General features: G+C 44.0%; 9 protein-coding genes and 3 pseudogenes across 15 annotated transcripts; 5 read left to right on the forward strand and 7 right to left on the reverse strand.

Annotated features, from left to right (window-relative positions):
* Window positions 1–9,648: 9,648 nt before the first annotated feature.
* TSPEAR (thrombospondin type laminin G domain and EAR repeats) lies at window positions 9,649–221,563 on the reverse strand. Of its 2 annotated transcripts, none has more exons than XM_010598699.3 (12): window positions 221,385–221,563; window positions 104,890–105,110; window positions 73,696–73,934; window positions 70,708–70,798; window positions 62,197–62,353; window positions 59,072–59,203; window positions 57,535–57,761; window positions 55,027–55,213; window positions 53,463–53,692; window positions 26,093–26,280; window positions 24,355–24,456; window positions 9,649–10,897 (listed from the first exon to the last, which is right to left on the reverse strand). In XM_010598699.3, exons 2-12 carry the CDS (start codon window positions 104,986–104,988, stop codon window positions 10,744–10,746), a joined length of 1,806 nt encoding a protein of 601 aa, XP_010597001.2. In that variant the 5' UTR covers window positions 104,989–105,110; window positions 221,385–221,563; the 3' UTR covers window positions 9,649–10,743. The 2 variants fall into 2 exon arrangements, with proteins under 2 accessions (XP_010597001.2, XP_023414919.2); XM_023559151.2 differs by lacking the exon at window positions 9,649–10,897 and adding an exon at window positions 23,820–24,140.
* LOC135227231 (keratin-associated protein 10-3-like) lies at window positions 75,517–76,238 on the reverse strand. Its single transcript, XM_064279553.1, has one exon. The coding sequence runs from the start codon at window positions 76,204–76,206 to the stop codon at window positions 75,550–75,552; it is 657 nt and encodes a 218-aa protein (XP_064135623.1). The 5' UTR covers window positions 76,207–76,238; the 3' UTR covers window positions 75,517–75,549.
* LOC104846766 (keratin-associated protein 10-12-like) lies at window positions 100,292–101,213 on the reverse strand. Of its 2 annotated transcripts, XM_064279548.1 has the most exons (2): window positions 101,020–101,213; window positions 100,292–100,917 (listed from the first exon to the last, which is right to left on the reverse strand). In XM_064279548.1, the coding sequence occupies exons 1-2, from the start codon at window positions 101,171–101,173 to the stop codon at window positions 100,301–100,303; spliced, it is 771 nt and encodes a 256-aa protein (XP_064135618.1). In that variant the 5' UTR covers window positions 101,174–101,213; the 3' UTR covers window positions 100,292–100,300. The 2 variants fall into 2 exon arrangements, with proteins under 2 accessions (XP_064135618.1, XP_064135617.1); XM_064279547.1 differs by having other exon boundaries at window positions 100,292–101,213.
* On the forward strand, window positions 118,889–120,031 carry LOC100661854 (keratin-associated protein 10-3-like). Its single transcript, XM_023559174.2, has 3 exons — window positions 118,889–119,366; window positions 119,421–119,791; window positions 119,822–120,031. The coding sequence occupies exons 1-3, from the start codon at window positions 119,195–119,197 to the stop codon at window positions 120,029–120,031; spliced, it is 753 nt and encodes a 250-aa protein (XP_023414942.2). The 5' UTR covers window positions 118,889–119,194.
* LOC100673900 (keratin-associated protein 10-12-like) lies at window positions 128,591–129,857 on the reverse strand. 2 transcript variants are annotated; one of them, XM_023559154.2, is made up of 2 exons: window positions 128,851–129,857; window positions 128,591–128,769 (listed from the first exon to the last, which is right to left on the reverse strand). In XM_023559154.2, the coding sequence occupies exons 1-2, from the start codon at window positions 129,515–129,517 to the stop codon at window positions 128,690–128,692; spliced, it is 747 nt and encodes a 248-aa protein (XP_023414922.1). In that variant the 5' UTR covers window positions 129,518–129,857; the 3' UTR covers window positions 128,591–128,689. The 2 variants fall into 2 exon arrangements, with proteins under 2 accessions (XP_023414922.1, XP_003419087.1); XM_003419039.3 differs by having other exon boundaries at window positions 128,591–129,857.
* Window positions 140,180–141,156, forward strand: LOC135230402 (keratin-associated protein 10-12-like). 3 transcript variants are annotated; one of them, XM_064279552.1, is made up of 3 exons: window positions 140,180–140,437; window positions 140,552–140,766; window positions 140,866–141,156. In XM_064279552.1, the coding sequence occupies exons 1-3, from the start codon at window positions 140,293–140,295 to the stop codon at window positions 141,154–141,156; spliced, it is 651 nt and encodes a 216-aa protein (XP_064135622.1). In that variant the 5' UTR covers window positions 140,180–140,292. The 3 variants fall into 3 exon arrangements, with proteins under 3 accessions (XP_064135622.1, XP_064135620.1, XP_064135621.1); XM_064279550.1 differs by having other exon boundaries at window positions 140,180–140,404; window positions 140,522–141,156; XM_064279551.1 differs by having other exon boundaries at window positions 140,180–140,404; window positions 140,537–141,156.
* Window positions 149,768–150,924, forward strand: LOC135230440 (keratin-associated protein 10-3-like; annotated as a pseudogene).
* LOC100662414 (keratin-associated protein 10-3-like) lies at window positions 159,539–160,839 on the forward strand (annotated as a pseudogene).
* On the forward strand, window positions 167,696–168,743 carry LOC100662692 (keratin-associated protein 10-12-like). The gene has a single exon (XM_064279549.1). It carries the CDS (start codon window positions 167,895–167,897, stop codon window positions 168,741–168,743), a length of 849 nt encoding a protein of 282 aa, XP_064135619.1. The 5' UTR covers window positions 167,696–167,894.
* Window positions 221,564–226,781: 5,218 nt separating the features above from the next.
* LOC135230441 (keratin-associated protein 12-1-like) lies at window positions 226,782–227,605 on the reverse strand. The gene has a single exon (XM_064279744.1). The coding sequence runs from the start codon at window positions 227,603–227,605 to the stop codon at window positions 227,120–227,122; it is 486 nt and encodes a 161-aa protein (XP_064135814.1). The 3' UTR covers window positions 226,782–227,119.
* Window positions 227,606–260,162: 32,557 nt separating this feature from the next.
* On the reverse strand, window positions 260,163–260,672 carry LOC111753093 (keratin-associated protein 12-4-like). Of its 2 annotated transcripts, none has more exons than XM_023559158.2 (2): window positions 260,429–260,672; window positions 260,163–260,314 (listed from the first exon to the last, which is right to left on the reverse strand). In XM_023559158.2, exons 1-2 carry the CDS (start codon window positions 260,574–260,576, stop codon window positions 260,163–260,165), a joined length of 300 nt encoding a protein of 99 aa, XP_023414926.1. In that variant the 5' UTR covers window positions 260,577–260,672. The 2 variants fall into 2 exon arrangements, with proteins under 2 accessions (XP_023414926.1, XP_023414925.1); XM_023559157.2 differs by having other exon boundaries at window positions 260,399–260,672.
* A 12,038-nt stretch (window positions 260,673–272,710) lies between these two features.
* Window positions 272,711–273,214, reverse strand: LOC111753092 (keratin-associated protein 12-4-like; annotated as a pseudogene).
* Window positions 273,215–288,358: the final 15,144 nt, after the last annotated feature.

Raw genomic sequence — 288,358 nt, forward strand, 5'->3', positions numbered from 1 at the left:
ACCAACTTACAGCCCCTCACACAGTATATGGGCATTTTTGTTATTCTAAAAAAAATTTTTTTTTTACTGTTTATCATATAAACTCATTCTTCATCCCATTAAATGCATTTTACCTTAGACTCCTTATTTTCTAGTTTTAACAATGTCATTTTTGGTTTTTAGAAAGTATTACATTTTCGTAATACACAATCTCTCTCTGTCTCTCTCTCACACACATATTCCATATCTTCAATTTTTAAGCTTTAAAATGTATCCCTTATAAACAACATTTAATATGGTCTTGTTACTGCTATGGTGGAATGAATTGACACAGACAGACCCTTCTTCCAGTTCCAAATATATAGAAATGCTGGAAAAATATAATACAAAGATTTAAATACATAGCTGAACTCAAAAGAAATGAAAGAAACCCTTACCCCATGCCAGAAATAAAAAGGTAATACAGAGCCAGAACGGTAAGCAGGAGCTCGTGCTGGGGCAGCTCACAGGGGGTATAGGACACTTGTGCAGGCTCTAGGGACCAAGGACAGAAGTTTTAATGCCCATGCAGATACAGGAGACACAGTCAAGGGGGGTTTATCTACAGGGGCAGTGATAGTTTTGTATATGAAAATCTATCATTGCAATTTCCCACATTAATGATTTAAAGGAGAAAAATTACATGCTTATCTCACTAGAAGCAAAAAAGGCATTAGAGGAAGTTTAACATTTATTCACAAAAACAACCCATAGAAAGCTAGAAACAGAAGAATCTTTCTTAACCTGTGAATTTTATATCCTAAAACAAATTTCTGCAGTCTGGAATTGATCAAACATGCAATCAAGATGCATTGATAAATACTGGTGATTGGAATGCAAAAGTTGGAAACAAAGAAGAAGGATGGGTAGTTGGAAAACATAGCCTTGGTAAGAGAAATGGTGCCAGAGATCACATGATAGAATTTTGCAAAAACAAAGACTTCTTCATTGCAAATACCTTTTTTCAACAACATAAATGGCAACTATACAGGTGGACCTCAACAGATGGAACACACAAGAATCAAAGTGACTATATCTGTGGAAAGAGATGCTGGGAACGCTCAATATTATCAGTCTGACCTAAGGCCAGGGGCTGACTGTGGAACAGACCAACTGTTGCTCATATGCAAGTTCAAGTTAAGGTTAAAGAAAATTAGAACAACTCCATGACAGCCAAAGTACAACCTTGAACATATCCCACCATCTCAAGAACAGATTTGATGCATTAAACACTAATGACTGAAGACCAGATGAGTTGTGGAATAACATCAAGGGCATCATATTTGAAGAAAGCAAGAGGTCTTAAAAAAGACAGGAAAGAAAGAAAAGATCAAAATGGATGTCAGAAAAGACTCTGAAAGTTGCTATGGAATGTAGAGCAGCTAAAGCAAAAGGAAGAATTGGTGAAGTAAAGGAGGTGAACAGAAGATTTCCAAAGGCAGCTTGAGAAGACAAAGTATTATAATGAAATATACAAAGACCTGGAGACAGAAAATCGAAAGGAATTAACATGCTCAGCATTTCTCAAGCTGAAAGAACTGAAGAAAAAAATTCAACTCTTTGCAATATTGAAGGATTTTATGGGGGAAATATTAAATGATGCAGGAAGCATCAAAAGAAGATGGAAGGAATATACAATCACTGTATCAAAAAGAATTAGTTGATGTTCAACCATTTCAGGAGGTAGCATATGACCAAGAACTGATGGTACTGAAGGAAGAAGTCCAAGCTGCACTGAAGGCTTTTGCAAAAAACAAGGCTCTAGGAATTGATGGAACACTAATCGAGATGTTTCAACAAATGGATGCAGTGCTGGGAGAAAGCTACCTGGCCAGCTGACTGGAAGAGACCCATATTTGTACCCATTCCAAAGAAAGGACATCCAACAGAATGTGGAAATTATCGAACAATATCATTAATATCACACACAAGTAAAATTTTCCTGAAGATCATTCAAAAGCTGTTACAACACAGCATTGACAGGGAACTGCCAGAAGTTCAAGCTGGATTCAGAGGAGGATGTAGAGCAAGGGGTACCATTGCTGGTGTCAGATGGATCATGGCTGACAGCAGATAATAACAGAAGTTGTCTTATTGACTACAGAAAGGCATTCGACTGTGTGGAGTATAACAAATTATGGACAACACTGAAGAATGGGAATTCCAGAATACTTAATTGTGCTCATGAGGAACCTGTACTTAGTTCAAGAGGCAGTCACTCAGACGGAACAAGTGAGTACTGCATGGTTTGAAGTCAGGAACGGTGTGTGTCAGGGTTATAATATTTCACCATACTTAGTCAATCTGTATCCTGAGAAAATAACCTGAGAAGCTGGACTATATGAAGAAGAACAAGGCATCAGGATTGGAGGAAGACTCATTAACACATCTGTGATATGCAGACGACTTGTTGAAAGTGAAGAGGACTTGAAGCACTTATTGATGAAGATCAAAGACTACAGCCTTCATTATGGATTACATCTCAACATAAAGAAAACGAAAATCCTCACAACTGAAACAATAAGCAACATCATGATAAACAGACAAAAGATTGAAGTTGTCAAGGATGTCGTTTGGCTTGAATTCACAATCAACGCTCATGGAAGCAGCCGTCAGGAAATGAGACGATGCATCGCATTGGGCAAATCTGCTGCAAGAGAGCTCTTTAAAGTGTTAAACAACAAAGATGTCACTTTAAGGACTAAGGTGCACTTGACTCAAGCCTTGGTGTTTTCAATTGCCTCATATGCATGTGAAACCTGGACAACGAATAAGGAAAACTGAAGAAGAATCGATGCACTTGAATGATGGTGTTGGTGAAGAATATTGATTATACCAAGGACTACCAAAAGAGTGAACAAATCTGTCTTGAAAGAAGTACGTCAGAATGCTCATTAGAAGAAAGGATGGGTAGACTTCGTCTCATATACTTCGGACATATTATGAGGGGCAATCCCTGGAGAAGGCCATCGTGAGATGGATTGACACAGTGGCTCCAACGATGGGCTCAAACAGCAGCGATTGTGAGGATGGTACGACACTGGGCAGTGTTTCATTCTGTTGTACATAGGTTTGCTATGAGTCACATCTGACTCATCGGCACCTAAGGACAACAACAAAACAAATGTTGTACTTAATAGAGAAACTTGAAATGCATTCTTCTTTAGATAAGGAATAAGGTTACCTTTTCCTACCATGTCTGTTGAGCATAGTACTAAACACCCTGACCAATGCAACAAGAAAAATAATCTGAGGTTCAAGAATTGGAAGAGAAAAGATGAGAAGTATTTGTGTAATTACCTGTAGATGATACAACCATTAGATTTTCATTCCTATGAAGATGCTAAACTAGGACAACTGCTGGTTCCTCCACCAAGATCAGCCTCTAATGAACTATAGAAGGGAAAACACCAAGATGTGGAGGGCTGGTAGGAGTTGTGTGTTTTGAACTGGTGTGACTGTGATGGTGTCTTTGGCCTGGACAGAAGGCCTCCAGGCCAGACTGTATGAGGACAAAACAGGGAAAGACCTGTTGAGCAGATCTTGCTTCTCCTCCACCATTACCCTAGGAGAAATCGTCCCTGCCTCAATACCTAGGGAAACTCATAGCTTTGTGCAGGTGTCTGCAGGAGTAAAGTCAGGGACAAGCTTGTGAGCAACTGATAAAAACAAGTGGACTTGAACTACTCCTATGTCACCTGTTCCAAAGCCCCGGGTTTATGAATTACAATCCAAGTTACACTTCCCTCACTAATGTTGTTCCTTGGGGGAGGGGTTGGAAAAGTGTGAAAGTCTGACCTCAGGAGTTGTTTTACGGGGTGATGAATGATAGGATGAGCTTTTCTGGTTCCTGGGCATCTAACCTGGAACTCATTCCTGCTTCTACTCCCTGAGGTCCTTGGCCATCATCGACTGGGGGGAATACCCCCATATGATACTGAACAGAGAAGCTGATACTCCAGGGAAACGAACTGGTAGCAAAAATAACATGGCATTTGAAGAGAACAAATATTTCAAAAGCCTGGATTACGGAGTCTACCTGAACCAGAAATATCTGAACAGAGAAAAAAATAATTTGAAGTTAACCTAATAATACTAAATGAAATAATGGAAGATTTAAGTAATATTTAAACAAAGCAAGAAAACACACACACAAAGAATCAAGCATAAATATATACATGAAAAATACAATTGTTGTAAAAAATACAAGAGATGGAATAAATCACAGGATGGTGTCCTTGTACTTTAGGACTGCCATAACAGAATAATACTTAGTGGATGGCTTTAAAGAACAGAAATATATTTTCTCACAGTTTGGAAACTCTGGTGGTATAGTGGTTAAGTGCTATGGCCGCTGACGAAAAGGTCGGCAGTTTGAATCCAACAGGCGCTCCTTGGAAACTCTATGGGACAGTTCTACTCTGTCCTATAGGGTCACTATGAGTTGGAATCAACTCGAAGGCAACTGATTAGGTTTTTTTTTTTTTTTTTTAGGCTACTAGTCTGAATTCTGAGCATCTGCAGGGCCGTGCTCGCTCTGTCAGCTCTAAGGGAAGATCCTTCCTTGTCTTCTTTAGCTTTTGATAATCCTGCATGTTTCTTGGCATTCCTTGACTTGTAGATGGATCTTTACCTGCTGTCCTACCTCTGTGCGTGACCCTGTTTACTTGTCTGCTGTCTCTTTTATAAAATGACACTCAGAAGGGATTAGGACCCACCCTATTCCAATATGACTTGGATAGCCTAACTGGTAACATCTACAAAGAAAAACCCTATCTCCCCAAACAAGGTCATATTCACAGGTGCTGGGGTTAGGATTTCAACATATCTTTTGCAGGGGGCACAATTCAATCCATAACTGATGAATACAGCCAAGGAAGACCCAGATGGGAAAATCATTCAGAAAAAAGAAGGAAAGAGAATAATAGAAAATATATAAGAAAAGCTAAGAGATGTGAAAGAAAGAAGTAGAAAGATTCATATCTAGATAATAAGGGTCTTAGAAAGAGAGAGTAAAAACAGATTGGAGGAAATATTTGAAGAAACAATGCAGATAAGTTTCCCAGAATTAAAAACGACCAAAAACAGGAAGAGTTCATGGAATGCCAAAGAAGAAAGATAGGAAAACCCATACAGTTGGCCCTCTGTATCTGCGGGTTCCACACCCACAGATTCAGCCAACCATGGATAGAAAATGTATTAAAAAAAAGAAAAAGAAAGAAGGAAAATTCCAAAAAGCAGAATTTGAATTTGCCGTGCACGGAGCACTGCACTGAATCCACGTGAATGAAGTGCTGTGGAGGCGTCCCCTGCTGTAGCCTCCCGCCATTTCTCAGATCCTCAGTCTCTCTCCAGCACTTGTTGTTTGAGCATTGTTTGCCTTGCATCTTGTCATTATTCCCTCAACAACACAGTATCACAACTATTTGCATAGCATTTACCTTTTATTAGGTATTACAAATAATCTAGAGGTGGTTTAAAGTCTACGGGAGGATGTGCGTAGGTTATATGCAAATGCACCATTTTATATAAGGGATTAGAGCATCCTTGGATTTTGATATTTGAGTGGGGAACTGGGACCAATCCCCTGCAGACACCAAGGGATGACTATATCTAAAATGAGTGGATAAAAGCTTAAAGAATCACAGGGTTATTTATGTTGTCTTGAAATATCCCCCAACAAATTACAAAAGAAAAAAAAATTCTACAACAGAGTGAGCAGGTGGGTTCCACACAGCCCAGTGATACAAGTGAACGTCACCAGCACCAGGGCCAAGTGGCAGCTGGAGCCTCCTGAGGGGAGGACACAACATCACGGCCCAAACACACAGCCTGGATCTCGTTTTTTTTCGGAAAACATCAAGGTCAAGAAATACAGAGGAAGACCGAGGGAGGGAGACTAAAGAAACATGACAACTGGCCAGGAGAAATAAATAGCCTTAAAGGACATTATTGGGACAATTGGTGGAATCTGAATATGGAGAGCTGATTAGATAATTGTTGTCATTTGCTGTGAAGTTGATTCCGACTCATGTCGACCCCATGTGTGCACAGCAGAACCACTCCACAAGGTTTTCAAGGCTGTGACCTTTTGGAAGCAGATCACCAGGCCTGTCTTCCACGGTACCTCTGGGTGGGTTCGTATCTACAAGCTTTTGGCTAGTAGTTAGCATAGCGTTGTATCAGTGTTAATTTTCTTGATTTTGGTCATTGAATGGTGGTTATAGAAGAGAATGTCCTTGTTCTTAGAAAATACACACTGAAGTATTTCCTGGTAAAGGGAATTACGTCTGCAACTGGCTCTCAAATGGCTAGAAGAGAGACAGAGAGAGGGAGAGAGAAAAACAGTGAGTGTGTGAGCAGATGTGGCAAGATGTGAACAATTAGTAAATTCGGGTAAAGGGTCTGTGGGAATTCCTTAGTCAGCCCCTCCTCCTCTGCTCAAGTCCTATACATGGGGGGCTGCAGGCCGGGCCTCTCCTCTTTTCTATCTATACACTCTTCCATGGTTATAGCATTCTGGGCCCAATCTGAAGATAGAAACCACACAGTAGGTTAAACAAGGGTTGTTTAATGTAAGTATCTATTAACTATGATAGAAGAGTAATTGTAAGATATAAGGAGAGTCTGATCTTAAACCAGTCACGGGGATGACACAGGACCGGCAGAGTTTCGTTCCATTGTGCTTGGAGTCGCAGTGAGTAGGGGGTTGACATGATAGCAGATCACATCAACAACAACATAGGATATAAGGAAACTGTATAGGTACTTGAGGGCTGAGGGAGAGAACCCCCCGAAGGACAAACCTAGGGGAGCTAGAACCCCTTTGGAGAGGCTTGGTTTGACTACTGGGCGGCAAAGGGGTCCCTGGCTCAAGGCGGGAGCTGATCTGGAGCTGACAAGCTCCAGGCCACCCCTGCGAGTCCAGGTGCCAGTGGGTAGGAAGCCTTCAGAGCGCACAGGCCAGGGGTGGGGTTGGCAGGGGTGAGCTCCAAGTGGGATTCTCTGGCACAGGTAGCTGCGTACAAGCCGTGCACAAGTGGGGAACATGCCGGGGATCTGAAAGGCAGGGGCCGTGCAGCTCTCTGGCTTTCTTGTTGAGAGCCTTATGGAAAGGCTACCACCCGGCTAAGGCTGCAAAGCCGCAGAGGAACCACGTCTGGGAGGGTGTCTGGGGCAGGCTCCTCTGGACTGCCCTGTGTCCACACTGCAGACTCCGCCGGGACTGGAAGCTGCAGGCAGCCTCTTTCTCCTGCAGCATCCCTCCAGATCCCTCTCCTGAGAAAGCTTAACACCATGCTCACAATAAAGGGGAAAGGCTTCGGGGAACTTCACAGAGCACACACTGAAGGGAGCATGTGGGGCTGAGCGGTGATGAATTGATAACTGACATGATGCTGTCTTATCAGTCCCTTGACTTCAACTACTATCAGCATTTTAGTAACTTCCAAGCTTAGATCTCAGCTCCAATTTCTCCCCAAACTCCAGATCCATGTGGTTATTTGCTATCTTCACATGCTGCATGATAAGCAAGCCACTGTGCCGTTTTTTGGTGTAAGGTACTCGGCTAATTTATCAAATCCTATTATATGCATGGGGGCACTGCTGGCTCAGTGGTAGAATTCTGGCCTTCCATGCAGGAGACCCAGGTTCGATTCCCAGCCATCTGTCAGTGGAGGCTTGCATGTTGCTATGATGCTGAACACGTTTCAATTAAGATGGACGAGGAAGAAAGACCTGGTGATCTGCTTCTGAAAATAAGTCAGTGAAAACCATATGGATCGCAACAGTTCAATCTGTAAACAGGCATGGGGATGGCACAGGACTGGACAGCGTTTTGTTCTGTTGTGCACAGAGTCACCACGAGTCTAAGGCCAACTGGACGGCAGCAAACAACCACAGTCGTATCTATCGATACACTTACCCCTTGCATCATCTTTTATTTTACTTTGACTTTTAAAGGGTGGCTGTTTTGGGGCCCCTTTTTACAGATGAGGACACTGAGGTTCAGCTGAGGGAAAGGAGGTGCCTGAAGTGAGATGGCCTGCAGGTGAGAGCACTCCGTCCAATCCCAGAGCCTTCTCCCTGGGCTCACGGCCTTTGCCTTACTGGCAGCTGAGAAACTCAAGTACAACAGCCTGGCAATGTTTCACTCGTAGCAAATTAGCAAAGAGAATTTAGAAGACCTCTTTTTTCTAAACTGGCAAGACTGTAGAGAAGGCGGCGTGGACACTGGCAGTGGATCCTAGGGGTTCCCTGCAGATAAGCAAAGACATGCCAACGGTAGGCCGACACTCTACTTCAGAGTTTGCTCCAGAAACTAACTGTACAAGGAAAGGCCCTCATTCCAGACACCTTCACTTTCTCTCAGTCCAGCACTCCTGTACACTGCCTGGACCCTCTATCATGCCTCAAACCAGGATGCCTACATCACCTGTGGGGCCCGGGACAAATAGAACATGCCAGGCCCTCGTTCAAAAATAATAAGGAATTTTGAGGTGGCTGCAGAAGGTTACACCAAACTTGGGACCTTCTGACCAGAGGCCCCTTTGTGCGTGGGACCCAGTGTGACAGCACAGGCCATCTGCCCATAAGGCTGGCTCTGCCCCTCCCCCACCAGCCCACCCTTCAGTCTCCAGGATCCTGCGCTCTCTCCTAGACCAGGCGGGGCACGGACACATGGAAAAACAGATCTCACCTTGCTGTTGTGCATAGCCCCTCCCCACCTGGTCCTCAGTTTCTCCTTTTCTAGACATGGAGGCAGGAGGACCCACTGACCCCATGATCTCACAGCTGTAGCGGCCCCCAAGGTACTTTCTCTCCCACCCTACAGGCCTGCCCAGGGTGGTGGGCCCTCCTCCACCCAGGTTCCCAGTACCAGACCAATGTCTCTTCAGACCCCAGCCCCACCCCAAGCAGGAGCAGGCCTCTCACTCAGCCATGCGGGCAGTGGCTGTAGGATCAGGACACTGACAGGAGAAGGAGCTGGGCAAGCACTTGCCAAGAAATGGTTCCTCGTCATCCTGCATACCACTGAGACCAGCTGCAGTGATTGGGTCATGCCCCAAGGACAACAGCCTGGGAACGGAAGGAATGGCCCCCATGGCCCAGTGAGGCTTCCCATGGTGGGGCCATGCTACCAGCTTGGGGCTTCTGACCTTACCCTGATGTATTTATGGGTCATCTGAAGCCCAGAAAAATGAAGCTCCCTTCAGAGAGAGGTGTACCCTTGTGGGGTTTAAGATCAACTTTGCCCAGAGAATTTGGTCTTTGTCCTGGTTGCTGAGAGAGAATCTCTAAACCCTTGGAATTTCCCAGTGATTGAAGTGTGTTTGTTGAGGCCTCTAGATCACATTATACTAATGAGGTGCCTCTTGGGTGGTGGCTGGCAGGCCAGAAAGACCCAGTATGTAATATCAGCCCATCCTGGTGGAGGGTGGCTGATTCTATCAATGATGTCTACATAATGAGGCCCTGATAAAGGCTCTGGACATTGAAGCTCCAGGGGTTTCCTGGTTGGTAGAAGACATTGGTGAACATGGGAGGGCAGTGTGTCCCTTTTTGGGATATGGAAGCTTGGTTTTGGGAACCCTCCCAGACCTTACCCTATGGGTCTCTTCATTTGTATCCTTTTTGCTATAATACAATTGTAGTTGCAAATACAGTGCTTTTCTGAGTTCTGTGAGAAAGTCTAGCAGATTATCAAATTGGAGGGAGTAGTGGGAGCCGGCAGGTTAATTGTGAGGGCGCTAGGAACCCCTGGCATGAGTGGTATCCTGAGGGGGTAGATGGAATCATCAAATCTGTAGCCAGCAGGTTAGAAGTGAGGGTATCATGGGAACTCCCAAGCTTGTGGCTGGTATCTGAGGTCTTGGGTCTACTTGGCAGTCTGGAGGGAATGCCCTTTAATGTGTGGGCTCTGGGTGGTCAGTGTCAGTGGAGGAAATGCATTTGAATTCGGACTGAATGGAGGTGATGGTAGGTTGCAGTTGGTCCTTACATTTGTTGTCAGAGAAGTGGAATCGACGCACTGGTTTCAAAGATGGGATTTGGTTTGCTCTTCACATCCTCATCTGCACTGTGGATGAGACAACATAGGCTTCCCTGCAGTGACCATGTTTGAAGCCCCTGTCACGTGTTACTGAGAGTCCCCCCAAGAAACTCAGAAATCCAGCCAGGGTTTTGTAAACATGTTTATATAAATATGTTTTGGTATAGATAAGACACAATAAATAGTTGGTACTAAATATGTAAAACAGAGCAACAAAAACCTGTGGCAGAGTCTGGGTGTGTGTGGGAGGGGCAGGGCCATCAGCATGACCTCCTCCCCATTGATCCTGAGGTACAGTTCCATATAAACTTCTCCTTTAAGACATGGTGACTTCAACGGGGGCTCCTGCCCTTAGCCTGAGTCACCAACAAGCCAATGAGGGTCTGGCTGTGGCATCACTGGGGCTTGCGCTCCTGTACCAGGGAGCTCTTGAGGTGGAGGTGAGCCCCATGGGACAGGTGCTGTTGGAATCAGGCCAGCGGGGGCTGGGACCTGCCTGAACTGCCCCGGCCCATGGGGAGCATCTCAGGCTGGGCAGGGGCACCGTGCATGGCCCCTACCTAGAGGTTCCCAGCCTTCTTGGGGGATCTGGGCAGGGAGGTATTGGTGCATGAGGTGGGGTCCTGCCCCATTCTTCTGCCCCACAACCCTTCCCCCGGCAGGCCTGCAACCCTTCACCATGTCCTCAGCCTCAGCACCCTGGACAGTGGCTCCTTGGCGCTGGAGTACATGAGGTAGGAGCCAGCTGTGGTGTTGAAGGCCTCCCAGTCTCTGCAGCCAAAGGTCGGGAGGCTGTGCACCGCCACAAAGCCTTCGTACCCCTGCCACCTGCAGAGAGAGACGCAGTCAGCCTGGGGTGGCCTTGGTCCAGCCGCTCTCACATGAATCCCACCCACCCAGCTCATTATTCCAGCCATCCTGAGATACTGTCCGTGCCTCTGTCTGCTCAAAAACACCTGCCTCTCCCACAGAGCCTGGAGTGGAGGTGCAACGTATATCTTGAGTTACAGTTCTGGAGATGGACTAGAAAGAGCCTTCCTGTTTTGCAAAGAGAGAAACTGAGGTCCACAGGGGGAAACTGCCTTTCCAAGATCCCCCAGCTCCCTACTCTCCACCCAGGAACCTGCTCACAGCCCAGAGTGGGTTCCAGTGCACCCTCAAACATACAGAGCATGGCAACGGGGGCTGGCAGCTCCCACCAGTTTGACTGTAGAGACCACCACACCTCTCCCCACTGCTAGTTCACATACAGGCAGATGTCACTGCACGTGTACGGGTGCCCCCTAGTTTTAAATAAAAGAGTTCTTCTTTGCACGTGACCCTGCAGCTACCTTTCCCGTTCAACGCATAGGAGTTTTGCACCACCCAGACCTCCCCTACCTCATTGTGGACAATGAGCTTGCGTCTAACAGTGTACATATTTATAGACATGTGGTTACAATTTTCAGGGTGGAGTCCCCAGATTAAACGGCACACATAGTTTTAATTTTAATATTAAAGATGGACTGGAAAGGGCTAACAGAGCCAGGTCCCCCTTCTCCAGTGCTCAGCGTTGTTTGCCTTTAAAAAGTTTCCAAACTGGAGGGAGGGAAACATACCATTGGTTTACTTTGAGAACGAGCAACTTCTAATATGTTTATTGTCAGTTTTCATCTGAAAATTCCTGTCTGTATCCCTTACTCATTTTTCAAAAAAAAAAAAAAAAAAAAAAACCTTTTGCTAATTTGTAGGGTTTCCCTTTCTGTCATAGGTGTGGTAAATAGTTTGTCTTTTGATTTCAAATAAGATGTATTTTTTCCCATAAAATGTTTAAACTGAGGTAGTCAAATCTATTAACTTGTTTTCCAGCTTTAAGGAGACTCTCCTCCCCATACCCCACTTTCTTTGTGTAACTTTGAAGGTATACAAAGTTATCTTAGCTTCCCTCGGTTAATATTACTTGATAACGATGTATAATTATTTAAGATACAGCTGGATTCCAATTGTTTATATTTAAGATTTTTGCATTTATAATAGGAAATGAAATTGGTCTGTGATAGCTTTTCATCTGATTTTTAATGTAATTTTATTGTTATTGAGAATATACACAGCAAAACATACAGCAATTCAACAGTTTCAACACGTACCATTTAGTGACACTGATTACATTCTTCGAGTCGTTCAACCCTTCTCACCCTCCTTTTTTGAGTTGTTCCTCCTCATTAGCATAAATTCATTGCCCCTAAGGTTCCTGTCTAATCTTTGAGTTACTGCTGTCAATTTGATCCCATACAGATAGTTCTTAAAAGAGCATGATACTCAAGGCAGACATTTTTTACGAGTTAAGCTAAACTGTTGTTTGGGGTTAAGGAGATTTAAGGGGATACTTTTGGTTTAAGGTTTAAAGATTATCTCAGGGCAATAGTTTCAGGGGTTCATCCAACCTTCATGGCTCCAGTAAGTCTGGAGCCCATGACAATTTGAAAATCTGTTCTTCTTTTTCCCCATTTTGATCAGGATTCTTCTACGGAATCTTTGATTAAAATCTTCAGTAATGATAGCCGGGCGCCATCCAGTTTTACTGGTCTCATGGCAAAGGAGGCAGTTGTTCATGGGGGCAATTAGCCACACTTTCCATATCCTCTCCTAGTCATAACTTGCCTTTTCCTCTGTTGTTCCAGGAGAATAGAGACCAATTATTGTGCCTTGGATGGTCGCTTTCAATCTTTTAAGACCACAGACACTACACATCAAACTAGGAGGTAGAACACAGACACTAAACATGTTATTAGGCCAATTAACTGAGACGTTCCATGAAAACATAACACCAAACCTTCAGACCAAAAAACAAAATTCCCTGAGTTTTTGGTGGTATATAAGCAGTCTCGGCAGCCAGTCTTTCTTTTTTTTTGGTCATTGATGTAAATACATCTATCACACAACTTTTGCCAATTCAACTTTTTAAAGGCGTACAAATTATTGACAGCAATGACAATAATCATCTGTGCAACCCTAACTTTAATCAATGCCATATTTCCATCACCGCTAATCACCCTTTCTTCCTCCCACCTGCCCCTAGTAACCACTAATAAACTTTGGTCTCTATACATTTGCCTTTTGTCTTTTTCTGTAGGTGAGGTCATATAATATTTGTCCTTTTGTGATTGATTTATTTTGTTCAGCATAATGTCTTATACTGTAGCATGTATGAAGGCTTGGTTTCTTCTACTGACTGAGTAGCGTTCCACTATATGTGTGTACCCCATTTTTTATCTATTCATCTGTTGATGGGCATTTAGATTGTTTCCACCTTTTGGCTATTGTGAATTGTGCTGTAATGAACATTGGCGTACAAGTCTTGGTCTGGGTCTCTGCTTTCAAGTCTCTTGGGTATACACCTAGAAGTAGAATTGCTGGATCTATTTTTAGTTTTTTTTGTGGAACCACCACACTGTTTTCTACAACAACTGTACCCCTTTGCATTCCCACCAGCAAGGGTTCCAATTTCCCCACATCCTCTCCAACATTCGTTATTAAATTTTTTAAATCTTAGCCATCTCCCCTCTCCCCCCTCCCACCCCGTGTTTTTGTCAAGTTGATTCTGACTCATAGTGACCCTACAGGACAGGGTAGAACTGCTCCATAGGGTTTCCAAGGAGCGCCTGGTGGATTCGAACTGCCAACCTTTTGGTTAGCAGCCACAGCTCTTAACTACCACGCCACCAGGATTTCCTTAGCCATCCTAGTGGGAGTGAAATGGTATCTCCTTGCAGTTTTGACTTGCTTCTGTCTGATGTGTTTGGTGGCCATCTGAATGTCCTCTTTGGTGATATGTTTATTTCAGTCTTTTACCCATTTTATGATTGTGTTATTTGTCTTTTTGTTGTTAAGTTATGAAAGTTTTATATATATTTTGGTTATTAGATTCTTGTTGGATATATGGTTTCCAAAGATATCCTCCCAGTTGGTAGCTCATCTTTTTCACTTTTTTGGTAGTCTTTTGATGAACAGAAGTTTTTAATTTTTGTGAGGTTCCATTTATTTATTTTGTATTTTGATGTTTGTGCTTTTGTTATTATATTAGATAATCCATTGTTAAAAGCTGGGCCTGACAGTGTTGCCCCTGTTTTCCTTCTACAATGTTTATGGTTTTAGCTTGCACATTTAGGTCCTTAACCCATTTTGAATTTGTTTTTGTCTATGGTGTGAGGCATGGATCCTGTTTCATTTTTCTTCGTGTGGAAATCCAATTTTCCCAGCACCATTTATTGAAGAGGCTCTTATTTCCCCACTGAATGGACTTAGCATCCTTGTCAAAAAACCATTGACCATAGGTGTGTGGGTTTATTTCTGGACTCTCAATTCTATTCCATTGGTCTATGTGTCTATTGTTATACCGGTACAAGACTGTTTTGATTACTATAGCTGTATAAAAAAAATTTTTTTTTGATTACCATAGCTGTATAATATGTTTTAAAATCAAGAGGTGTGAAACTGTGAGTCCTCCTACTTCGTTCTTCTCTTCCAACATTGTTTTAGCTATTTGAGGCCTCTTGTCATTCCATACAAAGTTGGTTTTTCTGTTTCTGTAAAGAAGACTGTTGGAACTTTGATCAGGATTGCATTGAATCCATAGATTGCTTTGGGTAGTATTGACGTCTTAACAATATTAAGTCTTTCAATCCAGGAACATGGAACCTCTTTCCATTTATTTAAGTATTCTTAAATCTCTTTCAGCAGTGTTTTATAGTTTTCATTGTATAAATCCTTGACATCCCTGGTTAGGTTTATTCCTAGGTATTTTATTATTTTAGGTGCTTTGATGTAAATGGAATTGTTTCCCTAATTTCCCTTTAAGATTTATCACTGATGATGTATAGAAACCCAACCGATTTTTGTTTGTGGACCTTGTAACTGTGCTAATTTCCCCTATTAGCTCTAGAAGTTTTCTTGTGGACTCTGGGATTTTCTACATACAGACAGTCCCCAGGTTATGAACATCTGACTTACATACAACCTGTAGTTACAAACCAACCCCTTTAAAACCTATTATAATAAAAATTTGAGGTACGTACAATGTGACATACATCAAAAATATTATTATTATTACTGTATTATTATGTTAAAGATGTTTTGTATATCTGGGAGTGTTTCTTTAATGTTTTTTATATGTAGAAAGGTACACTATATACTAAGACAAACATTTGACTAATCGATGTTAGATATGAACTGTACTTAACTATTCTGACTTATCTACAAATTTGATTAAAGGCAGACTTAGGAATGGGATTTGTTTGTAGTCCAAGGACTACCAGTATAGGACCATAACATCTGTGAATAGAGATAATTTTACTTCTTCTTTTCCAATCTGGATACTTCTTATATTTTTTTCTTGTCTTATTGCTTTGTCTTTGTCTTCTAATATAACATTGAATAGAAGTGGTGAGAGTGGGCACTTTTGTCTTGTTCCCAATTTTAAGGGGAAAGTTGTGACTCTTTCTCCATTATGTATAATGTTGGCTCTTGACTTTTAAATATATGCCCTGAATCATATTGAGGAATTTCCCTTCTATTCCAATCTTCTTTAGGGTTTTCATCAAGAAAGGGTGTTGCACAATACAGGAGAGGTCAGCACAACTGGACTCAACCAAAAGCAAAGAAGTTTCCTGAATAAACTCAATGCTTCAAAGGCCAGCATAGCAGGGGCAGGGGTTTGGGGACCATGGTTTCAGGGGACATCTAAGTCAATTGGCATAATAAAATCTATTAAGAAAACATTCTGCATCCCACCTTGCACAGTGGCATCTGGGGTTTTAAAGGCTAGCAAGCGGCCATCTAAGATGCATCAATTGGTCTCAACTCACCTGGACCAAAAGAGAATGAAGAACACCAAAGACACAAGGTAATTACTAGCCCAAGAGACAGAAAGGGCCACATAAACCAGAGACTACATCAGCCTTAGACCAGAAGAACTAGATGGTGCTGGCTACAAACGATGACTGCCCTGACAGGGAACACAACAGAGAACCCCGAGGGAGCAGGAGAGCAGTGGGATGCAGACCCCAAATTCTCATAAAAAGACCAGACTTAATGGTCTGACTGAGACTAGAAAGACCCCAGTGGTCACGGTCCCCAGACCTTCTGTTGGCCCAGGACAGGAACCATCCCCAAAGCCAACTCTTCAGGCAGGGATTGGACTTGATAACAGGTTGGAGAGGGATGCTGGTTAGAAGTGAGCTTCTTGGATCAGGTGGACACTTGAGACTATGTTGGCATCTCCTGCCTGGAGGGGAGATGAGAGGGTAGAGGGGGTTAGAAGCTGGGGAAATGGACATGAAAAGAGAGAGCGGAGGGAGGGAGCGGGATGTCTTATTAGGGGGAGAGCAATTGGGAGTATATTATTTTATTATTTTTTTTTTTTAGCAAGGTGTATATAAGTTTTTGTGTGAGAGACTGACTTGATTTGTAAACTTTCACTTAGAGTGCAATAAAAATTAAAAACAGAAAAGAAAAGAAAGGGTGTTGGATTTTATCAAATGCTTTTTCTGTGTCCATAGAGATGATCACATGGTTCTTTTCCTTTGTTCTATTGACGTGCTGTATTATGTTGATTGATTTTCTAATGTCAAACTACTCCTGCATTCCTGGAATAAATCCTACTTGGTCATGGTATATGACTCTTAAAATGCTGTTGGACTCCGTTCCCTAGCATTTTGTTGAGGATTTTTGCATTTATAATCCATGAGAAACATTTGCCTGTAATTTTCTTTTCTTGTTGTTGTTAGGTGCTGTTGAGTTGATTCTGACTCATAGGGATTTTATGTACAACAGAATGAAACACTGCCTGGTCCTGTGTCCTCCTCATGATCATTGTTATGGTTAAGCCCATTGTTGCAACCACTGTGTCAATCCATCTTATTGAGGGTCTTCCTCTTTTTTGAAAACCCTCTACCAAGCATGATGTCCTTCTCCAGAGATTGATCCCTCCTGAAAACATGTTCAAAGTATGTGAGACATAGTCTCGTCATCCTTACTTCCAAGGAGCATTCTGGTCACACTTCTTCCAAGACAGATTTGTTCATTCTTTTGGCAGTTAATGGTATATTCAACATTCTTCCCCAACACCACAATTCAAAGGCATCAACTCTTCTTTAGTTTTCCTGTTTCATTGTTCAGCTTTCACATGCATATGAGGTGGTTGAAACACCATGGCTTGGGTCAGGCACAGTTTAGTCTCCAAGGTGATATCATTGCTTTTCAACACTTTAAAGAGGTCTTTTGCAGGAGATTTGCCCAGTGCAATGCATCTTTTGATTTCCTGACTGCTGCTTCCATGAGTGTTGATTGAGGATTCAAGTAAAATGAAATCCTTGACAAATTCAGTCTTTTCTCCATTTATCATTATGTTGCTTATTGGTCCAGTTGTGAGGATTTTTGTTTTCTTCATGTTGAGGTGTAATCCACACTGAAGGCTGTGGTCTTTGATCTTCATCAGTTAGTTCTTCAAGTCCTCTCTACTTTCAGCAAGGAAGGTTGTGCCATCTGAAAAACACAGGTTGTTAATGAGTCTTCCTCCAATCCTGATGCCATGTTCTTCTTCCTGTAGCCCAGATTCTCAGATTATTTGCTCAGCATACAGATTGAATAAATTGGTGAAACTATACAACTGTTACACACACCTTTCCTGACTTTAAACCATGCAGCAGCCACTTGTTCTGTTTGAATGATTGCCTCTTGATCTATGTACAGGTTCCTCATGAGCATGATTAAGTGATCTGGAATTCCCATTCTTTGCAATGTTATCCATAATTTGTTATGATCCACACAGTCAAATGTCTTCACCTAGTCAATAAAACACAGGTAAACATCTTTCTGGTGTTCTCTGCTTTCAGCCAAGATCCATCTGACATCAGCAATGACATCCCTGGTTCTATGTCCTTTTCTGAATTTGGCTTTAGTTTACTGCAGTTCCTTGTTGACATGCTGCTACAGCTGCTTTTGAATGATCTTCAGCAAAATTTTACTTTCGTGTAATATTAATGACATTTTCCGATAATTTCCACATTCAGTTGGATCACTTTTCTTAGAAATGGGCATAAATATGGATCTCATCCAGTAGGTTGGCCAGGTAGCTGTCTTCCAAATTTCTTGGCATAGACGAGTGAGCACTCCCAGTGCTACATCCTTTGTTGAAACATCTCAGTTGGTATTCTGCAATTCCTGGTGCCTTGTTTTTCATCAATGCCTTCAGTGCAGTTTGGACTTCTTCCTTCAGTATTATCCATTCTTGATCATGTGCTACCTCCTGAAATGGTTGAACATCAATCAACTCTTTTTGGTATAGTGACTCTGTGTATTCCTTCCATCTTCTTTTGATGCTTCCTGCATCATTTAATACTTTGCCCGTAGAATCCTTCAATATTGCAACTCGAGGCTTGAATTTTTTCTTCAGTTCTTTCAGCTTGAGAGTGTCCTTCCCTTTTGGTTTTCTATTTCTAGGTCATTGCACGTGTCATTATCATACTTTACTTTGTCTTCTCAAGCCACCTTTTGAAATCTTCTGTTTAGCTCTTTGACTTCATCGTTTCTTCCTTTTGCTTTAGCTACTCAATGTTGAAAAGCAAGTTTCAGAGTCTCTTTTGACATCCATTTTGATCTATTCTTTCTTTCCTGATTTTTAATGACCTCTTGCTTTCTTCACGTATGATGTCCTTCCACAACTCGTCTGGTCTTTGGTCATTAGTGTTCAACAAATCAAATCTATTCTTGAGATGGTCTCTAAATTCAGGTGGGAATATATTCAAGGTTGTACTTTGGCTCTTGTGAACTTGTTCTAATTTTCTTCAGTTTCAACTTGAACTTGCATATGAGCAGTTAATGGGCTGTTCTGCTGTTGGCCTCTGGCTTTGCTCTGACTGATGATATTGAGCTTTTCAGTCATCTCTTTCCACAGACATAGTTAATTTGATTCCTGTGTATTCCATCTGGTGAGGTCCACGTGTACAGTCAGCATTATATTGATGAAAAAGGTATTTGCAATGAAGAAGTCATTGATCTGGCAAAATTCTATCACATGTACTATACATAGAAAACCCAAAAGACTCCACAAGAAAACTACTGAAACTAATAGATTCGACAGAGTAAGAGGATACAAGAAAAACATTCAAAAATCAGTTGGATTCCTATACACCAATAAAGAGAATGATGAAAAGGAAATCAGGAAAACAATACCATAAAAAAAAAATTTTATTATAGCCCCTAAAAATTAAAATATTTAGGAAAAAGTCTAACCAGGGATGTAAAAGATCTATACAAAAAAACTACAAAATACTACTGCAAGAAACCAAAAGAGATCTACCTAAATGGAAAAACATACCATGCTCATGGATAAGTAGACTGAAGGTTGTGAAAATGACAATTCTACCCAAAGCAATTTACAAATACAATGCAATCCCAATCTAAATACTAACAACATTCTTTAAAGAGATGGAAAAACTAATCATTGACTTTATATGAAAAGGGTAGAAGCCCCAGATAAGGAAAACTCTATTTAAGAAGAAGAATAAAGTAGGAGGACTTGCACTACTTGACCTCAGAACCTATTATACAGCTACAGTAGTCAAAACAGGCTGGCACTGGTACAATGACAGATACATTGACCAATGGAACAGAATTGAGAGCCCAGATGTAATTTCATCCACCTATGGTCACCTGATCTTCAACAAGGGCCCAAAGTCCATCAAATGGGGAAAAGACAGTCTTTTTAACAAACAGTGCTGGCAAAACTGGATGTACATCTGCAAAAAAATGATACAGGACCCATATCTCACACCACACACAAAAAAGTAATTCAAAATGGATCAAAGACCTTAATATAAAGCCAAAAAGTATAAAGTTCATAGAAGAAAAAATAGGACCAAAGCTAGAGGCCCTAATACATGGTATTAACAGGATACAAACTATAACCATAATCAACAACACAAAAACTCCAGAAGATAAGCTAGATAACTGGGATCTTCTAAAAATTAAACACTTATGCTCATCAAAAGACTTCACCAAAAGAGTAAAAAGAGAACCTACAGAGTGGGAAAATATTTTTGGTTATTACAAATCAGAAAAAGGTCTAATCTCTAAAATCTATAGGAAAAACCAACACCTCTACAACAAAAAGACAAAAAATCCAATTGAAAAACAGGCAAAGGAAATGAACAGACACTTTACCAAAGAAGACATTAAAGTAGCTAATAGACACATGAAGAAATGCTCTCTATCACTAGCCATTAGAGAAATACAAATGAAAACCACAAGGAGATACAATCTCACCCCAGCACTACTGGCACGAATCAAAAACAAAAACAAAAAAACAGAAAATAATAAATGTTGGAGAGGCTGCGGGGAGATTGGAACTTATGCCCACTGGTAGGAATGCAAACTGATACAACAATTTTGGAAAAGGATATGGCACTTCCTTAGAAAGCTAGAAATAGAAACACCAAAGGATCCAACAATCTCACTCCTAGGAATATATCCCAGAGAAATTAGAGCCGTCACACAAATAGATATATGCACACCCATATTCATTGCAGCATTGTTCACAATAGCAAAAAGATGGAAACAGCCTAGGTGTCTATCAACAGATGAATGGAGAAACAAACTATGGTACATACACACAATGGAGTATTATGAAATGATAAAGAACAATGATGAATCTTTGAAGCATCTCCTTACATGGATGAATCTGGAGGTCATTATGCTGAGTGAAATAAGTCAATCGCAAACGGACAAATATTGTACAATTGTAACAATTTATGAAAAGGTTTACACACAAAAAGAAAAAAATCTTCGATGGTTACGAGGGAGGGGACAATAGATAAGTGGAATTTTGCTGAAGGGTAAGACAGTACATGATACTGGGGAAGCCAGCACAACTTGTCCAAGGCAAGGTCATGAAAGCTCCACAGACATATCCAAACTCCCTGAGGGACCAAATTGCTGGGCTGAGGGCTGTCTGGACTATGGTCTCAGGGAACATCTAGCTCAATTGGCATAATACAGTTTATAAAGAAAATGTTCTACATTCTACTTTGGTCAATAGCATCTGGGGTCTTAAAAGCCTGTGAGTGGCCATCTAAGACACTCCACTGGTCTCACCCCCTCGGGAGAAAGGAATACTAAATAAAATTAAAGATACAAGGGAAAGATTAGTCCAAAAGGACTAATGGACCACAACTACCACGGCCTCCACCAGACCGATTCCAGTACAACTAGATGCTGCCTGGCTACCACCATTGACTGCTCTGACAGGAATCACAGTAGAGGGTCCTGGACAGAGCTGGAGAAAACATAGAACAAAATTCTAACTCACAGAAAAAGACCAGACTTACTGGCCTCACAGAGACTGGAGAAATCCCATGAGTATGGTCCCTGGACACCCTTTTAAATCAGTGCATAAATTTGAGTAATAGTTCTTTTAACTGGTCTTCCTTGTAGGCGTACGGATGTTATCCAATCACTGACAGCGTCGTACTTCAGCATAGATCTTGAAATGTTCTTTTTGAGGATGAATGCAACACCATTCCTCTTCGAGTTGTCATTCCTGGCACAGTAGACCATATGATTGCCTGATTCAAAATGGCCAATACCAGTCCATTTCAGCTCACTCATGCCTAGGTTATTGATGTTTATGCATTCCACTTAATTTCCGACAATTTCACATTTTCCTAGATTCATGCTTCGTACATTCCAGGTTCTGATTATTAGTGTATATTTACAGCTGTTTCTTCTCATCTTGAGTCATGCCACATCAGCAAATGAAAGTCCCAAAATCTTGACTCCATCCATGTCATTAAGGTCAATTCTACTTTGAGGAGGTAGCTCTTCTCCAGTTGTATTTTGAGTGTCTTCCAACCTGGGGGGCTCATCTTCCAGCACTATATCAGACAATGTTCTGCTGCTATTCATAAGGTTTTCACCTGCTAATTATTTTCAGAAGTAGACCACTGGGTCATTCTTCCTAGTCTGTCTTAGTCTGGAAGCTCAGCTGAAACCTCACCATCACGTGTGACCCTGCTGGTATCTGAATACCGGTGGCATAGCTTCCAGCATCACAGTAACATGCAAGCCCCCACAGTATGACAAATTGACAGATGCATGGGGGTCTTTTCTGGTAGTGTCTCTGTTTTTGGTATTAGGGTTATGTTTGCTTTATAGACTGAATTAGGGAGTAGTTCCTCCTTCTCTTTCTTTTGGAAGAGTTTAAACATTATTGATGTGCATTCTCCTCTACGTGTTTGGTAGAATTCCCCAGTGAAGCCATCTATCCAGGACATTTTTTTGTTGGGAGATTTTTGATCACTGATTTCACCTCTTCACTTTTTATGGGTCTGTGGAGACTTTCTATTTCCTCCTGAGTCAGTTTGGGTAGGTTGTGTGCTTCTAAGAATTTGCCCATTTCATCTAGGTTATCCAGTGTGTTGCTGTTGTTCATAATATTCTGTCATAATTCTCTTTGTTTTTATTGAGTCAGTTGTAATGTCCCCTCTTTCATTTTTCATTTTGGTTATTTGCATCTTTTCTTTGTTAATCTAATTTTAGGTTTGTAAATTTCACTGATCTTTTCAAAGAACCAACTTCTGGTTTTATCGATTCTCTCTATTGTTTTTTCATCTAATATTTTTTATGTTTAATTTTTTACATTTTGATTTTTAACCCATATAAAATTTGTGTTTGCATACAATATGAAATAGGGGCATAGCTTTGTTTTCTTCCAGATGGACATCAAATTATATAAAACTGTTTTGTTAAGTAGTGTGTCCTTTTCTCATTGAATTGAAATGCAATCTTCACCACATTAAGTGATCATAAATGGTTGGATCTACTCTTGGCTCTATTCTATGGCATCTATGCATTTGTTGATTTTTGTTTATTCTTTATTTTCAAAAGTTTCTTGGTCCTCTTTGAGAATTTAGTCTTCCACATAAGTTTTAAAAGTACTCTGTCATATTGAAAACTCTAAAGCTATAAATGGAGAGTCTAAAAAAAACGATGACTATGAATAAACCAATAGTTGCAGAAGAAATTGGAACAGTTGTTAAAGAGACCTTATTAAAAAGGTACCAGGCCTAAGTGGTTCTACAACTGAATTTAATCCAACCTTCAAAGAAAATAGATAAATTCAAGCTATTCTATCTCATAGGCATGGCTGGAAAACTCTATGACGTGTATTTATTAGCTTAGCCTTCATATCAAATTGGATCAAGTCTCCAAAACAAAACCACAGAACAATTTCGTTTCCTATTATAGATGCAAAATTCTTAAACTAAACATAAACCATTGGAATCCAGCGGCATATTAAATAATTATACAGCATCAACAAGTGGCACGAGTCCCAGGAACGTAGGGAAGCTCTCGTTATGAATCCTGTATCAACAGATAGAAGGAGACTCACAGACTCACACCGTGTACTAGCAAACGCCCAACGGAAACCAATTAGATGTGACACAGATACAATGTCCATAAAAAGCCGAGGGCAACATTGTATTAAACAGTGCCAGACTCAACCTGTTCTCATTAAAATCAGAGAGGGCAAGCCTGACAGTCATCACCACTACAACTGAAGACCGTTCTGGAATTTCTAGCTAAGAGAATTAAGTAAGCAGGAAAAAGATTAGACACAAAGAGGCAAAACTGCCTTTATTCACAGATATAATTATATTCCTAGAAATCCCTTGAGATTTTTCTTAAGAAAAAAAAAAAAACACTATCGTAATTAATAAGATAATTTGGTAGGTGGTATGACTCAAAAATGAATCATTGACATAAGCAACTGGAAGTAGAAAATTTTAAAAATCCCATTCATTATACTCAAATTCTTAAAAGATGCCTGTAAAGTAAATTTAATAAGCATGACATAGTACTTTTATGAGGTGGCTGTAAGATTTTATTGGAGGACATAAGCGGCGAGACATGCCATTATCCTGGAAGGGGACATTTAACAGGGTAAAATACCAATGGCTCTCAGATTGATTCATCTGTATGCTGCAACTTCAGGTAGAGTCAAGAGCTTTACGAATCAGTGTGATCGGTGGGTTACCTGGATAAAAGCAGGACAGTGGCGCAGACTTGATCTCCACGCAGGTGCACGCTGCACCAGGTGATTTATAGGCTGGATGAAGCCTTGGCAAACATTACTTAGGCCAACAACCTGTGACTCACTCTGAGCCCCGGGTTACCTGCAAGGCCAGGTGAGGCCACCCAGAGGTGAGCCAAGGTGGTAGGAAGGGTACTGTTTTTGGGCAGCTCTTTACCTGTAGATAATACTGTTTACCGAGAAGGTGTTTCCATCAAAGGAGTTGGCAACCACGAGGAAATAATCTTCTCCCACAGAGAAGAACTCCCAATCCAGGGCACTGCAGAGACAAGCCAGCGGATATCAGGGCCTGGGAGTCACAGATGGTCCAGAGAATGACAGGGGGAGAATAGGGAGGGATGTGACTCGAAGCCAATTCTTCTAATAGCGGGTGAGGGGGCAGGGCCCAAAGTGGAGGAGTGATTTTCTAACCAAAACAACAAAGGACTCAAACCAGTTGCTGTCAAGTTGAAGGCAACTCGTGGCGACCCCATGTGTGTCAGAGTAGAACTGCGTTCCACAGGGTCTTCAATGGCTGCTTTTTCAAAAGTAGATTGGCAGGCCTTTCTTTCAAGGCACCTCTGGGTGGACTCAAACTTCCAACCTTTCGGCTAGCAATTGAACACATTAATTGTTTGCATCACCCAGGGACTAGGTCTATTCTAGGGGGGAAGTAAATTAATTGTTTACTTTTAAGAGGCCCAAGTAATCAGAGGTAGGTCCCAAGTTCATAGGCACCCCACATGTGCTGCAGCCCGCTCTGGAGGCAGCTGCTTGAGGACGCCAGCTGTGATATCACCCAGCTTATGCCTGGCTCCTTGCCCCAACAGCCATTCCGAAGCCCATGAAGGTCTGTGGACACATGAGCCTCTGCTACACTGGGACACCCTGCTTCTTGTTGAAAACCGTAGGCTACATTGTCTTAGACACCAGTCCCTCCTGGATATGCTAAGGGTGGGTCTGTCCTCAGAGACAGCTAGGTTCTGAGGGGTGGACAAGGGGCCTCCTGGAAGCAGTCCCCAGCACCCTGCCCTCTGAGAAGGTCCCAGATCCTAACCCTGCCTCACACCTCTCTGATTACCACAGGCCCTGCCTCCACTTTACAGATGAGGAAACTGAGGTCCCAGACACACAGCAAGCCAGAGTCAGGCTGGTGCCAAAGGCCAGGCCACTGCCCCTGCATCTGGCAGCCTCAGGAGTCTGAGCAGAGGGGTCACACTCTCTTGTTCAGACTCATCTCCAGGTTGTGAGGAAACAAGAGGGCCAACCTAGAGCAGGGGCTCAGGCAGGACCCTAGGGAGTGTGAGGGTCCACAGAGGTGTTCTAGGACACGCAGGGGCAGGGAGAGGAGCCACCTGGGCTCCTCACTCCTTCCCCCATTTGCAGGACCATATCTGGGGCCGCATCCCACAATAGGGTATTGACCTGGCCCCAAAGGGGTGACCGGGACCACACGTATTGAGGCATATGTAGCACACTGAGCCGGTCACCGTAAGCCAGGCAGTGAGGTTCAGCCATGGCACTGGGTCATCTGTGAGGTTCTTGCAATCATAACTGAGTTCTCAATCCATCGCCAGAGGGAAAGAAGCAAATGGAAACATTTTACTGTGTAGACAGTGTAAGTTACCATTTGACTACACCATGACTCACAGAAGTTTAACGCAGTTAAATGTTGAAATTGGTTTAACTTAATAGAAATAAGACATCTAACTCTGACTTCCTGTTTTGCCTCCAAAGCAACATTCCCGGTAATTTTTTAATTAAAGTCTATTATTCTTCAGAACCATACCACTTGAAGGCAATAAGAGCAAAGGTTATAAATATAAGCCATGACCTCACTCAACTGCCCCTGGAGAGAAGGCTGTCTGACACTAGGCAAAATTCAAAGCCACCATTCGCCCTCCCTTCAGGTGTACCTGCAGGTAGGAATATCCTGGAACTTGACGAAAATCTGTGCAGTGACATTCAGCTCGTAGATGACCGAGTTGATGATATAGGAGTCGTTTTGTACTTGCATTTCAACATCATAGCTGTGACTGTTGGCGACAGCCAGAAAGATCCTCTCTCCAATGTGGAACACCTCCCAGTCTGCGGCCCCAAATGTCTAGGATGAATGCAAATTGATGCAAAGGTGACAGGTGAGTAGAGATTCTGTAAGACATTTACGGTGCTGCCGCATGACTAAATACATGGGGCTTCGAGGGCCCCTGCACTCCAGCACCCTGTGTGGTGTCCGACATGTGACTTGCCCCCATCCAGCTTTGCTCAGGTTCCCAGCCTCATCGACCACCACTCCCCTTTGTGACTGTAAATGCCAGCATGCACAAGTATCTGAAGAGATGACATCTGTAAAGTGCGTATTAGCCACCTGTGCTTCCCATCCCACATGCCCAAGTGCTGCCCATCCTGCAATGTCTGGCTGGTACAACACCTCCTCCAGGGAGCCCTCCCTGATTCCTCCAGCCCCGGCTCTGAACTCTGAAGCAAAGTTTATGTACCGCTTGTGTCTCCTACTACCGGTTGTCCTAGAACTTGGGGATTTGCCTGAGGATTTCCTTTGTATCTCTCGACGCCCTCCCCCACCCCCATAAAACCACACACACACACACACACACACACACACACAAAGTCTTGGATACAAGGTTGGTTTAAAATTTGAAAATCAACATAAATGGAGGAGAAATAATACAATTATCTCAATGGATAAAGAAAAATAATATTTACTGTATTATTTATGTTATAATAAATTTTATAATTATTAATAATTCTTAACTGTTATGGCAAGGACTCTGGGTGACGCAAACAGTTAAAATGTTCCGCTACTAACTGAAAGGCTAAGGTCTGAGTCCACCCAGAGTGCCTCATAAGAGAGGGCTGGCAATTTATTCCCGAAAAATCAGCCATTGAAAACCCTGTGGAGCACAGTTCTACTCTGACAGACACGAGGTCGCCAGGAGTCAGAACTGACTTGATAACAACTGCCCCCCCCCAATTTATTGTTATCAATAGCGAATACTAAAAAAGCACTTGTCAGATTTAACACCCATTCAGGATGAAAATTCTCAGCTAACTAGGAATAGAAAGGGACTTCCTAAGCCCATGTGCAGATAACATCATGCTTAGTGGTGAAATATTGAACAGCTTTTCCTTCTATTCAACATGTACTGGGGATTTTAGCCAGTGAAATAATTCAAGAAGAAGAAATTAAAGGCACGAACATTGGAAAGGAAGAATTAAAATTGTCTTTATGCATAGATGGTAGTTCAGTGGAGAAAGGGTTATCTTCTCAACCAATGTGTGGGAAAAACACAATAGACATGCAGAAAAATGGACCTAAATCATAAAACTAAAGCTACAAAGCTTCTAGAAGAAAATGTAGGGACTCTCTTCACACCATTGGGGTAGGCAAAGATTTCTTAGGTAGGTGGAACACAAAAGGCACAAAATATAAAAGGAAAAATGGATAAATGAGATTGAATCAAATTTTAAAATCCCGTTCATCAAAAAACGCCACTAGAAAATGAATAGGCACCACATATTGGGAGAAAATATTGACAAAAGACTGGTATCCAGAATAAAGAAAGAACTTCCACAAATCAACAATGAAAAGGCAAAAACCCAATAAAAACATGGACAAAATACTTGAATAGACATCTCTCCTTCAAAACAATGAAAAAGAAAGCCAATAAACACATAGAGAAGCACTCAGTCTTACTAGACATCCGGAACCCAAACCAAACCCATGGCCGTTGAGCCGATTCCAGCTCCTAGCGAACCCACAGGGTTCCCAAGGCTGTAAACCTGTGTGGAAGCAGACTGCCTCATCTCTCTCCCTCAGGGCCACTGGTGCTTGTGAACCTCCAAACTTTTGGTGCCACCACGGCTCCTTCCTAGACACCAGGGAACAGCAGTTTAACAACCATCCTCAGAGATCACTTCGCACTCAATGTCTAAAATTAAAAATACTGAGAAGACCAGGTGATTAGAATATAGAGTGACTGGAACCCTGATGCATTGTTTGGGGGAGTGTAGAAAATGAAATAAGCATTTTGAAAAACTATGGGGTAATTTGTTCAAAAGTTAAGCATACTAACATATTCCTATTTTATGACTCAGAATTCTACTCCTAGGTGTTTACCCTCCAAAAATAAAAACACATCTCCACAAAAGCCTTGTATGAGAATTTACTTAGTAGGTTTATTCATCATAGCCAAAAGTCTGGAACAGCCCAGGTGTCCATCAAATGGGTAAACAAACTGTAACATATTCAGAATACAAAAGAATACTACTCAGCAATTAAAAGAAACAAAAGGTGTGTATTCAACAATATAGAACACAAACCGTATGATTCCGACGATTAGAAGTGTCCTAATAGGGAAAACTATGACATAGTCAGCCATCAGAACTGGGGTTACCTGGGGGTAGGGAGAGGGAGCCTTTGACTGCAAAGGAGCATGAGCACATTTTTGGAAGTGAGGAAAACAATCTATATAATCCCATTAATAATGGCATTAAAAATACTCCGGAATAGGGGGCGGGGCCAAGATGGCAGACTAGGTGGACGCTACCACGGATCCCTCTTGCAACAAAGACTCGGAAAAACAAGTGACTCGATCACATACACAACAATCTACGAACTCTGAACAACAAACACAGACTTAGAGACGGAGAACGAACAAATACAGGCGGACAGCGATCGTTTTCAGAACCAGGAGCCAGCGTACAAGGCAGGTGATCTTCGGAGCCTGATCTGAGGCAGAACCCAGGGGGGCAGATGGCACAGACAAGGGTCCCAGCTCTACCCCCCGAACTCATCCCGGGAGAGAGACTAGCCAGTTGGCGCGGGCGGCGTAGCGGCGCAGCCAGTGGGAGAAGCACCCAGGAGGCAGTGACTGATCTTGGAGCGGGGAGAGCAGCGTCCCAGCCAGGGAGCCGTCCCGCCGGGAGTTTGGCGGGAAGTGGGCGTGGCGCGAGCGTGGGGATCAGCTATATTTCCCTAAAGTGACCCCGGGGTGGGGCCCTCACGTTCGTGCGGGGGAAGCCCACCCAGTTCGCGCGTGCGGTGAGGCGCACCGGAGGGAGAAGTCCCCGGGAGGAAGTGACTGGTCTTGGAGTGGGGAAAGCAGCGTCTCAGCCGGGGAGCCGTCCCGATGGGATTTGGGCGGACGCAGGCGGAGCGCGAGCCCGTTCCCCTGAATAGACCGGGGGGGGCGGGCCCAGCTTTTCGTGAGGGCGACGCCCACCCAGTTCTCGCGAGCGGTGCGGCGCACTGGAGGGAGAAGTCCCCGGGAGGAAGTAACTGGTGTCGGAGCGGGGAGAGCAGCATCCCAGCCGGGGAGCCGTCCCGCTGGGATTTTGGCGAGCGCGGGTGGGGCGCGAGCGCATTCCCCTGAATAGGCCCTGGGGGCGGGCCCAGCTGTTCGTGAGGGTGACGCCCACCCAGTTCACGCGAGCGGAGCGGCGCGCCGGAGGGAAAAGTCCCCGAGAGGAAGTGACTGGTCTTGGAGCGGGGAGAGCAGCATCCCAGCCGGGGAGCCGTCCCGCTGGGATTTTGGCGGACGTGGGCAGAGCGTGAACGCGGGGATCAGCTCTATATTCTGAGGTGCTACACTCCTAGCTCTCTGATCCCTCCCCCACCCTCCCCAGGCGGCTCCATTAACATCCGAATACCCTGAGCCAGAGGGAGAATTCAGATAGGGATCTGACTCCATTTTTTTTTAGCTGATTACCTGGAAAAACTAGTTTCCCAGTGATGGCTCGGAGACAGCAGTCCATATCAAACCACATAAAGAAACAGACCATGACAGCTTCTCCAACCCCCCAAACAAAAGAATCAAAATCTTTCCCAAATGAAGATACAGTCCTGGAATTATCAGATACAGAATATAAAAAACTAATTTACAGAATGCTTCAAGACATCACAAATGAAATTAGGCTAACTGCAGAAAAAGCCAAGGAACACACTGATAAAACTGTTGAAGAACTCAAAAAGATTATTCAAGAACATAGTGGAAAAATTAATAAGTTGCAAGAATCCATAGAGAGACAGCATGTAGAAATCCAAAAGATTAACAATAAAATTACAGAATTAGACAACGCAATAGGAAGTCAGAGGAGCAGACTCGAGCAATTAGAATGTAGACTGGGACTTCTGGAGGGCCAGGGAATCAACACCAACATAGCTGAAAAAAAATCAGATAAAAGAATTTAGAAAAATGAAGAAACCCTAAGAATCATGTGGGACTCTATCAAGAAGGATAACTTGCGAGTGATTGGAGTCCCAGAACAGGGAGGGGGGACAGAAAACACAGAGAAAATAGTAGAAGAACTCCTGACACAAAACTTCCCTGACATCATGAAAGATGAAAGGATATCTATCCAAGATGCTCATCGAACCCCATTTAAGACTGATCCAAAAAGAAAAACACCAAGACATATTATCATCAAACTTGCCAAAAACAAAGACCAACATAAAATTTTAAAAGCAAGCAGGGAGAAAAGAAAGGTTTCCTTCAAGTGAGAATCTATAAGAATAAGTTCAGACTACTCAGCAGAAACCATGCAGGCAAGAAAGGAATGGGACGACATATACAGAGCACTGAAGGAGAAAAGCTGCCAACCAAAGATCATATATCCAGCAAAACTCTCTCTGAAATATGAAAGAGAAATTAAGATATTTACAGATAAACACAAGTTTAGAGAATTTGCAAAAACTAAACCAAGACTGCAAGAAATGCTAAAGGAGATTGTTCAGCCTGATGACCAATAATATCAGGTACCAGCACAATACAAGGCCACAAAACAGAACGTCCTGATATCAACTCAAATAGGGAAATTACAAAAACAAACAAATTAAGATTAATTCTAATAAATAAATAAATAAACAAAATAATACACATAACAGGGAATCATGGAAATCAATAGATAAACGATCACAATAATCAAAAAGAGGGACTAAATTTAGGAGGCATTGAACTGCCGGACGGAGAGTGATACAAGGCGATATAGAAGGATACAAGTTAGGTTTTTACTTAGAAAAATAGAGGTAAATAATAAGGTAACCACAAAAAGGAATATCAATTCCATAACTCAAGAAAAAAGCCAAGAAAAACGTAACAACTCAACTAACATAAAGTTAAACATTATGAAAATGAGGATCTCACAATCTACTAAGAAAAACGTCTCAGCACAAAAAAGTATGTGGAAAAATGAAATGGCCAACAACTCAAATGAAAAGGCATCAAAATGACAGCACTAAAAACTTATTTATCTATAATTACGCTGAATGTAAATGGACTAAATGCACCAATAAAGAGACAGAGAGTCTCAGACTGGATAAAGAAACACGATCCATCTATATGCTGCCTACAAGAGACACACCTTAGACTTAGAGACACAAACAAACTAAAACTCAAAGGATGGAAAAAAATATATCAAGCAAATAATAAGCAAAAAAGAAGAGGAGTAGCAATATTAATTTCTGACAAAATAGACTTTAGACTTAAATCCGCCACAAAGGATAAAGAAGGACACTATATAATGATAAAAAGGACAATTGATCAGGAAGACATAACCATATTAAATATTTATGCACCCAATGACAGGGCTGCAAGATACATAAATCAAATTTTAACAGAATTGAAAAGTGAGAGAGACACCTCCACATTTATAGTAGGAGACTTCAACACACCACTTTCAGAGAAGGACAGGACATCCAGTAAGAAGCTCAATAGAGACACGGAAGACCTACTCACAACAATCAACCAACTTGACCTCATTGACTTACACAGAACTCTCCACCCAACTGATGCAAAATGGAACATTCTCTAGAATAGACCACATATTAGGTCATAAAACAAACCTTTGCAGAATCCAAAACATCGAAATATTACAAAGCATCTTCTCAGACCACAAGGCAATGAAGCTAGAAATCAATAACAGAAAAACTAGGGAAAAGAAATCAAATACTTGGAAAATGAACAATACCCTCCTGAAAAAAGACTGGGTTATAGAAGACATTAAGGAGGGAATAAGGAAATTCTTAGAAAGCAACGAGAATGAAAATACTTCCTATCAAAACCTCTGGGACACAGCAAAAGCAGTGCTCAGAGGCCAGTTTATATCGATAAATGCACACATACAAAAAGAAGAAAGAGCCAAAATCAGAGAACTGTCCTGACAACTTGAACAAATAGAAAGTGAGCAACAAAAGAATCCATCAGGCACCAGGAGAAAACAAATAATAAAAATTAGAGCTGAACTAAATGAATTAGAGAACAGAAAAACAATTGAAAGAATTAACAAAGCCAAAAGCTGCTTCTTTGAAAAAATTAACAAAATTGATAAACCATTGGCTAGACTGACTAAAACAGGAAAGGAAACAAATAACCCGAATAAGAAACGAGAAGGACCACATCACAACAGAACCAAATGAAATTAAAAGAATCATTTCAGATTACTACGTAAAATTGTACTCTAACAAATTTGCAAACCTAGAAGAAATGGATAAATTCTTGGAACAATACTACCTACCTAAACTAACACATTCGGAAGTAGAACAACTAAATAGACCCATAACAAAAAAAGAGATTGAAACGGTAATCAAAAAACTTCCAACAAAAAAAAGTCCTGGCCCAGACGGCTTCACTGCAGAGTTCTACCAAACCTTCAGAGAAGACTTAACACCACTACTACTGAAGGTATTTCAAAGCATAGAAAATGACGGAATACTACCCAACTCATTCTATGAAGCTACCATCTCCCTGATACCAAAACCAGGTAAAGACATTACAAAAAAAGAAAATTATAGACCTATATTCCTCATGAACATAGATGCAAAAATCCTCAACAAAATTCTAGCCAATAGAATCCAACAACACATCAAAAAAATAATTCACCCTGATCAAGTGGGATTTATACCAGGTATGCAAGGCTGGTTTAATATCAGAAAAACCATTAATGTAATCCATCACATAAATAAAAGAAAAGATAAAAACCACATGATCTTATCAATAGACGCAGAAAAGGCATTTGACAAAGTTCAACACCCATTTATGATAAAAACTCTTACCAAAATAGGAATTGAAGGAAAATTCCTCAACATAATAAAGGGCATCTATGCAAAGCCAACAGCCAATGTCACTCTAAATGGAGAGAACCTGAAAGCATTTCCCTTGAGAACGGGAACCAGACAAGGATGCCCTTTATCACTGCTCTTATTCAACATCGTACTTGAAGTCCTAGCCAGGGCAATTAGGCTAGACAAAGAAATAAAGGGTATCCGGATTGGCAAGGAGGAAGTAAAGCTATCACTATTTGCAGATGACATGATTGTATACATGGAAAACCCTAAGGAATCCTCCAGAAAACTACTGAAACTAATAGAAGAGTTTGGAAGAGTCTCAGGTTATAAAATAAACATACAAAAATCACTTGGATTCCTCTACATCAACAAAAAGAACACCGAAGAGGAAATCACCAAATCAATACCATTCACAGTAGCCCCCAAGAAGATAAAATACTTAGGAATAAATCTTACCAAGGATGTAAAAGACCTATACAAAGAAAACTATAAAACTCTGCTACAAGAAATTCAAAAGGACATATTTAAGTGGAAAAACATACCCTGCTCATGGATAGGAAGACTTAACATAGTAAAAATGTCTATTCTACCAAAAGCCATCTATACATATAACGCACTTCCAATCCAAATACCAATGTCATATTTTAAGGGGATAGAGAAACAAATCACTAATTTCATATGGAAGGGAAAGAACCCCCGGATAAGTAAAGCATTACTGAAAAAGAAGAAGAAAGTGGGAGGCCTCACTCTACCTGATTTCAGAACCTATTATACAGCTACAGTAGTCAAAACAGCCTGGTACTGGTACAACAACAGGCACATAGACCGATGGAACAGAATTGAGAACCCAGATATAAATCCATCCATGTATGAGCAGCTGATATTTGACAAAGGACCAGTGTCAGTTAATTGGGGAAATGATAGCCTTTTTAACAAATGGTGCTGGCATAACTGGATATCCATTTGCAAAAGAATGAAACAGGACCCATACCTCACACCATGCACAAAAACTAACTCCAAGTGGATCAAAGACCTAAACATAAAGACTAAAACGATAAAGATCATGGAAGAAAAAATAGGGACAACCCTAGGAGCCCTAATACAGGGTATAAACAGAATACAAAACATTACCAAAAATGATGAAGAGAAACCCGATAACTGGGAGCTCCTAAAAATCAAACACCTATGCTCATCTAAAGACTTCACCAAAACAGTAAAAAGACCACCTACAGACTCGGAAAGAATATTCAGCTATGACATCTCAGACCAGCGTCTGATCTCTAAAATCTACATGATTCTGTCAAAACTCAACCACAAAAAGACAAACAACCCAATCAAGAAGTGGGCAAAGGATATGAACACAAATTTCACTGAAGAAGATATTCAGGCAGCCAATAGACACATGGGAAAATGCTCCCGATCATTAGCCATTAGAGAAATGCAAATTAAAACTACGATGAGATTCCATCTCACACCAACTAGACTGGCATTAATCCAAAAAACACAAAATAATAAATGTTGGAGAGGGTGCGGAGAGATTGGAACTCTCATACACTGCTGGTGGGATTGTAAAATGTTACAACCACTTTGGAAATCCATCTGGCGTTATCTTAAACAGTTAGAAATAGAACTACCATACAACCCAGAAATCCCACTCCTCGGAATATACCCTAGAGATACAAGAGCCTTCACACAAACAGATATATGCACACCCATGTTTATTGCAGCTCTGTTTACAATAGCAAAAAGATGGAAGCAACCAAGGTGTCCGTCAACAGATGAATGGGTAAATAAATTGTGGTATATTCACACAATGGAATACTACGCATCGATAAAGAACAGTGACAAATCTCTGAAACATTTCATAACATGGAGGAATCTGGAAGGCATTATGCTGAGTGAAATGAGTCAGAGGCAAAAGGACAAATATTGTATAAGACCTCTATTATAAGATCTTGAGAAATAGAAAAAACGGAGAAGAACACATACTTTTGTGGTTACAAAGGGGGAGGGAGGGAGGGAAGGAGAGGGTTTTTTATTGATCAATCAGTAGATAAGAACTGCTTTGGGTGAAGGGAAAGACAACACACAATACAAGGAAGGTCAGCCTAATTGGACTGGACTAAAAGCAAAGAAGCTTCCGGGATAAAATGAAAGCTTCAAAGGTCAGCGGAGCAGGGGCTGGGGTCTGGGGAACATGGTTTGAGGGGACTTCTAAGTCAATGGGCAAAATAATTCTTTTATGAAAACATTCTGCATCCCACTTTGAATTGTGGCGCCTGGGGTCCTAAATGCCAACAAGCGGCCATCTAAGTTACATCAATTGGTCTCAACCCACCTGGAGCAAAGGCAAAGGAAGAACACCAAGGTCACACGACAACTAAGAACCCAAGAGACAGAAAGGGCCACATGAACCAGAGACCTACATTATCCTGAGACCAGAAGAACTAGTTGGTGCCCGGCCACAATCGATGTCTGCCCTGTCAGGGAGCACAACAGACAACTCCTGAGGGAGCAGGAGACCGGTGGAATACAGACCCCAAATTCTCATAAAAAGACCATACCTAATGGTATGGCTGCGACTAGAGGAATCCCGGAGACAATGCTCCCCAGACCTTCTGATGGCACAGGACAGGAACCATCCCCGAAGACAACTCATCAGACATGAAAAGGACTGGTCAGCGGGCGGGGGCGGGGGGGGGAGAGAGATGCTGATGAAGAGTGAGCTAATTAAATCAGGTGGACACTGGAGAGTGTGTTGGCAACTCTTGACTGGAGGGTGGATGGGAAGATAGAGAAAGAGGGAAGATGGCAAAATTGGCACGAAACGAGAGACTGAAAGGGCTGACTCAATAGGGGGAGAGCAAGTGGGAGAAGGGAGTAAGATGTATGTAAACTTACATGTGACAGACTGATTGGAATGGTAAATGTTCACTTGAAGCTTAATAAAAATTAATTAAAAAAAATACTCCAGAATAAATTTAAATTGAAACATTTAAGAAACAAAGTGAGTTAATTAGCCATATGCAAGATTGATTGTGGTGGTGGTTAGATGGTGGTAACAAGGCTGCATTTGTTAGAACTAATCAAACTATGCCCTGAAAATCTGTCCATTTCATTGTATGTACATACAGAAGAGTTCTGGGAAAAGTAGGGTGTCTTGCCCAGTGGGATGTGAGCCCTTGAGGACAGGGATGCTTCCTTCTTGTCTTAAGGTCCCTGAGGTCGGCCACAGTGTAGCCTGAAATGTTGTTAGTTGCTGTCAAGTTGGTGCAACTCATGGTGACCCCATGTGCAACGCAATGAAACATTGTCTGGTCTTGTGCCATCTTCACAATTGTTGGTGCGCTTGAGTCCACTGTTGCGGCCACTGTATATTTTAAGCATCTTCCAACTTAGGAGGCTCCTCTTCCAGCGCTATATTGGACAGTGCTCTGATGTGATCTGTAGGGTTTTCACTGGCTGATTTTTGGAAGTTGATTGCCAGGCCTTTTTTCCTGGTCTATCTTATTCTGGAAGATCTGCTGAAACCTGTCCACCGTAGGTGACCCCGCTGGTATTTGCAATACTGCTGACATAGCTTCCAGCATCATAGCAGCCCACAAGGCACCGCAATCTGAAAACAAGCATCTATGGAGAACGTGCAGATAACATCGTGCTTAACAGTGAAATATTGAACAGCTTTTCCTTCTATTCAACGTTTACTGACAGATGAGTGGTGGTGCCTGGACCAGGTGCTCCACGAGTATGGGTTGGACGGAGAGATGGGAGCACCCTTCAGTCTGTAAGCACAGCACCCAGCATAAGAGATCTCATCTCAAAGCCCAGGTAGATTCTACTCATGGGTATGAACGTGTGCGTGGATGGAAGGACAGATGGATGGGAGTACTATCATGAAAAATGTTTCCATGATTGTAGTGGCTAGCTATCAAATTCTCCAACTGCTGGTAAGGTTGGACTGGGATAACCAGACCCAGGGAGGTATGCTCCACAGGTATGCTCCTGAGCAAGAAAAGATTTGATTCCAGTATTTTAGGTCAGCACATTGGGACAGCATCCCTTTGCTCAAGAGCCTAAGCAGTGAGGTAAGGGCAGGGACCCACCTCCATGTTTGTGAGAGGGCATCCCCACTCCACCCCTCCACCTGCCCTGAGGAGATGGGTGGCATCCCTCGGGGTGGATGACAGTGACTGCTTAGCTCAGGCTTGCACAACTGGCATCTCTCTCAGTATGCTCAGGGCAGGTTCCACCAGTGTCCCTGTTCTGTAGATGAAGAAACAAGCCATGGAGATGAAGGGGTGGGCAGCGCCACGCCACAGAGCTAGTTCTCAGGCCCCAGAACCAGGCTGCTCTCCAGGAGGCCCGTCAGCCTCCACTCCCCCGGGATGTCCTGGTCCTGCGCAGAGCCAGGTCTCCCAGTGAGGAAAGCCGCCTCCATCGACCAGCTGCAGTTCTTTCTGTTCCACCCCACGCCAAAGAGCCTGTGGACGTCACTTTTCTCCCCTGTACGTTCCGGAAGGCGCTGCTCACCGTCTCTTTTATCTCTGTCTGTCGGTCCGTGTGCCTGGCAGCCTGGCTGGCACAGGTGACATTTAATCACGGTCAAGGGCTTAAGGGCACAACACTCTGGATCAAATATAGAAGCGTTCTCTCCACTCAGCGGCCAGCAGGGGGCGCCATTGCCCGCCTGGCCCTCCCCACAGCAGGTGAGAGATCAGGTGAGGGCGGGTTCTCTGCGCTGCTACTGAGCCTAGTCGCAGACCCGAGGTCGTCATGGAGGTGGATCTAGAATAGCCTTGGGAGTGTAAACAAGTGATTTTAAGCTAAGGGAATAAGACTCCCCGTAACTCAGCGATACCACCAGGGGGGCCAGGAAAACTGGGGTGCCGACGCCTCACCAGGGTGGGGGCTGGGCCAAGGCTCTTCAGCTGAGGTCATTTTCTCCTTGCGCAGGTCTGTGAGCTCAGGGCTGTTGCTAGGGAGGGGAAAGGAGGGTGTCGAGGCGCGGAGCAGAGAGGCGTGGTGCTGCCCCTTTGGTCTCAAGCTTGAGAGAGGGGCTTCACGGAGACCCTCGGGAGCTTGGGGCGTGGAGGCACAGAGCGTGCGTCATAACCCTGGCTGGCACGGCCGATTGGGAGGGACACACCCCAGCTGCCGTCCTGCTTGGGAGGGAGGTGTCCATTTCTGAATGGAGGTCCCAGGTTGACCAGTGTGCGAGGTGCCAGGTTGACCAGCCTGTGTGCAGTGCTGCCAGGACTCTCCAGCCAGTCCCAAGACGGCCAGCTGGCTTTCAGGGACCCGGAGGGCAGTGCCTACGGTGTGGTTCAGTGGGAGGCATGTTGATGGTAACCCCACACCACCATCACAATTTGCACTTCTTTTCGAGGACGCCAAGGGTCAGATGTGGGCGGGTGAGGAGGGGGGCAGGGAGGGAGGCTGGGCAGTGGGGAGCATGGGGCTGGGAGTTAAGGGGCAGAGCAGCGCCGTGAACTCGGCTTCAAGGCGGCTCTGTCCTGCAGTCAGGACAAGGGTTAGGCAACAGACTTAGCCAACAAAAACATCGGGTGCCTTGTCGCACTGGCATTCAGACAAATGATTTTTTAGCACACGTGTGTCCTGTGCAGTATTTGCGACATACTTTAACTTAAAAATGATCCGTTCTTGGTCTATATTTTTGGCACAAATGGTTAAAACACTAAAACACTCAGCTACTAACTGAAAGGTTGGAGGTTCGAGTCCACCCAGAGATGGCTTGGAAGAAAGGCCTGGAGATCCACTCCCCCCAAACCAGCCTTTGAAAACCCTGTGAAGCAAAGTTCTGCTCTGGCACACTTGAGGTCACCATGAGTCAGAGTTGACTCAGTGGCAGCGGGGTTGGTTTTTGTCTGTGTTTTCCTGGCCATGAGCTGGCAGAGACTCACAGGAGACATTCCTGGGTCTCTATCTCAGCCTTGGCTGGGCCAGTCCTGTGGTTGGGGTGGATGTCAGTGCCCTCCTCTGCACACCTGGAAGGGTTGGCCTTTACCTGCCCCTCCAGCCAGGGCCCCTCAGCTCCTCCCACTCAGAACCAGGAAGAGGGAAATTTCTGTCCCCAGGGCTGCACCACTAGAGCAGGAGAGTCCAGCCCTCCTGGCCTCAGAGCTCATCACAGAGCCCCAGGGAGAGGTGACTAAGTCCTTGACATCAAAATGTCCCTTTGAACCTTGTTACTCAAGCACCTGGCCAACTGGCACCTGCCAGGGTGGGCGGCCCACCCTGGAATTCCCCAAGCCCGGCTAGGCAGGGCCTGGCATGCTGCCAGCAAGCTCAGGAGCACCTTGATGGTGAGGGTACTCCAGGAGCACCTGGAGCAGGGATAGCCTCCCTGGAAGGCAGTGGTTCCCAGTGATCTGAGGATTAGCTGCTGGGCAGAGGCCCCTGGTTCTGGCTCTGATGGTGCCACTTCGCTCCGAACACTGTCCTGCCAGGGTGGGAGGCTAGGGATGCCCCTGCCAGGGCTCCCTCCTCAGCTGCCAGGGCAAGAGGCTGTGCTCCACAGGGCCGGGGAGTGGGGGGAGCTGCCATCCAGCTGAGCCGGCATCCTGCAGCTGTGGAGGGAGCCGCTCCAGGCTGGCTGGGGCTCGGCACCTGCCTAGCCAGCTTGGGCGGCGTCTCTGTGCTCTCTCCCCACCCCCAGCAGGTCCTCCAAACCTTCTCCCCCAAGTTGCCTAGGCACTGCCAGCTCCTACTTCACAGAGGAAACGGAAGTCACCTGAGGAAATGGCCCCACGAAGAGCACAGCTGTAGCCACTCACCAAGACTTTGCTGTGCCAGGCTCCAGGCCAGCCCTCTCAGGGGTCAGCTTGGACTGCTGGCCTCCGAGAGGGTGAGCTCACCACATACCATATATGGCCCAGGTCCTATAGTGCTCTCCTACTGGTCCCAGAACCTTCCCTGCCCCTGTGCTGCCGCCTTGGGCTCCTGTCCTCTCCCGCCCCCTGCTCCAAGATGCGCCTGCTGCCCTGGGCTTCACTCACCGTGCCTCCTACCCTGCTGCTATGGTGGAGTGTGTGCTCATGTGTGCACATGCATATGCATGTGCGAGCAGTGTCTGCGTGTGCATGTATGTATGTGCGTCAGTGTGCATGTGTGTAAGTATGTCTGTCAGTGTGCATGTGTGCACACACGTGTTGCAGTGTGCATATGTGTGCATGGATGTGTGCATGCAAGCATGTGTGCACATGCACATGTGTGTTGGTGTGCATGTGTGTGTATGTGTGTGTGTGTTGGTGTGCATGTGTGTTGGAAGCAGTGGTCATATTTAGAGGCTTGCTCAGAGGGTGTTGGGAGAGGGTAGCAGAGCTGGGACTGAGAAGAGTGCATGAGGCACAGAGGAGACCAGCAGTCCCTGCTGAGGTTTGGTTGCTGTTGTCGTTGTCATAGCCCCACACTCCTTCATTCTAATTCCAAAACCACGAAGCTTTGAAAGCTGGAAGTTTGTAGCAAACTCATTTAGAAGCAAAGTTCCCCCTCAATGGATGAGCCTTTCTGTAGCCTTTACTTATCCAGGTCAATGTAAATGTTCACACACTCAGCTGCAGAGATAGTAACCCAGCCCTCCATGGCTTCAATGTACCTGTGCGCACGTGTGTGCACGTATGTGTGCAGGCCATTGTGTGCTTATGTGTGCATGTGCAGCTAGGCAATTACGTGTACGCATGTTTGCAGGCATGTATGTGTATGTACATATGTGCACATGTGCATCCAGGTGTGTGTGTGTGGACATAGGCATTTTGTGCGTGTGTGTGCGCGAGTGTGTGCAGGCGTGCATGTGAATGCATGTGTGTGTTTTCCTGGCATTTCTAGGGATACGGGGCAAGAGAGGGGGCGGTGCCTGTGTTCAGTCCAGGATCTTAATCCAATTTCCCTGGCTCTTCCTTCACATTTTTTCTGGATATGTACGTTCTTAGTTGAGGCTGAGTTTTCAGCAAGGCCCACCGCTTCACTGCTACTCCCCATGCACCCACTGACAGCTTACTGGTGGTGCCTGTGGTCCCATCCTTCCCCAGTCCCAGACTCTTGAGTCCCTTTAGTGCTTAGCGACGCCTCCCCCTCCCCAGGTGTCCCAGGGGCAGCTCACACTCAGCCACCTCCTCCTGACCCAAATCTCTCCCTACTCTCAATCCTTATTTTCAACAGCAGCACACTCACTAGCCTGGCCTCCCAGGCAACAAGCCCCGTCTTTGTTCCCTGCACCCTCCCCTCCGCGCCCCACCCTTCCGTCTCTGCTACTCTGTGGTCTACATCTTACGGCTGTGACCACAAGACCTACAGGCCGTCAGTTCAGGGTGCAGAAAGTGCAGCAGCGGGAGTTTGGTTTCGCTTCATTTCTGGAGATGCCCATTCATTTGAGCCTTGGTCACTGCAACCTCAAGGAAGGTTCTAGAAGTCCTGGTGGGGAGTTCAGGGGACAGGGCCAAAGAATGCACCCTCTCCCATGTTGCAACCCTACTCCAGGGTTGGCTGTGGGATTTCAGTGCACCCCCAGCCCTTCTCTTCTGAACCTGCTCATCTGTAGTGGGAACCCCACCTGAAGGGGCCCCAAGGGCCTGTGCATACCCAGGTCTGTGTGCACAGCCGCTCACATGCCACCTGCAGCCTGCACCACGGGTCAGCGCTCTCAGCCAGGAGCACATGCTTTCAAAGTGCCTCATTCTCACTGGCTTCAAAGCTGGCTTTCATGAGAGATTGCAAAACTCCAAAGCAAACAGTAAACAAATTAAGAAATCTCCAAGACCCAAAAGGATTTAAATACAATACAAAAAATGTTGGCAAAACATGAAAGTGGAATTTTGTGGGTTTGGGGGAATTATTGACACATGAAGAAACGTGTCTTGTAAAAGGAGTCTCTCAGGCAGGGTCTGTGCTAACAGGGTACCCTCGAGGTCCTCCCTGGCACTTGCCATCTCTGAGCTGCCTGTCCCAGCTCCCCAGCAGTTCTGCCAGGCATGGGGCTGGGTTCAGACTGTGTCCACTGGGTCCTGCTCTCCGGTGGTTCTGTGTCTGCCCCCTTGCTGCTGCCCTCCCTTCTGAGGATGCCTGGCGCATCCAGGACCTGCCTGTGGGGTTGTGCACAGATTGGAGCTGCCTCTGAGGTGTGGCCTGAAAATCCTGAGTGTCCACTGACTTCTGGGCCCGGCCTGCCCGCTTCTGCCAAAACTGCCCGGGACCCAAGTTATTGTGTGTCAGCAACCACATTCCACAAACACCTCCAAAATGCCTTCAAGAATGGAGTAAATTCCTGGGTGCGTCAGTTAAACAGAACTTGGCACCTTGATGAGGAGCAGGTTGTTTGTCAAAGGGATTTGAGGACGGGACATGTCCCAGGTAATCCCGGGTTATTCTGGCACAAAAGCCAGACTTGATCTTGGATAATGCTAAGCGGGGAGGGGAGCCCTGGGCGGGTGGAGGACATCTGTGGACAGGTTGGCTGTGCCACTTGCCACTGTGAGTCGCTGGCCAGGTCCCCTCACTTCTGAGCCTCAGTTTTCTCACCTCTGAGAGGGGCCTTAGACGAAGCCAACAGCCAGCTGAGCACATGCAGCCACAGGCCTCCTCCCAAATCTCCATAAGCAGCCAAGAGGCTTTCCATCAAGGAGAAGGTGGTTGGCTGCCTGTAGCAGGAATCCCTAGGGTTCTGGAATGAGGCTGTCAAGAGTGGAGGTAGGAGGTCCAGGGCCATTGAGTCTTGGTTATTGAGGAACACCGACAAACTGCCCCCATCAGAAGCCAGAACTGCCCCCTGCTTAGGGGCTGCAGGTGGTTGTCTCCTTGGCGGTCCTGCTGGGAAGCTCTTGCTTCTGGGTGGCTGTTTTGGCACCACCTCTTTCTTCCTTCCCCCTCATGCTGCCCTGGGGTGCCTTTACTAAGGAATGCCAACATATGCATCAGTGCTGGGGCCCACCCCATTCTCCAGGCCAGTCCATGGGCGACTCCGGAAGCTGGACGCCACCAAGGGCATTTCTATCATCTTGAGTGTATAGTGATGAATTGTCCTCACAGACCTAAGCATGCATTTCCACCTCAGTGGCTTCAATGGTGAGACCATGTGTCTCTCCCAGGGGGGACATTCCCCGCCTCCAGGTCAAACAGGTTCTCCTTCTTGCTTAGGATCACACCACATGCTCTATTGCTCCACGCTTGGACCCTGCATTCCAAGTGCCCTCGTTTTTTAACAAGTTTCTATTGCCCCTTCCTGAATTCCTTCCCTCCTTCCTTCTTCTTTCCTTTTTGGAAGGAGAAAACACACCATTGCTGCCCCGTAACTAAGGTCTTCCAGCTTCTTGCAGGTTCTCCCTAGTTCTGGGATCCCACTCCTGTCCTCCTGTTCCAGCTTGGATGCTGGCTCTGTATGCAGTTTGGTGTCCTGACTGGCTCTCCTAGAGTATCTGCATTTCCTTTTACTTACAGTTTATGTGTCCATCTTACAGATTCCTGGATGGTGTGAAAGTTTTGTGCTCAACTTTTAACCAAAAGGTTTGCTATTCGGACACATCCAGGGGCTCCAGGGAAGAAAGGCTTGGCAATCTGCTTCTGTAAAGATCACAGCCAAGAAAAGCCTGTGGAGCTCAGCCTATTCTGTAATACATGAGGTTGACATGAGTTGGAATCTATTCGATGGCAATGGATTTGTTTTTTTTTGGTTTGGTGTGTCCATCGTATATTCAAGTTTTCCAACCCATGAAACCTACTGTGTGTTCCATGAAGTCCTCCTTTTTTCCTTGGTGGCACAGTGGTTAAGCGTTTGGCTGCTAACCAAAAGGTCAGCAGTTCAAGTCCACTAGCTGCTCCTTGGAAACCCTATGGGGCATTTCTACTGTGTCCTATAGGGTCACTAATCACTATGAGTAGGAATCCACAGGACGGAAACGGGTTTGGTTTATATGTGTGTGTGTGTGTATGCACACATTAAAAAAAAAAGTTGTTGTGGAGTCAAATCTGAATAATAGAGACCTTATAGGACAGAGTAGAACTGCCCTATAGGGTTTCCAAAGAGTGGCTGGTGGATTCAGACTGCTGAACTTTTGGTTACCAGCTGAGTTCTTATCCACTGTGCCACTAGGTCTCCCTATATATATATACACACATATATATATATATACACTCACACACACAATTCACTGGTTTTGCTTCACTAGAGAACCCAGCCTGAGACGTTTGGTACTGAGAATGATTCTAGAGAAACAAAATCGTAAGGATGAGTTTTCTAACTTTGTTCTCAAGTCTGATTAGTCTTAATGTTGATGACTCTGCTTCCAGTAGTAAAGAGGGCACTGCTTTTCCGTGATGTGAGGTGGTAATAGAAATACGCAAAATATCACTACCAATAGATCAAGTATTGGTGAGAAGCAAGGCTCTGGATGATCACAGATTTGATACTTTTCTACAATTTTTTCAGAATGGGAAGTATAAGGAAGCTGATTGGTTGGTCCTACTTCCACTAGACAAAATGGCGAAAGAAAGAGTTGATCTTAGGGCTTCAGAGTCACAGCTCAAACACCACATAAATGACCTCAAAGTTGCCACTTGAGGCCCGAAAGAAAGCCTTATTTCTTGTAGGAACAGAGCTGATATTGCTGAAAACCAAGTCCAGAATCTTATCGTAAGAGTGGCTGAATTACAATGCCAATTGAATTACAGCCTTGAGAATGGTGTCTGCAGTTAAAGTGAGGACATTGATTGGGAAGAAATGGGACCCTGAAACTTGAAACGGGGACATATGGGCAGATAATCAGGAAGCTGGGGACACTGAGCTCCTAAATTCTGTTGAAACATCCTGTCAACAGAACCATCCCTCTCACTCCCACCTAAAGAGATTACACCATCATTGTCTGCTAAGCCGCATTTCCCAGTAAAACCATTAGCCCCTCTACCAACATTTGATGAGATTATCCCAGCTGTGTTTAAAGAGCTTTTGTCTGAGATATCACCTGGGGTGGCATCTGAGTCATTGTCTGTGGCATTGCCTGAGGCAGATGTCTTACAAGACGTTGCTGAATGTTCTCAGAACGCATCCCCACCACCTACTTTTGCTTCTAGACCTAAAAATAGACTTAAGTCCCAGGAAACCCCATAGATGAAGTATAAAGTGTGACCCAGGAGGAGGTACACTACACTCTAAAAGAACTGCTTGACTTTTCTAAGATGTACAAATAGAAACCTCAGGAATATGTATGGGAATGGCTACTAAGGGTGTGGGATAATGGTGCAAGGAACATAAAGTTGGCTCAATCTGAGTTTACTGATATGGGCCCAATAAGCACAGATTCTTCATTCAGTGTTTCAGCTTGAGAGGTTAGGAAAAGATCTAATAGTTTGTTTGGTTCATTCACTGAAGCATGGATTACGCGGTAGCTGACACTAATCAAGTTGAAGTACCAGACCTCACTTGGTATACTGTAGAGGAAGGTATCCAAAGGCTTAGGGAAATGGGCATGTTAGAGAGGATTTATCGGTTTAGACTCACAGATCCACACATGGAGTGCTCAGAGGACACACATTTTTCCACAACAGTGAGGAACGGATTGGAGAAGGGAGCCCAGCATCCTCAAAGACTGCTGTGATTGCTGTTTTATGTAAGTTAGATTTGACAGCAGGAACTGCCCTAACTGAATTAAGACACCGAACTACAATGGGGCTGGTTGGATCCCGTAATGGTAGGGGCCAAATGGTTGCACTCAATTGACAAAGACAAGGTGGGCATGGCTACCATATGGACAGCAGAGTCAAAGCAGTAATCAGAATAGTCTGACTTGGATGGACTTATGGCATCAGTTACTTATGGTGTCCCTAGCAGTGAAAGAGATGGAATATCTACTATTTACTTCACCTATACAAGCAGCAAAAGAATTTTAGGTCAAGCAAACATCAGTGTAACTTGAGTTGCCAGACTAGAGAGTCACAGTCCCCCAATCAGTTCCCAGAATTGAGCCAATTTTGGAGACCCACAACATTGAAGGAAGGAGAAGCTAGGTCCCCTTGAGGAAGGACCCCAGTGCACTTCCAAAAATTAATACTGTTAATCTTTCTCCCAGCCTTCTCCAAAGAGATCTATGACATTTTACGAGAGAGATCTTTATTGGGAAAAAGGAAATAACTAGACTTTATAGGGATTACTGGACACTGGCTCTGACTTCACACTAATTTCAGGACACCCAAAACGTCACTGTAGCCCACCAGAGTGGGGGAATGTGGAAGTCAGGTTATTAATGGAGTCTTAGGTCAAGTCTGTCTCACAGTGGGTCCAGTGGGTCCCCGAACCCATTCTGTAGTGACTTTTTCCCAGTTCCAGAATGCATAATCGGGATAGACATACTCATCAACTGGCAGAACCCTCACATTGGATCCCTGACATGTGATGTAAGGGCTACTATGGTAGGAAAGGCTAAGTGGGAGCCATTAGATCTGCCCCTACCTAGGAAAACAGTAAACCAAAAGCAATACCGCATTTCTGGAGGGATTATTTCCACCATCAAGGATTTGAAGGATGCAGGGGTGGTGATTCTCACCACATCCCCATTCAACTCATCTATTTAGCCTGTGCAGAAAACAGATGGACCTTGAAGAGTGACAGTGGATTATCAAAAACTTAACCAGGTGATGACTCCAATTGCAGCTGCTCTTGCAGAGGTGATTTCATTGCTTGAAAAAATTAATACATCTCCCAGTGCCTGGTGCGCAGCTATAGATCTGGCCTATGCTTTTTCACTGTATCTGTTGTAAAGGACCAGAAGGAACAGTTTGCCTTCAGCTGGCAATGCCAGCACTACACCTTTACTGTCCTACCTTAGGGGTTTATCACCTGTCCAGCCCTATGTCAAAATTTAATCCTTAGAAACCCTGATGGTCTTTCCCTTCCACAAGACATCACACTGAGCCACTACACTGATGACATTATGCTGATTGGGCCTAGTAAGGAAGTAGTAACAATGACTCTAGACTTATTGGTAAGACATTTGTATGCTAGAAGGTGGGAAATTAATCTGACAAAAAAAATCAGGTATCTTCCACCTCAGTAAGATTTTGTAGGACATGTTGAGATATTTCTTCTAAGGTGAAGAACAACTTGTTGCATCCGGCCGCCCTGACTACTAAAAAGGAGGCACAATACATAGTGGGCCTCTTTAGATTTTGGAAGAAGTATGTCCCTCATTTGGGTGTGCCACTCTGGCCTATTTATCAAGTGGGTCAAATAGCTGCTAGTTTTGCATGGAGCCTAGAATAAGAGAAGTATCTGCAACAGGTTTGGGCTGCCATGCAAGCTGCTCTGCCACTTGGGCCATATGATCCAGCTGATCCAATGGTGCTTGAAGTGTCAGTGAAAGATAGAGATTTTGTTTGGAGTCTTTGGCAGACCCCTATTGGTGAATCACAGCACAAACCCTTAGGATTTTGGATCAAAGCCCTACCATCCTCTGCAGATAACTACTCTCCTTTTGAGAAACAGCTTTTGGCTTGTTACTGGGCCTAATTAGAGACTGAACGCTTAACCATGGGCCACCGATTCACCAATCAGCCTGAGCTGCCCATCATAAACTGGGTGTTTTCTGATCCACAGAGTCATAAAGTTGGACGTGCACAGCAGCACTCTATCATTAAACGGAAGTGGTATATATGAAATTAGGCCTGGGCAGGACCTGAGGGCACAAGTAACTTGCATGAGGAAGTGGCCCAAATGCCCATGGTGTCAACTCCTGTCACCTTACCTTCCATCTCCCAGTCTGTACCTATGCCGTCATGGGGAGTTCCTTACAATCAGTTGTCTAAGCAAGAGAAAACTTGTGCCTGGTTTACAGATGGTTCTGTGTGATATGCAGGTGCACCTTGGATGGGGACAACAGGAGCACTATAATCCCTTTCTGGGACCTCACTGAAGGACAGTGGTAAAGGGAAATCCTCCCAATGGGCAGAATTTCAAGCAGTGCACCTGGTTGTTCACTTCGCTGGAAAGGAGAAATGGCCAGATATGCAATCGTATACTGATTCATGGGCTGTGGCTGATGGTTTGGCTAGATGGTCAGGGACATGGAAGGAATATGATTGGAAAACTGGTGACAAGGAGTGTGGGGAAGAGGTATGTGGAAAGGTCTCTCTGAATGGGCCAAAGAAGTGAAGATATTTGTGTCTCATGTGAATGCTTGCCAAAGGGTGACCTCAGCAAAGGAGGATTTTAAAATCAAGTGGATAGGATGACGCGTTCTGTGGAAACCAGTCATCCTCTTTGCCCAGTCACTCCCATCATTGCCCAATGGGCTCATGAATAAAGTGGCCACGATATCAGGGATGGAGGTTATGTATGGGCTCAGCAACATAGACTTCCACTCACCAAGGCCATTGTGGCTACAGCCACTGCCAAGTGCCCAGTCTGCCAGCAGCAGAGTCCAGCACTGAGTCCCCGATATGGCACCATTCCTTGAGGTGATTAGCAAGCAACCTGGTGACAGGTTGATTACATTGGACTGATTCCATCATGGAAAGTTCAGTGTTTCATTCCTACTGGGATAGAGACTTACACTGGATATGGATTTGCCTTTCCTACATGCAATGCTTCTGCCAAAACTACCATCCATGGACTCAGAATGCCTTATCCAACACCATGGCATCCCACACAGCATTGCCTCATATCAAGAGACTCACTTCACAGCAAATGAAGTACAGCAATGGGCCCATGCTCATGCAATTCATCGATTTTATCATGTTCCCCATCATCCTGAAGCAACTTGCTTGATAGAACGATGGAATGAGCTTCTAAAGACAGAATTATGATGCCAGCTAGGTGGCAATACGTTGCAGGGTTGGGCCAATGTTCTCCAGGTGGCTGTATATGCTCTAAACTAGTGTCCAATATATGGTGCTGTTTCTCCCGTAGCCAGGATTCATGGGTCCAGGAATCAAAGGGTGGAAATGGGAGTGGCACCACTCACTATTACCCCTAGTGACCCACTCACAAAATTTTTGCTTCCTATCCCCATAGCCCTATGCTCTGTGGGTCTAGAGGTCTTATTTACAAAGGGAAAAATGCTCCCAACTGGAGACACAACACTGATTCCATTGAACTGGAAGTTAAGAGTGCCACCTGGCCACTTTGGGCTCCTCAAGCCTCTGGATCAACAGGCAGAGAAGGGGGTTACCATATTGACTGGTGTTATTAATCCTGATTACCAAGAGGAAATTGGATTTATGTTACATAATAGAGGTAAAGAAGAGTATGTCTGATTTACAGGAGATCCCTTAGTATTACTACGCCCTGTGACTGAAGTCAACAGAAAATGACAACAATCCAATTCTGACATGACTACTAATGACCCGGACCCTTCAGGGATGAAGGTTTGGGTCACCTGCCAAGCAAATAACCATGACCAGCTGAGGTGCTTGCTGAGGGTAAAGGGAATACGGGATGGGTGGTGGAAGAAGGTAGTTCTAAATACCAGCGATGACCATGTGACAAGTTGCAGAAAGGAGGACAGTAATTGTTATTAGTATTTCTTCATTGTCTGTGTGCATCAAATACTTTTGTTTTCTTAGCTAATAAAATACAAGATGTAAACGGCGGCTAGTGTGTTTTGGTTGTACGTGTATTAGTTGTATCATGTTACATGAAGTATGACTTTATAGTTGTCTTTATTTAGAGATTATGTCTGCCTTAAGGAGATGTGTACAGGTACCAAGTTGATAAGGGGTGGACTGTGATGGGTACGGTTGTGTGACATTTTGGCTGGGCCATGATTCTCAGGGGTTTGGCAGTGATGATGTAATTTAGTAGTTATGTAATGATGTAAACAATTCCATGGTAAGATCCGCTATGAGTAGCCAATCAGTTGAAAGGGAGTTTCCTTGGGGGTGTGGCCTGCCTTTAGTATATAAATGTATGTTCTAGCAAGACTCTCACTCTGGATTCTGTGTTTAGCTTGTCATCATCTGACCTCCGGTTCTTGGGAGTTAAGCTAGCAGTTTACCAGCAGATCTTGGGATTTGTTGGCCTCCACAGCCTGTGAACCAGTGACCTGCCCTCTGACCTCCCATTCATGGGTTCATCAGCCCTGCAGTTGTCTGAGTCAGAAGAAGCCTCCAACCCGATGCCTGACCCATAGACTAGGGCTTGCTGGTCTCTACACTCTACAACTGCATCAGCCATTTCCCTGAGATAAATTTCTTTCTCTCTCTCTCTTTCTGTATGTGTGTGTGTATACATAATCTGGAAGTTCTGCTGAAACCTGTTCAGCATCATAGCAACTTGCAAGCTTCCACTGACAGACAAGTGGTGGCTGTGCATGAGGTGCACTGGCTAGGAATTTAACTCCCTGTCTCCTGTATGGAAGGTGAAAATTCTACCACTGAACCACCAATGCCTCACAAAGGAGACACAAGGAATGTGTATTCATGAAAGACTCTGCCCAACACCATGTTAAATTGAGCCATGGCCATCAGACTGCCAGGGTTCAAATTCCAGCTCTGCTACTCTCTAGCTGTAGAGCTATGAGCAAGTTATGGAGCAGCCTCTCAGTGCCTCGGTTTCCTTGTGTGTGAACAGGAACTAGTAAGAGTATTTTCCTTACAAGGTAGCTGTGAGGATTAAAGGAGAGAGAGGGTGTAAAACCCTTGGTGGTGATGCTCTATGGAATCACTGTTCAGTAGGTGTGAGCCGCTTTCCCCACCTACCTCCGGGGAACCAGCCTAACCTCACCACTCCTGCTCCTACCTCGGGTCAGCACAGTTATGTGGTGAGCTGCTCACTCCAAAAAACTTGGGGTCCCCTTGCCTCTTCCCACTGGTCCCCAAGCTCATCTCTTCCCTCAATCCAGGGAAAAAAAAAAAAAGTTGCCCTTGAGTTGACTTCAACTCATGGCAACCCCATGTGTGTCAGAGTAGAACTGTCCTCCATGGGGTTTTCAATGATGTGACCTTTCAGAAGTAGGTTGTCAGACCCTTCTTCTGAGGTGCTTCTGAGAAGGCTCAAACCTTTCGGTTAGTATCTGAGCACGTTAACCATTTTAACCACCCACGGACTCCATTTTTTCATGAACCTGGCCAACACTTGTTCCCTGCCATTGCTCTCCTCTCTGGCATTCACACTCCCTGCTTTATAATCTGGTCTCACTTCTGCTGAGTGGACAGTGCTCCACAGTCTACCGACCCTGAACTTTATCTTCCTGTCTTTTATTTCAGAATACATCCCCATGTGCCTTCCTCCAGCTTATTCTAGATGAGATGTGTACTTATGGAACGAATGTTCTAGAAGGCTTTCAATTGCTTTAGTCACAGAGCCCTGCCTACCTTCTCCAGTAGGTGATTGTAGAGGCTGTTGGTAAACCCTGACTGCCCTCCCATTTTCTGAGGCCCCGACAGAACATGGGCTCAGGTATTGAACTTCTGTGGCAGCTGTCCCTGCTGGGCCCTTCTGGGCTGTGGGCACCACTGGGCAGGAGGGGAGGTGGTTTCCCACAGACAAGACCTCGGTCGTGGCCCCAGTGAGATATACTGCCTCGGGACATAGAGGAACCTCAAGACATTTCTGCTGGGCAGATAAGGGAAAAAATAGTAAGCAAATCAATGTTCTAGAAGAATACAAGAGAGAAAGGGGTTTCAAGTTGGCAGTGATGCCCTCCTGATTACAGTAGCATGGTGACAACAAGTAAAGTGGAGCTTTTCAGTCACCATTAGGAAACCAGTCGGATACAGCCTCGGAGCTATTTCCTCTGAAGAATCCAGGTGTATGCATGTTGGGACAGCCAGCTCCACCCTCCGAGCCACAGTGCGGAGGTGAATTCTACCCCCTCCCCCCGCTACTCTGCACCTTGGCTTCCCCTTCGTGCCTGCCCAGAAGCCAGGTTCCTCAGTCCTCTCAGGCCTCATTCTCCACTACACTCATGGGTCTGACACAGTTTGTGTCCAAATGCTTTGTGCTGTGAGTGCTACAGGTGGGCAGACAGACAGACAGCATCCTTCTCAAGGAAACAAGGTTGGCTGGCAACGTCTGTATCTCCCCATCCTTCTAAAGCTGAGGACCCAGAGTGCCCTTCCATGCCAACATTCCCCGGGCCTGCTGCTCAAACATCCTACCTTCTCATCACCTATGGTAACCAACAATCTCATCACACTTTCCTGAGACCAGGACAGCACAAGTGTGACTCACAGGGATGTCCCTGGGCCAACTCTGTCTCCATCTGTGGCAGGTGCTCAATAAATCCTCATCACCCCCTTGACTCAAAGGTCAAGCCAGCATACAGTGACTGGGACCAGCTTAGAGACACTGTAAGTCTCCAGGTAGGGGCTCTGCTCCCTACCCTCGCCAACACCTGCCCCAGGTCAGAGCCCACTGCCCCTGCCCCTACAGAGTCAGAGGAGACCAAGGGAGCTCATCTAGAAGACACAGAGGGGCTGGAGCTCTCTCCAGTCCCCAGGAAGTCTGCTCTTGAGCCTGGTACTGCTTAGGGAAACTCCATACCACTCAGCAGTACCAGAGGAGGGCACAGCCAGGGTATCCCTGACACCCCACCTCATTTCAGGGTGCCAAAGTTGTTCTTACCGATAACAGAGGCATGCCTCTGGAAACAGGGGCTCCGTCTGAACTCAGTGTGATGGTTAATTTTGTGTGTCAACTTGGCTAGGCTATGGTTTCCAGTGATTTGGCAAAACACTAGTCTAGTTGCTGTTCCACAATGTACTCTAATGTAATATCATGTCATCACTTTCTATGGTGTAATCTAATGTAATCAATCATTCAGTTGACAGGAGAGCTTTCTTAGGATGTGGTCTGCCCTCAGACTATAAATAGATATTTTGGCAGAACTTATTCTCTCTCTAGACTCTGCACTCTTTCCATCACCTGCCCTACAGATCTTGGGATCTTGGGACACAGCCTGCAAAATATCTAGCCTTCCACCTGACCTACTAATTTTGTACTTGTCAGCCCCCACAATCCCATGAGCTAATCCCTTGAAGTAAATCTCTCTCTCTCTATATATAGTCACTATGAGTTGGAATTGACTCGATGGCACATAACAACATATACTTGAGACACCTGGAGAAGGAGCAGCATCTGGTGCCTAGTGAGGGGTGGGTCTGGGGCTGAGGGGCCAGAACTGGTGCTGGTCCTGGCTCTGGTTAGGTCTCTGGAGGTGTGGGATATTGGTAACAGATATGAGGTAAGAGTGATGGTTTCTCACCAGAAAAGACTGGAAGAGCTGGAAGGAACCGACGAGCCGGACATACAGGTGAGAGTACACCTTTGTGGAGGTGCCGTTGAACGTGTTGGCCACGGCCAGGAAGGAATAGGGCCCCACAGTGAAGAACTCCCAGTCATAGGCACCGGAGGTAGCGATGGTCTGGTTGGCCTCGAAGAGCCGGGTCTGTGGGTTCCACTTGTAGATGACACTGTCGATGTTGTGGTTGTCGCCTGGAAGCAAGGTGCCACAGTTAGGGGTGGGGAGGGACTCCTGTGGGGTGCACAGGGCTCCACCTGAGAACCCCACCCAGAGTCACCTCCTCCCCATCAAGTTCTCTGACCCTTCTGCTACCAGGCTGCTGGAAAAGGTGGCCCACTCATGCCTGCAGTTGCCCCACACACCCTAATCTTAGTCCTCCAGCTCCACTGAAAGCTGGACCCCTTCCAGAGACACCACCTTCTTCCTCTGGGTCTTTGTAGGTGGTGCTCCTTGATGAAAACCTCCAGGGGCTCCCCTGCCTTCCAGGTGTCTCAGATCCTCCCACTGCTTTCCAGGCCCAGGAGGTGGGTCCCTGCCTGCCTTCCCCCACACCCCCCCCATAGCCCAGCACCTACCTTTGCTCCCACCCGCACCTCACAGACCAGTCTTTGTACACGCTATTCCTTTTGCCTGGAAGGACTCTCCCTGCACACGCTCTCTGGAAACCCCATGTTGGGACCACCTCTGTGGGAGCATTCACTCTGTGGGGAGCACCACTTGGAGGGCTCCTGGGCTCCCACCCCTGCCATGTGCTGGGTGGCTGGGGCCTGGCAGGCCCTAGACTCAGGTAAATGCCAGGCCATGAAGACACAAAGTGCTGGATCATAGATGCCCTCCTGGCTAGCTGCCACCACAAACCTAGGCCACCCCTCGGTCTTATAGGAAGGGAACAGGGGCTGAGAAAGGGTAGACTTAGGATGGCCACTCAGGGGCAGAACCTTCCCAGAGATCAGGTTTCCCAGCACCTCCTGAACCTCCCTGTCCACTGCACCTACGGGTATGGCACAGAGTTTGTGTCCAAATGCATGTGCAGTGGGCACCATGGGCAGACAGACAGACTGCGTCCTTCTCAAGAAAACAAGGTCGGTTGGCAACATATACATCTCCTCATCCTTCTGAAGCTGTGGAACCAGCATGCCCTTCCATGCCAACACACCTGGGCCTGCTGCTCAAACATCCTACCTTCTTCTCACCCATTGTCACCAGGCTCCACCAAGGGGAGTGGCAATCAGTTTGAAACGAGGAGGGCATCGAATGGACAGTCTGCGCTGGGTGCTCCTGTGGGTGGGAACTGTACAGGACCTCGAATCTGTCTCCCTGGCTAGACAGGTAAGGGGAAAGTTATACCTGTGGTCACCTGTGTTCACACTTAGACCCAACTGTCAGGTAGTCCAAGTTGAGCCCAAGGAAATGAGCTGGGTGTGATTTATTACTATTTTTTAATGGGATAAAATTAACCCTGCAGTTCTTTTGTGCCCCGTGCCCTCAGTGGTTCTCTTCTGGGCCAAAGGCCACTCCTCCATACCTTCCCGGTGGTTGGCCACGGCCAGGAAGTGCTCCCCGTCCACCTGGAAGGCCTCCCAGTCACGGGCACTGTGGGTGGCGATCCTCTGGTATGGGGTGAACTTCAGCTTTTGGTGGCTCCATTTGTAAATGACAGAGAACTCCTGGCCCTTCTCATTTGGTTCAAAATTAGCTACAGCCAGGAAGATCTGGAAGAGAGCCAATAAGGACACTTGGACCTTCTGATCCACGTGAGGGGCCCAGGGCAAAAGTTTTTCTGAATATCATCGTCTCTGTCCAATGAGATGGGAGCAAAGGCTGAGCCAGGGTCTATGGGCACAGGATATGTTTTTACAGTTGGGAAAGATGGAGATGTAGTGGGGTCAGCTGAGTGGCTAAGGCTCACTGAAGTTGTCACCTCTCCATCATTAATGGATACGGGCATGTGCGCGGAGGCAGTACTGGCTCCTCAGATCTGTGAATGTCATTGAAAACGAGTTGCTGTCAAGTTGACCCTGATTCATGGCAAGCTCCTGAGTGTCAGAGTAGAACGGCACTCCATAGGGTTTTCAATGGCTGATCTTTTGGAAGTAGATTGCGAGGCCTTTCTTCCGCGCCCCCTGGGTGGACTTCAACCTCCAACGTTTTGATTCACAGCCAAGCTTGTTAACCGTTTGCACCACAAGGATTCCAATTAAGATCCTTAAAATGTCTGTTTTCTTTAACCCCCTATTTCTACTTTCACCTCTATCTGAAAATTAAAAGCAAAAGCAAAAACAAAAAAACTCCAAATTCAGGGAAAGCTTTATGCTCAGGAGTGTTCATTGTAACCTGGATGGGTAGAAGAAGCATCTCGGTGACCTGCTCTCCACCAGGAAGGATACGGCTCATCGCGCAGTGCTGTGTCCTGATGATGGCTGGGGTGAAACATGGGAAGTGCCTTATGATGTAAAGTTAACAGGAGGCAAAACCACCCGGGTCATGTGACTATCACATGGAACCAGAAGCCTGGTGTGCAGTGCACGTTTGATGTGCCTGGTATTTGTGAACCGTGTACTTGCTTAGGCAGCAGGACAAAATATTTTCCCCTTGTTTTTCTGAATTTCTCCATTTTCATTTGCTATAAATGTATCTGTTTGTATAATGAAGAAATGAAAACACTTTAAAATTTCATCAACCATTAAAAAAAAAAGACCCGGAGTGGAAAGGGAAAGTGGGAGAGTGCTGACACAATGCAAGGATTGCAACCAAGATCACAAAACAATTTGCGCACAAACTTTTGAATGAGAAACTAATTTGCTCTGTAAACGTTCACCTAAAGTACAATGGAAAAAAAAAAAAAAGATGGGTTAAGGGATAGATAGATGAGATAAAGTATAATAAGAAATTAATAGTAGAATCTAAGTGGTTGGGCATGGATGTTCACTGAACTTTTTCAGTCTTGCTATACGTTTGACATTTTTCACAATATTGTAAAAAAAAAAAAAAAAAAGAGCTAGTCTTTTATTCAACCCGTTGGCCTTGGAACATGCCTGGGAAGGTGGTCAGCCACAGGCTACGGGAAAGCAGAGGTTTTTGTCTGTCTTGTTTGCTGTTTGGTGGCCTGGCTGGACTCAGCACTTATTCGCTAGGTGAATGAATGATTGGGAAGATAGGTACAGGATGATGTGCGGTGACAGAGTCTGCCTTTGGGATCCAATGGTGAAAAGGAGCAGGAAGGAGAGATTTGGTCCTCTCTGTCTTGATACTTATGAACCCCCTGGCCTCACACACTGCCTCCCTGCTGAACTCAGGCCCCTGTGGAAAGAGGGGCTGCCTTCGAGGGTCACATACACAAGGCCTCCTCAGGCCAGTCCCCCACCATCCACACTTGTAGCCCCTCCATTTGGCCTTTCCCATGGTGTGTCCCCAAAGCCTGTGCAGTGAGTAAAGGAAGAATCAGGAATGCAGACCTGTTTCCATTTTAAAATGATTTCTACATTGTTGGCTATGTGGACAAGTTTGTGGCCCAAGTAAAATTATCTCAATAGGTTTTTAGCTTAGTAACAAGGCGTGGGAGTTCCTGGGTGATGCAAAGAGTTAATGAGCTCGGCTGCTAACTGAAAGGCTGGAGGTTCAAATCCACCCAGAGGTGCCTCAGAAGAAAGGCCTGGTAATCGACTTCCAAAAAATCAGTCACTGAGGATCCTGTGGAGCACAGTTCTGGTCACACACAGAGAATCACCGCGAGCCGGAATGGACTCGATGGCAACGGGCCGACGGCCAAAAATAAGGGGTATAAATGGAACCACAGAGCTGGATACTAGCTCGGAAATTATCTTGTCTTTACTTTCTCAAAGTCATATTCTGGGGATGAGGGACATAGCTAAATGCATATGACTTTGAATCCCTTTTAGGGCCGGAAAAAGATTTTGAAACCCTGAGAAATACTTTTACCTATAGAATCTACACGAGGAGCCCAAACCTTTGGACTCCTTATTGTTTCTTGGGTTTTTTACCAAGTTAAAAAGAATCAAGAATGCAGACTTGCCCTTTTCCCAATGGTGAAATGTCTCCAGGACTGCGCCTGGCGTGTGGGGATGTTCTGATAGGAAACGAACTTCCCATCGGTCCACTTGTAGATGGTGGAAGTGGTTTTCCGGTTGGCCGTTGCTACGAAGAGCCCCACCTTGGGGATGATGAAGACTTCGATGCCCAGGGTCTCTGAGTTCGTGAACAGGCTCTGGTGCTCCTCCACATAATCCAGTTTTTCTTTGGCTTGTTAGAGAAAAATCGTGACTCCGTTAACATTTCCCAAGAAGCCCAATCAATCCATCCTCTGGAGAGCACAATTCCCAGGGGCCCTACCCATGATTGCCAACACATTAGCATTAGTGTTGAGGTCAGTTTCACAAAGGGCCATTGGGCCTGGTGCTTCCTTTTACTTTTCCAAACCAGTTGCCATTGAGTTGACCCCCAATTATGGTGCCACCGTGTATGTCAGAGTACAACTGTGCTCTATAGCATTTTCAATAGCTGATTTCTGGAAGTAGATTGTTGGGTCTTTCTTCTGAGACACCTCTGGGTGAACTTGAACCTCTAAATTTTTGGTTAGCAGCCAAGCACGTTAATCGTTTGTCCCATCCAGGGGCTCTAGGAATCGACTCAACGGCAACTGGTTTTTTTTACCCTCATAAACAAGGCCAAAGGGACACTGCTTGATGCTGCCATGAGTTTTGTGATCTGCAGAGCCCTTGATAATACTAAAAGGATGAAATTTACATGTCACATCCTGATTGAAGGATTTTCCAAAGCTCGTTGCTTCTATGAGAAGTTGTGCCCTAGATAAACTGAAAGAAAGTAGAGAGCAGACCATGAAAGTTCCCGTTAGGACTGTTTCCATTTCCTGTGGATAACCCATCGGGCACACTGATCACAGGTTTTACTTTCCTTTCCCACAAGTTGGAATAGAATTTTGAAATGTCTAGCTATAAGAATACTCCTAGGTCTTTGGCCTCATTGTAGCTTATCTATGACTTTGGACAGGAAGCGTGTGAGGAGAGGAGGCCGCTGGGCCACCCCTCTAGGGAAGCGCCCGTGTCCCCTGCTTTCTTCTGCCACAGTTTGGAAGTGGTACAGAGAGACTATAAGCCCCACTAGTCTATGAGTCATGCCAAGAAGGGCTAATGCTTCTAAATTAAACACACAGGTCTATCCACTGCTCCTGGTGTGTGTCATTTTCATCTGCTTTCAAGGAGGGCCACCCTTGCTGAAGAACACTCAGCTTTAGGAGTGACATACATACGTTCTGGCTTGCCTGAGATGGTCCTGGTTGATTTTGCTTTCCAGGTGTAATTACTGACAGTGCCCCCTTCCACGTTCAGAAAGATCTCAGCCTGGAAGACCTATCATGTGGTCATCCAGAGATGGCCCAGGACTCTGTATGTTTCAGTAGCCCACCTACCCTGCTGGGCCATCCCAGAGCTGCAGAGTGACAGAGGAAGTGTGGGTTAGGGTGCTGTGGGGTGTCAGAGCCCTAAACCCCAGGAGCCGCGTGAGTCACCACCAAGACACCACCCCCACCTCACCTGCTAACACGGAGATCCACTGGCTGCCGACGCAGAGGTACAGCCCTTTCCGGCTGGCGTCAAACCAGAATTGGGCTTCTTCCATTTGGGTACAGTGGGGCTGTGACCCCAGTGTCACCTTCACATCAGTTTCTGAGTGGAAGACCAGGGTAGATGAGTGCCCATTGCATACATGCTCCTTGGTGAAAGCCTGAGCTGGGGAGGGGGGCCCCATAAGCGTGGCTGTCCTGCCTTTGCTTTTGCCAGAACTGGAAGGATCCAACCCCTTCACGTCACAGACAGGAAAATGAGACGCAGAGAGTACAGCCACTTGCCCGGGTTGTCCTTGCACACAGAAACCATAATGCTTTGTCAACCTGAACCAGCTGCAACCAGTCTAGGTCAGCCCCAGGTGCTTCCACCTATAAGCCTTACTTAACTGGGACTTTCCAAACCCACATTCTCTAGAGACTTCATCATAGTAAAGCCAAGAACCCTGCACCTATTATGAAGGAAAGAAAGGACGTGTGGCCTGATCACAATCTGATCCTGGCTTTGAAAGGACGGCCTTTGCCTAAATGACATCTTTCCAGAACCTGTCCCTTTTTACCAGCTAACTCCTTCAAGCTTCTTATAAAAGGAGACCACTATCTTTCTCAAAAGGAGCCCTAGTGGCACAGTGGTTAAGCACTCAGGGGCTAACCAAAAGGTTGTCAATTTGAGTCCACCCAGCTGCTTCACGGGAGAAAGACCTGATGATCTGCTTCGAGAAAGATGACAGCCAAGAAAACCTTCGGGGCAGTTCTGCGGTGTCACATGGGGTCCCTATGAGTTGGAATCAACAGCACCTAACAACGACAACATATTTCTCAAAATAAAGTCCTTGGTATCTTCTCTTGAGTGCCAGGCTTCCTTGCTGCAGCAATTTGGTTTACTCCCAAACAAAATCTGTTACAATTTTTATAACTGGACTCTAGAACCTGTCATTTAACAGCTTTATAAAAGGTGCTTGCCCCACCCTCCTGTCCATTCCCCAAAGGAATCGCTTCCTTTCCTTTTATCTTCGGTATACATCTCTTTTGAAAATTCAGTGATTGTTATCATTGTTCTTCTGTTCCCTCTCAATATCTGTAACTGATCATTTGAATGCACGAGTTTATTTAAACTTCAGGTTTTTTTTTTTTCATTGTGCTTTAAGTGAAAGCTTACAAATCAAGTCAGTCTCTCATACAAAAATTTATATACACCTTGCTGTATACTCTTAGTTGCTCTCCCCCTAATGAGACAGCACACTCCTTCTCTCCACCCTGTATTCCCTGTGTCCATTCAGCCAGCTTCTGTCCCCTTCTGCCTTCTCATCTCCCTCTACACATCTATCAAGAACAATGATTAATCTGTGAAACGTTTCATAACATGGAGGAACCTGGAAGGCATTATGCTGAGTGAAATTAGTCAGTTGCAAAAGGACAAATATTGTATGAGACCACTATTATAAGATCTTGAGAAATAGTTTAAACTGAGAAGAAAACATTCTTTCGTGGTTATGAGAGGGGAGAGGGAGGGAGGGTGGGAGAGGGGCATTCGCTAATTAGATAGTAGATAAGAACTACTTTAGGTGAAGGGAAAGAGCACACAATACAGGGGAGGTCAGCACCAGTGGACTAAACCAAAAGCAGTTTCCTGAAAAAACTAAAGTTCATTTTTTTTTTTAGTTCTGGGGCATTTTCACCCTGGTCCCTTCTGGTAATTATGAGTCCATTGAGGATCAGGCACAGCATTCTAATTATGTCACTGCATAATGTGACAAGGGGGGGCTGCACTCCAGCCTGGGCCTTCTCTCAGCTCCTGGCAGAAGTGAGGGACTGATCTAGCTCCCTCTCCCACCCCCTGGGCTCCTCTCAGGAACATCAGCTGGCACTACTGCTCAGGAAAATGACGCGGTAAGGCCAGTGGGACCTTGGGGACTGGAAATGCCATTCCAGGATTAGAAAGTAAGGGTGGGCATGCTCAAAGTGGGGGCTCCACTGTGGGAAGGGTTGGGCTGCTTCCCCAACTCATGATGGGGGTGGGTGGGGTGGGCAAAGGGTCACACTGGCGGGGGAATTTCAAATTCTCCATGATAGGGGCCGTAGTGGATTAAATTGTGGCTCCCCCAAAAGATATGTCTACCCAAAACGTCAGAATGTGAACTCATTTGGAATAAATGTCTTTGCAGATATAATGAAAATCAGAATCTTGAGATGAGATCATCCTATGCTGAGTGTCCTTAGAAGAGACAAAAAAGGAGAAAACACAGAGATACCCAGAGGAGAGGCTATGGGAAGATGGAAGCCGAGATTGAAGAGATATAGCTACAGCCAAGACATGCCAAGGGTTGCTGGCAGCCGCCAGAAGTTGGGAGAGAGATATTGAAGGAATTTTGTCTCAGAATCTCCAGAAGGAGCCAGCCCTGCTGACACCTTGATTTTGGACTTCTAGCTTCCAGAACTGTGAAAGGATAAGTTACTGTTTTTTTAAGTCACAAGGTTGGGATAATTTATGGTGGAAGCCCCGGGAAACAAATACAGAGGGTGTGATTTAAATAAATGCAATCAGTATTATAACTTTATACTTGGAGAACACAAATATAAACAAAAGAACAATTAGAAAGGGAAACTGTCTGGGCTCCTGGGTGTCCACGGAAAGTAGAACTGGGCTCCCCACTCTGGGGCTGGGGACTAAGGTTTGAATGTCTGCAAAGAGGGGAATGGCCACCAAATGCTGCTCTGGGGGACAAAATAAGGAACTAGGTGGAGGTCAAGAGAAGGAGGACTTTACAGGATTAGTAGGGCCTGCAAACAGTCCAGGGGTCCTCAGGAAGGGCAAATATTCATCAGTGGCACTGTCCAAGCAGGAGTTGGGTAGCCGCCACCAGGACCTGCCAGAAGAAAAGGTAGGGCAACTCTAGTGCCTCTGATGGTACCATCTGCCTCCAAAAGGGCATGTTCTCTTGGCCAATTTTAGCAATTCCTCTTGTGTCATGGCCACAATGAAAGAAATCTATAGAAGAGGCTGAGGAGGTAAGCCCTTGTTTCTTACCCTCCACAGGCCAAGGCTCTTGGGGTGTCTACTGTCAACACGGAGGAGAGGGACTTAAGCCTACTAACCATAGGGATATTTTAGCACCTCGTTATCTTCTGGCTTCCATGTGAGGCTCTGTAGGATCGGAGGGATGGACAACACAACCAGCTCAGCGTTCCTGCTGGGGCACAGCTGGGAGGTGGCGTCAGAGCCAGGCAGCAGGACCAGCTGCCGCATCAGACCCTGGAGAAAGATAAGGACAGTGATTCAAACCCATGGCTGCTGGAGATGGGCCTGGTATCACTGCAGCATGGTCCATCTGGCCCCCCAAGGAAGGAGTGGATGGAGCTGAGGAGCCTAATTTTTTTTTTTAAATAATTTTTATCCTGCTTTAAGTGGAAGTTTACAAATCAAGTCAGTCTCTCACACAAAAGTTTGCATACACCTTGCTACACACTCCCAATTACTCTCCCCCTAATGAGACAGCCCGCTGTCTCCCTCCACTCTCTCTTTTCGTGTCCATTTTGCCAGCTTCTAACCCCCTCCACCCTCTCATCTCCTGTCCAGGCAGGAGATGCCAACATAGTCTCAAGTGTCCACCTGATCCAAGAAGCTCACTCCTCACCAGCATCCCTCTCTAACCCATTGTCCAGTCCAATCCATGTCTGAAGAGTTGGCTTCAGGAATGGTTCCTGTCCTGGGCCAACAGAGGGTCTGGGGGCCATGACCACTGGGGTCCTTCTAGTCCCAGTCAGACCATTAAGTCTGGTCTTTTTATGTGAATTTGGGGTCTGCATCCCACTGTTCTTCTGCTCCCTCAGGGGTTCTCTGTTGTGTTCCCTGTCAGGGCAGTCATTGGTTGTAGCCAGGCACCATCTAGTTCTTCTGGTCTCAGGATGATGTAGTCTTAGGTTCATATGGCCCTTTCTGTCTCTTGGGTTCGTAATCGCCTTGTGTCCTTGGTGTTCTTCATTCTCCTTTGATCCAGGTGGGTTGAGACCAATCGATGCATCTTAGATGGCTGCTTGCTAGCGTTTAAGACCCCAGACGCCACTCTCCAAGGTGGGATGTAGAATGTTTTCTTAGTAGATTTTATTATGCCGATTGACGTAGATTTCTCCTGAAACCATGGTCCCCAAACCCCTGCCCCTGCTACACTGGCCTTCGAAGCATTCAGTTTACTCAGGAAACTTCTTTGCTTTTGGTTTAGTCCAATTGTGCTGACCTCCCCCGTATTGTGTGTTGTCTTTCCCTTCATCTAAAGTAGTTCTTATCTACTATGTAATTAGTGAATACCCCTCTCCCACCCGCCCTCCCTTCCCCCCCTCTCATAACCACAAAAGAATGTTTTCTTCTCAGTTGAAACTATTTCTCAAGTTCTTATAATAGTGTTCTTATACAATATTTGTCCTTTTGCGACTAATTTCACTCAGCATAATGCCTTCCAGGTTCCTCCATGTTATGAAATGCTTCATAGATTCCTCACTGTTCTTTATTGATGTGTAGTATTCCATGGTGTGAATATACCATAATTTATTTATCCATTCATCCGTTGATGGGCACCTTGGTTGCTTCCATCTTTTTGCTTTTGTAAACAGTGCTGCAATAAACATGGGTGTGCATATATCTGTGTGTGTAAAGGCTCTCATTTCTCTAGGATATATTCCAAGGAGTGGGATTGCTGGATCGTATGGTAGTTCTATTTCTAGTTTTTCAAGGAAGCACCAAATCGATTTCCAAAGTGGTTGTACCATTTGTCATTCCCACCAGCAGTGTAGAAGTGTTCCAATCTCTCCACAGCCTCTCTAACATTTATTATTTTGTGTTTTTTTTGGATTAATGCCAGCCTTGTTGGAGTGAGATGAAATCTCATTGTAGGTTTGATCTGCATTTCTCTAATGGCTAATGATCGTGAACATTTCCTCATATATCTGTTAGCTACCTGAATGTCTTCTTCAGTGAAGTGTCTATTCATATCTCTTGCCCATTTTTTAATTGGGTTATTTGTCTTTTTGTAGTTGAGTTTTTGCCCTATCATATAGATTTTAGAGATCAGGCGCTGGTGGGAAATACCATAGCTAAAAACTTTTTCCCAGTCTGTAGGTAGTCTTTTTACTCTTTTGGTGACGTCTTTGGATGTGCATAGGTGTTTTATTTTTAGGAGCTCCCAGTTATCTAGTTTTTCTTCTGCATTCTTAGTAATGTTTTGTATACTGTTTACGCCATGTATTAGGGCTTCTAATGTTGTCCCTATTTTTCTTCCATGATCTTTATCGTTTTCAATTTTATATTTAGGTCTTTGATCCATTTTGAGCTCTTTTTGTGCATGGAGTGAGGTATGGGTCTTGTTTCATATTTTTGCAGATGGATATCCAGTTATGCCAGCACCATTTGTTAAAAAGACTGTGTTTTCCCCATTTAACTGTTTTAGGGCCTTTGACAAATATCAACTGCTCATATGTAGATGGATTTATGTCTGGATTCTCAATTCGGTTCCATTGGTCCATGTGTCTGTTGTTGTACCAGTACCAGGCTGTTTTGACTACTGTGGCGGTATAATAGGTTCTAAAATCAGGTAAAGTAAGGCCTCCCACTTTGTTCTTCTTTTTCAGTAATGCCTTATTTATCCGGGACCTCTTTCTCTTCCATATGAAGTTGGTGATTTGTTCCCCCATCTCATTAAAGAATATCCTTGGGATTTGGATCGGAATTGCATTAAGTGTATAGATGACTTTTGGTAGAACAGACATTTTTATAATGTTAAGTCTTCCTATCCATGAGCAAGGTACGTTTTTCCACTTATGTGAGTCTCTTTTGGTTTCCTGCAGAAGTGTACTGTAGTTTTCTTTGTGTAAGTCTTTTACATCTCTGGTAAGATTTATTCTTAAGTATTTAATCTTCTTGCGGGCTACTGTAAATGGCATTGATTTGGTGATTTCCTCTTCAATGTTCTTTTTATTGGTGTAGAGGAATCCAACTGATTTCTGTATGTTTATCTTATATCCCGATACTCTGCTGAACTCTTCTATTAGTTTCAGTAGTTTTCTGGAGAATTCCTTAGGGTTTTCTGTGTTTAAGATCATGTCATCTGCAAATAGAGCTACTTTTACTTCTTCCCTGTCAATCTGGATGCCCTTTATTTCTTTATGTACCCTAATTGCTCTGGCTAGGACCTCCAATACAATGTTGAATAAGAGCGGTGATAAAGGGCATCCTTGTCTGGTTCCCGATCTCAGTGGGAATGCTTTCAGGCCTCTCTCCATTTAGGGTGATGTTGGCTGTTCGCTTTGTATAAATGCCCTTTATTACGATGAGGAATTTACCTTCTATTCCTATTTTGATGAGAGCTTTTGTCATGAATCGGTGTTGAACTTTGTCAAATGCCTTTTCTGCATCAATTGATAAAATCCTGTGATTCTTGTCCTTTATTTTATTTATGTGGTGGATTACATTAATTGTTTTTCTAATGTTGAACCATCCCTGCATACCTCGTATGAATCCCATTTGGTCATAGTGAGTTATTTTTTTGATATGTTGTTGAATTCTATTGGCTAGAATTTTGTTGAGGGTTTTTGCATCTACGTTCATGAGGGATATAGGTCTATAATTTTTTCTTGTGGTGTCTTTACCTGGTTTTGGTATCAGAGATATGGTGGCTTCATAGAATGAGTTTGGGAGTATTCCATCCTTTTCTATGCTCTGAAATACCTTTAGTAGTAGTGGTGTTAACTCTTCTCTGAAAGTTTGGTAGAACTCTGCAGTGAAGCCATCCGGACCAGGGCTTTTTTTGGGGGGGTAGGGTGGGGAGTTTTTTGATTACCTTTTCAATCTCTTCTTTTGTTATGGGTCTATTTAGTTTTTCTATCTCTGCTTGTGTTAGTTTAGGTAGGTAGTGTGTTTCTAGGAATTCATCCATTTCTTCTAGGTTTTCAAATTTGTTAGGGTGCAATTTTTCATAGTATTCTGATATGATTCTTTTAATTTCAGTTGGGTCTGTTGTAATATCGCCCATCTAACTTCTTATTCAGGTTATTTGCGTACTCTCCTGTTTTTCTTTTGTCAGCTTGGCCAGTGGTTTTTCAATTTTGTTGATTTTTTCAAAGAACCAGCTTTTGGTCATGTTAATTCTTTAATTTTTATTCTGTTTTCTATTTCATTTAGTTCTGCTCTAATTTTTATTATTTGTTTTCTTCTGGTGCCTGTGGGTTTCTTTTGTTGCTCTCTTTCTATTTGTTCAAGTTGTTAGGCATAATTATTTTATTTTGGCCCTTTCTTCTTTTTGGTTGTGTGCATTTATTGATATAAATCAGCCTCTGAGCACCGCTTTTGCTGTGTCCCAAAGGTTCTGATAGGAAGTGTTTTCATTCTCATTGGATTCTATGAATTCCTTTATTCCATCCTTAATGTCTTCTCTAATCCAGTCTTTTTTGAGCAGGGTATTGTTCAGTTTCCAAGTGTTTGATTTCTTTTCTCTGCTTTTCCTGGTATTGATTTCCACTTTTATGGCCTTATTGTCAGAGAAGATGCTTTGTAATATTTCAGTGTTTTAGATTCTGGTTCCATGCGCACTAGAAAAGAAAGTATAGTTGGTTGCTGTCGGGTGGAGTGTTCTGTATATGTCTATGAGGTCAAGTTGGTTGATTGTGGCATTTAGATCTTCCGTGTCTTTATTGAGCTTCTTTCTGGATGTCCCGTCCTTCACTGAAAGTGGTGTGTTGAAGTCTCCTACTATTATTGTGGAGCTGTCTATCTCACTTTTCAATGCTGATAGAGTTTGTTTTATAAATCTTGCAGCCCTGTCATTGAGTGCATAAATATTTAATATGGTTATATCTTCTTGGTGTATTGCCCTTTAATCACTATATAGTGTCCTTCCTTGTCCTTTCTGATGGATTTAACTTTAAAGCCTATTTTGTCAGAAATTATTACTGCCACTCCTGCTCTTTTTTGATTGTTGTTTGCTTGATATATTGTTTTCCATCCTTTGAGTTTATTTTGCTTGTGTCTCTAAGTCTAAGGTGTGTCTCTTGTAGGCAGCATATGGACGGATCTTGGTTTTTAATCCATTCTGCCACTCTCTGTCTCTTTATTGGTGCATTTAGTCCATTTACATTCAGGGTAATTATGGATAGGTATGAATTTAGTGCTATCATTTTGACGTCTTTTTTTGTGTTGTTGACAGTTTCTTTTTCCCACTTAATTTTATGTGCTGAGTAGATTTTCTTTATATAGTGTCCTTTCCTCATATTTGTTGTTGTTGATTTTGTTTCCACTGAGTCTCTATTTTTTTCCTTGTATTTTATTTTGATGAGTAGGATAGTTTGTCTCGTTTGTAGTTACCTTATTGTTTACCCCTATTTTTCTAAATTTAAGCCTAAATTTTATTTCTTTGCATCGCCTTATCTTCCTCTCCGTATGGAAGGTGTATGATTACATTTCTTGGTCACTCTTTATTATTTTAATGTTATCTTCTTTTATATAATAATATTGCTGTTACCCTGTTTTGAGCCTTTTTTTTTTTTTTTTAAATAATCTTGCTTTGTTTTTTTGGATTTCCCTGTCTGGGTTGACTTCTGGTTGCTCGGCCCAGTGCTCTAGTCTTGGTTTGATACCTGGTATTATTGAATTTCTAACCAAAGAACTCCCTTTAGTATTTCTTGTACTTTTGGTTTGGTTTTTACCAATTCCCTAAACTTGTGTTTATCTGGAAATGTCTTAACTTCACCTTCATATTTAAGAGACAGTTTTGATGGATATATGATTCTTGGCTGGCAATTTTTTTCCTTCATTTTTTTAAATATGTCATCCCATTGCCTTCTTGCCTGCATGGTTTCTGCCGAGTAGTCCGAGCTTATTCTTATTAGCTCTCCTTTGTAGGTGACTTTTCGTTTATCCCTCACTGCTCTTATAATTTTCTCTTTATCTTTGGTTTTGGCAAGTTTGATTACAATATGTCTTGGTGATTTTCTTTTAAGATCTACCTTATGTGGAGTTCAGTGAGCATCTTGGATAGATATCTTCTCATCTTTCACAATATCGGGGAAGTTTTCTGCCAACAAATCTTCAAAAATTCTCTCTGTGTTTTCTGTTATCCCTTTCTGTTCTAGTACTCCAATCACTTGTAGGTTATTTCTCTTGATAGAGTCCCCCATGATTCTTAGGTTTCTTCATTTTTTTTTTAATTCTTTCATCTGATTTTTCTTCAAATATATTAGTGCCAAGTGATTTATCTTCAAGTTCAGAAATTCTAGCTTCTACTTGCTCAGTTCTGCTCCTCTGATGTTCTATTGAGTTGTCTAATTCTGTAATTTTATTGCTAATCTTCTGAATTTCTGATTGCTGTCTCTCTATGGATTTTTTCCAGCTTATTAAATTTTTCATTGTGTTCCTGATTAATCTTTCTAATTTTTTCAATTGCTTTATCTGTGTATTTCTTGGCTTGTTCTGTGTATTGTCTCATTTCCTTCCTGATGTCTTGAAGGGTTCTGTATATTAAACGCTTGTATTCTGGCTCTGGTAATTCCAGGAATGCACTTTCATCTAGAAGATCCCTGGATTCTTTGTTCTGAGAGCCTGTTGACATGATCATGGTCTGTTTCTTTATGTGACTTGATATTGACTGTTGTCTCTGAGCCATCTATAAGTTATTGTATTAGTTTATGCTCCTTACTGTGTTGTAGCTTCTTGCTTTGTTTTGTTTTGGTATACCCATATGGGTTGTTTGAGTGAGCTAGCTTGATTATTTTCACCTTTGGAGCTCTGACATCATGTCCCCAGATGGCTAGAGCTGTTATCAGGTATATCAGTCTAGGAGTCCATTCAGTTTTCTTGTATGAATTCAGCTCAGGTTTCCAGGTAGCTGATCATCAAGTGTGTGGTACAGTCTCTGTCCTACAGTCTTAGAGGGGTAGGGATGATTGGCGTATATACCAGTATCTGATTGCTGGCAGGGGGTCATGCTCTGAACAAGGCAGGAGGCTGAGAACCAACCTCTGAGTGTCTCTGAGGAAAACACGTCCCTGTTCCCTAGAGAGTGCAGGTGTGTGTGTTCTGCAGATGGACCATGGGCACCCAAAGTTTTTGGTTGTAAGGACTAGGAGGTACCAGTTATCTTTGGACCCCTGTCGCGGGTGGCTGGGTGACCTGAGTGGAGCTACCAGTCCTTAGGTCCCTGATATGGGTAGGCGAGGACCTTGTTTAATAGGCAAAGCAATGTCAAACATCAAACACCCACCTCTCTACCACACAGCTGAAATGGTTGGAGTTTGCAAACAAGGGTCTATTCTCCCGAAATAGGCCCACACAGGTTCATGCAGAAGGGAAAGGTGCTCAAAGTCCACGGACGGTTTATGCCTGGACAGGAGCTGTTTCTGTCCTGAGCTCCCCTGGTTAGTGGAGCTAGCAAATTTTTTTTTCCCCCAATTGCAAATTTTTTCCTTCCCCAAGGCCGGGAGGATGGCTCTAGGTGCTCAACAGTGCCTGTCTCAGGCCCAGGGAATTCAGCCGCTAAAGCTGGCTTGGGCGGGGGGGTGGTGTGTGGTAAAATATATGCAAGTACTTAGCTTTTGCTGAGAACTTTGTTCCTCTCTGGTTCTGGAGGTGTGAGCAGGGTGTGTGGCTGGCTGCTTCTCCCTGAGGAAACTGCGGCCGAACGCTAGTACTAGCCCACTGCTGCTGCTCAGGGAATGGTGCGGGACGGCTCCCCGCAATTCAGGTCCTGTAACTCCTCTTGACTTCTGAATGGTCTCTTCCTCCCCCTGCCCCTCAGTTCATTTTCTAAGCTTGCCTTTGAAGCTCAGGGCTCCCAGCTTGTCACAAACATACTCGTTTCACTTGTTTTTTTGGGTCTTTGTTGTAAAGAGGGCTCGCTGGAAGCATCTGTCTATTCCGCCACCTTGGTTCCACCTCCCCTAATATTCTTTAGAGCTAGGATCTAGGATCATCCATCCATCCGTCCGTCTGTCCATCCGTCCATCCGTCTGTCCTTCCATCCACCCCTCCATCTACCCACCCACCCACCCATCCATCCATCTGTCCGTCCAAACATGCTATCGATGAATATTCACAAAATGCCTGCCATGTATCAGGCATAGTTCTAGGCACTGGGATATGGCAGAGAACAGAAGTCCCTACCATCACGAGGCTTGCACTCTAGGGGGAGAGTCAAGCAAAAAGCAAACACAAGAGAATACATAGCTCGTAAAGGCAGTGGTCAGTGCTGTGAAGAAACAACCAAGCAAGGAAAGGGGCTTGAGAGGGCTGGAGTGAGGAATGCCATTTTATCAGAGCAGTGGGGGAAGGCCTCCATGATAAGTGGGCATTTGTGCAGGGACCAGAGGGAGGAAGGGAGTGAGTTATGGCAATTGTAGAGAAGTGGATTCCAGGAGGCAGGAGCAGCACCTGAAAAAGCCCCATGGTATGCACCAGCCTGGCGCGTATCTGGAACGGCATCAAACCCTTCCTTTCCCCCACTTCCGTCTGGCACATGCAGTGATCTGTTAAAGTGAAACATCGTGACAGCAGGACTGTGGTGAATGTGTTCCCTGTGAGTTCTGATGTTGGAAGGACTCTGGGGGGGCAGCCTCATCTGTACTCACGGTGAACAGGCCTTTTGTCCTCCTCCGGCTGCCAATGAAGAATTGGGCTCCTTGCACAGACAGGGTGGCTGGGAAGGGTATGTCAGCAGTTCTGAAAATATTGGAGGATGGTTTTAGGGCCACAGTGGAGCAGGGCTGCACCCTATTTGCTATAGAAAGAGAGGGAGCAAGCATTGCATGAGGGTCATCTGCAAAAGGACAGTGAGAGACCTTCAGTGGCTCTCCATCATGGTGGCCTTGAGCTGCTGCCATGGGGGCTGGCAATACCACTTGCACAGGTTCCTCCAGCAGGCCCACTGTACACTGAGTACCAGCATGGACCGTGGGGAGGGATGGTGAAAGCACTTGCTGGTGACCGGGAGGGTGTCCAGAAGCAGCAGCTCAGGTAGGGTCTTGATGTGTGAGTGGACACTGAACTCTGGAATGGGGTAAGAGGGCAGCATCCCCGCTGGAGGGAAAGGTGTGGTGGGAGTCTCTGGTGTGGTGGGAAAGTGTGGTGCTGGCCTCAGGGCTCTCTAGGCCGCCATACTGCCGTGCCCTTTTCATAGCACCTGCTCCTCTGAGTCTTTTGTTATCTGGCAGCAGCTGCCCATGGCATGGATAGCTCCTGACATGCTGGTTTGGAACACCCATCCTCTGCTCACAGTGCTGCCTCTTGGCACACAGGCCTCCTGCCCACCCAAGCCCTGGGGTGCCCCTTCCACAGTGGCCTGTGAGGCCCATAAAGGTTGAGAGGATGTGTTCTGCCAGCCAAGCTGCCTTGACTATGCCCATTCTGGGCCCCAGCATCCAGACTTCCCACAGAGGTATTCTTGTGGCCAGGTGGGTGACCGACCCCCATCAGGAGGCATTTCCTGAGGGACCACATGGTGTCTGTGGTCACAGCCTGACCAACTGACACCAAGGGGACAGAGGGAGGTCTCAGGGGCATTTCATGTGTCCACTTGGCTAGACTTTGGTGCCCAGTTGTTTAGTCAAACACTAGTCTTGATGTTGCTATGAAGCCATTTACATATGATTAACATTTAAAAAGCTACCACCTGTCTGTCAGTTTGTTGTACTGTGGTGGCTTGTGTGTTGCTGTGATGCTACGAGCTATGTACCAGTATTTCAAATACCAGCAGGGTCACCCATGGTGGACAAGTTTCAGTGGAGCTTCCAGGCTAAAACAGACTAGGAAAAAAGGCCTGGCAATCTACTTCCTAAAATTAGCCAATGATAACCCTATGGATCACAAAAGAACATTGTCCAATATAGTGCTGGAAGAGGAGCCCTCTAGACGGGAAGGCACTCAGAATACACCGTGTCTGCCTCAGTGCCTACCAACGATCATGAAGATGGCACAAGACCAGGCCATGCTTCATTCTGTTGTACATGCGATTACCACAAATTAGAGCTGACAGCTAACAACAGCATCAAAAGCAGTTGGCCTTAAGTAAAGCAAATTACTCTCTATAATGTGGGTGGACCTCATCCAATCAGTTGAGGCCTTAAGAGCAAAAAGGGAGGGTTCCCAGAGAGAAAGGATTCTGCCTCCAGACTACAAATTCTAACTCTGAAAGTCATATTTGAAATAAGAGTAGATTTAATATAAACGGAATCTGCTGCAATTAAGAAGAAAGAACCACCATCCCACTCAGCAAAGATAAAACCTGAGGGCTGGGAATGGTTGTCTTCAAATGGCCAGGCTGCGGGGACTTCACTGTTCCCTGACCACACTGATTCACTTTCAGGTCATAGAAACCAACCAAACAAACCAACAAACCCTATTGCTGTCAAGCGACCCTATAGGACAGAGTAGAACTGCTCCATAGGGTTTCCAAGGAGCACCTGGTAGATTCCAATTGCCGACCTTTTGGTTAGCAGCTGAACCATTAACCACTATGCCACCAGGGTTTCCATAGAAGCCAGGTGACAGCAAAGCTGAGAAGTGAACTCAGGCTTCCAAATGTCCCCGGTTGTGTCAAAACTACAAAGGAAGACTGCACATGTATTTGGGTTCCTGGTGAGTATTCACTCCCTCATCACAGATAAGTAAAATGAGTCTCAGGGAGTTTCAGTCAGGAGCTCAAAGTCACAAAGCAAGGCCTGGGCCTCCAGCCCGCTCTTTCCGATCCCCGGCCCAAGTTCTTTAGGGTTTGCCTCTGCTGCTTCATAACGATGATGGCAGGGTCTCTAGAGTGCACACTCACCTACCCACCCCACCCTCATCAAGCCTCCTCGGCCATTTCTAGAAACCAGGAGAGTTGCTCAGAAGGAAAATCTCTACCTGGCTTCAAGCCAAGGAATCTGTTTTGCAGCGGGCTTTGTTATTTAATACATGGAGGTGCATAAAACAGCTAGATATGACCCATAGCATGTGTTTTATGAATGCTCAGTTACGCTCATCCTATGGTGCGCCCAGCCTGGGTTCTGTATTTCAGCCCAAACTTCAGAGCCCAGCCGGATTGAAAGTCTCCTTCAGTTCTTGGGCGATGTGTTCTGCATTCCTGCGACCTGAACCACACCCGCTGCGGCCCTGCCAGAGGGCAGGGATGGCATCTGAACTCGCGGATTACCTCTTGGCCCCAATTACAAGTTCTGTGAACCTGACCTGGTTAAAAGATTTAAAAAGGCTCCCTGGGTAGTGCTAATGGTTAGCACTGGGCTATTAACTGAAGGGTTAGCAGTTAGAATTCACCTAGAGGTGCCTCAGAATCTACTTCTGAAAAATAAGCCATTGAAAACCCTATGGAGCACAGTTCTGCTCTGTAACACATGGGGTCACTGCCAGTCAGAATTGACTCAATGGTAATGAGTTTGGTTTTCCTTTTGGGGGGTGAGGAGAGGAGTGTGTTGGGGACTTTGCTCAAAGCCAGGTGGACCGAGGACAGCACTCCAGGCTGGGTGGGCCTGGACAGAGAGCACGGAGGCCATGGGCCTGCTCTGCACTGTCGGGCAGTATCACACAGAGCCCATGTGACCCTCCCTGGCACACCTGGTACCTACATGTCCATGGGAAGGCCACAGTCCACGGTGAGAGAGAAGGATCCTTCGGACACCGCCAAGACCAGTGTGTGCCACCGGCTGTCCGTCAGTGCCAGATTCCGGAAGGACACGCGGATCTGCCAGGCCCCAGAGGCGCCCTCGCTGAGGAAGAGGAAGTGGAGCTTGCTGGCCGAGTACCGCAGCCCCAGCAGCAGCACGCCTCTCTCCTCGGCCACCACTGTGAGCAGGTACTCGTTCTTCTGCAAGAAAGGGACAGGAGGCTGGGGAGGGCAGGGCCACAGGGCACAGCCAACAGTGAGCGCTGACAGAAATCCAAGGCACCACCACCACCCGCCATGACCATGACTCCAAACAATGGCAGGCCCCACTGCTCTGAAAAATGGCCTTGTTATGGATTGAATTTCGTCTCCCCAAAAGATATGTGCGAGTCCTAACTCCTGGTACCTGTAGATACGACCTTATGTGGAAATGGGGCTTTTCTTTTTTGATGTTCATGAGGACATACCACAGTGGGGTGGGTTCTCAACCTCATTTCCTTCTGAGTGGTGTCTGATAAAAAGAGTAGAACAGACATAGACAGGGAGAAGGGAGACACGTTGTGAGAATCCAGCGGGGCTACCCACAAGGATGGAACTGACATGGCTGAGACCCTGATTTGAACTTTTAGCCTCCAGAATGGTGAGACAGTAAATTCCTATTTAATCACCATGTGTGGTATTTATGTTATAGCAGTACCAGGAGACTAAGGCAGCTACGCTTCCTATTGGATTATATACAGTAGATACTTTATTATACTCAATGGCCATTTAAGTTCTACCAATTCGTTGTCTACCACCTGAAAAGTGTAAAATTTAAACCGAGTACACCTAAAGCATAAAGCAGATGTTACATAGTTATAGAGCATAATTTTTTTTTTTTCAGCAAGTCTCCCCCAATGTAAAACTATAAGCCAGATTCGATGCCACTATTTTTCTAAACAAATTGAAAACCTCCCAGGGCTTTCCTGTTTAATTTAACGCCTGATTCAGCAATGTCCACTGGCCCAGCTGGGTCCATATGCCCCTGGCTGTCCTGGGAGCCGAGGGGACAGACGTGGCCCTTTGGTTTCTGTGGTGGGAGGTGGCCACCTGGGCCTCACGGTGAGGGGGAAGAGGAACTCCCCGAAGGGCCCCGGTTGGGAATTCCGGATGTTGGGCAAGGGGCTTGGAAGCTGCAAGCAACACTGTGAGGATGTGGTCCTTCCAGTGAGGGCCCAGAGAATTAGGTGACCCCACAGGACAGGTGAGGGAGCTGGGAAGGGGAGCTGATTCCCATTCAGTAGCATCATGGAATGGGGTTTCCCCAAGGCTCACCGTGTTCACGCTTTGGGGCACAGGGGGGCCAAGTGGGCCCTGAGCCTTCCTGGGCGGGGCTTGAGTCTCAGGGACCCTTCCAGAGGAGTTAGCATCTGCCCTGTGATTTCCGAGGTACATCATGCACTCGAACAATAACCATGTCAGGGGGAGACTAACATCTGGTCTAAACCGTGTCTGCCCGTCCTGAGAATCTGAAGGCAGGAAAGAGAACCAGCTGATCAGGGTGAGTTTATTCAAGTGCCCGGTGAGGTGCTGACAGGTTGGAAGTGAAAGCCATGTGACATGACTGGGAGGAGAGAAAGGGGAACCCAGAAGGCAGGTGGAGGCAGAGACTTAGGAAGAGTGAGCCTGAGGGTTTCCAGGAGGTCAAGTGGCAAAGGTTGCATCACGACTGTGGAGATATAGGGGGTGCTCCATCCTCAGGACCTGGACTGGGAAAGGGTGTCAGCACAGCCAGGGTGGGGCCTGGAGCCCAGCTGGCCCTGGGGGGAGTGCCTGGTCAGCAGCAGGACTTCTGGCTGGATGAGGGGCCACAGCAGGCTGGGTGGGGGCACACAGGGCGGCAGAGCAGGGACACACAGGAGGAGGTGGGCACACAGCAGGCAGGCTTGCACACAGGGCGGCAGATGAGGGACATGCTGGAGGAGGGTCTGCAGCAGAAGGAGGGACAGGGGGTGGCCCCACAGCAGATGGGGACACAGCAGATGGGCTTACAGCAGACGGTCTTACAGCAGACAGGCACGCAGCAGGTCTGCTGGCAGGGGGAGGGAGGGCAGCATGCAGGCTGGCAGCTAGACTGCTGGCAGCAGGAGGGTTTGCAGGAGCTGGTGCAGACTGATTGGCAGGGGCTGGACCCACAGGCCGCCTGGCAGCAGGGGCTGGACACACAGCTTACGGGGATGCAGACGAGGGTCGGGCAGGGAGCTGGGGCACAGCAGGAGGTCTGGCAGCAGGTGGGGGCACAGGTGGGCTGGCAGCAAGTAGAGGTGCAGCAGGGAGGCTCACAGCAGCTCTCAGGGCAGTCGTCCACCTCCCAGGAGGAGCCGGTGTAAGCTCTGGGCAGGCAGACCCGGCTGCCATAGCTCCTGTCACTGGAGCAGACGGACATGGTGGACACGGCTGGAGCGCAGTTCCCGGAGCAGCAGGTGTCAGCCATGGTGGGGGTGGGAGGAGGTGAGCTGGGAGGAGAGTGTGAGTCAGTGACTGAGTGTGTGAGTGTGTGAGGAGCTCTGGGCTACCAGGGCTTTTATATCCCTCTTTGGCTTGTGTTGTTCTGACAAGAGGCTCAACAAGCCTTCCCTTCCTTGTTATTGTTAGAACCTGTGTTGGAAGCCCTCATTAGTGCTGCTGTATTTATAGAAAAGAAGTTGCTTAGCCTGGGAAACTTCTGGTTGTGGCTGAAAACTCTGTTGACCTCACAAAGGGGGGAGAACGTGCTCCTGGAGGCCCTGCCTGCGTGTAGCCTGCCCTGCTTGCTCTGTTCTCTCCAAGCAACTCATTCTCTGTAATGTTGCAGAGCTGTTGTTGTTAGGTGTCATCGAGTCGGCTCCGACTCATAGCGACTCCACGTACGACAGAACGAAACACTGCCCGGCCCTGCGCCATCCTCACAATCACTATACTTGAGCCCATTGTTGCAGCCACTGTGTCAATCCACCTCGTTGAGGGTCTTCCTCTTTTCTGCTGACCCTGTACTCTGCCAAGCATGATGTCCTTCTCCAGGGACTGATCCCTCCTGGCAACATGTCCAAAGTATGTAAGATGCAGTCTCGCCATCCTTGCTTCTAAGGAGCATTCTGGCTGTACTTCTTCTAGTACAGATTTCGTTCTTCTTTATTAATTCTTTGAGGTGTACAGTTCTAGGAATTTTGACGAATGCAGAACACCCTGTACACTCCCCAATACCACTGAGAAGAATTCCTTCACCCCCCTGCTCCCCCATATTCCTTTGTGTTTCCCCATTGTAGCAGCTCCTCCGCCCATCCAAGATCTCTGGCAATCACTGACACTCCATGGCTATAATTTTGTCTTTTCTGGAATTTCATATAAATGGAATCATACAGTAGAATGCCTTTTAAGTCTGGTTTCTTTCACTTAGAAAAATGCACTTGAGATTCATCCATGTTGCTATGGACATCAATAGTTTATTTTTTTACTGCTGAATAGTATTCCATAGTATATTCACCACAGTTGCTTGATCCATTCAGTGTACGAAGAACATTTTGGCTGTGTCCTGTTTTCAGGAATTTTGAACAAAGCTGCTACACGCATTGTACACAGGTTTCTACATGATAATAAGTTCTCCTATTTCTTGGCTAAAAGCCTGCGAGTGGGATTGCTGGGTCATGTGATAAGTGAATGTTTAACTTAATAGGAAACTGCAAAACTATTTTCCAAAATGGCTGTACCGTTTTGCATTTCCATCAGCAATGTATAGAAGTTCTAGTTTTTATATACCCTTGCCAGTACTTGATGTTGTGAGGTTTTGTCTTTTTTTTTTTTTTTTTTAATAATTTTAGGCTTTCTAATAGGTATCTTGTTATAATTTTAGTTTGTATATATGACTACAGATATATTGATTATCTTTTATTGTTGTTAGGTGCCATCGAATCAGTTCTGACTCATAGCTACTTTATGTACAACAGAATGAAACACTGCTGGGTCCTGTGCCATTCTCAGAGGTGTTGCTATGCTTGAGCCCACTGTTGCAGCCACTGTGTCAGTCCACCTCATTGAGGGTCTTCCTCTTTTTTGCTGACCTCTACTTTGCCAAACATGATATCCTTTTCCAGGGACTGATCCTTCCTGATTAACATGTCCAAAGTATATGAGATGTAGTCTCGCCATTCTTGCTTCTAAGGAGCATTCTGGATGTACTTTTTTCAAGACAGATGTGTTCGTTCTTTTGGAAGTCCAGGGTATACTCAATATTCTTCGCCAACACCGTGATTCAAAGGCATCAATTCTTCGGTCTTCCTTAATCATTGTCCAGCTTTCATATGCATATGATGCAATTGAAAATACCATGGCTTGGGTCAGGTGCACCTTAGTCCTTAATATAACATCTTTGCTTTTTAACACTTCAAAGAGATCTCTCACAGCAGATTTGCCCAAAGCAATGCCTCTTTTGATTTCTTAACTGCCGTTTCCATGGGTGTTGATTGTGGATCCAAGTAAAACGAAATCCTTGACAACCTCAATCTTTTCTCTATTTATCACGATGTTGCTTATTGGTCCAGTTGTGAGGATTTTTGTTTTCTTTATGTTGAGGTGTAATCCATATTGAAGGCTGTGGTCTTTGATCTTCATCAGTAAGTGCTTCAAGCCCTCTTCACTTTCAGCAAGCAAGGTTATGTCATCAGGTTGTTAATGAGTCTTTCTCCCATTCTGATGCCCAGTTCTTCTTCATATAGTCCAGCTTCTCGGATTATTTGATCAACATACAAATTGAGTACCTGTAGCTGTCGAGTTGATTCTGACTTGTAGCGACCCTATAGGACAGAGTGGAACTGCCTCATATGGTTTCCAAGGAGCACCTGGTGGATTTGAACTGCCAACCTTTTGGTTAGCAGCCATAGCTCTTAAAAACCACACCACTAGGGTTTCCACAGATTGAATAGGTGTGGTGAAAGTATATAACTTTAACGCACATCCTTCCTGACTTTACACCGTGCATTATCCCCTTGTTCTGTGCGAACAACTGCCTCTTGATCCACGCACAGATTCCTCATGAGCACAATTAAGTGTTCCAGAATCCCCATTCTCTGCAATGCTATCCACAATTTGTTATGATCCACACAGGGAAATGCCTTTGCATAGTCAATAAAACACAGGTAAACATCCTTCTGGTGTTCTCTGCTTTCAGCCAGGACCCATCTGACATCAGCAATGACATCCCTGGTTCTATGTCCTCTTTTAAACCTGGCCTGAATTTCTGGCAGCTCCCTGTTGACACACTGCTGCAGTTGCTTTTGAATGATCTTCAGCAAAATTTTGCTTGCATGTGATATTAATGACATTGTTCAATAATTTCTGCATTCGGCTGGATCATCTTTCTTAAGAATAGGCATAAATATGGGTCTCTTCCAGTCGGTTGGCCAGGTAGCTGTCTTCCAAATTTCTTGGCATAGACAAGTGAGCACTTCCAGCACTGCATCCACTCGTTGAAACGTCTCAGTTGGTGTTCCATCAATTCCGGAGCCTTCATCAATGTTTTTCACCAATGCCTTCAGTGCCGCTTGGACTTCTTTCTTCAGTACCGTCGGTTCCTGATCATATGTTGCCTCCTGAAATGGTTGAATGTCGACCAATTCTTTTTGCTACAGTGACTGTGTATTCCTTCCATCTTCTTTTGATGCTTCCTGTGTTATTTAATATTTTCCCTGTAGAACCCCTCAGTATTACAACTCGAGGCTTAAATTGTTTCTTCAGTTCTTTCAGCTTGAGAAATGCTGAGCGTATTTTTCCCTTTTGGTTTTCTATCTCCAGGTCTTTGCATGTCAACATAATACTCTACTTTGTCTTCTCGAGCCATCCTTTGAAATTTTCTGTTCAGCTCTTTTACGTCATCATTTTTTTCCCTTTGCTTTAGCTACCCAGCGTTCAATAACAAGTTTCGGGGTCTCTTCTGACATCCAGTTAGGTCTTTTCTTTTTCTCCTATCTTTGTAATGACTTCTTGCTTTGTTTGTGTATGTTGTCCTTGATGTCATTCCGCAACTCATCTGGTCTTCAGTCATTAGTGTTCAATGCATCAAATCTATTATTGAGGTGGTCTCTAAATTCAGGTGGGATATACTAAAGGTCGTACTTTGGCTCTCATCGACTCTCATCTTTAGTGTCAACTTGAACTTAACATATGAGTAATTGATGGTCTGATCCACAGTCAGCGCCTGGCTTTGTTCTGACTGATGATATAGAGCTTTTCCGTCATGTCTTTCCACAGAGGTAGTTGTTTTGATTCCTGGGTATTCCATCTGGCAAGGTCCATGTATATGTTGGTAAAAGAAAGGTGTTTGCAATGAAGAAGTCGTTGGTCTTGCAAAATTCAATCATGTGATCTCTGGCATCATTTCTGTCACCGATGTCATATTTTCCAACTACCAGTCCTTCTTCTTTGTTTCCAACTTTTGTATTCCAATCACCGGTAATTATCTGCACATCCTGATTGCACGTTTGATCAATTTCAGACTGCAGAAGTTGATAAAAATCTTTTCAATTTCTTCATCTTTGGCCTTAGTGGTTGGTGCGTAAATTTGAATAATAGTGGAATTAACTGGCCTTCCTTGGATCTTATCACTGACAGCGTTGTACTTCAGGATAAATCTTGAAATGTTCTTTTTGGAGCCATTTCCCTTCAAGTTGTCATTCCCTGCATAGTAGACCATATGATTGTCTGATTCAAAGTGGCCAGTACCAGTCCATTTCAGCTCACTGATGGCTAGGATATTGCTGTTTATGCGTTCCATTTCATTTTTGATCATTTCTAATTTTCTTAGATTCATACTTCATACACTCCGTGTTCCCATTATTAATGTATGTTTGCAACTGTTTCTTCTGATTTTGAGTCATGCCACATCAGCAAATGAAGATCCTAAAAGCTTGACTCCATCCATGTCATTAAGGTCAACTCTACTTTGAGCAGGCAGCTCTTACTCAGTCATCTTTTGAGTACCTTCCAACCTGGGGAGGCTCATCTTCCAGCACTGTATCAGACAATGTACTGCTGCTATTCATAAGGTTTTCACTGGCTAATGCTTTTCAGAAGTAGACTGCCGAGTCCTTCTTCCTAGTCTGTCTTAGTCTGGAAGCTCAGCTAATACCTGTCCGCCATGGGTGACCCTGCTGGTATCTGAAAACCAGTGTCATAGCTTCCAGCATCACAGCAACACACAAGCCCCCACAGTACAACAAAGTGACAGACACATGGGGGGAAACATGTTTACCTCTGTTTTATTGACTATGCAAAGGCATTCGACTGTGTGGATCGTAACAAATTATGGATAACATTGCAAAGAATGGGAGTTCCAGAACACTTAATTGTGCTCATGAGAAACCTGTACATAGATCAAGAGGCAGTCATTTGAAGGCAACAAGGGGATACTGCGTGGTTTAAAGTAAAAAAAGGTGTGTGTCGGGTTGAATCCTTTCACCATACTTATTCAATCTGTATGCTGAGCAAATAGAGAAGCTGGACTATATGAAGAAGAAAGGGGATCAGGATTGGAGGAAGACTCACTGACAACCTGCGATGTGCGGATGACACAACCTTGCTGAAAGTGAAGAGGACTTGAAGCACTTACTGATGAAGAACAAAGACCACAGCCTTCATTATGGATTATACCTCAACATAAAGAAAACAAAAATCCTCACAATGGACCAATAAAGAACATCATGATAAAAGGAAAAAAGAATGAAGTTGTCCAGGATTTCTTTCTACTCAAATCCACAATCAATGCTCATGGAAGCAGTAGTCAAGAAATCAAAAGACATATTGCACTGGGCAAATCTGCTGCAAAAGAGGCAGTTGTCATTCAAACAGAATAAGGGCATACTGGGTGGTTTAAAATCAAGACAGGTGTGTGTCTGGATTGTATCCTTTCACTATTGTGATGGTTAAAATTGTGTGTCAACTTGGCTGGGCCATGATTCTCAGTGTTTTTTGCAGTTGTATGATGTTGTGGTTGCTTCCCTGTTGACATTTAATATGTGATCACCTCTGTGATGGGATCTGCTGTGAGTAGCCAATCCATTGAAGGGGAGTTTCCTTGGGCTTGTGGCCTGCATCCAGTGTGGGCAGATGTTCTGGCAGGGCTCAGGGGCTTTTGATCATTCTGGATCCTGTAGCTGGCTCCTGTTCGTCTGACCTCCAGTTCTTGGGACTTGAGCTTGCCTTCAATCTTGCCTGCTGATCTTGGGATTTGTTGATTTTCACAGAATGTGATAAATGGCCCTGCCCTTCCATCTGCTGATCTTGAGTTCACCAGCCCCTGAGGCTACATGAATCAGGGGAAGCCTCTATCCTGACATTAAAAGCTCTGCAACTGTACGAGCCATTTCCTTCGTGTGAATCTTTCCTCTATATATATTTGTATGCTTTACTGGTTTTGCTTGTCTAGAGAACTCAGCCTAAGATGACCATACTTATTCAATCTGTATGCCAAGCATGTAATCTGAGAGGCTGTACTATAGGAAGAGGAATGTGGCATCAGGACCAGTGGAAGACTCATTAACAACCTGTGATATGCAGATAACACAACTTTGCTTGCTGAAAGTGAAGAGGACTTGAAGCAGTTACTGATGAAGACCTAAGATCAGAGCCTTCATTATGGATTAAACCTCAACATAAAGAAAACAAAAATTCTCACAACTGAACCAATAACCAACATCATGATAAATGGAGAAAAGATTGAAGTAGTCAAGGATTTCATTTTACTTGGAACCACAATCAACGTCCGTGGAAGCAGCAGTCAGGAAATCAAATAATGCATTTCATTGGGCAAATCAGCTGCAAATGACTTTTTAAAGTGTTAAAAAGCAAGATGTCACTTTGAGGACTTAGGTGCACCTGACCCAAGCCATGGCATTTTCAGTTGCCTCATATGCATGTGAAATCTGGACAATGAACAAGGAAGATTGAAGAAGAATTGATGCCTTTGACTTATGGTATTGGCAAAGAATCTGGACAATGAATAAGGAAGATTGAAGAAGAATTGATGCCTTTGACTTATGGTATTGGCAAAGAATATTGAATATACCATGGGCTGCCAGAAGAATGAACAAGTCTGTCTTGAAAGAAATACAGCCAGAGTGCTCCTTGGATGCTAAGAAGGCAAGACTTTGTCTCACGTACTTGGGACATTTTATCAGGAGGGACCAGTCCCTGGAGAAGGACTTCAGGCTTGGTAAAGCAGAGGGCCAGAGAAAAAAAGGAAGAGCCTCGATAAGCTGGAATGACACAGTGGTTGCAACAATGGGCTCAAACCTAACAACTGTGAGGATGGCACAGGATAGCACAGGACTGAGCAGTGTTTTGTTCTGTTGTACACAGGGTCATGATGACTCAGAACAAATTCGACAGGACCTAACAACAACAAATTTCTTAGAAATATAGATGAAAAACCCTCCACAAAATACTAATGAATAGAATCCAACAGCATATTAAAAGAATCATACTGTATAATACACCACATCAATAGAACAAAGGAAAAGAGCCACACAATCATGTCTATGAATGAAAAAAAAAAAGCCTAAGGTTAAATCCAACATCGCTTTTTGATGAAAACCCTAAAGGAGATAGGAATAGAAAGGAAATTTCTCAATATGATTCAGGACATATATTAAAAGCCAACAGCCAACATTGTACTTAATGGAGAAAGACTGAGAATTTTCCCCTTGGAACTGAGAAGAAGAAAAGGGTGCCCACTTTCACTACTTCTACTCGATATTATATTAGGATCCTAGCCAGAGCAATAAGACAAGAAAAAGAAATAAAAGGTATCCAGATTGAAAAAGAAGAAGTAAAATTATGTCTATTCATGGATGATATGATCCGATATATAGAAAGTTCCAAAGAGTCCGCAAGAAAACTTCTAGAACTAATATAGGAATTTAGCAAAGTTGCACTGTACAACGTCAACAAACACAAATCACTTGAGTTTCTATACACCAGCAAAGATAAATCTGAGACGGAAATTAGGAAAACAATTCCATTTACAATAGCATTTAAGAGAATAAAATACCGGGAGACGGGGCCAAGATGGCGGACTAGGTAGACGCTACCTCGGATCCCTCTTGCAACAAAGACTCGGAAAAACAAGTGAATCAATCACATACATAACAATCTACGAACCCTGAACAACAAATACAGATTTAGAGATGGAGAACGAACAAATACAGGGAAGCAGCGATTGTATTCAGAGCCTGGAGCCAGCGTACCAGTCAGGTAACCTTCAGCGCCCGATTTAGGGCAGAGCCCAGGGGAGCAGACGGCACAAACAAGGGGCCCAGCCCTAGCCCCCGAACTCACTCGGGAGGGGGCCCAACCGGTTCGCGTGGGCGGCGTGGCGACGCAGCCGGTGGGAGAAGTCCCCGGGAGGCAGTGACTGATCTTGGAGCGGGGAACAGCGTCCCAGCCGGGAAACCGTCCCGCCGGGATTTTGACTGGGCGCAGGCATGGTACAAGCACGGAGAGCTGCTTCACTCCCTTGAACTAACCCCGGGAGGGGGCCCAGCTGGTTCGCGTGGGCGGCGTGGCGACGCAGCTGGTGGGAGAAGTCCCCGGGAGGCAGCGACTGGTCCTGGAGCAGGGAGAGCAACGTCCCAGCCGGGACACGCGGTCACGGCACAAGCACGGGGAGCTGCTCCCCTCACCTGAACTAACCCCGGGAGGGGGCTCAGCCGGTTCTCGGGGGCGGCACAGCGACGCGGCTGGCGGGACGAGAAGTCCCTGGGAGGCAGCGACTGATTTTGGAGTCGAGAGTGCACCATCCCAGCAGAGGAACCTTGACGTTGGGCGTGGGGCTGGCAGCGGAGGATCTGACCGTGACTTCAGCGGGCCAGACCCCCCCGGGGGCAATCTCCACTCAGCCAGCACACATAGGCAACGTGCCCCACGGGAATCTCAGATATAATAGTCATTCCAAGCAAGACAAGCAACTCTGGCTATATTCTGAAGTGCTACTCTCCTATCTCGCTACTCCCTCCCCCACCCTCCCCAGGCGGCTTCATTAACATCCGAATTCCCTGAGCCAGAGGGAGAACTCTGATAGGGATCTGACTCCATTTTTTTTTAGCGGATTTTCTGGAAAAACTAGTTTCCCAGTGATGGCTCAGAGACAGCAGTCCATATCAAACCACATAAAGAAGCAGACCATGACAGCTTCTACAACCCCCCAAACAAAAGAATCAAAATCTTTCCCAAATGAAGATACAATCCTGGAATTATCAGATACAGAATATAAAAAACTAATTTACAGAATGCTTCAAGACATCACAAACGAAATAAGGCAAACTGCAGAAAAAGCCAAGGAATACACTGATAAAACTGTTGAAGAACTCAAAAAGATTATTCAAGAACATAGTGGAAAAATTAATAAGTTGCAAGAATCCATAGAGAGACAGCATGTAGAAATCCAAAAGATTAACAATAAAATTACAGAATTAGACAACGCAATAGGAAGTCAGAGGAGCAGACTCGAGCAATTAGAATGCAGACTGGGACTTCTGGAGGGCCAGGGAATCAACACCAACATAGCTGAAAAAAAATCAGATAAAACAATTTAAAAAAATGAAGAAACCCTAAGAATCACGTGGGACTCTATCAAGAAGGATAACTTGCGGGTGATTGTAGTCCCAGAACAGGGAGGGGGGACAGAAAACACAGAGAAAATAGTTGAAGAACTCCTGACACAAAACTTCCCTGACATCATGAAAGACGAAAGGATATCTCTCCAAGATGCTCATCGAACCCCATTTAAGATTGATCCAAAAAGAAAAACACCAAGACATATTATCATCAAACTCGCCAAAACCAAAGATAAAGAGAAAATTTTAAAAGCAGCCAGGGAGAAAAGAAAGGTTTCCTTCAAGGGAGAATCTATAAGAATAAGTTCAGACTACTCAGCAGAAACCATGCAGGCAAGAAGGGAATGGGACGACATATACAGAGCACTGAAGGAGAAAAACTGCCAGCCAAGGATCATATATCCAGCAAAACTCTCTCTGAAATATGAAGGCAAAATTAAGATATTTACAGATAAACACAAGTTTAGAGAATTTGCAAAAACCAAACCAAGACTGCAAGAAATGCTAAAGGAGATTGTTTGGCCTGATGACCAATAATATCAGGTACCAGCACAATACAAGGTCACAAAACAGAACGTCCTGATATCAACTCAAATAGGGAAATCACAAAAACAAACAAATTAAGATTAATTTAAAAAAATACACATAACAGGGAATCATGGAAGTCAATAGGTAAAAGATCACAATAATCAAAAAGAGGGACTAAATACAGGAGGCATTGAACTGCCATATGGAGAGTGATACAAGGCAATATAGAACAATACAAGTTAGGTTTTCACTTAGAAAAATAGGGGTAAATAATAAGGTAACCACAAAAAGGTATAACAACTCCATAACTCAAGATAAAAGCCAAGAAAAATGTAACGACTCAACTAACAAAAAGTCAAACACTATGAAAATGAGGATCTCACAATTTACTAAGGAAAACGTCTCAGCACAAAAAAGTAAGTGGAAAAATGAAATTGTCAACAACACACATAAAAAGGCATCAAAATGACAGCACTAAAAATTTATTTATCTATAATTACGCTGAATGTAAATGGATTAAATGCACCAATAAAGAGACAGAGAGTCTCAGACTGGATAAAGAAACACGATCCATCTATATGCTGCCTACAAGAGACACACCTTAGAATTAGAGACACAAACAAACTAAAACTCAAAGAATGGAAAAAAGTATATCAAACAAACAATAAGTAAAAAAGAAGAGGAGTAGCAATATTAATTTCTGACAAAATAGACTTTAGACTTAAATCCACCACAAAGGATAAAGAAGGACACTATATAATGATAAAAAGGACAATTGATCAGGAAGACATAACCATATTAAATATTTATGCACCCAATGACAGGGCTGCAAGATACATAAATCAAATTTTAACAGAATTGAAAAGTGAGATAGACACCTCCACAATTATAGTAGGAGACTTCAACACACCACTTTCAGAGAAGGACAGGACATCCAGTAAGAAGCTCAATAGAGACACGGAAGACCTACTTACAACAATCAACCAACTTGACCTCATTGACCTATACAGAACTCTCCACCCAACTGCTGCAAAGTATACTTTTTTTTCTAGCACACATGGAACATTCGAATAGACCACATATTAGGTCATAAAACAAATCTTTGCAGAATCCAAAACATCGAAATATTACAAAACATCTTCTCAGACCACAAGGCAATAAAACTAGAAATCAATAACAGAAAAACTAGGGAAAAGAAATCAAATACTTGGAAAATGAACAATACCCTCCTGAAAAAAGACTGGGTTATAGAAGACATTAAGGAGGGAATAAGGAAATTCATAGAATGCAACGAGAATGAAAATACTTCCTATCAAAACCTCTGGGACACAGCAAAAGCAGTGCTCAGAGGCCAATTTATATCGATAAATGCACACATACAAAAAGAAGAAAGAGCCAAAATCAGAGAACTGTCCCGACAACTTGAACAAATAGAAAGTGAGCAACAAAAGAATCCATCAGGCACCAGAAGAAAACAAATAATAAAAATTAGAGCTGAACTAAATGAATTAGAGAACAGAAAAACAATTCAAAGAATTAACAAAGCCAAAAGCTGGTTCTTTGAAAAAATTAACAAAATTGATAAACCATTGGCTAGACTGACTATAGAAATACAGGAAAGGAAACAAATAACCCGAATAAGAAATGAGAAGGACCACATCACAACAGAACCAAATGAAATTAAAAGAATCATTTCAGACTATTACGAAAAATTGTACTCTAACAAATTTGCAAACCTAGAAGAAATGGATGAATTCCTGGAAAAACACTACCTACCTAAACTAACACATTCAGAAGTAGAACAACTAAATAGACCCATAACAAAAAAAGAGATTGAAACAGTAATCAAAAAACTCCCAACGAAAAAAAGCCCTGGCCCGGACGGCTTCACTGCAGAGTTCTACCAAACTTTCAGAGAAGAGTTAACACCACTACTACTGAAGGTATTTCAAAGCATAGAAAATGATGGAATACTACCCAACTCATTCTATGAAGCCACCATCTCCCTGATACCAAAACCAGGTAAAGACATTACAAAAAAAGAAAATTATAGACCTATATCCCTCATGAACATAGATGCAAAAATCCTCAACAAAATTCTAGCCAATAGAATCCAACAACACAGCAAAAGAATAATTCACCCTGATCAAGTGGGATTTATACTAGGTATGCAAGGCTGGTTTAATATCAGAAAAACCATTAATGTAATCCATCACATAAATAAAGCAAAAGACAAAAACCACATGATCTTATCAATTGATGAAGAAAAGGCATTTGACAAAGTCCAACACCCATTTATGATAAAAACTCTTACCAAAATAGGAATTGAAGGAAAATTCCTCAACATAATAAAGGGCATCTATGCAAAGCCAACAGCCAATGTCACTCTAAATGGAGAGAACCTGAAAGCATTTCCCTTGAGAACGGGAACCAGACAAGGATGCCCTTTATCACTGCTCTTATTCAACATCGTACTTGAAGTCCTAGCCAGGGCAATTAGGCTAGACAAAGAAATAAAAGATATCCGGATTGGCAAGGAGGAAGTAAAGTTATCACTATTTGCAGATGACATGATCTTATACACAGAAAACCCTAAGGAATCCTGCAGAAAACTACTGAAACTAATAGAAGAGTTTGGCAGAGTCTCAGGTTATAAAATAAACATACAAAAATCACTTGGATTCCTCTACATCAACAAAAAGAACACCGAAGAGGAAATCACCAAATCAATACCATTCACAGTAGCCCCCAGGAAGATAAAATACTTAGGAATAAATCTTACCAAGGATGTAAAAGACCTATACAAAGAAAACTACAAAGCTCTACTACAAGAAATTCAAAAGGACATACTTAAGTGGAAAAACATACCTTGCTCATGGATAGGAAGACTTAACATAGTAAAAATGTCTATTGTATCAAAAGCCATCTATACATAAAACGCACTTCCGATCCCAATTCCAATGTCATATTTTAAGGGGATAGAGAAACAAATCACCAATTTCATATGGAAGGGAAAGAAGCCTCGGATAAGCAAAGCATTACTGAAAAAGAAGAAAGTGGGAGGCCTCACTCTACCTGATTTCAGAAACTATTATACAGCCACGGTAGTCAAAACAGCCTGGTACTGGTACAACAACAGGCACATAGACCAATGGAACAGAATTGAGAACCCAGATGTAAATCCATCTACGTATGAGCAGCTGATATTTGACAAAGGACCAGTGTCAGTTAACTGGGGAAAAGATAGTCTTTTTAATAAACGGTGCTGGCAGAACTGGATATCCATTTGCAAAAGAATGAAACAGGACCCATACCTCACACCATGCACAAAAACTAACTCCAAGTGGATCAAAGACCTAAACACAAAGACTAAAACGATAAAGATCATGCTAGAAAAAATAGGGACAACCCTAGGAGCCCTAATACAAGGCATAAACAGAATACAAAACATTACCAAAAATGATGAAGAGAAACCCGATAACTGGGAGCTCCTAAAAATCAAACACCTATGCTCATCTAAAGACTTCACCAAAAGAGTAAAAAGACCACCTACAGATTGGGAAAGAATTTTCAGCTATGACATCTCCGACCAGCGCTTGATCTCTAAAATCTATATGATTCTGTCACAACTCAACCACAAAAAGACAAACAACCCAATCAAGAAGTGGGCAAAGGATATGAACACACATTTCACTAAAGAAGATATTCAGGCAGCCAACAGATACATGAGAAAATGCTCTCGATCATTAGCCATTAGAGAAATGCAAATTAAAACTACAATGAGATTCCATCTCACACCAACAAGGCTGGCATTAATCCAAAAAACACAAAATAATAAATGTTGGAGAGGCTGCGGAGAGATTGGAACTATTATACACTGCTGGTGGGAATGTGAAATGGTACAACCACTTTGGAAATCTATCTGGCGTTATCTTAAACAGTTAGAAATAGAACTACCATACAACCCAGAAATCCCACTCCTCGGAATATACCCTAGAGATACAAGAGCCTTCACACAAACAGATATATACACGCCCATGTTTATTGCAGCTCTGTTTACAATAGCAAAAAGATGGAAGCAACCAAGGTGTCCATCAACGGATGAATGGGTAAATAAATTGTGGTATATTCACACAATGGAATACTACGCATCGATAAAGAACAGTGACGAATCTGTGAAACATTTCATAACATGGAGGAACCTGGAAGGCATTATGCTGAGCGAAATGAGTCAGAGGCAAAAGGACAAATATTGTATAAGACCACTATTATAAGATCTCGAGAAATAGTAAAAACTGAGAAGAACACATACTTTTGTGGTTACGAAGGGGGGAGGGAGGAAGGGAGGGAGAGGGTTTTTTATTGATTAATCAGTAGATAAGAACTGCTTTAGGTGAAGGGAAAGACAACACTCAATACATGGAAGGTCAGCTCAATTGGACTGGACCAAAAGCAAAGAAGTTTCCAGGATAAAATGAATGCTTCAAAGGTCAGCGGAGCAAGGGCGGGGGCCTGGGGACCATGGTTTGAGGGGACTTCTAAGTCAATTGGCAAAATAATTCTATTATGAAAACATTCTGCATCCCACTTTGAAATGTGGCGTCTGGGGTCTTAAATGCTAACAAGCGGCCATCTAAGATGCATCAATTGGTCTCAACCCACCTGGAGCAAAGGAAAATGAAGAACACCAAGGTCACACGACAACTAAGAACCCAAGAGACAGAAAGGGCCACATGAACCAGAGACTTACATCATCCTGAGACCAGAAGAACTAGTTGGTGCCCGGCCACAATCGATGACTGCCCTGACAGGGAGCACAACAGAGAACTCCTGAGGGAGCAGGAGATCAGTGGGATGCAGACCCCAAATTCTCGTAAAAAGACCAGACTTAATGGTCTGACTGAGACTAGAGGAATCCCGGTGGCAATGCTCCCCAGACCTTCTGTTGGCACAGGACAGGAACCATCCCCGAAGACAACTCATCAGACATGAAAGGGACTGGTCAGCGGGTGGGAGAGAGACGCTGATGAAGAGTGAGCTAATGATATCAGGTGGACACTTGAGATTGTGTTGGCATCTCTTGTCTGGAGGGAGGATGGGAGAATAGAGAGAGAGGGAAGCTGGCAAAATTGTCACGAAAGGAGAGACTGAAAGGGCTGACTCAATAGGGGGAGAGCAAGTGGGAGTACGGAGTAAGATGTATGTAAACTTATATGTGACAGACTGATTGGATTTGTAAACGTTCACTTGAAGCTTAATAAAAGTTAATAAAAAAAAAAAAAAGAGAATAAAATACCTAGGAATAAACCTAACCAGGAACGTGAGGGACTTAAACAATGAAAATTATACAACAATCCTGAAACAGATTAAAGAACACTTAAGTGGAAAGATGTTCTGTATTCTTGGGTTGAAAGACTTAATGATATTAACTGTTAAGATGTCAGTACTACCCAAAGCAATCTATAGCTTCTACACTATCCTGATAATAATTCCAGCAGCCTTCTTTACAGAAGTGGAAAAACTGATCTTCTACTTAACATGGGATGGCAAGCGGCCCTGAATAGCTAAAGCAATGTTGAAAAAGAAGAACAAAGTAGGAGGACTGACATTTCCTAATTTTAAAACATACAGCTACAGTGATCAAAGCAGCCTGGTACTGGTATAACAATGGACATATAGATCAGTGGAATAGAATTGACAGTGTAGAAATAAACTCACACACCTATGGTCAAGTGATTTTTGACAAAGGCATTAAGTCCATTCAACGGGAAAAGAAGAGTCTCTTTTTTTTTTTTTTAATTTTTATTAAGCTTCAAGTGAACATTTACCATTCCAATCAGTCTGTCACATGTAGGTTTACATACATCTTACTCCCTTCTCCCACTTGCTCTCCCCCTATTGAGTCAGCCCTTACAGTCTCTCGTTTCGTGCCAATTTTACCTTCTTCCCTCTCTCTCTATCTTCCCATCCCCCCTCCAGTCAAGAGTTGCCAACACACTCTCCCGTGTCCACCTGATTTCATTAGCTCACTCTTCATCAGTATCTCTCTCCCCCCCACTGACCAGTCCTTTTCATGCCTGATGATTTGTCTTCGGGGATGGTTCCTGTCCTGTGCCATCAGAAGTTCTGGGGAGCATTGTCTCTGGGATTCCTCTAGTCGCAATCATACCATTAGGTGTGGTCTTTTAATGAGAATTTGGGGTCTGCATCCCATTGGTCTCCCGCTCCCTCAGGAGTTGTCTGTTGTGTTCCCTGACAGGGCAGACATCGATTGTGGCCGGGCACCAACTTGTTCTTCTGGTCTCAGGATATTGTAGGTCTCTGGTTCAAGTGGCCCTTTCTGTCTCTTGGGTTCTTAGTTGTCGTGTGACCTTGGTGTTCTTCCTTTGTCTTTGCTCCCGGTGGGTTGAGACCAATTAATGTATTTTAGATGGCTGCTTGTTGGCATTTAGGACCCCAGGTGCCACAATTCAAAGTGGGATGCAGAGTGTTTTCATAATAGAATTGTTTTGCCCATTGATTTAGAAGTCCTCTCAAACCAAGTTCCCCAGACCCCAGCCCCTGCTTCGCTATCCTTTGAAGCTTTCATTTTATCTCGGAAACCTCTTTACTTTTAATCCTGTCCAATTAGGCTGACCTTCCTTGTTTTGAGTGTTGTCTTTCAAGAGTCTCTTTTATATATGGTGTTGGGAAAACTGAATTTCTACAGGCAGAAAAATGAAACAGGATCCATGCCTCACACCATACACAAAAACAGATTCGAAATGGATTAAGGACTTAAATGTGCAACCTAAAACCATAAAATTCTTAGAAGAAAATGTAGGGCAATGCTGTCAGGCTTAGTTTTTAACAATGGATTATCTAATACAATAACAAAAGCACGAAGAGCAAAAGACAAAATAAATAAATGGGATTTCATAAAAATTAAAAAACTTTTGTTCATCAAGACTTTACCAAAAAAATGAAAAGACAAGCTACCAACCAAGAGAATATCTTCATAAACTACATGTCTAACAAGAATCTAATAAGCAAAATACATATTTAAAACAAAATGGGCAAGGACTTGAATACACATTTTACCAAAGAGGAATTCAAATGGCCACCAAACACCTGAAAAGATGCTCAGTGTCGTTATTCATCAGAGAGAGATACAAATCAAAACCACAGTGAGATACAATTTCACTCTCACTCCGATGGCTAAGACAAAAAACAAACAACAACAACAAACAGGAACTAACACATGTTGTAGAGGATGTGGGGAAATTGGAAGCCTTATCTGATGCTGGTGAGAATGCATAATGGTACAGCCATTGTGAAAAACAGTGTGGCGAGTCCTCAAAAAACTAAAAACAGAACTACCATATGACCTAGCAATTCCAGTCCTAGGTATATACCCGAAGGACTTGAAATGGAGACTCAGAGACTTGTACGTCAGTGTTCACTGTAGCACTATTTGCAATAGCCAAAAGGTGGAAACAGCCTAAATGCTCATCAACAAATGAATGATTAAACAAAACGTGGTGCATACGTACAATGAAATACTTACTCAGCCAGTAGAAGAAACCAAGTCTTGAGACATGATACGATGTGGATGGAGCTTGACGAGGTTACATGATACGCTCAGCGAAATAAGTCAGTCAGAAAAGGACAAATATTGTATGACCTTGCTTATATAAAAAGACAAGAAAAGACAAATGTATAGAGACCAAAGTTTATTAGTGGTTACCAGGGATGGAAGGGAGGGAGGAAAAGGAAGGTTAACTGTAGTGGAAAAACTGCACTGATTAAGGGTTGGAAACCCTGGTGGTGGAGTGGTTAAGAGCTATGGCTGCTAACCAAAGGTCAGCAGTTCGAGTTCACCAGGCACTGTTTGGAAACTGTATGGAGAAGTTCTATTCTGTCCTGTAGGGTCATTGTGAGTCGGAATTGGCTTGACAGCAATGGGTTTGGTATTTTTTGCTAAGGGTAGGATTGCACAGCTGATTATTGTAATTACTGTCAATAGGTTGTACACCTGTAAAAAGGTGAATTGGCAAAAGTTATGTGATGGAAATATTTACAACAACAACAACAAAAGAATAGCTGTTGGGGCTGCTTATATATAACTAAAAGCCTCGTGGCATTTGGTTTCTTGTTTTGGAGGTCATGGCTTCATGGCACATCCCAGTTAATGAGTCTAATAACATGTTTAGTATTTCTGTTCTGTCTTGTAGTTTGTTGTGTAATGCCTGTGGTCTTAAAAGCTTGCAAGCAGCCATCCAAGGCACAGTGATTGGTCTCTGTTCACCTGGACCAATAGAGGAAGAAGAAGAGTCGGGAATAGGAGGACGATATGAAATGTGTGGCTATTTGCCTCCAAGAACAACTGCCTCCTTTGCCATGAGACCAGAAGAACTGGAATGTAAGAAATGTTCAGTAATGGTGCCTGGCTACAGTTACTGAACATTTTGATCAAACATTCCATAGAAGAAGCCTGATCAAAGGAGGAAAAATGCAGAAGAGAATTTCAAATTCTCATGGAGTCCAGACTTCCTGGAGCCATGGAGGTTGGACAAACCCCTGAAACTATTGCCATGAGGTAGTCTTTAAACTTGAAACGAAAGTATTCCCTTAAGTCTTCTTAAAACCAAACAATAGTTTAACTAGTAAATAATGCCTGCCTTGATTTTTTTTTTTTTTTTTTTAGTATTATGCTCTGTTAAGAACTATCTATATGGGATCAAATTGACAAAAGCAGCTAGAAAGATTAGATAGGGATCTTAGGGGACAAGGACTTAATGGGGGAGGAACAACTCAGAAAAGGAGGGCAACAATGGTCACACAACTCAAAAAATGTAATCGGTGTCACTGAATTGTACGTACAGAAACTGAACCCACCAGCGGCTCACGGGAGAAATTACACACATAAAAACTGCTGATTGGTGTATGTTTTACTGTGTACATTCTCAGTAAGAATAAAAGAACATTTTTTAAAAAGTAAAAAAAAAAAAAAAACAAACCCTAAACCAAATGAGTTGCTGTTACATCAGTTCCAACTCATGACGACCCATGTGTTTCAGAGAAGAACTGCTCCGCAGGGTTTTCAATTACTGCTACCCTTCACAAGTAGATTGCTAGATCTTTCTTCTGAGGCCCATCTGGTGGATTCGAACTGCCAATCTTTCACTAGCAGCTGTGTATTTAACCATTTGCACCACCCAGGGACTCCTTACCAAAAACCAGACCCACTGCGGTCAAGTTGATTCCAATTCATAGAACCCTTCAGGACAAAGTAGAACTTCCCTATAGGGTTTCCAAGGCTGTAAATCTTTACAGAAGCAGACTGCCACATGCTGGTGGGTTCGAACTGCTGATCTTCTGGTTAGCAGCTGAGTGCTTTAACCACTGCACCACCAGGGCTCCTAAAAACTGCCCACAAAACCCAAACTCGTTGTGGTCCAGTTGATTACAACTCATAGCGACCCTATAGGACAGAGCAGAATTGCCCCATAGAGTTTTCAAGGAATGCCTGGTAGATTCGAACTGCTGACCTTTTGGTCACTAGCCATAACTCTTAACCACTAAGCCATCAGAGTTTCCACTCTTTGTTGTTGTTGTTGTTGTTGTTGTTGTTGTTGTTAGGTGCAGTCGAGTCAGTTCCAACTCATAACGACCCTGTGCACAACAGAATGAAACACTGCCCGGTCCTGAGCCATCCTTACAATCATTGTTATTCTTGAGTTCATTGTTGCAGTTACTGTGTCGATCCACCTCGTTGAGGGTATTCCTCTTTTCCGCTGACCCTGTACTTTGCCAAGCATGATGTCCTTCTCCAGAGACTGATCCCTCCCGACAACATGTCCAAAGTATGTAAGACTCAGTCTCACCATCCTTGCTTCTAAGGAGCATTCTGGTTGTACTTCTTCTAAGATAGGTTTGTTCATTCTTTTGGCAGTCTATGGTATATTCAATATTCTTTGCCAACACCAGAATTCAAAGGTGTGAATTCTTCTTTGGTCTTCCTTATTCGTTGTCCAGCTTTCACATGCATATGATACGATTGAAAATACCGTGGCTTGGATCAGGCGCACCTTAGTCTTCAAGGTGACATCTTTACTCTTCAACACTTTCAAGAGGTCCTTTACAGCAGATTTACCCAATGCAGTGCGTCTTTTGATTTCTTGACTGCTGCTTCCATGGCTATTGATTGTGGATCCAAGAAAAATGAAATCCTTGACAACTTCAATCTTTTCTCCGTTTATCATGATGTTGCTCATTGGTCCAGTTGTGAGGATTTTTGTTTTCTTTATGTTGAGGTGTAATCCGTACTGAAGGCTGTAGTCTTTGATTTTCATCAGTAAGTGCTTCAACTCCTCTTCACTTTCAGCAAGCCAAGTTGTGTCATCTGCATATCACAGGTTGTTAATGAGTCTTCTTCCAATCCTGTTACCCCGTTCTTCTTTATATTGTTCAGCTTGTCAGCTTATTTGCTGAGCATACAGATTGAATAAGTACGGTGGAAAGACAGAATCCTGATGCATACCTTTCTTGACTTTACACAGTATTCTTTTGCTCTGTTCAAACCACTGTTCTTGGTCTATGTACAGGTTCCTTATGGGCATAATTAAGTGTTCTGGAATTCTCACTCTTCAAATGTTATCCATAATTTGTTATGATCCACACGGTCAAATGCCTTTGCATAGGCAATAAAACACAGGTAAACATCCTTCTGGTATTCTCTGCTCTTAGCCAGGATCCATCTGACATCAGCAGTGATATCTCTGGTTCCATGTCCTCTTCTGAAACTGGCCTGAATTTCTGGCAGTTCCCTGTCGATATACTCCTGCAGCCATTTTTGAATGATCTTCAGCAAAATTTTGCTTGCGTGTGATATTAATGATATTGTTCTGTAATTTCCACATTCGGTTGGATCTCCGTTCTTGGGAATAGGTATAAATATGGATCTCTTCCAGTCAGTTGGCCAGGAAGCTGTCTTCTGTATTTCTTGGCACAGATGAGTGAGCACCTCCAGCTCTGCATCCATTTGTTGAAACATCTCAATTGATATTCCATCAATTCCTGGAGCCTTGTTTTTTGCCAATGCCTTCAGACCAGCTTGGACTTCTTCCTTCAGTACCATTGGTTCCTGATCATATGCTACCTCTCGAAATGGTTGAAAATCGACTAATACTTTTTAGTATAATGACCCTGTGTATTCCTCCTATCTTCTTCTGTCTACTCTTTAATCACCTATTAAAATCCAAATCCATTGCTGTCAAATGATTCCGACTTACAGAGACCCAACAGGGCAGAGTAGAATCGCCCCATAGGGTTTCCAAGGCTGTAACCTTTACAGAAGCAGACTGACACATCTTTCTCCAGAGGAGAAAATGAAGTGGATTTGAAACATTCGCTGATGAAGAACAAAGACCACAGCCTTCAGTATGGATTGCACATCAACATAAAGAAAACAAAAATCCTCACAAATGCACCAATAAGCAACATCATGATAAATGGAGAAAATATTAATGTTGTCAAGGATTTCATTTTCTTTGGATTCACAATCAATGTCCATGGAAGCAGAGGTCAAGAGAGGAAACAACAAGTTGCATTGAGCAAATCTGCTGCAAAAGATCTCGTTAAAGTGTCGAAAAGCAAAGATGTCACCTTGAAGACTAAGGTGTGCCTGACCCAAGCCATGGTGTTTTCAATTGCCTCATATGCATGTGAAAGCTGGACAATGAATAAGGAAGACCAAAGAAGAATTGACACCTTTGAATTATGGTGTTGGTGGAGGATACTGAATATACCATGGACTGCCAAAAGAATGAACAAATCTGTCTTCAAAGAAGTACAACAAGAATGCTCACTAGAAGAGAGAATGGAGGCTTCATCTCATGTATTTTGGACATGTTATCAGAAGGGATCAGTCCCTGGAGAAGGACTTTGTGTTTGGTAAAGTAGAGGGCTAACAAAAAAGAGCAGGACCCTCAAAGAGACGGGTTGACACAGTGGCTGCAACAATGGGCTCAAGCATAGCAACAATTGTGAGGATGGCGCAGGACCGGGCAGTGTTTCACTCTGTTGTACATACGGTCGCTATGAGTTGCAACCAAATCGCTGGCACCTAGCAACAACAGTAGGGGTATAATTTGCATTATCCTAATGACTCATGATCTTGAGCATCTTTTCGTGTGCTTATTTGCCATCTATATCTCTTTTATGGCCATTTATTATATGGCAAAATACTAAATGCTGTGTGATCCCATGCATATGACATTTTGGAAAAGGTAATGCAATAGAGATGAAAAACCAGATCAGTGGTTGCCAGGGGCTGGAAAGGGGATGTAGATTGTCTACAAATGGGCAAGAGAGAACTTCCTGGAACGATGGAAGTAGTCCACTATCTTGATTGTGGTGGTGCCTACACAACCGTATACATTTGTCAAGCCTCATAGATTTGATACAAAAGGAGTAAAAACTTAGTATCTTATGTATTAAACAGACACTAATAAAAAAAAATTTTTTTTTTTTTTTTAATCTATAAGTAAAGCCTTCCTACAAAGACGACTCTAGGCACAAATACCTTCACCAGTGAACTCTCCCAAACAATTAGAAAAGAAACCACATATCAATCTTAAGCTTCTCAGTTTGTTTTACTAGGAAGGCAGACTTTTTTAGCCCTCAGGAGCTGAAGGCCTGAAGTATTTCCTTTTAGTAAGAGCTGCAGAGATGTGCTGTGTGATGCCCGTGAAGCCATGTGGGCATGGCCTGGCGGCGTGGAGGCCTGACAGGGAGAGGCCAGCCACAGGCTGAAGAGTGACCATGGACAGTGGGTGAAAGAAAGTTGTTAGGTGAAGAAGGACACACCTGGGTGGGAGGGAACCACCCACTCAGGACCGTACTACAGGGGCCCTGATGGGGTCCCCATTTTGTCTCCCACAGAATACTCTGGGTGCTGATGTTTGAAGCCCCCTAGAGCTACAGTGCTGAATTTGGAGTTGCAGAGGCAAAACACGAAGACAGAAAAGGCAAAGAAGGTGAGGTCATTGGTGTGTCCCAGCATCCAGAGGAGGTCCAGATCATTGGAGCTGAAAAGAATGCCACAAGCAAGAAACAGCCTGGTGTTCTAGAATGCCCTAAATCAGGGGAATTATAGTGTGAATTTTCCAGGATTCCATGTTCTCTGGCTCAGGGGCTGGCATGGCAGACTCAAGAACTAGGCTAAATGGAGGGAGAGGAATTCAAGATAGGAGTGTGAGGCCAGCAGCTTCCAGGTGGGTCTAAGCCCAGGTGGCTTTGAAATGATGCACCAGTCAGCACCAGGACTTCTGGCCTGAGATGGGCTCACAATAGTTTTGGCGGAGGCACACAGGGCAGCAGACCAGGGACACACAGGAGGAGGTGGGGGCACAGCAGGAGGAGGCCAGCTTGCACATGGAACAGCAGAGGGGGGACACGCAGCAGTAGGGTTTGCAACAGGAAGAGGTTCAGGAAGCGGGCTGGCAGCAGGTGGAGGCCTGGTAGGGGGACCCACAGCACATGGGCACACAATAGACAGGGGAAAGGCATGCAGCAAGCAGGCTGGTAAGGGAGGTGAAGCGGATGGGGGTTGGGGGCAGGGGTCCCAAGTCTGGGCTGGTAGATGCAGGCATGCACACAGAAGGGCAGTTCGGCTCCAGGACCCAGGGGTGGGCAGGATGTCCTGAGCCCCAGGCACAGGAAGGCACCATGCTGGGGATCCTCAGGTCTTGGTGAGCTATCAACCTCCCATATGGGAGCTGTGAGCAGCACCGGGGCCCAGGGAGCCCCCTGCGAGGTACCAGGCTCCTTCTGACTTAGGGTCTTGGCAGGTCTTGACACATTACATCGCCAAGCAGTTTTTCTGGGATGTGGCCAGAGGGCATATGAGGTCTACCAGCTCCAGCCACTGGCAAAAAATGTTCTGGGCAGAGCCCTGTCCCCTCAGCACCAGGGCCACCCTGCTCTCACCCTGTCTCCCTGTTACTGTCAAGCCCTTCTCCCCAAGTTTCCCACGACAGTGACCTTGGCAGGGTGGGGAGAGGTGGTCACCCCTGCCCGATGCTGTTGTCACCTGGATGAAGTTCAGACCAGGGCCCCAAAGTAGCTCTAGTCCTGAGGCCTCATCCATGCCCCCCATTCCCCGTTTTTCCAGATGGTCGAAAGAGGCCCTCGGAGAGGGAGGGAACTTAGTTTATTTGCTGGAAGACAAGTCATTCACGTGGAGCACTGAGGCAGGATTGAGAGGAGGACACTGGATGAGACCCAGAGCCACAGGGAATCTCCTAGGGGCCTGCAGACCCAGAAGAGCTAGCTGGAGGGTGGGGTGACTCTGGGGCAGGAAGAGAGCCCAGACTGGGCTCTGTGTCCAAGGAAGACAAGAGAAAGTCAGACTGGCTTTGGGTGATTGGTGCCAACTCAGCAGCAGGACTTCTGGCTGGAAGAGGGACCACAGCAGGCTGGGCAGGGGCACATGGGGCGGCAGAGCAGGGACACAGAGGAGGAGGTGGGGGCACAGCAGGAGGAGGTGGGCACACAGCAGGTGGGCCTGCACACAGGACAGCAGATGAGGGATACACTGGAAGAGGGTCTGCAGCAGGAGGGGCCACAGGGAGAGGGCTGGCAGCATGAGTGGGCTGAGCAGGGAGTGGCCTCACAGCACAAGGGCACACGGCACACAGGCTTGCAGCAGATAGGCTTGCAGCAGACGGGCACACAGCAGGCCTGCTGGCAGGGGGAGGGCATGCAGCATGTGGGCTGGCAGCTAGACTGCTGGCAGCCTGAGGGAGCTGGGCAGCAGGTGGTCTCACAGCTGATGGGCACACAGCAGACAGGCTTGCAGCAGACGGGCACGCAGCAGGCCTGCTGGCAGGGGGAGGGTGCGCAGCATGCGGGCTGGCAGCTAGACTGCTGGGAGCAGGAGGGTTCAAAGGAACTGATGCAGACTGATTGGCAAGGGCTGGACCCAAAGGCCATCTGGCAGCAGGGGCTGGACACACAGCTCATGGGTGTGCAGACAAGGGTCAGGCATGGGGCTGGGGTGCAGCAGGAGGACTGGCAGCAGGTGGGGGCACAGCAGGTGGATTGACAACAGGTGGACTGGCAGTAGGTGGGGGCACAGCAGGTGGACTGGCAGCAGGTGGGGGCACAGCAGGGGGGCTCACAGCAGCTCTCGGGACAGTCGTCCACCTCCCAGGAGGGGTCAGTGCAAGAGTCACAGGAACCAGGCTGGCAGACGCAGCTACCATAGCTCAGGTCGCTGGAGCAGACGGACATGGTGGATGCAGCCATGGTGGGGGTGAGGTGGAAGGTGAGCTGGGAAGAGGGTGTGAGTGAGTGTGTGTGTGAGTGTGTGAGGAGCTCTCAGCCTCCGGGGTTTTTATATCCCTCTGTGTTGTGTGTTGTTCCAACAGAGGCCCCCAAAGCCTTCCTTCCTGGCTGGTGCCAGAGCAGCTCTTGCTGTTGTTTTCATGGCACGTGTTCCTTGTTTGGATGCTGCTGGCCGTGAGGCTCCTGCCTGGGGTTGGATCATCCTAACCTGTGTTTGTCCCCGGGGGAAACCAGCAGAAATGCCTCAAGTGCATCAAAAAACATGTGAGACGCTGGTACAGCAGAAGAAGGTGATTTTTGAAGGGAAGCTCTCTGCCACTTCCCATGGGGTTTGCTGGTACACAGCCATATTCCCTTAGGGGGTGGAGTGTGGGGATGGGAGACAGAGACGTGTGTTCAGCCATGGACCGGTCTGACCACGCTCACCTGGCCTCATGCCAGACCTGCTCTGGGGGTGACGTTGCCATTTGTCCATGGAGTTGGAGGGCTGTGTCTGCCAGGTGAGCCCCAGGCAGCTGTGGGGGAACCCTGTCCTCCTGGGGCAGAGATCAGTGCAGGCGGGGAGGCAGGGATGCAGGCCCAGTGCGATAGGGATGCCACGAGGCGCAAACGCCTCCTGCTGTGGTGGCACTTAAGATTTTACGGAAACAGCACGCATGAGTGCTCACGCCTGCCTCTGTTCTAGCTCAAACAGTGCCTACGACGGCCCTCACGTGCCACTCAGAACACAGGACACGGTCTCCTCTGTCAGTGCCCCCTTCTCTCCCGCAGGCCAAAACGTCATTGGGAAGTGGTGGCCATGAGTGCAGCTCTTTATGTTATCACCTGGAACTGTCGCAGTAAAGCACAAACCACAGGTCTGGTCGTGCACGAGGCAGTGGGCATGGCTTTCTCACATCCTGTCCTCTGTACACACCTGTACAGCTGTGTAAGATGGCCCACTACCCAGCGTTGGTACTACACCTGTAGCCCAATACACACCCAGCACCTGGTATCGGGGGTTCCTCGTCCCTTCTCTCTGCAGCCAGCATTCTCAGCCTAGGCTGGGAAACAGCTCAGAAACAGCAGGGCCTCAGCAACACTGCAGCTGCGGACTCTGTAAGTCAACTCAGGGCTCCCCGAGGGTGTTCTAGGGCTGGGGGCTGCAGGCCTCAGGCCTTATTGTGCTCTGATGGGGTGGGACTGGGCACTCTACCTGTGGGTTTCATGGCAGAGGCAGCCTGGGGAACCACACCACTCCCAGGACTCTGTCAGCCCTTGTCAGGGTGAGGAGGAGGACCGGACTGGGGAGCTGTCCTGACCAGGGCTGGGCTGGCTCTAGGGCCTCCACTGGAGAGGTCCCTCCAAGTGACCCATGGCATCCACATGTCAGTGGGGAGTGGGGATGCTAGAGTGGTCCCATGCCAAGTCCTCTGCCACCCTTTGTCTCCTCCCCACATCCTGTTTTCCAGGCCTGGGCACCCCCCTGAGGCCCACCAAGGTGCTTACGCAGCTCTGGGCATTGTTTGGGTTTCTTCCTCTCCATTACCCCACCCAACTCGGCTTTGATCCTGCCATTTCTATTCCCTTTGCCTCCCATGGGCATTCCCTTCCTGCCACCTCCCATGGCCATGTATTTCTATTTGCCTGCTTGTTTGCATGCTGGTAGGAATGATGAGGTCTTCCTGGAGAATTGCTCTGAGAAGGACCTAGTAGGTCCTCAATGAAAAACAGAAAGAACAGAAGTTATGCTTCTGACCAACCCTCCTACCAAGAACAGCTGGAAAATGCAGATGACCATTTGAGAGCATTGGGGAGGGATCATGGCAACCAGGACCTAGTGGGGAAGGGATCCTGGAAGAGCAGGAAGTTCCCTGAGGCGATCCCAGCATTCTGCAGCGATGCATTTGCCAATTCCTACCTGCCCTGGGCTAAGAGACTAGAGTCCAAGCAGAAAGCTACAGGTTAGAGGTGGGAAGCTGTAGTCATCCAGGGTTGAGGAGACAAAAATTGGAGTTTAAGATCCACCAAAGAGGAGCAGCCTGGTGAACACCCCAGAATTACAGTTATTGTTAATAAATTATCATTAATTCCTAAGACCATCCCCTAGGAACATGGGTAAACAGGAAACAGATCAGCCCTCACAAACACCAAATCCTAACTTTGTATGAATTGACCTATTTTAGATTCAGACATTCTGCTGTTTTTGTGGCTCCCTGGAAGGAAGCAAATGTAACCCATTGCTGGAGGAAGGCAATATCAACACTATGCTCAAATAATCTCTGCAGCCTGCATATGATGTTGACATTCATAAAGCAAATAACAGAAGCAGTCTTTTAGAGGGTCCACGTGTTGGAGTTATCCATGTAATGGAGTAATTGCATCCAAATACTGGAGTCATGTTCAAGGAGATAGCTGAGAAGATGGAGAATTTAATCCGAGGACTGGAATTTACTTAAAAAGAATAAAATGAAAATAATAGAAATGAAATATATGATTGTTGAAATTGGAAACTCAGTAGTTGGGTTTGACAGCAGAGTAGATGGAGCAAGAGAAGAGAGCATTAGTGACCTGGGAGAAGTCAAAAGGGAACATCAGGACAGAACCATCACACTCGATGGAGAAAATCAACAAAGAGAATCACGATTCTGGGAAGAAGGACTTTCCTTTCTTGATCAATGATTCTGAGCTGAAAATATAAATTGATGTGTATTTTTTTAAGAAGGATTTGTTGCACATCTATTGTTATGGGTTAACTGGTGTTTCCCCCCAAAAGATAGGTTGAAGTCCTAGCCCCTGTTCCTGTGAACATGACCCTGTTCTTTGAAGACACTGTCAGTTAACATGAGGTCATACCGGAGTAGGGCAGGCCCTAATCCCACCCAAGTGGTGTCCATATAAGAAAAGGAGAATGGACACAGAGACGCTCACAGGGGGATGACAGCCATGTGATGATGTAGGCAGAGACTGGAGTGACGCAGCCACAGTCAAGGAGCGCCTGGAGCCATCAGGAGCTGAAACAGGTGGGAAAGATTCTCCCCAAAGTCTTCAGAGAGAGCATGGCCCTGCTGACACTCTGAATTTGGACTTCTGGCCCCAGAATTATGACAAAATACATTTCCGTTGTTTCAAACCACCCAGTTTGTAGAACTTTGTTATGGCAGCCCTAGAAACTAACATGCCTATGATGTGCTTTGCCCTAAGAACCACGGGGGGAATAGGGGTAAATGCCATTGGTCTTCACCTTCAAAGGAGCTTCCAGACTAGTGGGGAGAGGATGGCTATGGGGCATGTTAGCTAGATTTAGAATTGATGGGAATGAAAGTCACAGGTAAATGGTCCCAATAAAAAATGTATTTGTCATTTTAGTGTTTACATTTTCAGCCAAAGGATGTCTAGTCAAAATTCTAAGTACTAGACCTAGACTTTGACAGTTTATCACAGCAGAAAAAGTATCATTGCAGAAGTTACTAGTACAAATCCTCACCAGATGGTCACACAGACTCTACCTGCACACTTCCAGGGATGGGGACTTCAGTACCCATCAAGGCATTTGACTCTCAGTCCCAAAGACGTCCTAGGTGGCCCTGACCAACACATCAGCACAATCAGTTGAGTCCTTTGTATGCTTTGGTATTGAGAACATCCAAGAGGAAGATCAGGTCATTCTAACATGAAGAGTGAAAAATGTCACTGACCTTGGGTGGAAGATTGGGAACTTTCAAGGTTACCACGATGGAAAATTCTTCAGGGAAGAGGTCACACCCAGTGAAAATTCGTGATGCAGGGAAGCTCATGGCGTGGGGGGCGGCAGCTGAGAGTTGGAATCCTCGGGCACCCTGAGCCTGTATCACTCTGACTCCCCTTGCGGCACCTCTAGAGGGCACTCCTTCTGCCAGGATGTCCAGGGGGCGCAGATCTGTGAGGAGAAATCACAGACAGGTCATGACCAGCTAACAACCCAGATATCTTCCCTGAACCGTAGTAACCACGACAGCCATATGTGTGGGGCACCCCATATGGCAGGCTTCTGTCTCAGCACTGTGCGCCATCCTTGCCATAATCCCTGTGAACTGGGTGTCAATATGATCCTTGTTTTACAAAAATGAAGCCAGGCACCAAGAGTTAAAGAAATATCTGCCCCCGATCTCTGTGCCTGGTTTCTGTATGAGCCCAAAGGGTGCATTTGAGCCACAGAGGCACATTTGGTGTTGATGCTGTCTTCCAATTAACAACCAGACCCTATGCTGGATGCGGTATGGGGGACAGAGGGAGGGGACACATCCCAGTGCTGGCCCCAGGGAGCAGATGGTCCACAGGAAGAAAGGCTCACACAGGTAAAACATTTAGGGGGTGGAACATGCCACGCACATGCCTGTGCCCCTCTCCTCTAGGCCCCCGGGAGCTCACACACCTTCTTCTGGCCTCACTCTGTACCACGTGGCCCATGGATGGAGCTTTGGGTGGGTGCTGCTGGTAGATGGGGTGGATGAGGCATCAGTAGAGACCTGGAAGAGTCCTGGAATTGGGTGGTGCCGCCACCCTCCCCCTCCTTCCAGATATTTAAAGGAGACCAGATCTGCTTCTGGGAGGACTTCTTTGTTATAGTTCAAGGTCATAACCAACATAACTAATGGGCTGGCCTGGCCTCAGGAGAGTGCAGAGGATAAGAAGGGAAATGAGGGGCAGGAAGGGCATTAGTGAGAGAAGGGGGTTCTGGACCAGCCCAAGGATTGCTCCCTGGGCCCCAGTTGTTGAAAGGAACTGCCAGTTGAGCAGAGTCCAGGGATCATGCTGGACCCTCCAACCTGGCCACTATACCCATGACTGTGGCTTGGGGTAACTGACCGGGCCCATGTGAACTGGAATAGCTGTGCCTGGAGCTGGCTTCCTCAGGGCCAGTGGTCTGGCTAAGGGGCATCCTGCATCTGTGCATCTAGGGGACATGTACCCTGGGATGTGAGAGTTAGAAAAATGGAAGGACATATGTCAGAATGACTTCTGGGGAGGAGGCATTGTGAGGAGAGGGGTGAGAGCCTAATTTGTGATATTTTATTTTTTATAAGAATATATTATTATTTATGCAATTAAGATAAAAAAGTAAATTGTGAAGAGACGATCGTTTCTTCACAAGAACTTGTACCATAAGATAATCCACTGTGTGTAGCTGCAGCTGTGTATATGGAAAGGTTTGTATTCTCTAATGTAGCAAATATCAAGGCAGTTATCACCCTGTGAGGCAGCTGTTTGGGGGTGGAGGGGTCCAGATTGGCCCTAAGAAGGGTGCTTATGTCTTGGGGTTGGGGGACAAGGTCTGTGCCCTGGGAACCTGACACTGGACTAGCCTCGGGCTGGCTAAGGCCCCAGGACTGGACTCCAGGAGACCCTATCCATGGATCTGTCTCCTAGTTGAAGTCCACTAAAGGAAGAGTCTCTGGGTAAAATCTGTGCACCCTAAAATCCCCCACAAAAAAAAATCTCTGAGAGACACTGGGGTGCATGCAGCCCTATCCTCAGGGAATGCACATCCACCCAGTACTGAGAACATGCCTCTGGCTTGAGCCAGGGCCCAGCAATTATGGCCAATTAACAGCAAGGGTGCCAGCTCTGATGTTCTCCAGGGCTCTGCTGGAGGTGCTATGGATCCAGGACTAGGCTAATCCTAGTGGGAACCACTCCCTCCATTGTTCAGTTAAAATCTCCTCTTCCTGTGTCCATCCCTTGCCCAATCCTGCCCTTGCTGATGTAGGCAGGCTCTGCTTTGGCAAATACCTAGAACAGATGCATTCGTTTATTTTTCTGTGTTGCAGTTATATATAAAATGAAGATTTCTGAGGTTGGCCCCGTTAGATGAAGGAGTGAGCCCGGGACTGGGTTTATGAGAAAGTCAGCATTCTCTCAGTGTGTTCAGACACGTGTCAGTTATCCAATCCTGCAAATTTGTCCTAATTAATTCAACACACAATTATTAGCACCTGCTGCTTTCAAAGGAGAGACTGCGTATGCAAACAGACAACAGAGGACCAAACATGACAATAAAACACTGATTCACGACTTCTGCAGCAACCAGCCCTGGAAGCCAAACCACAACCTCCCCAGCAATTGGCCCAGAACACTCAGGACTTGGTCAGTTACCGCCAGCTTCCCTAATTTTTACCAGTCCCCCTGCTTCTGACTCAGGACCAACCGAAGAAAGCCAAACATCCACACAAGATCATACAGGTCACCTGCCCCCAGTCCTCAAGCCTCCCATGCCAACACCCTAACAGGGCACATCTGCACCTCCCCTTTTTTCATTATAAAGCTGTCCCACTGCCCAGCTGTCTTTGAGTCTCTGCCAAACTCAGGCAATGGAGGCCAACTCACTTGCTACAGCAGCTCTGAATAAACAGCCTCTGCTCGTTCTCATGTGTGTGTGGCGGGGGGGGGGGGGTGGGGGGGTCCTGCATTTATTCCACAAAGTGCTCTTGAAACTGTGGTCTTAGAAATAAATAGCTGTTGCTCTCAAGGTGCTCATAGCTTAGTAGAGAGGATGCGATAGGCACATCACAGATGAACTCAAAGCCAGGCTACACATATGGCCTTGAAGTAGATCCCAGAGAGTTTAACCCCTCTGATATTCTCTTTAAAATGGATAGTCAACTCAACAACAAAAAGACAAACAACCCAGTTATAAAATGGGCAAAGAGTGGGGACAGAAACTTCACCAAAGAGAGCATCCATGCGCCCAACAAACACATGAAAAGATGCTTATGATCATTAGCTATTAGACAGAAGCAAGTCAAAACTACAATGAGATACCACATCACCCTGGCTGAAATGGCACTGATTTAAAACAAACAAACAAACAGATAACAACAAATGTTAGTGAGGGCGTGGGAAGATTGAAACCCTTATCCATTGCTGGTGGGACTTAAAATTGTACAACCATTATGGAAAATGGTATGGCACTTCCTCAGAAAAGTAAAACTACACTATGCTCCAGTAATACCACTCCTAGGTATATACCCTAGAGACCTAATAGTAGTGACACAAACAGACATATGCACACCTATGTTCATTGTAGCATTATTCACAATAGAAAAAAAATGGAAAGAACCAAAGTGCCCATCGAAGGATGAATGGATAAGCAAAATGTGGTACATGCGTATAATGGAATACTACGTAACCTTAAAGAACCAGATGAGTTTGCGAAACATAACATGGATGGACCTGGAGGACAGAACACTAAGTGAAACAAGTGAAGCACAAGGACAAACGTTGTATGATTTCCCTTTTATAAGAAGACAAGAATATATATATACACCACTGTTTATTGGCTTATTGGTGATTATCAGGGAGAGGTGGGGGACGGTTGAGGAGGGAAGCATACTTTGGATAGTAGATAACTTGTTATTTTTGGTAATGGAAAGAGTGGCACCAAATGTGGATGTAGTGAGCACTGCACGACCAAAGTAAAGATGTTGCTGAGAAGCCTTAAGAGAAAAGGATGCCTGTACTAAAGAATTCGACATATATACTATGGCAACAACTCCAACAAAGACCAAAAAATGAGTGTATGATCATATATGGATGGGTATAGGTGCATAGGCATACAGGCAGATACAGGTGTATGCATAGGTGAGCACAGCTAGAAGTAGCTATTACAAAAACCAAACCCGTTGCCGTCGAGTGGATTCCTACTCATAATGACCCTATAGGACAGAGTAGAACTTCCCCACAGAGTTTCTAAGGAGTGCCTGGTGGATTTCAGCTGCCAAACTTTTGGTTAGCAGCTGTTGCACTTAAGCACTACGCCACCAGGGTTTACATAGTATCTAATGTACATGGAAATATGGACATACATATGTATATATATATATAGAGAGAGAGAGAGAGAGAGAGAGAGAGCACATATATACATATGTACAGATACTCCTCAGACAAAACCAAACACCTTTCAAAACTAGTTTTCAGGGCTTGAAGGCTTAGGACCATAGTCTCATGGGACAACTCAGTCAATTGGCATAATGCAGTTCACAAAGTTCATGTCCTGCATCCTAGTGAAGTGAGTAGTGTCTCGGGTGTTAAAGCTTTCAAGTGGCCATCTAAGATACAACTATTTGGCTCTACTCGTCAGGAACAAAAGAATAAGAGGTAACCAAAATCTCAGAGAAGAAACAAGCCTTCAAAGCTGATAGCCTATGGGAGCCAACATCTCACCTACCCCGAGACCAGAAGAATTAGATGGTGTTCGGCTACCACCACCGACCTTTCTGATTGGGGTTACAATAGATGGTCCTGGATAGAATGGAAGAAAATATAGAAGAAAACTTAAGTTCTTAAAAAAGGCCAGATTAACTGGACTAATTGAGATCAGAGGACACCCTGAGAATATTGCCCTGAGACACTCTTAAAACCTTTAACCAAAACTATCACCTAGGACCACCTTTTACTGAAATAGCAGGGTGGCACTCAAAATAAAGGATATTACCAGTAAGTACCTTATGCAGATGACACAACCTTGTTTGCTGAAAGTAAAGAGGGCTTGAAGCACTTACTGTTGAAGATCAAAGATCACAGCCTTCAGTATGGATTACACCTCAACATAAAGAAAACAAAATCCTCACAGCTGAACCAATAAGCAACATTATGATAAATGGAGAAGAGATTGAAGTTGTCACAGATTTCATTTTACTTGCATTCACAATCAACGTCCACGGAAGCAGCAGTCAAGAAATTAAATGATGCCTTGCATTGGGCAAATCTGCTGCAAAAGACCTTTTTAAAGTGTTAAAAAGCAAAGACATCACGTTGAGGATTAAGGTGCACCTGACCCACGCCTTGGTGTTTTCAATCACCTCATATGCATGTAAATGCTGGAAAATGAACAAGGAAGATCAAAGAAGAATTGATGCCTTTGAGTTGTGGTGTTGGCAAAGAATATTGAATATACCGTGGACTGCCAGAAGAATAAACAAATCTGTCTTGGAAGAAATACAGCCAGAATGCTCCTTAGAAGGGAGGAGGGACCAGTCCCTGGGGAAGGACATCATGCTTGGTAAAGTAGAGGGTCATCGCAAAAAAGGGAGACCCTCTATGAGATGGATTGACACCATGGCTGCAGCAATGGCCTGAAGTACAACAACGATCGTGAGGATGGTGTAGGATTGGACAGTCTTCTGTTCTGGTGTGCATAGGGTCCCTGTGAGTCAGAAATGACTCCGTGGCACCTAACAGAACAACAACACAGTGGTCTACCAAAAAACCAAAAATCAACATTCACTCTAAAGCAGAGATGAGAAGATAAGGGGGCAGAGAAACGGGAGCAGTGGAAACAGAACAAGCAGAACACAAAGAGAATGTTAACACATTGGGAAAAGAGTGATTCATGTCACTGAACAATTTGTGTGGAAATTATCAAATGGGAACCTAACTTACTGTGTCAACTTTCACCAAAAACACAATAAAATATAATTTTTTAAAAAATGGGATGATAGTAACTCTCCCAAGGAATAGCTTTTTGGTGACTCCCTCTCTGGAGCCCCCCAAGACTGAGGCTGCTCAGAAAGGGACCAGCTGCCCTCGCTTGATGCATAGCCCCGCAAATGGTTGGCCACACTTCAGACAGTCTCTGAGGGAGGCTCCTCCACTGGGCAGAAAGGAAGAAGGAAACAATAGATCAAACCCTCTTTACTCCATGGGTCTCATTTATTTAAATTTTTGTGCCTCCAGGGACCGGGGCAGATAATTATCAAGAATCTACGTGAGTTGTTTATCAGGGTTGCCCTATGGGACAGTGAGACTCACGGCAGCACAGCCGCAGTAACAAAGGAGTCCAGTCCTAGCCCCAAAGAGACGGATGGACCCACGGTGAGAACAGAGCAGAGAGCTCAGGCAGATCCACAGGTGAGCAGGAATCAAATAGAGCCCAGTCCCCCACCAATCAGTGGGAACGACAGGTGGATTAGTGGACGGTGGTGGGAAAACTGGGTCACCTTAGAGAGAAAATCAAAGCTGAATTCCTCCTCAACAGCACACACAGAAGTGGGCTCCAGGTGGGTGGGGGGATCTAAGGGTGTAGGTGAAGCTTGAATATAATGGGAGAAGCTAGGGGGATATCTTTGGGACAGGGTTGAAGATTTTCCCAAACTTCATAAACACAACCCATCAGAAAAAAGTTGATGAATTTGATGACATCAAAATAAGAGAAAGAATGGGCAAAGGACACGAACTGATAATTCACAGAAAACATACACAAACACGCACAGAGACACAGACACACAGAGAGACACATACATACACAGACGCACACACAAACACACACCGAAACATAGAGTCACACAGACACACGCAGACACATAGACATACACAGAGACACACAAAAACACAAAGAGATACATACACACAGAGAGAGACACACAGAAACACAGATGAACACACAGACACATAGACACTCACACAGACACAGACACATAGACACAAACACATACATAGACACACAGAAACACAGACAGACACATACACACACAAAGACATACACAGAAACACAGACACATAGATACACATGGACACATAGACACACACAGACACATAGAGACACACAGAAGCACTGAGATATATAGACACAGACACACGGATACACACAGACACACAGAGATACATAGATACACACAGAGACACACAGACACATGTACACACACACAGTTCTTTTTTTAACAGGACTCAGCCTCCCTCATGATAAGCACACGCACAGCAGAACTACATCGAGAGGACATCTCTCATTTTCAGATCAGCAAAAATCCTAAAGCTTGGTGTGGGTGTGAGCAAACAACTGCCCTCACATATTGCTGGTGGAAGTATTAAAAAGCACACACAATCCCCGTGGAAAGAACTCTGATCCAGTGTTAACCCAGCAATCCCATCGCTGAGAAGCTGTCTGCTAGTGCTGGGTGAGTTTGCAGTCTGTGCACCCTATAGCATTGTGTTAGTCACCTAGTGCTGCTATAACAGAAGTACCATACGTGGATGACCTTAACAAAGAGAAATTTATTCCCTCTGTCTAGTAGGTTACAAGTCCAAATTCAGGGCGCCGGCTCCAGGGAAAGGCTTTCTTTCTTGTCAGCTCTGTAGGAAGATTCCTTGTCATCAGTCTTTCCCCAAGATCAAGGAGTTTCTCAGGCTCAGGGACCTCAGGTCCAAAGGACGTGCTCTGCTCCTGGTGCTGCTTTCTTGGTGGTATTAGGTCCCCGTTTCTCTCTGCTCACTTCTCTCTTTTATGCGCCAAAAGAGATTGACTTAAGACACAACCTAATCTTGCAGACTGAGTCCTGCCTCATTAATATCATAGAGGTAGGATTTACAACACATAGAAGAATCATATCCAATGACAAAATGGTGGACAATCACACAGTACTGGGAATCATAGACTAGCCAAGTTGATATACACATTTTTGGGGGACATAATTCAATCCATGACAAGCATCATCTGTAACAGGGAACAAGCAGAAACAACTGAGTGTACATTTATTGGGAAATGATTGAATAAGCCCAGGTTTTTTTTTTTTTTATATAAACACCATGGAGTATTACACAGCTGTCAAAAATAGTAAGGAACCCCTTACGCATTGATAGGCAGACGCCTCCAAGACACGTTGCTGAATGAAAACGCTAGGTGTGTACAGCATACTACCTTTGAGGAAGAAAGGGGTGGGGAAGAGAAATACATACTTGGACGTGCTTGTATTTGCATAAGAGGTCCCTGGGTGCCGAAAATGATTTGCACTTGACTACTAACCTAAAGGTTCGTGATTCAAATGCACCCTGGGGTGCCACAGAAGAAAGGCCTGGAGATCTGCTTCCGTAAAGATTACAACTGAGAAAACCCCATAGTGCAGCTCTACTCTGCAACACACGGGCTGGACGTGAGCCGGAATCCATTCAACAGCAGCAGGCTTTGTATTTGCATAAAGAAACAGACAATTGATAAAAGGTGTGACCTATGGAGACAAGCAAGTGATTATATTTGGGGACAGAAATGAGAGTAGTGAGAATTATCAACATACACATTTTATATTACTTTGATTTTTGAACCCTATGAATAAATAACCTGTTCCAAAAACAAACAATAAAATACTAAAGCCAAGAGTAAAACAAACCCCAGCTTTACATGCTGGATGTTCTGGCCTTGCCCTACAACTTATTTGCCTGCTGGAGGGAAGGCCTCCAGGCTGGCTAAGCAGGCCTCCAGGTTAAGATCCCTTCGGCTGGCAGGAGACAGCTAGGGCTCACGTTACTCCAGGTGAGCAGGCCCTAGGGCGTCATATTGTGCCTCAGTCAGCTGACACAGGAAATGCCACCTGCAGAGCCCTGGATGAATCCACCCACTGGCCGCACTCCTGCTGGCTCAGCAAAACCTCTCTTTCCGCCTTTTCTGTGTGTTGTCCAAGAAGGGATCCAATCATCCCGCCTCCTCGGAAGACAGAAGGCTGTATGTGTTGACCAAGGACTGATGGCTAGCAGGGGCTGGCAGGGGGCTGGGAGGGGGCTGGCAGGGGGTTGGTGAGGGCTGGTAGGGGGCTAGGAGGGGGGCTGACTTGGGATGCCAGGGGACTGGAACCAGCTGGCAGGGGCTGGTAAAGGGCTAGAAGGGGCTGGTAAGGGGCTTGCAGGGGCTGGCCAGGGCTGGCAGGGGGCTGGAGGGCTAGCAGGGGCTGGCAAGAGCTAGTGAGGGATGATGAGGGCTGGCAGAGGCTGGTGAGGGCTGGGAAGGGGCTGGCAGGGGACTGGCAGGGGGCTGGTGGGGGCTGGTGAGGGCTGGTGAGGTCTAGTAGGGGGCTGGTGAGGGCTGGTGAGGGCTGTTGAGGGCTGGTGAGGGCTGATGAGTGCTGATGAGGGCTGGCAGGGGCTGGTGAGACCTGGCAGGAGGCAAGGAGGTTTAATTCTGAGGTTTTCAGGACAGATGCCCAGCTGCCCCGGGGGTCCCACCCACAGAATATGTCTCCATTCAAAATGCTTCCTCCAGTCCCATCTTTCCAGGAGCAGTGAGGCATGGAGGCAAAGTAGAAGGAAGCAGCCCTGCCCCCAGGGAACCTTGGCAATACAAACACAGCTCTCTCTGCCAGCAGTGCAGCGGCTTCCCCTGTTACTCTCTCTCACATCCTCCTGACGAGTGAAGACATGAGCAGTTGGTGACTCCGGCTCAGCTGGCAGCCTCAGGCCCCAGAACGTGGAAGCCCAGGTCATGATCCACACCTAGAGGTTTACCACCTTTAATTCAAATCAGGCATGAGTTTTCACCCACTGTTACCCTTCAAAGACACGTGCTGGGTCCAGGAACTATGGGATTAGAACTGGAAGGGACCTGGAGGCCAGCTCATTCAAAGCCTGTGTCACAGGCCAGGAAAGCAGCCAGGGAGGACCCCTGGGCACAGCTAACCAGAGGCAAGTTTCTAGTACTAAGAGCTTGTTGTTGTCGTTAGGTGCCGTCGAGTTGGTTCTAACTCATGGCAACCCTATGCACAACAGAACGAAACACTGCCCAGTCCTGTGACACCCTTACAATTGTTATGCTTGAGCCCATTGTTGCAGCCACTGTGTCAATCCACCTCGTTGAGAGTCTTCCTCTTTTCTGATGACCCTGTACTTTGCCAAGGATGATGTCCTTCTCCGGGGACTGATCCCTCCTGACAACATGTCCAGAGTATGTAAGACGCAGTCTCGCCATCCTTGCCTCTAAGGAGCATTCTGGCCGCACTTCTTCCAAGACACATTTGTTCGTTCTTTTGGCAGTCCATGGTATATTCAATATTCTTCGCCAACACCACAATTCAAAGGCGTCAGTTCTTCTTCAATCTTCCTTATTCATTGTCCAGCTTTCACATGCATGTGATGTGATTGAAAATACCATGGCTTGGGTCAGGCACACCTTAGTCTTCAGGGTGACATCTTTGCTCTTCAACACTTTGAAGAGGTCCTTTGCAGCAGATTAGTCCAATGCAATGAGTCTTTTGATTTCTTGACTGCTGCTTCCACGGGCGTTGATTGTGGATCTGAGTCAAATGAAATCCTTGACAACGTCAATCTTACATTGAAGAAAAAGAAAGGCACCTAGTCAGTAATCTACGCTTCAACTCCAAGAATCTAGGGGAGAAAAAGGAGCAAATGAAACCCACGGCAAATTAAAAAAAAAAAAACATTTTGCTGTCAAGTCGATTCTGACTCATAGCGACCCTCTAGGACAGAACTGCCCCACAGAGTTTCCGAGGAGCACCTGTTGGATTTGAACTGCCGACCTTTTGGTTAACAGCCATAGTGCTTAACCACTACGCCACCAGGGTTTCCGCAGCAAGCTAAAGGAGAGAAATACTAAAGATAAGGACAGAGATTAATATCACTGAAAACAGAAAAATTGAGAAAGTCAATGAAGCCAAATCTAGTTCTTTGGGGAGACCAATAAAATCGATAAACCCCTAACCAGACAGACCAAGAAAAAGAGAGAGGACACAGATCATCATCAGGGACAAAACAGAGACTATTAGCAAGCACTTTTCAGAAATCAAATGGTAAAGGAATTCTACAAGCAACAGCGTATCATTCGGAAAACTTAGACAACACATTAAATCCTTGAAAGACACAGCTACCAAAACTCAGTAAGGAAGAAATAGCAAACCAGAAAGTCCTATATTTATTAGAGAAAATGAATTCGGAGTTAAAAATTCTTCCAACAAAAAAACTCCAGGTCCAGATGTTCCACTGGCAAATCCATGAAACATTCCAAGAAGAAAAAATTGCCAATTCTGCATAATCTTTTCCAGAAAATAGAAAAGGAGGGTACATTTCCCAACTCTTTATGAGGGCAGCATTATCAAAACCAGGGAAAGGCTCTCCAAGAAAAGAAAACTATAAATCAATGTTCCTCATAAATACAGACACAAAAATCCTAAGCAAATTGAATCCACCAGTATATAAACAGGATAATATATCACAACCCTGTGGGGTCTATCCAGGAATTCAGTATTGGTTCAACATTCAAAAAACAATTAATGGGAGTACTTGGGGTCTCTCTGCATTATGCAACTTTTTGTGGATCCATTAATTATTTCAAAACAAAAAAATTGAAAAATGAATGCAATCCACTATAGCAGACTAAAAAGGAGAGAAAGAAAACTGTGTGACCATCCTAAGAGACAAATAAAAAGCATTCCACAAACCCCAACATCCATTCATGATCAAATATCTCAGCAATAGAAGGAAACTTTCTGAACTTGACAGAGCTAATCTAGAAAAAACTACAGCAAACGTGATCGTTAGGGGCAGCGGTGGTTCAGCGGTAGAATTCTTGCCTTCCATACGGAAGACCCGGGTTCAATACCCACCCAACGCACCTCAGGTGCTGAACAGGTTTCAGCAGAGCTTGCTAACGAAAAGAGACCAGGAAGAAAGACCTGGCGATCTACTTCTCAAAATCAGTCAAGGAAAACTGTATGGATTACAACGGCCTGATCTGCAACCGATCACGGAAATGGCACAGGACGGGGCAGTGCTTTGTCCATTGTGCATGGGCTTGCAGCTAACAACAACAACAACATGATCCTGAGTAGTGAAAGACTGAATGCTTTCCCCCTAAAATCAGGTATGTGTTAGTACACATGTGTATATTTCCTAGCTCTGTCCACCGACAGGGACTAGAAGCAATGACACCTCAGTTGCAATGAGCACACCCAGCACCTAGATCTTGGTTTCTAAAGCCATTCTTCAATAAAAGGAGCCGGGCTCCTTGGAGAAGTGGTTGATTCCAGGGATAGTGCAGGGAAAATACAGGATAACCTTGGAGTATCTATCAGTTGGACCAGAAAGGAAGAAAGTGCTCAAAAAGGGGCAGGAGATACTTGCATGTCAAAAGGGCGCAGAGGCAAAATGAAAGAGTTCCCACTGGCCAAATTTGTAACAACCTGAGCAACAAAATAACGATAATATTGGATCATAACTCAAATAATAAAATAAATATTCTTTTAGCCTGTACTGAAATAAATCAATAATGGAACAAACAAGTAAACAGGAAAGATGAGACAACTCTTCCTTACAGAAGAATTTCGGTTAATAAATATAGATGGAATGAGGAAATAAAAAATCACTGTTAGAATACCACAGTAATAATCACTGTATGAAAGATCCCCCAGTGGATGCGAAAATTACTGGACAAGCATTTAAGCAGAAACAGGACATTTGCACGGCCTCAGTGTCTCTCCTTCCAAATATTATTAACTACAAAAGGAAAAATGGTAACTTTACCGTGGAAAGTCCCTGTACGCATAACCTTAGCCAAGTGATCCAGGTTAAGCTGACAAGGCATATCACTTCCGTGGGAATCTTCCCCAAAGTACAATAACTGCACCCTAAAGCTCAACTGCTAACCTAAAGGTTGGCAGTTCAAACCCACCCAGTGGTCCTACAAAAGGAAGGCCTGGAGATCTGCTTCTGGTAAGATTACAGCCAAGACAACCTTATGGTGTAGTTTTACTCCACAACACACTGGGTCACCAGGCCTCAGAATCAACGCCACAGCGAGTAACAACAACGACAAATCATGAGAAAGCAACAAACAAATCTAAATTGGGGACCGTTCTACAAAATAACTGATCACTACTTTCAAAAGTGTCAAGGTCCTAAAAGACAGGGAAAGACTGAACAACTGTCACCGACTGGAGGAGACAAAGGAGACCCGACAATCAATGGGATGGGATTCCAGACAGGATCTTGGAACAGAAAAAGGATGTTAGTGGGAAACTGGTGAAATCCGAGTAAAGGGTGTCCTTCAGTTAATATAATATGTTATTGTTGTTCGATACTGTCCAGCTGGCCCCCAACTCAGGGAGACCTCATGCACAATAGAAAGAAATGACGCCCGGTCCTGCACCATCCCCATAATCGGCTCAGGTTGGACTACAGTAATCCATAGGGTTTCTATTGGCTGATTTTCAGAAGCAGATTGCCAGGCCTTTCTTCCGTCTTAGTCTGGAAGCTCTGTTCAGCATCATAGCAACACGCATGTCTCCATTGACAGATGGTTACACTTGAGGTGCATTGGTCAGGAATCAAACCTGGGTCTCCCGCATGGGAGACGAGAATCCTACCACTGGACCACCACTGTGATCTCAGTAGTAATGCACTGATGTTAGCTTCTTAGATTTGATCATTGATTGACAGTTAGGAAAGATGTTGCAACATTAGAGGAAGCTGTGTGAAGGGCATATGTGAAGTCTCTGTACTCTTTCTACAGCCCTTCTGTAAAATAAGTCTTAAAGTGGTCTCGTGGGCTCAAGCCATTCCTGGACAAGATGTGGGCTGCCACACTCCCCACAAAGCGGGGCTACGTGTTTCCTGTCCTTTTCCTGCTCTGGACAGCGCCCACGAGAAATGAGACATGCCCAACTCCTCTTCCTATCCCAGCTTTCGGCACCGGGTCGCTCCTGAGTAGGTCCTGCGGCAAAATCATGACCCATGTTATCTTTGTTTAGAAACCCAATAAACCTCATTCTTTCGCCTTTCCAGTCACAGAGGCACAAGACCTTGCTCAGGAGCTCTAGAGACCAGGAGTCAGCACAGCACCCCTGCACTGCACCCCAGATGCTCGGCCCTGGGAAGGGCTGGGGTCGGGGACCAGCACACTCACAGACAATGCGGGTCTCACCTTAGCCTGAAAAATGTCCTGTTAGAGCACAAACAAGGTAACCTATATTCCACCCCAATTTTCCTCTACGAGACTAAAACAAGTCAAGATGCTCCAAGCAAATTACGAGCCGAGAAACAACTACTGGAAAACTAAAACAGAAGCTGTTTATTTTCCGGGGACTGGCTCAGACAACCAGGAAGTGGAAGGCGTCGGGGAGCCTCTGTTGAGACAACACGCACCGGGGGAGGGATATAAAAGCCCCACAGCCCAGAGCTCCTCACACGCTCACACCCTCACTCACTTACTCACTCACGCCCTCCTCTAAGTTCACCTTCCACCTCACCCCCACCATGGCTGCATCCACCATGTCCGTTTGCTCCAGTGATCTGAGCTATGGCAGCCGCGTCTGCCAGCCTGGTTCCTGTGAGTCTTGCACTGACCCCTCCTGGGAGGTGGACGACTGTCCTGAGAGCTGCTGTGAGCCCCCCTGCTGTGCCCCCACCTGCTGCCAATCTACATGCTGTGCCCCTACCTGTTGCCAGTCCTCCTGCTGTGTCCCTACCTGCTGCACCACAGGCCCCTGCCTGACCCTCATCTGCACCCCCATGAGCTGTGTGTCCAGCCCCTGCTGTCAGGTAGCCTGTGGGTCCAGCTCCTGCCAGTCAGTCTGTACCAGCTCCTGTGAACCCTCCTGCTGCCAGCAGTCCAGCTGCCAACCTGCATGCTGCACACCCTCCGCCTGCCAGCAGGCCTGCTGCGTGCCCATCTGCTGCAAGCCCCCCTGCTGTGAGGCTATCAACTGCCCAGCCCCCTCGTGCTGCCAGCCCTCTCCCTGTGCCCCCTCCTGCTGCAGACCCTCCTCCAGTGTGTCCCTCATCTGCCGCCCCGTGTGCAAGCCTACCTGCTGTGTGCCCACCTCCTCCTGCTGTGCCCCCACCTCCTCCTGCGTGTCCCTGCTCTGCTGCCCTGTGTGCAAGCCTGCCTGCTGCATGTCCACCTCCTCCTGCTGCCAGCCCAGCTGCTGCCGCCCAGCTTCCTGCATATCCCTGGTCTGCCGCCCTGTGTGTGCCCGCCTAGCCTGCTGTGGCTCTGCCTTGGCCCAGAAGTCCTGCTGCCGACCCAGTGTGGCCCCTGCCACCGGCCAGCTGGGTTCCAGGTCCTACCTGGAAGCTGAGTGCACGTCCTGAGTGGCTCTAGCACTTTGGCCTTTTGTAGGGCTTCAGCCATCTGCTGCTGAGCTAAAGTATGTGGAACAGCTAAACACCCACTCTGGATATTGCAGCCTCAGCGAGTCCCAGAAATTGCCATGCTGGTGGACTCTCCTCTTGTCTCCTGTCTCCCCGCAAAGGCCTCTCATGAGTCTCACCTCAGCCTCACCCCAAGGGGTCTCTGTCCTCCTCTGCTCAATGACTCCGGCCCTCTCTGTGTGCACTCAAGCAAACCGGTCAATAAACTCTCCCTGACTCCAAGGATGGTATTGGGGCTCCATGTTGGTTATTGTTATTTGTTCCTCTGTCTGACAGCAGACTCACTTTTCCTTTCTTTGCCCACAACACTCTTGCAATCCTAAAGGACCCTGGTGCGGTCCTGGGCCCGGTGGCATGTGGCTCCCAGCTATCAGGACTGGGCAGCCAAGAGCATGGGGTGGGCTTTGCAGCCCTTTGGCCATTTCAGGACCACCTTGGGTTTATCCCCAACCCTCCTGCCATAAGTGCCATCATTCATTTGTTGTGTGCCATTGAGTCGATTGATGACTAAGGTCCGCCTGAGCTAAGCCATGCACAGTCTTTTCAATTGCCTTATATGCATGCAAAAGCTGGACAATGGAAAAGGAAGACAGAAGAAGCGTTGATTCATTTGCATTGTGGTGTGGACTGCCAGAAGAACAGACAAATGTGTCTTGAACAATCAGAATGCTCCTTGGAAGCAAGAATGGCGAGACTTCTTCTTGCTTACTTTGGACACGTCATCAGGAAAGACCGGTCTCTAGCGAAGTAGAGGGTCAGTGAAAATGAGGGAAATCCTCCATGAGCTAGAATGACACGGTGGCTGCAACTATGGGTTCAAACATACCAAAGATTGTGAGGATGGCACAGGACGTGGCAATGTTGTATTCCGTTGTACATAAGTAAGATCGCTATGAGTCAGAGAGACTCGTTGGCAGCTAACAACAAAATCAGAGTAGTAGTTATTTTTTTAGGTATTTAAAAAGATTGGCAATAATGGCAGAGAACAAACGCATTATCATTATAATGATCATATGCGACCCAAATGCATTGGCCGGGACATAAAGACACTGTGATGATTCCTGGATATTTAAGAAATCTGAAAGAAGCGTGTTGGTAATAACAATATGTGTTATAGATTAAATCGTGTCCCCAAAACATGTGTTGACATCCTAAACCCTGTACCTGTAAATACGACTCTGTTTGGAAACTGGGAGGTTTCTTTTGTTATGTTAATGAGGTCATACCTGTGTAGAGTGGATTCTAAGTCTAATCATTTCTGAGTGATGTCTTATAAAAAGAGCAGAATAGACACAGAAACACACACAGAGGAAACAGGAAGACAGACAATGGAGACAGATGCATCTATAAGCCAAAGGTTGCTGTCAGCTACTAGAAGCTGATATAAACAAGGAGGGACCTCCTCTGAGATCCACACTCTGAATTCAGACTTCTAGCCTCCTGAACCGTGAGAAAATAAATTTATGTTCTTTAAAGCCACCCACTTGTGGTATTTCTGTTACAGCAGCAACAATGTTTTGGAGTCAGTGGAGGAAGTGCTGACTAGTTTCAATTATTATAAAATCAAAAAGGATCCCAGCACAAAAGTGTCTGAGCATTGCCCAGGAGCTTGGCTACAGTAGAGGTTGTATGCAATGGGCTCCAGGTTGATTGAGAATGTTCATCACACAACATAGTTTGTGTGCACATGGCTTCCAGTATCATGGCTCAGTGTGCTGACTGCAACACATGGGACCAGAAAGTAACAAATAACTCCAGAGAATAAGAATTCTGGAGAAGGTTCATTATCATCTTCAGAGGAGATGGCCATTCCTGGTCAAAGTGCTTGTTGTATTTACCAAAGCCAACTCTGGGATATAAAAGAAATTTTCCAGAGGCTGGATAGAGTGACATGGCCCAATAAGATAGCCAATGTGGTCATGACGTTCCACTGGCAATTTCGTTTGAACTGCCATTTTATGAAGACTTGTTTCACAAAAATGAAGACTTCTTAGCGGTGTTTCATTTGATAAATGATAGTATTTTGATTTCCAACTTAATTAACAAAAATACAAAGGTTAGAGACTCAGGGACAAAAATATCATGTGACTCCAAGCCCATTGCTGCTGAGTCGATTACAACTCATAGTGACCCTATAGAATAGAGTAGAACCGTCCTACAGAGTTTCCAAGGAGCTCCTGGTAGATTTGAGCTGCCAGCCTATCATACGACTAGAGGCCATATTTACCTTCTAGAATAATTGGTGATGGTCAGCAGGTACAGGTAAGAGTGGCCCATAGGATAATAACTTGGGAATCTCTGGCCCATTCACTCCCCCAAGATCTGAGCAAAGGGCAGACCCAGTGCTCCTTCATTGCCTGAATAACTCCTTTATCTACCATTGCCCTCAATCTGTATAGTCCGTTATCACCAAGTCAAGCATCCACCTAGCTTGTTTTTGAACTCTTGAGTGTCTCATCTTATTGCTACAGACATGTCCTAACTGCAATATATTTAACCTGGAGAATTTTTCACGTTCATAACTGGGTATCCCCTTCAGCAACTCTGATGGTTAAGGTTGTGTGTCAACTAGGCTGGACCATGATTTTCAGTGGTTTGGCAGTTATGATGTAGTTTGGCAATTGAGTAATGATGTAATCACCTCCATGATGAGATCTGTTATAATCATACCCATGATGAGATCTGTTATGAGCAACCAATCAGCTGAAAGGGAGTTCCTTGGAGGTGTGGCCTGCATCCAATATATATGGAGTTTCTGGCAAAGCTTGTTTGCTGTCTTTTGCTCTGCTGTGGATCCTATATTCGGCTCATCATCATCTGACCTCTGGTTCTTGGGACTTGAGCTAGCGGCCTGCCGTCTTATCTGACTACCTTGGGTTCATTAGCCCCCGCAGCCTGTGAGCCAGAAGCCTGCCGTATAACCTGCTGATCTTGGATTCACCAGCACCTGCAGCTACATGAGTCAGGAGAAGCCTCCAGCCTAATGCCTAAACCATGGACTTGGGACTTTCCAGTCTTTACAACTGCATGGGCCATTTTCTTGATATAAGTCTTAATCTCTCTCTGTATATATATATATATATATATATATATATATATATATATATATATATATATATATATATATATATATACATATATGTGTATGTGTGTGTGTATATACACATATATAAAACCAAACACCATACTCAATGCCGTCAAGTTGATTCTGACTCATAGTGGCCCTATATGACAGAGAAGAACTGCCTCATAGGGTTTCCAAGGAGCAGCTGGTGAATTTGAACTGCCGACCTTTTGGTTATATATATGTGTGTGTGTGTATGTGTGTACATATATATATATATCAGTCACAGGGGTTAAGTGATATGGCTGCTAACCAAAAGGCCAACAGTTTGAGTATATGTATGCTTCACTGGTTTTGCTTCTTTAGAGAACCCAGTCTAAGACAGCATCTCATAGAATGGTTTCAAACCAACTCTATACATGTTCTACTTCTCCCTGTTAACACCCTCGATTCATTAACTCATTAGAAATTACCAGCAATGACTGGATTACAAGCCCATGTGTCTTCCTTGGCCACTCATAACCACAGAATCCTGAGCTCTGCCTCTGGTTTTGTCTGAATCACTCTGTAGATGGGCCCCTCAACTGGGACAAGACACATTTACCATGGGTCTGTGAAAAGAGGACACCACCAAGATTTGGTGGAATATGGGGCTGGAGGGTATTTCTCATGGAGCCCAGACACCCAGAGGAATTAGGCGGAGGTTTCTCACATTTCTCTAGGACTCTCTGTCAGATTTACCAGGAGGATGCTCACTATATGGGCCAGTCCTAGGGCAGTAAGTATGTCTCAGGTTGGGCATGAATTTAGTTAGGGCATTTCCCAGAGGAGAAAGAGGCAGACTAAGTCTCAGAGCCAAAGGAAGATCTTCAGTAATCAAAGAAGAAATCAAAGGACTGGACGGGAAGAGAAACAGAATTTCTCAAAATCAAGGGTGAGAATATGCTGCAGATCATGATGGACCTCACTAGACCTCCCACCTTAAATAACTAGAAAATGGGACAAAGCATATGAAATTACTGTTCTCATATACTGGAAAACTGATGGTGCAGTTGATCCTTGATCAACTCTGTGATTCTCTGTGATCCCTGAGGGAAGGGAAACAAATGAAGTGAACCCTATGATTGCTGCAGCTTACTGCCTGAGAGCGTTTTCAGGCTGAAGCACAGAGAAAGGAAGCCAAATAGCGTGGTGCTCTTACTGAGCCGAGGAGATAAAGATCAGAATCCAAAGAGCCTGACACAGATGGAATTTGAGAGCTCAAGGTTCCTTGGGGTCCATTGCTGAATACTAAACCACTCACACAGAGCACAAAACTCCATGAGACTGGGCAAAAAACAATCAAGAGGCTTAAGGTGAACAATTCCCAGAACTTACACAAGGCTGGGATGCATTTGAGTTCCAAACAACCAGAGTGGAGAGACCTTGCTGATTACCAGAGGATCCCAGAAGAGGTATATTTTAATAGTAATGCTAAATTTGCCCTATAGTAAAGACTTCTCTAGATCTGCCCTAGCAAAACTTAAAAACAAGCATGGAAGCATTGGAGGGATCAAGCTGGTTCACAGGTAGCATCATTGCCAGCCAGTACAAAGGCCAGCACTCTTTTTTTAAAAAAGGAAGCAAAGTACAACATTTAACAATATGACATTCACAAAGGCCAGCATTCTATGAAAAATTACTAGACGCATGAACGAGAGGAAAAAATAATCTACAATTAAGAGACAAAACAGTTAATAGAAACAAACAGAAATGACAGAGATGATAGAATTAGCAGATAAGAATATTAAAACAACTATTATAAATATGTTCAAGGATCTAAAAGAGATAAGAACATAATGAGAAAAGAAATGGAAGATATAAAAGAGAAACAAATGTAATTCCAAGGGCTAAAAAATATAACATCAACAATTACAAAAAAAATTAAAAAAAGAATTTAAAAGTAGATGCTGCAGAAAAAAAGGTCAGTGAACTTAAAGACATAGTTGTAGAAACTACCCAAACCAAAACACAGTAAGAAAAAAGATTGAAAAAAATCAACAAAGCCTCAGTGTCCTGGGAAACCATATCAAGTGATCTAACATACATATAATTGGAGTACAGAGGAAAAGGGGGGGGGGTGGGCAACAGAAAAAAGATTTAAAGAAATAATGGCCAAATATTTTCCAAATTTTATGAAATCAACAAACATATAAAAGACTTGAAAAACACTGTGAACCAGCCTGACCTACCTGACATTTATTAAAAATTCCATCCAAAACACTAGAATACCCCTTTTTTTTTAAGTGCACATGGATCATTCACCAAAATAAACCATATGCTAAGCTTTAAAACACAACTCACTATATTTAATAGAACTGAAATCATTAGCAGGAAAGCCTCTGGTCTATATACTAAAAATGACAAAATATCTCTGAAAGAAATTGAAGAAATCATAAATGACTGAAGAGAAATTATGAATTGAAAGACATATTATTAAAATGTCCATTTTTTTCCAAATTGATCTATACATTTAATGCAATCCCAATCAAAATACTAGCAAATTTTTCTGCAGAAATCAACAAGCTGATTCTAAAATCTTTGTGGAAATGTAAAGGAAGTAGAATAGCCAATCAACTTTTAAAAAGAAAAACAGATTTGGAGGACATACCTTACTTGATTTCAAGACTTAATTTAAAGCTACATTGATCAAGACAGTGTGTTATTGGTATAAGAAAAAACACATAGGAGAATGGAACAGAATGGAGAGTCCATAAAAAGACCTGCACACATGTGATTAATAGATTTTTGAGAAAGATAATTCAAAGGAGAAAGGATAGTACTCTCAACAAATGATGCCTGAAGAACTCAATGCATTCTGAAAAATAAACTTGAAATAGATTCTAGAAATAAACATAAGTTAAAACCATAAAAAATCTAGAAGCAAGCATAGGAGCAAATTTGTGTGACCTTGGGGCATAACAAAGATTTCTTAGATAGGACCATTGAAGAAAAATTGGTAAATTAGACTAAATCAAAATTAAAGACATCAGCTCTTTAAAAAAAGCTGCAAGAAAATGAAAAGGCTAGCCATAGTTGGGGAGAATATTTGCAATACGTGACAAATGACTGGTATCCATAATATTTAAAGAGTACTTAAACAAAGAAACAAACAAAAAAAAAACCAAACCCATTGTCTTTGAGTCAATTCTGACTCATAGTGACCCTATTGGACAGAGTAGAACTGCCTCATAGAGTTTTCAAGGAGCAGCTGGTGGATTCAAACTGTCGACCTTTTGGTTAGCAGCCATAGCCCACCATAGCTCTTAAACGCTGCGCCACCAGGGCTCCAGAGAGTACTTACAACTTAATAATAAGAACACAAATAACCTGATTTAAGAAAAATGGGCAAAAGATTTGAACAGACACTTCATGAAGAAGATATTTACAAACGGCAAACAAGCACACGAAAAGATGCTCTATGTTATTAACCATCAGGGAAATACAAATAAGCACCATACACCTAGAAAGACTAAAATAATGAAGACTGACAATAACAAGTATTGACAGGGATGTGGAATAACTGCAACTCATATATATTGCTGATGAGAATGAAAAATAGTACAACTACTTTGGAAAACAATTTGGCAGTTTGTTACAAAGTTAAACATATGCTTACCATATGATCCTACTCCTAGGTATTTACCCAAGAGATATGAAAACATATGACCTTGAAATGAAAACAAAGTACTTCGTGGTCCGTGGGATGAATGTTGGTAGTGGCTTTATCCATAACCACCGAAGCCTGGAAGTAACCCAAACGTCCTTCAACCAGTGAACGGCTAAACAATTTTGGTACATCCATTCAATAGAATGTCACTTAGCAATAAAAAAGAATGAACTACTAATAAATACAGTGAAAGAGATGGCTAAATGAAGCCAGACACTACAGAGTACGTGTTATGTGATTCCTTTCATACAAACTCTAGAAAAGATAAATCTTTAGTAATGAAGCAGAGCAGTAATTGCCTGGGCCTGAGAATGGTGGCACCTGATGGGGAAGGGCCACATGGATACCTTTCCCATGATGGAAATGTTATATATCTTCATTGGGTGGAGGTTGCAGATCAAAACTCTTCAAACTGTACAATTAAACACTACATTGCATTTTATTTTATTAGATGCAAATTGTATCTCACAAAGCTCATTTTAAAAATGAGTGTCATTTGAAGGCCTGGCTAGGAGGTGAAGCGGGAGCTGGGGGCCAAAGGGTCAAGGACATGGTAGCAAGTTGGGAAATGCAGAGCAGGGTGGGAGGTGGCTGGGGCTTTAGGGGAGGGGGCTGAGACCCTCATCGGGGCAGCAGGGCCTCCCTTTGTGGGTTCAGGGCACAGACATAGGCCCGTGGGATGAGTGACCGGCTCACAGGCAGAGAAGGCAGTACCTAGTTCAAAGCACGTGGAGGTTAGGGGAGTGCTGGACATTGATATGTGACATGTTGGGGACAGTGGTCCATTGACAACCACAGCCCCTAATAGGCAGTATGAGCTTGGACGCTTCTACAGTTCTCACTAGAGGGCTTACGGCATGTGCTGACACACGTGGTCTAGTGTATCTTGCCCTGGTGTTGTGCACTGTCCCTTGGCAGACTGAGGCCTGACACAGGCTCAAGGTCACAGGGAGACTACTGCAGTCTTAACTGTTGTGTCCCTGACACTCCCCAGACAGAACCCAGGTCTTCCTGGAGAGACACTCGCCTGGATGCTGGTTCCTATAGGTCCTCCCAGCTCTCTTGGAATGTTTTTGTTTCCAAATAAAGTCAGTTTAACTCCTATGACCTTGAAGCCAAGCTCTTTTCCCATCAATGCCATGTTTCTGCTAAATGGACAGGCCCCTGGATGGCCCATAGAGAGGGGAGACCCCAGATCCAGAAGGGCTGTGGGGCATGGAGCTGCAAGCTGGCTTCCTCAGTGCACTTCTGAAGGGGTGGGTTTTCCTGGTAGGACAGTGGATGGAAAGGGGCTCTACAGGGCTCTGGAGAGCCTCCTGGACCATGGCAGGTCTGTGAACAACCAGCTTGGGGGAGCCCTGGGCAGGGGGCCAAGCAGAACCTGAGCCTTCCTGGGTGGTGCCGAGTCCCAGGTACCCTCCCAGAGGACTCAGGCCTCTGCCCTGTGATTTCTGAGGTAAGTCACTCATTCACAGAATGTTTGTGGCTGGGGAAGACCAATGTCTGGTCAAAACCCTGTGTCCCCACCATGAGAGTCTGACGACAGGAAAGAAGATCAAGGGATCAAGGTGAATTTATTCAGGTGCAAAAAAAAAAAAAAAATTTTTTTTTTTAAGAGGTGCTGACAGGTTGGAAGTCGAGGCCAGCTGTGGGGTTCCTGGGGAGCCAGGGGGCAAAAATCACAAAGGGACAGTGGAGATGTGGAGGGGTCCCATCCTCAGGCGAGGGCAGCTGTCTAGCAAGATCAGGATGAGGACTGAGTGGATGTGAGGAGCATAGCCACAGTGGGGCCTGGAGTCCAGCTGGCCCTGGGGAGAGTGTCTGGTTAGCAGGAGAACTTCTGGCCAGATGAGGGTCCACAGCAGGCTGGGCGGGGGCACTCAGGGTGGCAGAGCAGGGACACACAGGAGGAGGTGGGGGCACAATAGGAGGAGGTAGGCACATGGCAGGCTGGCTTCCACAAGCGGTGGCAGATGAGGGACACACTGGAGGAGGGTCTGCAGCAGGAGGAGGCGCAGGGAGAGGGCTGGCAGTATGCGGAGGCTGGGCAGGGGATGGCCTCACAGCACACGGGCACACAGCAGACGGGCTTGCAGCAGGCAGGCACGCAGCAGGCCTGCTGGCAGGGGGAGGGTGTGCAGCATGCAGGCTGGCAGCTAGACTGCTGGCAGCAGGAGGGAATCGGGCAGGGGGAGGTCGCATAGCAGCCTGGCTTGGAGCAGACAGGCTTGCAGCAGACAGGCACACAGCAGATGGGCTTTCTGCAGACAGACATGCAGCAGGCCTGCTGGCAGGGGGAGGGTATGCAGCATGCAGGCTGGCAGCTAGACTGTTGGCAGCAGGAGGATTCACAGGAGCTAGTGCAGACTGATTGGCAGGGACTGGACCCACAGGCTGCCTGGCTGCAGGGGCTGGACACAGAGCCCACAGGAGTGCAGACGAGGGTCAGGCAGGTGGCTGGGGCACAGCAGGTGGGGGCACAGCATGTGGACTGGCAGCAGGTGGAGGTGCAGCAGGGGGGCTCACAGCAGCTCTCGGGGTAGTCATCCACCTCCCAGGAGGGGCCAGTGCAAGACTCACAGGAACCAGGCAGGCAGACGCCACTGCCATAGCTCAGGCCGCTAGAGCAGACAGACGTGGTGGAAGCAGCCATGGTGGTGGGGGGAGGTTGTGGGAGGAGGAGTGAGTGAGTGAGTGAGTGAGTGAGGTTCTCTGAGCTGCCGGGACTTTTATATTCCTCCGTGTTGTGTGTTGTCCCACCAGAGGCTCCATGATGCCCTTCCCCTTCCTGGTTGGTGTCCCAGCCAGTTCCAAGACCTCATTAGGGATGTTTGTTTGCCATGGTGTTGTCCAGCCTGTAAATCTTCATGGGTGGCCTGGGCCTCAGTGTCCCATAGCAATCTGTGGTCCCACAGGAGTAGGAGTCGGGGCTATGATCCCAGCCTGGGTCCATGGGGCCCATGAGGGCAGTGGGTGTCAGGAGGGTGAGAATGTCCCGAGTCCTCCTTTATTTGCTGGGAGCATGGTCTGGTTAACAGCAATTGAAGCACTCAGACAATCACTAGGGATTGTACGAAGCCAAAACTCTGCTAAGTGATTTCCCAGTGCCTCAAACACCTCTAGTGTAGCCTTCCTGTGCCCTCTGTGAAGGCAGGGTTGTAGAGGTGTTGGGTGTCCTGCCCAGGGCCACAATTTGTGAGAGACAGGCTGTGACAAGGGCCTGACCTCTTGGCCCTGTGCTCTGGACCATTTGTCATAGACAAAGCATCTCTCTCCAGTCCTGGCTTAGTGTGTCCATTATCCACATGGTCCTTCTGCTTGGAAGAGAGCAGCAATTCTTTGTATTCTAGGCCAAGGATTGTGTTGGACATGGTTTGGCCCCTTCCCTGGTCGGGCACAAGGATAGTTTCTTGGGCTTGTTGTTCTTGGTTTCTGAATCACACCCAGTGACCATGCTGGACTGCACGTGGGTCATTACCTAGCATCAGGTAGGAACTCGTAATGGGCAATTGACTAATTGCTGGAGACTGTGGACAAGCTTGAGAGGTTAAAATAAATAAATGAATAAAAGCTCCTGGAGGCCCAGCTTTAGCGGGACCCCATACATTCCTAAGTTGTACCTCCAGGAGTCCCATCAGGTTCTCACTGTGAAACTCAGAGAGAAATTCCCTTGAACTTCTGGCAAGGGGAGGGGAAAAGTAACCATTTTGAAAAATGGCCAGAGTATTCTGTTCTCCTTAACAAATGGTCTGCCCTCAAGGAAACCTATTTTGCCAGAGCCTAATCAACGTGGGGGAATGCCCAACTCCAGCCCCCTCTAACTTTCCATATTCGGGAAAGGAAATACCCAACTCCAGCCCTCTCTAACTTTCAGCATGGGGGAAGGGAAATACCCAACTCCAGCCCCCTCTGGGTTTCCACATGGGGGAAGGAAAATACCCAACTCCAGCCCCCTCTAGGTTTCCACATGGGGGAAGGGAAATATCCAACTCCAGCCCCCTCTAACTTTCCACATGGGAGAAGGGAAATAACCAACTCCAGCCCCCTCTAACTTTCCACATGGGGGAAGGGAAATACCCAACTCCAGCCCCGTATAGGTTTCCACATGGGGGAAAGGAAATACCCAACTCCAGCCCCCTCTAACTTTCCACATGGGGGAAGGGAAATACCCAACTCCAGCCCCGTATAGGTTTCCACATGGGGGAAAGGAAATACCCAACTCCAGCCACCTCTAACTTTCCATATGGGGGAAGGAAAATACCCAACTCCAGCCCCATATAGGTTTCCACATGCGGGAAAGGAAATACCCAACTCCAGCCCCCTCTAGCCTTCCTGTCTCACCTACAGAGTGAAAAAAAAAAATCTGAGAAGCACTTGTGAAGGTCACAGCCCAGGGGCACAGATCCACTAAAAGAATGAGACCTAAACATATAATCATATGCTACTTCCCCTCCTCCCACATCTTACCATCACATCAATAGGGCTCCTGTATAAAATTGGGACATTATAACTGAAGAGACCTGAAAAGCTTAAACTCTATTTAAGGAATCTCTAGGGAAAATAAAGATTGAATCTTATACTATACTTGTGTGCCAGCACCAAATTCTCTCAGGGAAAAGCTATCTCCCCGCCCCCCTGCCTTATTCTGTCTCTGTCTCTCTCTATGTTGTTGTTGTTAGGTGCCGTTGAGCCATTTCTGACTCATAGCGATCCTATGCACAACAGAACGAAACCCTGCCTGGTCCTGTGCCATCCTCACAATCATTGCTGTGTTTGAGACCATTGTTGCTGCCACTGTGTCAGTCACCCTCATCGACGGTCTTCCTCTTCTTTGCTGACGCTCTACCTTACCAACCATGATGTCCATCTCTAGGGACTGGCCACGCCTGATAACACGTTCAAAGTACATGAGACGAAGTCTTGCCATCCTTGCTTCTAAGGAGCATTCTGGCTATATTTCTTCCAAGACAGACTCGTTCATTCTTCTAGCTGTCCATAGTATATTCAATATTCTCCACCAACACCATAATTCAAAGGCATCAATTCTTCTTTAGTCTTCCTTCTTTGTCCAGCTTTCACATGCATATGATGGGATTGAAAATATTATGGCTTGAGTCAGACACACCTTAGTCCTCAAAGTAACATCTTTGCTTTTCAACACCTTAAAGAGGTCTTTTACAGCCAATTTGTCTGATACAATACATTGTTTGATTTCTTCACTGCTGCTTCCATGGGCGCTGATTGCGTATCCAAGTAAAATGAAATCCTTGATGACTCAATCTTTTCTCTGTTTATCGTAATGTTCCTGTTGGTCCAGTTGTGAGGATTTTTGTTTTCTTTCTGTATAGGTGTAATCCCTACTGATGGCTATAGCAGTCATTGATCTTCGTCAGTAAACGCTTCAAGTCCTCTTCGCTTTCAGCAAGCAAGGTTGTATCATCTGTATGCCACAGGTTGTTAATGAGTTGTCTATCAATCCTGACGCCATATTCTTCTTCATACAGTCCAGCTTCTCAGATTATTTGCTCAACATACAGATTGAAACAGTACAGTGAAAAGGTACAACCTTGACATACACCTTTCCAGATTTTAAACCACGCAGTATCTCCTTGTTCTGTTCGAAAGACTGCCTCTTGGTCATGTTGCATTCTGGAATTCCTGTTCTTCGCAATGTTATTGATAATTTGTTATGATCCATACAGTACAATGCCTTTGCATAGTCAATAAAACACAGGTAAACATCTTTTTGATATTCTCTGCTTTCAGCCAAGACCTGTCTCCCTCTCTCCCTCTCTCAATATATATGAATATATATACATGTATAAATTTTTAAAATACAAATTTTATCACACTCTCCCCACTCTTCTACATGTTTAGTTTTTCCTAAAAGTAATATAACTTGGAGCTCTTTTCCTATGAATATATAATGTTCTCACATCTGTGTAGAATTCTACATGGGTCTTATGTTTGGGTTCTATTGCTATTCAAAAAAATACCACAAACTTCATAGCTTAAAATAACCCACATTTATTATCTCACAGTTTCTGTGGTTCAGGAGTCCCAACACAGCTAGACTGGGTTCTCTGCTGGGCTCTGAGGAGGGTGTATCATCTGAGGTTCAGCTGCGGAAGAATCCACTTTCATGCACATGTGGATGTTGGCATGATTCAGTCCCTTGCTGGTTGTTGGACCGAGGGCCTCAGTTCCTTGCTGATTGTTGGCCAGAGGATGCCCTCAGTTCCTTGCCATGTGGTCCCTCCATAGGAAGCTCACAACAAGGTGCTCACAAGACAGGCATTATGATCTTACATAATGTAATCACATACACATAATAACGTAGATCTCATCACCTTGGTTGTATTCTGTTATGGATTGAATTGTGTTCCCCCAGAAAATGTGTGTCAAATTGGCTAGTCCGTGATTCTCAGTATTATGTGATTGTCCACCATTTTGTCATCTGATGTGATTTTCCTATGTGTTGTAAATCCTACCTTTTTGATGTTAATGAGGCAGGATTAGAGGCAGTTATGTTAATGAGGCAGGACTCAATCTAGGTTGTGTCTTAAGTCAATATCTTTTGAGTTATAAAGACAGAAGCAAGCAGAGAGACAGGGGACCTCATACCACCAAAAAGGAAGAGCCAGGAGAATAGTGTATCCTTTGGACCCGGGGTCCCTGTGCTGAGCAGCTCCTTGACTAGGGAAGATTGATGACAATGACCTTCCCTCAGAGTCAACAGAGAGAAAGCCTTCCCTTGGAGCTGGCATCCTGAATTTGGACTTCTAGCCTTCTAGATTGTGAGAGAATAAATTTCTCTTTGTTAAAATCACCCATTTGTGGTACCCACACACGTCTGTCAGTTTGTTGTACTGTGCAGGTTTGTGTATTGCCATGGTGCTGGAAGCTATGCCACAGGTATTGAAATACCAGCAGGGTCATCTATGGCAGACAGATTTCAGTTGAGCTTCCAGGCTAGGACAGACTAGGAAGAAGGACCCAATGATCTACTTCTGAAAAGAATTAGCTGGTGAAAACCTTATGAATAGCAGCAGAACATTGTCTGATATAGTGCTGGAAGATGAGCCCATCAGGTTGGAAGACACTTAAAATGGGACTGGGGAAGAGCTGCCACCTCAAAGTAGAGTCGACCTTAATGACGTGGATGGAGTCAAGCTTTCGGGACCTTCATTTGCTGATGTGGCACCTGGAATGTAAGAAGTATGAACCTAGGAAAATTGGAAATCGTCAAAAATGAAATGGAACACATAAACATCAATATCCTAGACATTAGTGAGCTGAAATGAACGGGTATTGGTCATTCTGAATCAGACAATCATATGGTCTACTATGCCAGGAATGACAACTTGAAGAGGAATGGCATTGCATTCATTGTCAAAAAGAACATTTCAAGATCTATCCTGAAGTACAACAGTGTCATTGATAAGATTGTACCCATACACCTTCAAGGAAGACCAGTTAATACCACTATTATTCAAATTTACTCACCAACCATTAAGGCCAAAGATGAAGAAATTGAAGATTTTAACCAACTTCTGCAGTCTGAAATTGATGCAATATGCAATCTGGATGCACTGATAATTACTGGTGATTGGAATGCAAAAGTTGGAAACAAAGAAGAAGGATCAGTAGTTGGAAAATATGGGCTTGGTGATAGAAGCAATGCCAGAGATCACACGATTGAATTTTGCAAGACCAATGACTCCTTCATTGCAAATGCCTTTTTTCACCAACATAAATGGTGACTATACACATGGACCTTGCCAGATGGAATACACAGAAATCAAACCCACTACCTCTGTGGAAAGAGACAATGGAAAAGCTCAATATCATCAGTCAGAACAAGGCCAGGGGCCAAATGTGGATCAAACCATCAATTGCTCATATGCAAGTTCAAGTTGAAACTGAAGAAAATTAGAACAAATCCATGAGAGTCAAAGCACGACCTTGAGTATATTCCACCTGAATTTAGAGACCATCTCAAGAATAGATTTGACATGTTGAACACTAATGACAGAAGACCACATGAGTTGTGGAATGACATTAAGGACATCATACCTGAAGAAAGCAAGAGGTCATTAAAAAGACAGGAGAGAAAGAAAAGACCTAACTGGATGTCAGAAGAGACTCTGAAACTTGCTCTTGAATGTTGAGTAGCTAAAGCAAAAGGAAAAAATGATGAAGTAAAAGAGCTGAACAGAAGATTTCAATGGGTGGCTCGAGAAGACAAAGCAAAGTATTATGATGACATGTGCAAAGACCTAGATATAGAAAACCAAAAGGGAAGAACACACTCAACATTTCTCAAGCTGAAAGAAGTGAAGAAAAAATTCAAGCCTTGAGGATGCTGAAGAATTCTATGGGAAGAATATTAAACAATGCAGGAAGCATCAAAAGAAGATGGAAGGAATACACAGAGTCACTATACCAAAAATAATTTGTGGACATTCAACCATTTCAGAAGGTAACATATGATCAGGAACCAATGGTACTGAAGGAAGAAGTCCAAGCTGCACTGAAGGCATTGACAAAAAACAAAGCTCCAAGAATCGACTAATACAAATTGAGATGTTTCAACAAATGAACACAGCACTAGAAGTCTTCACTCATCTATGCCAAGAAATTTGTAAGGCAGCTACCTGGCCAACCAACTGGAAGAGATCCATATTTGTGCATATTCCCAAGACAGGTGATCCAACCAAATGTGGAAATTATAGAACAATATCATTAATATCACAAGCAAGCAAAATTTTGCTGAAGATCATTCAAAAGTGGCTGCAGCAGTATATCAACAGGGAACTGACAGAAATTCAAGCCCGATTTAGAAGAGGACGTGGAACCAGGGATATCATTGCTGATGTCAGATGGATCCTGGCAGAAAGCCGAGAATACCAGGAAGTTGCTTACCTGTGTCATATTGACTATGCGAAGACATTTGACTGTGTGGATCATAACAAATTATGGATAACGTTGTGGAGAATGGGAATTCTGGAACACTTAATTGTGCTCATGAGGAATCTGTACGTGGATCAAGAGGCAGTCAGTCATTCAAACAGAACAAGGAGATACAGCATGGTTTAAGGTCAGGGAAGGTGAGTGTCAGGGTTGTATCCTTTCACCATATCTGTTCAATCTCTATGCTGAGCAAATAATCTGAGAAGCTGAACTATATGAAGAAGAATGGGGCATCAGGATTGCAGGAAGACTCATTAACAACCTGTGTTATGCAAAAGACACAACCTTACTTGCTGAAAGTGAAGAGAACTTGAAGCATTTACTCATGAAGATCAAAGACCACAGCCTTCAGTACGGATTACACCTCAACATAAAGAAAACAAAAATCCTCACAACTGGATCAATAAGCAACATCACAATAAGCAGAGAAAAGATTCAAGTTGCCAAGAATTTCATCTTACTTGGATCCATAATCAACACTCACCGAAGTCGCTGTCAAGAAATCAAAAGATGAATTGCATTGGACAAATCGGCTGCAAAAGACCTCTTTAAAGTGTTAAAAATCAAATATGTCACCTTGAGGACTAAGGTGCACCTGACCCAAGCCATGGTGTTTTCAACCACCTCATATGTATTCAAAAGCTGGATGAAGAATAAGCAAGATCGAAGAAGAATTGACACTTTTGAATCATGGTGTTGGCAAAGAATATTGAATATATCATGGACTGCCAAAAGAATGAACAAATCTGTCTTGGAAGAAGTACAACCAGAATGCTCCTTGGAAGCAAGAATGGAGAGACTACATCTCACATACTTTGTACATGTTATTAGGAGGGATCAGTCTCTGGAGAAAGACATCATCCTTGGTAAAGTAGAGGGTCAGCAGAAAAGAGAAAGACCCTCAACGAGATGGATTGACACAGTGGCTGCAACCATGGGCTCAAGCATAGCAACAATGGTGAGGATGGCGCAGGACTGGGCAGTATTTTGTTCTGTTGTGGGTAGGGTCCCTATGAGTTGGAAACAACTTGACGGCACCTAACAACAACAACATTTGTAATATTTCTGTTATAGCAGCATTAGGTAACTAAGACATATTCTATGTGGCCCAAAGCAAGTCACAGGTACCCCTACACTCTAAGGGAGGAAATCACCCAGGGCGTGAACTCCAGGAGAAGGGGAGGATAGAGTCTCTTTCCCACAGTCTGTGTCATACTTCACTAAACAACCTCCTGTTGGTGGACCTTCACTGCTGTGATAACTTTACACACACAGTCAGTTGTCATTATTCACCAGGTTAGAATTCCAGACTTGCAGTTATTTTTTTCCAGCACCTTAAAAATGTCATTCTATAACTTTTTGCTTTCATTTTTTCTGTTGGAAAGTCTACTATTGCTATATCTTTAAACTTGATGTTTCTTTTTACCCTAATTGCTTTCAGGAATTTGTCTTTGCATTTGAATTTCATCAGTTTCATTACAATATGCCTAGGCATGGCTTTAGTAGTATTTATTCCCTCAAAGCTTGTAACATTTCTTGAATATGTAGCTCAAGTCTTTAACATGTAGTTCAAGTCGTTAGTTTTGGATAATTCATTGTCATTTATCTTTTCAAACATTCTCCTGTCTCTCCTCCCATATAAGTCTTCAATTTCAAATTCTTCACTGTATTCTAATGCCCACCACATTAATTAATTAATTAACTTTCCATCTTTTTTTCTCCCCAGATTCATCTTAGATGTTTCTTAGCTTTCAGTTTACTAATTCCCTCTCTCTCTCTCTCTCTGTCTCTCCAATCTACTATTAAACTCATCCATATAAGGTCAAAAAAAATTTTTTTTTTTTATATAAGGTCACTATGAGTCGGAATCAATTCGATGGCAATGGATATCAATTCATAAAAACAATTATTACATTTTTCAATTCTAGAATTTCTATTTGTCTCTTCTTTTTTATATAGATTTCAGTTTTCTTCTCCACCTTTACATGTGAACATCTTAATTACAGTTATTTGAAATCTGTGTCTGATAACACCAATAATTGTGTCACCTTGGGGTCTGTTTCTATTGAATGTTTTGTCTTAGTCTCATTTCTTAGAATGAGTGTAATTTCTTGTTGAATGTCTAATATTGTGTACAAAAAATTTTAGGGGATCTGAATGACTTTCTCTTTCCCATGTAATTTCACCTTATGCTGTGGTAGACAGCCTAAGTGAGGGCAGAGGACCCTCACCCAGTCTGGCTTGAGACTGCGAGGCTGTTTTTGTAGTTTGGTCTACCTCTGGTTTCCCCCCTCCTAGAATTTAGCTCTCCAGGGGTTTCAATTGATAGCTTCTTCTCCTTGGCTAGTCTTAACTCTGATTTTGTCTCCTCAGCAGTGACACTTCAAAAATTCTGCTCAGAGTTTCAATGGCTGTCAGTTTTCCTTCTAAGCATCTTCTCTGTGTAGTATAAGAATTTGGAAAATGCCTTAAGGGTTCAACTCCCAATTATTAGACTCCTCTCTATGTCTCCCCTCTGTGTATGATCTTGGCCCCTTGAGTCCTGGCTGTCTTAGAAGTCACAAATTCCAATCTAATTTTCTCCAACCACATGAGATTGCTGGAATCTACTGGCTTCTCTACATCCCAGTCACAGCAGCCTGCCCAGTTCCTCCACCTTTCATTCCACACCAAGATTCAGCAATTGTCCTGAAGGGAAAGCCATTTGCAGAACGCTGGCTCACCTCTCTGAAGTTCTCTTATCTCCAGAATTTTTATCTTTCAATTTTTAGTTTAGTCAGCAGCTCTCAAAAAGCCTTTAAACAGATGTTTTTACATTTTATCCAGCTTTTCAAGTTATACTCAGCAGGAGTATTTATCTGACAGAAGTAGTCATAAATGGATGCAGGCATATCTTATTATTTAATTTTAATATATGTCCAACCTACATGGCTGATTGCTGTGCTCCAGAAAGGCTGGGGTCTGGCACAACCCAGGCTCAAATCTATATTAGTCTCATAATTCAAAATAAAAAGAAAGTCAATCCAGCCCATAATTTAACTGAATTCCTAGAACCGCTGAAGCCTTCTATGCCTTTCATGAATTCTCTAGGAGTTGAGAGGCCTCAGTTGAGAACCAATGACTGAGACAAAGAACAGCCATGGAATGGTGAAAATTTTAACCTTTAAGACTTAGTCTGAGCATCATACTGTCACCAGAAAGCCCTCCCACCAATCCCTCCCATCTGGATTAGATGCCACTCCTCTGAGCCCATAGCATGCTGTGCTTGTCCCTGTTCATCACTAACATCAGGCAATCAGAGCAGCCATCTCTCTCACCCTGGCAGAGCTTTGCCGTCAGGGCTACATCACTTTCTTAGAATCTAGGGCATTGTGTAGCATATGGGAAAGATTAGCTATGTAGTGAAGAAATTAATTCTTGAGAAGTAAAAGAACCAGATAGGATTTGAAAAATATTTAGCAAAGAACCAAAAGGACTTGGTGGCCAACTGAATATTATTTGTGGACAACAGGGAGAAATCTGAAAGACTCTCAGATTTCTAGCTTGGGTGACCAAGGAATTGTTTAGTTAACAATTAAGAAAATAAACAGGAAAAAACAAAAACAATAATTGCTAGCTTACTTCTTGAAGGTGTTGTTGTGGGTGGATTGCACACGGATTGGAAGAGCCTGGAGTAGCTGCAAGTGGAGAGGTAAAGACTGTGGCCAGACACAGGAATCTGGGGCCTTCCTGAATGTTGGGATGGAAGACAGGAGTATGTATGCACACACAGGGACCTCTGTTATCCTACATGGAAAAAGCTGCCGCAGGACTGTCCATCACTTATGCGTTTGCCACCTGCACTAAAGCCATCAAGGGAACTTCCTGCACCAGAGAGAATCCTGGTGAGTCACTTCTAGAAGCATGTCAGCCCTCATGTCCTCTTTGACCTGGGTTTCTCAAGCCTGGGAACCCAGACAAGCCCAGAACTCCCACCAACTGTGTACACAGAGGCCATCGCAGGTGACCCACCCAGAGATGGTTGGGATGAGTATGGATGGATTTCTTGTACAGCCAACTCAAAACTCACTCAGACACCAGGAGACCCTATTTGTGTACATAAAACCTTTCTTCTCCAGCTTTACATTCTGGAGCCAAACACAGGTTAGGATGCACCAGTAAAATCCCAAATTACACTCAGGAGTTTTACAAGGTGAGCAACACCTCACAGAAACAAAACATTAGACTGACATTGATTAGAGTTCTCTAGACTCCAAACAACAAGGAAGGGCAGGCTTGTTGAGCCTCCTGTTAGGACAACACACAGCACAGAGGAATATAAAAGCCCCAACAGCCTGGAGCTCCTCACATACTCACACACTCACTCACTCACACCCTCCTCCCAGCTCACCTCCTCCCACCCCCACCGTGGCTGACACCTGTTGCTCTGGGGCCTGTGTTCCAGCTGCATCCACCATGTCCATCTGCTCCAGTGACAGGAGCTATGACAGCTGTATCTGCCTGCCCAGCGCTTACACCAGCTCCTCCTGGGAGGTAGATGACTGCCCTGAGAGCTGCTGTGAGCCTCCCTGCTGCCAGTCCACTTGCTGCCAGCCCACCTGTGCCCCCCCCTGCTGCCAGTCCAGCCACTGTGCCCCCACCTGTTGTCAGTCCTCCTGCTGTGCCCCCACCTGCTACCAGTCCACCTGTTGTGCCCCTACCTGCTGCACCCCAGCCCCTTGCCTGACTCTTGTCTACACCCCTGTGAGCCCCTGCTGCCAGGCAGCCTGTGGCTCCAGCCCCTGCCAATTGGTCTGTACCAGCTCCTTTGAACCCTCTTGCTGCCAACAGTCTAGCTGCCAGCCTGCATGCTGCACACCTTCCCCCTGCCAGCAGGGCTGCTGTGTGCCTGTCTGCTGTAAGCCTGTCTGCTACAAGCCCATCAGTTGTGTGCCCATCTGCTGTGGGGCCACCCTCTGCCCACCTCCTTCCTGCTGCCAGGAGTCTAGCTGCCAGCCGGCATGCTACACACCTTCCCCCTGCCAGCAGGCCTGCTGCATGCCCATCTGCTGCAAGCCCGTCTGCTCTGTGCCTGCGTGCTGTGGGGCTTCTCCCTGCCTATCCTCTGGGTGCTGCCAGCCCTCTCCCTGCGCCCCCTCCTCCTGCAAACCCTCTTCCTGCATATCCCTCATCTGCCGCCCTGTGTGCAAGCCATCCTGCTGTGTGCCCACTTCCTCCTACTGTGCCCCCACCTCCTCCTGTGTGTCTCTGCTATGTTGCCCCACATGCCCCCGCCCAGCCTGCTGTGGCCCCTTGTCTGGCCAGAAGTCCTGCTGCTGAGCAGACTTCTTAAGGTTACCCCAAGGCTTGAGAGCTCACTGCCACCTGCCCCACCTGGAATCTTTGCTAATCCCCTAGACCACTGACCAGGTCCTGGCTTGTGCCCCCTGCCACGGCATTTATGCCATCCACTGTTCACTCTCTTCTACTGGAACAGCACCCTTTTCTCTCCCCCCACCCCAATCAGCATGCCCTGCCTCCCTAGCCATGGGTTTGGCAGTGACCCCAGTTCCTCCAACTGGACTCTCCCAGGCCTTTGAGCCTTGAGCGGAATGGAGCAAGGGAAGAAAAGAATATTTGGAGTTGGTTTCTCTTTGCTGCCACCTCCTTGGGCCTGTCAAGTAATTCTGCTCCTGGGCCTGGTGTGGCCTTGTCTCCTGTCCTTTTTCCTGAGCCTGCTTCCTGTGAGCTATGTCGTACTCTTCCAATAAAGCCCTTTACTGATGAAGTTAACCAGAACTCATTTCTGTTGTTCACAACCAAAGACCCCTGCCCACCATCCCCCTCCAAGTGGGTGGTCCTGGGCCACTGCCAGGTATCTCCGTGTCCCTGTCCCCTATACAGGACGCCCCACCCCACCCTGGCCAAGGAGTATGCCCAAGGAGTGGACCTGCTTTCAAGGACACAAATATGAGTAATCCTATGGCTGTATCTGCCCTGGGAAGGCGCCATCCTTCAGGCTTCGACTTCCCCCAAACCAGATACCAGACTAGCTCCAGTCCCCCCTCTACAGAAGAGTGAACCCCACGGGTCCTGTGCAGGAAAGAGTTAACAAGTGTACCTGAGACTACTGTCCTTGAAAAGGACTGCATGCAAGGCTGGCCCTCGCCTGACTCTGGGAACTTGGATTTCGGGAGGGTTCCCACCATGAACAGACAAGAGTGGCTGACTATACCAAACTGTTTGCACAATCAATGCCAACACTTGCTTTCCTTCTCGGAGTCTGGAATGCATGCAAAGGCTGGACAATGAAAAAGAAAGAAGAACTGATGCATTCAAACCATGGTGCTGATGAAGAATACTGAATATGTTGCACTGCCAGAAGAATAAACAAATAAATCTTAGAAGAAAGACAACTAGAATAATGTTCCTTAGAAGTGAGAATGATGAGACTTTGGCCCGCTTATTTTGGACACATCCTTGGGAAAGATCAATGATTAGAAAAGAACGTCATGTTTGGTGTGGTAGAAAGTCAGTAAAAATGAGGGAAACCCTCAATGAGATGGATTGACACAATGGCCACAACAATGGGCTCAAACATGCAAATAATCATGAAGATGGCGCAGGACTGGGCAACTTTTCATTGTGTTCGCATGAGGTCATCATGAGTCGGAGCTGACTCAACGGCAATTAACAACGATGTAGGAGGATGCTATAGTTTGAGTCTACCCCAAGTTCCTACAGGACCCAGAATCCCATCACTGTGTGTTAGGGACAATCCAGAAGCAGATAAAGATCCAGACAGGGACGACAGCGGAGATGCCCATTCAAGGCTCAGATCATCAACAGCTTGGTGTTGGTAGGCAGTCAGGTAACATGATTTTCAACACAGATGACTTTAAATTGAAAGACTTGTTGAAGGCCCCCTTTAGTTAACTATGTATCTTGAGTTTGGATTAAGTTTCTCCCAAGAAAATGTCTGACATTCTTATAAATTCCAAAATTGATGTGTATAGTGAAATACTCCTTTTACTTGGGAGGCAGTTTACGAGCCTAAATAAAGAAGTTTACAGGTTAATATAATTATTTTATAATTAAAACAGAGTGCTAACAGTACAGGCTGGTTGTGGTTGTGCTTGGAAAGGCATTACAAGAAAGAGATGAACTCAGGGGAAACTGGCTGACTTACAAGCAGGAATGAACAGGAATGGAGGGATTCCAGAAATCTGAGGCCTTTTAATATTGGCAATGCCAACTAATTTCAAACTCTAAAGAGTAAAGGATAAATTTGGGAAATCCTTTGAGCACTAAAGCCTGGTTAAAACTCAGCCTTGGGGCAAGGAATAAATTTCCACAGTAAACCATTTTATTTAAAAACTTTGGTCAATGGAAAAAAAAAAAAGACTTGTCAAGTCACCGTTGGTGATTAAATGGAGCAACAGGATTGTGCCACTGTTGGCAAGACTAAACGTGGAATAAGCATCCTGAGCCACCTGGGAAGGTCTAGTGAGGTTGAGGATCTGCTTACCAGTAGACCAGTAGACGTCCTGAGATGTTTTGGGTGATAAAAGAGAGAGGAGCAAAAGCATGGAAGTTATCCAAACGTTCCTTGGCAAAAGAATGAATAAATAAATTGTGGTTACTTTATGTGTGTACGTATCTCATGAGGGCAGGGGCGGTTCAGTGCTGGAACCCTCACCTGCTATGTGGGAGACCTAGGCTTGACTCCTGGCTAATGCACCTCACATGCAGCCACCACCTGTCAGTGGAGGCTTGTATGTTGCTATGATGCTGAAGAGGCGTTAGCGGAGCTTCTAGACTAAGACCAACTAGGAAAAAAGGCCTGGTGATTGGCTTCCAAAATCAGCCAACGAAAACCCTATGGATTAAAATGTTCTGATCTACAACCTATCATGAGAATAGTGTAAGACTGGGCACCGTTTCATACTGTTGTACATAAGGTCGCCATGAGTCAGAACTGACTCAACGGCACCGACAACTCCTTCCCTCTTTCCTAGCAGCACTGTCTACCTCCAGCGCACCAGGCCCTTCTCACACAGACAGAGCCATGTCAGGGAAGGGAGGGCCTAATAGGCACCAACCCCTGCCTGGAGCACTGGGCCATGCAGGAGGCCGTACCAGGGCAACCTCTCTGCAGGGCAGGCCTGGCAGCCCCAAGCCTTAGCTCCTGGCAGGGTTGTGATGGGAGACCCCAGACGATCATGCTTGGCCTGTTGCCCCAGGACAGAGGCCTGACCATGGTGGTAAGGCTGTGGGCTCCCATAGACCAAACCATATAGACAGACGCATGATGAGTTTCTTCAATAAGACACCAAAACAACCATGAAAGAAAATACTGACACATCTGACTATATAAACATTGAAACATGACTTCCCTATAACTTAACATCGAACAAGTAAAAGGCAAGCCACAGTTTGAGGAAAGATATTTTTAACACATATTTCTGACTGAGAATATATAAACAAATAAGAAAAAGATGCAAACCCTGACTGAAAATAAGCAAAATCTGTATATAGGCTATTTAGATGTTGTGACCTGAATGTCTTATATGTATATGAAACTCATTCAACTCCAGTAGAAGTCAGGAAAATGCCAATTAAAGCAAAAGCTGCGTTGTCACAACTATTACACGGGCAAGAAGTCTGACAATGCCAACTGTTCCCAAGGATGTAGACTAACAACTCCAATGCACTCCCGGGAGTGTAGAAATTGTGATTCTTATGTGCCATTAAGTCTATTCTATGTTGAAAGCTCTCTGAACTAAGGTGAACAACGAGTGAATCTTAATGTAAACTATAGATAGACTTTAGTCAATAATAACGTTCCAATGTTGGTTCACTGATTGTAAAAAATGCGCCACACTAATGCGAGACGTTAATAAAGGGGAAACAGTGCACAGGGGTGGGGTATGCGGAAATGCTCTGTGCTCACAATTTAGGAGACTAGAAGTCCAAAGTCCACTCTAGCAGAAGGCTTTCTCTCTCTGTTGGCTCTGGAGGAAAGTCCTTGTCTCTTCTGAGCTTCTGCTCTTGTGCAATTTTCGTGTGGTTTGGCATCTCTCTCCCCCCATCTCTCCTTTTTTTGCTTGCTTGTTTAATCCCTTTTATATCTCAAAAGAGATTGTCTTAAGACACACCCTACACTAATCCTGTCTCATTAACCTAACAAAGACAGCCCATTTCCAAATGGGATTATAACACAGGCATGTTGTTATTGTTGTTAGGTGCCATCAAGTCAGTTCTGACTCATAGACACCCCATGGGACAGAGTAGAATTGCCCCACAAGTTTCCAAGGAGCAGCTGGTAGATTTGAACAGCCAACATTTTGCTTAGCAGCCGAGCTCTTAACCACTATGTACCAGGGTTCCACAACCATAGGCATAGAGGCTAGGATTTACAACACATATTTTTGAGGGACAGAATTCAATTCATAACAATACTTTTACTTCATTTTTTGTGGGAACCATTTGAAAATAAGTGTTGCGATCACATCATATTACTTCAGCCTTGGTCTCTTCAGTAGGCATCTCCTGGAACAAGGACATGGTCCTACATAATCCCAACACTGTTATCACACCAAAAAAAATTAACTAAAATGCCATAACATCATCTAACAGTTGGTTACAGTCAAATTTCTCAAAATGTCCCCATAATGTCTCTTACAACGTTTTTGTTGTTTTCTGAATCAGAATCAAATCAAGTTCATGCTCTGTATTGGCGACCTTGACACTTTTGTCTTATTTCATCTATAATGAAACCAAAACCAAACCCGTTGCCGTCAAGTTGATTCCAGCTCATAATGACCCTATAAGACAGAGCACAATTGTCCCACAGGGTTTTCGAGGAGTGGCTGGTGGATTTGGACTGCCGACCTTTTGGTTAGCAGCCAAATGCTTAACCACTGGGCCCCTACAAATCCAGATTGTGTGTATTCTACCAGACACCTGGCCTGGATTCTATAAAAAGTCTTATCAACGAAAACTCCCCAGTGTGGTAATTGATTCAGACAGGTATCACCGATGAATACTAACATCACTGGCTGAAAGGTAATGGGGGAAAAGGGTACCTGCATAGAGCCCAATATGCTCCAATGGATGACGACTCACTAAACAGGGAAAACTTCCTCTTGTTAATGGAGAGAGGCCTATGGGGATGGGGCTAGGTGCAGAACAACTGACTAGCAGATGTCTGAAGCGATCTGAACTACAGTACATTTCTTAAATGCAAGTAAACGTAACTGCCCCTAGATTCCAGATGGGGTCACCTGCCCCTTAAGAGCCACCAAAGCTGGGGGTAAACCCCAGCCTGGAGGGCTGATGCTCCCCAGGCCACCTCTTTGTCTCTAACGAGTCTATTTTTTTATGAGAGATGGTACCCTTACTCTTTATCTAGGCAGTGACATTGGCTTGAGAGTGGGTGTCTCTCCTTACCACCTCCCAGCACAGCCGCAGACACAAGGCTGGTGCCTACAGCCCAAATCTGACAGATGTGGCCACAGGAGGCTCTCCTTCAATGTCGGAACACAATGCCAATCAGCTGCAGTCACGGAAAGTCCCTCCCAACCCCTGCAGCAGGCTCCTGCTCCCTCCTCTTCCTCCCTGTCCTCCCTCTTCTTCCTCCCTGTCCTCCCCACCCTAACCCTTCCAGATCCTTGTGCTCTTCCCCTGCCAGTGATGCAGGGCATCCTGACCCTCTGCGGCCCCTGCTCCCCAGATCAGTGGGGGCCGCACTTATGTTAGTTTGCCCGGAGCCCAAGACCCTTCCCTGACCAGGACCTCACCCTTCTGACAGAGTACTCCCTACCACACATGATTTTACACACCCACTGTGAGGATCAACGGATATAAAAAGGTGAAGTGGTGCAGCGCCGCCAGGCAAAGCCAGGTGATGTGACCACACCAGCAGCTCTAACCGCAGAGAGCCCAGGCTCCGAAGCCTGCTTCAGCTTTAACCTCTAGGGCCAAACACAGCCAGGTTGGTTCAACACAAACCCAGGCAGAATGGGGTTCCAGGGCTGGGCACCCACCCACAGGTACACACACCTCTGCAAAAACAGCCTTGGGGACCGGCTCAGACAACAAGAAAGGGGAAGGCATCATGGAGTATCTGTTGGCACAACACATACCAGTTGTTGTTGTTGTTAGGTGCCATCGAGTTGGTTCCGACTCCTAGCGGCCCTGTGCACAACAGAATGAAACCCTGCCCAGTCCTGTGCCATCCTTACAATCATTGTTTGCTTGAGTTCATTGTTGCAGCCACTGTGTCAATCCACCCATTGAGGGTCTTCCTCTTTTCTGCTGACCCTGTACTCTGCCAAGCATCATGTCCTTCTCCAGGGACTGATCCCTCCTGACAACATATCCAAAGTATGTAAGACGCAGTTTCGCCATCCTTGCCTTTGTGGAGCATTCTGGTTGCACTTCCTCCAAGACACATTTGTTTGTTCTTTTGGCAGTCTATGGTATGTTCAATATTCTTCGCCAATGCCCCAAATCAAAGGCGTCAACTCTTCTTCGGTCTTCCTTATTCATTGTCCAGCTTTCACATGCATATGATGTGATTGAAAATACCATTGGTTGGGTCAGGCGCACCTTAGTCTTCAAGGTGACATCTTTGCTCTTCAACACTTTGAAGAGGTCCTTTGCAGCAGATTTGCCCAATGCAATGCAACTTTTTATTTCTTGACTGCTGCATCCATGGCTGTTAATTGTGGATCCGAGTAAAATGAAATCCTCGACAACTTCAATCTTTTCTCCGTTTATCATGACGTTGCTCATTGGTCTAGTTGTGAGGATTTTTGTTTTCTTTATGTTGAGGTACAGTCCATACTGAAGGCTGTAGTCTTTGATCTTCATTAGTAAGTGCTTCAGGTCGTCTTCACTTTCCGCAAGCAAGGTTGTGTCATCTGCATAACACAGGTTGTGAATGAGTCTTCCTCCAATCCTGATGCCCTGTTCTTCTTCATATAGTCCAGCTTCTCGGATTATTTGTTCAGCATACAGATTAAATAGGTATGGTGAAAGAATACAACCCTGACACACACCTTTCCTGACTTTAAACCAATCAGTATCCCCCTGTTCTGACCGAACAACTGCCTCTTGATCTACATAAAGGTTCCTCATGAGCACAATTAAGTGTCCTGGAATTCCCATTCTTCGCAATGTTATCCGTAATTTGTTATGATCCACACAGTCGAATACCTTTGCCTAGTCAATAAAACACAGGTAAACATCCTTCTGGTATTCTCTGCTTTCAGCCAGGATCCATCTGACATCAGCAATGATATCCCTGGTTCCATGTCCTCCTCTGAAACTGGCCTGAATTTCTGGCAGTTCCCTGTCAATATACTGCTGCAGCCATTTTTGAATGATCTTCAGCAAAATTTTGCTTGCGTGTGATATTAACGATATTGTGCTATAATTTCCACATTCGGTTGGATCACCTTTCTTGGGAATAGGCATAAATATGGATTTCTTCCAGTCAGTTGGCCAGGAAGCTGTCTTCCATATTTCTTGGCATAGATGAGTGAGCACCTCCAGTGCTGCATCTGTTTGTTGAAACATCTCAATTGATAGTCCATCAATTCCTGGAACCTTGTTTTTCACCAATGCCTTCAGACCAGCTTGGACTTCTTCCTTCAGTACCGTCGGTTCCTGATCATATGCCACCTCTTGAAATGGTTGAATATCGACTAATTCTTTTTGGTATAATGACTCTGTGTATTCCTTCCATCTTCTTTTGATGCTTCCTGTGTCGTTTAATATTTTCCCCATGGAATCCTTCACTATTGCAACTCGAGGCTTGAATTTTTTCTTCAGTTCTTTCAGCTTCAGAAATGCCGAGCGTGTTCTTCCCTTTTGGTTTCCCATCTCCAGCTCTCTGTACATGTCATTATAATACTTTACTTTGTCTTCTCGAGGGGCCCTTTGAAATCTTCTGTTCAGTTCTTTTACTTCATTAATTCTTCCTTTTGCTTTAGCTGCTCGACACTCAAGAGCAAGTTTCAGAGTCTCCTCTAACATCCATCTTGGTCTTTTCTTTCTTTCCTGTCTTTTCAGTGACCTCTTGCTTTCTTCATGGATGATGTCCTTGATGTCATTCCACAACTCGTCTGGTCTCCGGTCACTAGTGTTCAATGCATCAAACCTGTTCTTCAGATGGTCTCCAAATTCAGGTGGGATATACTCAAGGTCATATTTTGGCTCTCATGGACTTGCTCTGATTTTCTTCAGTTTCAGCTTGAACTTGCATGTGAGCAATTGATGGTCAGTTGCACAGTCCGCCCCTGGCCTTGATCTGACTGATGATATTGAGCTTTTCCATCGTCTCTTTCCACAGATGTAGTCAATTTGATTTCTGTGTGTTCCATCTGGCGAGGTCCATGTGTACAGTCACCGTTTATGTTTATGAAAGAAGGTATTTGCAATGAAGAAGTCATTGGTCTTGCAAAATTCTATCATTCGATCTCCGGCATTGTTTCTATCCCCAAGGCCATATTTTCCAAGTACTGATCCTTCTTCTTTGTTTCCAACTTTCGCATTCCAATCACCAGTAATTATCAATGCATGCATGTTTGATCAATTTCAGACTGCAGCAGCTGATAAAAATCTTCTATTTCTTCATCTTTGGCCCTAGTGGTTGGTGCGTAAATTTGAATAATAGTCGCATTAACTGGTCTTCCTTGTAGGCATATGGATATTTTCTTATCACTGACAGCATTGTACTTCAGGATAGATCTTGAAACTTTCTTTTTGACGATGAATGCAACACCATTCCTCTTCGAGTTGTCATTCCCAGGATAGTAGACTATATGATTGTCCAATTCAAAATGGCCAATACCAGTCCATTTCAGCTCACTAATGCCTAGGATACCGATGTTTATGCATTCCATTTCACTTTTGACAATTTCCAATTTTCCTAGATTCATACTTCATACGTTCCAGGTTCCGATTATTAATGGATGTTTGCAGCTGTTTCTTCTCATTTTGAGTTGTGCCACATCAGCAAATGAAGGTTCCAAAAGCTTTACTCAATCCACGTCATTAAGGTTGACTCTACTTTGAGGAGGCAGCTCTTCCCTAGTCATCTTTTGAGTGCCTTCCAACCTGGGGGCTCATCTTCCAGCACTATATCAGACAATGTTCTGCTGCTATTCATAAGGTTTTCACTGGCTAATGCTTTTCAGAAGTAGACTGCCGGGTCCTTCTTCCTAGTCTGTCTTAGCCTGGAAGCTCAGCTGAAACCTGTCCTCCATGGGTGACCCTGCTGGTATCTGAATACTGGTGGCATAACGTCCAGCATCACAGCAACACACAAGCCCCCACGGTACGACAAACTGACAGACACGTGGGGAACACATACCAGAGAGGAATATAAAAGTTCCACAGCCCAGAGCTCCTCACACCCTCACACCCTCACACCCTCACTTACTCACTCGCTCACTCACTCACACCCTCCCCACAGCTCACCTTCCTGCCCACTCCCACCACCATGGCTGCATCCAGCATATCTGTCTGCTCCAGTGACCTGAGCTATGTTAGCCGCATCTGCCTGCCTGGTTCCTGTGAGTCTTGCACTGATCCCTCCTGGGAGGTGGACAACTGCCCCAAGAGCTGCTGTGAGCCCCCCTGCTGTGCCCCCACCTGCTGTGCCTCAGCCCCATGCCTGGCCCTTGTCTGCACACCCGTGAGCTGTGTGTCCAGCCCCTGCTGCCAGGCAGCCTGTGGGTCCAGCCCCTGCCAATCAGTCTGCTCCAGCTCCTGCAAACCCTCCTACTGCCAGCAGTCTATCTGCCAGCCTGCATGCTGCTCACCCTCCCCCTGGCAGCAGGCCTGCTGTGTGTCTGTCTGCTGCAAACCCATCTGCTGTGTTCCCATCTGCTGTGGGGCCGCCCCTTGTGCCACCTTCTGCTGCAGACCCTCCTCCAGCATGTCCTTCATCTGCACCCTGTGTGCACGCCTGCCTGCTGTGTGCCCACCTCCTCCTGCTGTGCCCCCACCTCCTCCTGCGTGTCCCTGCTCTGCCGCCCCGTATGCCCCCACCCAGCCTGCTGTGGTCCCTCGTCCAGCCAGAAGTTCTGCTGCTGACCTTTCCTAATCTCATGCAGGTCCTTTCCCCATAGTGACATTCTGCTGCCTCAGCCAGACCCACCCCTCTCTGGCTTTGACAGCCACGGTGGGGGCTGGGGGAGTATAACAGTTTTGCCCCTGGCAGTGACACCACTTCAATAAAGCTACCTTCTCTCACAATGACCTTCCGTCCTGTCTGTGCATGCACCAGGGCGGGGTGGGAGGGCACCAATGCCACGTGGTATGGCCTCTGAGACGCTACAGCCAGGCACCCCCTGGCCCTCTACACCCCCAGTTCAAGCATATGGCCCCAGAAAATGTTTTGGTGGAGGCCACTGAGCTGCCCACAGGCCTCAGGACAACTTCAGGGAGGCTACCTTGGGGACCAAGGCCAGGGCTCATGGGACAAAATGGATACTTCCTGGCAGGCATATATGCATGGGCCACACTCACCCTCCCCAGCTCGGTGTCTCTCCCAGGGCTGGGGCAGCATGCCTGTGCCCAGCCCCATACCCAGTGGCCTTGTCCACCTGCTTACCCCAGGGACACCAGCCCCTGGACCACAGTAATTGTCATAAATTGCCATAAATGCAGGCCTTTCCTCTGTTCCCCCACCTAGGGGGACATGCAGCCCCTCCACCCCCATCCAGGGACCCAACTCGAACAGCCATGGCTCCTTCCATGTCATGTTTCCAGGTGCCATAGGGCAGAGGGTTATAAATGAGGTTAGGTTAACAGAACTAACCAACCATGGATGCGAGTGTGACCCTCCCCCTCCTGGAGCCCAGGGGATGCCCATTGCCTAATGTCCACTGCTCCCATCTGGGGCATGTCCGTGTGCTCTCCTCCAGTCCTCACTGCACAGAGACCCCTGAAGTCTGAGTCCTGCACAAGTCAGAAGACACCATGCCCCAGGTCAGGCTCACTTTGCCACTGACCCAGAGGCCACTCTGTGACACCCCCAGGTCTTCCACAATCTTCTCTGGAATGTTTCCTCAGCTTCTGCTGCCCCTCTGTCTCTCTGTCTGTCCTAGGGATGACTTGGTCCAGGATGCCACACCAGACATATGGGTGAAGCAACCCACTCTCTCTGCTGCCAGAGAGCTGTGTCTACTGGAGACCCCTAGATCCCTACCCCCGCCTAGGAGGGGGGCCCTTGCAAATAGACACTGGAGCACCACTGTCACAAGAGAAAGTCTGGACCCTTCCTCCACAACAGGAGGCCAGGGAGGGTCGCCCTGCCTACACCTCACCCTCTGCACAATGGAAACATCACTTATGGTTGTCAGGATAATATCTCCCACCACTCCTTCCATCTTCTAGGAAGCCAAGCCAGAAACCTGAGATGGGACAAAATGGGTCCCCAAGCCACAGAGGCTCGCTGCTCCCCTGCAGCAATTCTCAGGGGTGGCGGCAGAGTGGTGCCAAGACTTAGTCCCGGGTTCAGTGCCACCACGCTCTAGAGGCATGCCCAATAGAGCAAGTCTGACCTGTCCTCTCTCACCCCTCTCACCCAGCAGGGTCAGAGCAGACGTCCCAGTGGAGGGCTATGACTCACTCTTTGATCTCTTCCACTTTCATCATTGTCTCCTCTGCATCATCAAAGGCAGAACTGGGACAGACTGGCCCTGCTCGTCACCTGGGAGTACTCCCCTGAAGATGTCTCAACTCTGCACCCTTTGCTGATGTCACCCATTAGACTTGTCTTATGCTTCATCAAAAGCCTCAGTCCCAGGTGCAGCCACTTTGGAAGACAGCTCCTCACGCATTTAAACAGAGTTACTACATGACCCAATAATTTCAGTCTTAGGTATAAACCCAAGAGAATCAAAGACATACATCCACATAAAAATTTGTACATGAATGTCGCAGCAGCCTTATTTACAGGAGCCAAATGTGGAAATAAAAAGTGAAAAATGACCCCCCTCTTTTCGCATGTTCACAGGCTATTTACAGACACCCATCATAGTGTGTGCTGCAAAGGAGGGCTTTGCAAACACCAAAGGTGGAAGGTATAGAAGGCGTCACTCCCTGAGAACACTGAAATGGATGTATTTTTTAAGTGGATACTTATCCACTTGAAATTTTTAAAAGCCTTTTCTATATAACTTTTGTTTTAAGCAGAAAATTAAAAATGGATATTATCAGCAACTTAGAAATTAACGATAATGAAAACACTGTATGCCAAAAATAAGAGTTATGAAAAAATGTTGCTAGTGGTAATTTGCGTTCTCAAATGTATGGAATAGAAAGTAAAATTTAAGCATCCAACTCAATCATGCTATAAAAATACCTAAGAAATAAATGTAAAATGGTAGAAGGAACTTTAAAAGATTAAAGATAAAAATTAATAAAATAGTAAGACAAAAGCAGGTTCTTTGAAAGTATCAATAAAATTTTAAAAGCCTGGAAAGTCTAATAAAAATAAAGACATTAAAAATGGAAAAAGGACTATGCCCACAGATTCAGAGGTTATTTTGTTTTTAAGTATAAGGAAATAGTACATTTATCCTGAAATTTGAAAATATAAATGAAATGTACTACATTCTAAAAAATATAAATTGTCAATAGTGACTAACAAAAATAAAAATTTTAATACAATGATATCCAAAGACGATATTGAAAAGGTATTCAAAGAGAGGGAGAGAGAGAAACTGACGGTAGGCTAATTTTGTTCATGAATATAAAGGAGGAGATTCTAAATAAAATGTTAACAAGTTTAATATGGAACTACATTTAAAGAATAATAAGTCATTATCAAGTAGACTTTATCTCTGAATGCAAGTTAGAAAAGTTATTAATTAACTAATAAATAGAATCATAGAAGACATAAGTACTCTCGACAGATTAAAGAAAAGAATATAAAATTCAACTCATTGTGAACTTAAAAACCCAAAGCAAAATTCTTGGTGAACTAGGAATGGAAAGGAACTTCATGAATTTTATCAAGAGTCTACTACACACCAGTAAACATCAGACGGGTGGCATCCATTAAAGTTGGAACAAGGCAAGAAGACCTACTGTCATCAGTTCTTATCCAATGTTGTATTAGGAACCATTGCCAATGGTATAAGAAAGTAAAATAAAATGAAAGCGCATATTTGGAAAGGAAGTAATAAAATGTGCATGAATTGCAGATGACATGGTTGCCTGCCACACTGGTTCCTTGTCTTTTATTCCCCTCCCTGAATCTCCTCTCTAGCTGCCCTACTGCTCTATCAATTCTACTCTCACTCAGATGCCCAGAGATTTCACTGTTTCTTTCTAATCAATTGATCTCCCACTGAATCGACCTTGCCAGCCCCCAAAATTTCCATGATCCCACGGCAGTAAACCTCCAGTGAGAGCTGGGCCTCGGACTTGGATCAAGTGAAAGGTGGAATCCATGGAAGAGTCATGGTTAAACAATGGCAATTTCAAAGACATTTTGGACAATGGTGACCTAGTCCAGACACCAAGGAGAAGGGAGCTATATAAAAGGGCATGGATCAGAAATAACAAATAAAAGAGATGAAGAATTCATAATACTCATTAGATTAAGCTGGATCCCAGAGACAACTGTGGATCAAGGAGGATTAGGGAAAAGCGAAGAAAATTATTATATATGCTCCTGGGCTAGTCCTAGAACCCAGAGTCGGATTTCTCAAATCCTGTTAGCCTCAAGACCACACTCTTTCCTTGTCTCCAATCCACAAAATACAACTCTTTCACAGGAGCCAGTTCTCTGTGAGGTCAGGTGGGAGCAGCATGATGAAATGGTACCATTTATCACCATGAGATAAATGAGTCAAAATTCTTGGGTTCCAGTCTCAGGTTTGCCATTCATCAACTGTCCTCTTTCATAGATTATTTAACTTCCTTCAGCATGTGTTTCTGCATCTGTTAAAATGGGCTGCAAAGGAGCAGCTTTCATGGTGGATGACTGAAAAGAGATCAGGCTGTGACCATGCTTGTCCGAAAAGTAAACCACCATAAACAATTTATATAGTATGAGAGTTATTTTAAGGAGCCCTGACGGCACTGGGTTTTGGGTAGTGGTGCAATGGTTAAGTGCTTATTCGCACTTCAGATTGAAAGGCTCAATGAGTTACAACCATAGAAAGTAAAATATGACACACCTACAGAAATAAAAAAAATGACATTGCACTCCAACACCCATTCCTGATTAAAAAACTCTCAATAAAATAAGAATAAAAGGGAAATTCCTTAACATAATAAAGGGAATCTATACTGCGAAGAATGGGAATTCCAGAACACTTAATTGTGCTCATGAGGAACCTTTATATAGCTCAAGAGGCAGTTGTTTGGACGGAACAAGGGGATACTGATTGGTTTAAAGTCAGGAAAGGTGTGCGTCAGGGTTGTATTCTTTCACCATACCTATTTAATCTGTATGCTGAACAAATAATACAAGAAGCTGGACTCTATGAAGAAGAACAGGGCATCAGGATTGGAGGAAGACTCATTTACAACCTGTGTTATGCAGATGACACAACCTTGCTTGCTGAAAATGAAGAGGACCTGAAGCACTTACTAATGAAGATCAAAGACCACAGCCTTCAGTATGGACTGTACCTCAACATAAAGAAAACAAAAATCCTCACAACTGGACCAATGAGCAACATCATGATAAACGGAGAAAAGATTGAAATTGTTGAGGATTTCATTTTACTTGGATACACAATCAATAGCCATGGAAGCAGCAGTCTTTCAAGTCAAAAGACACATTGCATTGGGCAAATCTGCTGCAAAGGACCTCTTCAAAGTGTTGAAGAGCAAAGATGTCACCTTGAAGACTAAGGTGCACCTGACCCAACCAATGGTATTTTCAATCACATCATATGCATGTGAAAGCTGGACAATGAATAAGGAAGACCGAAGAAGAGTTGACGCCTTTGAGTTGTGGTGTTTGTGAAGAATATTGAATATACCATGGACTGCCAAAAGAACGAACAAATGTGTCTTGGAAGAAGTGCAGCCAGAATGCTCCTTAGAGGCAAGGATGGCGAGGCTGCATCTTACATACTTTGGATATGTTGTCAGGAGGGATCAGTCCCTGGAGAAGGACATGATGCTTGGCAGAGTACAGGGTCAGCAGAAAAGAGGAAGACCCTCAACGAGGTGGATTGACACAGTGGTTGCAACAATGAGCTCAAGCATAACAACGATTGTAAGGATGGTGCAGGACCAGGCAGTGTTTCATTCTGTTGTGCATAGGGTTGCTATGAGTCGGAACCAACTCGATGGCACCTAACAACAACAACATACAAAACCAAGAGCCAACATCATTCTCAACAGAGAGAGGCTGAAAGTTCTTAAGAATGGGAACAAAACAAGGGCGCCTTTTATCACTACTTTTATTTAACTTTGTTCTGGAAGTCCTAGGTAGAGCAATAAGGCAAGAAAAAGAAATAACAGGCATCCTGGAAATGGAGAAGTAAAACTATCCCTATTTGCAGATGATATGATACTGTACATGTGAACCCCAAAGATTCCACAAGAAAACTACTAGAACTAATAGAAGGATTCAACAGAGTAGCAGGATACAAGATCAACATACAAAAATCTGTTGGTTTCCTATACACCAACAAAGAACTTCGAAAAGGAAATCAGGAAAGCAGTACTATTTATAATAGCCCGGAAAAGATAAAATACTCAGGAATAAGTCTAACCAGGGATGTAAAAGACACAAACGAAACTACAAAACACTACTGCAAGAAACCAAAAAAGACCTACATAAATGGAAAAACATACCAGGCTTATGGATAGGAAGACTCAACATTGTGAAAATATCAATTCTACCCAAAATGATCTACAGATATAATGCAATCCTGATCCAAATACCACCAGCATTATTTAAAGAGATGGAAAAACTAATCACCAACTTTATATGGAAAGGAAAGAGGCCCCAGATAGGCAAAGCATTATTGAAGAAAAGAACAAAGCAGGAGGCCTCACACTACCTGATCTAAAAACCTACTATACAGCCACAGTAGTCAAAACAGCCTGGTACTGGAACAATGACAGACACCTATGCCAGTAGAACAGAATCAAGAATGCAGACATAAATTCATTCACCTATGGTCAGATGATCTTTGACAAAAGACTAAACAACAACAACAAAAACCCAAGTCTGTTGCTGTTGATTCAATTCTGACTCAGTGACCCTATAGAACAGAGTAGAACTGCCCCATGAGGTTTCCAAAGAGTGGCTGGCAGATTTAAACTGTCAATCTTTTGGTTAGTAGCTGTACCTCTTAACCACCGCACCACCAGAGTTCCTGACAAAGGGCTAAGGTCCATTAAATGGTACTGGAAAAACTGGATGCTCATCTATGAAAAAAGAAACAGAACCCATACCTCACATCACACACAAAAACTAACTCAAAATAAATCAAAGACCTAAATATTAAGCCTAAAACAATAATGATCTTGGAAAAAAAAATAGGGACAACACCAGGGGCCCTAATACATGGCATAAATACAATACAAACCATAACTAACAATGCACAAACGCCAGAAGATAAACTAGTGCCCATCAACAGATAAATGGATAAATGAATTATGGTACATACCCTCAAAGGAATACTATGCAACGATAAAGAACAATGATGAATCCATGAAACGCCTCACGATATGGATGAATCTGGAGGGTATTATGTTGAGTGAAATAAGTCAATCACAAAAAAAAAATATTGTATGAGACCACTGTTATAAAAACCCAGGAAAATGTTTACACACAGAAAAAAACAATCTTTGATTGTTATGAGGGAGGGGAGGGATGGGGAGAAGAAATCTCCAACTAGACAGTAGAAGAGTGTTAACTTTGGTGAAGGGAATTACAACACACAATATAGGGAATATCAGCACAACTTCACCAAGGGGAAGTCATAGAAGCTTCCTAGACACATTCAAACACCTTGAGGGAATGAGTTACTGAGAATGAGGACTGAGGACCATGGTCTCAGGGGACATCTAGATCAATTGGCATAACATAGTTCATAAAGAAAATGTTCTACATCCTACTGTAGGGAGTAGCGTATGGCTTGCAATAGGCCATCTAAGATACATCTATTGGTCCCATCCCATCCACAGCAAAGGAGAATGAAGAAAACCAGACACAAGGAAAGTATTAGCCCAAAGGACTAATGAACCACATGAACCACGGCCTTCACCAGCCTGGTCCCAGAAGAACTAGATGGTACCTGATTATCACCACATACAGCCCCGACAGGGATCAAAATAGAGGGTCCAGACAGAGTGGGAGAAAGATGTAGAACAAAATTCAAATTCACACACACACACAAAAAGAACAGACTTACTGGTCTGAAAGAGGCTGGAGGAACCACTGAGACTATGGCCTGTGGACACCTTGCTAATTCAGAACCAAAGCCACTCCTGAAGCCCGCCTTTCAGTCAAAGATCAGACAGGCCTATAAAACAAATAATAACACACATGAAGAATGCACTTCTGAGTTCAGTCAAATATATGAGATGAAGTGGGCAACACTACCCAAAAACAAATATGAGAAGGCAGGAAGGGACAGGAAAACTGGATGAAGGGACAGAAGGATCCTGGAGTGGTAAAGGAAAGAGGGAGAGTGCTGACACAATGTGAGACTTGCAACCAATGTCTCAAAACAATTAGTGCACAAATTTTTGAATGAGAAAAAAAAAATCCTGTGATTTCTTTTGGGACAAAGCCAAGGTACTGTTAGTATTTCTCTGATTTATAGCCTATAGTTTGAATGGAAGAAATATTAAAACTTAGTTAGAAGTTAGAAGAAAATATTAAAATTTAGTTAGAATAGAAGAAAATATTAAAATTTAGTTAGAAGTTAGTGAAAATAAAGATGGAGATTTTTCCTCTATCCAAAAAAACAGACATTACAGAACAGAATAAAAGAAAACCAAAAAGTTCTACAGAGTTAAGAAAGGGAGAAAGACAAACTATAAAGAAATGATAAGTGGTCAGTGTCAAACTTTGATCAACAATGCTGGTCACCACAAGAAAAAAAGAATGGAAGAATGTTTCATAGTTATGAGAAAACCATGGTTTAAAACAAGAATTCTATACCCAGCCAAACTGTCATACAAAGTATCACATAGTGTGTATGACACATGTTCAGATATAAAATGAATCTTAAAATGAAAAGCCTGTTTCCACACAGAAAAAAAATACTTGACCTTTTACTATGGCAAAATGAAAAGGGAAAGAAATCCAGAATATGGCTTGAAATACAAGAAAGAGAGGTATCTGAGTGGGTCACAGAAGACCTGAAGAAAGCTAAAAAGAGACAAATGCTAACCCACTGGATATGGAATCTCTGAACATTTTCCTTAAAGAAACACAGGTGATATGAGGGGGAGGGAGACTGCTTTCTACTACCTAATCCTCTGTACCAGTTGTATTTTTTACGATATGCAAGTTTTATTACATACCTATATTTTTAAAAGCTTAAAAGAAATTTAAAAATATATTTAAAGCCCTTAACACAGGATAGATGGAACCAGAATACATCACTTTGGAAAAGTATTCACCTCTAAAACCTCAGCTCAGCAGAAGCTTGGCTTAAATATTTTTCTGCAACTTTTCAGGGGCCAAAAAAAAAAAAAAAAACAGATGGACAAAATAAAGTTTTGCAACACACTCAAAGTTTTATGAGTGAAAAACTAATTGTAGAAAATAAGCAGCACTAATGAGGTTCTCCAGTAACTGGCTCTAAACAACAAGGAAAGGAGAGGCTTGTTGAGCCTTTTGTAGGGACAATACAAGGCAGAGAGGGATATAAAAGCCCTGACAGCCCAGAGCTACTCACTCACTCACTCACTCACTCACTCACTCACTCACTCACTCACTCACTCACTCACAACCTCGACCCATCTCACCTCCTCCCACCCCCACCATGGCTGACACCTGCTGCTCCAGGGCCTGTGTTCCAGCTGCGTCCACCATGTCCATCTGCTCCAGTGACAGGAGCTATGGCAGCCGTATCTGCCTGCCCAGCGCTTACACTGGCTCTTCCTGGGAGGTGCACGACTGCCCTGAGAGCTGCTGTGAGCCTCCCTGCTGCACCTCTGCTTGCTGCCAGCCCACCTGTGCCCCCACCAGCTGCATCCCCACTGTCTGCCAGTCCACCTGCTGCACCCCCACCTGCTGCACCCAGGCCCCTGCACCCCTGTGAGCTGCATGTCCACAGGCCGGGTAGCCTGTGAGTCCAGCCCCTGCCAATCAGTCTGCACCAGCTCTCGTGAGCCTTCTTGCTGCCAGCTGTCTAGCTGCCAGCCTGCATGCTGCACACCCTCCCCCTGCCAGCAAGCCTGCTGCGTGCCTGTGTGCTACAAGCCGGTCTACTGCAAGCCCATAAGCTGTGTGCCTGTCTGCTGAGGGGCTGCTCCCTGCCCGGCCCCTGCCTGTGGTGCCTACTGCTGCAGACCCTCTTCCTCTGTGTCACTCATCTGCCAGCCAGTATGCAGGCCTGCTTGCTGTGTGCCCGCCTCCTCCTGCTGTGCCCCGCCTCATGCTGCCAGCCCAGCTGCTGCCGCCCAGCCTCCTGTGTGACCCACGTCTGCCCCCCCGTGTGCTCCTGTCCATCCTGCTGCGGCCCCTCGTCTGGCCAGAAGGCCTGCTGCCGAGTGGGTGCCCCTCCGCCCTCAGGGCCAGCTGGGCCCCAGGGTCCCTCAGCGGAGGAGCTGAGCTCGCAGACACCAGCATTTAGCCTCCTCAAGAGTTTAAATCCCCAGAAAGGTCACTCACAGGCTCTTTGTGACACCAGAAATGCAAGTGACACCCTTGCTCCCCAGTCACGACCACAGTCGCCCCACAACCTGAGCACAGATCTGGGACACTGTGCTGGCCCCGTGCCCGGCCCCGCCCTGTTCCCGCCCCTGCATCTGTCCCATCCCAAGCGAACACCCGTCTTTCTGGCCTAATAAACGTCCTTTTTTTTTTTTTTTTTCCCACATCTATATGCCTCCTTTTCTTCTCTGAGAGTGGTGGCGGCAGAGCCTGGGGGAGGTGGTGCATAAACATCAGGTCCACCGGGGATTCTGGGCACATTGTCTGGTGATCGTTCATGAGAAAAGAACCAGGAGAGCACAAGAGTCCGGGAACCTGGAGTAAATTAGGGCAGCCACCTCCTCTCCTGGCTGAAGTCCCAACTAACCATATGCTCCCCTTGCTGACCCTCCCCTACCAACCCCCTTGCCCACATACACACGTGTACCACCCCCAGCTGCCACACCCTCGGGTTCACCACCGCATCCACGCCTGGCTTCCCTTCCCCTACTGCTTCCAGCAACTGGCTAAGCACAGCAGGGGTCCTAGAGCAGGGTCATCCTGTTGAAAACAGGTCTCCTCACAGGCCCTCTTTGCTCAAGGACACCCCATGGACCTGCCTGAGGCCTTTTCAGAGTGGAGCTGTGGTCTGAGGTTCTCCTTAGCCAACCCTCCTCCCTTCCCCTCTCCTTTCACAAGTGTCAGACCTGCATTGCTGTTTTGGCCTCTTCGCACTTTCTCCTGCTCCCTCCGCCTTTACCTTTCATGGACATTTCCCCCCAGCAAATTTCTTGCATATCTAACCCTGTCTTGGTATCTGCTTCTTGGTGGACCCAAACTGACTTGTGCGCTGTTAACTTTTGTACCACTAGAAAAGCAAGATTTGGAAAATAAAACACTGCCTCCAAACAAAACTGCGACCCAACGCTCAATCAATACCTTTACACGGAAAAAGTTACATCACCTTTTTGTTGCCTTGAGATTACTTCAGTCTATTCTGAGAAATTTGGCAATCTCTTCATTTGCATGTATCTCAGTTAAAAAAAAATAATAACCTTATCTACTTGTTATTGTGGGTATCACATTTTCTGGCAGTCTTTAAAGAACTCAGTTGTTAAAAATAGATAGATACAGCATTATAATTGTTACTCCGAAAATGAGTACGTGCTTCATCAATATCAAGTTATGACCTGATGGTCTGATTCCACGCTTTTCTACATAAGCAATAACTTTTCGTTTTAATGCTGAATTGTATTGAAATTATTCGAAAACACTTTGGACTACAACTAAACTCAATGCCTATAGTAGCAAATGGTCTATAAGTAGACTGCTGAGCCAAGTTAACACCTGGGCAGGCAACAATATCTAAGCAATTATATAAAAAGCAAATATGTCACTTTGATGACTAAGGTGTGTCTGACTCAAGCCATGGTCTTTTTGATTGCCTCTTATGCATGTAAAAGTTGGATCTGAAAAAGGAAGAAAAACATTGATGCATTTGAATTGTAGTGCTGCAAAGAATATTGAAAATACCGTGGACTGCCAGAAAAATGAACAAATTAGTCTTAGAAAAATGCAACCAGAATGTTCGTTAGTAGCTAAGATGGTTAGACTTCAACTAGCTTACTTTGGACATGTTGGCAGGAAAGACTGATCGCTGGAAAAGGATATCACGTTTGATTAGGTAGAAGGTCAGTGAAAATCGGGGAAACTCTCAATGAGATGGACTGACAGAATATACAATGTGTACAATGACAACAATGAACTCAAACATACCAACAATCATGAAGATGATGCAGGACCAGGAAATGTTTTGTACTGTTATACATAAGGTCACCATGGGTGGGAGCCAACTTGATGGCCACAATTAACAACAAGCAATTATAAGATCATGCCTATTGTGGGTCATAACCTGTGGGAAACTGCATCAACGGTCCAATTTTTCATCCCTTCCTGTGGCTTTGCTGCCCGTCCTATGGGAGGTGCAACACATTTCCCCACCCCTTGATTCAGAGTTTGGTCATGAGGTTTGCTTTGGCCAGTGGTATATCAGCAAACATAATGCAAATAGAGGCTTAAAAGCATTTGTGTAATTGGGCATGTTCTGCCTTGCCGTCACCATCAGAACATGCCAGAGTTCACCTGCTGGAAGATGAGAGATGTATGGAGCAGAGCCAAGTCACTCAGGTCATTCTAGCTGAGGCTATTCTAGATCAGCTAACAGCCTGCTAAGCCCAGACACGTGAGCAAACCCACGCACAATCAGCAGAGCTGCCTCACCAACCACCTTAAAGATGCAGGCAATGAATGCTCACAGTTTATGCCACTGAGGTTTGTGAGCTTTTGGATACACACAACAATTTCATAGTTGCTAAAACATGACAATGTGTGCATCTTAGAACTGATAACATATGGTATGTACTTCCAATGCAGTGCAGTAACTAAGAAAATTGGGCAACGAGAAAAGAGTAGGAAAAATATAATAAAGCCAGAGGACACGAGGCCAAAAATGCTTACCAGGAAACCTTGTATACTTGTTATCTTAGGGCACACATTGTCCTCAGAATTTTCTAACAGCCAAGAAGCAGAGGAGATAAATGAGATGAACCATGAGATAAGTCACACTCTTTGATGGCCAGTGCCTGAGCTAGGCTGAGAATATGAGAAACATGTTTTCATGGCGTCTGCTAAGAGGACCCTGTGTGAACAGGGTTATACCTCCACCATCCTCTTGCCCCTGGGGCCTGTGGCAATGCCTAGTCTCACAAAGAGAGTGCCCTACCCAAGCTCCATAGCTGCACTCTCTGAACCCAAGGATCATGATCCACCTTGAAAGTAACAATAGCACTATCAGGGAGAAGCCCTGGCAACACAAGCCCAGAAGTCAGAGAGATCTAGGGAACAATACAGCCTATGTGTGGATTAGCACCATGAGTGTCCTACTAACTGGCCCATGGTGGCAGCCCTCATTCAGGAGTCTGGCTCTGGAGATGCCAGCCAATCTTCACAAGTGAGTTAAAAATCCAGCATCGATACCCAGCAAAATTACACTTCAAAATGAAAGTGAAATAGAGACTCTCAGGCATACAAAAGCTGAAAGAATTCACTGGCAGACCTGAACTACAAGAATTTTTAAAAAGAAGTCCAGGCAGAAAGAAAATATTGAATGAAAATGTGGATGGATCTATAAAAATACAGATGTATAAAAATATACAAAAATATATAGCACCGGAAATAGTACATGGGTAAATACACAAAATTTCTTTCTTATTATATAAGTCCATTTAAAAGATAGACTGTTTAAACAAAACTAATACCAATGTATTGTGGCATTTAAAACATAAGTAAAAATCAAATGTATAACAACAACAGCACAAAGGTTTGGAGGGAAGAAATGGGAATATACTGTTGTAAGGCTCTTATACAATACGATATTGGTATAGTATCACTTGAAGATAGGCTGTAATAAGTTAGAAATACATACTAGATACTATAAATACACAGTATCTACTACATATACTAAAAATATGTACTATAAACCCTAAAATACAAAACAGAGTATGTTAAAGTACAAAACAAAGTTATAGCTAATAAGCCAACAAAAGAAAAAATATGCAATAATAAAAAATATTCAATTAATTGAAAAGAGAGAGAAAGAGGGGGAAAACACACAAGAGAAACAGAAAACATAGTAAAATCATAGATTTAAACCCAACCAAATTAATAAACACATTAAATGTAAATGGTCTAAATATCTTGATTAAAGGGTAGAGATTAGCAAATCAGGTAAATTAGCAAGACTCAGCTATATGCTGCCTATATAAACACATTTTGAATATAAAGACAAAAATAGGTTAAAAATGAAAAGACGGGTAAAAATATACTGTGATAACATTAATCAAAAGAAAGCTTCGGCAGCCACTTTAATATCAGACAAGGTATATTTCAGAGCAAAGAATTATGCAATGGATAAAGAGGGTTATTCCACGTGATAAATGGGTCAATTAACTGCGAAAACACAACAATCCTAAATGTTTCTGCACCTAATAACAGACCTTCAAAATACCTGAAGCAAAAGTGATTGAACTATAAGAAAAAATAGACAAATCCATCATTATAGTCAGAGATTTCAATATTTCTTTCTCAACAACTTATGGAACAAGTAGGTATAAAATCAGGAAGGATATAGACTATTTGAGCAGCACTATGAACCAGCTTGACCTATTCAACGTTGAAAGAACACTCCACCCAACAACAGAATATCCCGTCTTTCCAAATCTATTCAAAACATTTTTTTAATTTTTATTTTACTTTAAGTGAAAATTTACAAATCAGTCTCTCATACAAAAATTTATACTCACCTTGCTATATAGTCCTAATATCTCTCCTCCCAAAAAAATAATTTTTTTTAATGAGACAGCACATTACTTCCCTCCACTTTCTCTTTTCGAGTCCATTCTGCCAGCTTCTGACCCCCTCCACCCTCCCATCCCCACTCCAGACAGAAGATGCCAACATAGTCTCATGTGTCTACTTGATTCATGAAGCTCAGTCTTCACCAGTATCATTTTCTATGCCATTGTCCAATTCCTGTCCGAAGAGTTGGTTTTGGAAATGGCTCCTGTCTGGGGCTAACAGAAGGTGTGGGGACCATGGCCCCCAGGGTCCTTCTAGTCTCAGTCAGACCATTAAGTCTGGTCTTTTTAGGAGAATTTGGGGACTGCATCCCACTGCTCTCCTGCTCCCCCAGGGGTTCTCTGTTTTGTTCCCTGTCAGGGCAGTCATCGGTTGTAGCTGGGCACCATCTAGTTCTTCTGGTCTCAGGCTGATGTAGTCTCTGGTTTGTGTGGCCCTTTCTGTCCCTTGGGTTCATAATTACATTGTCTTTGGTATTCTTCATTCTCCTTTGCTCTAGGTGGGTTGAGACCAATTGATACATCTTAGATGGCTGCTTGCTAGCATTTAAGACCCCAGAAGCCACTCTCCAAAGTGGGATGCAGAATGTTATCTTAATAGATTTTATTATGCCAATTGACTTAGATGTCCCCTGAAACCATAGTCCCCAAACCCCTGCCCCACTATGCTGGCCTTAGAAGCATTCAGTTTATTCAGGAAACTTCTTTGCTTTTGGTTGAGTCCAGTTGTGCTGACCTCTCCCGTATTATGTGTTGCCTTCCCCTTCACCTTAAACAGTTCTTATCTACTCTCTAATTAATGAAAACCCCTTTCCCTCCCTCCCTCCCTCTTTCCCTCCCTCCCTCCCTCCCTCCTTCCCTCCCCTCCTCGTAACCATCAAAGAATATTTTCTTCTCTGTTTAAACTATTTCCCGAGTTCTTATAATAATGGTCTTATACAATATTTGTCCTTTTGCAACTGACTCACTCAGCATAATGCCTTCCAAATTCCTCCATATTATGAAATGTTTCATGGATTCATCATTGTTCTGCATTAATGTGTAGTATTCCACTGTGTGAATATACCACAATTTATTTATCCATTCATCTGTTGATGGGCATCTTGGTTGCTTCCATGTTTTTGCTATTGTAAACGGTGTTGCAATGAACATGGGTGTGCATGTATCTGTTCCTGTAAAGACTCTTATGTCTCTAGGATATATTCCAAGGAGTAGGATTACTAGATCGTATGGTAGTTCTATTTCTAGCTTTTTAAGGAAGTGCCAAATCGATTTCCAAAGTGGTTGTACCATTTTACATTCCCACCAGCAGTGTAGAAGTGTTCCAGTCTCTCCACAACCTCTCCAACGTTTATTATTGTGTGTTTTTTGGATTAATGCCAGCCTTGTTGGAGTGAGATGGAATCTCATTGGCATTCAAAACATTTACTATCTTTTGGGCTACAAAACAAGTCTTAATCAATTTAAAAGGGTTCAAATCACAAAATGTATATTATCTGACCATGATGGAATTAAATTAGAAACCAACAACAGAAAGATCTCTGGAAAATCCTCAAGTATTTAGAAACTATATAGCACACTTCTAAAACACCCATGACTCAAAGAAAAAAGGAAAGGGGAAATTAGAAAATATTTCAAACTGTATGAAAATGAAAACACAGCATATCAAAATTTGTTGGATACTGCTAAAACAATACTATAGAGAAATTTATAGCACTAAACACCTGTATTAGAAAAAAGGACAGTTTTCAAACCAATTGCCAGTTTCCACCTTAAGAAACTGGGGGTGGGAGGGGAGAGGGTGAGAGCAAATTAATCCCAAAGAAGAAAGGAAATAACAAAGATCAGAGTGGAAATCAATGAAACAGAAAAAAAAAAAAAACTAGAGAAAATCAATAAAACCTAAGCCTAGTTTCTTAAGAAGATTGATAAAATTGATCAATTTTATCTAACCAGACTGACTAGCAAAAGAAAGACTAATTACCACTATCAAGAATGAGAGAGGTGACATCATCAGAGTTGAGAGATATTAAAAGTATAATGAAAGAACATTATGAACAACTTTGTGCTGATAAATTTGACAATTTAGGTGAAATGGCCTTATAAAGTGTTAGGACAGAAGACAAGGGTATTAGTGCACAGCTAGGGACCTCCGCTTTCCCACGTGGGAAATGCTGCCACAGGACTGTCCTGCCCTTACGTGTTTGCCACCTGCACTAAAGCCCTCAGGGGAACTTCCTGCACCAAAGAGTGGTCTGGTGAGTCACTTCTAGAAGCCTGTTAGCCCTCATGCCCTCTTTGACCTGGGTTTCTCTACTCTGGTACCCTAGACAAACCCAGAGCCCTCAAAAACGGCATACACAGGGTCCATCCCAGGGGTCCCACCCAAGGATGGTTGGGATGAGGATGGATGGATTTCTTGTGCAGTCAACACAGCACCCATCCAGACACCCTATAAGGGAGACCCTATTTGCAGACCTACAGCCTTTCTTCCCGAACTTTATATTTTGGAGCCAAACATAGGTTAGGATGGGTCAACAACACCCCAAAATACACTTAGTTTTACAAGGAGAGCAACACGTCATAGAAACAAAACACTAAACTGGCATTAATGAGAGCCCTCTAGACTCCAAACAACAACAAGGAAGGGAGGCTTGTTGAGCCTCCTGCTGGGACAGCAAACAGCCTAGAGATATAAAAGCCCTGAAAGCCCAGAGCTCCTCACATACTCACACACTCACTCACTCACTCACTCATTCACGCCTTCCTCCCATCTTACCTCCTCCCACCCCACCATGGCTGACACCTGCTGCTCTGGGGCCTGTGTTCCAGCTGCGTCCACCATGTCCATCTGCTCCAGCGACAGGAGCTATGGCAGCCGAATCTGCCTGCCCAGCGCTTACACTGGCTCTTCCTGGGAGGTGGACGACTGCCCTGAGAGCTACTGCGAGCCCCCCTGCTGCACCTCTACTTGCTGCCAGCCCACCTGCTGTTCCCCCACCAGCTGTGCCCCCACCTGCTGTGCCCCAACCCCCTGTCTAACCCTCATCTGCACCCCTGTGAGCTGTGTGTTCAGCCCCTGCAGCCAGGTGGCCTGTGGGTCCAGTCCCTGCAGCCAGGCAGCCTGTGGGTCCAGCTCCTGCCAATCAGTCTGCACCAGCTCCTGTGAACCCTCCTGTTGCCAGCAGTCTAGCTGCCAGCCTGCATGCTGCACGCCCTCCCCCTGCCAGCAGGCCTGCTGTGTACCTGTCTGCTGCAAGCCCATCCACTCTGACACCTCCCCCTGCCCAGCTCCCTCATGCTGCCAGCAGCCTAGCTGCCAGCCCACGTGCTGCACGACCTCTCCCTGCCAGCAGGCCTGCTGTGTGCCCGTCTGCTGCAAGCCCGTCTGCTACAAGCCCATCTGCTGTGTGCCAGTGTGCTGTGGGGCCTCCCCCTGTGAGACCCCTGCCTCTGCCCCCTCCTGCTGCAAACCCTCTTCCAGTGTGTCCCTCATATGCCACCCTGTGTGCAAGCCCACCTGCTGTGTGCCCATCTCCTCCTGCTGTGCCCCCACCTCCTCCTGTGTGTCCCTGCTATGTCGCCCCATGTGCCCCCACCCAGCCCGCCGTGGCCCCTCGTCTGGCCAGAAGTCCTGCTGCTAACTGGCTCAATCTTCTATCACTTGCAAGCTATTGTCTTTGCTCTGGGCATGATCCTGTACTCTCAGGGGCCCTGGATCCCCCTCTGCCACCGGGCAGCTCATAGCCCATGCCATCGCCAGTCTTCATCCTGTCAAATTCTGAGCCCCCTCTCCATTGATGACTTCCTCTAGGGACAACTGCAGGACCCCAGGAACCCCCTCTCCAGGGTTGGTTGTTTGCATCTGATTTGGCAAAAAGGTCAATTGCCATAATCAATAAAATGTTTGTCGTCAGAAATATGGACCTATTCATGTTTTCACCTCCTCCTCTGGCTTCCCTGACTACCCCAAATCTGGGCCATGGCCTGCTGTCTGGGGGAGGCCAAATGACAAAGGTGTAGTCTAAATTCCAAGTTCAAAGCACTTGAGAGACAAAGGGTTGTGCTAGAAGATGCCATCCAGGGGACCTCTGCTTCCCCTCTCTACACCCAGGGACCCCATCCTCCCAGAGAGCAGGGAAGGGGAGGGAAGGGAGGGGGCCAATGCTGAGCTCCTGTGTCAACTTGTCCATGCCCATGCCCCTCTCGTCCAAGTGGAAAATGTTTGGTCACGGATCTGAGAGTAGCAAGGACTGTGCTGACCTCCTGGCACGTAACCTGGAACAGCAGGCCTTGAACAGAAGGGCCCAAGCAGAGTAGGGAGGGCAGCATGCTGTGTCCAGACACAGAGCTTCAGGACCACCCCTGTACGTTCAGAAGCATCACCAAGTTCACGTGGGCCCCAAGAGGGACTCAGGGTCAGCTCAGACATCATTCTTCCTATCCAGAGTGGGAGAGGCACAGAGTAAAGACACCACGCAACAGTGGGGGAAGATGAGGCTGCAGTCTCAGTGGACCACTAGCGCTAAAGAGTCAAGTGGGCACCAAGTCAGACTGGCCAGGTTGCCATCTGGGCACCCCAAGGCCAGACCAGATGAGGCCGATCAAAGCAGAAGCACATCAGAGGCTGGGCAGTCGAGAGCAAGAACACGGGGCACTTCCCTAGGGAGGCTAGGGGTGTGTCCATAAGCTCCACCCCATCCCAGCTTAGCTCTGCCCCAGGGAAGAGGGGACAGAGTAAAAACCCCAAAAATGCTTCAGACAGGAAGTGGCTGAATCATAAACCTGCACTGACTGATAAATCCCTCTGTTTGCCTGAGTTTGTTCAAAACCTGTACCCATTACTTGTTTATTCAAGTTTTAAGAAAAATATGACCATTTCCATAGAGACACAGACAAAGGTCTTAACAGACTCTTCATAGTATCGTAGTTAAAATGACACATGAGAAGGTTCAACCTAAACCCCAATCAAAGATTTGAAAGGAACTGGGAGGTTGACAGAAAATAAACCTGTGTCTTTGAGCCGATTCCAACTTATGGTGATCCCATGTGTTACAGAGAGGAACTGCTCTTGGCGGTAATCTTTATAGAAGCAGATCACCAGGTCTTTCGTCCACAGAGCTGCCGAGTGGGCTTGAACTGCCAACGTTAAGTTAGAAGCCGATCACAAACCATTTGCGCCACCCAGGCTCTTTGACCCAACATGGAACTGAGCAATTCAAAACTCCAAGGACGCTGGTGTGGATGGCTGTGGCAAAGCTGGGGTATGTGGTCATTGCCACAACATGCTCACTGCCAGGGGTCCACAGTAGGAGAGCAGCTAGTACCTTCTGACAGTTCTCAAATGGAACGTCAGTCAGAAAGCATGAACCTGGCTCGGGCAGGTAAACGTGGCACATGCGCATGAGTTAATACCAAGGTGAAAGCAATTCAGAGTGCCCACACCATGTTGATGACTACTACGAGTATTTGTGCACACGAGATGACCAAATCGAGAAGTGAAGCCTGCCCCATCAACACGAAAAAAGCTGGTATGTCGGCGGGTTACAATGATTGGACTCTTCCTGTCTTATTTGTTGCCAGGAAACCAGATAACAGATGCCATAAGTCACAGAGAGTTAGGATAACACCATGCAGGATGTACAGAGGGGTGTCACAAACTAGCCCAGTGGTTTGGAGCTGACTCCCAATTCCAGCCTTTAAAGGGGTTGGAGAGACCAAGCAAAGGGAGGCTGGAGGTTAGAAAAGGATTTCTTTGGAGAGAGCTGAGCTGTGTCCCATTCTCCTCCTGAGAGAAAGAGGGGTTGGGCCATGTCAGCTCTTCACACCAGGATGGGGGAGAGGGCTTTCAGAGATCAGCAGGTGCGTGACCCACTCCCAATGTGAGATAGCCAGGTCCAGGGTTCAATCTGCCTGAGATGTTGAAGGGCTGGGTCTGGACTGGACGCTCCGGGGGAGAATGGGTGGTGTGCTCCCTGAGGTCCAACAGACTGGTGTGGACTCCCCAGGAGAGAGGATTGGGGCTGATTCAGGTCCTGGGAGAGACACCTAGAAGAAAGACAGGCCTCCACAGAAAGAATGACACACCTGGCAGGAGTAGAGACTTCTTTGGCCTTGTTGAGGAGCTGCAGGGCAGAGGGGTCCATGGAGAAGAGCCCATGAGAGGAAGAATAGGCTTCAAAGACCACCGAGACAGAGAAAAAAAAGGAGCCCAGCCCAAAACAGCACCAATCAAGAGGAAAATTTTCTCTTTCTTTCCCTTTTCTTCTCTTTGCCCCCCTCCACAACCACCTTCAAGGGTTGGAGCTGTGATTGACCAGACAAGAGAGGAAGGGTAAAATTCAGAGGCTTTGAGAGATAAAGATGATAAGTTTCCTGTTGTTGCCCTAAAAAATGACCACAATTTTTGTGGCTTAAAACGACACAAGTTTATTATCTTATAATTATGGAGGTCAAAAGTCCAAACTGAGTATCATGGAGCTAAAATCAAGGTGTTAGCAGGGCTGGGTCCTTCTGGAGGCTTCAAGAGAGAATCTGTTCCTTGCCTCTTCCAGCTTCTAGAGGCTGCCCACATTCCTTGGCTTGTGGCCCTTTCCTCTGTCTTCAAAGCCAGCAGCCCAGCATATTCTCCAAAATTGCATTGCCTTCAACTCCTGTAGCCAAGTCTCCTCTGCCTCCCTCTTATGAGGACATTTATGATTGAATTTAGAGCCCACCTAGATAAGCCAAGATCATCTTGTCATTTCAAGATCCTTCATATCTAAGAGAATAAAAATACCTAGGAATAAATTAAGCCAGGGATCTGAAAAACTCATACAATGAAAATTACAAAATGTTGCTGAAAGACACTAAAAAAAAAAAAAAAAAAAACTAAAGAAGACCCAAATAGATGAAAGCACATTTCATGTTTATGGATTGGAAGACTTAATATAGTCAAGATGTCAGTACTACCCAAAACGAGCTATAGATTCAATGTAATACTGATTCAAATCCCAACAGCATTTTTTATGGAAATGGAAAAACTAATTCTTAACTTTATATGGAATGGCAAGGGGCCCCAAATAACCACAGCAATCTTGAAGAAGAAGAACAAGGTAGGAGGCCTCACACTTCCTGACTTCAAAACGTATTACCCAGCTACAGTAATCAAAAGAGCCTGGTATTGGTTTAACGATACACACGTAGATCCATGGGATAGAATCAAAAACTCAGAAATAAATCCATACATCTATGGCCAACAGATTTTCGCCAAGGGTGCTAAGTTCGTTCACTGGGGAAGGAACAGTCTCTTCAATGAATGGTGCTGGCAAAATGGATTTCCGCATGCAGAAAAAATGAAGCAAGATCCATACCTCATACCATATGTAGAAACTAATTCAAAATGGATCAAAGTCCTAAATGTTAAATCTAAAACCATAAAGTTCTTGGAAGGAAATATCGGAGGGAAGCTCTGGGACCTAATTTTTTTCAATGATAGATTATCAAACCCAACAATGAATACACAAGAAGTAGAAGATAAAATAGATAATCGAGACCTCATAAAAATTAAATAATTATCTTCATCAAAGACTTTATCAAAAGAGTAAAAAAAACCTACTAGGAAAAAATCTTTGGGAACAATATATCTGATAAGGGTCTAATACCTAAAATGTATATCAGACTTCTACAACTTAACAACAGAAAAACAAATAATCCAATCAAAAAATGAGCAAAGGACATGAATAGACATTTCACTAAAGGTGATATTCAAATAGCCAAAAAACATCTTTAGCCATCAGAGAGATGCAAATCAAAACTACAATGAGATACCATTTCACTCCCACTAGGATGACTAAGATAAAAAAACAACAACGGAAAATAACAAATGTTGGCAAGGATGTGTGGAAATTGGAACCCTTATCTATGGCTGGTGGGAATGCAAAATTGTACAGCCACTGTAGAAAACAGTATGGGAGTTCCTCAAAAAATTAAAAATAGAACTACCACATGACTCATCATCGCACTGCTAGGAATATACCCAAGGAACCTGAAAGCAGTTACACAGAGATGTGTACACCATTGTTCATCGTAACACTATTCACAATAGCCAAAAGGTGGAAACAACATAAATGCCCATCAATGAATGAATGGATAAACAAAATGTGGTGCATACACGCAATGGAATACTACTCAGCCAGAAAGAGAAATGAAGGCCTGATACATGCTACAACATGGATGGAACTTGAAGACATTGTGTTGAGTGAAATAAGTCAACCACAAAAGGACAAGTACTATATGACCTCACTGACATAAAAAGACAAAGAAAGAAAAACATATAGAGACCAAAGTTTATTAGTGGTTATCAGGGGTGGGAGGGAGGGCAGAAGGGGGAGCTTTTGTTTATGGAACACTGAGTTCCTGTTTATGATGATGGAAAATTTGTATTGATTAAAGTTAATGCTTACACAGCCAATTAATGTAACTGTTGTTGACAAGTTGTACACCTGTAAAAATGTGAATTAGCAAATGATATATTTTTACCAAAAAAAAAAGCAGCTTCAGAGGCTGCTTATGTATAACCAAATACCTCATTGAATTTGGCTTCTTGGTTTGGAGGTTTAGGGTCCTACTTTCATGGGACATCCCAGGTAACTGACCTAATATTGTTTTTAGTGCTTCTGTTCTGTTCGTTTCATAGTGCCTAGGGTCTTAAAAGCTTACAAGTGGCCATCCACTCACCTGGAGCAGCAGAGAAGAGGAAGAATCAGGAATAGGAGAAGGAAATAGAATGTGTGTCTAATTGCTTCCATGAGACCTTTGCCATGAGACCAGAGCTGAGTGGTACCCAGCTACACACTACTGAACATTTTGATCAAAGATTCTATAGAAGAATCCTGGTCAAAATGGGGGGAAAATAAAGAACCTAATTTCAAATTCTCATGGAATCCATACTTCCTGGAGCTATTGAGGCTGGATGAACCCCCAAAACTATTGCATTGACATAATCTTTAAACCTTAAATCTTAAACCAAAAATAACCTCTGAAGTTTTCTTTAAACCAAACAGTAAATCAGCTTATTTGGTAAAGAATGTTTGCCTTGAACATCATGCTCTTTTGAACAACTATCCACATGGAATCAAACTGACAACAGCAATTCAAAAGGTCAAACAGAAAGCTTAGGAGCAGTGAGTTCATGATAACGGGGAAATAACAGTTCAGAAAAGGAGGGTGAGAGTGGTTGCACAGCTGGAGAACGTAATCGACGTCACTGAAACGTACACGTAGAAATTGATGAACTGGTGTGTGTTTTGCTGTGCATAATTCCAACAATAGTGAAAAAAAATTTAAATCCTTCACTTCTTCACATCTGCAAAGCCCCTTTTACTATTTAAGTCACACATTCACAGGTTCCAGGGATTAGGATGTGGATGTCTTTAGGACCTTCATTCAGCAACCACAGAAGTCAACCCCAAGCTTCTTTCCCATCAAGTTGGGAGGAGGAAGAGCTATACTTTTCTATGAAGTTTAAAGTTTTTAAACCAGGAGGGCCTGCTTATATTAACTGTTGAGCAGGAGACCTTTTGTCACGTAAAAGAGATCCGAGCAGAATGTCATGGGATTTGCCCTGAGTCGCACCTAGAGCAAGCTAAGAACTGACCTGGTAAATGGCTGTAAAGGACAATGTAAGACCAAGTGAAGCCACTGGGGATGACATTATGGTGTCAGGGTGATCACAAGGACCCTGCCCCAAGGAGCTCACTTGACAAACACCCACCTGGTAACAGATGCCTTTTCCATAAAAGGAACTTTCCAGAATCCTGAGGAGCTACTTCCCTGAGGAAGCAGTGTCGGGAAGAGTTACTAAAGAAAAAAACATTGAAAAAACTCAACAAGCACCACATTTCTGATATTTATTAGATCTTCAATGTCAGAAGCTACAAAGCCTGGTGATTCTTTGTGGGTGGTCTGGTGGCTGACCCTGGCTGTCAGCTTAGGTGACACCGGGTGGTGGCTTTTGTGACCTTACTGATGGAAGTCCCAATGGCCTTGCTGCAAAGGAGGCAGGTGGTCTAGGTAGGTCAGGACTCTGTCTAGACTGCCAGCCAGGGGCTCAGAAAGTCTGGCTTCTTCTGACCTCACATACCTAGGAGGGGTACCCTGGAGACACGAATTCAGCAGCAGGCAGGGGTGATACACATAACAGGTGTGCTACAGATGACAGGTGTGCAGACAAGGGTGGGGGAAGAGGGTTGGCAGGAGGGACCCACACACATGATAGGCTTGCATACGCCCACACAGTGGACTTACACACGCATTGTGGGCTTGCAGCCCATGGGCACATGGCAGGCCTCCCAGTAGGGGTTACGAACAGAGAAGGCTGGGCACCAGGAGGAGGCCTGGCCACAGGTCACAGGGCCACATGGTGACTGGCAGCCACAGGAGCAGCAGCTGGGGGCTCTGCAGGCAGACTGGTAGCCCAAAGAGCAACAGGTGTGGCAATGGTGCTGCGTGGCTGGGGTGCAAGGGGTGTGTATATGTGAGGTCATGGACAGAGGCTGGTCTAGAGGCTCCTTTCCATGGGGGCATTTATATCCAGATCCTACGAGCATCCTGGCAACATACCCATGCCATGGTCTTCCTCTCTAACTTGCTTCTCCAAGTTTCCCCAAGCCCAACTTGCCTTCCTTTGCTGTTTTCCCAGGAGGAGATCTAGGCTCTCAGGGCCTCATAGGACCAGACGACACCCGATCTCAGCTCAGGGCAGGACGCCTTTCCCACCTGACACCCCCACCCACACACAGAGGCAGCAGGCACCTCACGCTCAGCTTGACTCAAACAGCAATCAAGTCCATCTCCCTGAAACTTGTCCTCCCCACGCTTTCTCTCCCACTCCCCCAACAGCCCAGACCCAAACCCGAGGGTTACCCTGACTTCTCCTCACTCACTGCACAAGGTATCTGCTAACAAAACCCCCACACCCATTCCTCAGTAGCCGTTCAGGTCCAAGCATCCAACATCTTCCCCTTGGATTCTAACTCAAGCCCCCTAAGTCAGCTCCTGCCTCCATCTTGCCACCATCTCATGTCTACTTTTTGCACCATAGCCAGAGGGGCTGGATGAAAACCTGGATCAGGTCAGATGGCTCCAGACTCAGACCCCCTAGCTCCCCCAAGGGATGGTGATGCTGGTCCTCAGCGTGTCCTTCAAAGCCAAACGACCTGATCTGGTCCACTCGCACCCTCATCCTAGTACCCCAGACTGCAGGACCCCCACTGCTCCAGAATGTACCAGGTCCCACACGGTGTCCTTGTATGCACAGCTTCCTCTGCCTGGGACACCTTCCCCCACCAGCTCTCCTTTTGCCTTACCCAGGTGCCAGCTCAGCAGCCCTCTTTGAACAGGTCCCCACCCACCTGAACAGCCTGTCACTCTCTACCTGCTGAGCCTGTTTCCTTTACAGGACCCAGAGCCCTGTATTTCTTTATTTGCACATGTCTCCCACGTCATGAGCAAGAGACCTCGCTCATTCCCTGCTCTGTCACCAGCACACTGGCCACCACCCAAGGCATGTTTGTTGCGTGAACAAGTAAAATCTTCTATGGGTTACTATATGGCAGAGGTCAGCAAACTTTCTGCAAAGGGCAGATTGTAAATATTTTAGACTTTGCAAGTCACACAGTCTCTGTCGCAAATTCTTAACTCCTCCTGGTAGCACAAAAGCAGGCACAGATAACACACAAACTAATGTGTGTTGCTGCATTCCAGTAAAGCTTTATTTACACTGTGGAAAACAGAGTGGTGGTTCCTCAAAGGGTTAAAAATAGAATCACAAAATGATCTAGCAACTCCACTCCTAGATATATACCCAAAAGACCTGACAGTAGGAACACAAACAAATACTTTTACATCCACGTTCATTGCAGCACTATTAACAATAGGCAAATGTGGATAAACACATTGCGGTCTACCCATGCAATGGAATATGACTCAGCCATAAAAACAGTGGATTTTCCAATACACTCCACAACATGGATGAGCCTTGAAAATGCTATGCTGAGTGAAATAAGCCAGACAGAAGAGGACAAATATTATACGATCCCACTTACGTGAAATATCTAGAATAGGCAGATGCATAGAGACAGAAAGATCAGTGGTTGCCAGGGACTGGGGGAGGGAGGGAGGAGAGGGACTGTTTAATAACACAAGGTTCCTATCTGGGGAGATGAAAAAGCTGTAGAAACAAACAGTGGTACTGATTGTACAGCATCATGGGCATGATTGATGCCACTGGATTGTACACTTGAAAAGAGTTAAAATGGCAAATTTTATGTTGTGTCTATTTTACCACAATTAAAAAAAAATCAACTTTATTTATAGAAACAGGCAGTAGGTAGACTTGGTCCACAGGCCAGTTTGCCAACTTTAAGGTCTTCAGGTTTGAGGCTTAAGGTTTTCCTGTGCAAAATATAGCTTAGAATACATTATGGTCTCAAAATCTTAATTGATGGAGGGCAATGAAAAAGAGAACAGATACGGTGATTTGGGGCGAGTCAAGGGTGCTATGTGGACCAATAATGCTCTTGAGGAAATGACATGGAGTCCACACAGAGTCAGACCAGAAATCCTGTTTACGGACAGACATTGGTCTCAAAGCCAAGGTATTGGTGGTAGATGACAACCCAGGAAAATGCCCCCAGGAGAATGAGTGGCTGGGAGGAAACACATAGAAATCACCACAAGGAAGACAATAGTTGTGCTTCTGTGTTGTCTGGACACACACAGGCCCAGGATATAAAGGCTGTGCAGCAGCAGGAGCCTCCAGACCAGCTCCCACCTCTTCCCTGACACCTACCCTAGCCACACACACCCATCATGTGCCACGCCTGCTGCTCCACGGGCTACCAGTCTGCCTGCCCCCGGCTTCTGTGCTTTAAACCACTGTGCTGCACCCCTGCTGCCTGCCGCTCAGCCCCATGCTGCGGGAACTCCTGCTGCTGCTGCCCAGTGTCCTGCACGACTCTGCAGTGCCGGCCCATGTGGGGTGTGGCCAGCTCCTGCCAGTCACCCTGTGGGGCCCCCAGCTGCTACCCCTGTGGCTGTCAGCCCCCATGCAGCCCTGCAGCCTGTGGCCAGGCCTCCTCCTGTGGTCCAGCCTGCTGCGTGCCCAGCCCCTGCCAGGCAGCTTTCTGTGTGCCCGTGAGCTGCAAGTCTGCTGTTTGTGTGCCCGTGTGTGTGGCCTCCTCCTGCCAACCCTCCTGCTACTGCCAGCCCTCCTGCCCCACCCTCGTCTGCAGACCCATCTCCTGTGGCATTCCTGCCTGTTGCTGACGTTGTGTCTCCAAATCAGCCATTCCCAGCGTGGACAGATCTTCACCTATATCTCCTCCTGAAATGGGTCCTTGGTTGGCCTCTGTATTTTATACATGGGGCAGATGAAGGCACACTGTTTTCCATCAACTACTCCCTGAACTCTGGGACAACAAACCCCTCCAGTGGCAGAATGATCTGGATCCTTCTGACCCTACACATCCCATCAGGGACATCTTGGCTCCAAGGAGCTCTTTTCTGACCCCAGTAGGAAACCAAACCCCCACTTCAGCCAAATAAATCATACTTTCCCTATGCAACCTGTTCTGCTCTTTCATCTTCATGTGTTTGAAGTTCTTTCCTTGAAGGTACACACAAATTTAAGGACAACAGCCCCTTCTTAGAGAGCCCTCTTACCAATGGCTCAGTGGAATGTGAGGGGCCCTGGGTGGGGAAGCTTGAAATGCTATCCTCACACCTTCTCTTTGAGACTCACATTGTGGATGGAAGAAGGGTGGAGAAAAAATTCTCAACATCTGAGGGAGGGGTGGGATACAGAACTGAATCCAGAATCCTATGTAATACCTCAAAGGATTGCTACTACAGTGGAGAGGAAGGAAACTCCCACAAGAGCCACTACCAATACAAACCAGAGTTTTGCAGTCCAAGGAGGAGGGCCAGGAAGTCTGAGGGATCCTTACTCCCACACTTGAAGCACACAGGTCCTGCCTAAAATTGAGCCTGGACCAAATAGAGATCCTTTCTGGCTCCCAAAACCAGCCAAGCAAACACAGCTTAATAAGCAATGTCAATCTACCACTGGGAAAAACAAAATTTTGGAGGGAGACCCTTCTGTGTGGCAGGCAAGCAGGGATAGCTGAAAACTTAGGGTGGAGCAAAAACTCTGAGCTTCCCAGCCCTCACTCCAAGCACAGGCCAAAGGCAGCCCACTACTAGAGGAATTTGAAATCTTTGGCACACTGAAGGTAACCACAGTGACAACAAAATCCATACTCAAAAAATCCTTCAATGGGCTCATCATTAAACGTGACACAGCTGAAGAAAGAATCGGTGAATTTAAAGATAGGTAAATAGAAATTGCCCCAAATTAAAACACAAAGAGAAAAATGGGGAAAAAATAACAAAGCATTAAAGGGCTCTAAGACAATAACAAATCATCATTAATGCATGTCATTGGAGTCCCAGAAAGAGAAGAGAGAAAATGGGCAGAAGAAATATTTGAAGAGGAAAAACCTGAAATTTTTTCTAAAGTAATGAAGGACATAAAACCACACACCTTAAAAGTCCAGAGAACCCCGAGCAAGGTAAATATCCATTCCGTCCCACACAAAATGACCTAGACACATTATATTAAAATTGTTGAAAACCAAAGGTAAAGAGAAAATCTTGATAGCAGCCAGATAGAAAAAGATACCCTACATACAGAAAAATAAAGATAAGAATTATGTCAGACTTGTCATAAGAAATCATACAATCCAAAAGACAATGGAGTGAGATCTTTGAAATACTAAAAGAAAAATCTATCAAACTCATAAAACTGGAAATATCTTTTAAAAAATGAAAGTGAAATAAATACCTTTTCAGATGAATAAACACTGAGAGACTTCATTGTCAGCAGTCACACACAACAAGAAATGTTAAAGAAATTTATTTAAATGCAAGGAAAATGATATCAGAGAGAAACTTGGATCTATACAGGGAAAAGAAGAGCTCCAGAAATGATTTTTTAAAAGGAGATAAATATAAAAGACATTAAAAGATAATTGGTTGTCTAGAGAAAATATAGTAGCAACACAATGTAAAAGTAAAATAGGACAACAATAACACAAAAGGCATTAGAAAGGAAATGGAAGTACATACTTCTATAAAGCCCTGGCACTATAGATGAAGTGCTATAATATTATTTGGAGGTAATTGTGTTCAATTAAAGGTATATATTGTAAACCCCAGGCCAACCATTAAAAAATAAAAACTTTGAAAAGATGAATAACTAATGAGCAAATTAAAAATACTAAATAAAAAACATGCATAAAAGAAGAAAATAGGAAAAAAAAAAAAAAACAGCAGATGGAACAAATAGAACACAACCAGCAAGATTGTAGATTTAAATCCAGATACAGTGAAGCCTGTGAGGGCCAGAACTTGACGGACTGCCTTGTTTTTCTGGGTCTCACAAGTTTTCTGCCTTTGACGGGGTGAAGTCTTACCACTTTTCGATCACTCGTTTTAGTGGAAAATATTTGAGTTTTCTTTCTTTGAGAGGTTTCTGCCTTACACAGGTTCCGACTTTCACAGGTTTTACTGTATATCAACAATTATATTAATTGTATAATGTCTAAATACCAAAATTAAAAGATAGAGATATTCAAGTTTGATAGAAAAGCAAGACTCAACTATATGCTGCCTATCAGAAATCCCAGTCTAAATGTAAAAATATACATAGATTAAAAGCGAACAGATGTAAAAAATACCATATGAACACTAAGAAAGTTGGAATAGCTATATTAATTAAAAACAAAGTAGATTTCAGAGCAAGAAATATTACCAGGGATAAAGAAATGATAAAAGGGTCAATTTACTAGGAAAACCTAAAAATCCTAAATGTGTAAGCACCCAACAACAAAGTTTCAAAATACATAGAGTAAAAACTGATAAAACTGAAAGGAGAAATAGACAAATCCACAATTATCATTGGACTTTATCTTCTCAGTAATCAATAGAACAAGTAGAGAGAAAATCAGTAAGGATACAGAAGACCTGAACAATATCATCAACTGACTTGACCTATTTGACATTTATAGGACATTCCACCCAACAATAGAATACACATTCTTTTAAGTGCACAAAGAACATTCACCAAAATAGGCCATATTCCATACAATAAAATAAACCTCAACAAATTTAGAGTAAATTGAAACAATACAAAGTATGTTCTCTGACCACAATGACATTAAATGAGACATTAATAAACAAAAGGGAAACTGGTACGGTGCAATGGATCGCTTTTTGTGGTCTTTCTCACCATGATCTTGTAAATCTCACCCAAGTGATTGGGTGGAACAATGCAAATAAGGTAATAGTGGCCCACCGAGGCGATTGGTCAGTTTTGCCAACCCACTAGGCTTAAAATGAGCCATCCCGGGGTGGAAGGAGAGGATCTAACCAACTCCAAGAAAGAAGAGCCAGGAGTGGAATGTGTCCTTTGAATCTGGGATCCCTGTGCTGAGAAGCTCCTGGAACCAGGAGACCAAGAGAGAAAGTGGTAACACTGAAGACAGCAAGAAGCAGCAGTAGAGAAATGGTGGCAGCAGAGGCAGGAGACAAGGCAGTAGGCTTCACAGCCCACAAAATGAAAAAGCTGAGTGCCTCCAGGCAGAGGCTTGCTGACAGAGTAGGGTGCCTCTGGGCACTTGGTGGAGCTAGGCTCACTGACCCATGGAGATGGGGCTGAGTACCTTCAGGCCGAGGCTTACTGGCAGAGTGGGGTGTCTCTGGGAATTTATCAGCAGACCTAAAAGAGCTTTGTAACACTTGCCCAAACAGGGAAGAGGCTAGGCCTAGGGGTTGAGGGTCAGAGAGATGTGCCTGCAGGTACAGCTGAAAAAATCTGTCCTGATCAAAGAACTGTGCCCTGAGCTTTCCTGAACCTGAATTGTAACCTGTTATTTCCCTAATAAACCACTTAATTGTGACTATGATCTGTGAGTTCTGTGTGACCATTGCAACAAATTATCAAACCCAGCAGAGAAGTATGGAGTGCCATGGGAAGGACAGGTGGCATCAGAATTGGTAAAGATGGGGGAGAGAGGAGGTATGTCCACCTAATACCAATCAGCCTTGGGCTGCTGATCTTGATTCTCCTTCCCCCTCATGAAGTTGGAGGAGTTCATACACTGCTGCCAAACTATTTTTACAGCTGGAAATCTCCCACATGTTTGGAAATAAACCAACACACTTCTAAATAAATCATGGTTCAAAGAAAAAGTCTCAAAAGAAATTAGAAAATATTTTGAATGGAATCCAAATGAAGAGATAACATATCAAAATATGTATGGCATGTCTAAAGCAGTGTTTAGAGGAAAAATCATAGCATTAAATGCTTATATTCAAAAAGAAAGTTTTTCATTATCTAAGTTTGCTCCTTAAACTATAAGCTTAAACTAGAAGATCCATTTAAATGCAAAACAAGCAAAAGAAAGAAAATATAAAAACTACTCCTTACATTGAAAACAATGACACAGGAGCAAAGGGAGAGACAGGGCAACCCACAGCCCCTTTTCTTTTCCATTCTTCCTTACTTATTAGTGAGCTGGAGGTTGAGGGTTGGTACAATGTGGGTATCAAGACGTGAAGTAAAAAGAGCTGAGCTAGTTGTTTGCAGCATTTCCATCATATAGGTAGTGTGCATGAATGAGGTACAGGAATGGGGCACCTCTCAGTGACAGCACACATGGAGGAGCATGGGGGTGGACCCCAGAGATGGAGGGAAGCGGGTGGAACACGCTCATGAGTGTGGCTGCCATTGTCACAGGTCATAGGTCACTTACTGACAGTGAAGGGGGAGTGGGTGAGGCAGAGGTCTTAGATGAAATTCACCATCAAAGCTGGGACAATTTTGAGAGAAAGTGCATTAATAACTGTTACATAGGACCCCTTCCCTGGGCAAACTGGGACCTGTAAGCACCCTGGTTCAATGGGCCTTGTACCCAATCCCTACATGTAGAATCCAAGCCAAGCGCAGTCTTAGCTACAGGATGGTGGCTCACTGTGCCCCTCCTGTGGACATGAGAAAGATCAATCTGGACAGCTGGGAACACCTCCACATCCCACTTCTACCCTCACAGGGAGGAGGACATGGAGCATGTCTATCAATGGCCACTGGGAGCAAGCTATGGCCCAGGGGAGAGTATGGGAGCATGGACCTACAGAAGGAGATTCCAGGGGAGTGACAAAAGGCAGATGACCAGACAACAATTGACGTGTGTTTGTGTCTTCATTTTATTAGCTGTTTGGTGATAGTTTGGTTGGTGAGGTCCCCATAGAGCTGTGACATGGAATGCTGGGCCCCAATAGCACGAAAGATGAGGGCAGATAAGATGTTGCTCTGGGCATGGGAGTGTCTAGGAACCCACCTAGGAACACAGCAACAAGGCAGGTGGGCAAAGGAGGCTGAATCTAAGGTGGTAGGTTGAGTTTGGTGAAGGGGATCCATGGAGGTGACAGTGATCAGAAATCGCAGCCTCTCACAGCCTCACTACAGGCGCTGCCACAGGTTCAGCAGCAGCCACAGGTGACAGGTGTGCAGATGAGGATGGGGCACAGGGGCTGGCACGTGGCGGGCTGGCAGCTCGCGGGCACGCAGCAGGCTGCCTGGCAGGGGGAGGGTACACAGCAGGCTGGGCAACAGACCACAGGGCTGCATAAGGGCTGGCAGCTACAGGGGCAGCAGCTGGTGGTCCCGCAGGTTGGCTGGCAGGAGGCAGCCTCGCCGTACACAGGCCAGCACACCAGAGCCACACAGGGAACCGGGCAGCAGGCTAAGCAGCTAGTGTTGCCCATGGTTTGGGTTCCTGTGACTGAGAGGTAGAAGTAGGAGTGTCAGGGAAGAGGGACAGTCCTGGGGGAGCCCCATCACTGGGCAGCCGTTCTAGCCTGGACCATGGGTATCATGGCAGTGGGCAGGTTGTCGCCTTGGTACCTCACTGGACTTGCCCTCCTCGCACTTGCTGCCCTTTGGGAAACTCCCCGTTAGTGTTGCTGGAATCCTCAGGCCTGCCTTGGCGACGAGCTGGCTTCAGCTCCTGAAACAGCACATTTTATTTAGTTATACAGAGATGGTGTCTTATTATCACAGCCATTGTCTGTGCTTTTGCACCATGCGGGTCTCAGACAGGCTTCTCTACCACACGGCCTCGTGGAAGGGCCACATATGAGTGCCGCATCCCCGCCCCCCACAGCCAAAGGAGAGAGGCACCATCCTCAAATGGAAGAGAGTTTATTGCCTCAGACTGGGAAAAACACAGGCCGAAGAGCAGATTCTTGCAAACTGCCCCCAGAAAGAACAATTCGCCACCAGCTCCATCCGCACCCAGATCCTCTCATGCCCTGACTGTCTCTCTTCCATCCCCAAGGGGAACCGACGAGGTCAGTCCGTAGGCCAGGTGAGCACAGTGGCCATTGGTGACTTCTGTTCCGGAATGTTCCAGGCTGACATCAGTGAAGGCCTGCCTGCCTGAGGCCAGGCAGAACTGATATCTGCCTGTCAAGGATTAGCTTGGTCCAGCATATCTGTGTTCAGACAAAGGTGTCAACGTGTGCTTCTCATTGCTTGAATTCTAGAGAGCCAGCATATATCCACAACTGGTGAGAGAGGCAGAGCTCAGCACCCCAGGCCCTTGTGGCCTTGTGCCTCCCTACACCTGGCTGAGGAAACACCTTCAAGGAGGTTCTCTGAGGCTCACCACACCAGTCCCATCCCCATCTCTCAAAAGTCTGCCATTTGGAACAGAGGATGCCTTGCTGTTCCATCCAGGGTCAGACGCACCACATGGCCAGGGCACAGTGCAACATAGGCACAAATCAGCATGCTGTCACCCTAGACCAGGTAGCCTCTCTGAGAACAGGGCCCCCAACACAGCTGGGCAGGATGCCAGCCCTGCATGGAGAACTGGCATAGGCAGCAACTGACTTGGCCCGAGTTGCCATGGCAATGCCCTCCCCCACATACATACATCCACAAGCACGTGCAGGGGCACACATGGGGTGGGAGTGACAGGCACTCACCAGGGACACTCATGGTCGTGGGTAAACAGATGGACTTGGTGGCAATCCACAGGGCCGCCCAGCAGGTTGTCCTCCCCCCACAACCTCGTGCCAACGGGCACAGAGCCTGGTCCCAGCGTGGGGCCCTGAGCTCAGCCTGTTTACTGGCACTGTGCTCTGTGTGAGGTGTTTCCTTGTGGCCTGACTCCACAGATTCCCCATTGGAATGAGGAATTAGAATCCAGTAATAATAACACAAACAGCAGAAGTGTTGGCGGGGCGCCCACAGGCTGGGGTATATATAAAGTCCCCCAGCAGAAGGAGCCTCCATACCACCCCTACCTCCTCCCTAACACCTGCCTCAGCTGTGCACCCCAACATGTGTGACACCTGCTGCTCCACATTCTGCCAGTTGGCCTGCTGCCCGTCCCTGTGTTGTGTCCCCACCACCTGCTGCTCACCCTTGGGTGTGGGAGCTCCTACTGCCTGCCAGTGTCCTGCATGACTCTGCTGTGCCAGCCTGTATGTGGCGTGGCCAGCTTCTGCCAGTCACCCTGTGGGGCCCCCAGCTGCTGCCAGTCCCCATGCGGCCCCACAGACTGTGGCCAGGCCTCCTCATGTGGCCTGGCCTGCTGCATGCCCAGCCCCTGCCAGGCAGCCTGCTGTGAGCCTGTGAGCTGTAAGCCCCCCATATATGTGTGCAAGCCTGCTGCGTGCGTGTGGAAGACCACAGCGTGTGTGCCTGGCAGCTGCAAGCCCACCGTGTGTGTGGCCCCCTCCTGTCAGTCTTCCTGCTGCTGCCAGCCAACCTTCTGTACTTCCCTCATCTGCACACCTGTCACATGTAGCACGCCCACCTGCTGCTGAAGCTGTGGCCTGCAAACTGGAGTCTCCCGGTTCACAGACGCTGGCAGAGCAGTGCTCCAAATGTCATAACCCTTCCAGCATTGCCTTCCACGGGAACAAGCTTTGCAGGCTAATTAGCAAGGACCTGCATTGTTCCCACAGGGTAACCAATTCAGGAGCCAACTACTAATGACTGGTTAATAAAATGATCACTTTAGAATTCTCACTGTGGAAATCATCATTAGCACACCACACAGGGTGGCGGGAGGGGAGGAATAGCTGTTAGGAGGTGGAGCCTGGGATGAGGGCTGTGGGTGTCCCTGTCCCTGTCCCTGTCCCCTCCCTAGAGTGTGGCATCGAGTCTACAGGCTGCTGGAGCCATGTTCTTGCAGGCATGCTGCAGCCCAGTGTTAGACTCTGTGCTGCTTTTGTTTGTGCAAATGTGGGGAAAACAGGCCACACCTACAAAAAAGCTCTCACTGGTCAGAGGCTACACCAGGGAGAAAGCATGAAAATAAGTGTAGGTGGGATGAAAGCCCAGCCAGTCTGGGTATCTCAACTTTTGAGGCTTTTTATCTTGCCTACCAGGTGCAGGAGGTCCAGCCATGGCAGAAGTCTGAGCTATGGCCCCATATAGGCTCATATGGGCTTCTCGGCCAGCTCCCCATCACCACCACCTGTTGCCTGGTTGTAGGTGTTCCTGGCCTGGCTCTCTTGGGGATGGAGTGGAGCAAGGCCTAGGCCCTTCTCTTACATCTGACACCATGTCCAATATTTTCCTGGCCCCTCCTGCCTGCCAGACCCAAGACAGATGACCATGTACGTGACAGGCAGAGTCACAGCTCCATACAGTTTCCACCCAGTGTGGGAGGAGCCATCCACAAATGGATGGCCACACAGGTCGGGGTAAACTTGAACCTGGAACCAGCCATAAAAGGAGGGTGCACCAGGAGGGTGTTTCTTCCTGCTGTTCTCTTATTTGTGGCCTTTTCTTGGCTTTTGTAGGTCCAGCCAGTAATATCCTGCATGCCTTTTGATCTCAAAGCTTTTTGTCTTCTTCCCCTTTGCACTATTTGAAAGGTTGAGTTTGTATAATCGGGCATTCAACCCACTCATCTCCATTGGCAAGGGCAATGGTTAAGAGCATGCTCTGCATTATCAGAGGGTTTGAGGCTCAGCCCTGCCTTTTACAAACTATATCAAACTATATCACCTGGAGCAACAATATGACTCTGAAACCTCGGTTTCCCCATCTGGAAAATGGGTACTTTCCCAGTATCTGACTCATGAGGTCGTCTTGAGTGTTCAATGAGACACCGTTTATAATTAGCTCAGCATCATTCTAGGCACATATATTCTAGAAGCATGTGCCTTTAATTTGGGCTTTGTAGTGTTAACACAAATAAACTCCAAACATGAGCTAATAGCCCCAAATATAAAACACATGAGAACATGCATCCATTCAAACCAAAGGCAACGGAAACAACAAGCAATAGAAATAGAACATCAGATGATAGAACTCTTGATTACAGAATTTTAAATAAGAATGTTTAAAACATCTGTATAACTAAAAGATGGGATGAGAAAGGAACAAAATACTATAAAAAAAGATAGGTTTGAAAAAGAACCAACCACAACTTCTAAAATAAAGTATAAAATTATTAAAAGTGAAAACTCACTGGGTGAGTGAGATGGCAGATTAGATGGGCTACTTTGGGTTTATGTGAACAAGAATGCTGACCTAAAGAAGTTATACAGAAACACAAAAAAATATTTTAAATGAGAAAGTGGCTAATAGACTTAGAAGACAGAATAAGAAGGTCCACTATATAATTAATTGACATTCTGAGGAAGAGACCAGAGATAATTGGGGAAAGGCAACATTCAAAGGGATATAGATTATTTTCCATAAATGATGTAAAGTGTATCCAGAGTCACAAGGCACAAGACCTATGGTAAGTAAAAAGTAATCTATACCTATATGTAGGTAGTGAAAACTAAGAACATGCAGGACAGAGAAAAATGTTTAAAGCAGACATAGGAAAGAATGGCTTACCTACAAAGAAACAATTAAGAGTGGACTTCTTAACAGCAACACAAGAAGCAGAGAAAGATAACAACAACAACAACAAAAAACCAAACTCACTGCCATAGAGTCGATTCTGACTCATAGCAACCCTATAGGACACAGTAGAACTGCCCCAATAGAGCTTCCAAGGAGCACCTGGTGGATTTGAACTGCCAACCTCTTGGTTAGCAGCTGTAGCATTTAACCACTATGTCACCAGGGTTTCCAGAAGAAAGTTAGAATGGTCAAAATGCTGAGCTAAAATCACACTCAACCTAGAACTGCATTCCTCAATAAATTCTTATTTGAGAACTAGAGTAAAATAATAATATCTCCAGAAAAAAGAGACAAAATATTTACCAGGAAAACATGCACTAAAAGAAATTCTACAGAATATGTTTGGCAGGGGGGGAACCATCCCAGGTTCCTCTGGAAAGAAATAGTGATTTAAGAAATTCATAAACATATGCGTAGACAAATAATAACTGTGTACAATCATGCCAATACTGACTATTTTGCAAGGTGACAAAAAAAAAAAAAAAAGCAAGGTAAGACTAGAATCCTGGACAGATATTACAGCTAAGTGGAATAAAAAAAAACAAAAACAAAAACTACAACCCTGGACAGATATTACAGTTAAGTGGAAGGGATCCATTTTTGTTTAGGAGAGTAGAGATGTGATAAATTCTACATTATGTGAAGTACACCTGTTAAAATCTCAGGAATCACCAATAAAAGAATTAAAGCTTGTGAACTCCTGAAGTAGAGGAGAGTAAAAATTAAGCCAACTTTTAAAAAATCAATGCAAACACAGGTATAAAAGGATTTTATAAAGAAGTATAGGAAAGGTAGCGTAAAGAGAAACAAAAATAATATGATAGAAAAATCAAATGTATTAGTAATCACAATAAATGTAAATAGATTAAACTCCCCAGTTAAAAGACAGAGATTGGATTTTTTAAAACAAAATCCAGCTTTATACTACTTATATATATATATATTTTTATAGTCTAAATTAGGGGTCTGCAAACTATGGCTCTTCCTCAGGCCAAATGCAGTCAGCTATTTGTTTTGTAAGTAAAGTTTTGTTGAAACACTGACACATCTATTGGTTTACGTATTGTCTTATGTCTGTTTTCACATTACAATCACAAAATATGCTAGTCGCAATAGAGACCATAAGGCCTAAAAAGCCTAAAATATTTACTATCTGATCCTTTATAGAAAATGTGTATCAATCCCTGGTCTAAAGCACAAAGAACAGAAAGGTTGAAAGTAAAAGGAGAGAGAAAAATATGCCTACCAAATACTAATCAAAAGATACCTGGCACAATTACTTTATTAGACAAAATACTTTAAGGAAAAAAAATTTTTTTGTGAATAAGGATGTTTCTAATTAATGATAATAAGGTTCAATTCACCAAGAAGATATAATAAATATCAAACTCTAGGTACCACAAGTATAGACGGATTTCAAGGAAGAAAGACAAACCCTCAGTCACAGGGAAAGACTCTCAGAACTCAATAGATCAAGGAGACTAAACATTAAACAAAACAAAATTTAAAAAACGCAAACACTTTTCTTTAGCTTTAAATGAGTTATACCAATATAAGAGACACTGTCCAATTAATATTTTAGGTACATTTTGTCTCAAAAGGCTTCTGAATTCATGAAGAAATATTGCCAATTTATTATCTGAAAAATCAAGCTGTTGGTATATTTATTTGAATCATTTACAGCTGTCAAAGAAGAATTTCAGCTAAATATGAAAAAATTCATCTCAGTCACAATGGGTGATACTCATCTATGTTGTAATTTTCAAACAAGAGACTGATGTATTTCTCTGTATTATCCTATAAAAAAGCGGGGAAAGAAAATAGAAAACGAAATTCCCAAGGCATATTTTGAAACCATCTGATTGGCTGGATTTTAAACACCTAACAATACAGGTGTTGTTTTGATGTGGAACAACCCAATCTCATACACGTTGTTGGTGTAAATTGGGAACAATTACTTTGCGCCATCTGGTGAAGGTGAAGCTGTGCTTAGATAAGCCCAGCAGTAGTGCTTCTAAATAAATAACCTGAAGAAATTCTTCCATATATTCACAGGAAAAGTTAAAAATGTTATTGGTAGCATTTTTTATTGTAATTTAAAGTTGGGAATAACCTAAATGTCCAACCAGAAGAATAAATCAATAGGTTTTGGTATATCTATGCAATGGAGTACTACACACCAGTAAATAGGAATGAGTAAGAGCTACTCAGATCAGCATGGATGGATTCGCTGCAACATAATATTGAGCAAAAAAATAAATAAAAAGCAAGTAACAAAAGGATATGCAATGTATGATAACATTTAAACTTTAAACACTAGTCTATGATAAATCCCACCTTCAGATGGGGGTGCTCTGGCTGGGGAATGAGGGAGGAACAAGACAGTTAAGTAAGCAGGGGTTTTCTTAAGCTGGTCTGTACATCTACAAGTAGACATTTCTGTATAATCTGAAAAAAATAGTAAAATACTTACTGTCATATCTTCCACTTCAGACCCAATAAAACTTACTGTCCCCTTCTCTGGATTTTCCTAGCCATCTTTATTTTTGTCACACACTTCTTAGAGTCATTGCTATGTTTCAATGTAGCTAAAGGTTCCTGTGCTGGTTTCCTGTCTTCCCACCTGCGCTGTGAGCTTCAGAAGAATTATCCCTGGTCAGTTTAACAAGAGATCATGACAAGAGCTGTAGAGCGCCATGTGAGTGCATGTATGTGCAAGCACGTGTGTGTGTGCATGTGTACATGTGTGAGTGCAAATGAGAATGTGTGTGTGTGGATGTATGTGCATGGTGCATGGGTGTGATGTGTGCATGTGTGTATGCGTGCACAGGTATGTACACATGTGAGTGCATGATGTGTGTGTGCACGTGTGTGCACACGTGTGGGTGTGTGTGTAGGGGTGTGTGTATCTGTGTGTTCATGCAGGCACCACGTAGAGATGGGGCCACTGAACCCATGGGAGCCATAGCCTGAGCGCAAGCGGAAGGAGAGGGAAGGCAGAGGTAGCCTGGGTTTAGAGATTTTGTGAGAAAATGACCTCAGAGCCTTCCTGTGCAGTCAACTCACAAGCCTCCTTACTCATAGTCCTCACATGCAGTGAGACAAGAAACATCAGGGAGGGATCTGAGGGTCAAATCAATGGTGCTGTAGACACAACAAACTACTTGGAAAGCAAAACTCAGCACCAACATGTACACAGAGAGCTGGGTTCAGCTTCTACAGGAAGTAATGAGCCACAGAGTCGGTGACGTTGTCAAAGGTGAGCATCATAGCAAAAACAGTGAAGTCCAAACAGGAAAATAAGGTGTTAGGCGGACACAGGAAAACAATAATTACACTTCTGTGCTGCCAGGATGCCCACAGCCCAGGTATAAAGGCCACCCAGCAGAAGGAGCCTCCACACCACCTCCTGCCTCCTCCCTGCTTCAGCCACACAGCCACCATGTGCCATGCCAGCTGCTCCACGGGCTACCAGTCAGCCTGGCCCCAGCCCGTGTGCTGCGTCCCTACCGCCTGCTGCTCACCTGTGGGCTATGGGAGCTCCTGCTGCCGCCCAGTGTCTCGTGTGACCCTGCTGTGCCAGCCTGTGTGCAGCATGGCCAGCTCCTACCTGTCACCCTGTGGGGCTGCCAGCAGCCGCTCCGGTGGCTGCCGGTCCCCGTGTGGTCCCTCAGCCTGTGGCCAGGCCTCCTCCTGCAGCTCTGCCTGCTGTGTGCCTGTGAGCTGCAAGCCCGCTGTGTGCATGCCCGGGAGCTATAAGCCTGCTGTGTGCGTGCCTGTGAGCTGCCAGCCCACCGTGTGTGTGCCTGTGAGCTGCAAACCCACTGTGTGCGTGGCCCCCTCCTGCCAGTCTTCCTGCTGCTGAACCATCAATTCCCAGACCCCAAAATCCTGGAGGAGCTGCTCTGGCCACACGCAGGAGTCCCTTCCAGATCAACACTTGGCCAGAGCGAGCTAAGAAGGGCTTCTTCTTCCCCAAATCACCTTCCAGCGTGGGCAGAGGCACAACCCAAGAGCCCTGTTTCAGACTTCCTCATTGGCTTTCTCCCTCATCACAACTTTGAAGAAAATTGGACCTATCACCTGGGTTTTTCCTGAAATAATAAATTTGTCAGATTTTCGTCCTCTTAATTGGTGTCTCTTGGTTTAAAGTGTTGTTTCCTAAGACTTGCCCGCTGTGGAAGCTAACACCACAGAACGGGAGGCCCAGAGCGGCCCAGGGAAAGGGAGGAGCTGAGCCGTGGCTTTCCGCCCATGTTTCTCTAAGCTTAAGAACAGGGGGCCTTTGGCGTTTTGAGGTTCCCACCCCTCCCTCTTCTCACGCAAATCCTCTCCTTGCTCTGATTTGCCAGTTTTACCTCCTGCTCCCAACTTGGGGGATCAGAGCGCTTGTGTGTGTGCATGACTGTGTGTTTACATGCATGTGCGTGAGCATGGGCATTAGTGTGTGTGTGTGGATAAGTGCACATGTGTGCATGAGTGCATGTGAGTGTATGTATTAACGCATGCACACGCATGATTGTGAATGTGTGCTCATGCGTAAGTATATGTGTGTGTGTGCATGAGTGTACACGTGTGAGAGTGCAAGAGAATGCATAAGTGCATGCATGTATGTGTGTATGCACATGTATGAGTCTTTGCACGTGTGTGTACATGCATAATTCTGCATGTGCACAAGTGTGTTGTGTGTGAATGTATGCATATGTGGGTGTACTGATGTGTGTGTGCACACGTGTGACTGTGGGGAGGCGTGTGTGTGTATGTGGGTGCACAGGAGTGAGTATGGATTCTGTGCCCATGCATGACTTTTGTGTGTGCATGCATGCACATGCATTAAGTGCGTGTTGTGTATAAGCATGTTGCACATGGGCACACATGTTTATGCACATGTGTCCATTGTGTGTTTGCATAGGTGCATGGGAATGGAGGCATTGTATATGCACTGCATGAGTATATAATTGTATATATTCGTGTGTCAAGTCATGTGTGTGTATGTGTGTGTGCACAGGTGTGTGGGAATGGGAGCATGTATGTGTTCACTATGTGATTGTGTATACCTGCACGCATGTGTGTGCACATGTGTGTGTGCCTGCCTGTTATGGGAGCTGACAGAACATTTCACAACCACAGAACTGAGGGGTGCCAGAATATGTCCCTGTGCCCTGGATGAGCAGGACTCTGAGACCATTGGACGGCACACACATTCCCTCCCCTTTCCCTGTTCAAACCCTGAGTGCAGAGCTGGCCCCTACCTGACCTTTGTCTGAAACTGAGGGCAAGTCCCTCCACGCTCTCATGATGAATACCCTCTGGTCATTTCAAGGGGGTGTCTCACTTCCAGTCTTGGGCTGCCAGTCACAGAGCATGGTGCACCCCAGGATGCCAGCAGTGGCAAGGGGCACCAGCTGCTCTGTCACCTGACCTGGGGCTTCTCCCTGCACCCTTCGCCCCATCCTGCTGGCCATGGTTCTGACCCCACAGGGTCAGGGCCGGGGAGGGGGAGCTAGGCATAGGAAAGTTCTCACTTGGGTGGTACCTGTGAGGCCTGTGAGAGAGTCTGTCCTGCCCGTTGAGATGCTCATGGGTGTGTGTCTTGTGAGCACCTTTGGGGCCCTCAGGGTTTCTGTGCTGGAGCCTCCCCCGACCCTGCCTGTGGCCTCCTGCCTAGACAGCATCATGCTGGTGTTCCTTCCACCACCTGTGCCCCTCCCAGCCCAGACAACATTGTGCTGGAGTCCTCACCACCACCTGCAGCCTACCTAGGCAGCATCTTTCCTTTTGGGACACTTGTGGTTGATAGCTTGGAGTTGCATCACCTACCTTCTGCAGAAGTCACTTGGCTGATGTTCCCCGCCATGGATTCCACATCTTATCCCTGGAGTCCTGGCCTTGGGTCCATGGCCCCTGGAAGGGTAGTTACTTCCCTTCCCACAGCCCAGGCTACTCCAACAGCTGCTCAAACCCCGGCCGCCATGTCCCACAAGCCCCAGTTGCACAGGTCAGCTATCCAAGTGGCATCCTTGAAGCCCCATCATGGGCTCAGGTGGGTGCCCTAACTCTACTCTCTGAACCCCAAGCTGGGCCACCCTAGATGAGTCTGGAGAAGAGTGATGAGTCAAAGACCCAGGTATGGCTGACCAACACCCCTCTTCTGCAGATTTAAGTACGCATTTTAGCATCTTACCTTGGAAAGCAGAAATGTCAGCCGAAACCCAGAAAGGGTCTAGGTTGAATAGCTCCATTTCTGGTTCAGTTTCTCTGAAGTCCCAAAGGTTTAAGTACAAAAGGTCCCAGACCACCTAGGCTAAAATATTGTAAAACTGGTTCTAAACCAATGTGTGTCAGAGTTGTATCCTTTCACAATACTTATTCAAACTGTATGCTGGGCAAATAATCTGAGAAGCTGGACTATATGAACAAGAAGGTGGCATCTAATAAAAAGATTAGAAATGAGGCAGCCAGTAGTGAGAAAGTCCTTGGAGAGACTTGTCAGAGTGCTATGTCCCCCTCCTCACCTACAGGAGAGAGGAAGAGTGCTATTCTTTTTTATATATGTATAATTTTTATTGTGCTTTAAGTGAAAGTTTACAAATCAAGTCAGTCTCTCACACAAAAACCCATATACGCCTTGCTACACACTCCCAATTACTCTCCCCCTAATGAGACAGGCCGCTCTCTCTCCCTCTACTCTCTCTTTTCCTGTCCATTTCGCCAGCTTCTAACCGCCTCCACCCTCTCATTTCCCCTCCGGGCAGGAGATGCCAACATAGTCTCAAGTGTCCACCTAATCCAAGGAGCTCACTCTTCACCAGCATCCCTCTCCAACCCATTGTCCAGTCCAATCCATGTCTGAAGAGTTGGCTTCTGGAATGGTTCCTGTCCTGGGGCAACAGAAGGTCTGGGGGCCATGACCACTGGGGTCCTTCTAGTCTCAGTCAGACCATTAAGTCTGGTCTTATGAGAATTTGGGGTCTGCATCCCACTGCTCTCCCGCTCCCTCAGGGGTTCTCTGTTCTGTTCCCCGTCAGGGCAGTCATCAGTTGTAGCTGGGCACCATCTAGTTCTTCTGGTCTCAGAACGATGTAGTTTCTGGTTCATGTGGCCCTTTCTATCTCTTGGGCTCGTAATCTCCTTGTGTCCTTGGTGTTCTTCATTCTCCTTCGATCCAGCTGGGTTGAGACCAATTGATGCATCTTAGATGGCTGCTTGCTAGCGTTTAAGACCCCAGACGCCACTCTTCAAAGTGGGATGCAGAATGTTTTCTTAATAGATTTTATTATGCTAATTGACTTAGATGTCCCCTGAAACCATGGTCCCCAAACCCCTGCCCCTGCTACACTGGCCTTTGAAGCATTCACTTTATTCAGAAAACTTCTTTGCTTTTGGTTTAGTCCAATTGTGCTGACCTCCCCTGTATTGTGTGCTGTCTTTCCCTTTACCTAAAGTAGTTCTTATCTGCTATCTAATTAGTGAATGCCCCTTTCCCACCCTCCCTTCCCCCTCTTGTAACCACAAAAGAATGTTTTTTTCTCTGTTTAAACTATTTCTCAAGTTCTTATAATAGTGGTCTTATACAATATTTGTCCTTTTGCAACTGACTAATTTCACTCAGCATAATGCCTTCCAGGTTCCTCCATGTTATGAAATGTTGCACAGATTCCTCACTGTTCTTCATCGATGCGTACTATTCCGTTGTGTGAATATACCATAATTTATTTATCCATTCATCCGTTGATGGGCACCTTGGTTGCTTCCATCTTTTTGCCGTTGTAAACAGTGCTGCAATAAACATGGGAGTGCATATATCTGTTCATGTAAAGGCTCTTATTTCTCTAGGATATATTCTGAGGAGTGGGATTGCTGGGTTGTATGGTAGTTCTATTTCTAGCTTTTTAAGGAAGGGCCAAATCGATTTCCAAAGTGGTTGTACCATTTGACATTCCCACCAGCAGTGTGTAAGTGTTCCAATCTCTCCACAGCCTCTCCAACATTTATTCTTTTGTGTTTTTTGGATTAATGCCAGCCTTATTGGAGTGAGATGAAATCTTATTGTAGTTTTGATCTGCATTTCTCTATTGGTTAATGATCGTGAACATTTCCTCATATATCTGTTAGCTATCTGAATGTCTTCTTTAGTGAAACGTCTGTTCATATCTTTTGCCCATTTTTTAATTGGGTTATTTGTCTTTTTGCAGTTGAGTTTTTGCAGTATCATGTAGATGTTAGAGATCAGGCACTGATCAGAAATGTCATAGCTAAAAACTTTTTCCCAGTCCGTAGGTCGTCTTTTGACTCTTTTGGTGAAGTCTTTGGATGAGCATAGGTGTTTGATTTTTAGGAGCTCCCAGTTATCTAGTTTTTCTTCTGCATTCTTTATAATGTTTTGTATACTGTTTATGCCATGTATTAGGGCTCCTAACGTTGTCCCTATTTTTTCTTCCATGATCTTCATCGTTTTAGATTTTGTATTTAGGTCTTTGATCCATTTTGAATTAGTTTTTGTGCATGGAGTGAGGTATGGGTCTTGTTTCATTTTTTTTGCAGATGGATATCCAGTTATGCCAGCACCATTTGTTAAAAAGACTGTCTTTTCCCCATTTAAGTGTTTAGGGGTGCTATTCTTAACTTAAAAAAAACCCGGTGCTGTGGACTCAATTCTGACTCATAGTGACCCTGTAGGACAGAGTAGAACTGCCCCATGGATTCAAACTGTGACTTTTTGGTTAGTAGCCAAACTGTTAAACACTCTGTCACCAGGGTTTCCATTCTTAACTTAGAACTAAGGAAATCCTAGGGATTCGAGAGCTCCATGTAGAGAGTTGATATGCCTCCCACGTGTAAGGCAGACCTCTGCCCACCACCTCCCCATCAGAGATTCCCTGCATTCCCAGAACTCCCTTACTCATTGTCTGACTCCCGTACTAGGACAGGAACTGTGTCCTCCTGCTCCTAATATCCTGAGTGGCACCACAGTGCCTAGAGTCAGCAATCACTAATTGTTAATAAAGCAAATGAATCATTTTCATAAGAAGGGTGAAAGTCATGTATTGAGATTCATAGTCATTGAGGCACCTTTGTGTTCTCTATCAATGCAGAAGCAATTCAATGCCCACCCAGATCCTGACATCAATTGTTTCTCCATGAATTCCAAACAAATTCAAATTCCTCTTAAAAAGACCTCCAGGTTAGGATGGTGGATTGACAACACACAATAATCTCTCTCCCGAAACCACCAAAATTACAGTTAAAAAAATTTAAGAGCAACAACCACAAGGGAGAACAGGAAACAATGTCAACTTAGAATTTTATATCTAGCTAAACTATCAATCAAGTGGGCTGAGAAAATATTTTCAGATATATGAGATCTCAAACACTTGCACCCTTTTTCAGGAAGTCAGTGGAGGATGTTCTCCACACACAAAAAAAGGGGCATAAGCCAAGAAACTGAGACAAAGGATTTGAAAACAGGAGATTCAATATAAGAGATGTGAAAGAAATCTCCAGGATGACAGTGAAGGAAGATTCCAGAGCAACACTGTGCACCTGAGGTAAAAGGGACTAGCTAGACTGGAGCATGGGACTCGGGTCACAGGTAGGAGCAGAGCTGTGTTCTCCCTGCTCTCTGCCACCACATCATTTGCATAGATTGCAATAATGGCTCAAAGTCTTCACCCTTCTGGGATCCTCACCCTCTGCCATGTATTTCCATAGTTCCATCAAGAGGTGGACTATTTTTCCCATCCTTTAATCCCTACTCACTTTGGTCAATAGATTGTTAACTTGAAAAAGTGCTTGTGCATTTGGTTTCTCTCTTGTGTTTCTGACCGTCACCATGAGAAGGACGTGCCCAGGCTAGCCCACTAGTCCAAGGAGAAAAAGGGAAAGATGAATCAGGGCTGCTCCTGGGGAGCCATCTCAGACAAATCTCGCTTGAAGTCAGCCCCAAGCCAGCTGCAGACACCTGAGTAAGCCAGCTCACTTGCTGGTATATGAGATCAGCCAACCTTCAGACACAAGAGCTATAATAAGCAAGTGTTGCTTTAAGCCATGAGTTTGGGGATCATTTCTTATGCAGCAATAACTAACCAAAAACCACATCTTTTTAACCTGATGAAACTCCCATAGAATTTACTCCACCAAAACAAGGAAGTAAACCAAGAAAGAGAAATCCAGGAGGCAGGTAATGCAATCCAGGAGAAATGCAGAAAGAATTCCCAGAAGACAATAAAGGGAAGCCTCAGGAAGACCAGGAAGCCCCAGCAGCCCTGTGAGCAAAAGCCCAGAGACCCCGTGTCAGTCGTTGAGTGAGGCTGTTGGAAAGCATGGGAAGAATTAGAACAGGTAAAATTAAAACTAAGCAAATAAAAAACAGTGCCATTTTTAACTTCAGGGAAAAAAAGGAAACATAATCACAGGTACTACATCATCCAGCTGTGAATACTATTTGCATAATCATAACAATGTAACCACCAAAAAATGTGTTTACCAAACAGCATCTAACCAAACTGAGAAGGATGGAGGAGGAATATCCAAGAGCTAAATCCACAGTACAAGAAGTTGATAGAAATGTCTAAAATTGATCAAAAGGTAAAATTTAGTGTTTGCATATTAAAAATAAACTAAAAACTGAACCCATTGCTGTTGAGTTGATTCCAACCCCTAGTGACCCTATAGGAAAAAGTAGAACTGCCCCATAGGATTTCCAAGGCTGTAATTTTTAAGGAAACAAACTGCCACATCTTTTTCCCTGCAAAGCAGCTGGTAGGTTGGAATCACCGACATTTTGGTTCACAGCCAAGCACTTAACCATTGTGACACCAGGGCTCCATTTTAAAAAAATTGAGAGCTACATAAAGTCCTATAGGGTCGTTACGAGTTTTTTTGTTAGGTTTTAAAGAGCAAAAGAAAGAGCTGAAAGATTTGAGACTGATATCCTCTAGAGATGGGTCTCAGGGAAGTGGGGAGTTGAAGGTGAGGGAACCACTATATTTTGTTACATGTCTTTTGGGTATTCATTTTATTTTTAAACCATATGTATTTTCATAAATTTTTTAAATAAAATTAATTGAAAAACAAATAAAATTCTGATTCACAAGCAAGTTACAATCATGAGGCAAGTTGTATTTGGGCAGGCCAATCCTTACAGAGGGCTGGGAGATGTGTGTTCCTACTCCTAGGAGGACCCCAGAGAAATGTGGGGAGAGTTGGCCTTCCCCTGGGAGAAAGGGTGGTGGCCCAGGCAGGCTGCAGATGGAGCTGTGGGAATGAGGAGCCCCAGCATCCTTCACGCCTCAGAAGGGGAAGAGTGGGTTCTCCTGTTTTCTGGCACACCTCAAGTGATCACACCTTCTGAGGAGGGGTCTGCCATCTCCCAATGGAAGGGTCCCAAGCATTCCCAGACCAGATGTCTCCCCCCAATCCTCCCTCTGTCAACGCACAAAGATACCTGCCGTGAAGCTCAAACACCTCCCACTTCAGAAGGAGTCACTGAAAACCCCATGCGGGTGCCACAATCTCATATTTGTTGGGTGGTAGATTTGGCATCAACAGAAAAAGGCCCTCACCAGCACCAGCCGGCAGACTCAGACGTAGTGAGAACAGCACTGCCTGTTAGGATGTGTATAGCCAGGGGTTGTTGTTGAGTCTCAGAGAGATCCCCTGGGGGAGGGAGAGTTCCAGCCACTTTCTACAAAGGGGCACATGCCGATGGATGACAGTGTAATGAGATTATGATGGTGGAGTCCCTGGACTGTCGCATGGATGGGAAAGATTTACGATATCCAGAACAGCACTAATGCTCAGCAGCAGGTGGGGGCACTACAGGAGATGGGTCTGCAGATAAGGGTGGGGCAGGAGGGCTGGCAGCAGCAGGACTGACAGAAGGGAACAACGCACACAGGCTTGCAGCACAAGGGTACACAGAAGGTCACCTGGCAAGGGCTGGTCACACAGCAGGCTGGGTGACAGGATGGCACCTGGCCACAGGCCACAGGGCAGCATGAAGACTGGCAGCCACAGGAGCAGCAGCTGGCAGTCCCACCGGGTGACTGGCAGGAGCTGGCCACGCCGCACACAGGTCGGCACCACAGAGTCATGTAGGACACTGGGCAGCGGCAGGAGCTCCCACAGCCCAAGGGTGAGCAGCAGGCAGTGGAGATGCAGCACAGGGGTGGACAGCAGGCCAACTGGCAGCCCGTGGAGCAGCAGGTGTGGCACATGGTGGCTGTGTGGCTGGAGCAGGTTTCAGGGAGGAGGTGGCAGCAGGTTTGCAGGCTCCTTCTGTTGGACATCTTTTTAGCCCTGGCACAGAGATGTCCAGGCAACACGGAAGCAAAACTATTGTTTTTCTTGTTTGTGCCTCCTCTGGACTGTGGCCCAGAACCTCATTTTGTTGTGGATTTTTCAATTTGGGCCCTTAATTTCATGACTAATTGCATCTTCTTCAAAGTCTTGTTTCACTGAAAATCTGCCCATCTGTCTGGCTGTCTCTGTCTAGATTCTGCCTCATTCCTTAACACTGCACCTGTGTTACTTTTATGTGACTCCAAAAAACTTGGGTCTTCTGATTTTCATCTCAATGTGACAATGATCTTGAAACAAACACAAAATTGTACAATCTTCTATGTGCCAGGAATAGTTCATGGTAGATGTGAGGGAGGGCTCATTGCCACTGAGAGCTGAAGTTGGAAAGTCGGATAGGGAGGCTATTGTCCATAAGTGAGAACTGAAGAGTGTGGGTCTTGGAGAACATCTTGTGGGAGGTGACACTGGATCCTTGTCTTGAGAAAGCCTCATAGTTGGAGAACTGAGATGAGATAAAGCAGCAGGACATACTCAATGTAGGCACAGCTAAATTAAAGACAAGGACTAAGTTTGGGCCAAGTGTGTACCCAAGGAGGTATGGGAGGACCCTGGGCTGAGTGAAGGGATCCCCCCCTGGGGAACCATGGCAGGAAAGACAAGAGTTCAATATGGAGAACCACATAACAGTGGCAGAAACTGATAGAATGACAAGTGCCAGACTAGCTTTCCAATCAAATATGTGACTGAAAAAAATTATGCTGCATATGTTTTGAGGCAGTGGTCAACAGGGAGCACAAGGCTGTGATTTCTATGAGAACGGAAACTCGTGAGGTTAGCTCTACATTCACCGAGATCTCTGTCTAGGGTCAATTTCCCAAATGCAGTGCAGCGAGCTAGACTCTGAGCAGAACACAAAAATTCCTTCTGTTGAGGAGGAAGAGATCAGAGTTTGGGAGCAGTTGAAGAATCTGGAATCTGAGGGGTGCAGTATCAGAAAGGAGAGAGATATGCATAAAGCTCGTTCCCTGAATCTATGTGAGGGTCTCCTGTGAATCTGTGGAACAGGGCTTGGCTGGGCATGCTCAAGGCTAGACCACCAGGGGTTTATCAGAGAGAAGCTCCTACACAGTTGAGAATGGAACCTTCTGGTATGCAGATGAGACCCCATAGAGTCTGTGCTTTAGGTTTAAGGATCATACCCTAGAGTAAGACCTACCCTAGAGTGCCCTAGAAAAGCTTTTAAAAATCCATAACAAGATCTGCGGGGAAGACCTTTTGGAAGCTGAGTCTCAATAATTTATGGAGCTTAGGAAACACCTTGGACATTCCACAGATTCACCGTAACCAAGTGTAAAACCAAGCCTGCACAAGTTCAAGGGAATCAACTAGAAATTCACTGCCTGCTAGAAGAAAACTTGGTATTTGAAGAAGATAATAGAAACTACAGTCTCTAAAATACATTATCCACAATGTTAAATATACAATCATGAATCACAAGACACACAAAGATATAGGAAAATGAGGTCAAGGAAAAAAAATGAAAATAAAAAGCATTCAATAGAAACCAAATTTGAGATACCCCAGATGTTGGACTTAACAAACAATATACATGAACCCCTCCACTGTAGTCACTAAAGATTTACACAATCATTGGGTCTCTGCTGCTAAACCAAAACTGCCCTGTGAAGGCTGTATAGGATCAGGCAGGAATCCAGATCATTCTTCAGTTAAACAGAACAACCGATCTCCCTGTTAATACCAGAAAGTATATTAAACACTGGGCTAAAACAAACAAACAAACACAACACACACACACAAACACAGTGCTTCTATCCCTCCATCCCTTAGCCATCATTGGGGGGGTGGGAAGGAGAGAGTGATCGTGCTTTCAGTTAAAGGAAAGATTTAATTTTGTGACCTAGAACCTATAATACTGTTATGAGGCTAAGAAGAGACCATGTGATGTTAGTCTTCCGGAACAGTCCACAATCACTACTGGTGACAGCCAAAGCCAGTATTCCCACAGTCCTCAGTTTATGAATCACCTCCAAGTGGTTTCATCTTGTAGAGATGAGCATCCACATGCCCTTGGCCTCAACAGTCACACTTTGGAGTCTATACCTAGGAGAAACGCTTGCAAGTAGACACCAGGAGATGTATTCAAGAATGTTTAAAGCAGCACCATCCATAATAGAAAACTCTTGGAAACGATATGCCTGCCCATCTGTTTGAGGATGGATAACCGAAAATATTCACACAGTGGGCCACTGGAGAATATTCACAATGAATGAACTACACCCACGCCAAATGTGGAGGAATTTTAGCAATATTTCATGGAGGGTAAAAATAAGTCCCAGAAGTAAGTACACTCAGGGTAATATCCTTTTAATATTATTCAAAACAACTAAATTAGAAAGTAGAATTTTCAGGAATCATAGAGAAGCAAGTCAACTCTTCTTTGTTTAAAGGCAATAGGATGATGAGAATATGATTTCAGAGACAGGTTACCCCAAGAAGTTAAGGATAAATTATTGACAATGCCCTAGTTTCCACGTTAGGTAGAGGGTTCATGGGGATTTATTATATGATAATAATCAATCAATTTATCATCAATCAATAAAAAAGAGATCACACATAACCCAGTGGTGGGAATGTATCATGAACCCAGGATCGGAACTAATCCAACTCTGTACACCACAGGTCAAAAAGTCAAAAGTTGTCCCATTGGATTTAATTCTCCATGACATATGAAATACAAATTCTGCTGATGAAATGTGGAAATCCAATCCTCAATGCTATAAGGCATTTTGACATCAGCTCCAGAGCTTGCTGGCCCTGAGGACAGGAATTGACAACAGAGAGAAAACAAGACCAAGTTTTCACAAGAGAAGAGGACAATATGACCACTTGCACCTGAGCCTACTGAGTCTCGGGAAGCAGTGAGAAGCATGGCCCCTTCAGGTCACTTTCCCCCACGAAGGACCCCGGAGCTTGCCATGAGCCATTGTGAAAAGGGATTGCTGTAGAGGGGATTTGCCTAAAAATGGATGCAAGACCAAATACCCAGAAAACACATAAATAAAAAAGAAAGACAAGAAACAGAGCTACATGGAGAAAGCATGATTTATTTGGCTGACGTGGTGTTTCCTGCTGGGATCATAAAAGGGCCCCCAGAAGCCAGGGCTTCCCAAAGAGTGTGTGCATGATCAGGGAGGGATCCAGATCATTCTGCCACAGGAGGGTGTCTTGTTCCAGAGCTTAGGGGGGTTTTGAGGGAAATCAATGTGCTTTCATCCGCCCCAGGTGTAGAACTTGCGGGCCCACTGAGGACTCATTCCAATAAGAGATACAGGTGGAGATCCGCCTGCAATGGGAATGGCTGGTTTGGACACACATGGTCAGCAGCAGGCAGGGGTGCTACAGGAGACAGGTCTGCAGATGAGAGTGGGGTAGGAGGGCTGGCAGCACTGGGAGAACTGGCAGGAGGGGACCAAACACACGGTGGGTTTACAGCTCACAGGCACACATACAGCAGGTTTGCAGCTCACTGGCACACAGCAGGTGGCCTGGCTGTGGCTGGGCACACAGCAAGGTGGGCCACAGGAGGAGGCCTGACCACAGGCTGAAGGACAGCAGCTGGCAGCCCCACAGGGCAATTGATGGGAGGTGGCCACACCACACAAGGGCTGGCAGAGCAGAGTCCCACAGGGGGTAGGATAGCTGTAGGAGCTCCTGAAGCACAGGGATGAGCAGCAGGCAGCAGGGGTGCAGCCCACGGGCAGGGAAAAGGCTGACTGGCAGCCGGTAGAGCAGCAGGTGTGGCACATGGTGGCTCTGTGTGCCTGGGGTAGGTTTCAGGGAGGAGGTGGGCGTTGGTCTGAAGGCTCCTTCTGCTGGGAGGCCTTTATATCCAGAACCCATAAGCATCCAAACAACACAAAGCACAAATGTTGTTTTCCTTATTTTTGCTTCCTCTGGGCTGTCTCCCATAACCATATTTTTCTGTTGTGGACTTTTTCGTTGTTTTTGTTTGGCCCTGAGCTTCATGACTAATTGCATCTTCTTCCAGTTCTCTTTTACTTGGAAACCTGCCCATCTGTCTTACTGGCTCAGTCTAGATTCTGCCTCATTCCTTAACCTTTCACTTGTGTCACTATTATGAAATTCCAAAAATTTGTATCTCCAGATTTTCCTCTTGGTGTGACAGCCATCTTCAAACAACCACAATTTGTAAAATCCTCCCATGTGCCAGGAAGAGTCCATGATAGATGGGAGGAAAAACTGAAAATGACTAACTTCTCTGTGAGCTCCACAGAGCTGAGGATGTAGCTGGACAGCTGGCAAACACGCATAGAAAGATAGGGAGACTATTGTCCATAGGATAAGTGAGGGCTGAGAGGTCAGATTATGTGAACTTCTTGTGGGTGGTGACATCGGATCCTTGTCTTGAGAAAGCCTCACAGCTAGAAAACCAAGACAAGATAAGGCAGCAGGAATCCTAAATGGAAGTCCTGCTCTACCAAAGACAGGGAATGGGTTTGTACCAAATATGTGCCCAACGACCAAGTGGGGGCTTTTCCACTGGGGGAGAAAGGGTATGCAGAATCCATAACATTTAAATAGGGAGAACAAGATAACACTTGCACGACTTGAGAGAATGTCTATGCTAGATTAGACCATCAGTCAACTATAGAAAAAAAATTATCTGGTATACGTTGTCAGACAGTGGTCAACAGGCAGCACAAGATTTTGAATCTTGAGACAAGGGAAACTCACGAGGTTGGCTCCTGTGCCTTCAGGTCCTGCTCTGGGCCAGTCTCGTATATATCACTTCCATTTAATGATGGAGTGCTGCTGTGCGCGTCCAGCTTAATGGTTCTGTGGTCAGACAACACCCAGTTCATGACAGGCAACTTAGGCTGCACAGTGACTTGGTGGCCCACGGTTAAACGTTCAGTCTCTAGTAACAAGCCTAGTAACAAGCCAAAAGCTGTTTCTCAAAAGGAGAGTAGTTACCTGCAGAGGATGCTATGGCCTTGCTCCTAAATCCTAAGGGTCTGCACTGTGATTCACCAATAGGGGCCTGCCAAAGACCGCAAACAGCATCTCTATCTGCCACTGACACTTTAAGCACCCCTGGTTCAGCCGGATCGTAGGGCCCAAGTGGCAGAGCCGCTTGTACAGCAGCCTGAACCTGTTGCAGAGCCTTCTCTTTGTCTGGGCCCCATTCAAAACTAGCAACTTTTCAAGTCATTTGATTAATAGGCCAGAGTGGCACACCTAAATGACGGATATATTGCCTACAAAATCCAAAGAGACCCACTAGTCATTGTGCCTACTATTAGTTGTGGAAGGGGCCAGATGCGATAACTTATCCTTCACTTTAGAAGGAATATCTCAACATGCCCTGCACCACTGAACCCCTAGAAATTTCACTGAGGTGAAAGGTGTCTAAACTTTTGTCAGATTAATTTCCCACCCTCTGGCAGGCAAATGTTTTACCAATAAGTCCAGAGTCATTGACACTTCTTCCTTACTATGTCTAATCAGCATAATGTCATCAATGTAATGGATCAGTGTGACGCCTTTGGAAGGGAAAGGCGATCAAGGTCCCTGTGGACTAAATTAGGACATAGAGCTGGAGAGTTGATATACGTCTGAGGTAGGGCCCTGAAGATGTATTGTTAGCCTTGCCAGCTGAAGGCAAACTGCATCTTGTGGTCCTTCGAAACAGGTATGGAGAAAAACACATAAACCAGATCAACAGCTACATACCAGGTACAACAAGATGTATTAATTTGCTCAAGCAATAAAACTACATCTGGAATAGCAGCTACAATTGGAGTTACCACCTGGTTAAGTTTTCAATAATCCATGGCTAGTCTCATCTGTTTTTGCACAGGCTAAACAGGCAAGTTGAATGTGGATATGGTGGGAATCACCACCCATGCATCCTTCAAGCCCTTGATGATGGCAGTAATCTCTGCAATCTCTCCAGAAATGTGGTATTGCTTTTGATTTACTATTTTCCTAGGTAGGGGCAGTTCTAATGGCTTTTTCTACCATAATAACCCTTACTCCATTTGTCAGGGATCCAGTGTGGTGGTTCTGCCAGTTGCTGAGTGTATTTATTCCAATTATGTGTTCTGGAACGGAGGAAATCACTGCAGGATGGGCTTGGGGACCCACTGGACCTACTGTGAGAGGGACATGAGCTAAGACTCCATTACTAACCTGACTTCCGTATGTCCCCACTTTGACTGCTGGGCCACAGTGACGTTTTGGGTCTCCTGGAATTAATGTCAGTTCAGAGCCAGTATCCAGTAGTCACCAAAAAATTCTGATTATTTCCTTTTCCCCAGTGAGCAGTCACTCTTGTAAAAGGCCATAGATCCCTTTGGGGAAGACTGGGAGAAAGGTTAAGAGAAAAATTTTAACAGTGTATTGGAGTACTTTGTCAAGGGAACCCAGCCTACCCTTCATTCAAGGGATTGTGGGTCTTTAAACTTGGTCAATTCATGTAACTGATTGAGGGGCTGTGACTCCATTCTGGTGAGTCAAGTTAGAATGCTGTTCACCTGACCTAGAATTCTTCTGCTTGTTAAAATTAAGTAATTATTTAGTAGATTTCCTATCTATTTCATTTCCAGGGACACCATGACTAAGTAGCCAACACCATAAGTCCATACAAGGCAGACTATTCTGATTACTGCTTTGACTTTGTTGTCCATTACAGTAAACACACCCACCTTGTCTTTGTCAATTGAGCGTTGCCACTTGGCCCCTACCGACACGGGGTTCAATATATCCCATTGTAATTAAAAAAGAAAACAAAAAAACATTGCCATCAAGTCAGTTCCAACTCGTATAGACCCTAGAGGACAGAGTAGAACTTCCCCACAGGGTTTCCAAGGAGTGACTGGTGGATTTGAACTACGGAGCTTTTGGTTAGCAGTAGAGTTCTTAAACCACTGTGCCACCAGGGCTCAATTAGTGCAGTTCCCACTGTCAAATCTAGTTTACATAAAATAGCAATCACAGAAGTCTTCAAGGATGCTGGGGCTTCTTTCATAAATTTCTTCCTCACCATTGTGGTAAAAGGTGTGTCCTCTGGGCATTCCATGTATGGGTCTGTGAGTCTAACCTGATAAATCCACCCTAGCATGCCAATTTCCCTAAGCCTTTGGATACTTTCTTCTGCAGTATACCAAGGCAGGTCTGATACTTCAACTTGATTTAGTGTAGGCCACAGCATAATCCATGCTCCAACCAGTCAAATAAACTATTAGATCTTTTCCTAACCTCTCAACACTAAATGAAGAATCTGTATTTAGTGGGCCCAGACTGATCCAACTTTATATTCCTTGCACCATTATCCCACACCCTTAGTAGCCATTCCCACACTTATTCCCAAGGTTTCTGTTTGTACATATTAGAAAAACCAAGCAGTTCATTTGGGGTATAGTGTACCTCTTCCTGGATCACGCTTTATACTTTACCTTTTGGGGACCACTGGGACTTAAGTTTAGTTATAGGTCTAGAATCCAAAATGGGTAGCAGAGATAGGTTTTGAGAACATTCAGCACTGTTTTGTAAGGCATCTGCCTCAGGTGATGCCCCAGGCAATGACTCAGACAAAGGCTCTTCAGACACAGCTGGGTTAATCTCATCAGAGGGGGGTAAAGGGATAATGGTTTTACTGGGGAGGGTGGCTTAGCAGACAAAGATGGAGTAATCTTTTCAGATGGGAGTGAGAGGGCTGGTTCAGTTGGTAGGAGTGATTCAAAAGAATTTAGGGGCTCAGTGTCCCCAGTTTCCAGATTATCTGTCCATATATCCCCATCCCAAGGTTCAGGATTCCATTTCTTCCCAATCAATGCCCTCACTTTAACTTCAGACATCTCTTGAGGTTGACAATTGAGTTGGCACTGTGATTCAGCCACTTTTATGATCAGAAAGTAGGACCAATTAACCAGCTTCCTTATACTTCTCATTATGACAAAATTACAGAAAGGTACCAAACATGCAATCACCCAGAGCCTCACCTCTCACCAATACCTGATCTATTGGTGGTGATATTTTGCATATTTTTATTGTGACCTCACACCACAGATTAGCACTGTACTCTTTGCAACTGGAAGCAAAGTCATCAACATTTTAAAGACTAACCAGACTTGAGAACCAGTTTAGAAAACTCATCATTACAATTTTGTTTCTCTGCAACCACCCTACTCTCAGTGCCAAATGTCTTAGGTTGGACTCTCTAAAAACAGCAAAACCAGTGAAGCATGTAAAAATGGAGACATTGTAAACCTTCTGAGAGGAGCCAAGACGGAAGCTTAGTCAGACACACAATGCCATCCCTCTATAGCAAAGACCCAAAAACCCAAGGGAAACAGATACAGATAACAATCCTGGAGTCCTGAGCATCAAATGAAAGGATTAAAGAAATAGAAAATCGACTGGAAGAAGAAACTGATTGAAGACTGTGAATGAGAAGAAATATGGAGCAGAGGAGCCCTCCCAGCTGGCAACATACATCTAAAAAAAATAAGCTAATGATTCTGTCTTGAGACAAAGCCAGCAGAGAGCCCAGGTAAGGAGTATAGGAAGACAACTACACAAAATTTCCAACAGGAGACAGAGAGACTGCATAGACGTATATGGAATAACGCATAGTGAGCAGGACATGAACCAAATGTAACAAGGGAAAGTACAAGAAAGAAGGTTAAGGGTCTAGGGATCCCAGCATCCACAGAGCAGGGAGGGAGCCAGGACCCAGAGACAGGGCTATTCAACAGCAGTGGTCCCTGCTGATGCTATACAGATTTATTACTCACACAGAGTAATAAATCTGTATACCATCAGCAGGAGGTCCCCCATCTTACTGGAATACTGGCAGCCCCCCCTTCTTGCACTTAGTGGGGGCCAGGTCCTGATTGCATTCTCTTTTATGTTTTGATTTTTTTTTTATTGTGCTTTAAAAAAAAAAACATTGCCAAAAGGTGAGGCCAAGATGGCGGAGTAGTAAGCTGCTTCCTGTGGTCACTCTTACAACAAAGACCCAAAAAAACAAGTGAATTGATTGCATATGACAATCTAGAAGCCCTGAACATCAAAGGCAAAGTTGAGGAATTGGACTGAGCAGCAGGGGGAGGGAGAGACGGTTCAGAAGCAGTGAAGAGTAGCCAGACCTGAACCTGCAGGCCGGGTCCACTGGCACGATCATGATGAGGCAAGCAGTGGTGTTCAGGAAAAGTTTTCCACATCAGGAGAGACCAAGTGGTGAACAGTCCGTTCATGCCTCTGGAATCAGCAAAAAGTGGCACTCTTGGCAAAAGAGGAGTACATGTGTCTAATCTACCAAACAGACCAAAAGACACCCTTTTGGGAAAAATTCTCTCCCATTTTCCTGACCCCTCCCCACTCTGCACTGCGTCTCAAGCCAGCTCCAGTGATAGCCGCTTTTCCTGGGCTGGAAGTAGAACCTGTTACATGTCCTGAGTCATTCTCCCAGCCTTGGAGAAGGAACAAATTAACAAACAGGGAAAAAATAATCTGCCGGTCCCCCTAAGCCAGGAACTCAGGGCAGAAACAGCTCCTTTGCCTAGGCACAGGCATAAGGGGTCCATGGAGTTTGAATGCCTTTCACTCCTGCATAGGCCTATGTGGGTCCATTTCAACAGCACAGGCCCTCATTAGCACAGTACAGCAGGTTATATACCTAATGTCTTAGTTATCTAGTGCTGCTATAACAGAAATACCACAAGTGGACGGCTTTAACAAAGAGAAATTTATTTTCTCAAGGGCTAGTAGGTTACAAGTCCAAATTTAGGGTGTCTGCTAAAAAAAAAAAAAAAAATTTTTTTTTTTTTTTTTTTTTTTGCTCCAGGGGATGGCTTTCTCTCTTTGTTGGCTCTAAGGGAAGATTCCTTCTCATCAATCTTCCTTGGTTGAGGAGCTTCTCAGACACAGGGACCCCAGGTCCAAAGGACACGCTCTGCTTCCAGTGCTGCTTTCTTGGTAGTATAAGGTCCCCAAGTCTCTGCTTGCTTCCCTTTCCTTTTATCTCTTGTAAGATAAAACGTGGTACAGGCCACGCCTCAGGGAACTTCCTTTACACTGGATCAGGGGTGTGACCTTAGCAAGGGCGTTACGTCCCACCCTAATCCTCTTTAACCACAGGCAGAAATTATGATTTATAACACATAGGAAAATTACAAAATGGAGGACAACCACACAATATGGAAATCACAGCCTAACCAAGTTGACACACATTTTTTGGAGGACACAATTCAATCCATGACACCTGAAGTCTAACTTCAACTGTTTCAGCTGTATGGTGGAGAGGCAGGTTCATCACGTTTGACACTACTCTACCTATTAAGCAGGGTCCTTACCCACCCACATCAGGGAACTGAGGACTGGTAGCCCCAACCATGCCACCTAGCCACCTGCAACTGGGGTCCAAGGACAAATGGTGCTTCCCAGTCATTACAGCAAACAGCACTGGGTGCCCATAATCTGGCTGCAAAACCCACCAACCTACGTGTTCTAGGGAACAGGGACACACTTTCCTCACAGACACTCAGAGGTGCTTGTCAGCCCCCTGCCTTGCTCAGCACATGACCCCCTACCACAGCCAGGTACCTGTGGCTACACCAATTACCCTTGCTCATCTAAGACTGTAGGTGAAAGCCTGCACCACGCACTTGGTGACTAACTACCTGAACACCTGAGCTGAATCCATACAAGAAAAGTAAATGGACTCCTGGGCTTATATACCTAGTAAAAGCTCTAACCACCTGGTGACAGGATGTTAGAGGTTCAAAACCATCAATAATCAAACTAGCTCACTCGAGCAGCCTATTTGGGCATATCAAAACAAAACAAGAAGCTAGGACTCAGTAAGCAAACATCAAATAAATAAACACGACAACTTATTGATGGCTCAGAGACAACAGTCAATGTCAAATAACATAAAGAGGCAGACCATGATGGTTTCGGCAAACTCCCAAAGAATCAAGAAATATTTTGGATGAAGAGAACTTCCTGGAATTGCCAGAGGTAGAACACAGAAGATTAAAACACATAACTCTTCAAGAGATCAGGAAGGAGATCACACAAAACACAGAACAAGCCAAGGAATGCACAGACAAAGCATTAGAGGAACTTAAAAAGATAAGAGAAGAGCATAATGACAAATTTAACAGGCTGCAAGAATCCACAGAGAGAGAGAAAACAGAAATCCAAAAGATTAACCATAAAATTTCGGAATAGACAGCTCAATAGAAAGTCATAGGAGCAGAATTGAGGCAATGGAAGTCAGAATTAGTGAGACTGAAGATAAAGCACTTGGCACCAAAATATTTGAAGAAAAATCAGACAAAAGAATTTAAAAAAATGAAGAAGCCCGAAGGATTATACGGGACTCTATCAAGAGGAATAACCTATGAGTGACTGGAGTACTAGAACAGGGCGGGGGGAGAAATAACAGAAAATACAGAAAGAATTGTCGAAGATTGGTTGGCAGAAAACTTCCCTGATATTGTGAAAAATGAGAAAATATCTATCCAAGATGCTCATCGAAACCCACACAAAGTAGATCCCAAAAGAAAGTCACCAAAACATAATCAAACTTGCCAAAACCAAAGATAAAGAGAGAATTTTAAGAACAGCTAGGTATAAACAAAAAGCCACCTACAAAGGACAGCCAATAAGACTAAGATCGGACTACTCAGCAGAAACCATGCAGGCAAGAAAATAATGAGATGACATATATAAAGCCTTGAAGGAAAAAAAATCACCAGCCAAGAATTATATATCCAGCAAAACTGCCTCTCAAATATGAAGACAAAATTAGGACATTTCCAGATAAGCAGCAGTTTAGGAAACTTGCAAAAACCAAACCAAAATTACAAGAACAACTAAAGGGAGTCCTCCAGTTAGAAAATCAGTAACATCAGATAACAGCCCCAAACTAGAATACAGGACAGAGCAACAAGATATCAACCTAGATAGGGAAATCACAAAAGTAAATCAGAGCTAAGACACTCAAAACAGGTAAACAGAGATGTCATTATGTAAAAGATGACAACATTAAATCAAAAAAGAGGGAATAAAAAAATGTAGTCGTAGATCTTTCATATATAGAGGAAGTATAGATGATATAAGGAAATAAAAGACTGGTTTAATCTTAGAAAAGAATAGGGGTAAATATTAAGATAACCACAAAGGAAACTAACAATCCTACACACCAAAATAAAAAACAAAAACATAAAGACTCAACAAACACAAAAGCAACAGCAATGAAAAAGAGGAAAAGAAAATATATAAAGAAAAATGACTCAGCACACAAAATTAAGTGGGAAAAAGAAACTGTCAACAACACACAAATGAAAACACCAAAATGATAGCACTAAACTCATACATATCAATAATTACACTGAATGTAAATGGACTAAATGCACAATAAAGAGATGGGGAGTGGCAGGATGGATTAAAAAACACATTCTGTCTATATGCCGCCTACAAGAGACACACCTTAGACTTAAAAACACAAAGGCGCTAAAACTCTCAAAGGATGGAAAAAAAAAATAAAGCAAACAACAATCAAAAAAGAGCAGGAGTTGCAATATTAATTTCTGGTAAAATAGACTTTAAAGTTAAGTCCACCACAAAGGATAAGGAAGGACACTATATAATGATTAAAGGCCAATGTACCAGGAGGACATAACCATAATAAATATTTATACATCCAATGACAGAGCTCCAAAATACATAAAACAAACTCTAAGACCACTGAAAAGAGAGACAGACAGCTCCACAATAACAGTAGGAGACTTCAACTCACCAGTTTCAGTGAAGGACAGAACATCCAGAAAGAAGCTCAATAAAGACACGGAAGATCTAAATTCACAATCAACCAACTTGACCTCATAGACATATACAGAACACTTCACCCAACAACAGACAATTATGCTTTCTTTTCCAACACACATGGAATATTCTCCAGACTAGACCACATATTAGGCCGTAAACCAAGCCTTAACAGAATCTAAAACATTGAAATATTACAAAGCATCTTCTCTGACTATAAAGCCATAAAAGTAGAAATTGATAACAGAAAAAGCAAGGAAAAATAATCAAACACATGGAAACTGAACAACACTTTGCTCAAAAACTACTGGGTTTTAGAAGAAATTAAGGACAGAATAAAGAAATCCATAGAATTAAATGAGAATGAAAACATTTCCTACAAGAACCTTTGAATACAGCAAAAGCAGTGCTCAGATGCCAGCTTATAGCAATAAATGCACACATCCAAAAAGAAGAAAGGGCCAAAATCAAAGAATTATCCCCACAACTCAAACAAATAGAAAGAGAAAAACAAAAGAAGCCCTCAGGCACCAGAAGAGAGCAAACAATAAAAATTAGAGTTGAATTAAATGAAATACAGAACAGAAAAATAATTGAATGAGTTAGCGAGAACAAAAGCTGGTTCCTTGAAAAGATCAACAAAATTGATAAACCATTGGCCAAACTGACAAAAGAAACACAGGAGAGGAAGCAAATAACCCGAATAAGAAATGAGATGGGCGATATTACAACAAACCCAACTGAAATTAAAAGAATCATAACAGAATACTATGAAAAATTGTACTGTAACAAATTTGAAAACCTAGAGGAAATAGACAAATTTCTGGGAACACACTACCTACCTAAGCTAATATGAGCAGAGGTAGAACAACTAAATAAACCTATAACAAAAGAAGAGATTGAAAAGGTAATTTAAAAACTCCCAACAACAACAGCAAAAAGCCCTGGCCCTGATGGCTTCACTGGAGAATTCTACCAAACTTTCAGAGAATTAATATCACGACTACTAAAGGTATTTCAGAGCATAAAAAAGGGCGGAACACGCTCAAACTCATTCTATGAAGCCAGCATATCCGTGATACCAAAACCAGGCAAAGACACCACAAAAAAAGAAAATAATAGACCACTATCCTACATGAACTTAGACATAAAAATCCTCAATGAAATTTTAGCCAATAGAATTCAATAGCGTATCAAAAAAAAAAAAAAACAATTCACCGTGACCAAGTGGGATTCATACCAGGTGTGCAGGGATGATTTAACGTTAGAAACACAATCAATGTAATCCATCACATAAATAAAACAAAAGACAAGAACCACATGATCTTATCAATTGATGCAGAAAAGGTATTTGACAAAGTCCAACACTCAGCCATGATTAAAAACTCTCAGCAAAATAGGAATAGAAGGGAAATTCCTCAGCATAATAAAGGGCATTTACACAAAGCCAACAGCCAACATCATCCTAAATGGAGGGAGTCTGAAGGTATTCCTCTTGAGAACGGGAACCAGGGAAGGATGCCCTTTATCACCAGTCTTATTCAACATTGTGCTCGAGGTCTCAGCCAGAGCACTTAGCCTAGATAAAGAACTAAAGGGCATCCAAATTGGTAAGGAAGAAGTAAAATTATCTCTATTTTCATATGATACAATATTATACACGGAAAACCCCAAAGAATCCACAAGAAAACTACTGGAACTAATACTAGGATTCAGCAAATTGTCAGCATACAAGACAAACATACAAAAATCAGTTAGAATCCCCTATACCAACAAAAAGAACATTGAAGGGGAAATCACCAAAATCAATACCATTTACAGTAGCCCCCAAGAAGATAAAATACTTAGGAATAAATCTAACCAGAGACGTAAAAGACCTATACAAAGAAAACTACAAGACACTACCGCAAGAAACCAAAAGAGACCTATAAAAATGGAAAATCACACCTTGCTCATGGATAGGAAGACCCAACATTGTGAAAATGTATATTCTACCCAAAGTGATCTAGAGATACCATGCAATACCAATCCAAATTCCAATGGCATTTTTTAATGAGATGGAGACATAAATCACCAACTTCATATGGAAAGGGAAGAAGCCCCAGATAAGTAAAGCATTACTGAAGAAGAAGAAGAACAAAGTGGAAGGCCTCATGCTACCTGTTTTTAGAACCTATTATACCACCACAGTAGTCAAAACAGACTGGTATTTGTACAACAGACACAAAGACCAATGGAACAGAATTAAGAATCCAGACATAAATCCATCCACATATAAGCAGTTGATATTTGACAAAGGCCCAAAGTCAGTTAAATGAGGAAAAGAGAGTCTCTTTAACAAATGATGCTGGCATAACTGGATATCCATCTGCAAAAATATGAAACAAGACCCATACCTCACACCATGCACAGAAACTAACTTAAAATGGATCAAAGAGCTAAATATAAAACCCAAAATAATAAAGATCATGGAAGAAAAAATAGGGACAACGCTAGAAGCCCTAATGCATGGCATAAACAGTATACAAAACATTACTAACAATGCACAAACACCAGAAGAGAAATTAGGTAACTGGGAGTTTCTAAAAATCAAACACCTATGCTCATCCAAAGACTTCACCAAAAGAGAAAAAGACAACTTATGGACTGGGAAAAAAATTCTTGGCTACAACAAGTCTAACCAGCATCTAATCTCTAAAATCTATGAGGTACTGCAACACCTCAACAACAAAAAGACAAATAACCCAGTTAAAAAATGGGCAAAAGATATGAACAGGCACTTCCAAAGAAGACATTCAGGCGGCTAACAGATATGTGAGTAAATGCTCATGATCATTAGCCATTAAAAAAAAAAGCCATTAGAGAAATACAAATCAAAACTACAAAGCAATGCCATCTCACCCCAGCAAGGCTAGCATTAATCCAAAAAACACAAACTAATAAATGTTGGAGAGGTTGTGGAGAGACTGGGACACTTATACATTCCTGGTGGGAATGTAAAATGGTACAACCACTTTGGAAATAGACTTGGTGCTTTCTTAAAAAGCTAAAAATGGAACTACTATATGATCCAGGAATCCCACTCCTTGGAACATATCCTAGAGAAATAAGAGCCCTCACACGAATAGATATATGCACACCCATGTTCACTGCAGCACTGTTTACAATAGCAAAAAGATGGAGGCAACCAAGGTGCTCATCAACAGATGACTGGATAAACAAATTATGGTATATTTACACAATGGAATACTACTCAGTGACAAAGAACAATGATGAATCCGTGAAACATTTCATAACATGGAGGAATCTGGAAGGCATTATGCTAGTAAAATTAGTTGCAAAATGACAAATAGTGTATGAGACCACTATTATAAGAACTCAAGAAAAGGTTTAAACATAGAAGAAAACATTCTTTGATGATTACGTGGGTGGGAGGGAGGAAGAGGTGTATTCACTAACTAGATAAAAAAAAAACTAGATAGCAGGCTAGAATTATCTTAGGTGAAGGGAAGGACAACACACAATACAGGGGAAGCCAGCACAACATAAGAAGTTTCCTGAATACAACCAAACGCTTCAGGGACTGAGTAGCAGGGGTGGGGGTCTAGGGAGGATGGTTTCAGGGGACTTCTAGGTCAATTGGCATAACAAAGTGTATTAAAAAAAATCCCACTTTTAAGACCCCCATCTGAGGTCTTAAAAGCAAGCGAGTGGCCATCTAAAATGCATCAATTGGTCCCAACCCACCTGGAGCAAAGGAGAATGAAGAACACCACAGACACAAGGAAAATATGAGCCCAAGAAACAGAAAGGGCCACATAAACCAGAGACTACATTTGCCTGAGACTGGAAGAACTAGATGGTGCCTGGCTACCACCAATGACTGCCCTGAGAGGGAACACAACAAAGAATCCCTGATGGAGCAGGAGAAAAGTGGGATGCAGATCTCAAATTCTAGTAAAAAGACCAGACATAATGGTCTGAGACTGGAGGCATCCCAGAGGACACGGCCCCCATACTCTCTGTTAGCCCAAAACTAAAACCATTCCCAAAGCCAACTCTTCAGACAAAGATTAGACTGGACTACAAGACATAAAATAGGGAGGCGGGACCAAGATGGCAGAATAGACAGATGCTTCCAGCAATCTCTGCTACAACAAACACCCGAAAAATCAAGTGAAACGATTATATTTATGACAAGCTAGGAGCCCTGGACATCAAGGCAAAGTTAGAAAACGGACCAAGTGGCAGGGGTAGAGTGAGACCGTTCAGAAGCAGAGAGGACTTGCCAGACCTGAATCACTGAGATCCCTCAGGCACCATTCCGAGAAGCAGCTGCAACGGGCTGGTGGTAGCATTTGGCCACAGTTTTCTCAGGGAGAAGCAGCCAGCCACACAGCCTACTCACACCTCTGGAACCAGGGAAGAACAGCGCTCTCACCAAAAGCTAAGTACTTGCGCATATTTTACTGCATCCCCCACCCCCAAGCCAGCTTCAGTGGCTATTGATTTCCCTGGGCCTGAGATAGGTCCATCTGAGTGCCCTGAGCCATGCCCCCAGACTTGGAGAAGGAATAAATTCACAACACGGGGAAAAGATAATTTGCCAGCTCCACTAACCTGGGGAGCTCAGGACAGAAGCAGCTCCTGTCCAGGCATAAATGGTCCGTGGACTTTGAATACCTTTCCCCCCTCCATGGACCTGAGTGGGCCTATTCCAGGAGACTAGGCCCTTGCTGGCAGACTGTGACTGTTTAAGTTGTGCGGTGGAGAGGTAGGTATTTGATATTTGACACAGTTTGCCTATTAAACAGGGTCCTCACCTACCCACACCAGAGATCTAAGGATTGGTGGTTCCTCTCATGTCACTCAGCCCCCGTGACAGGGATCCAACAATAACAGGTACGTCCCAGTCCTTACAACCAAAAGCACTGGGCGCCCATGGTCCGTCTGCAGAACCCACCCACCTGCCAGCTCTAGGGAAGAGGGATGCACTTTCCTCAGAGACGCTCAGGGGACGGTTCTCAGCCCCCTGCCTTGTTTAGAGCATGACCCCCTGCTGCAACCAGATACCGGTACCTACACCAAACACCTGTGCCCCCGTAAGATTGTGGGACAGAGACTGTAACACACACCTGATGACCAGCTACCTGGACAGCTGAGCTGAATCCACACAAGAAAAATGAACAGACTCATAAGCTCATATACCTGATAAGAGCTCTAGCCATCTGGTGACAGGATGTCAGAGCCCCAAAGGTGAAAATAATCAAGCAAGCTCACTCAAGCAACCCATTTGGGCATATCAAAACAAAACAAAGTGAGAAATTAAGATACAGTAACCAAACATAAAATCATACAAAAACTCATAGACAACAGTCTGGCTCAGAGACAACAGTCAATATTGAACCACCTAAAGAAACAGACCATGATTGCTTCAAGAAGCTCTCAAAACAGAGAATCAAAGGATCTTCTGGATGAAGGTGCCTTCCTGGAATTACCAGATGCAGAATTAAAAAGATTAATATACAGAACTCTTCAAGACATAAGGAAGGAGATCAGGCAATACGCAGAACAAGCCAAGGAACACACAGATAAAACAGTTGAAGAAATTAAAAAGGTTCTTGAAGAACATAATGAAAAATTTAATAAATTGCAAGAACCTATAGAGAGACACCAATCAGAAACTCAGAAGATTAACAATAAAATTACAGAATTAGACAACTCAATATTTTTTTTTTAATAGAAAGTCGGAGGCGCAGAATCAAGCAAGTGGAAGGCAGAATTGGGGACCTTGAAGATAAAGCACTTGGCACCAATATATCTGAAGAAAAATCAGATAAAAGAATTTTAAAAAATGAAGAAACCCTAAGAATCATGTGGGACTCTATCAAGAGAAATAACTTGCGAGTGATTGGAGTACCAGAACAGGGAGGGATAACAGAATACAGAGAGAATTGTTGAAGATTTGTCGGCAGAAAACTTCTCTGATATCGTGAAAGATGAGAAGATATCTATCCAAGATACTCATCGAACTCCACATAAGGTAGATTTTAAACGAAAGTCACCAAGACATATTATAATCAAACTTGCCAAAACCAAACATAAAGAGAGAATTTTAAGAGCAGCTAGGGTTGAACGAAAAGTCACCTACAAAGGAGAGTCAATAAGAATAAGCTTGGACTACTCGGCAGAAACCACACAGGCAAGAAGGAAATGGGGTGACTTATATAAAGTTTTGAAGGAAAAAATTCCCAGCCAAGAATCATATATCCAGCAAAACTGTCTCTCAAATATGCAGGTGAAATTAGGACACTTCTAGATAAACAGAAGTTTAGGGATTTAGTAAAAACCAAACCAAAGCTACAAGAAATACTAAAGGGAGTTCTCTGGTAGAAAATCAATAATATCAGGTATCTACCCAAGACTAGAACACTGGACAGAGCAATCAGATGTCAACCCAGAGAAATCATAAAAATAAATCAAGATGAAAAAAATGCTCAAAATGGGAAAACAGGAATGTCATTACTTAAAAGAAGACAACATTAAAACAATAAAGAGGGACTAAGAAATGTAGTCATAGATTTTTCATATGGAGAGGAAGACAAGGTGATATAAAAAAATAAAAGTTAGGTTTAAACTTCAAAAAACGGGTAAATATTAACGTAACCACAAAGGAGACTAACTATCCTACTCATCAAAATAAAATACAAGAATAGAGACTCAGCAGAAACAAAATCGACAACGAACAAGAGGAAAACACAATATGTAAAGGTAAACTACTCAGCACAAAAAATTAACTGGGAAAAGAAACTGTCAACAACACACAAAAAAACACATAAAAATGACAGCACTAAACTCATACCTAGGAAACCCTGGTGGCGTAGTGATTAAGTGCTACGGCTGCTAATCAAGAGGTCGGCAGTTTGTATCCGCCAGGCTCTCCTTGGAAACTCTATGGGGCAGTTCTACTCTGTCCCATAGGGTCGCTATGAGTCGGAATCGACTCGACGGCACTGGTTTTTTTTTTTTTAAACTCATACCTATCCATAATTACGTTGAACGTTAATGGACTAAATGCACTGATAAAGAGACAAAGAGTGGCAGAATGGATTAAAAAAAATTCGATAAAATCTATTAAGAAAACATTCTACATCCCACTTTGGAGAGTGGCGTCTGGGGTCTTAAACGCTACCAAGCAGCCATCTAAGATATGTCAATTGGTCTCAACCCACCTGGAGCAAGAAAGAATGAAGAACACTAAAGACACAAGGTAATTATGAGCCTAAGAGACAGAAAGAACCGCATAAACCAGACTACATCAGCCCACGACCAGAAGAGCTAGATGGTGCCCGGCCACAACTGATGACTGCCCTGACAGGGAACTCAACAGAGAACCCCTGAGGGAGCAGGAGAGCAGTGGGATGCAGACCCTGAATTCTCATAAAAAGACCAGACTTAATGGTCAGACTGGGACTGGAAGGACCCTGGAGGCCATGGTCCCCAGACCTTCTCTTAGCCCAAGACAGGAACCATTCCCAAAGCCAACTCTTCAGACAGGGATTGGACTGGAATAGGGGATGGAAAATGATACTGATGAAAAATGGGCTTCTTGGATCAAGTGGACACATGAGACTACGTTGGCATCTCCTGTCTGGAGGGGAGATGAGAGGGCAGAAGGCACTAGAAGCTACCCGAATGGACACAAGGACAGAGAGTGGAGGGAAGAACTGTACTATGTCATTAGAGAGAGAGCAATTAGGAGTGTATGGCAAGGTGTATGTAAATTTTTGTATGAGAGACTGACCTGATTTGTAAACTTTCACTTAAAGCACAATAAAAATTAATAATAATAATAAAAAAAGATTAAGAGGATGGCGCAGGACTGGGCACTGTTTTGTGCTTTTGTATATAGGGTCTCTATGAGCAGGGCCAACTCAACAGCATCTAGCAAAAACAACACAGTCTCTGAATGTTTATCCACAATGTCAAATATACAAAAAAACACTAGACATACAAAGATATAGGAAACCATGGTCCCCAGCCCTGCCCCTGCTACACTGACCTTTGAAGCATTCAGTTTATTCAGGAAGCTTCTTTGCTTTTGGTTTAGTCCAGTTGTGCTGACCTCCCCTGTATCGTGTGTTGTCTTTCCCTTCACCTAAAGTAGTTCTTATCTACTCTATGAGTGGTTTCTTTTTTTGTGTTTTGTTTTTATCTAATTACTGAATGCCACTCTCCCACCCTCCCTCCCTCCCCCCTCTCGTAACCACAAAAGAAGGTTTTCTTCTCAGCTTAAACTATTTCTCAAGTTCTTATGATACTGCTCTTATACAATATTTGTCCTTTTGCAACTGACTAATTTCACTCAGCATAATGCCTTCCAGGTTCCTCCATGTTATGAAATGTTTCACAGATTCCTCACTGTTCTTTATCGATGTGTACTATTCCATTGCATGAATATACCATAATTTATTTATCCATTCATCCATTGATGGGCACCTTGGTTGCTTCCATCTTTTTGCCATTGTAAACAGTGCTGCAATAAACATGGGAGTGCATATATCTGTTCGTGTAAAGGCTCTTATTTCTCTAGGATACATTCCAAGGAGTGGGATTGCTGGATCATATGGTAGTTCTATTTCTAGCTTTTGAAGGAAGCGCCAAATCGATTTCCAAAGTGGTTGTACCATTTGTCATTCCCACCAGCAGTGTAGAAGTGTTCCAATCTCTCCACAGCCTCTCCAACATTTATTCTTTTCTGTGTTTTGGATTAATGCCAGCCTAGTTGGAGTGAGGTGGAATCTCACTGTAGTTTTGATCTGCATTTCTCTAATGGCTAATGATCATGAACATTTCCTCATATATCTGTTAGCTACCTGAATGTCTTCTTTAGTGAAGTGTCTATTCATATCTTTTGCCCATTTTTTTATTGGGTTATTTGTCTTTTTGCAGTTGAGTTTTTGCAGTATCATGTAGATTTTAGAGATCAGGCACTGATCAGAAATGTCATAGCTAAAAACTTTTTCCCAGTCTGTAGGTAGTCTTTTTACTCTTTTGGTGAAGTCTTTGGATGAGCATAGGTGTTTGATTTTTAGGAGCTCCCAGTTATCTAGTTTTTCTTCTGCATTCTTTATAATGTTTTGTATACTGTTTATGCCATGTATTAGGGCTCCTAATGTTGTCCCTATTTTTTCTTCTATGATCTTTACTGTTTTAGATTTTATGTTGTCCCTGTTTTTTCTTCTATGATCTTTACTGTTTTAGATTTTATGTTTAGGTATTTGATCCATTTTGAGTTAGTTTTTGTGCATGGAGTGAGGAATGCGTCTTGTTTCATTTTTTTGCAGATGGATATCCAGTTATGCCAGCACCATTTGTTAAAAAGACTGTCTTTTCCCTATTTAACTGACTTTGGGCCTTTGTCAAATATCAGCTGCTCATATGTGGATGGATTTATGTCTGGATTCTCAATTCTGTTCCATCAGTCTATGTATCTGTTGTTGTACCAGTACCAGGCTGTTTTGACTATGGTGGTGGTATAATAGGTTCTAAAATCAGGTAGAGTGAGGCCTCCCACTTTGTTCTTCTTTTTCAGTAATGCCTTATTTATTCGGGGCCTCTTTCCCTTCCATATGAAGTTGGTGATTTGTTTCTCCATCTCATTAAAGAATGTCATTGGATTTGGATCAGAATTGCATTAAATGTATAGATCGCTTTTGGTAGAACAGACATTTTATAATGTTAAGTCTTCCTATCCACGAGCAAGGTATGTTCTTCCACTTATGTAAGTCTCTTTTGGTTTCTTGCAGAAGTGTACTGTAGTTTTCTTTGTATAAGTCTTTTACATCTCTGGTAAGATTTATTACTAAGTATTTTATCTTCTTGGGAGCTACTGTAAATGGCATTGATTTGGTGATTTCCTCTTCAATGTTCTTTTTGTTGGTGTAGAGGAATCCAACTGATTTTTGCGTGTTTATCTTGTATCCTGATACTCTGCTGAACTCTTCTATTCGTTTCAGTAGTTTTCTGGAGGATTCCTTAGGGTTTTCTGTATATAAGATCATGTCATCTGCAAACAGAGATACTTTTACTTCTTCCTTGTCAATCTGGATGCCCTTTATTTCTTTATCTAGCCTAATTGCTCTGGCTAGGACTTCCAGCACAATGTTGAATAAGAGCGGTGATAAAGGGCATCCTTGTCTGGTTCCTGATCTCAATGGGAATGCTTTCAGGCTCTCTCCATTTAGGGTGATGTTGGCTGTTGGCTTTGTATAAACGCCCTTTATTATGTTGAGAAATGTTCCTTCTATTCCTATTTTGCTGAGAGTTTTCATCATGAATGAGTGTTGAACTTTGTCAAATGCCTTTTCTGCATCAATTGATAAAATCATGTGATTCTTGTCTTTTGTTTTATTTATGTGGTGGATTACATTAATTGTTTTTCTAATGTTGAACCATCCCTGCATACCTGCTATGAATCCCACTTGGTCGTGGTGAATTATGTTTTTGATACGTTGTTGAATTCTATTGGCTAGAATTTTGTTGAGGATTTTTGCATCTAAACTCATGAGGGATATAGGGTCTATAATTTTCTTTTCTTGTGGTGTCTTTACCTGGTTTTGGTATCAGGGATATGGTGGCTTCATAGAATGAGTTTGGTAGTATTCCATCCTTTTCTATGCTCTGAAATACCTTTAGTAGTAGTGGTGTTAACTCTTCTCTGAAAGTTTGGTAGAGCTCTGCAGTGAAGCCATCCGGACCAGGGCTTTTTTTTGTTGGGAGCTTTTTGATTACTTTTTCAATCTCTTCTTTTGTTATGGCTTTATTTAGTTGTTCTACCACTGCTTGTGTTAGTTTAGGTAGGTAGTGTGTTTCCAGGAATTCATCCATTTCTTCTAGGTTTTCAAATTTGTTTGAGTACAGTTTTTCATAGTAATCTCATATGATTCTTTTAATTTCAGTTGGGTCTGTTGTAATATCGCTCATCTCATTTCTTATTCGGGTTATTTGCTTCCTCTCCTGTTTTTCTTTTGTCAGTTTGGACAGTGGTTTTTCAATTTTGTTCATTTTTTCAAAAAAATCAGCTTTTGGCCTTGTTAATTCTTTCAATTGTTTTTCTGTTTTCTATTTCATTTAGTTCTGCTCTGATTTTTATTATTTGTTTTCTTCTGGTGCCTGTGGGTTTCTTTTGTTGCTCTCTTTCTATTTGTTCAAGTTGTAGGGATAATTCTTTGATTTTGGTCCTTCTTTCTTTTTGGATGTGTGCATTTATTGATATAAATTGGCCTCGGAGCACCACTTTTGCTGTGTCCCAAAGGTTCTGATAGGAAGTGTTTTCATTCTCATTGGATTCTATGAATTTCTTTATTCCATCCTTAACGTCTTCTATAATCCAGTCTTTTTTGAGCAGGGTATTGTTCAGTTTTCAAGTGTTTGATTTCTTTTCCCTGCTTTTCCTGTTATTGATTTCCACTTTTATGGTGTTATGGTCTGAGAATATGCTTTGTACTATTTTGATGTTTTGGATTCTGCTAAGGCTTGCTTTATGACCTAATATGTGGTCTATTCTAGAGAATGTTCCATGTGCACTAGAAAAGAAAGTATAGTTGGTTGCTGTTGGGTGGAGTGTTCTGTATATGGCTACAAGGTCAGGTTGGTTGATTGTGGCATTTAGATCTTCTGTGTCTTTATCGAGCTTCTTTCTGGATGTCCTGTCCTTCACCAAAAGTGGTGTGTTGAAGTCTCCTACTATTATTGTGGAGCTGTCTATCTCACTTTTCAATGCTGATAGAGTTTGTTTTATGTATTTTGCAGCCCTGTCACTGGGTGCATAAATATTTAATATGGTTATATCTTCTTGGTGTATTGTCCCTTTAATCATTATATAGTGTCCTTCCTTATCCTTTCTGATGGATTTAACTTTAAAGTCTATTTTGTCAGAAATTAATATTGCCACTCCTGCTCTTTTTTGATGGTTGTTTGCTTGATATATTTTTTTTTCCATCCTTTGAGTTTTAGTTTGTTTGTGTCTCTAAGTCTAAGGTGTTGTGTCTCTTGTAGGCAGCATATAGACATATCTTGTTTTTTAATCCATTCTCCCACTTTCTGTCTCTGTATTCTTGCATTTAGTCCATTTACATTCAGAGTAATTATGGACAGGTTTGAATTTAGTGCTATCTCAACTCATTTTTTTTATAAAGGGAACAGAATGGTGAGCATAGGATTTTGGAGATTTGTGACCCCAAGAAGTTAGGTGTATATCATTGATTGAAGAATCCAGCTTCTAGCTAAAAAACCATACGTAATTTTTCAAGCCTGACCACAGGCAATTATACGACCTCACCTGGCCAGCGGCAGGGTAAAAGCTGCCTTCCCCCGACTAGACTTTTTGTAGCACCAATCCATTGCAGTATCTGGGGGCATTGCAGTCAAGGACTCATCCTCCACCCCAAACCAGCCATGCTCTGTTGTCTCCCATAGCTACATTCCTAGGTCAGGTGCCTCCACATGGGGCGCCTCATTAATGAGGGCCTTCAGCAGAGTCCTTCCTTAGGTGACTCTGCTGAAGTCTCCTTATCAGGGGGTAGGGGAGGGAATCTCGAAGAAGCTTTCTCCCATTCTGCAGCAGTACTTGGTGCTTTTCAACCACTTTTCTACCTGCTCAACCTCTCCTCTGCCTCTGGGTGTATAAAACTGCAGCAGACTTTTCTTCAGAGCACCCTCTACAGTGAGATGGCCCCCACATCTGTGCAAATCCTCCCGACTCGCACCTGAGCACAATTCCTGAGGAAATATGGAACAGGGGGAGCCAGTGCACCATTGCCAGGTATCTCTTCCTGATACTGTCATAGAAAGTGACTAAAGACTTCATTGTTACTTTCATTTTGGCTCCTTGTCCTTGGCTTCTTGGACACCTTGCAGCTCAGCTCACCTCTCTCAGCTCAGCTCAGCTCCCCTAACATTGAAAATGTTTTAGATTCATGTTAGGTGGTGGGCTCACAGGGATTGACTATATTACAATAATCAAGTAGTTAATCATTAATCAATAAAACATGAATCATGCATGGACCGGTGATGGGAGTTTATCATGATCCAAACTAAATCAGTCTGTAAATCTGAGGTCCCAGAAAGTTGTTGCAACGGAAATAATTTTCCATGTCCTAGGAAACAGGACAGCTTACGAGATGGAAAAATCTATCCTCAATGCTATACCACATTTTGACATCAGCTCCAGGGCTCACTGGCCATGTAAGCAAGAATGGATAATGAAGAGAAAAAAAAAAGACTACGGCAAGTGAGGAGTAGGTGGCTGAGTGCACCTGAGCCCACAGAGTCTTGAGAAGTACTAAATAGACTGGCTTCTTCCCCCACCAAGGACCCTCTACCTTCCCATGAGCCATTGCAAAAAGGGATCGTTGAAGAGGGGTTCACCTTAAAGTACCTTGATAGCAATGACAGAGACACAGAAAACATGGAAATATAAAAGAAACACAAGAAACAGAGAGCTGCGTGGGAAAAGCGTGATTTATTTGACTGATATGATGTGGGGTTTGGCTTCCTATTGGAATCATAGAAGGGCTCCTGGGCACCAAGACTTCTCTGAGGGGATTCACAGGGTCAGGGAGGGGTCCAAATGGTTCTGACACATTCTCTCCTGAGCGTTCAGGGGTTCACTGAGCATGCTTTTCATTGCTTCAATGCATATAACTGGGTGGACCACCAATGATTTGCTCCAAGAGGGAGAGGTACAGGTATGGCCCCACTTGCATAGGAAGTGGCTGGTTTGGAGATATGTGTTCAGCAGCAAGAAGGGGTGCCACAGGTGATGGGTCTGCAGGCAAGGATGGGGCAGGAGGGCTGGCGGCAGCAAGAAGACTGGCAGGAAGGGACCAGGTACATGGCAGGCTTGCAGCTCACAGGCACACTCGCAGCAGGCTTGCAGCTAACAGGCACACACACAGCGGGCTTGCAGCTCACAGGCAAACAGCAGGTCACCTGACAGGGGGTGGGCCCACAGCAGACTGAACTGCAGGAGGGGGCCTGGCCACAGGCCACGGGGCAGCACAGAGACTGGCATCCACTGGAGCAGCTGCTGGCAGCCCCACAGGGTGACTGGCAGGAGCTGGCCACGCCGCACACAGGCCGGCATAGCAGAGTCACACAGGACACTGGGCGGCACCAGGAGCTCCCACAGCCCGAGAGTGAGCAGCTGACGGTGGGGACGCAGCACGGGGGTGGGCCGCAGGACAACTGGCAGCCTGTGGAGCAGCAGGTATGGCTCATGGTGGGTGTGTGGCTGGAGCAAGTTTCAAGGAGAGGGCAGAAGCAGGTCTGCAGTCTCCTCGTGCTGAACAGCTTTTATAGCCCTGGCACACAGGTGTCCAGAAAACACGGAAGCACAACTATTGTTTTCCTTGTTTGTGCTTCTTCTGGGTTCTCTCCCAGAACCTTGTTTTCTGTTGTGGATTTTTCTATTTTGGCATTAGCTTCATGACTAATTGCATGTTCTTCAAACTCATTTCACATGGAAACCTGCCCATCTGTGTTCCTGGCTCTCTGCATTCTGCTCTGTTCCTAAACATTTCGTATGTTACTTTTACGTCATTGCCAAAACATAGATCTCCAGATTTTCCTCTTGGTGTGACAATTATCATCAAACAATCACAAATTGTACACTTCTCACATGTGCTAGGAAGTGGCCACAACAAATGTGAAGAACTGTTGCTGACCCTCTCATCTTTCAGTTTCCTAGAACTGAAACCTGGAGCTGGGGAGCTGGCAGGAACATGTGAAAGGACAGGGAGACTACCTGACCACAAGTTAAGTGAAGATTGAAGTGTGTTGGTCACAGAGAACTTCTTTGTTTTAGATCCTTGGCTTGAGTCAGCCTCATAGTTAAAGAATCAACATAATATAAAGTAGCAAGATATCCTCTACCAAAGACAGGGACAAAGGTTGGGCCAAACATGTGACCAATGAGGTGTGTGTGACCACTGTGCCACAGGAGGTCCCCCATCCAGAGAGCCATGGCAGTACAGACTAGAGTCCAATAAGGAAAAACACATAGAACTTGCAGAAATTGATAAAAACACTGGTGCCAGACTAACCCTCCAATCAATATCACAAGGAAAAAAAAAACTCACATATGTTTTCAAACAGTGATCAACAGGCAACACAAGACTTTTATTGCAGAGAGAAGGGAAAGCCACAAGGTGCCCTCCACATTCGCCCGTCTCAAGATCTCAGGTCAACTTCCTAAACACAGTGTAGTGAGCTAGGGTCAGAAGAAACACTGTGGTCTTGTCATGGTGAGGAGGAACAGTTCAGGGTTTGAGGAAGATGAAGCACCTGGAATCTGAGCAGTGGGACATCAAAAAGGAGGAAACTATACATAGAATATATCCCATGAGTTTATGTGAGATTCCTCATAAATCTATGGAAGAGGATGGAGCTGTTCATAATCAGAACCAGCCCACTGAGGGTTTATCAGAGAGATGCTGCTACATCAAGCTGAGACACCATAATTCTGCACCTTGGGAGTAAAGACCACACCCTAGGGTAAGATCTATTCTAGAATGCCCTTGCAACACCTAAGATAATCCATAAGAGAAACTGTCAGGGAAACAGTTTGAAGTTGAGTCCCACCAAGTTATGGAGCTTAAGAAACACCTTGGACACTGTACAGATCCACTCTAACCAAGTGTCAAACCAAGCCTGCGCAAGTTCAGGGTAATCCACCAGTAATTGACTTCCCGCTAGAAGAAAATACAGAAGCCACAAGAAAGCAATAGAACCTAGAGTCTCAGAAATGTATTGTTTACAATGTCAGATATACAATAAAAAATCACTAGACATACAAAGATACAGGAAAATGAGGCTCACACTCAAGGTGGAAAAAACAATCAATACAAACAAAATCTGAGGTGACCCCAGTAATGGACTTGGTAAGACATATGCCCCACTCCTGCCACATCAGTACCTACCACATCATTTACACAATCAAGGGGTTTCTGCTCTAAAATTAGGATTTCCCTGAGAGGTAAGAGCAGGGTCAGAGAGGGATCCAGGTAATTTTGCAGCTAAACCAAACCACTGGCATCCCCATAACCCCAGATAGTTCCTTAAATACTGAGCATTGTCCCTAAAACACATGCAAAAAAAAAAAAAACTTTAATACACTGCTTCCACCCATTCCTCAGCCATAACAGAGGGCAGGAGGGCCATGCTTTTGGTGGAAAGAGGAATTTAATTTTGTAATATGGAGGCTAGAACAAAGCTACAAAGCTAATAACTGGCCACATGACATCAGTCTTCTGGAAAACTCTGCAATCACTACTGCTGACAGCCAAAGCCAGTATTCCCACAGACCGCCTCAGTTTATGAATCACTACCAAGTGGTTTCACCTTGCAGAGATGAACATTAACTTGTCCTTGTTTTCAACAGTCCCACTCATGGCTCTATATCCAGGAGAAACTCTTGAAAGCAGACACAGGAGATGTATTCAAGAATGTTCGGAACAGCACCATTTGTAGTAGAAAACACTTGGAAACTAAATGCCTGCACATCTGTTTGAGAATGGATAACCTAAAATATTCACACAATGGGACACTGCAGAGTATTCACAACAAATGGACTACACCCACGCAAAATGTGGACGAATCTTAGCAATATTTCATCCAGTGGAAAAAGTAAGTCCCAAAAGATTACGTTCAAGATAATATCTTTCAAGATCATTCAAACTAAATAAATAAGAAACTATACTTTTCAGGAATTGTAAAGATGTGACTCAACTCTATTTTTTATAAAGGAAAGAGAATGATGACCATACGATTTTGGAGAGTGGTTACTCCAAGAAGTTAGTGTTAACTTATAGACTGAAGAGTCTGGCTCCTGGCTAAAACACTATGTGTAATTTCTCAGGCCTGACCACAGGCAATTATACAGGCTTCGCCTGGCCATTCTCAGGGGAAAAGCTGCCCTCCCCACAGACTGGTTGCACAGCCAATGCATGGCAGTCTCTGAGGGGGGTTGTAGTCAAGGTCTCAGTCCAGACCCCAAACCAGCCATGCTCCGTTCTCTCCCATAGCAGCATTCCTAGCCCGGGTGCCTTCAAATGGGGGCCTCTTTTATGAGGGTCTTCCTCAGAGTCCTTCCTCAGCTGACTCTGCTGAAGTCTCCTTACCAGGTAGAAGGGGTAAAAAGCTTGAAGTTTATTTCCCCCATTCTGACACAGCACTTGGTGCTTTCCACCCTGTTTTTTCACCCTCACCTTCTCCCCTGCCTCTGGGTCTATAAAACTATAAGAGGCTCTTGGTCAGAGCACACTCTGCAGTGAGATGGCCCCACATTTGTGCCAATCCTCCTGACTCTCACTTGGACACCATTCTTGGAACATATGGAACAGGAGAGCTAGCGCACCTTTGCCAGGTATCTCCTGCTTATACTATCACAGTAGGTGATTAAAGACTTGACGGTTACTTTCATTTTGGCCCCTTGTATTAATTGACTGCTTGGACACCTTGCAGCTCAGCTCAGCTCTCTGACACTGAAAATATTTTAGATTCCATGTTAGGTGGCAGGTTCATGGTGATTGACTATATTACAATAATTAATCACAAATCAATTAAAAAATGGATCATGCTGGTACAGTGATGGGAGTTTGGCAAGATCAAAAATAAACCAGTGTTATAAACCTGAGGTATCAACAAGTCAAAGTTGTCCCTTTGGAAATAATTCTCCATGTCATAGGAAATAGGACAACTTAGGACAACATGGAAAAATCCATCCTCAGTGCTGACATCAGCCAGCACTTCCTGGCCATGCAGGCAAAAAAGGGTAACAGAGATGAAAACAAGACTATTCTATGTCAAGTGAGGAGAAGGTGGCCAAGTACGCCCAAGCCCACTGGGTCTTGAAAGGTAATGAGTAGAATGGTCTCTTCACCCACAAAGGACCCTGCAACTTCCCATGAGCCACTGCAAAAAGGGGATGACTCAAGAGGGAATTCACCTTCAAGTGTCTTCATAACAACAATACAGACGCAGAAAGCATGGAAATACAAAAGACAAGAAACAGAGAGCTACATGGGGAAAATGTGATTTATTTCACTGTCGTGGGGTTTGGTTTCCAGCTGGAGCCAGAGAAGGGCCCCTTGGAGCCAGGGATTCCCTGAGGGGATGTTAGGGTCAGAGTGGGATCCAGATGACTCTGCCACATTCTCTGCTGAGAGAGAGTTCAGAGGTTCACTGAGCGTGCTTTTCCTCACCCCAGTGATACAACATGATGGACCACTAAGGGTTTGTTCTAAGAGGGATACAGGGACAGGCCCATTGGCACAGGAATTGGCTGGTTTGCAGACATGTGTTCAGCAGCAGGAAGAGGTACTACAGGTGACAGGTCTGCAGACAAGGGTGGAGCAGGAGGGCTGGCAAAGGCAAGAAGACTGGCAGGACGGGGCCACGCGTATGACAGTGCTGCATCTCACAGGCACACACAAGGCAGGCTTGCACCTTATGGGCACACAGCAGGTCGCCTGACAGGGGCTGGGCACACAGCAGGCCGAGCTGCAGGAAGAGGCCTGGCCACAGGACTCAGGGCAGCACAGAGACTGGCAGCCACCAGAGCAGCTGCTGGCAGCCCCACAGGGTGACTGGCAGGAGCAGGCCACGCCGCACACAGGCCGGCACAGCAGAGTCATGCAGGACACGGGGTGGCAGCAGGAGCTCCCACAGCCCAAGGGTGAGCAGCAGGCGGTGGGGACACAGCGAGGGGGTGGGCAGCAGACCGACTGGCAGCCCGTGGAGCAGCTGGTGTGGCACATGGTGGCTGTGTGACTGGAGCAGGTATCAGGGAGGAGGTAGGGACAAGTCTGCAGGCTCCTTCTGCTGAACGGCCTTTATAGCCCTGGCACAGGGACGTCCTGGCAAAACAGAAGCACAACTAGTATTTTCCTTGTTTGTGCTTCCTCTGGGCTGTTTCCCAGGACCTTATTTTCTGTTGTGATTTTTCTATTTTGGCATTAGCTTCATGACTAATTCCATCTTCTTCAGTCTCATTTCACATGGACACTTCCCTATCTGTCTCCCGGGCTCTCTGCATTCTGCTTTGTTCCCTAACATTTCACATGGGTTACCTTTACATAATCCCCAAAACGGATCTCCAGCTTTTCCTTGGTGTGACAATGATTGTAAAACAACCACAAATTGTACCCGTCTCCCCTGCGCCAGGAGGGGTCCACAACAGATGTGAAGAAAAACTGTGGCTGCATCACTCAACTTTGAGATTCCTAGAGCTGAGAGCTGAAGTTGGGGAGCTGGCGAATACACATGAAAGGTTAGGGAGGCTATTTGTTCACAGGATAAGTGAAGATGGAATAGTGTTGGTCAGGGACAACTACCTTTTTTATATCCCTGTCTTGAGACAGCCTCAAAGTTAGAGAATCGATGTAATATTAAAGTAACAGGATGTCTTTTACCAAGGACAAGACTAGGGTTGACCCAAGCATGTGACTAATGAGGTACCTGTGGCCCCTGTGACACAGAGGTCACACCACCCCCAGAGAGCTATGGCAGGAGAGACAAGGGTTCAATGTGGAGAACCATTTAATATTTATAGCAATTGATAAAACAACTGGTGCCAGACTAGCCCTCTAGCCAATTACACAAGGTAAAAAAAATTTATCTCACATGTGTTTTCAGACCCTCCACGTGTCTGTCAGTTTGTCATACTGTGAGGGCTTGCGTGTTGCTGTGATGCTGGAAGCTATGCCACCGGTATTCAGATACCAGCAGGGTCACCCATGGAGGACAGGTTTCAGCTAAGCTTCCAGACACACTAGGAAGAAGGACCCAGCACTTGAATTGTGGTATTGGCGAAGAACATTGAATATACCATGGACTACCAAAAAGAGCAAACAAATCTGTCTTGGAGGAAGTGCAACCAGAATGCTCCTTAGAAGCAAGTATGGCGAGACTATTTATTACATACTTTGGACACATTGTTAGGAGGGATCAGTCCCTGGAGAAGAACATATACTTGGCAAAGTATAGGGTCAGTGGAAAAGAGAAAGACCCTCAACGAGGTGGATTGACACAGTGGCTACAACAATGAGCTCAAGCATAACAGCAATTGTAAGGATGGTGCAGGACCGGGTAGTGTTTCCTTTTGTTGTGCATAGGGTTGCTATGAGTCGGAACTGACTCGACAGCACCTAACAACAACATGTTTTCAGACAGTGATCAACAGGAAACACAAGACTTTTGTTCCAGAGAGAAGGGAAACTTACCAGGTAAGTTCCACATTCACCCAACTCTAAATCTGGGATCAATTTCCTAAAAACTGTGTGGTGAGCTAGAGTCTGAGAAGAACACAGTGGTCCTGCCATTGTGAAGAGGAAGATGTCAGAGTTGGGGAAATGGACGCACCTGGAATTTCAGGGGTGGAGCATCACAAAGGAGGGAGCTACACATAGAACAGGGCCCATAAGTTTAAGTGAGGGTCCCCTGTGACTCCATGGAAGCAGCTGGGGCTGAACAAGCTCAGAGCAGGAACACTGAGGGCTTGTCAGAGAGAAGATACTACAAAATTGACAGTGGAGCTCCAGCAGCATCCAGCTGAGACCCCATATATTCTGCACCTTAAAAAAGGACGGCACCCTAGGGTAAGACTTATTCTAGAATTCCCTAGCAACACCTAAAATAATCCATAACAGGAACTGCAGGGGAGACAGCTTGAAGTTGAGTCCCACCAAGTTATGGAGCTTAAGATACACCTTGGACACTCTACAGAAAAACCCTAACCAAGTGTCCAACTAAGCCTGCACAAGTTCAGGGCAATCACCAGTAATTGGCTGCCAGCTAGAAGAAAATTCAAAACTCACAAGAAAGTAATAGAAACTAGAGTCTTTAAAATGTACTATCCATAATGTCAAATATACAATAAAAAATCAGTAGACAAACAAATATATAGCAAAAGGATGCTCACACTCAAGGGGGGTAAAAAACCATCAATATAAACAAAATCTGAGACGACCCACGTGTTGGACTTAGTAAGCCATATGCCCAACACCTGCTACATCAGTACCTAAAGATTTACACAACCACAGAGCTTCTGCACTCAAACAAGGATTTCCCTGAGAAGCAAAAGCAGGGTAAAAGAGAGTGATCCAGATAATTCTACAGCTAAACCAAAGAAGTGGCCTGCCTGTTAACAGATAATTCCTTACACTGGCCATTGTCTCTAAAACAAAAACAAAGAAAAATGCTCAAATACAGTGCCTCCTTCCACCAATCAGCCAAAACAGGGAGAGAGAGATCATGTTTTCAGTTAAAAGAGAAATTAGATTTTGTGATATGGAGACTAGAATAAAGCTACAAGGCTAAGAGCTCAACACATGATGTTCTTGTTGTTGTTGTTAGGTGCTGCCGAGTCGGTTCCGACTCATAGCCGTCCCCTGCACAACAGAACAAAGCACTGCCTGGTCCTGAGCCATCCTTACAATCGTTCTTATACTTGAGCCCATTGTTGCAGCCACTGTGTCAATCCACCTCGTTGAGGGTCTTCCTCTTTTCCGCTGACCCTGTACTCTGCCAAGCATAATGTCCTTCTGCAGGGACTGATCCCTCCTCACAACATGTCCAAAGTATGTAAGATGCAGTCTTGCCATCCTTGACTCTAAGGAGCATTCTGGCTGTACTTTTTCTAAGACAGATTTGTTCATTCTTTTGGCAGTCCATGGTATATTCAATATTCTTCACCAACACCACAATTCGAAGGCGTCAATTCTTCTTCGGTCTTCCTTATTCATTGTCCAGCTTTCATATGCATATGATGTGATTGAAAATACCATGGCTTGGGTCAGGTGCACTTTAGTCCTCAAGGTGACATCTTTGCTCTTCAACACTTTAAAGAGGTCCTTTGCAGCAGATTTACCCAATGCAATGCATCTTTTGATTTCTTGACTGCTGCTTCCATGGCTGTTGATTGTGGATCCAAGTAAAATGAAATCCTTCACAACTTCAATCTTTTCTCTGTTATCAGGATGTTGCTCATTGGTCCAGTTGTGAGGATTTTTGTTTTCTTTATGTTGAGGTGCAATCCATACTGAAGGCTGTGGTCTTTGGTCTTTATTAGTAAGTGCTTCAAGCAAGGTTGTGTCATCTGCATAACTCAGGTTGTTAATGAGCCTTCCTCCAATTCTGATGCCCTGTTCTTCTTCATATAGTCCAGCTTCCCAGATTATTTGCTCGGCATACAGATTGAATAGGTATGGTGAAAGAATACAACCCTGGCGCACACCTTTCCTGACTTTAAACCAATCAGTATCCCCTTGCTCTGTCCGAACAACTGCCTCTTGATCTATGTAAAGGTTCCTCATGAGCACAATTAAGTGTCCTGGAATTTCCATTCTTCCCAATGTTATCCATAATTTGTTATGATTCACACAGTCGAATGCCTTTGCTTAGTCAATAAAACATAGGTAAACATCCTTCTGGTATTCTCTGCTTTGAGCCAGGATCCATCTGACAGCAGCAACGATATCCCTGGTTCCACGTCCTCTTCTGAAACTGGCCTGAGTTTCTGGCAGTTCCCTGTTGATATACTGCTGCAGCCGCTTTTGAATGATCTTCAGCAAAATTTTGCTTGCGTGTGATATTAATAATATTGTTCTATAATTTCCACATTCGGTTGGATCACCTGTCTTGGGAATAGGCATAAATATGGATCTTCTCCAGTCAGTTGGCCAGGAAGCTGTCTTCCATATTTCTTGGCATAGACGAGTGAGCACCTCCAGTGCTACATCTGTTTGTTGAAACATCTCAGTTCCTGGAGCCTTGTTTTCGCCAATGCCTTCAGAGCAGCTTGGACTTCTTCCTTCAGTACCATCGGTTCCTGATCATATGCCACCTCTTGAAATGGTTGAATATCGACTAATTCTTTTTGGCATAATGACTCTGTGTATTCCTTCCATCTTCTCTTGATGCTTCCTGCGTTGTTTAATATTTTCTCCATAGAACCCTTCACTATTGCAACTCGAGGCTTGAATTTTTTTCTTCATTTCTTTCAGCTTGAGAAACACCGAGCGTGTTCTTCCCTTTTGGTTTTCCATCTCCAGCTCTTTGCACATGTCATTATAATACTTTGTCTTCTCGAGATGCCCTTTAAAATCTTCTGTTCAGTTCTTTTACTTCATCACACGTGATGTTAGTCTTCTGCAATACTATGCACCTGCTATGCTAATAGCCAAAGCCATTATTCCCACAGTCCTACCCAATTTATGAACCACTTCCAAGTGGTTTCATCTTGTAGAGATGAACATATAAATGTCCTTGTTCTCAACAGTCTCACTCCTGGCTCTATACCCAGGAGAAACTCTTGTGAGTAGACACCAGGAGATGTACTCAAGAATGTTCAGAGCAGCACCATCTGTAATAGAAAACACTTGGAAACTACATGCCTGCCCATCTGTTTGAGAATGGATAACCTGAAATATTCACACAATGGGACACTGGAGAATATTCACAATGAATGAACTACATCTACACAAAATGTTCATGAATCTTAGCAAAATTTCATCCAGTGGAAAAAGTAAGTCCCAGAAGACTGCATTCAAGATAGTATCCTTTCAACATCGTTCAAACCAACTAAAGTAGAAATTGTGCTTTTCAGGGATTGTACAGATGTGACTCAACTCTAGTTTTCATAAAGGAAATAGAATGATGAGCATATGATTTTGGAGAGTGGTTACCCCAAGAAGTTAGGGGTAAATTATTAACTGAAGGGTCCGACCCCTGGCTAAAAGACCGTGTATAATTTTTCAGGCCTGACCACAGGCAATTTATACAGGCTTCACATGACCAGCCTCAGAGGAAAAGCTGCCTTCCCCACCAGACTTGTTACACAGCCAATGCATTGCAGTCTCTGAGGGGAGATGCAGCCAAGGACTCATCCTCCAACCCAAACCAGCCATGCCCTGCTCTTCCCCATAGCTGCATTCCTAGCCCAGGTGCCTCCATATGGGGGACTTTTTAGGGAGGGCCTTCGGCAGAGTCCTTCCTCAGCTGACTCTGCTGAAGTCTCCTTATCAGGGGCAAGAGGAGGGAAAACTGAAGATGCTATCCCCATTCTGCTGCAGTACGGGTACTTCTTTACCACTTTTCACCCCCTCACCCTCTCCCTTGCCTCTGGGGCTATAAAGCTGCAGGAGCCTTGTGTTTAGGGAGCCCTCTGCACTGAGATGGCCCCACATCTGTGCCAACATGCCAGACTCTCATCGCCACACCATTCCTGGGAAATATGGAACATGGGGAGTCAGCCCTCCTTTGCCAAGTATCTCATACTGTCACAGTAAGTGATTAAAGGCTTGACTGTTAGTTTATTTTTAGGTCCTTTTCTTAATTGCCTCTTGGACACCTTGCAGCTCAGCTCAGCTCTCTCAGCTCAGCTTCCCTGAGATTGAAAATGTTTTAGATTCCATGTCAGGTGGTGAGTTCATGGGGATTGACTATATTATAATAATCAAGTAATAATCATTAATCAATAAAAAATGGATCTTGCATAGACCAGTGATGAGAGTATGTCAAGACAAGAATTAAACCAGTTCTATAAACCTGACTACCCAGCAAGTGAAAAGTTTTCCCATTGGGAATAATTCTTCATGTCCTAGGAAATAGAACAGTTTAGGATGACATGGAAAAATCCATCCTCAATGCTACACTGAATTTTGAAATCCACTCCAGTGCTCCCTGACCATGGAGGCAGGAATGGACAACAGAGAGGAAAAAACGGCTAAACTATGGCAAGTGAAGAGAAGAAGGTGGCTGAGTCCACCTGAGCCCACGGGAGTCCTGAGAGGTAGTGAGTAGACTGGACTCTACCTCCACCAAGGATGCTCCACCCATGAGCCATTGCAAAAGGGGATGGCTGAAGAGGGAATTCACCTTAAAGTGCCTTCATAACAACAATAGTGACACAGAAAACATGGAAATAAAAATGAAAGATAAGAAACAGAGCTACATGGGGGAAGCATGATTTATTTGACAGATGTGGGTTTTGATTTCCTGCTGGAGTCAGAGAAGGGCCTATGGGAGCCAGAACTTTCCTCAGGGGATGTGCAGTGTCAGAGGGATCCAGCTGATTCTGCCACATTCTCTCCTGAGAGGTCAGGGGTTCATCAAGCGTGCTTTTCATCACCCCAGTGCCTATATCCTTGCAGACCACCAAGGATTCGTTGTATGAAGGGTACAGGTACAGGTCCATTTGCACAGGAAGTGGCTGGTTTGGAGACACGTGTTCAGCAGCAGGAAGAGGTGCCACAGGTGACAGGTCTGCAGACAAGTGTGGGGCAGGAGGTCGGGCAGCCACAAGAAGACTGGCAGGAGGGGACTACACACAGAGCAGGCCTGCAGCTCATGGGCACACAGCAGGAGCTGGGCACACAGCAGGCCAAGCTGCAGGAGGAGGCCTGGCCACAGGACTCAGGGCAGCAGGGGACCTGGCAGCCACCAGAGCAGCTGCTGGCAACCCCACAGGGGGACTGGCAGGAGCAGACCATGCCGCACACAGGCCGGCACAGCAGAGTCACACGGGACACTGGCCGGCAACAGGAGCTCCCACAGCCCAAGGATGAGCAACAGACCCTGGGGACACAGCACGGGGGTGGGCAGCAGGCCAACTGGCAGCCCGTGGAGCAGCAGGCATGGCACATAATAGCTGTGTGGCTGGAGCAGGTATCAGGGAGGAGGTGGGGGCAGGTCTGCAGGCTCCTTCTGCTGAACAGCCTTTATAGCCCGGGAACAGGGACGTCCAGGCAAAACAGAAGCACAGCTATTGTTTTCCTTGTTTGGGCTTCCTCTGGGCTGTCTCCTAGAACCTTATTTTCTGTTGTGGATTTTTCTATTTTGGCATTAACCACATGACTAATTGCATCTTCTTCAAACTCATTTCACATGGACACCTGCCTATCTTCCTGGCTCTCTGCATTCTGCTTCGTTCCCTAACATTTCACATGTGTTACCTTTACATGATCCCCAAAACATGGATCTTCAGATTTTTTTCTTAGTGTGACAATGATTGTAAAACAACCACAAATTATACCCATCTCCCATGTGCCAGGAAGGGTCCACAATATGTGGGAAGAAAAACTGTGGCTGCATCACTCAGCTTTGACTTTCCTAGAGCTGAGAGCTGTAGTTAGGGAGCTGGCAGATACATGTGAAAGGTTAAGGAGACTCTTTGTCCACAGGATAAGTGAAGATGGAAGGATGTTGCTCATGGACAACTGCCTTTTTTATATCTCTGTCTTGAGACAGGCTCAAAGTTAGAGAATCCACATAATATAAAGTAGCAGGACATCCTTTACCAAGGACAAGACTAGGGTTGGGCCAAGCATGTGACCAATGAGGTACCTGTGGGTCCTGTGCCTAAGAAGGTCACACCACCCCCGGGGCAGCCATGGCAGAAGAGACAAGAGCTCAATATGGAGAACCACATAATGCTTACAACAACTTATAAAACGACTGGTGCCAGACTAGCCCTCCAGTCAATTACACATACAAAAAAAATTTTTTCTCATGTATGTTTTCAGACAGCGATCAGCAGGCAACACAAGACTTTCTTTCCAGAGAGAATAGAAAATAACCAGGTGAGATCCACATTCACCCAACTCTAAATCTGGTATTAGCTTCCTAAAAACTGTGTGGTGAGCTACAGTCTGAGGAGAACACAGTAGTTCTGACATTGTGAAGAGGAAGATGTCAGAGTTTGGAGCTGTGGAAGCACCTGAATTTCAGGGGTGGGGCATCAGAAAGGAGAGAGCTATACACAGAACATGGTCCATAAGTTTATGTGAAGGTCCCCTGTGAATCTAGAGCTGTACACACTCAGAGCAAGAACACTGAGGGCTTATCAGAGAGGAGCTACTACAAAGCTGATGGTGGAACTCCAGTGTCATCCAGCTGAAACCCCGTACGTTTTGCACCACAGCAGTTAGACCACACCCTGGGGTAAGATCTAAATGCTCTGAATCAAAACCAAACCCATTGCTGTCAAGTCGATTCTGACTCATAGCAACTCTATAGGAGAGTAGAACTGCCCCACAGGGTTTCCAAGGAATGCCTGGTGGATTTGAACTGTTGACCTTAGTTAGCAGCCATAGCTCTTAACCACTACACCACCAGGGTTTCCTAGCAGCACCTAAAATAATCCATAAGAAAATCTGTCAGGAAGGCAGTTTGAAGTTGAGTCCCACCAAGTTACAGAGCTTAAAAAACAACTTTGGCACTCCACACAACCACCCTAACCAAATGTAAAACCAAGCCTGCACAAGTTCGGGGGAATCAGTAATTGACTGCCTGTTAGAAGAAACCTCAGGACTCAAGAGAAAAGAACAGAAACTAGAGTCTCTGAAATATATTATCCACAAGGTCAAATATACAATAAAAAAAAACCACTAGACACACAAACATATAGGAAAAAGAGGCTCATAATAAAAGGGCAAAGAATGGTCAATATAAACAAAATCTGAGATGACCCAGGTATTGGACTTAGTAAACCATATGCCCAAACTCCCACCACATCAGCACCTAGAGATTTACACAATCATAGGACTTCTGCTCTCAAACTAGGATTTCCGTGACAGGCATGAGCAGGTTCAGATAATTCTGCAGCTAAACTAAACAACTAGCCTCCCTCTTAACCCCAGATAGTTCCTTAAACACTGAGCATTGTACCTACCTAAAACAAAAATTACTCAAATACAGTGCCTCCCTCCATCCCTCAGCCATAACAGGGGGAGGGAGGGTCATGGTTTCAGTTAAAAAAGGAATTTAATTTTGTGATATGAAGACTAGAATAAAACTATAAGGCTAATAACTGACCACATGATGTCAGTCTTCTGGAACACTGTAATCGCTACTGCTAATAGCCAAAGCCAGTATTCCAAGAGTCCTCCTGAGTTCATGTATCAGTTCTAAGTGGTTTCAATTTTTAGAGAAGAACAGTCACATGTCCTTGTCAATAGTGCCACTCCTGAGTCTATACTCATGAGAAACTCTCGTAAGCAGAAACCAGGACAGGTATTCAAGAATGTTCATAGCAACATCATCTGTAATAGAAAACTCTTGGAAACTACATGCCTATATATCTGTCTAAGAACGGATAACCTAAAATGTTAACACAGTGAAAATACTCACGATGAATGAACTATACCCACACAAAATGTAGAGGAATCTGTCTTAGGTTGAGTTCTCTAGAAAAGCAAAACCAATGAAGCATATATATACCAAAACCAAACCAAACCTGCTGCTACCAAGTCAATTCTGACTCATATCAAACCTATAGGACAGAGTAGAACCGCCCCATAGGGTTTCCAAGGAGCACCTGGTAGATTCAAACTGCCAACCTTTTGGTTAGCAGCCGTAGCTCTTAACCACTATACCACCAGGGTTTCCAAATATATATAGAGAGAGATTTGTATCGAACAAATGGCACACACAGTTGTAGAGGCCGTAAACTCCGAAGTCCAAGGGTCAGGCTGGAGGCTTCTCTTGACTCACGTAGCTGCAGGGGCTGGCGAACCTGAGATAGGCAGGTCAGACAGCAGGCCTCTGGCCCATAGGCTGTGGGGGCTGACAGATTCCATATCAGCATGTAAGCTGCTGGCTCAAGTCCCAAAAACCAGGGTTGATGAATAGGAGCCAGCCACAGGATCCAGAGCAAGCAAAAGCCAGTGAGCTTTGCCAGAAAGTCTACCTATTGGATGCACGCCACACTCCCAAGGGTACTCCCTTCAACACGTTGGCTGCTCCTAACATCTCATCATAGAGGTAGTAACATTATATCAGATCACACTATGGAGCTGATTACATCATTAAATAGTGGTCAACCCCCATCAGAGCTGCCAAACCACTGAGAATCATGGCCCACCCAAGATGGTGCACAAAGTAAATCATCATAGAATCTTAGCAATATTTCATACCTATTTCTTTGAGAATAGATAACCTAAAATATTCACACAATGGAATGCTGGAAAGTATTCATAATGAATGAACTACACCCACATAAAATGTGGAGGAATCTTAGCAATATTTCATCCAGTGGAAAAAGTAAGTCCTGAAAGATTGCATTCAAGATAATATTTCAACATCATTCAAACCAACTAAATAAGAAACTGCAATTTTCAGGAATTGTAGAGATGTGAGTCAACTCTAGTTTTTATAAAGGAAACAGACTGATACGCATAGGATTTCGGAGACTGGTTACCCCAAGAATTTAGGGGTAAATTATTGACTGAAGAGCCTAGCTCCTGGCTAAAAGGTTATGTGTAATTTTTCAGGCCTGACCGCAGACAATTATACAGGTTTTACCTGGCCAGCCTCAGAGGAAGAGCTGCCTCCCCCACCAGACTTGTTGCACAGCCAATGCATTGCAGCCTCTGAGAGGAGATGCAGTCAAGGACTCAGCCCCTCATTCCAAACCAGCCATGCTCTGCTCTTCCCCATAGCCGCATTCCTAGCCCAAGTGCCTCCATATAGGGACCTCTTTAATGAGGGCCTCTGGCAGAGTCCGCCCTCAGGTGACTCTGCTGAAATCTCCTTATGGGGGAAGGGGAGGGAAATTTAAAGATGCTTTCCCCCATTCTGAGGCAGCACTTGGTGCTTTTCCAACACTTACCAACCCCTCACCTTCTCTCCTGTCTCTGGGTCTATAAAACTGCAGGAGAGGTGGGGCCAAGATGGCTGACTAGGCAGACACTTCTGCTGAACCCCCTTGCAACAAAGACCTGAAAAAAACAAGTGAATCAGTTATATATACAACAATCTACGAACCCTCACCATCAAACACAGAACTAAGGAGCCAACCTGAGTGACAGGGGAGCGAGACACCACACAGAAGCAGTGACTAGTTGCCGAGCCTGCACAGTGCCCCAGCTCCGATTCCTTGGTGCTGTTCTTTGGCACGAATGTGGTGGGGCTGATGGTAGTTTCCTGAGATACGGCAAGCACGGGACACAGCCCTAACCCCCGGGGCAATCTCGGTGGGGACCCAGCCCCTGCACACAAGCTACACACACCTCTGGAACCTCAGATAAAACAGCACTCGCCACACAAGATAAGTGATTTTGTCTATTTTACCACGAGCTACTCTCTATCTATCTGATCCGTCCCCTCCCTGCCCCAGCTGGCTTCATTAATATTCAAATTCCCTGGGCCTGAGATGGAAGTGCCCTGCTTTTTTCTGACCTGTTCTCCTGGTCTGGGAAAGGCAGCAAATTAACAATCAGGGGAAAAATACTTTCCCGACTCCCCTAAACTGGAAGATTAGAGCAGAAGCAGCTCCCGTTCAGACACAAGAAATCCATAGAGTTTGGCTTTCACTCCTACATGGAACCAGGTAGCTATTTTAATGCAAAGGCAAATCTGTTAGAGGTCTGACTATAATTGTTTCAGCTGAGCAGCAGAGAGGCAGGTTTTGGAGGTCTGATACTTCTCTACCTATTAAACAGAGCCCTCACCTACCCACAGCAGGGACGTGAGGACTGAGGCTCCAACCACACCACCTACCCACCTGCGAAAGGGGTCTGAGGATAGTGATGCCTACCAGTCTTTATAGGTGTAAGCATTGGGTGCCTAAGATACAGCTGCAGAGCCCACCCACCAGAGCACTCTAGAAAACAGAGATGATTCTTCCTCACTGGCACTTGGAGGAAGGCTGTCAGCACCCTGCCCTCCTCAGAGTGTGACCCCCTGCCACTACCAGAAACCAGTGTATACAACCATCGCTACTATTCCTCTAAGATAGTAGGCGAGAGCCTACACCACACATTAGGTGACTGACTATCAGGACACCTGAGCTGATTATATACAAGAATAGAGAAAAGACTCATAGGTTCCTATACCTGGTAACAGTTCTAACTATCTGGTAACAGGACATTAGTGCTTCAAAGACTCCAATAATCTAGTTAGTGCACTCTAGTAGCCCACCTGGGTATATTGAAACAAAACAAAACAAGAAGATAGGACTCAGTGAGCAAATATAAAATAAATTATTACAATAACTTATAGATGGCTCCAAGACAGCAGTCGATATCAAATCACATAATGAAGAAGACCATGACTGCTTTTACAAATCCCCAAAACAGAGAATCAAGATCTCTCCCAGACGAAGATATATTCCTGGGATGCCCAGATGTAGAGTACAAAAGATTAATATACAGAACACTTCAAGACATCAGAAATGAAATTAGGCAATGTACAGAAAAAGCCAAGGAACACACAGACAAAGCAGCTGAAGAAATTAAAAAGATTATTCAAGAACATAATGAAAAATTTAATAAGCTGCAAGAATCCATAGACAGACAGCATTCAGAAACTCAAAAGATTAACAATAAAATTACAGAACTAGACAACTCAATAGGAAGTCAGAGGACCAGAATTGATGAAGTGGAATGCAGAATTGGGGAGATGAAGGATAAGGTAATTGGTACCAATATATTTTGAAGAAAAATCAGATAAAAGAATTTTAAAAAATGAACAAACCCTAAGAATCATGTGGGATTCTATCAAGAAGAATAACTTGCATGTGATTGTAATTCCAGAACAGGGAGGGATAATGGAAAATACAGAGAGAATTGTTGAAGACTTGTTGGCAGAAAACTTCCCTGACATCGTGAAAGATGAAAGGATATCTATCCAAGAAGCTCATCAAACCTCATACAAGGTAGGTCCCAAAAGAAAATCACCAAGACACATTATCATCAAACTTGCCAAAACCAAAGATAAAGAGAAAATTTTAAAAGCAGCCAGGGATAAATGAAAAGTCACCAACAGAGGAGAATCAATGAGAATAAGTTCGGACTACTCAGCAGAAACCATGCGGGCAAGAAGGCAATGGGATGACATATATACAGCATTGAATGAGAAAAATTGCCAGCCAAGAATCATATATCCAGCAAAACTCTCAAATATGAAGGCGAAATTAAGTCATTTACAGATAAACACAAGCTTAGAGAATTTGTAAAAACCAAACCGAAGCTACAAGAATTACTAAAGGAAATTCTTTGGTCAGAAAATCAATAATATCAGATAGCAACACAACACAAGGACACAGAACAGAGCATCCTGATATCAACTCAGATAGGGAAATCACAAAAATAAAATAGATTACTAAAAAAAAAAAACACTCAAAACAGGGAATCACTGATGTCTTTAAGTAGAAGATGACAATAATCAATAAAGAGGGACTAAATACAGGAGGCAGAGATCTTCCATATGGAGAGGAAACCAAGGTGATATGGGGAGATACAAGTTAGGTTTATACTTAGAAAAATAGGGGTAAATATTAAGGTAACCACAAAGAAGACTAACAATCCCAAACTTCAAAATAAAAACCAACACAGACATAAAGACTCAGCAAAAACAAATTCAACTACAATGAAAAAGAGAAACACACAATTTACAAAGAAAAACTTCTCAGTACAAAAAAGTAAGTGGAAAAATGAAATTGTCAACAACACACAAAAAAAGGCATCAAAATGACATCATTAAACTCAAACTCATACCTATCTATAATTACTCTGAATGTAAACACACTAAATGCACCAATAAAGAGACAGAGAATTGCAGATTAGATTAAAAAAAAACATAATCCAGCTATATGCTGCCTACAAAAGATACACCTTAGACTTAGAGACACAAACAAACTAAAACTCAAAGGATGGGGAAAGATGTATCAACCAAACAACAATCAAAAATGAGCAGGAGCGGCAATATTAATTTCTGACAAAATAGACTTTAAAGTTAAATCCACCACAAAGGATAAGGAAGGACACTATATAATGATTAAAGGAACAATTTACCAGGAAGATATAACCACATTAAACACTTATGCACCCAATGACAGGGCTGCAAGATACATAAAACAAACTCTATCAGCATCGAAAAGTGAGATAGACAGCTTCACAATAATAGTAGGAGACTTGAACACACCACTTTTGGTGAAGGACAGGACATCCAGAAAAAAGCTCAGTAAAGACACGGAAATTCTAAATGTCACAATCAACCAACTTGACCTCATAGACATATACAGAACACTCCACCCAACAGCTGCAAAGCATACTTTCTTTTCTAGTGCACATGGAACATTCTCTAGAATAGACCACATATTAGGTCATAAAGCTTTGCAGAATCCAAAACATCAAAATATTACAAAGCATATTCTCAGACCATAACACCATAAAAGTGGAAATCAATAACAGAAAAATTAGGGAAAAGAAATCAAATACTTGGAAACTGAACAACACTCTGCTCAAAAAAGACCGGGTTATAGAAGACATTAAGGATGGAATAAAGAAATTCAGAGAATCCAATGAGAACGAAAACACTTCCGATCAGAACCTTTGGGACACAGCGAAAGCAGTGCTCAGAGGTTAATTTATATCAATAAATGCACACATACAAGAAGAAGAAAGGGCCAAAATGAAAGAACTGTTCCTACAACTTGAACAAATAGAAAGAGAGCAACAAAAAAAAAAAAAACCCTCAGACACCAAAAGAAAACAAATAATAAAAATTAGAGCAGAATTAAATGAATTAGAGAACAGAAAAACAATTGAAAGAGTTAACAAGACCAAAAGCTGGCTCTCTGAAAAAATCAACAAAATTGATAAACCATTGGCCAGACTGACAAAAGAAAAACAGGAAAGGAGACAAATAACCTGAATAAGAAATGAGATGGGCGATATTACAACATACCCAACTGAAATTAAAAGAATCATATCACATTACTATGAAAAGTTGTACTCTAACAAATTTGAAACCCTGGAAGAAATGGATGAATTCCTAGAAACACACTACCTACCTACCTAAACTAACACAAATGGAGGCAGAACAACTAAATAAACCCGTGACAAAAAAAAGACACTGAAAAGGTACTCGAAAAACTCCCAACAACAACAACAAAAAGCCCAGGCCCTGACGGCTTCACTGCAGAGTTCTACCACACTTTCAGAGAAGAGGTAACACCACTATTACTAAAGGTATTTCAGAGCATAGAAAAGGATGGAATACTCCCTAACTCATTCTATGAAGCCAGCATATCCCTGATACCAAAACCAGTTAAAGACACCACACACACACACACACACACACACACACACAAAAGAAAATTACAGACCTATATCCCTCATGAGTTTAGATGCAAAAATCCTCGACAAAATTCTAGACAATAGAACTCAACAACATATCAAAGAAATAATTCGCCGTGACCAAGTTGGATTCATACCAGGTACACAGAGATGGTTCAGCATTACAACAACAATAATGTAATCCACCACATAAATAAAACAAAAGACAAGAATCACATGATTTTATCAATTGATGCAGAAAAGGCATTTGACAAAGTCCAACACCCATTCATGATAAAAACTCTCAGCAAAATAGGAATAGAAGGAAAATTCCTCAGCATAATAAAGGGCATTTATAAACAGCCAACATTTTCCTAAATGGAGAGATTCTGAAAGCATTCCCCTTGAGAACAGGAACCAGACAAGGATGCCCCTTATCACCACTCTTATTCAACATTGTGCTGGAGGTCCTACCCAGAGCAATTAGGCTAGATAAAGAAATAAAGGGCATCCAGGTTGGTAAGGAAAAAGTAAAAGTATCTCTATTTGCACAATCCTCAAGAAAACTACTGAAACTAATAGAAGAGTTCAGCAGAGTGTCAGGATACAAGATAAACATACAAAAATCAGTTGGATTCCTCTACACCAACAAAAAGAACATTGAAGAGGAAATCACCAAATCAATGCCATTTTCAGTAGCCCCCAAGGAGACAAAATACTTAGGAATAAATCTTACAAGAGGTGTAAAAGACCTATACAAAGAAAACTACAAGACACTACTGCATGAAACCAAAAGAGACCTACATAAGTGAAAAACATGCCTTGCTCATGGATAGGAAGACTTAACATTGTAAAAATGTCTATTCTACCAAAAGCCATCTATAGATACAATGCAATTCCAATCCAAATCCCAACAACATTTTTCAATGACATGGAGAAACAAATCACCAAGTTCATATGGAAAGGAAAGAGACCCTGGATAAGTAAGGCATTACAGAAAAACAACAAAGTGGGAGGCCTCACTTTACCTGATTTGATAACCTATTATACCGCCACAGTAGTCACAACAGCGTGGTACTGGTACAACAACAGACACATAGACCAATGGAACAGAATTGAGAATCCAGACATAAATCCATCCACATATGAGCAGCTGATATTTGACAAAGGCCCAGAGTCAATTAAATAGGAAAAAACAGTCTTTTTAACAAATGGTGCTGGCATAACTGGATATCCTTCTGCAAAAAAATGAAACAAGACCCATACCTCATTCCATGCACAAAAACTAACTCAAAATGGATCAAAGACCTAAACATAAAACGATAAAGATCGTGGAAGAAAAAATAGGGACAACGCTAGGAGCCCTAATCCATGGTGTAAACAGTATACAAAACATTACTAAAAATGCAGAAAAGAAACCAGATCACTGGGAGCTCCTAAAAATCAAACACCTATGCTCATCCAAAGACTTCACCAAAAGAGTAAAAAGACTACCTACAGACAGGGAAAAAGTTTTTAGCTATGACATTTCCGATCAGTGCCTGATCTCTAAAATCTACATGATTCTGCTAAAACTCAACCACAAAAAGACAAGTAACCCAATTAAAAAATGGGGAAAGGATGGTGCCTGGCCACAACCGATGACTGCCCTGACAGGGAGCACAACAGAGAACCCCTGAGGGAGCAGGAGAACAGTGGGATGCAGACCCCAAATTCTCATAAAAAGACCAGACTTAATGGTCTGACTGAGACTAGAAGAATCCCGGCAGTCATGGTCCCCAAACCTTCTGTTGGCCCAGGACAGGAACTATTCCCGAAGACTACCCATCAGACATGGAAGGGACTGGACAATGGGTTGGAGAGAGATGCAGATGAAGATTGAACTACTTGTATCAGGTGGACACTTGAGACTGTATTGGCATCTCCTGTCTGGAGGGGAGATGGGAGGGTAGAGAGGGTTAGAAACTGGCAAAACGGTCACTAAAGGAGAGACTGGAAGAAGGGAGCGGGCTGACTCATTAGGGGGAGAGTAAGTGGGAGTGTGTAGTAAGGTGTAAGCTTATATGTGACAAACTGACTTGATTTGTAAACTTTCACTTAAAGCACAATAAAAATTATTTTTAAAAAAATGGGGAAAGGATATGATCAGGCACTTCACTAAAGAAGACATTCAGGCCGCTAAGAGATACATGAGGAAATGCTCATGATCATTAGCCATTACAGAAACGCAAAGCAAAACTACAATGAGATTCCATCTCACTCCAACAAGGCTGCCATTAGTCCAAAAAACACATAATAAATGTTGCAGAGGTTGTGGAGAGACTGGAACACTTCTACACTGCTGGTGGGAATGTAAAATGGTACAACCACTTTGGAAATCGATTTGGCGCTTCCTTAAAAAACTAGAAATAGAACTACTGTACCATCCAGCAACCTCACTCCTTGGAATACATCCTAGAGAAATAAGAGTCTTTACACAAACAGATATATGCACACCCATGTTCATTGCAGCACTGTACAATAGCAAAAAGTTGAAGCAACCAAGGTGCCCATTGACAGATGAATAGATAAATAAATTATGGTATATTCACACAATGGAATACTACACATCGATAAAGAGCAATGATGAATCCGTGAAACATTTTGTAACATGGAGAAATCTGGAAGACATTATGCTGACTGAAATTAGTCAGTTGCAAAAGGACAAATATTGTATATAAGACCACTATCCTAAGAACTGGAAAAACAATTTAAACAGAGAAGAAAATATTCTTTGATGGTTACAAGAGAGGCAAGGGAGGGAGAGAGAGGGGTTTTCACTAGTTAGATAGTAGATAAGTTTTATTTTAGTTGAAGGGAAAGACAATACACAATACAGGAGAGGTCAACACAATTGGACTAAACCAAAAGCAAAGAAGGTTCCTGAATAAACTGAATGCTTCAAAAGCCAGCATAGCAGGGATGGGGGCTTGAGGACCATGGTTTCCGGGGACATCTAAGTCAATTGGCACAACAAAATCTATTAAGAAAACATTCCGCATCCCACTTTGGAGAGTGGCGTCTGGGGTCTTAAACGCTACCAAGCAGCCATCTAAGATGCATCAATTGGTCTCAACCCACCTGGAGCAAGAAAGAATGAAGAACACCAAAGACACAAAGTAATTATGAGCCTAAGAAACAGAAAGGACCTCATAAACCAGAGACTACATCAGCCCGGGACCAGAAGAGCTAGATGGTGCCCGGCCACAACCGATGACTGCCCTGACAGGGAACACAACAGAGAAACCCTGAGGGAGCAGGAGAACAGTGGGATGCAGATCCCAAATTCTCATAAAAAGACCAGACTTAATGGTCAGACTGGGACTGGAAGGACCCTGGAGGCCATGGTCCCCAGACCTTCTGTTAGCCCAAGACAGGAATCATTCCCAAAGCAAACTCTTCAGACAGGGATTGGACTGGAATAGGGGATGGAAAATGATACTGATCAAGAACGGGCTTCTTCGATCAAGTGGACACATGAGACTACGCTGGCATCTTCTGTCTGGAAGGGAGATGAGAGGGCAGAAGGGGCTAGAAGCTAACTGAATGGACATGAGGAGAGGAGTGGAGGGAAGAACTGTGCTGTCTCATTGAGAGGAGAGCAATTAGGAGTGTATGGCAAGGTGTATGTAAATTTTTGTATGAGAGACTGACCTGATTTGTAAACTTTCACTCAAAGCACAACAAAAATTAATTAAAAAAACAAAACTGCAGGAGCCTGGTGTTCAGGGCACCGTCTGCAGTGAGATCGTCCCACATCTCTGCCATTCCTCCTGACTCTCACCTGGACACCATTCCTGGGGAAATAAGGAACAGGGGGAGCCAGCCCACCTTTGCCAGGTATCTCTTGCTTATGCCACTGCAGTAAGTGATTAAAGACTTGACTGTTACTTTCATTTGGGCTCCTTGTCCTTGTCTTAAATGGCTTGTTGGACACCTTGCAGCTCGGCTCAGCTCTCTCAGATCAGATCAGCTTCCCTGACATTGAAAATGTTTTAGATTCCATGTTAGATAGTGAGTTCATGTGGATTTACTGTATTATAATACTCAAATAATTAACCATTAGTCAATAAAAAAAAAAAAAATGGGCCGGGGGCCAAGATGGCTGACTAGGTAGACGCTACCTCGGATCCCTCTTGCAACAAAGACTCGGAAAAACAAGTGAATCGATCACATACATGACAATCTACACACCCTGAACAACAAACACAGATTTAAAGAGTTGACCTGAGTGACAGAGATGGAGAATGAACAACTACGGGGAAGCAGTGACTGTTTTCGGAGCCTGGAGACAGCGTCCCAGTCAGGTAACCTTGGCGCCGGGCTTAGGACTGGGCGCAGAGGAGCTGAACACAACATCTTGTGACGGCGCAAACACGGGGCAAAGCCCTACTCCCCTGAACTGACCCTGGGAGGGGGCCCAGCCGGTCCGCGCGGGCAGCGTGGCGACGCGGCTGGTGGGAGAAGTCCCCAGGAGGCAGTGACTGGTTTTGGAGCCGGGAGTGCAGCGTCCCAGCAGGGGAACCTTGACGCTGGGCTTTGGACTGGCAGCGGAGAACCTGACCGCTGCTTCAGCGGACCAGACCCTCGGGGACAATCTCCACACAGCCAGAACACATAGGCGACACGCCCCTCTGGGATCTCAGATAAGATAGTCCTCCCAAGCAAGATAAGCAACTTTGGCTTTATTCCGGGGTGCATTCTCTCCTGTTTTTCTGAACCCTCCCCTCCCCTTCCCAGGCGGCTTCATTAACATTGGAATTTCCTGAGCCAGAGGGAGAACAGCTCCGGCTCCTCAGCTTTGCTTTCCCTTTTTTTTTTTTTTTTTTGGTCTTTTCCTAACCCATTCTTCTGGCCTGAGAGAAGCAACCACAAAAAACCCAGGGACCAAAAATCCTTCCCTAATTGGACTAAAAACACATAACCAGCTCCAGCCAAGCATTTATGATCCAAATCTTGGGCTTTCATCCTTACAGGGAACAAGGTGGCAGTAATAATGCAAAGGCAGTTCTGATAGGGATCTGACTGCATTTTTTTTTAGCAGATTTACTGGAAAAACAAGTTTCCCAGGTCTGATATCTCTGCTTATTCAACAGAGCCCTAATTGACCCACTACAAGGAACTGAGGGCTGAAGCTCCCCCCAGACCACCTAGCCTCTTGCCTTAGAGGTCTAAGGAGGGTGACACCTACCAATCAGTAGAGGTACTTGCATTGGGGGCCTAAGGTACAGCTGCAGAGCCCTCCCACCAAGGTGCTATAGGAATAGAGACACACCTACCTCACTGACACTTGGGGGAAGCCTGTCAGCTTCCTGCACCCCCGGAGTGTGAACCCCAGCTGCTAATAGAATCTGGTGCACACAAGTATCACCACTACTTCTCGAGGTGGATAGGTGTTAGGGTGCAGCACACACCTGATGACCCAAAATCAGGTTCTACTCAAGAATAGTGAATAGACTCAGGCATATATATCTGGCAACAGCCCAAACCAGCTGGTCATAGGTCATAAGTAAGTCAAGGGCTACAACAAAGAAGACAGCACAATCTAGTAGCCCATCCACGTATATTGAAAGAAAACGAAACAAGATAAGACTCAGTGAGCAAATATAGAATAAATCACTACTATATCTTTTTTTTTTTATCTTAGTGATGGCTCGAAGACAGCAGTCGATATCAAACCACATAAAGAAGCAGACCATGACAGCTTCTACAACCCCCCAAACAAAAGAATCAAAATCTTTCCCAAATGAAGATACAATCCTGGAATTATCAGATACAGAATATAAAAAACTAATTTACAGAATGCTTCAAGACATCAGGGATGACCTCAGAAATGAAATAAGGCAAACTGCAGAAAAAGCCAAGGAACACACTGATAAAACTGTTGAAGAACTCAAAAAGATTATTCAAGAACATAATGGAAAAATTAACAAGTTGCAAGAATCCATAGAGAGACAGCATGCAGAAATCCAAAAGATTAACAATAAAATTACAGAAGTAGACAACGCAATAGGAAGTCAGAGGAGCAGACTCGAGCAATTAGAATGCAGACTGGGAAATCCGGAGGACCAGGGAATTAACACCAACATAGCTGAAAAATAATCAGATAAAAAAATTTAAAAAAATGAAGAAACCCTAAGAATCATGTGGGACTCTATCAAGAAGGTTAACTTGCGTGTGATTGGAGTCCCAGAACAGGGAGGGAGGACAGAAAACACAGAGAAAATAGTTGAAGATCTCCTGACACAAAACTTCCCTGACATCATGAAAGACGAAAGGATATCTATCCAAGATGCTCATCGAACCCCATTTAAGATTGATCCAAAAAGAAAAACACCAAGACATATTATCATCAAACTTGCCCAAACCAAAGATAAAGAGAAAATTTTAAAAGCAGCCAGGGAGAAAACAAAGGTCTCCTTCAAGGGAGAATCAATAAGAATAAGTTCAGACTACTCAGCAGAAACCATGCAGGCAAGAAGGCAATGGGATGACATATACAGAGTGCTGAAGGAGAAAAACTGCCAGCCAAGGATTATATATCCAGCAAAACTCTCTCTGAAATGTGAAGGTGAAATTAAGATATTCACAGATAAACACAAGCTTAGAGAATTTGTGAAAACCAAACCAAAGCTTCAAGAAATACTAAAGGATATTGTTTGGTCAGAAAACCAATAATATCAGATACCAGCACAACACAAGGTCACAGAACAGAACATCCTGATATCAACTCAAATAGGGAAATCACAAAAACAAACTAAGATTAATTAAAAAAAAAAAAGCTCAAAACAGGGAATCATGGAAGTCAATATGTAAAAGGTCACAATAATCAAAAAGAGGGACTAAATACAGGTGGCATAGAACTGCCATATGGAGAGGGATACAAGGGGATATAGGACAATACAAGTTAGGTTTTTACTTAGAAAAATAGGGGTAAATATTAAGGTAACCACAAAGAAGTATAACAACTCCATAACTCAAGATAAAAGCCAAGAAAAACGTAACGACTCAACAAACATAAAGTCAAATACTATGAAAATGAGGATCTCACGATTTACAAGGAAAAACTTCTCAGCACAAAAAAGTAAGTGGAAAAATGAAATTGTCAACAACACACGCAAAAAGGCATCAAAATGACAACACTAAACACTTACTTATCTATAATTACGCTGAATGTAAATGGACTAAATGCACCAATAAAGAGACAGAGGGTCTCAGACTGGATAAAGAAACACGATCCGTCTATATGCTGCCTACAAGAGACACACCTTAGACTTACAGACACAAACAAACTAAAACTCAAAGGATGGAAAAAAATATATCAAGCAAACAATAAGCAAAAAAGAAGAGGAGTAGCAATATTAATTTCTGACAAAATAGACTTTAAACTTAAATCCACCACAAAGGATAAAGAAGGACACGATATAATGATAAAAGGGACAATTGACCAGGAAGATATAATCATATTAAATATTTATGCACCCAATGACAGGGCTGCAAGATACATAAATCAAATTTTAACAGAATTGAAAAGTGAGATAGACACCTCCACAATTATAGTAGGAGACTTCAACACACCACTTTCGGAGAAGGACAGGACATCCAGTAAGAAGCTCAATAGAGACTCGGAAGACCTAACTACAACAATCAACCAACTTGACCTCATTGACTTACACAGAACTCTCCACCCAACTGCTGCAAAGTATACTTTTTTTTCTAGCACACATGGAACATTCTCTAGAATAGACCACATATTAGGTCATAAAACAAACCTTTGCAGAATCCAAAACATCGAAATATTACAAAGCATCTTCTCAGACCACAAGGCAATAAAACTAGAAATCAATAACAGAAAAACTAGGGAAAAGAAATCAAATACTTGGAAACTGAACAATACCCTCCTGAAAAAAGACTGGGTTATAGAAGACATTAAGGAAAAAAAAAAAAAAGGAGGGAATAAGGAAATTCATAGAATGCAACAAGAATGAAAATACTTCCTATCAAAACCTCTGGGACACAGCAAAAGCAGTGCTCAGAGGCCAATTTATATCGATAAATGCACACATACAAAAAGAAGAAAGAGCCAAAATCAGAGAACTGTCCCTACAACTTGAACAAATAGAAAGTGAGCAACAAAAGAATCCATCAGGCACCAGAAGAAAACAAATAATCAAAATTAGAGCTGAACTAAATGAATTAGAGAACAGAAAAACAATTGAAAGAATTAACAAAGCCAAAAGCTGGTTCTTTGAAAAAATTAACAAAATTGATAAACCATTGGCTAGACTGACTAAAGAAATACAGGAAAGGAAACAAATAACCGGAATAAGAACCGAGAAGGGCCACATCACAACAGACCCAACTGAAATTAAAAGAATCATATCAGATTATTACCAAAAAATTGTACTCTAACAAATTTGCAAACCTAGAAGAAACGGATGAATTCCTGGAAAAACACTGCCTACCTAAACTAACACATTCAGAAGTAGAACAACTAAATAGACCCATAACAAAAAAAGAGATTGAAATGGTAATCAAAAAACTCCCAACAAAAAAAAGCCCTGGCCCAGATGGCTATACTGCAGAGTTCTACCAAACTTTCAGAGAAGAGATAACACCACTACTACTAAAGGTATTTCAAAGCATAGAAAATGACAGAATACTACCCAACTCATTCTATGAAGCCACCATCTCCCTGGTACCAAAACCAGGTAAAGACATCACAAAAAAAGAAAATTACAGACCTATATCCCTCATGAACATAGACGCAAAAATCCTCAACAAAATTCTAGCCAATACAATTCAACAACATATCAAAAAAATAATTCACCATGACCAAGTGGGATTTATAGCAGGTATGCAAGGCTGGTTTAATATTAGAAAAACCATTAATGTAATCCACCATATAAATACAACAAAAGACAAAAACCACATGATCTTATCAATTGATGCAGAAAAGGCATTTGACAAAGTCCAACACCAATTTATAATAAAAACTCTCACCAAAATAGGAATTGAAGGAAAATTCCTCAACATAATAAAGGGCATCTATTCTTTTTTATGCAAAGCCAATATCACTCTAAATGGAGAGAACCTGAAAGCATTTCCCTTGAGAACAGGAACCAGACAAGGATGCCCTTTATCACCGCTCTTATTCAACATTGTGCTAGAAGTCCTAGCCAGAGCAGTTAGGCTAGACAAAGAAATAAAGGGCATCCGGACTGGCAAAGAGGAAGTAAAATTATCTCTATTTGCAGATGACATGATCTTATACAAAGAAAACCCCAAGGAATCCTCCAGAAAACTACTGAAACTAATAGAAGAGTTTGGCAGAGTCTCAGGTTTTAAGATAAACATACAAAAATCACTTGGATTCCTCTACATCAACAAAAAGAACACCGAAGAGGAAATCACCAAATCAATACCATTCACAGTAGCCCCCAAGAAGATAAAATACTTAGGAATAAATCTTACCAAGGATGTAAAAGACCTATACAAAGGAAACTACAAAGCTCTACTACGAGAAATTAAAAAGGACATACTTAAGTGGAAAAACATACCTTGCTCATGGATAGGAAGACTTAACATAGTAAAAATGTCTATTCTACCAAAAGCCATCTATACATACAATGCACTTCCGATCCAAATTCCAATGTCATTTTTTAAGGTGATAGAGAAACAAATCACCAACTTCATATGGAAGGGAAAGAAGCCTCGGATAAGCAAAGCATTACTGAAAAAGAAGAAGAAAGTGGGAGGCCTCGCTCTACCTGATTTCAGAACCTATTATACAGCCACAGTAGTCAAAACAGCCTAGTATTGGTACAACAACAAATACATAGACCAGTGGAACAGAATTGAGAACCCAGAGATAAATACATCCACATATGAGCAGCTGATATTTGACAAAGGCCCAGTGTCAGTTAATTGGGGAAAAGATAGTCTTTTTAACAAATGGTGCTGGCATACCTGGATATCCATTTGCAAAAAAATGAAACAGGACCCATACCTCACACCATGCACAAAAACTAACTCCAAGTGGATCAAAGACCTAAATATAAAGACTAAAACGATAAAGATCATGGAAGAAAAAATAGGGACAACCTTAGGAGCCCTAATACAAGGCATAAACAGAACACAAAACATTACCAAAAATGACGAAGAGAAACCAGATAACTGTGAGCTCCTAAAAATCAAACACCTATGCTCATCTAAAGACTTCACCAAAAGAGTAAAAAGACCACCTACAGACTGGGAAAGAATTTTCAGCTATGACATCTCTGACCAGCGCCTGATCTCTAAAATCTATATGATTCTGTCAAAACTCAACCACAAAAAGACAAACAACCCAATCAAGAAGTGGGCAAAGGATATGAACACACACTTCACTAAAGAAGATATTCAGGCAGCTAACAGATACATGAGAAAATGCTCTCGATCATTAGCCATTAGAGAAATGCAGATTAAAACTACGATGAGATTCCATCTCACTCCAACAAGCCTGGCATTAATCCAAAAAACACAAAATAATAAATGTTGGAGAGGCTGCGGAGAGATTGGAACTATTATACACTGCTGGTGGGAATGTGAAATGGTACAACCACTTTGGAAATCTATCTGGCGTTATCTTAAACAGTTAGAAATAGAACTACCATACAACCCAGAAATCCCACTCCTCGGAATATACCCTAGAGATACAAGAGCCTTCACACAAACAGATATATGCACACCCATGTTTATTGCAGCTCTGTTTACAATAGCAAAAAGCTGGAAGCAACCAAGGTGTCCATCAACAGATGAATGGCTAAATAAATTGTGGTATATTCACACAATGGAATACTACGCATCGATAAAGAACAGTGACGAATCTGTGAAACATTTCATAACATAGAGGAACCATTAGTCAGAGGCAAAAGGACAAACATTGTATAAGACCACTATTATAAGATCTTGAGAAATAGTATAAACTGAGAAGAACACATACTTTTGTGGTTATGAGGAGGGGAGGGAGGGAGGGTGGGAGAGGGTTTTTTACTGATTAATTAGTAGATAAGAACTGCTTTAGGTGAAGGGAAGGACAATACTCAATACATGGAAGGTCAGCTCAACTGGACTGGACCAAAAGCAAAGAAGTTTCAGGGATAAACTGAAGGCTTCAAAGGTCAGCGGAGCAAGGGCAGGGGTTTGGGGACCATGGTTTAAGGAGACTTCTAAGTCAATTGGCAAAATAATTCTATTATGAAAACATTCTGCATCCCACTGTGAAATGTGGCGTCTGGGGTCTTAAATGCTAACAAGCGGCCATCTAAGATGCATCAAATGGTCTCGACCCACCTGGAGCAAAGGAGAATGAAGAACACCAAGGTCACATGATAACTAAGAGCTCAAGAGACAGAAAGGGCCACATGAACCAGAGACCTACATCATCCTGAGACCAGAAGAACTAGTTGGTGCCCGGCCACAATCGATGACTGCCCTGACAGAGAGCACAACAGAGAACCCCTGAGGGAGCAGGAGATCAGTGGGATGCAGACCCCAAATTCTCATAAAAAGACCATACTTAATGGTCTGACTGAGACTAGAGGAATCCCGGCAGTCATGGTCCCCAAACCTTCTGTTGGCACAGGACAGGAACCATTCCCAAAGACAACTCATCAGACATGAAAGGGACTGGACAGTGGGTAGGAAAGAGATGCTGATGAAGAGTGAGCTAATTATATCAGTGGACACTTGAGACTGTGTTGGCATCTCCTGTCTGGAGGGGGGATGGGAGGATAGAGTGAGTTGGAAGCTGGCAAAATTGTCACGAAAGGAGAGACTGGAAGGGCTGACTCATTAGGGGGAGAGCAAGTGGGAGTATGGAGTAAGGTGTATATAAACTTATATGTGACAGTCTGACTTGATTTGTAAACGTTCACTTGAAGCTCAATAAAAGTTAATAAAAAATGGATCATGCATGGACCGGTGATGGAAGTGTTTCAAGATCAAAAATAAACCAGTTTTTTTTTTTTTTTAACCTGAGGTCCAAACATGTCAAAAATGGTCCCACTGGAAATAATTCTCTATGTCATAGGAAATAGGACAGCTTAGGATGACGTGGAAAAATACAAAATGCCATTTTGACATCAGTTCTGGCTCCAGTGCTTGCCAGCCATGGAGGAAGGAGAGAAAAAAAAAAGACTAAACTATGGCAATTGAGGAGGAGAAGGTGCCTGAATACAACTGAACCCTCTGTGTCTTGAGAGGTAGCTGAGTAGACTGGCCTCATCCCCAACCAACGACCTTCCACCTTCCCATGAGCCTTTGCAAAAAGGGATGGTTGAAGAGGGAATTCACCTTAAGTGCCTTCGTAACAAAAACAGAGATGCAGAAAACCTGGAACTAAAGAAGAAAGACAAGAAACAGAGAGCTGCGTGGGGAAAATATGATTTAATTGACTGACGTGGGATCTGCTGGAGTCAGAGAAGGGCCCCTGGGAGTCAGGACTTGTAAGTATGCTCAGGGTCAGGGAGGGATCCAGATGATTCTGCCACATTCTCTCCTGAGAGTTCAGGGGTTCATTGAGCATGCTTTTCATCACCCCAATGCATACAATATGGAGGACCACCAAGGATTTGTTCTAAGAGGTGTAAAGACATGGGCCCATTTGCACAGGAAGTGGCTGATTTGGAGACAAGTATTCAACAGCAACGATGGGTGCCACAGGTGATGGGTCTGTAGACAAGGGTGGGGCAGGAAGGCTGGCAGCAGCAAGAAGACTGGCAGGAGGGGGCCACACACACAGTGGGCCTGCAGCTCACGGGCACACAGCAGGGGCTGGGCACACAGCAGGCTGAGCTGCAGGAGGGGGCCTGGCCACAGGCCACAGGGCAGCACAGGAACTGGCAGCCACCGGAGCAGCTGCTGGCAGCCCCACAGGGTGATTGGCAGGAGCTTGCCACGCCACACACTGGCGGGCACAGCAGAGTCACACAGGACACTGGGCAGCAGCAGGAGCTCCCACAGCCCAAGGGTGAGCAGCAGGCGGTGGGGACACAGCAAGGGGCTGGGCAGCAGGCTGACTGGCAGCCCGTGGAGCAGCAGGTGTGGCACATGGTGGCTGTGTGGCTGGAGCAGGTATTAGGGAGGAGGTGGGGGCAGGTCTGCAGGTTCCTTCTGCTGAACAGCCTTTATATCCCTGGCACACGGGCGTCCTGGCAACACAGAAGCAGAGCTATTGTTTTCCTTGCTTGTGCTTCCTCTGGGCTGTCTCCCAAAACCTTATTTTCTGTTGTGGATTTTTCTATTTTGGCATTAGCTTCACGACTAATTGCATCTTCTTCAAACTCATTTCACATGGAAACCTGCCCATCTGTCTTCCTGGCTCCCTGCATGTTCCTTAACATGTCACCTGTGTTACCTTTACATGATCTTCAAAAATTAAATCTCCAGATTTTCCTCTTGATATGACAATGATTGTGAAACAATCATAAACTGTACACTTTCCCATGTGCCAGGATGGGTCCACAGTAGATGTGAAGAACTATGGCTGGCTCACTCCCCTATGGGTTTCCTAGAGCTGAGAGGTAGAGTTGGGAAGCTGGCAGATACATGTGAAAGGACAGGGAGACTATTTTTCCACAGGACAGGTGAAGACTAAAGGGTGTTGGTCATGGAGAGCTACTTTTTTTAGATCCTTGGCTTGAGACAGCCTCACAGTTGGATGTCCTCTGCCAAGGACAGGGACTAGGGTTGGGCAACTCATGTGACCAAGGAGGCATGTGTGGCCCATGTGAACACAAGGTTCCCTTACCTCCCCCAGGGAGCCTGGTAGGAGAGACAAGAGATCGATATGGAGAACCACATAACACTGGCAGAAATTGATAAAATGACTGGTCCAGACTAACCCCCCAGTCAATTATACAATTGAAAATAATTTATCTCACATATGTTTTCAGACAGTAATCGACAGGCAACACAAGACTTTTGTTCCACAGAGAAGGGAAACTCACAAGATGAGCTCCACATTCACTCAGTTCTAGATCTAGGGTCAATTTCCTAAATGCCATGTAGTGAGCTGGAGTCTGAGAAGAATACACGGGTCCTGCCTGAGGAGGAGGAGATCAGAGTTTGGGGCAAGTGAAGCACCTAGAATCTGTGGGGTCGGGCATCAGAAAGGAGGGAAATATACATAGAATAGGCTACATGAGTATATGGGAGGGTCCCCTGTCAATCTATGGAAGGGGATGGGGCTGTACATACTTAGAGTAAGACCACTGGAAGCTTATTAGAGAGAAGCTGCTACAGGTTGACAGTGGAACTCCAGTGAAATCCAGCTGAGACCCAATACATTCTGCACCTTAGGAGTGAGGACCACATCCTTGGGGAGTATCTGCTCTAGAATGCCCTAAACCATTGCTGTCAAGTCAATGCCAACACATAGCGACCCTGTAAGACAGAGTAGAACTGCCCCATAAGGTTTCCAAGGAGCGGCTGGTGGATTTGAACTACCGAACTTTTGGTTAGCAGCCTGGGCTCTTAACCACTGCACCACCAGGGCTCTAGAATGCCCTAGTAATACCTAAAATAATCCATAACGAGATATGCCAGGAAGACAGTTTGAAGTTTAGATCCACCAAGTTATGGAGCTTAAGAAACACCTTGGACACTCCATAGATCCACCCCCAAAAAGTGTAAAACCAGGTTTGTACAAGTTCAGGGGATCAACCAGTAATTGATTGCCTGCTAGAAAAAAAATTAGGACTCACAACAAAAGAATAGAAACTAGAAATGTGTCTGAAATGTATTATCCACAATATCAAGTATACAATAGAAAAATCACTAGACACACAACGATACAGGAAAATAAGGCTCATACTCAAAGGGGTAAAGAACAGTCAATATAAACAAAATCTGAGATGACTCCAGAGCTGTAATTACTAAACCATATGCCAGAAATCCAGCCACACCAGTACATAAAAATTTGCACAATCACTGGACTTCTGCTCTTAAACCAGGACTCCCCTGAGAGGCATGAGCAGAGTCAAAGAAGGATCTAGATAATTCTACAGCTAAACCAAACAACTGGCCTCCCTGCTAACCCCAGATAGTTACTTAAATACTGGGCATTGTCCCTAAGGCAAGAAAATATTCAAGTACAGTACCTCCCTCCAGGCCCGAGCCATAGCAAGGGGTGGGAGGGTGATGCTCTCAGTTAAAAGACTAATTTAATTTTGTGATATGGAGACTAGAATAAAGCTACAAGTCTAATAACTGACAACATAATGTCAGTCTTCTGGAACACTCTGCAATCGCTACTAGTGACAGCCAAGTGCAGTATTCCCATAGGCCTCCTCAGTTTACGAATCACCTCCTAGTGGGTTCATCTTGTAGAGATGAACATTTGTATGTCTTTGTCCTCAGCCTTCACACTCTGGTGTCCATACCCAGAAGAAACTCTTGCAAGCAGACACCAGGACATGTACTCAAGGATGTTCACAGCAGAATCATCTGTGATAGAACACTCTTGGAAAGCACATGCCTGTATATCTGTTTAAAAATGGATAACCTAAAATGTTCACACAGTGGGACACTGGAGAGTATTCGCAACGAATGAACTATACCTAAACAAAATGTGGAGGAATCTGTATTAGGCTGGGTTCTCTAGAGAGGCAAAACCAGTGAAGCATATAAATATTTACAGACAGATAGATTTAAATCAAGGAAAAGACTGACGTGGTTGTAAAGGCTGAAAAGTCCAGTGTCCGTGGGTCAGCCCAGAGGCTTCCCCTGCCTCATGTAGCTGCAGGGGCTGGCGAACCTAAGATAGGAGGGTCAGGTGACAGGCCTCTGGCTCACAGCCTGCGGAGGCTGACAAGTTCCAGGTCCGTAGCTAAGCTGCTAGCTCAGGTCCCAGTAACCGGATGGTAAATGAACAGGAGTCAGCTGCAGAATCCAGAGCAAGCAAAAGCCAGAGAGCTTTGCCAGAAAGTCCGCCTATATTGGATGCAGGCCACACCCCCAAGGAAACTATTTCAGCTGATTGCTCAACTGGCTGCTCATAACAGCTCTCATCATGGAGGTGATTACATTATATCAGGTCTCATTATGGAGCTGATTACATCATTACACGCCTGTCAAACCCCATCGTAACTGCTAAACCACTGAGAATCATGGCCCAGACAAGTTGACACACAATATTAACCATCACAGAATCTTAGCACTATTTCTTGGAGTGGAAAAAGCAAGTCCCAAAATACCATATTCAAGATAATACCATTATCAACATCATTCAAGTCAAACTACATTAGAAACTGTACTTTTTGGAAATTATACAGATGTAACTCAACTCTATTTTTTATAAAGGAAACAGAATGATGAACATAGCATTTTCGAGACTGGATACCCCAAAAGTTAAAAAAGAAAAAATGACTGAAGAGCTCCTAGCTAAAAGACTATGTAATTTTCAGGCCTGACCACAGGCAAATATACAGGCTTCACCTGGCCAGCCTCAAGGGAAAAGCTGTCTTTTCCCACCAGAGTTTTTGCACAGCCAATGCATTGCAGTCTCTGAGGGGAGTAGCAGTCAAGGACTCAGCCCCTCACTCCAAACCAGCCATGCTCTGCTCTTTCCCAAAGGTTCTTTACTAGCCCAGGGGCCTCTTTAATGAAGACATTCAGAAAAGTCCTTCCTCAGGTGACTTTGCTGAAGTCTCCTTATCAGGGGGAAGGACAGGGAAACTTGAAGATTTTTCTCCCATTCTGGTGCAGCACTCAGTGCTTTTCCACCCCGTTTTCTCACCCTCACCTTCTCCCCGCATCTGGGTCTATAAAACTGCAGAAGCCTTTTGTTCAGGGTACCCTCTGCAGTGAGATGTGCCGATCCTCCTGACTCTCACCTGGACACCATTCCTGGGGAAATATGGAACCGGCGGAGACGGTGTGCCATTGCCAGCTATCTCTTCCTTATACTATCACAGTAAGTGACTAAAGACCTGACCGTTAACTTTCATTTTGGATCCTTGCCTTAATTGGCTTCTTAGATACCTCGTAGCTTGGCTCAGCTCAGCTCGGCTTCCCTAACATTGAAAATGTTTTAGATTCCATGTTAGGAGGTAAGTTCATGGGAATTGACTATATTATAATAATCAAGTAATTAATCATTAATCAATAAAATACAGATCATGCAAGGACCAGAAATGGGAGTCTGTCAAGATCAGAACTAAACCAGGTTCTTTAAACTAGAGGTCCCAACGAGTCAAAACTTGTCCCATTGGAAATGATTATCCATGTCACAGGAAATAGGACACTTTATGACTAGATGAAAAAATTCATTATCAGTTCTACACTGCATTTTGACTTCAACTCCAGCCTTCGCTAGCCATGTAGACAAGAATGGACAACAAAAGAAAAAAAAAAAAGACGAAAACTATGGCAAGTGAGGAGGAGAAGGTGGCTGAGTGCACCGGAGCCCATGGGGTCTTGAGAGGTAGGGAGTAGACTGGCCTCTTCCTCACCAAGAACTCTCCACCTTCCCATGATCCATTGCAAAAAGGAATGGTTGAAGATGGAATTCAACTTAAAGTGCCTTCATAACGAGAGGCGGAGCCAAGATGGCGGACTAGGCAGACGTTACCTCGGATCCCTCTTACAACAAAGACACGGAAAAACAAGTGAATCAATCACATACATAACAATCTACGAACCCTGAACAACAAACACAGATTTAGAGATGGAGAACGAACTAATACAGGGAAGCAGCGATAGTTTCCAGAGCCTGGAGCCAGCGTACCAGTCAGGTATGGCACAAGCACAGAGACCTGCTCCACCCCCCTGAACTAACCCCGGGAGGGGGACCAGCCGGTTCCACGGGCGGCGTGGGACGCAGCCGGTAGGAGAAGTCCCCGGGAGGCAGTGACTGATCTTGGAGCAGAAAGAGCAGCATCCGAGCCGGGGAACCGTCCCGCAGGGATTTGGACTGCTCGCAGGTACGCCATAAACACGGAGAGTTGCTCCACCCCCTGAACTAACCCCGGGAAGGGGACCAGCCGGGTCGCGCGGGCGGCGTGGGACGCAGCCGGTAGGAGAAGTCCCCGGGAGGCAGCGACTGGTACTGGAGTGGGGAGAACAGCGTTCCAGCCGGGACACTTGGTCGCGGCACAAGCACGGGGAGCTACTCCACCCATCTGAACTAACCCCGGGAGGGGGCCCACCTGGTTCACGGGGGCGGCACGGCCACGCGGCTGGAGGGACGAGAAGTCCCCGGGAGGCAGCGACTGATTTTGGAGTTGAGAGTGCACCGTCCCAGTAGGGGAGCCTTGACGCTGGGCATGGGGCTGGAAGCGGAGGATCTGACCGTGACTCCAGCGGGCCAGACCCCCTGGGGGCAATCTCCACACAGCCAGCACACATACGCGACGCGCTCGCGGGAATCTCAGATATAACAGTCATTCCAAGCAAGACAAGCAACTCTGGCTATATTCTGAGGTGCTACTCTCCTATCTCTCTGTTCCCTCCCCCACCCTCCCCAGGCGGCTTCATTAACATCTGAATAGCCTGAGCCAGAGGGAGAACTCTGATAGGGATCTGACTGCAGTTTTTTTTTAGCAGATTTTCTGGAAAAACTAGTTTCCCAGTGATGGCTCGGAGACAACAATCCATATCAAACCACTTAAAGAAGCAGACCATGACAGCTTCTCCAACCCCCCAAAAAAAAGAATCAAAATCTTTCCCAAATGAAGATACAATTTTGGAATTATCAGATACAGAATATAAAAAACTAATTTACAGAATGCTTAATGATATCACAAATGAAATTAGGATATCTGCAGAAAAAGCCAAGGAACACACTGATAAAACTGTTGAAGAACTCAAAAAGATTATTCAAGAACATAGTGGAAAAATTAATAAGTTGCAAGAATCCATAGAGAGACAACATGTAGAAATCCAAAAGATTAACAATAAAATAACAGAATTAGACAACACACTAGGAAGTCAGAGGAGCAGACTCCAGCAATTAGAATGCAGACTGGGACATCTGGAGGACCAGGGAATCAACACCAACATAGCTGAAAAAAAATCAGATAAAAGAATTAAAAAAAATGAAGAAACCCTAAGAATTATGTGGGACTCTATCAAGAAGGATAACCTGCGGATGATTGGAGTCCCAGAACAGGGAGGGGGGACAGAAAACACAGAGAAAATAGTTGAAGAACTTCTGACAGAAAACTTCCCTGACATCATGAAAGACGAAAGGATATCTATCCAAGATGCTCATCGAACCCCATTTAAGATTGATACAAAAAGAAAAACACCAAGACATATTATCATCAAACTCACCAAAACCAAAGATAAACAGAAAATTTTAAAAGCAGCCAGGGAGAAAACAAAGGTCTCCTTCAAGGGAGAATCAATAAGAATATGTTCTGACTACTCAGCAGAAACCATGCAGGCAAGAAGGGAGTGGGACAACATATACAGAGCACTGAAGGAGAAAAACTGCCAACCAAGGATCATATATCCAGCAAAACTCTCTCTGAAATATGAAGGCGAAATTAAGATATTTACAGACAAACACAAGTTTAGAGAATTTGCAAAAACCAAACCAAAGCTACAAGAAATGCTAAAGGATATTGTTTGGTCACAGAACCAATAATATCAGATATCAGCACAATACAAGGTCACAGAACGTCCTGATATCAACTCAAATAGGGAAATCACAAAAACAAACAAAGATTAATTAAAAAAAAATACACATAACAGGGAATCATGGAAGTCAATAGGTAAAAGATCACAATAATCAAAAAGAGGGACTAAATACAGGAGGCATTGAACTGCCATATGGAGAGTGATACAAGGCGATATAGAACAACACAAGCTAGGTTTTTACTTAGAAAAATAGGGGTATATAATGAGGTAACCACAAAAAGGCATAACAACTCTATATCTCAAGACAAAAACCAAGAAAAACGTAACGACTCAACTAACATAAAGTCAAACACTATGAAAATGAGGGTCTCACAATTTACTAAGAAAAACGCCTCAGCACAAAAAAGTGTGTGGAAAAATGAAATTGTCAACAACACACATAAAAAGGCATCAAAATGACAGCACTAAAAACTTATTCATCTATAATTACCCTGAATGTAAATGGACTAAATGCACCAATAAAGAGACAGAGAGTCACAGACTGGATAAAGAAACACGATCCGTCTATATGCTGCCTACAAGAGACACACCTTAGACTTAGAGACACAAACAAACTAAAACTCAAAGGATGGAAAAAAGTATATCAAGCAAACAATAAGCAAAAAAGAAGAGGAGTAGCAATATTAATTTCTGACAAAATAGACTTTAGACTTAAATCCACCACAAAGGATAAAGAAGGACACTATATAATGATAAAAGGGACAATTGATCAGGAAGACATAACCATATTAAATATTTACGCACCCAATGACAGGGCTGCAAGATACATAAATCAAATTTTAACAGAACTGAAAAGCGAGATAGATACCTCCACAATTATAGTAGAAGACTTCAACACACCACTTTCGGAGAAGGACAGGACATCCAGTAAGAAGCTCAACAGAGACACGGAAGATCTAATTACAACAATCAACCAACTTGACCTCATTGACTTATACAGAACTCTCCACCCAACTGCTGCAAAATATACTTTTTTTTCCAGCGCACATGGAACATTCTCTAGAATAGACCACATATTAGGTCATAAAACAAACCTTTGCAGAGTCCAAAACATCGAAATATTACAAAGCATCTTCTCAGACCACAAGGCAATAAAACTAGAGATCAATAACAGAAAAACGAGGGAAAAGAAATCAAATACTTGGAAACTGAACAATACCCTCCTGAAAAAAGACTGGGTTATAGAAGACATCAAGGAGGGAATAAGGAAATTCATAGAAAGCAACGAGAATGAAAATACTTCCTATCAAAACCTCTGGGACACAGCAAAAGCAGTGCTCAGAGGCCAATTTATATCAATAAATGCACACATACAAAAAGAAGAAAGAGCCAAAATCAGAGAACTGTCCCTACAACTTGAACAAATAGAAAGTGAGCAACAAAAGAATCCATCAGGCACCAGAAGAAAACAAATAATCAAAATTAGAGCTGAACTAAATGAATTAGAGAACAGAAAAACAATCGAAAGAATTAACAAAGCCAAAAGCTGGTTCTTTGAAAAAATTAACAAAATTGATAAACCATTGGCTAGACTGACTAAAGAAATACAGGAAAGGAAACAAATAACCCGAATAAGAAATGAGAAGGACCACATCACAACAGAACCAAATGAAATTAAAAGAATCATTTCAGATTATTATGAAAAATTGTACTCTAACAAATTTGAAAACCTAGAAGAAATGGATGAATTCCTGGAAAAACACTACCTACCTAAACTAACACATTCAGAAGTAGAACAACTAAATAGACCCATAACAAAAAAAGAGATTGAAACAGTAATCAAAAAACTCCCAACAAAAAAAAGTCCTGGCCCGGACGGCTTCACTGCAGAGTTCTACCAAATTTTCAGAGAAGAGTTAACACCACTACTACTAAAGGTATTCCAAAGCATAGAAAATGACGGAATACTACCCAACTCATTCTATGAAGCCACCATCTCCCTGATACCAAAACCAGGTAAAGACATTACAAAAAAAGAAAATTATAGACCTATATCCCTCATGAACATTGATGCAAAAATCCTCAACAAAATTCTAGCCAATAGAATCCAACGACACATCAAAAAAATAATTCACCCTGATCAAGTGGGATTTATACCAGGTATGCAAGGCTGGTTTAATATCAGAAAAACCATTAATGTAATCCATCACATAAATAAAACAAAAGACAAAAACCACATGATCTTATCAATTGATGCAGAAAAGGCATTTGACAAAGTCCAACACCCATTCATGATAAAAACTCTTACCAAAATAGGAATTGAAGGAAAATTCCTCAACATAATAAAGGGCATCTATGCAAAGCCAACAGCCAATATCACTCTAAATGGAGAGAACCTGAAAGCATTTCCCTTGAGAACGGGAACCAGACAAGGATGCCCTTTATCACCACTCTTATTCAACATCGTGTTGGAAGTCTTAGCCAGGGCAATCAGGCTAGACAAAGAAATAAAAGGTATCCGGATTGGCAAGGAAGAAGTAAAGTTATCACTATTTGCAGATGACATGATTATATACACAGAAAACCCTAAGGAATCCTCCAGAAAACTACTGAAACTAATAGAAGAGTTTGGCAGAGTCTCAGGGTATAAAATAAACATACAAAAATCACTTGGATTCCTCTACATCAACAAAAAGAACACCGAAGAGGAAATAACCAAATCAATACCATTCACAGTAGCCCCCAAGAAGATAAGATACTTAGGAATAAATCTTACCAAGGATGTAAAAGACCTATACAAAGAAAACTACAAAGCTCTACTACAAGAAATTCAAAAGGACATACTTAAGTGGAAAAACATACCTTGCTCATGGATAGGAAGACTTAACATAGTAAAAATGTCTATTCTACCAAAAGCCATCTATACATTTAACGCACTTCCGATCCAAATTCCAATGTCATATTTTAAGGGGATAGAGAAACAAATCACCAATTTCATATGGAAGGGAAAGAAGCCCCGGATAAGCAAAGCACTACTGAAAAAGAAGAAGAAAGTGGGAGGCCTCACCTTACCTGACTTCAGAACCTATTATACAGCCACAGTAGTCAAAACAGCCTGGTATTGGTACAACAACAGACACATAGACCAATGGAACAGAATTGAGAACCCAGACATAGATCCATCCACGTATGAGCAGCTGATATTTGACAAAGGACCAGTGTCAATTAACTGGGGAAAAGATAGCCTTTTTAACAAATGGTGCTGGCATAACTGGATATCCATTTGCAAAAAAATGAAACAGGACCCATACCTCACACCATGCACAAAAACTAACTCCAAGTGGATCAAAGACCTAAACATAAAGACTAAAACGATAAAGATCATGGAAGAAAAAATTGGGACAACCCTAGGAGCCTTAATACAAGGTATAAACAGAATACAAAACATTACCAAAAATGATGAAGAGAAACCCGATAACTGGGAGCTCCTAAAAATCAAACACCTATGCTCATCTAAAGACTTCACCAAAAGAGTAAAAAGACCACCTACAGATTGGGAAAGAATTTTCAGCTATCACATCTCCGACCAGCGCCTGATCTCTAAAATCTACATGATTCTGTCAAAACTCAACCACAAAAAGACAAACAACCCAATCAAGAAGTGGGCAAAGGATATGAACACACATTTCTCTAAAGAAGATATTCAGGCAGCCAACAGATACATGAGAAAATGCTCTCGATCATTAGCCATTAGAGAAATGCAAATTAAAACTACGATGAGATTCCATCTCACACCAGCAAGGCTGGCATTAATCCAAAAAACACAAAATAATAAATGTTGGAGAGGCTGCGGAGAGATTGGAACTCTCATACACTGCTGGTGGGAATGTAAAATGGTACAACCACTTTGGAAATCTACCTGGCGTTATCTTAAACAGTTAGAAATAGAACTACCATACAAGCCAGAAATCCCACTCCTAGGAATATACCCTAGAGATACAAGAGCCTTCATACAAACAGATATATGCACACCCATGTTTATTGCAGCTCTGTTTACAATAGCAAAAAGTTGGAAGCAACCAAGGTGTCCATCAACGGATGAATGGTTAAATAAATTGTGGTATATTCACACAATGGAATACTACGCATCGATAAAGAACAGTGACGAATCTCTGAAACATTTCATAACATGGAGGAACTTGGAAGGCATTATGCTGAGCGAAATTAGTCAGAGGCAAAAGGACAAATATTGTATAAGACCACTATTATAAGATCTTGAGAAATAGTAAACCTGAAAAGAACACATACTTTTGTGGTTACAAGGGGGGGGGGGAGGGAGGGAGGGTGGGAGAGGGTTTTTTTATTGATTAATCAGTAGATAAGAACTGCTTTAGGTGAAGGGAAAGACAACACTCAATACATGGAAGGTCAGCTCAATTGGACTGGACCAAAAGCAAAGAAGTTTCCGGGATAAAATGAATGCTTCAAAGGTCAGCGGAGCAAGCGCGGGGGTCTGGGGAGCATGGTTTGCGGGGACTTCTAAGTCAATTGGCAAAATAATTCTATTATGAAATCATTCTGCATCCCACTTTGAAATGTGGCGTCTGGGGTCTTAAATGCTAACAAGCAGCCATCTAAGATGCAGCAATTCGTCTCAACCCACCTGGAGCAAAGGAAAATGAAGAACACCAAGCCCACATGACAACTAAGAGCCCAAGAGACAGAAAGGGCCACATGAACCAGAGACCTACATCATCCTGAGACCAGAAGAACTAGTTGGTGCCCGGCCACAATTGATGACTGCCCTGACAGGGAGCTCAGCAGAGGACCCCTGAGGGAGCAGGAGATCAGTGGGATGCAGACCCCAAATTCTCATAAGAAGACCAAACTTAATGGTCTGACTGAGACTGGAGGAATCCCGGAGGCCATGCTCCCCAGACCTTCAGTTGACACAGGACAGGAACCACCCCCGAAGACAACTCATCAGAAATGAAAGGGACTGGTCAGCGGGTGGGAGAGAGATGCTGATGAAGAGTGAGCTAATTATATCAGGTGGACACTTGAGAATGTGTTGGCAACTCTTTTCTGGAGGGGGGATGGGAGGATAGAGAGAGAGGGAAGCCGGCAAAATTGTCAAGAAAGGAGAGACTGAAAGGGCTGACTTAAGAGGGGGAGAGTAAGTGGGAGTAGGGAGTGAGATGTATGTAAACTTATATGTGACAGACTGATTGGATTTGTAAACGTTCACTTGAAGCTTAATAAAAGTTATTATAAAAAAAAAAAAAAGTGCCTTCATAACAGTAATAGAGCACAGAAAACATGCAAATAAAAAAGACAAGAAACAAAGAGCTGCATTGAGAAAGCATGATTTATCTGACTGTCATGGGGTTTGGTTTCCTGCTGGAGTCAGAGAAGGGCACCTTGGAGCCAGGACTTCCCGGAGGGGATGCACAGGGTCAGAGGGGGATCCAGATGATTCTGCCACATTCTCTGCTGAGAGTTCAGGGGTTCACTGAGCATGCTTTCTACCACCCCAGTGTACCTAACCTGGCAGACCACAAAGGATTTGTTCTAGGAAGGGTACATGTACGGCCCCAATTGCACAGGAAGTGGCTGGTTTGGAGACACGTGTTCAGCAGGAAGAATGGGTGCCACAGATGACAGGCCTGAAGACAAGGGTGGGGAAGGAGGGTTGGCAGCAGCAAGAAGACTGGAAGGAAGGGACCACACACACAGCGGGCTTACAGCTCATGGGCACACACACGGTGGGCTTGAAGCTCAGGGGCACACAGCAGGTTGCTTGGCAGGGGCTGGGCACACAGCAGGCTGAGCTGCAGGAGGAGGCCGAGCTGCAGGAGGAGGCCTGGCCACAGGCCATAGGGAAGCACAGGGACTGGCAACTACCAGAGCAGCTGCTGGCAACCCCACAGGGTGACTGACAGGAGCTGGCCACGCCACACACAGGTCAGCACAGCAGAGTCACACAGGACACTGGGCAGCAGCAGGAGCTCCCACAGCCCAAGGGTGAGCAGCAGGCGGTGGGGACACAGCAAGGGGGTGGACAGCAGGCCAACTGGCAGCCCGTGGAGCAGAAGGTGTGGCACATGGTGGGTGTATGGCTGGAGAAGGTTTCAAGAAGGAGGTGGAAGCAGGTCTGTAGACTCATTCTGTTGAATGGCATTTATAGCCCGGGCATACGGGCATCCAGGCAACACAGAAGCACAACTAATATTTTCCTTGTTTGTGCTTCCTCTGGGCTGTCTCCCAGAACCTTATATTCTGTTGTGGGTTTTTCTCTTTTGGCATTGGCTTCATGACTAACTGCACCTTCTTAAGCTCATTTCACAGGGAAACACGCCCATCTGTCTTCCTGGCTCTCTGCATTCAGTTTCGATCATTAACATTTCACTTGTGTTAACTTTACATCATCTCTAAAACATGGATCTCCAGGTTTTCCTCTTGGTATGACAACAATCATCAAATAACCACAAATTCTATACTTCTCCCATGTGCCATTAAGCGGCCACAACAGTAGTGAAGAACTGCGGCCGGCTCATTCCACTTTGAGTTTCTAGAGCTGAGAGCTAGAGTTGGGAGCTGGCTGGTACATAACCCAGAAAATACATAGGAAGACTATTTATCCATAGGTTAAGTGAAGCTTGAAGGGTGTTGGTCATGGAAAACTACCTTTTTTAGATCCTTTCTTGAGATAGCCTCATAGTTAATCAACATAATATAAAGTAGCAGGATGTCCTAAACCAAGGATAGGGACAAGGGTTAGGCCAAGCATGTGACCAGTGAGGTATTGTGACCCCTGGGTCACAGGAGTCAAGAGTTCAATATGGAGAACCACATAACACTTGCAGAAATTGATAAAGTGACTGGTGCCAAACTAGCCCTCCAGCCAATTATACAAGGAAAAAAATTATCTCACTATGTCTTAAGACAGTGATCAACAAGCAACGCAAGACTTTTATTCCAGAGAGAAGGGAAATTCATAAGGTGAGCTCCACATTCATCCAGCTCTATATTTGGGGCCAACTTCCTAAATGCCGTGTGGTGAGCTAGAGTCTGAGAAGAACATAATGGCCCCAAATACTGAGGGGAAGAGGTCAGTGTTTGGGGAAGTTAAGCACCTGGAATCTGAGGGGTGGGGTATCAGAGAGGAGGGAGCTATACACAGAACAGCTCCCATGAGTCTATGTGAGGGTCCCCTGTGAATCTAGGGAAGAGGATGGGGCCATACATGCTCAGAACAAGACCACTGGGTGCTCATCACAGAGAAGCTGCTAAAAGTTGAGAGTTGAACTCAGTGATATCCAGCTGAGACCCTGTATATTCCACACTTAGGAGTATGGACCACTCTCTAGGGTAAGACCTACTCTAGAATGCCCTAGAAACACCTAAAATAATCCATAACAAGATCTGCTGAGAAGACATTAATATTGCACACAAGTAAAATTTTGCTAAAGGTCATTCAAAAGCAGTTGCATCAGTACAACAGCTGCTGGAAATTCAAGCCACTTTCAGAAAGGGACTTGGAATGAAGACTGTCATTGCTGATGTCAGATGGATCCTGGCTAAAAGCAGAGAGTACCAGAAAGATGTTTACCTGCGTTTTATTGACTATGCGAAGGCATTCGACTGTGTGGGTCATTACAAATTATGGAGAACAATGTGAAGAATGGGAATTCCAGGAGACTTCATTGTGTGCATGATGAACTTATGCATAGATCAAGAGGCAGTCATTCAAACAAAACAAGGGGATATTGTGCGGTTTAAAGTCAGGAATGATGTGCTTCAGAACTGTATCCTTTAACCACAGTTATTCAATCTGTATGCTGAGCAAATAATCCAAGAAGCTGGACTATATGAAGAAGAACAGGGCATCAGGATTGGAGGAAGACTCATTAACAACCTGTGTTATGCAGATGACACAACCTTGCTTGCTGAAAGTGAAGAGGACTTGAAGCACTTACTGATGAAAATCAAAGACCACAGCCTTCAGTATGGATTACATCTCAACATAAAGAAAACTAAAATCCTCACTACTAGACCATTAAGCAATATCATAAAAAATGGAGAAAAGGTTAAAGTTATCAAGGACTTTATTTTACTTGGATCCACAATCAACTCCCATGGAAACAGCAGTCAAGAAATCGGGCATTTCTTTGGGCAAATCTCCAGCAAAAGACCACTTTGAAGTGTGAAAAAGAAAAGATGTCACTTTAAGGACTAAGGTGCACCTGACCCGAGCCACGGTTTTTTCAATCGCCTCATATGCACGCGAAAGCTGAGCAATGAATAAGGAGGACGGAAGAAGAACTGACACTTTTGAGTTATGATGTTGGCAACGAATGCTCAATATACGATGAACTGCCAAAAGAACAAACACATCTGTCTTGGAAGAAGTACAGCCAGAATGTTCCTTGGAAGCGGTGATGGTGAGACTTTGTCTCAAGTAATTCAGACATGTTATCAGGAGGGACCAGTCCCTGGAGAAGGACACCATGCTTGGTAAAGTAGAGGGTCCGAGAAGAAGAGGAAGGCCCTCAACAAGGTGGATAGACACAGTGGCTGAAACAATGGGCTCAAACATAACAATCATGAGGATGGGACCGGCCTGGGCAATGTTTCCTTCTGTTGTACATAGGGAAGCTATGAGTCGGAACTAACTCCATGGCACCTAACAACAACAACCACATGGACTGCCAGAAGAATGAACAAACCTATCTTGGAAGAAGTGCAATCAGGGTGCTTTGTAGAAGCAAGGATGGAGATACTTCATCTCACGTACTGTGGACATTTTATCAGGAGGGACCAGTCCCTGGAGAAGGACATCATGTTTGGGAAAGTGGAGCGTCAGATAAAAAGAGGAAGACTCTCAATGAGATGAATAGACACACTGGCTACAACAATGGGCTCAAGCAAAACAAAGATGGTGAGGTTGGTGCAGAACCAGGCAGTGTTTCATTCTGTTGTACATAGGATTTCAATTAGTAGGAACTGACTCAAGGGCATCTAACAACAACAACAACAGAGTCTACGAAACGTATTATCCATGACGTCAAACGTACAATAAAAAAATCAATAGACATACAAAGATATAAGAAAATGAGGCTCACACTCAAGGGGGATAAAACAATGAATAAAAACAAAATCCGAGATGGTCCAGGCGTTGGATTTACTAAACCTTATGCCTGAATTCCCAGCAATCAGTTACTAAAGATTTAGACAAATCACAGGACTTCTGCTCTCAGACTAGGACTTGCCTGAGAGGTATAAGCAGGGTCTGAGAGGGGTCCAGATAATTCGGCACTGGCCCCTTGTTAACCCCAGATAGTTCCTTTAACAATGCGCATAGTCCCTAAAAAAAATGATAATTAAATACAGGGTACCCCTCCCTCCATCCCTCGGCCACAACAGGGGAGGAAGGGTCATGTTTCACTTAAAAAAGGAATTTAATTTTGTGAAATAAAGACCAGACTAAATCTACAAGGCTAATAGCTGACCACATGATGTCAGCCTTCTGGAACACTCTATACTCTATAAAAAAAAAAAAAAAGGGAGTGCATATATCTGTTTGTGTAAAGGCTCTTATTTCTCTAGGATATATTCCAAGGAGTGGGATTGCTGGATCGTATGGTAGTTCTATTTCTAACTTTTGAAGGAAGTGCCAAATCGATTTCCAAAGTGCTTGTACCATTTGGCACTCCCACCAGCAGTGTAGAAGTGTTCCAATCTCTCCACAGCCTCTCCAACATTTATTCTTTTGTGTGTCTTGGCAGCCTTGTTGGAGTGAGATGGAATCTCATTGTAGTTTTGATCTGCATTTCTCTAATGGCTAATGATCGTGAACATTCCCTCATATATCTGTTAGCTACCTGAATGTCTTCTTTAGTGAAGTGTCTATTCATATCTTTTGCCCATTTTTTAATTGGGTTATTTGTCTTTTTGCAGTTGAGTTTTTGCAGTATCATGTAGATTTTAGAGATCAGGCGCTGATCGGAAATGTCATAGCTAAAACCTTTTTCCCAGTCTGCAGGTAGTCTTTTTACTCTTTTGGTGAAGTCTTTGGATGAGCACAGGTGTTTGATTTTTAGGAGCTCCCAGTTATCTAGCTTTTCTTCTGCATTCTTTATAATGTTTTATATACTGTTTATGCCATGTATTAGGGCTCCTAGCGTTGTCCCTATTTTTTCTTCCATGATCTTTATCACTTTAGATTTTATATTTAGGTCTTTGATCCATTTTGAGTTAGTTTTTGTGCATGGAGTGAGGTATGGGTCTTGTTTCATTTTTTTGCAGATGGATATCCAGTTATGCCAGCACCATTTGTAAAAAAGACTGTCTTTTCCCCATTTAACTGTTTTGGGGCCTTTGCCAAATATCAACTGCTCATATGTGGATGGATTTATGTCTGGGTTTTCAATTCTGTTCCATCGGTCTATGTATCTGTTGTTCTACAAGTAACAGGCTGTTTTGACTACTGTAGCAGTATAATAGGTTCTAAAATCAGGTAAAGTAAGGCCTCCCACTTTGTTCTTTTTCAGTAATGCCTTATTTATCTAGGGCCTCTTTCCCTTCTGTATGAGGTTGGTGATTTGTTTCTCCATCTCATTAGAGAATGTCGTTGTGATTTTGATCGGAATTGCATTAAATGTATAGATCGCTTTGGGTAGAATAGACATTTTTATAATATTAAGTCTTCCTATCCATGAGCAAGGTATGTTCTTCCACTTATGTAAGTCTCTTTTGGTTTCTTATAGAAGTGTACTGCAGTTTTCTTTGTATAGGTCTTTTACATCTCTGGTAAGATTTATTCCTAAGTATTTTATCTTCTTGGGGGCTACTGTAAATGGCATTGATTTGGTGATTTCCTCTTCAATGTTCTTTTTGTTGGTGTAGAGGAATCCAACTGATTTTTGTATGTTTACCTTGTATCCTGATACCCTGCTGAACTCTTCTATTAGTTTCAGTAGTTTTCTGGAGGATTCCTTAGGATTTTCTGTGTATAAGATCATGTCATCCGCAAATAGAGAAACTTTTACTTCTTCCTTGCCAATCTGGATGCCCTTTATTTCTTTATCTAGCCTAATTGCTCTGGCTAGGACTTCCAGCACAATGTTGAATAAGAGTGGTGATAAAGCGCATTCGTGTCTGGTTCCCAATCTCAATGGGAGTGTTTTCAGACTCTCTCCACTTAGGGTGATGTTGGCTGTTGGCTTTGTATGTTGTTGTTAGGTGCTGTCGACTCGGTTCCTACTCATAGCGACCCTATGCACAACAGAACTTTTTGTTTGTTTGTTTTTGTGATATTAATGATATTGTTCTATAATTTCCACATTCGGTTGGATCACCTTTCTTGGGAATAGGCATAAATATGGATCTCTTCCCGTCAGTTGGCCAGGAAGCTGTCTTCCATATTTCTTGGCATAGATGAGTGAGCACGTCCAGCACTGCATCTGTTTGTTGAAACATCTCAATTGATATTCCATCAATTCCTGGAGCCTTGTTTTTCACCAATGCCTTCAGAGCAGCTTAGACTTCCTCCTTCAGTACCATCGGTTTCTGATCATATGCCACCTCTTGAAATGGTTGAATATCGACTAATTCTTTTTGGTATAATGACTCTGTGTATTCCTTCCATCTTCTTTTGATGCTTCCTGTGTCGTTTAATATTTTCCCCATGGAATCCTTCACTATTGCAACTTGAGGCTTGAGTTTTTCTTCAATTCTTTCAGTATGAGAAACACCGAGCATGTTCTTCCCTTTTGGTTTTCCATCTCCAGCTCTTTGCACATGTCATTATAATACTTTACTTTGTCTTCTCGAGACGCTCTTTGAAATCTTCTGTTCAGTTCTTTTACTTCATCAATTCTTTCTTTTGCTTTAGCTGCTTGACACTCAAGAGCAAGTTTCAGAGTCTCCTCTGACATCCATCTTGGTCTTTTCTTTCTTTCCTGTCTTTTCAGTGACCTCTTGCTTTCTTCACGGATGATGTCCTTGATGTCATCCCACAACCCATCTGGTCTCCGGTCACTAGTGTTCATTGCGTCAAATCTGTTCTTCAGATGGTCTCCAAATTCAGGTGGGATATGCTCAAGGTCATATTTTGGCTCTCATGGACTTGCTCTGATTTTCTTCAGTTTCAGCTTGAACTTGCATATGAGCAATTGGTGGTCTGTTCCACAGTCAGCCCCTGGCGTTGTTCTGACTGATGATATTGAGCTTTTCCATTGTCTCTTTCCACAGATGTAGTCAGTTTGATTTCTGTGTGTTCCATCTGGCGCAGTCCATGTGTATAGTCACCGTTGATGTTTGTGAAAGAAGGTATTTGCAATGAAGAAGTCATTGGTCTTGCAAAATTCTATCATTCGATCTCCGGCATTGTTTCTATCACCAAGGCCATATTTTCCAACTACTGATCCTTCTTCTTTGTTTCCAACTTTCGTGTTCCAATCGCCAGTAATTATCAATGAATCTTGATTGCATGTTCGATCAATTTCAGACTGCAGCAGCTGATAAAAATCTCCTATTCTTCCTCTTTGGCCCTAGTGGTTGGTGCGTAAATTTGAATAATAGTCGTATTAACTGGTCTTCTTGTAGGCATATGGATATTATCCTATCACTGACAGCGTTGTACTTCAGGATAGATCTTGAAGTGTTCTTTTTGGCGATGAATGCAACACCATTCCTCTTCGAGTTGTCATTCCCAGCATAGTAGCCTATGTGATTGTCCGATTCAAAATGGCCAATACCAGCACATTTCTGCTCACTAATGCCTAGTATATCAATGTTTATGCATTCCATTTCATTTTTGATGGTTTCCAATTTTCCTAGATTCATACTTCATACATTCCAGGTTCCGATTATTAATGGATGTTTGCACCTGTTTCTTCTCATTTTGAGTCATGCCACATCAGCAAATGAAGGTCCCAAAAGCTTTACTCCATCCACATCATCAAGGTCAACTCTACTTTGAGGAGGCAGCTCTTCCCCAGTCATCTTTTGAGTGCCTCCCAACCTGGGGGGCTCATCTTCCAGCACTATATCAGACAATGTTCCGCTGCTATGCATAAGGTTTTCACTGGCTAATGCTTTTCAGAATTAGACTGCCGGGTCCTTCTTCCTAGTCTGTCTTAGTCTGGAAGCTCAGCTGAAACCTGTCCTCCATGGGTGACCCTGCTGGTATCTGAATACCGGTGGCATAGCTTCCAGCATCATGGCAACACCCAAGCCCCCACAGTACAACAAACTGACAGACACGTGGGGGACAGAGTAGGATAGGAAGACTATTTGTCCATAAGATAAGTGAAAATTGAAGGGTGTTTGTCATGGAGAACTTATTGTGTTGACGTTGGATTTTCATCTATAGAAAGCCTCATAGTTAGATAGCTGGGATAAGATAAAGCACCAGAACATCCTGCAAAAGGCATCATTCTGCCATTGACAGGGACAGGATTAGGCCAAGTACATGTGCAAAGAAAGTGTGCAGGGACCATAGGCCCAGTGGGGAGTTCCTTCCCAGGGGACTACAGCAGGAAGCACAAGAGCTAGATACAGATAACAACATTGACAGAAATTGATAGAATGACTAGTGCCATACTACTAGCCCTCTAGTCAAATATATAACCGAGAAAAATTATGCAGCATATGTTTTGAGGCAGTGGACAACAGACAGCACAAGTCTGTGATTCCTGAGAGAAGAGAAACTTACCAGGTGAGCTCCACATTCACTCAGCTCTCTGGCTGGACTCAACTTCCCTAGCAATGCAAGGAGCTAGTGTCTGAACAGAGCACAATAGTCCTGCCCTGCTGGAGGGAAAGGTCAGTTTGGGGGCAACTGAAGCACCTGGAATCTGAGAACTGGGGCATCAGAAAGGAGAGTTCTGTGCATACGGCTGGTCCCATAAGTCTATATGTGAAGGTTCCCTGTGAATCTGTGGAAGATGGCATGGCTGTACATGCTCAGGTCAAGGCCACTGAAGGCTTATCAGAGAGAAGCTGCTGCAAAGTTGAATGTGGATCTCCCCTGGCAACCAGCAGAGACTGCATAAAGTCTGTGCCTTAGGGGTAAGGAACACCCTAGAGTAAGACCTACTGTAGAATGCCCTATTTTTTTTTCCAGTTGCTGTTGAGTCGACTCCAACTAATCGTGACCCCATGCAGGTCAGAGTAGACCTGTGGTGTATAAGGTTTTTGATGGCTGATTTTTCAGAAGTAGATCATCAGGACTTGCTTCCAAAGGTGCCCATGGGTGGACTCAAACCTCCAACCTTTTGGTTATCAGCCAAGAGTGTTAATCATTTTTACCACCCAGGGACTCTGTAGAACACCCTGGAAAAGCCTAAACTAATCTATAAAAGATCTGCAGGGGAGGTAGTTTGGAAGTTTAGTCCCACCAAGTTATAGAGCTTAGCAAACACCTTGAACATCCCACAGATACACCCTTATAAAATGTAAACCTGGGCCTGCATAAGCTGGAGGGGGCGGGGGGTCAGCCAGTAAATTGCCTGCTAGGACAAAATTCAGTAGTAAAAAGATAATAGAAACTAGAGTCTCTAAAATGCATTCCTCATGATATCAAATATAAAATAAAAAATCACTAGACATAAAAAGATACAGGTAGTCCTCAACTTACAACGTATTTGATTACAACAAACTACACTTACAACCATCCTTTTTTATGGTTTGTGTTTTTCATGTGTGTATATATGTATTAAAATATGTTTATGTATGTTTTCAACCCCAAAGAAAAATAAAGATGGGATTTATAAAGATACTGGTAATAAAAGACAATAAAAATAAAATAAGGTATTCAACTTACACCAGAACTGAATTACAATGGAGTCATTGGAACAGAACCCTGCTGTAAGTCGCGGACTACCTGTATAGGAAAATACGGACTACATCACAAAAAGCAACAACAACAACAACATTAGAAATATGTTCAAAGAATTAAAGAAAAATATATCAAAAGATTTAAAGGAAAATGGTATCTTAATGAGTGAACAGATACAGAATCTCAGCCAAGAAATAAAAACCATAAAAAAGAGAAATTCTACAACTGAAATGAACAATAGCTTAAATTGAAAAATCCAGTAGATGCACCTAAGACTATAGTGAAGATTTAAGGAAAAAGAGTCAGTGAAATTGAAGATACATCAATATAAACTGCCCAATCTGAAAAGAAGAATTAAGAAAAGTGAAAAGAGCCTGTCACTATCACAATCTAACAGACCTGTAATTTTAACCTTAGAAGGAGAAGATAATGATAGTCAAGCATAAAAAAATTTTTTTTACATGCCACTTAATTTTTATTTTGTAATTTTCAGTCTCAGCAGTCAAGTAAAATATATAAGAAGACACTAAAATATCACATAATAAATTCATTTGACCAGGAATATGAACTTCCATGTTTTTGTCTCCAGCTCAGCTTTTGTCCATTTTACTAAATAAATTTATTTTATGTTTTTGTCATGGTTTTTGAGAATATACACAGTAGTACCAATTCAACAATTCCTACATGTATAATTCAGTGGCATTGATTACATTCTTCAAGTTGTACAACCATTCTCACCCTACTTTTTGAATTGTTCCTCCTTTATTAATATAGGCTTACTGCCCCCTGAGTTTCCTATCTACTCTTTCAAACTGCTACTGTCAATTTAATCCCATATAGATAGTTCTTTAAAAGAGCACAATGCTCAAGGCAGACATTCTTTACCAACTGAGCTAAACTATTGCTTGTTTTAAAGAAGACTTAAGGGATATTTTTGGTTTAATATTTAAGAATTATCTCAAGGCAATAGTTTTGGGGGTTCATCCAGCCTCAGTGTCTCCAGAAAAGTTTTGAAGGAATAATGGCCAAAAGTTTCCTAATTTGAAACAACTAGACTAAGCTCTGATTACTCAGCAGAAATCATACAGGCAAGAAGGCAATGGGGTGAAATATATAAAACCTTGAAAGAAAAAAATTGCCAACCAAGAATAATATATCCTACAAAACTCTTGCTCAAATATGATGGCCAATATAGGACATTTCCAGATAAACAGAAATTAAGGGAATATGTAGAAACCAAACGAAATTTACAAGAATTATTAAAGGGAGTCCTTCAGTTAGAGAGCCAACAATATCAGACAAAAACCTGAATCTAGGACACAGGACAGCATCAGCCAGGTGCCATCCCAGGTAATGAACTCTCAAGGATAAAACAAAATTAAAAGATTTACAACACGGAACCAGAGAGGTCAATCTGTAAATGACAACAACGTTTATTCTATGAAGCCAGCATAACCTTGATACCAAAATCAGGCAAAGACACAACAAAAAAAAAGAAAGTATAGACCAATATCTCTCATGAATATAGAGGCAAAAATTCTCAACAAAATTCTAACCAAAAGAATTTAGCATCACATAAAAAATAATAATAATACGCTACAACCAAGTGGACGGTTCAGCATTAGAAAATCAATCAACATAGTCCACCACATAAATAAAACAAAGGAATCACATGATAATCTCAGTCAATGCAGACAAGGCATTCGATAAAGTCCAACACCCATTACTTATATAAAAAAAAAAAAACTCTCAGTAAAATAGGAATAGAAGAGAAATTCCTCAACATAAAAAAGGGCATCTATACAAAACCAATAGCCAATGTCATTCTCAACTGAGAGAGGCTGAAACATTCCCCCTAAGAACAGGAACAAGACAAGGATGCCCTTTATCACTACTCCTATTTAACACTGGGCTGGAAGTCTTAGCTAGACCAATAAGGCAAGAAAAAGAAATAAAAGTCATCCAGATTGGTAAGGAAGAAGTAAAACTACCCCAATTCATGGATGACAGAATACTATACATACAGAACTCAAATGACTCCACAAGAAAACTACTAAAACTATTAGAAAGATTCAGCAAAGGAGCAAAATACAAGATAAACACACAAAAATCAGTTGGATTGCTATGCACCAATACAGACAACTACAAAGAGGAAATCAGGAAAACAATACCATTTATAATAGCCCCTAAAAAAATAAAATACTTAGGAATAAATCCAACCAGGAACCTAAAAGACCTAAACAAAGAAAACTACAAAACACTACTGCAAGAAACAAAAAAAGACGTACATAAAAGGAAAAACATAACCATGATCATGAATGGGAGGATTTAACATTATGAAACTGTCAATTCTACCCAAAGCAATCTACGTATATAATGCAATCCCAATCCAAAGACTAACAGCATTCTTCAACGAGATGGAAGAACTAATCATTAACTTTATATGGAAAGGAAAGAGGTCCTAGATAAGTAAAGCATTATTGATGAAGAGGAGCAAAGTAGGAGACCTTGTACTAACCTGACCTGAGAGTCTACTATACAGCTATGATAGTCAAAACAGCCTGGTACTGGTAGAACAACAGATACGTTGACCAATGGAATAGAATCGAGAACCCAGATATAAATCCACCCAGTTACGGCCACCCGATCTTTGACAAACAGCCAAAGTCCATTAAATGGGGAAAAGCCATTTAATCTTCTTAACAAATAGCGCTGGCAAAACTGGATGTCCATCTGTAAAAAAAAATGAAACAGGACCCATACTTCACACCATACACAAAAACCAATTCAAAATAAATTAAAGACCTAAATATAAAACCAAAAACTATAAAGATCATGGAAGAAAAAATGCAGTCAATCAATGCTACAGGTCCTAATATATGGCACAGATATGATACAAACCATAGCTAACAATACACAAACACCAGAAGATAAGCTAGATAAGTGGGGTCTTCTAAAAATTAAACACTTATGCTCAACAAAAGACTTTAACAAAAGAGTAAAAAGAGAACCTACACACTGGGAAAAAATTTTTGGTTATGACATATCCAACAAAGGTCTAATCTCTAAAACCTGTAGGAAAATCTAATGCCTCTATAGCAAAAGTACAAATAATCCAATTAAAAATAGGCAACGGATATGAAGAGACACTTCACCAAAGAAGACATTCAAATGGCTAACAGACACATGAGGAAATGCTTGCAAGCACTAGCCATTAAAGAAATGTAAATCAAAACTATAATGAGATACTATCTCACCCTGATATTACTAGCACTAATCAAAATTACAGAAAATGTTGGAGAGGCTGCAGGGAGATTGAAGCTCTTATGTACTGCTGGTAAGAATGCAAAATGGTACAACCATTTTGGAAAATGATATGGCACTTCCTTTAAAAGCTTGAAATAGAAATACCATATGATCTAGCAATCCCAGTCCTAGGAATATCCTAGAGAAATAAAAGCCACCACACAGACATATGCACACCCATGTCCATTGCAGCATTATGCACAATAGCAAAAAGATGGAAACAACCTAAGTGCCCATCAACAGATTAATGGATAAACAAACTATGGTACATACACACAAGGGAATACTATGCAACAATGAAGAACAATGATGATTCCGTGAAATATCTCACAACATGGATGAATCTGGAAGGCATTACGCTGAATGAAATAAGTCAATCACAAAGAACAAATGCTGTACGAGACCACTATAATAAAAACTCATGAAAAGGTTTTCACATAGAAACAATCTTTGATGGTTAAGAGGGAGAGGAGGAGTGGGGAGGGGAAAACACTAAACAGACAATAGATAATTGGTAGGTTTTGTGAAACTACACTATATTGGGGAAGTACACAATATTGGGGAGGTCAGCACAACTTGACCAAGGCAAAGTCACAGAAGCTTCATAAACATATCCAAACTCCCTGAGGGTCCAAGTTACTGGGCTGAGGGCTGTGGACCATAGTCTCAAGGGGCCTCTAGCTCAATTGGCGTAGCATAGTTTATAAAGAAAATGTTCTATATCCTACTTTGGTGAGTAGCATCTGGGGTCTTAAAAGCTTGTGAGTGGCCATCTAAGTTGCATCTACTGGTGCCACTCTGTGTGAAGCAAAGGAGAATGAAGAAAACCAAAGACACAAGGGACTAACAAACCACAACCACCGCAGCCTCCAGCAGACGGGGCCCAGAACAACAAGAGCGTGCCCAGCTACCACTGACTGCTCCGACAGAGATTACAACAGACAGAGGGTCCCAAACAGAGCCAGAGAAAAACATAGGACAAAATTCAAACTCATAAAAAAAGACCAGACTTACTGATCTGACAAAGACTGCAGACACCCCAAGAGTATGGCCCCCAGACATCCTTTTAACTCAGTACTGAAGTCACTCCTAAAGTTCGCCCTTAGCCAAAGATTGGAAACCCTGGTGGCTTAGTGGTTAAGTGCTACAGCTGCTAAAGATTAGACACGCCTATAAAACAAACAATAACACATGTAGTTCAACTATGTATATGACACTAAATGGGCACACCAGCCCAAAAGCAAAGATGAGAAGGCAGGGAGGGACAGGAAAACTGAACAAACGGAAATGGTGAACCCAAGGTGGAGAAATGGAGAGTGTTGACACTTGGAAGGGTTGATAATCAATGTCACAAAACAATTTGTACATTAATTGTTTAATGAGAAAGTAATTTGCTCTGTAAACTATCACCTAAAGCACAATTAGAAAAAAAAAAAGTTTCTTGAGTTTGTTTGTCTAAACAAAATATACCAACTTACAAATCCAAGAAGCTCAGCAAACCCCAACCAGGATTTATAAGAAAAAAAAAATCCAGGCACATAATAGTCAAAGTGATGAATATCAAAAATGAAGAGAAAATCTTGAGAGCAGTGAGAGAAAAAGACATGCTGGGAACACAGCTTGGAAATTACAACAACTTCTCACTGGAAACAATGGAGGCCACTTGACAATGAAACAACTTTAATATGCTAAAAGACAAAAATTGTCAATCCTGAATTCTGTATCTGGCCAAAAAAAAAAAAAATCCTTCAGAAAAGACGATAAAATTAACACAGTTTCAGAAGAAAAGGAAAGCTGAGAGAACTCCTCACCTGCAGACTAGCACTAAGAAATGCTTAACTATGTACTTTCATGTGAATAAAAATGATAACTGGTAGAAAGTCAGTATACAGGAAGAAATGAAGAGCACAGGAAAGAGTAAATAAGTAGGGAAACACGAAAGACTCATCTTCTTTCTTCTCCTAATTGACTTATAGAACAACTGACTGTTTAAAAATGTATTATTAGTAACTAGGTCATAAGTGAACATGTTCCCTAAATACTCTGTTTTTAAGTGCGGTTGTGAACTATTGTCAGTGCCAAATAAGAAAAGTCTAACAGGGCTGAGCTCATGGACTCACATGACTTTTCCAGTGGGGTTAAATGTTACTCCCACCTTGTGGCCTCCTATCAACTCCGAGCCCATTCATTTTGTAAGTTCTGACCACAGTTTTAGCTTCTGAGACCCAAAATGGTCTTCAACAATAGAAGGGCGGTCAATTTTGTTAGTAAACCCACATAAAGGAATGCTGTGGTTGTTGTTAGCTCCCATTGAGTCAGCTCCAACTCGCGGTAACCTTATGTATAACAGAATAAAAAATTGCCCAGCTCTGCATCACCATTATGACCTTTGATATGTGTGAGCCCATTGTTGTGTCTCTTGTGTCAATCAGGGCTTCAGAATCGTGAATCGGCAGTGAGTTTTACCATGGGATACCCAGACCACCCCCTACCTCCATGATAAAACCTAGAGGAATAGTTAGAAACACAAAAAGGAAGGGGAAAGAAAGTATCCAAATCCATAAAACACAGCTGTGTTATAAATAAATGATGGAAAGAAAGAGACATCATACAGGCCAAAAGGTTTCAGGCTCACTAAGCTTTCTAAGCGGGCAGGGGCAGAGAGGGCAGTATGTGGGCAGAGGTGAGACAGAGGTCCTGCCCACTGGGTCCCTCTGAGTACATGCTAGAAGCATCCTTGGAGTGGATTTAATTATGTGGTATCTGACTTGTCACTGTTTTCTAGGGGGAGCTCTTCTCTGCCCACCACTACGGGCACAGGCGGAGGGGTCCTCACATGGGCTAAGCCTCAGAGGACAGGGCAGCGCTGCCCCAACTGATGGCCTCAGATTGCACATCACACACCAAAGGGCTGTGACTGATGGGTAAAGAGAAAGGAAAGCTAGAGAAGGTGAGGAAAAATACTCCACTGCGCTCGTACCTGGGGCGTTTGCCATGAGGGAGTCGTGTGATTCCACCGCTTTACCTCAGCTCCATTGACTAGGATCCAATGTCTCCACTCTCGAAAGTTCCTCATGACCCAAACCCTTCAATCCTCAC

The sequence above is a fragment of the Loxodonta africana genome, chromosome 2, assembly GCF_030014295.1.
Source record: "Loxodonta africana isolate mLoxAfr1 chromosome 2, mLoxAfr1.hap2, whole genome shotgun sequence".
Classification (NCBI taxonomy): Eukaryota; Metazoa; Chordata; class Mammalia; order Proboscidea; family Elephantidae; genus Loxodonta; species Loxodonta africana.

What these genes read in the sequence shown, in the direction of transcription:
- LOC135230441 (XM_064279744.1), bottom strand. Translation starts at nt 227,605, where the DNA reads ATGAGCCATACCTGCTGCTCCACAGGCTGCCAGTTGTCCTGCGGCCCA.
- LOC100673900 (XM_003419039.3), bottom strand. Translation starts at nt 129,517, where the DNA reads ATGGCTGCTTCCACCACGTCTGTCTGCTCTAGCGGCCTGAGCTATGGC.
- LOC100662692 (XM_064279549.1), top strand. Translation starts at nt 167,895, where the DNA reads ATGGCTGACACCTGCTGCTCTGGGGCCTGTGTTCCAGCTGCGTCCACC.
- LOC100661854 (XM_023559174.2), top strand. Translation starts at nt 119,195, where the DNA reads ATGGCTGCATCCACCATGTCCGTTTGCTCCAGTGATCTGAGCTATGGC. An exon ending in CTGCTGCCAATCTACATGCT is followed by an intron (nt 119,367 to 119,420) that starts GTGCCCCTACCT and finishes GCTGCACCACAG; the next exon opens with GCCCCTGCCTGACCCTCATC. An exon ending in GTGCCCCCACCTCCTCCTGC is followed by an intron (nt 119,792 to 119,821) that starts GTGTCCCTGCTC and finishes CCTGTGTGCAAG; the next exon opens with CCTGCCTGCTGCATGTCCAC.
- LOC104846766 (XM_064279547.1), bottom strand. Translation starts at nt 101,173, where the DNA reads ATGGCTGCATCCACCATGTCCGTCTGCTCCAGCGACCTGAGCTATGGT.
- LOC135227231 (XM_064279553.1), bottom strand. Translation starts at nt 76,206, where the DNA reads ATGGCTGACACCTGCTGCTCCGGGAACTGCGCTCCAGCCGTGTCCACC.
- LOC135230402 (XM_064279550.1), top strand. Translation starts at nt 140,293, where the DNA reads ATGTCCATCTGCTCCAGTGACAGGAGCTATGACAGCTGTATCTGCCTG. An exon ending in TGAGAGCTGCTGTGAGCCTC is followed by an intron (nt 140,405 to 140,521) that starts CCTGCTGCCAGT and finishes GCTACCAGTCCA; the next exon opens with CCTGTTGTGCCCCTACCTGC.
- LOC111753093 (XM_023559157.2), bottom strand. Translation starts at nt 260,576, where the DNA reads ATGTGCCACACCTGCTGCTCCACGGGCTGCCAGTCAGCCTGCTGCCCA. An exon ending in AAGCTCCTGCCAATCACCCT is followed by an intron (nt 260,315 to 260,398) that starts GTGGGGCTGCCA and finishes CCTGCAGCTCAG; the next exon opens with CCTGCTGTGTGCCCAGCCCC.
- TSPEAR (XM_010598699.3), bottom strand. Translation starts at nt 104,988, where the DNA reads ATGAGCTTCCCTGCATCACGAATTTTCACTGGGTGTGACCTCTTCCCT. An exon ending in TTCCCAATCTTCCACCCAAG is followed by an intron (nt 73,935 to 104,889) that starts GTCAGTGACATT and finishes CCTTTCTTGCAG; the next exon opens with AAGAACGAGTACCTGCTCAC. An exon ending in GGACAAAAGGCCTGTTCACC is followed by an intron (nt 62,354 to 70,707) that starts GTGAGTACAGAT and finishes ATCTTTCTCCAG; the next exon opens with GGTCTGATGCGGCAGCTGGT.